At 35.6% G+C, this 288,358-nt stretch overlaps 6 protein-coding genes, 1 long non-coding RNA gene, 1 other non-coding gene and 1 pseudogene across 15 annotated transcripts in view; 6 read left to right on the top strand and 3 right to left on the bottom strand.

The window, feature by feature from the left end:
- The window catches only part of LOC139978599 (small conductance calcium-activated potassium channel protein 3-like), a 129,283-nt gene extending 56,475 nt beyond the window's left edge, over window positions 1-72,808 (top strand). The window contains exons 3-9 of one of the 2 annotated variants that reach the window (XM_071988937.1): window positions 18,787-18,882; window positions 29,298-29,716; window positions 39,944-40,079; window positions 47,700-47,810; window positions 59,987-60,114; window positions 63,377-63,446; window positions 69,179-72,808. In XM_071988937.1, coding sequence (XP_071845038.1) covers window positions 18,787-18,882; window positions 29,298-29,716; window positions 39,944-40,079; window positions 47,700-47,810; window positions 59,987-60,114; window positions 63,377-63,446; window positions 69,179-69,694 — 1,476 coding nt within the window. In that variant the 3' untranslated portion in view covers window positions 69,695-72,808. Of the gene's footprint in view, window positions 1-18,786; window positions 18,883-29,297; window positions 29,717-39,943; window positions 40,080-47,699; window positions 47,811-59,986; window positions 60,115-63,376; window positions 63,447-66,594; window positions 67,571-69,178 lie in introns of those variants that run through there. The other variant, XM_071988938.1, reaches the window with a different exon arrangement.
- A 17,136-nt stretch (window positions 72,809-89,944) lies between these two features.
- On the bottom strand, window positions 89,945-109,934 carry LOC139978606 (photoreceptor-specific nuclear receptor-like). 2 transcript variants are annotated; one of them, XM_071988953.1, is made up of 9 exons: window positions 109,775-109,934; window positions 109,554-109,624; window positions 97,610-97,742; window positions 96,481-96,584; window positions 95,494-95,712; window positions 94,677-94,888; window positions 93,311-93,557; window positions 92,215-92,320; window positions 89,945-91,042 (listed from the first exon to the last, which is right to left on the bottom strand). In XM_071988953.1, the coding sequence occupies exons 2-9, from the start codon at window positions 109,615-109,617 to the stop codon at window positions 90,910-90,912; spliced, it is 1,218 nt and encodes a 405-aa protein (XP_071845054.1). In that variant the 5' UTR covers window positions 109,618-109,624; window positions 109,775-109,934; the 3' UTR covers window positions 89,945-90,909. The 2 variants fall into 2 exon arrangements, with proteins under 2 accessions (XP_071845054.1, XP_071845053.1); XM_071988952.1 differs by having other exon boundaries at window positions 109,554-109,934.
- A 10,773-nt stretch (window positions 109,935-120,707) lies between these two features.
- Window positions 120,708-159,438, bottom strand: LOC139978605 (uncharacterized). Its single transcript, XM_071988951.1, has 5 exons — window positions 159,301-159,438; window positions 158,360-158,852; window positions 156,180-156,369; window positions 123,749-123,932; window positions 120,708-122,699 (listed from the first exon to the last, which is right to left on the bottom strand). The coding sequence occupies exons 1-5, from the start codon at window positions 159,327-159,329 to the stop codon at window positions 122,186-122,188; spliced, it is 1,410 nt and encodes a 469-aa protein (XP_071845052.1). The 5' UTR covers window positions 159,330-159,438; the 3' UTR covers window positions 120,708-122,185.
- Window positions 140,652-231,479, top strand: LOC139978597 (death-associated protein kinase 1-like). 3 transcript variants are annotated; one of them, XM_071988935.1, is made up of 23 exons: window positions 140,652-141,101; window positions 141,386-141,602; window positions 168,521-168,742; window positions 178,643-178,781; window positions 180,775-180,898; window positions 182,437-182,485; window positions 184,421-184,447; window positions 192,068-192,220; window positions 193,992-194,037; window positions 195,050-195,139; window positions 196,036-196,122; window positions 211,644-211,781; window positions 215,078-215,176; window positions 216,244-216,342; window positions 217,183-217,380; window positions 218,790-218,987; window positions 220,039-220,137; window positions 220,982-221,158; window positions 221,785-222,118; window positions 222,814-223,008; window positions 223,610-223,869; window positions 224,644-224,832; window positions 225,485-231,479. In XM_071988935.1, exons 2-23 carry the CDS (start codon window positions 141,544-141,546, stop codon window positions 226,703-226,705), a joined length of 4,203 nt encoding a protein of 1,400 aa, XP_071845036.1. In that variant the 5' UTR covers window positions 140,652-141,101; window positions 141,386-141,543; the 3' UTR covers window positions 226,706-231,479. The 3 variants fall into 3 exon arrangements, with proteins under 3 accessions (XP_071845036.1, XP_071845037.1, XP_071845035.1); XM_071988934.1 differs by lacking the exons at window positions 140,652-141,101; window positions 141,386-141,602 and adding an exon at window positions 161,852-162,134; XM_071988936.1 differs by lacking the exons at window positions 140,652-141,101; window positions 141,386-141,602; window positions 215,078-215,176 and adding an exon at window positions 161,851-162,134.
- Window positions 231,276-252,466, bottom strand: LOC139978604 (putative ammonium transporter 3). 4 transcript variants are annotated; one of them, XM_071988947.1, is made up of 10 exons: window positions 252,171-252,466; window positions 247,814-247,998; window positions 245,608-245,763; window positions 241,816-241,926; window positions 241,237-241,380; window positions 234,237-234,447; window positions 233,559-233,701; window positions 233,067-233,279; window positions 232,686-232,812; window positions 231,276-232,225 (listed from the first exon to the last, which is right to left on the bottom strand). In XM_071988947.1, the coding sequence occupies exons 2-10, from the start codon at window positions 247,938-247,940 to the stop codon at window positions 231,874-231,876; spliced, it is 1,584 nt and encodes a 527-aa protein (XP_071845048.1). In that variant the 5' UTR covers window positions 247,941-247,998; window positions 252,171-252,466; the 3' UTR covers window positions 231,276-231,873. The 4 variants fall into 4 exon arrangements, with proteins under 4 accessions (XP_071845048.1, XP_071845047.1, XP_071845051.1 ...); XM_071988946.1 differs by lacking the exon at window positions 252,171-252,466 and adding an exon at window positions 251,390-251,447; XM_071988950.1 differs by lacking the exons at window positions 247,814-247,998; window positions 252,171-252,466 and adding an exon at window positions 247,671-247,688.
- A 2,054-nt stretch (window positions 252,467-254,520) lies between these two features.
- On the top strand, window positions 254,521-254,593 carry Trnam-cau (transfer RNA methionine (anticodon CAU)). Its single transcript has one exon. It is a non-coding gene; the product is annotated as a tRNA-Met (tRNA).
- A 2,379-nt stretch (window positions 254,594-256,972) lies between these two features.
- On the top strand, window positions 256,973-257,192 carry LOC139979257 (U2 spliceosomal RNA; annotated as a pseudogene).
- A 5,164-nt stretch (window positions 257,193-262,356) lies between these two features.
- LOC139978602 (putative ammonium transporter 2) lies at window positions 262,357-276,884 on the top strand. The gene is made up of 7 exons (XM_071988943.1): window positions 262,357-263,387; window positions 266,041-266,188; window positions 269,015-269,086; window positions 271,532-271,591; window positions 272,006-272,082; window positions 273,331-273,543; window positions 274,187-276,884. The coding sequence occupies exons 1-7, from the start codon at window positions 262,868-262,870 to the stop codon at window positions 274,852-274,854; spliced, it is 1,758 nt and encodes a 585-aa protein (XP_071845044.1). The 5' UTR covers window positions 262,357-262,867; the 3' UTR covers window positions 274,855-276,884.
- Window positions 276,885-277,950: 1,066 nt separating this feature from the next.
- LOC139978608 (uncharacterized) lies at window positions 277,951-287,671 on the top strand. The gene is made up of 3 exons (XR_011796985.1): window positions 277,951-278,510; window positions 285,823-285,961; window positions 287,351-287,671. It is a non-coding gene; the product is annotated as an uncharacterized lncRNA (long non-coding RNA).
- Window positions 287,672-288,358: the final 687 nt, after the last annotated feature.

Raw genomic sequence — 288,358 nt, 5'->3', positions numbered from 1 at the left:
ATTTCTAAGGTCAACATATCTCTTACTACAAACCATACGATACGAAGTTTCATCAGAATGTTGATCTATTTTTTATATTTTTTTTTAATATTTTTGATGTGCTCTTGGAAGGTTTCTCATATTGCATCATGTGCCCTTGACTTTAAACCATATCCAGTACGGTGTAGGCTTTGAGTTACACGACTATAACTTTCCTGGCATTCACCATAGCAACTGCAAAATGATATGCCGTCAAGATTGCAAATGGTATTATGAATATTAAATAACTATAGACCAGCATTTTTTGCTCGTCTAGCGTTACACTATCTTGTACAGTATATGCTATACTATAAGCACTGCTATATATGAATATTATACTCCTGTGTACAAGAGTGAATATTTTATAACGTTATCATAAACCTATGCGGTATAGTAACAATATTGTGTGAGTGCCCTAGCGCAAATGGTAATCCATTAAAAGAATATTCTTATAATTCTACCAAAATTTACAACTAATTTGGTACATTATGGATCTCTTTTGTCAACTTATGCTTCCCACTTTTGTAGTTTCACTATAGTGTCCAGTTTCATTCAAATAACGAAACGAACGTCCAAAACTTTGAACATATCTGACTTGATTTTATATATAATTTAATAATACATGATAAATTTCTTCATGGAGACTAAATAATTTGAATTCTATGTACAGTAAACGTACTTGGATTTCTTCACTTAACCTGTCTCCTTATACCGTATGTACTCTCGCTCGGGTCGACAGCGATTGTTGACCTGGCAAGGTTTTGGCATTGACTTCCGGTCACTTCATATGTATTCATTAATTCTCGCTAATTATCAATCACAGCGTGCACGGAATTAATCCATATCATTAATAAAAGAAAGACATTTTAAGTTTAATCAAAACACTATCGAATACTTTGACTCTATTGGTTTGTTAAAGTTGATAGAAAATGACAACGAACCTCAAATAGCTAGTTCAAACTTGAAGTGTCTTATGATTGCGCTACACTAAATTGTGGTTTGTCTATTCCAAAGTTACATATGTTGTATATAATGTTTAATGATCTGTATTGAATTACATTGTATTGTAATATCTTGAACTGCACTGGAGTGCTTTGTGTCATTATGTCACAAAATTTAAATCGATATTATTGCCTTGTATTCCCATTATTTTTTTTTGGTAGCGAGACCCGTTCCTATAGGGTATACTTACGAGACTGGTTGTGTTTTATTTTTGACGACAGAAATTATGCTAATTTATTCATCCGTATATATATATATTCATATCTATATCTATATATATATCTATATCTATATATATAGATAGATTTATTTATATATAGGCTATATATATATATATAGGCTATATATATATATAGGCTATATATATATATATATATATTTTCTAACATTTTCGTTATGTCTTTTTTTTACAGTGTGTATTTCCATAACAGAAATGTTATTGGATAAATTTTACCTTGAAAATATTAAAATAAAAATAGTCAAAGTTTCCAGAAGCTAGTTGTAATATGAGATGATCACAGTGTTTACAAATGACAGATCCAAGACATGACTATTTGAACTAGGATATCTCCCAAAATGAGCAAGATTTTTGCTTAGTTGTTTTGGTGAATGGTTCTTCACAAAGATCTCCATCATATAAGCTAAAGTTCATGGCTGGGTTTCTGTCCCTTTTAATATGAAATTCCTCTGAAATAGGTGTAAATGTTAGCTGTTTATATATACTTTGGAGAGGATAAAATTGATGTCCATTTGGTGTTTACAATAATAGATTCGTACCATATGATCAGTAGAAGTTGATGAGTTTTTTTTTACAAATTTACAATGTTTGCAATATTTATCCTTGCTATATGGGGTGTAAAGCAGATGTTTACCTAAATATCGACTTTCTTCTCCCTGAGCAATCTCCCTGTCACTAAATAAACTCAATTCATAGATCAGAATACAACTGTTGCACACTAGTAACTCTTAAAGGTGTTAAACGGAAACTGACAGTTGGTTTAAAACGTGTGAATGGCTTATCCTATTCCCATTTGTGAATACCAAGTGATCGATATTAGGTGTCGCACTTTTAAGGTCTTTTGCGGTAAAACAAATGAAAATTGAGAAAGTAGAATTAATTCAAGTATACAAGTATAGATATATATATATTTACATATGGATATATATATATATATATAAATATATATATATATATATTTATATATGTACATATATATATATATATATATATATTAACATAGCCAATCAATAGGTAGTTTAGTCCTTGAACTACATTTCAAGGTAAAATGTGCAATGTGGGTTTATACTTGAACTAATTCTGCTATAGGCGTTACCTATGGATTTTAAACTTAATGTACCATTATGATATTTATCAGAGAATACTCATTTACACAAAATATGATCAGGTTATGACTTAAGTATTCTTGTAGAATGAACTGACTTGGTATAATTTGATATTGGAATGAGATGTTCTTTATTGATAAAAATGTTCGCGAGAATGAAACATTAACCGTGAAATTACGTAACCCGTTTTATCCGATAGTTAAAAGGATTTGCAACTCATCTTATTATGAGTCAAGTAAACGTGAGTATCTCGCAAATCAAACGCAAATTGATGAGACTACCATACCATTTGTTACAAGTCTGTGGCGGTGATTTGTCAGTTTATTTGGAGTTCTGGAAGCTAATCAGAACTTGTTTGCAAGTCTCAAGTGTCAGTTTACTTTGGTTTTTAAACAAGTTTAAAAATGTTTACAAAGAAAGGTAATATAATGTTACATAACTGATATTTGGTTGAAAAACAAAATTAGCAAAAATATCGCAACTTGTTTTCAAAACAAGAATTACGTCGGAAGGGACCTTAATCCATTCCAGCTTTATAAACATTGTAAAGGTGAGAGCATGGTGTAATTTTATCCCCTGAACCTTAATTTGTAATAGTCCAAAAATCATCTGAAGCTATCATTTAATTCCTGTCTCGCTCGTTTTTGCTTATTTCTCTCTGTCTTTTGGAAGATCACATCGTCGCAAAAAATGAAATCACAGCTGTCGCCGAGGGCTGTTGTAACTACGAACAAAAGTTTGACCGTGGAACAAATACACCGAAAATAAACATTATTGATTTTTTGTTCCAATGATTTCTCTTTGCGGTAGATTAGCTAGTTTAGTTAGCTTATTTCCTTAACGGATTATTGGCTTCATTCACGAGTATGAAATCAATGTTTCCTGACTGCAAGACACCTGCCACTGCTAGCTTAAAGCTTCATTTGAATCGTGTGTTGGTTAATGATGGATCAAACATTGAAAAAACATAATGTTTCTGCCCCCACCCCAGCCCCCCCCCCCCCAAATAGATTTCCTAACATTTCTAGAAATAGAATGAAGAAACTGGATGTCGTAGCTTAGGGCCTAATTTAGAGACTCCCCCTTTCTATGCAGGAACTTGCCGAATTGTTTCTATAAATGCTGACTCCGGGAATCTGCATTTATAATTAGCTCTTAATTCATGCACCGATATGTTAAATCAAAGACCATCTTACTATAGCCTACATATTGTAACAATTTGTCGGACAACATGCTAAAGTATACGTTGCACAACCCCTGTAATATATTGTTTTTCATAGAAGTGGATATTTCCCAAACAATTTCTTAATTATGTTCATGTTGTTAATGATAACGCGATGACTCACCTGGTATCTGATTATTCTCATTGCAATATTTCTAATTATCGTAATTTTCTCGAACTAACATGTTCACTCACATGTACATCTCATGATTTAGATATGATATTTATAATGACCATGAAATCCACTCGGCTTTAAGCTTTGTGCACCCTGAAGACCAACTAGTCTTTATATGTACATCTACGACTCTTGTTTCGATGGTTACTTTGATGCGAAATCTCATTACCATTTAGAAACCGGTTGCTAATTAAGTTACTGCTTACAATAATGCCGTCTACGAGATCTTAATCTTGGCGTAACTTGAATTAACGGGGCTCGTAATGAAATGATTTGACCATTCACAGAACAAACACATCCATGTGGTCGAAGTAGCTCACCGTCGACTGTAGAAGATATTTGATGAAAGTAGCATTTGCAAATGGTCATTAAATGGAAATTAAAATCGTTGCAGTAATCTGCAGCTTAAATGATGAATTGATTACACTTTCATTAAGTATCCCTAGGGTACCGTAGCAATTACTTGCCCAATACTTATCGCTTCTTTGATTTCCACTTCAAGTTTACTAGTGACGCCATTGATTTCTGAGGATTTTGTCTTCTTTATACATGGAGGAACATTTATAATTTGGGTCTCTCTGTTTTCCGCAGTATGTAAAACGTAACTCAACAAATAGGCTACTTCAGTGTTTCACGTTGATCATGACATTACGGGTTTAGGTGAAACGACTGAAGTTACTTAATCAACCAAAATCAAGCCGACGTGAGATTTGTCACGTGAATGTATATATATATATATAGATATATGAATATATATATATATATTCATGGTTAAATGTATATGAAATAAGTCTAGAATTAAGATCTTATTTGAACCTGAACCGTTACATATATCAATCCCAGTTTTATAACATTGTAACATTAAAAGCTAGCATGGGTCCCGTATGGCAGTAACTGATATATTAAGAGAGATGCACACATGGGCCCTTTAAATGTTACACTGAAGTTCCATTACCTTCTCTAATATTCACAGTTCAACAATATACATTATATTCACTACAAGTTATCTATCACACTTGGCCTCATTCCTCACATACATCTGTACATAGATGTATACATACATAAATACATATACTTTCTCTCTCGTTCTATTCCATGGCCGAAAGAGCAGATTGGAGAAAATGCTATCTCTTACCGGTACCTAATCGTTGTTTCTTGCGTAATGTAATATAATACATTACAAAATGTGTTACAATTGATAGCATGTCCTCATGGTATGACATGGCCCTTAAGATGTAACGTTATACCTTTATAACGGTTATATTTCATCTATAGTGATATGCTCGTATTATCGTTTTTGTGACAATGTCCGTCAAGTTGTAATGTGATTTGAACATAGAAAATAATATGTGACCTTCTACTAGTTGATGTTACCTTGATATAACACGTTTATCAATACGAGGTTTAACTTGGAAGTGATCTTTCTTCACATTGCCTCATTCACATGTGGTTACAAGTATGCTCATGTTAATACATCGATCGTACGCTAAACAAGACTTTCACGTCATATGCTTTGCTATATGTATATATATATATTCTTATATATATATTCTTATATATATATATATATATATATATATATATATATATATATATATATATATATATGCACGTCTATTATAGTTAGACAGAGCCGCCGTGGTCGACTGTAAATTCTGACGTTCTTTATAACAACCATAGACAACCCGTCATACAGTGTGTGTAGATTTGTCAAGAGTAGTATTCAATTAAATAGTGTAGCGCACATTTATCCTGCAGTAAATCTTACAGTCATGAGCACAAACAGGCTATACTCTTTTATGTCTGTTGTAAACTTGCTTTCTTATACTGCATCTATGTATGTGTAGACTATATGTGTGAGTGTGTGTATGTGTGTCGAGAGGCCTCAGTATGTAAATTACAGTTTTGATACGTGTTTATAATCAGTAGTACTGTGTGTGTGTGTTGTTGTACTGCACACTTTTCAGTACGAGGAGACCTACAGTAAGTGATTACCAGTAATTTTCAGCATGCGCGTTTATATTAAGAAATTTATGACTAATACGAAATAATTATCTCGACACTTACGTATGTTCAACCATATAGTATGGCAGTCATTGCATTGGTTAACTATTGTATATCAGACTACCGTACTCGTAAGGAAATGTACTAAGCAAATGTGACTCTCTAACAGTAGAACGTACCGAGGTCATTGCGTAGGTTAGGCGGCGATATGGTAATGACCTTCCATCTCGGTTACTTGTTTTTGGGGACAAATAATTCCCGACGAAAGAAAGCATTAAGATACATGGAAGTGTCTCGTATCCGTCTATGACTGTTGTGTTGTCTATTTAAAGTACATGGCGGTGCGATATAAATATTCCTAGTTGTATCGAACGTGTATTAAATAAATAATAGATCCCCAGTCAAATGCGATATAACATCAAAATTCATGTTCAAGGGCTATGGTCATGTTACTTAAAACTATTCCATATAGCGGTACTGAGAAAATTAAAATCTATGACTCACATGGAAGCTAACTTGCTTTTTCCTATTTTGGAATAGATAGCTGCATATTTAACCATTCTATTCGATTATAAATCAGTTTTACAACTTTTTACAGATCGATCTAAATGTCTAGAAGGAAATACAAGTTCAGCGATCTATTATTGGGCTTACCCGGGTGCATGGGGGAGAAATAGTAAATGTATTAATTAATATGCTCTATGGCCTCTCATATCATCCGTACAAATATATCCCAGACATTCGAAACAGTGTCTCAAGCAATATACACATGGAATGGTGTATAATGCGAGCGTATATGTAAGAACATGAAGTAACATTTGCCGTAATGAAAAGGAAAAAAAGAAATCGGTAACTTTAAGAACCTTCAAATTTCATGTCAAATTTAGACACGTGACGATGTAAAAGGTTAGGATGAATTCGAAGACATTATCTTCGAAATTAAAGAAGTCACTTTAATGGCAGCAAAAGGATGGTTTCAAGAACTTTAACATAAGTTGCACCAGAATGCATAAAGAATATGTAATATCAGTATGAGATAAGTCACGACAATGTCATGGAAATTTCTTCTGAAATATAGTCTATACATAGTTATTAAGAAACACACAATCACACACATATGGCAATTTAGGTTCTTCTTCAGTGGTTATTCTTACATTTCTTTTTGTTCATACTACAGACAACTATTATGGTCCTTTTGAAAGTTGTGTGTGTCGTGGGGTTGGTGGCGGTGGGGGGGGGGGCTGATCGAGACGGCCCCTGCGGGTCATCAACATATTAGGGACAAACAAAATAGCAATTATAAAAAGCAGAGTAAGGGGAAAATAGTTTTCAAATTGGAAGCGTTTACAGAAACAGAGATATAACATTAAACTATTAACCTAAGTGGAGGGGGAAGCTGGCATTACTGGGAGGCTACCCCATTCCTGGCAGTACCAACCTCTCTTGAGTACTACTTAGCCAAATAAAAAAAATCCCTTGCCGGTGTCTGGACTGTTCCCCCGAGACTTGAGACTTCTGAATGAAATCTTCCTATTATAAACCACCATCCCCACTCCCATCGCTTCAATACCCAGCCTTAAGAAAACAATGGATTCAATTCTAGATTCTCTTCCATTATTGACTCAATAAACAGAACAAAGAACAATAATATGTAACGAAAAGAAAATTTGTCATCTCCTAGCGTATAGTATATGCAATTCTTTTACACCAGATAAAACTGAAAAGAGCTCTCCTCGGAAAAAAATGCATTGTGATGTATGCTAAATGCATTTTCCATATACAATGCTTTGATTAGTTAGAAACGTGTATTGAATTCGCGTTGCTTTCTATTCATTGACTGTGTGTGTGTGTGTGTTCATTATGCAGAATATATCGCCTGCTGTTTGAAATTCTTATATGTTGAACTTATACATCTATATAGTTGCTCCAGGGTTCGACAATTACGAGCTGAAATCATCGCTCTTGAAAGCTTTAATTATGTGTTCGTCTCAATGACGTCATTCTCGAATGGCTGCAGGTGGCCCCTTGTTTTTAACGCCTGATTTGTCAAGTTTCATCTACTAAATGACGTCATACGTTCAAACTCGGTTTTCGTAAAAAAAAAAAAAAAAATCTGCAATTGTACTGAGGCATCTAGTGAAATGTTGTTCAGTGTGCTTGGGATTTCAATTTTGGTTCAGGCTGGTTTCAGGTTCCGTCGTTAAAAAATTCAGGGGAAATGAGACCCTTAAACTGCTGCTGCGTTTGTAAATTAAAATACAGTGTGAAATGAACCAGACCTGTTATCTAGGGTCGAACAGGACGTAAAAAAAAGGTGCTTTAGTTTATTGGGAAGCCTCCATTCTATGAGGGATGAATCCACGGAGCAATCTCTTTTAATTTCCTCGGAGGTTTCTCGAAATGGTCGTAATTCCTGCATTTATTACACATTGTAATGATACTAAGCAAATTTTATCCGACCGACGGCAAGGTTTGATCGGGCAAATCAATTCTTGTTCTGGAGGCAGATGACGTCATAACAACGTCGCGTTTAGTTTAAAGTTCCAATGAGCGTGACGTATTAAATATAGAGTATTCTGATTGGCTGAATGTGTCGTCACCGTCCACGGTCATTTTAAGGTTAGTCTGAATGGCAAGAGAAAAAATATCAATAAATTCGGTCTATGTAAAGAAAAGTAATTACGTGCTATGAGCCAAGAGACACTTCAACAACAATTTTTTTTCGCACAAATTTGACCTCGCAGTTTTTTTTAGTTCTTCATTTATTTTGACCGCTCTGTTCACGCCCGTGATGATTTTTCATGAAAACGCATTTTTTTTTTTATGACAGTTCAAGCAGCCTTGGGCTGTCATGAAAAACCATGTTTGTGCGATATAGCAATGAATTTCGTGAATAGGATTGAAAATATCGAAATACGTATACCAGTCTTCAGACGATCCACTTTAAAATACTATGAAAAATCGTAGATTCTGCAATTGCGTCACAACAAATTGTGTAGTGTATAATCTTTTAAGCCAAGTGATAGGTTGTTGTAGTACAAAAGCATCCATTTGTTATTAAAGGATGACTTTAGACATAATTTTAGTCTTGACATGTCATATTCTAGGAAAGAAGAAAAATAAAACATTTGAGTGCAAGTAATGTTTCTAGCTATGTAATTCCGCTCTTCGTTTCAGCTTTATAATATGTTAAATCTTTGGAATAGGCTACTTCTTTAAGGATATAAAGGATATAAAGCATTGTATATATGCATGTAATTTTGAAGACCATCAAAGTAGTTTGCTTGAGTCCTGTTGAGTTTTGTGTTCCATCTGAAGAACTGATCTATGAGTGGCCTGTGTGCTAGGCTTGGTATTCCAGGCGCTGTAATTAATGATCCATGTATATTTCAAGGGACATTTCTCCAAATTGAACGTAGTATAGAAGTACAGCTTGGACTAATAACAGTGTCTTTTCACAGCCTATATATTAAAGTTAATTCTTTTGCCTAAAGGTATCCATTAGTTCTAATAACTCAAACACACATGTCCTTTTAGTTTATATAAACAACAGCATACCGTTGGAGAAAATATCAACACCATATCAATTATCATTAAATACTTTTAATACAGCGTTAACGTGTTATTCGAGGTCATAAAACTCTTTTCATTTTTATGTTCTATGTAGTGTTGAGGAACCTAATGGCTTGTGTGTTATTTTAAGTAGCCCAGCCACATTAATTGATGAGCCATATATGACTAAAGGGACATTTCTCACTAGTTAAAAGTGACGCAGAAAAACAAATGAACGCATATCATTCTTTGTTATCAGACTACAGTCTACTTATCAAGAGTAATTTATTTTGTGTCTAACGTTTTTCTGTAAACAACCAACAGCAAGATGCATACTATAAACAAACACCTATATATATATATATTTTTAAATAACTATATATATATATATAACTATATATATATAACTATATATATAACTATATATATAACTATATATATAACTATATATATAACTATATATAACTATATATATATATATGTGTATGTGTGTGTTGTATTGCATTGTGCGTTTTATGCAAAATTCCATGCCGAGTTATATAGTTTGATGGCCTTTCTGAAATAAAGCTTTTACCTCGGGATCTATTTTTACACCACATCTATATAAACTACGGTACATCAAGTAACCTGTAAATAGGATGTAGACGACAAAATAAAATAATAATAAGAAGGGAAAAAAAGCCGAGAACACTTTATTTCGACTGAGCGTTTTGATAAAGTTGGTTGACTGGTAACGCCCGCGTTGCTCGCAGGTTCGCCATATGCAGGCTTAATCAGATCAGCAGAAAGACAGATGCAGATCAGTTTCGTCACAGCTTCGAATGACGTCATACAGATCTCGGCTAATCAAGTTCTCTTTTTCACCAATTAATTCATGGCGGATTCTTCCTCTCTCCAATCCATCCCGTATCTCTTACTCTCTCTCTCTTCTTTTTTTTTCTTCCTTCATCTCATTCGTCTTGTATCTCCGTTTTTCGAACTAGTTGTGCTTGATGAATTTCTTTTGCTTAATGAAATAGGTACTTGCCCGGAGTTTTTTTTTTTTTTTTTACCTTCATCTTTAAGATGGTCGTCACAGTGGTTATTGGGTTACTCCAAATTCTCCATACTGACTCGAAAGGCATCTTGTTGAGGGATTTAGAACAAATTAACCTAGATACGGAAACCTCTGGAAGTCGACAGACCCATAAAACAAGAAGAAGAGCTTTGTCCAACTTTCATAGAACAGATGTATCTGCCAATGTTAGTTTGTCATTCACTATAGTTTAATTAATCATCCTAGATATAAGCGTTCGGTGACTTCAGTTTGTTTCTCTTAATTGACCGTATTTATCTTTCTTTCATATTTATTATGGATTATTAGTCCTTCCTTTATACTTGGATGTGTGTCTCTCTTTCAACAAATCATTTTTTGTCTATTATTACTTTATGTTCGTTAATGTTTTTCAATCCTTTCACTAAAGTCTATTTTTTGTTTGTTATATATACTTATCAAATTACTGCCCGATAGTAAAGCTACACATTGTCATAGATCGTATAACAGCCCCGATTACGTTATATAATCATATAACAATATAACGCACACTGTCTACGAATCGACGCAATGCAATGGAGATGACCCTCAAATCGTATCAGTACGTTATCATCATGTAATATATTATTATCGCTTTGTACTTCAGCCGTATCTGTACTATAGACCTATTCACCGTCTTGCTATGTATCTTATTATAGATTTGAATGCTGTTGTAATTGTCACATCATTCAAACAGACATTTCTATCCATATGTTTAATAAGACACATAAATATGGTGTTATTAATCCTATTCGTGTGTTTGAACACCTAATTGCAAGATGTGAGAGACTGTATTTAATGAGCTATAAAACGTAATATGTGAAGAATATGCTAAATTACAGTCTTTATAGTTGCTACACTTGAACGACATCCTCGGTAGTGCTTCACACACACACACACACACTACGTGTACATAAAGGACACAAACAGCGATAGACATTGTTATGACTCCTCAATAATGAAACTCTTAACAGCTGAGCATATCACATAATAACGCAATAGGAGGCTGTGTACCTTACACTTTCATCAACGTATCATAGACTGCATGATGTTCATCCATCGTGGGTCTGCAGTGTGTCTCACTGTGTTTGCAAGGCGCGTAATCCCGTCATCAACAAGCGTGGTTGCTAGTACAGCACAGCGGGGAATTCTCGATCAACCACGCGAGGTATTTCCTTGATTGTTATTTTCCAAAATGAAGTTCTAATGTTGGGTAGTAGAAGTGTGACACTACGAATATGTCAGGGCACATGCCATACATATATAAACAAGGAGTTGCTGATGTTGATGCTATATTACAGCAATGATATAGGTCTGGATGGCGGCACAATGCAAATGATGCAGTCTGCAGTTGTGATGTCGCTTCTTCTTCATCTTCTCCTCCTTGTTCTCCCTATTTTTTGTTTGTTCTCCGTCCATGTGGGATTCTCTTGGGAATGAGAAAGTATTTAGACGTATCCATGCACATTGCAAGCTCGTTAATTGATCTCTATCGGTTGTTTCGTATGCAACCGTGATTGAGTAATTTGCAATATCTGCCTGTTTGACATGCTCGGTACACATTCTTCTGAACAGTTTGTCACTGTGGTGCATTAGCCTCTCACACTGCACAAGTAGCTCTATGTACTGTTTTGTTTTGTTTTTAATCATCTCAATTAAAGGCTAGACATTATTTTCTGCAACGCCGGCAGTTTGTTCGATGGGTTATTGGTCCATGCAATTTGCTTCTCATTCATATAGATCACTTGTCTTGCTCTCTCTCTCTCTCTCTCTCTTATAATGGAGGTTTAATGGCAATACGCAACCATAATGATTCACCTTCAGAAGAATTGCATGCATTTCCCTCAATTTCTGCTGACGTAGGCCCTCTACATTATTCGTGACATAATAGACTTGAAACCTTTCCATTCATTATCTTGTTCCTCAACGTATGACTCATGTTTATCAGTTCAGTGATGCAAACCCATTTCAGCTCGATCATTCCAAAAACGTTTCTCTTCTAGTTTAGAAGTGTTGTTGAATTTGAGTCATTTTGAAGAAAAAAAAAACACACTCCTATTTCTAATAGACACAATGGATCCCTGCTCTCACAGTCCTGGACTGGATTGTCCTACAACTACCCCAATTGCTCAAGGTTAATACATGGCATTAGGCTAGTCGCTATACATAAGTCCATGGTTATTCCCATTCGCTCTTAACTTTTAATCCATTAATTCATGCTACGAAATTTACGACATGATATCAAAGACAAATTCCGTTATAGAGTATTGTTTTGTTTTTGAATGTACCGTTCTTCTTCTCATTAATAATGCGTCTCCAATGTCTGTCTCGTGGGGTATCGTTTCACGAAACGTGGATAGATCGTCACATCTTGTGAAATACATTTATATATATCTTTTTTTTTTAACCTTGTGTTAAGTTAAATGGAATAGTATAACTCATACCATCAATGTGTCAAGTACTTGGTCTTTGGTATAATTTATGAAGATATTGTTTTTTATATTTCTTTATTCATTCCTGTAAGCACTTAGAATGTGAAGTTAATAATAAGTAAGCGAATGGTACTTTGTAAGTGTAAAAGAGAGCTATATTACAATATAAAATTAGACTGCAGCATCGTAGATGTTCATTTTGTTTTAAAGTATTGAATATATTTCGGTGTATACGTGTTCCAAATTTTACCCTGAGTCTCGTTGAATCTAAGAAACAAATTTATGCTACAGAAAAATATATTACGATATAGAAGTAAATAATTTGTTTAAATTAAAGTCAATCATATTAAATTTATATTCTTATTGTTCATGGATACTTCATTCCAACATTTCTTTTACAATACCATATTCTTGGTATAAATTACACGTCAGATATGTATCTGTCACTATTTGCAATTTTGTTTACTACTCGAGATTTAAAACGACTGTGAAAATTCGCCCCTGGTAAAGGTTATATTCTTTCTTAATGAAGGATTTTGCATAAAAGAAAAAATGAAATGCCATAACGCAGCAGAGCATACAAATGTATGAACAAAATATTCAGTCATTTGTAGGCACGGAAAGGTTATTAAGAGCCACAAATTGTGACATGTTCATGCTGTGAGTTAACAAAACTTCTCCCTTTACTAAGACAAGCTTGTACTGGTATGTGTTTCGTGAACATAAATGTTTACTCTCTTTATCAAAGTAGTTTTGTAATCGCCGCCCTTATGCTAAAATTGTTTTGTTTTTTTTTACTCCAGGAGTACTGAAAGGTCGTTTCAAACTAGATCTCCATTTGCTTTTGCTTTTATTTATTTAGTTTCCCTTTGCGATGGTTACAGTCTTTGTCATTTGTCCTACCAAGATCTAACTATCCATCGAGTTCAACTCCATGATCCTACACAATAATTCCACAGCAATGTGTCTCCTTTATTTGATAGCCCAAAGGCATCCTCATTACCGTAATGTTTTACAGTTTGTTAGTTGACGCGCTAATACCGTATATCTACATAAAGTGACATTTGCTCAACATTCTCCCATCGTTTAGCCTCCAGCAAGTTACGAGATTAGATGACAAGAACAACTGTTTGGAAGGGAGTTGTCTAATGAAAATTTTCAAGTTTGTAGCTTGGTTAGTTATCCGGCTAATTTACGAAAACTACTATGAGAGGAATTCAAACAGTTTTTCACTTTTGGTTTTTTGAACCCCGGAATACCATTCTTTACCTTAGGCTATCTGTCCATTTAACGAGAGTGATGAAAAGGACTTTTAATGAATTGAAATATATAGTGCAATTAACAAGCCTATGTTCTTGACTTCGTTATAGCGCCATTATTTGTTTTTAAATGATGGAGCACAAACAGTCAATCCACTTCTCCCTTTATTATTATTCTGTTATACTTTACAATGCTTTCTTAATGTTAATTTGTTTCTATTGGTGTGGGTTAGTTGATTGTTCTTTACTGGGAGAATTAGATTTGTTGCAATTAGTTGACTGTTTGATATATATCTCAATACCATGATGATATCGGGCGTAAAGAGAGTTCTGACCTATACATTTATACAAATCTTACTCAGCAGATATAAGGTTTGGGATAGCAGTACGAATGAGACAAATATGTCAAACCCCTCTTGGGTCTGTGAAGTCTCTGTGAAGCCGAAGGAGTAAAAAAAATGGGAGAAGATAGGAGATTGATAAAGTGTTGTTAGTAGTTTGTAATTGCGGATAAAATAATAACTGATTTGACCACGCGATTTTTCCAATCGGGAACCTTAGATAGAACTTCGGGTAACTTGTATTCTAATCGATAGACTAATCGTTTGGTATTGATTTTAATTATGAATATGTTGCTACAATAATGGTGAATTGATAAATTGATATGCAGACAAAGGATATTACACAACCAAAGTACCAGCGAGCTGACGCGTAGAGGAGCATATATATATATATATATATATATATATATATATATATATATATATATATATACATACTGAATGTTCTTTCCAATTATGTCGTATATATATATATATATATATGTGTGTAAATATTACGACATAATAGGATAGAACATTCAGTATATAATACGACTTTTATACACGGTATAGATAACTTTGTATCATTGTTCTATTCATAAAGAGTCAGATATAATTCATTGCATATCCAGCACGTATACCGCATCTGTACGCCATCTTGAATCATATGTCCTAAACGTCTTCTTCGTCTGTTTTTTTATTTCTCGAAACGTGCTAGTTTTCGTCATTCGTGGTTTTTTTATCATTCGTTTTAATGTATTTCCTGAAGTGAACCATGACAAGAATAAACGAGTTATGACAGTAGCGTTTTCCCTTTCACTGTAGTAGGCATGTACAGTGTGCCTCGCCGTGATATGTCATGCATTATATATCAGGCTACCCTTGAACCACTTTGATTGATAATAGTGAATATGTTATTGGCACTTCAAAAGAAAACTGACTTCGCCAAGTTATCCATGGAAAGCCGGTCCTTTTACATATATATACCTAACAACCCTGTTTCGACCACGCGGTACTAAATATTGCAAATGTTCAAATTTCTTTAAAGATGGTTTCTAATTCTTACGTTCGCCGGCACCAGTGAATGGATGCAACTAGCTACTATACTTTTTCTTATCACATGATAGCAATATAAACTTAACAGCCGTACTAAGCCATACTACCACGTTTTATTATTTGTATTTGACGAGAAGGGGCTTCTTCTTACTCTTTGATTAAATATGTTTAGACTTTTATGATTTCTATATATTTTACTCATAAATAATTTTGCTAGTGAAGAGACGCTACATTGTAAATACTAGCAACTCTCTTTAATAATATTAGAATGAAAGCCAACATCTGAGGCTTGAAATACATTAACTACATTATGGCAATATACGTCAAAGTATTTAAATGATAAACACATGTGAATTTTTTGCGAGGAAGTTACTACACAAAATGTTTGACGGTGAATCTTATGGAGACAATGCCAAAAACAGATAGACTAAACCGTAACTTGTATTGCTAGGTTTGACAAGTTTTTGGGGTGACTGACCGAATGTTACATTTTGTCTTATTGAACATTTACACTTGATAGAAACAGTTTAACAAAATTCATAGTAATAATAGCAGTATCACAGAACAAGCGTACAAAATTTAAAACAAACATTTGTAGTGCAAGATATTTCACATGTATAAACATTCAAGGGGAAAAATTCATGTTATACGACCGAATTGTTTAGCTAATTTATTTTAAATAGAAGTACCGCTATTCTGAATGATATTCTTTTCAATAGTAAAATATCAACATGAGCAACTTTCAATATATGTTTAAAAAATTACATTGAATTCAAGGAGACACCTTTGAAGACATATGAAGTGAAGTAATGTACTTAAACATTAATGATTGATGCATTATTGATAGCCTTAATGTTGTCATGTTAGTGTCACTCCAGTAAATATTAACTCAATTAGACACCATCGTAAAATCAAATCGACAGGTCCATCAAACGTGAGCCAACGATTTGAAAAGATTACATTAAATGTAAGACAACGTCTTTGAGGTACTGATGTGACTTTTCACGAAGGCCCTTAATACCCTCAAGACAAACTGTTTACAATGTATTGTGTGTAATGCTATCAATCTATCTTGAATTAAAGATAGTCAAATCAATAATATAAATACAAAACATTCTTCGTCGGTTTCATTTCAGTGATGTCTTTAATTGTTTTTTTAGTGATATTTACAAATGAATCTATTTTGTGTTTATGTTACAATTTTCGAATTAATGACACGCACATATCACAAACTTAGTAGCATTAATAATATCATTAGTTCGCATTCGTGATGTCATTAGTTGTTTTCATGATATAGTTTATAGGAATATGTGCTGTATGTGTGTATCACTCATTCAAATTAGTCTAAAACTTAATGCATTTAGTGATATCATCAGTAAGAATTAGTCATATCACTACCAGTTATTGAGTTAATGATATTATCTTGATAGATATTGAATCTGCTCTATGTTTATATCATATTGCGAATTATTGTTACAGACATCTCACTAAACAATCCATATTTAGAAGATACCATGAATTAAAATATGTTATTTGAATTAATAAAAAAATATGAGTATTAAGCAGGGACATCCAGTTTTTGGATCATGTACAAATAACCGTTCGTTTTTATAATTATATTATAGATTCAAGCTGGTAAAAGCATTAATTTCCTAGCATGTGATGCGTGCTATGTCGGATTAATTCATTTCTGAAACCGTGCGGGTGTTCAGTTAGTTAGTTAGCTAGATAAACCAGAATTCGTATATGGAATAAATAAGATTTCATAGCCTGGTCCTTACAAGAACCTACCCTAATACGTTATGTAAGTTTCAAAAATCAGCAGCAGAAAGCTTAAATTTGCGTATTATTTTGTTGTTATAAATAATATAACTCTATTGAATGGTGACAGTCACAATAGACATTAATTAACAACTTGACAATTGTCACTCAGATATTTAATTTTATTCATCCATTATAAATATGATATATTGATAATTATTCCAACAACATTATTATACCTATTGCAATTAATGACCTAAAAACTGGTTATAACACAACTTGTGAGGACACAACATGTAAGGACACAACTTGTGAGGACACAACTTGTGAGGACACAACTTGTGAGGACACAACTTGTGAGGACACAACTTGTGAGGACACAACTTGTGAGGACAGTGAATGTTTCTTAGAACACAGCCCCTCGATGCATAGCCGCGACATTTCCCAACGAGAGTTCGTCGCTACAATCTGCAATATCGTACGCTAGATATGAGTCACGTTATACTCATTAATATAACACCTATGCGTACATTCAAGATAAGATATTGATATCTCGAGTTAAAAATTTATGAGCTATATTAAGCCTTATGTAAACCTTGGAAAGTTTTGCCATTAATCACTTGAATCTAGTAATAAAACATATGAAACGCGAATGGAGGTGTTGATCCTACGGCGAAATTGCACGTAGGCATCTCGTATATCCAACTATACACTGATTTTAAAGGTACAATACATCCGATTATGTAAGCCGCTGGGCAAATACTTTATACAACTCGTTTCAGATACAAAATTACATTTAATGGCTATTTGTTTTTCGTGTTGTACTTTTGTGGTTCTAAGATACCTTTTAAGTCATATTCTTGAAAACATCCGCTCGTTTGGCAACAGAGACAAGATAAAAAAACGAATGCACATGGGTACCTCGTCACTGAATGAGAGCTCCACCGGAATGTTATAAATATTATGTTTTTGCCTTGAGGCTCAATCCATATTTTAGTTTCCCAAAAACAGATTTTCATTACCACGATTACAGTACAACAGTACTTATCTCCTAAGGCTATGTTGTGGTTATGATATTACATTTAAAACAAAAACCATTCCCTAAGTCCCAATCAAATTGATATATGTACGTAATGCATTAATAAAAACATATGCTAACTCTGCTTTTGTGTCTCAGGTGAATACCTACAGGCGCCATACACCTGTGTGTTTTTTAACCTACCCAGTACTCTCTTTTGTTCCCTTTTGTATATGGACTACTCAACCGTGTAACACTGAAAACCTTACAACCTAACATTAGTTCGAGTACTTAATACATTATATATATATATATATATATATAAACACTATACTACACTACAAATAAATACAGATTACAGATACAGATACTGAAATACAGATTGTCTCATTAGACAATTGGTTCGAGACACATGGAAGGGAATTCAAGATGACTAAACCTTCTCGCCAATGACGTGTTGTTTCTATGACAACATTCGTATGACGTCAATTTGACATTTAACTGGTGATTCTAAATTGTTCCTTTTATCTTTTCTCTCTCTCTTTTTGCAGGAAGCTGCTATTTCTTACGCTCTGAAATCTTTAATAAGTGCTTCCACGGTACTGTTGATTGTACTCATCATAATGTACCACGCTCGAGAAATTCAGGTAAGATATGATATTGTTAATTATTACACTCATCCGTATATAGCATTTTTTTCTCTTCAAACACTGCATTAGACGCATCGCGGTAAAAAGTAATCATTAAATGGATTTGTATAGCTACAGATATGTTTTCCAAAGTGAATTTACTGGCGATAGCCATGCCAGCTCAGGAACTGGAAAATGGGGGTTTCTTAAAATGATTTAGACCTTTACGTCAACATAAATTCTCATCGCGTTATCCTGCATAATTTATTTAACGTTCTGCTAACATATCGCTAAGCTAGACGTCCAGAGAACTCATGATGTATAAAGTGTTACATACCTTTTTAAAGTCTTTTTAAAACTTATTACCTACTTTACCCCCCACCGTCCCCACCACCCCCTCCCACCACCCCCCCCCCTCAGTCAAACAAACCCTTCCAACATTACATGTGGCATCTATACAGGTTTTTGCGTAAAAAGTCATAGTGATTTGTATATTTAAAGGAGTTTAAAGAACATAAACAGGTACGAGATAATTTGATAATTCCAAACCCATGCATATGATTAATAGTAGTGTGAAAAGAAACGTCAAGTTGAACAAATGTATCATCTGTTTAATGTATGTGATATGTATCGTACAAAAAATGTTCGGGGCGGATGCAAGATTTTACAAGGTATGGAAGTGGCCATGAGGACGCGTTCAAAATGACTCCCATGTGGGGGCTTGTGGGGAACCACCCCAGACACAAGCCACAACATTTAAAAGTTCAGATGCATTTTAAGGCGTATGTAGACTATAGGTAAGTTCTATATTAAGGTTTAAACACAACGTAGCGCTATGATCTACTTTTTGAAGTTTTAAGTTAAAAAAGGATGGGAGGGGAAAGGGGGGGGGGGTGAACACCTACACCTCGTGGATCCGGGCATGGTGACTAAATAATACAGACGTATCGTGCCTCATTGAACAATCGGTTTACAAAATCAAGATAGATCATTCTGTAGGTTAAGAGGAATAAAAGGAACTAACACATATTTATCAATATGACGTTTACTTTATTCTCCAAAAAAATTGGATTAAAAAAAATCTCGATTGTCACTTTAACCCGTACAAATAATAATTATGATCTTAACCATGTCTTGTATTTGAATTGATTGAGATGAGTAGAAATGAGTGTTCTTCAGATTTAAGATGTCTGCATATAGCTATCGATGCTGTCTCGAATCTGGTCTTGTGTGAGTTTCTTACTATTATGAAATAACCGTCTTCAGGGTTCAAAGAAGGGTGAGATTGCAGCTGACATGTGGACACACACTACTGACTCCCTGGGGTACATATCCGCTCTGTCTATTTGTTACTGTTTATTTTACTTTATTTGTCACCTTCGCTTATTCTTCTTCTTCTTTCGTTTTTGCTTTTAATTTTCCGGATTAATGATGAATTCTTCATTGAGATTCTTTAGCTGGAATTCTCCATAAAAGACGAGTGTATTTATAGAAAATAGAAGCGAGTGTCATAAGAAGCTTCCGCAGTAACACTTCAACACGTTCTCTCTTTGACCGTTTTCATACAGTATAAATATAAACATTGTCAGGAATTAGATCTGAAACAAGGGACTGGATGGATGGATGGTTTGATGGTTGGGTGGGTGGGAGGGTGGGTGCATGCGTGGCTGAATGGATGGATGTTTGGGTGGATGGATGTTTGGGTGGGTGGATGGATGGATGATGAATGGATGGATGGATAATGAATGGATGGATGGATGGATGGTTGGATGGATGGATGGATGGATGGATGGACGGACGGATGAATGGATGGATGGATGGATGGATGGATGGATGGATGATGAATGGATGGATGGATAATGAATGGATGGATGGATGGATGGTTGGATGGATGGATGGATGGATGGATGGATGGATGGATGGATGGATGGATGGATGGATGGATGGATGGATGGATGGATGGGTGGGTGGACGGATGGATGGATGGATGAATGGATGGATTGATTGATGGATGGAGGGAGGGACATCAGTGGCAATTGTACTGGGGATGACAGATGAACTAGTACCTTCTGTGTGTTGGTAAGGGTGGAGCAATTGTCGTTGCTGTACAGCCGCTAACGTCGGTATTAATAGACATATAGTGTTCTAGGCTAATAATTCTTCAGCTGTTTACAATTTTCTTGGATTGTACTACTGTCTTCTCCGCCAAGTCTTTCGTTTCATTTCCACAAGACAATACTTCAGGTGGGCGTGATGTTCATGCATCAAGTTACGAAAAGGAAACATTCATTACATTTTCAGGACAATACTACGTACCATCACATGTAAATAGTGGTATTATATTTTTCACCAGACTATTCTCCATATACTAGTTATTCATTAAGTATATACTCACCGATACACTCTCACTAATGACTACCTACTGATTTAGCCGCATTACAACTAGTCATTTCATTTGCTGTTCTAAATTTAGACGCCCTACCTGGAAAGGATGACCCATATAGCAAGATGAAGAAAGCCATACTCGATATTACAAGACAGACCCACGTCATGTTACGACTACTAACGGTAGAGGTGGTTAAACAATCATCGAAGAAATAAACCCCCACCGTATATCTCATATGCAAATGAACCACCCTTACAATGTAGTTCCATCGAGGAACTATTAATGAAATCATAAGATTGTTTCTTACAAAAAATAACAGTATAAGGAAGGAAAATACTACTGTGAAATCTTCAAATGTAAGATATGTATATACGTCTCATTTTTTACTGGTTTGTCATTCTTTCTGATCATTTCATGAGCTGTAGTGTTACACGGCTGAAATACAGCAACATGTACATTCCCTAATTTGTAAGCTGATCGAAATTGTCCCCTCCCCTCCACTCCCCCCCCGCCTCCCCCATTTAGCATGATAAAGATTGCGAATAATTGAAAAGATATCTTCCGTGTACTTTAGACCCTCCAAAGTATATTTCAGATACAGAGGAGAAAGAACTATTATAAGATAATTTAAATTCTATCATTAGGTGGTTGACATATCTTGATAAATCGATATGAATAAGATAGTTGAAGGGGAAAGCAAGAGTGGCCAATATTTGACTTTTCTAACATATTTTGGAGACCTATACTGATGAACCTGAATCAATTATCTTGTCCACTATAATTTGATGGAATACAAAGTAAACAAACGCTCTTCCAAGTGGTTATTTGCGAAGTCCTTAAACAATATTTAACCAATCATTAAAAGCCAACCAAAATGTCTACGCATAGACTGTATGTGTGTATATGTAATCACAAGTAGCTGGTTATGTCCAAACCCGTCATCGACGCCTGATTACCATGGTAAAGCATATTTGTGTAGCTAATAATTTGATGTGGAGAGGTTGAGAGTCTTGGCAAAACAGACCATTCGATTGTTTGCCCAATAAACCTATAGGGATGGTTATTCAAATAGAGTGTCCCTTAGTTATAATGCAATAAGACAGTCGGATCGTTCATGACGTAGAAAGCACGGCATTATTTAAATATCCTGCGGCCGCCTGCAGTGTAGTAGTATATGATGTATAATAATGGCATGGGAAAGATTAGGTTGATAGCAATGGAAATAAGCAAAACAAGGGATGGGAATGATGTAGTGTTAACAGTGTACTAGGGTTGAATCCTTAACAAAGGAACACATGAGTTTGACTAACTAATGAAGATACAAATAACAATAATAACACTGACGATATGAACAAAACATGATTTTACACAATTACACATCCTGTATAAACAATAGATAGTGTAATAGATGTTATTTGGGATAAAAAAGGAAAAAGGTTTCTGAAAAAAAAAACAATCGCAGTTTCAAACCCTACAATCTTCTCTCCAACCAACCTCGTCCATTTTGTTTGCTATTGGGTCAAGTTAAACCTTGCTAAATCATTAAATCTTCATAAGCTTTCAAGTCTTGTTTTACGTATTTAACATGAGAGAACAATATATATCGTGATATCAGTTGTCTTTACTGCTCTTTAGAAAACTCATTTGTAGTTTTAGACGAAAAATTCGAAGATCATCATTTTACGGAGAAGCAAACCGAACCATTATCATTGGCCTATGTAATAAATATACATTGTGATGCACAATTTATTCTACCAGATAAATAAGAAAAATTTAATTGATAGAAAGTATGGTTTTAACAACAAGAACAGCAAGTCTAATATGACATCATGTGCTTAATTTTTAATATGTTTCTTCATTGTTGTTTATATGGTGTTATGAGCAACACCGATTAAATTCACCTAGAAGTAAAAGGTCCCATCACCATCATAATGAGACAACTCTCTGTCCAAAAGACATCCCCTAGGTGTGCTCCTTCTTTACTTTATATCAAATCTAGTGGAAATTACAGAAAGAAAATATGGTAATTCGATTTATGTGACATTAATGGAAACGTCCAGTCCTTTCAGTCGATATGTTTATATTAATAAGCAGAACAGACGTTATGTATATACATAATATCGTGTTCGGTTTTTCTGGCTCCAAATTCTTTCAAAGTTTCCCCTATGAAGCGAGGGCGAATCAGATGACGTTGGACATATTTCAACCAAGGAATCGTTTATTTCTTTAGCAATCCTCAAATGGATGCCTCCATTTTAATACGTCAAACAGTGCACAATCAATAGTCAACAAATGACTAAACACGAGCTCTGAAGGTCAAGATACTAACAAACGAGTTTAACTAGTCTCAGATAAAGAAAAAATAACATCTATCAGCATAACAGTGAATAGCGTCCTTGGAGCAAAATTTCAAAATGATTTGAACCGTAAATTTTGAATCGATGAGCAGGCATTCGCAGGGCCTCACGTTTACCCGTAATAGTGGACAGAGCCTTTATAGTTTGTTATGCTAATGTCCAGTTCTGGAAAACGTTGTATAACCTTACATAACAGAGCATATATCATACAGATCAAGAACAAGAATCGTTTCAAATTACAGACCTCTATCGCAACCAAAGGACATGTCTTCCAGGTGTTTTCTATAAACCAATAAACTATTGATTATTTCTTAAACAACCAAGTAAAATTGTCGATTGAAATACGAATAATTCATTAACGATCTGTAAACGACTGAGTGAAGTAACTTGAATAGTGAAATACATGGTTTTGAAACTGAATCAAGATTAAAAAAATGGCACAAACAAGTTTCTTTATGCGATATGGATTCAATAATTCTCAAATTTATACGGAGTCTCTTGCCCCCCCTCCAAATAATCAATTCTTATACAAAGAATAATCTGCAAATATTTTACGAGAGTTGTACATGTCTAGGTATGTATTGCGAGTAAGGCTTCTTATGACTTTTACATGACAAACAATAATGAATTTTATGGTTGAAAAAGTAATCCAAACGGGAATTTCACCTTGAAGAATTCAAATATGGGGATCTCTGCAAACGTATAATATGTTCAGTTGGTGTCATCTTACTGACATCGACTGTATGCAAGTTTATGACTTTACAATGCGAGACACTTAATGAGTTGAAAGACTGCCCTCGTCATTTTTGTCTTCAATTTGTTTTCTACTTCAAACGCTATACCTCACACAGAGACACTTCAGCAACAACAACAACAACAACAATTTAATTATGAAGGAACACCCGTGCTTTCATATGTAAATCAATGACATAACTACAGTTTCAGCAACAACTCCCTGTTTAAAGTCATCTCGTTTACCATCTGTCGTTTTCTTTATGTGTGGTCGGCTTAAAATATGTGTTTCTATTATGAACTGAAAGTTTCTTCCTTGAATTAATAGTTGTAATACATAACTGGGCCTTCCGTTGATAGAAACAAATTATTCATTACATTAAAAGAGGGTAAGACATCTTCTTTTAGAAACATGGACTAACCTAAAGTGTACCTTGGCGACCTACTTCTTGCATCGTCGCTATTTAGTAAGTTGCCTCCTCATGAGAGTGTTTGGGGTCGCTAATGAAACATTGTCAAATGAGGTCGGGCTATTTGTGGCCCTACAGTATCTCACTGGCTACAGTATCTCTGCAGTATCTCTACTGAAACTATAGTATCTCAAACAGAAGTCAAAGACAGATTTACACCTTCTACTTCGGGAGTATTGCAAACGAGGCATGCCCTGGTTGTCCTCAATCTACTTGATACCGCTATATACAAACACCTGCGCAAGTAGCTGTACCTGCGATAATACGCTTAATTTTACACTGTTCAGCAAATCTGTTAGTCAGTTTATCTCTCCAAAAGCAATTTGTTTCTAAAGTAGCCCTAATCCTCAAAGGCGTTTTGCCGGTTTACTAGCAATGATTCTAGTCATGTTATGATGTTAGTATTTTAGGCATAGTATAGTTTCTACACTATATAGTCACACCAAATGCAAATGCTCGATTCCAATAAGTCCTCTATACACCTTTATATATGCTAATTCACTTTGTCTTACAAGAGGATCACCATTCATGTATGATATATGTCTGCAAATGTTTAAGGCAAATTTTGTTTTCATACAGCTCCTCAATATATATACCAAATAGTTACTTCTAATTAACTACAATTTTAAATTATCTCTTAAATGATATTTTAACATCCCACAAAGAACAGCACGAAATTAAACATTTCCAGTACTGGATAATTACATCATTGTTTACATCAATGTTTATAGTACAATATATCTACAACAATGTTTACAGTACTTGATGTCTACATCAATAATTACAGTACTGGATATCTACATCAATAATTACAGTACTGGATATTTTCATCAATGTTCACAGTACTGAATATCTACATCATTGTTTAAAGTACTGGATATTTTCATCAATGTTTAAAGTACTGGATATTTTCATCAATGTTTACAGTACTGGATATTAACATCAATTATTACAAAACTGGCTATCTACATCAATGTTTTACAGTATTGGATATTTACATCAATGTTTTACAGTATTGGATATTTACATCAATGTTTATAGTACTGGATATCTACATCAATGTTTACAGTAATGGATATTTTCATCATTGTTTATAGTACTGGATATCTACATCAATGTTCATAGTACTGAATATCTACAACACTGTTTACAGTACTTGATATCTACATCAATAATTACAGTACTGGATATCTACAACACTGTTTACAGTACTTGATATCTACATCAATTATTACAGTACTGGATATCTACATCATTGTTTACAGTACTGGATATTTTCATCAATGTTTACAGTACTGGATATTTACATCAATGTTTATAGTACAAGATATCTACATCAATGCTTACAGTACTGGATATCTACAACACTGTTTACAGTACTTGATATCTACAACATTGTTTACAGTACTTGATATCTACAACACTGTTTACAGTACTGGATATTTACATTAATGTTTATAGTACAAGATATCTACATCAATGCTTACAGTACTGGATATCTACAACACTGTTTACAGTACTGGATATCTACAACACTGTTTACAGTACTTGATATCTACAACACTGTTTACAGTACTGGATATTTACATCAATTATTACAGTACTTGATATCTACAACATTGTTTACAGTACTGGATATTTTCATCATTGTTTACAGTACTTAATATTAACATCAATGTCTACAGTACTGGATATTTACATCAATGTTTACAGTAATTGATATTTACATCAATGTTTATGTTTACAGTACTGGATATCTACATTAATGTTTAAAGTACTGGATATCTACATCAATGTTACAGTGCTGGATATTTACATCAATGTTTATAGTACTGGATATTTACATCAATGTTTTTAGTACTGAATTCCTACATCAATGCTTACAGTACTGAATATGTACAACACTGTTTAAAGTACTGGATATCTACATCAATGTTTACAGTACTGGATATTAACATCAATGTTTACAGTACTGGATATCTACATCAATGTTACAGTACTGGATATTAACATCAATGTTTACAGCACTGGATATCTACATCAATGTTTACAGTACTGGATATTAACATCAATGTTTACAGTACTGGATATCTACATCATTGTTACAGTACTGGATATTTACATCATTGCTACCGTACTGAATATCTACATCAATGCTTACAGTCCTGGATATTAACATCAATGTTTACAGTACTGGATATCTACATCAATGTTACAGTACTGGATATTAACATCAATGTTTACAGTACTGAATATCTACATCAATGCTTACAGTACTGGATATTTACAACACTGTTTAAAGTACTGGATATCTACATCAATGTTACAGTACTGGATATTAACATCAATGTTTACAGTACTGGATATCTACATCAATGTTTACAGTACTGGATATTAACATCAATGTTTACAGTACTGGATATCTACATCATTGTTACAGTACTGGATATTTACATCATTGCTACCGTACTGAATATCTACATCAATGCTTACAGTACTGGATATTTACAACACTGTTTAAAGTACTGGATATCTACATCAATGTTACAGTACTGGATATTTACATCAATGTTACAGTACTGGATATCTACATCATTGTTACAGTACTGGATATTTACATCATTGTTACCGTACTGGATATTTACATCATTGTTACCGTACTGTTTACATCTTTGTTTACAGTACTGGATATCTAGAAGGTGATTATAATTTACAGTATTAATATCATGTGCGAATTCGATGATTCGAGCTTGTCTGAAGTACATGGACATTTTACTTACGTTGACATATTTACGGCATTGGTGAAGTGTTTGAAGAGTTTATTCCTAGAAAGTTCTTTTCCTAGTAGTTTACTATATTATATTACTATAAACAGTGTAATTTAACGATTTTTTTCAAATCGGCCTCACGGTGGTTTTTGTTGCGGGTGTTGTCGTTAAGCACTAAATGACACGAATTCAATTTGTGGTTAGCTTGTGATTCACTTGAAACTTTGAATATTACCTTCTGTCAGAGAAGAGCGCCTTTTTAAAGTCTCTGAATGCTTTATCTGGAGATACCAAGTTCTTAAAGCAACGTGATTTAAATGTAAACTGCATTTATGATCAAACATGAATAAACATGATAAAAACTAATATACAAAATGATTACAGCAGTAAAGAAAAAGTTTGTTAACTACCACTTATCTTTTAACAAATGTAACTACAAAATGTTCACTTTAACGGACAGGCATTTGAATTTCATCTTGCCCAAGCAGCCTTGATACCACGGTTCGCTTAGATATCGCGTTGATTAGGTAATTAGCAAGCTTTTTGTTTTAGCTTACACTAGAGTCGTAGACCGTACCTTTCCCGTCCAAATTACCATGGAAAATCAATGATGCTATTTTTCATATTTGATAGAGGTATATTTGACATGTTTTTTTTTCTTTAGCCCCTCTAAGGATCCCCCTTCGATCTTCCCAGTAGAATAAAACAGGCAATGTTCTGCCAGCATTGTGCTAGTATCAAGCCAGAGTTTGAGAAGAATTAAAAAAAAAGAGAGAAGCTAAGATGAAAATATTCAGAGACAGACTGGGCGCATGAACCGTTTTACATCACATCAAAGAAAATGACAGGCTCTGAAGAAGCTTTCCTCCCCGAGGGAAAGTAAGGTTTCTTGGTTGAGCGGGGTCAATATCCAAGAAGAAACTGGGAGCTGTTAAAAAAAAGAAGATAGCTCTTCTCTGGGAAGCTTGGGAATGATATGCTCCTAGTAATGGAAACTCGGGTGTAATTATCTCAGCATGCCTAAATGAATGCGTTTTGTGGTTCGCAAACCATCTGAATTATAATGAGTTGGCTCAAACCGAATGGCAGTCACCACGATGCATATAATTAAGCGATATTTGTTTGATGAAACATCATTCCATTATCTTGAAAATTTGCTCGAATTTTGACAGTTTAATGAAACAGCAGCTTCAACATCTTTAGTGGCTATATTTTTATTTTTATTAAGAAACTAGCAAATCAGTTCCACCTGCATTAACCAACACATAGAAAGTTATGGAAAAATATTTATATTTTGTTGTTGTATAGTTTCCACTTCGAGGATGTATGGTGTAATGAAAACAATACTATGTAAATACTTTGAAGAAGATGTTGCAATAAAACAAGCTGAAAACAATATGAAGAAAATTACAATGAAGATACAAATCAGTAAATAAGATTTAATACAATAAACAAATATATTTATTATTACGTACTCACGGTTAGACCTATGACGTCAGATAAAAGCTTTTAGTTAAGCATTATAGCATATACCTTGTTTACTTTGAAATATGTACTGTCAGGTGATCTTAGTTAGACTTGGTCACGTGATTGACTTGTACCAAGGGGTTTATAGACAAACATAACACAACAAACGTAACCCATTTTGTATCATGTTAAATGCATGCAAAATAGCTAATTTTTATCTTTGTTATTTTCTTTGTTTTTCATGTCCATATAGCTTTTCCTTGTTGATAATTGTGCGGAGGAGTGGCGACTAGCCTTGACATGGTCTCGGATGACAACGATAGCGTTAGAAGTCTTCGTTTGTGCAGTACATCCTATTCCTGGTGTGTATTCTTTCAAATGGATAGCAAAATGGTCCTTTACCCACGCGGACCGTGCGGCGGATGCCGATATAGACGTCATTTTGTCCATACCCATGTTTTTTAGGTTATATCTGATCTGTAGGGTTATGTTATTACATAGTAAACTGTTCACAGATGCCTCATCCAGGAGTATAGGAGCTTTGAACAGAATCAATTTTAACACTAGATTTGTGTTAAAAACATTAATGACAATTTGTCCAGGAACTGTACTACTAGTTTTCACTGTAACGTTATGGATCTTGGCGAGTTGGATCATGCATGTATGCGAAAGGTAAGTTATCACATCCCTTTTTTCCCTTCTTCTTGTTTTAATATCGCGTTACCTTTTATATTGCTTTATTTAATCCTTGTACAGCTAAGTCACACTCTTAAAAAATAATAATCATCATCATCGTCCTCGTCATCGTCATCGTCGTCGTCGTCGTCCTCGTCCTCGTCGTCGTCCTCGTCGTCGTCCTCAGCGTCCTCATCGTCCTCATCGTCCTCGTCATCCTCGTCCTCGTCCTCGTCATCCTCGTCATCCTCGTCCTCGTCATCCTCATCTTCATCCTCATCATCATCATCATCATCATCATCATCATCATCATCATCATCATCATCATCATCATCATCATCATCATCATCATCATCATCATCATCATCATCATCATCATCATCATCATCATCATCATCATCATCATCATCATCATCATCATCATCATCATCATCATCACCATCACCACCACCACCATCATCATCATCATCATCATCATCATCATCATCATCATCATCATCATCATCATCATCATCATCATCATCATCATCATCACCATCACCACCACCACCATCATCATCATCATCATCATCATCATCATCATCATCATCATCATCATCATCATCATCATCATCATCATCATCATTATCATCAGCAGCAGCAGCAGCAGCAGTTACTTTTACGACGCTTAAGCGACCACAAATGTGGGAGAAACCCACAAGACTTATGGATTACAACTTAAACGTCGGGTGGCTTCCAATTCAACATTTTAACTCAAATTTGGAATCTTTTCAATTTAGAAAGTCATTTCAGAAACCCACCTTACTCTGACCAGACCTAGGTATCAAACCTCCCGATTGCTAAGCCTCATTGCTTCAAATGATACCGTACTGTACACCGATACCTATTATGTACGGTTGAAAAGGTCAAAACCGATGGCAGACTGGTGGCATCAATAACTATGGTGGCATTTTTAGGAGCTTTACAGCCTTTGCATTTTGTAATTACCGAATGTCAGGAAGCTGATACTCTGATAGAAACTTTCGTTAATTCATTTTCTGAGGATTTAGATACGTAAGTTATTACCAAATCAATCATATTAAACGACCGGAAAATTGCCAGATACAGTCAGTGAAATCTCTCGGAATCTTGAACGAATATATCACGTATCCAAATCTGTGATTGAAATGGAAAAGATAATATTTGGTTAAATTATCTGAGGAAGATCTTTACTTGTTATTTAAAACCTTGGTCAAATGATGAACGTTAAAATAAAATTTAAAAAACTTCGCCGCCATATTTAAGTCGTTCAGTAGTAGTAACGGGACTATTGGGTATAGGGTGCATCGAAATGGAAAGGTTTCGTTCTGAAAGTTATGCCACATATAACAGTAACTATAATTATTTTATTTAGTAATTTCACCCTTTTTTACCATAACATTTGGTCAGAATACTTCGTTTACGTTTATTGCAAGTACTGAATTATTGCTGTATCTGAAAATAGCAGTGCCCACTTCTTTGAAGCAACGTGTTTGGTGCTGGATGTATTATATTGACGTCACGGTATAATTTGTTGAAGAACTTTTCAAAATACTTTCAAATTGTAATTTAAAACTCACACTTTCGAAATGTTGGGCATGTTTTGATTTGCATGCTAGCATTATACATATTAATATAGGCCAATTGCCAGACTAGCTCAGAGTGGAATATAAATTATCACATTTGTGGTAATTTACCTTCAATAATTATATTAATTTAGCGAATAAAATTTAGGTATCTTTCTTCGTCAATTACAATATTGTTTGTGAAATTCTCGACAAGCTTTGATTAAAGTATCCGAAATTGACGACTGAAAAACAGCTGTTTTTAATTGTAACAACTTTTTCAGGTCAATAAGTTTCCGAAAGCTATCAAATATTTCCCATAATAACAATGAAATTAAGAAAAACTACCAGATCTGTCCACAACTTAAGGTAAAGGTATAATGATTCATCCATTTCTTTGGATGCCCAACAGAATCAAGGTTTCATGTGAGTATTAATCACATGTATAAGGCAGTGTGAAAAATTTTGGAAATTTAGTTTAAATAAAACATTCCACTGTTTTGGGGATTAATGTATCAAACAGTTCATTTTTTTGTTAATCAATATGAACTAAAAAGCTGCTTTCAATAGCCATAACTTCTTCTTGTATAAAGACCAAACTTACACTGACTGACTGAATGAATAATGATTCTATAATAGTTTTTCCTCACCAGTAACTACCTTAGCTCGTTAATCCTCCCTCTTATAATGATAATACGAAATAATTTCCATACGTATTCTTTGACAGTTCATATACCCGACAAAAAGAAATATACGGATCATCAAAAGTAACAAGTTTTAATAATTCACCTACACCTCCCTGACCGCAGTACGAAAGATGATGCGACATTGATCCTACTGTGTAGTATAAGCTCTATCGCATCATAGCCTCGACTCCAAAATAGCAGGCATGTGGCGACAAGCCATCAAGGACCTACGTCATAACTCTGAACAGAATCAGAATGGTTTGTTTTAGACTCTCCCATTCCTGCCATTCTTACAAACCCAGTTGGAGTATCTGTTGACAGTGATGTGGGTTTATAGATTCGAACAGCGAAATAATTAAGATTGCATACAGATGTTTAGCCCGTTCGTATATATATATATATATATATATATATATATATATATACTGAGACAGCTATCTTGAAGTTCATGCTTATCAGCTTTTAGAAAACTTGACGTTTACTATCGTATGATTGACACTTGAGTTCATAACCTTAGGCTCTACGCCGTCCTGCATCAGAGAAGGGTGGAAGCATACGCTTGATTCCTTCACAGGAAAGTCAAGATGTCAATTATTGTCGCCGTGTGTATGTTCTAATACACCCTTTAGATTTCATCATTTTCCAGTATTTGAGAATGTAACATAAGAAAATAATTCTTAAATTAATTTTCCATCAACACTTTGAAGTTATTTGACGTGATATATGATATGTTTACATCAAGCTGAAGCATTATTTTATTAGAAAGGTCAATATTTTAGACGAAAATCTATTTTATAAGGTTGAGAAACTTTTCTATAGTGCCTTTTTATGATACGATTTATTGACGATACTTTGTTAAACTTTAATTTGCATTAAAAAAACAACAACATAAATACCATAAGTGTAAAATTGAAAAAGTGAACGAGTAATTACTTTGCATATTACGAGTATTGTTTGTATTTATATATCCAAATGGTTTTTGCACAATGTACATGGAGACACTTAACAAATTTAGATTATTCTAATGTTTGCCAACGTCTACATGATTGGCCAATTAAACTTGATACTAACTAAACTAAACCTTTAAGGCAAGAAGGTTCTGATCACAATTGATGAGTCACTTTAAGTGCACAAAGTGCATTAACATCACTTTGATGTACTAAACATCAAGGAAAATGTAAATGTGAAGGGAAAAAATCAGTCTTTTAAGTTTTGTTGCTTCCCTGAAAGGTCAAAATGTAGGTTCATTTCCTATTTTCACCCACGAACAAAACATACGTCTGAGCGAAAGAGAAGATTATAAGTATAATGCAGCCTAAATATTGTCATTGGAAATTGGTAAACCAAAACTCTAAATCTGGCTTCCTATTGTTTAAAGGCCAAAACATAATTAAGGTGTACATATTTTAACGTGCAAACAATTGTTAGGGGTGTGGAGCGGGGCGGGTTGGCTGATGGCGGATGCCTGGGTAGTTCAAGTATCTTCTGTTTGCAATACTTTTTTACGACATTTCAAAAAAACTGTTAAAGTTAATAATATCCAATCGATGTTAAAGAACACAACAATATATTTATACCACACTTTTCTTCATAGCATTTCATTGAAATAGCCAAAACACATAACATCTGCACGCATATGGTAATATATGACAACAGGTTTTGTACAGTGAAGACAAACAATTTACGTAAACAACTTGTCGGAATATTTACAAGCATCGATATCGCCTTGCGAACGTTGACTAGTACTTGTGTCACCTATAGAGTTGCGAAATGAACTCACGACATACATTACTTATTAATGTTTTCTAGAGGCTGACACCATTTAGATTCATTGGTAGATCTCGTTTTTTTCGAAGAGCGACATTGATTGAGGGGATATTTGCCTAAAGTAACTTTTGAATGTCTCAATGTGGACGCGAAAAGCTGTTATAATGACATCATCAATCAAACCTCACCGGGGTACTGTTCCTAAGCTTTTGAGGTGTCTTCTCGATGTTTATTAAACGCAAAAATATATATATATAGTAAGAGACAATGCAATGATCAAAAATCGCAGCCTGGGGCTGTGCATAAAGCGTGAAGAGGGAAAGAAGAAAAACGTCAGGGGCGAGAGTTTAGGGTAGGTCATATCTTACATGATTAACGAAACCTCATGTAGTCATTTCTAAACGTTTCTGCTTTGTTGATATTGCAGTATAATATTGCTAGTTAACGACAGGAAGTCGCAAAGACTCATTAGGATCGTGTTACTAAACTAGTTTGAAAATTGTGTTGAGCTTCAATACGTCTCCTGCAGTGGCCAAAATATAATGCTTGGATATTTATTTTTTCTTCTCCAGATTTGTGTTCTTGCCCCCTATTTTTGTGCTTTTTGTTGTTAAAGATTGTTTAAGTTAGGTGCTTACTAACCTCGCACCCATAAGCAGTATCTAACATCAAATACCTCTGTGTGCTCGATACCGCTTGATAGGTAGGAAAATGTGGTTATAATTCTTAACGTACCTTTGTAATATTTGTACAAGAATTGTTGGATAAATAATGGTCTAATAGATGGTGAAATATACGTGGCTAGAAATGCGAATTGGTATTTGTTATATTATCCGCCGGCCGTTATCTCTACTTCATTGCTCAAAGACATGGTTCCAAAATTAATCCGTTTTCATCCAGAATTATTACTCTCATTACTGTTGAGCAAAACCAAAGATTTGGAGATTTGATTTTAAATTATACTAAAACGTATCAAATGTGATATCATTTGTTTCTCTCAATACTTGAAACGAACCTTCAGTTATCGTCAAGGTTGTGTAAAATCCTACCAAAAAAAAAACTGTGTTCTAAACCAAATAAATATTCATCTGCATATTGAACTAATTAGGATAGATCTACGGTTTACTCTCTTGGTTTGTTTTCATAGTTATTTATCATTTATGAGATTTACAAAACAAAACATAAGCTATCCTCAACCCTTCCTCCCCCCCGTCTAAATATGAGTCAACATTGCGTCATGTGGCCTATACAAATCAAATTACAATCTTTTGTTTGTCTACAGATTATTTCTGCCTATTTCGAGTCGTTCGTTTATTTATAGGTTATGAATAGCTGCGTCATTATAACACTAATACATGTCGTAAACAAATCAGTGTTAGAAATCGGTTTGGATTCGTTTATATATACTGTTGATAGGTTCTTTCCAGCCTCTTCTCGGCTTTGACCGCAGACTACTGTGGGATATTTTTAGATAAGGTGCGCTAGTATCTATTACAATTATTGTCGAAAGTTAGGCTTGGCCTGACAGTAAATCAAATCCCTGCTAACTGACTGTTGACGTCATCTTTCGCTGAGCAACAACACATGGCACAGTCACTCTAGCCTACAACTTATTGAGTTTCGTCTTGTTGTTGTTGGTTTGTTTTTGTCGTTTAACACAAAAAGGTTTTAAGAATACATTTTGTAGGAAAGTAAGGATTCACTTTTAATCGTGACTTTTCCGGCAAAATTTGTAAATAAACATCATGTTTAGCTTGCGTAATTGACAAATTAATGAGATACGCAGGTAAACTGAGCCGCCGTGGAATTAACTACTATTACCACATACATTGCAAAGGTGTGAGAACATGAAAAGTCACGAAGTAAACAATGTGCGTTTATCCTATTTGTAAATTATTTATTTATTTTTTCAAATTTTGTGTTGGATCATCAATATCCTGAGGTAAAACTGCAGATACTTATTTGTGGTTGAAAGAAAATCATTTTCGTTAAAATAAAGCACCTTAACTTACCATAAAATGAATGTTATAAACGTCACATGGTTACAAACATTCAAAGCACTTAGGATATTGACCTATGAGCACTGGTGTACTAATACCTACAGGACACATTCTCAATTTAAAAAAACAAAAAACGTTCTCTGAGAATGTTGACTATGTATGATGTGTCTTTCGAGAAGTAAATTCCATTTGTATTAAAATATTTCTCTTGGAAAAAAAAGAAAGAAAGAACGAAAGATAAATAGAAAAAAAAAGGTTTTATAAGAGGAAAATTCACTTTTGTTTTTGTAGAAAGACTTAGTAAGCAATGAAGACTCGAAGAAATGACTTTCTCACTCTTAAAGAAAGAATCGTGCAACAGCGAGTCCCGTGTTAGATTAACCATGACAGACTTGCTCCGGACGATGATTTCTAGTGTGGTTTCTTATTGCTCTGGCATCTTGAAACATTTATAACCTAACAGCGACTGTGTAATTTTGGAATACTTTATGTATCTCATTAGGCTTTGACATTTGGCTTCAGCTGAGTCGTTCACGCTTGGTATGTGCTCAAAGGCAGTTGTATCTGTTTACTGTTAAGTAAGAAGCAAGCAGCTCAACCATATAGCTTAGGGGGGCTTTATATCCATGAAGTGTATAGGTGCGGAGCAATTATAAGTCCTTGGACTTTCTTGAGCTATAGTCGCTTATTGGAGTTGGCTGAAGAACTGCGTAACGATTTGATGATAACTGACCTGAACGCCGTCTCCCTATAGCATTAGACGATCAAAGCAATTTCATATCATCTTATTTGTGTCTTTATCATAATAATGATGAAGATGTATTCATGAAGTTAACGTGACAACCATGTACACGTTAGCAATGAAATAGTACACACAGTAAAAACGAACAAAAGTGGGAATCCATTTAAGTATTGGTGTGGGATAAAATCCATATGAATTACATGAAGCAGAGAAGAAAATATAAGTGGAATTTCATATTAATATGTTATTATAATGAAAATGAAAATAATAGTACCAAAGCGGATATTTCTAAAAGTGCTCTTACAAGAAATGTTATGCGTACTTAACCAAATGTTAAGGTTAGGGAAAATTTTTGTTTTATATTATTAGTGTTCCTTGGCTCTTCATTTTATAAAGGAAACTCATTATTTCTGGGGGTGTACGAGAGACATTCCTAGCCATGCTACTTGGCTAGTTAATGTCCTAGGCATATAACACCGCCGCATGTTGCAAAGTAAGATGATATTAATCTATATATAGATCACACGCATTTTATATAATAATGTTCGTAACTTAAACCTGAAAAGAAATTAAGCAAGCATGCACACGTCTATTTGACAACTGTTTGTTTGTTGTCGATACAGTTCCAATCAAGTATATTACATACTGCCGACGCACAGTACATATGCATGCAGCAGATAACCACAATAACCTTCAGAGTAGCGAAACCATTGTGAAATACCAGAAACACTTGTATGGAGAATAGCCATGTAAACCCTTTGTAGTGAAACATAATACGACAACAATTACCGCTTTAAATTATGACGCAGGTGGCTAACACTACATTTGAACTTGTCTCAATGTCTTCCATATAACCATTTGCCAGGGCTTCACGCTGTTAGTATAATATTAAACACTGCAGGAGATGTTAAATGAAGATTTGGTCCACGAGTAATTACTAAAACAAAGTCCTTCTTCACTTTCGGAAATAAACACGGACGGTGTGGTGTTCGTCTAGACTACGGGACACAGCGAACCATAATTCTCGCTTCTCTGCATTTTTTAAATATATCTGCAAAGTCACTCATTTTGCCTATGTTTTTTTTTAGAGGCAACGTCTTTAGAGCTTAAAGGTCATCAATACTCCCGTTAAATATGCTAGGACAAAGCAATACGTGTTAAAATTAGACACTTAGTTTTACACTCCATCCGGGTTATTGTCAGGATATTCTTTGCTAACTGTGACATTTAATTCCCGAATTTTACCTTCGCTAATATTAGAGAATCATTTTGAGAAAGTATCAAAAAGATATCCCAGAAATTTTAAAGGTAATACTGAGCTATTTAGCTGTACATGAATACTGGTATAAACATTCAGTCTAATCGATTCATAGTTAGTTAAAAGTAGTTTGTACAACACTTATAGAGACTTCGAAATGAAGCCCAAAATGAAATAAGATACTCTGTTGTCTCACATTGTCAATCTTCAATAAGAACAACCATCGACTTGAGATGGATTCTATCTGTTGGTATTTTTCTTCTTCTTTTCTTATTTTGTGATCAAAACAAATCAGGATTTTCGGGATCCCTGAAACGTCCCCATCCTTTGGCATGCCAAGGTATCTTGGCTTAAGGCAATTGCAAGTTAACACGGCCATCTATCGAAAAAATATACCTCAACCCAATTAATGCTTATTTAAGCAAGACCTTCTCCATCTTAGCTACGTAAAATTGACTACCATCAACACCATCGATATGGCGACCCTGACCTTTTTAACTTGTCCATCTGTCAGTTGGCCATGTTAACGCTTAACAAGCCGGCTTGAGAATTTAGGGAACGTCTGTCATTGTTTAGATACGCGTCCATTTTTGTTTACAAAAGTTAAGGGCAGTCTTAGAAGTATCCCTGTGACGTTTTATGAGATAAGAGTTGAGTAGGTATATTCCCGGATACTGACCACAAGAGTGAACATTTTTCACTCCTTTTTCTTTTCGCAGTTGCTTGAGGATTGAGTAAAATGTAATATAAATCTATTTTCGCCTAAGAAGAATTGGTCAATCTCTTCATCATTCGCAGTTGTTTCTTATGTTGCCAGTGCTGTAAGGCAAAGGGACATTGCTATCATAAAGTTAGAAACGTGTGGCTAAACCAATCTTGGAATTCACCATTCCTTGGCCTAAAGGGGTGTCCGTGTACAGCCCGGGAGGGCGTACGGGGGTTACACCCACCCATCCACCCCGGCTTCCTATTTGTCAATCTCATACAACAAGTCCAATCAATTGTTATTAACATTTCGTTTAATCCTCATTTAATCCTGCCGAAGGATGCTTCCAAACCCTCTTCATGAGGATGACGGCGTCAACGAACACGGTGTCACTTCCTTATTGATAAATCCTTGATCCTACCTCCCTCCCCCCCAATCCCCATTCCCACCTGTGAGCAACATGAACGTTCCCATAGAATTATCTAAGGATGAACTTGAGCAATGGTTTCAAGTCAGTTCACCGAGTAGACCTTTCCTGCAGTACCCAAGCGTGAGACTTTCTCTAAGTGTTCCCTTTTTGTACCTTTCGGATACAAGTGCCTTCCCTTTTTTACGCCTCATCTTATTAAGGAAATGAAAACTGGTGAACTCCTATATCCAGAGAGGGTCTATCGAGTTTCAAATGCCTTCATAATGTCTTCCTGAAGCCTATATTCATATTTTGGGATTACACTAGACATGCTGATATTTACTTGCATCTTATCCCAAGTTTTGGTAAAGTAAATATACTGTATCTGTCAAAATATTTCACTTTTGGAATTTAAAAAAGAGTATACAATGAACATCTGGTGACCCTTGACCTAACAGCAATACGGGTTTCTGTGTCTCCATTTCATCTATGTTTAGAGAATCACTCTTACACGTTTTGGCATACTTTCAAAGTTCTCTTAGTTTGGTCGTGTAAATTATGCACTGTGGTGCTGTATGAATGATGATATTGAACTCTCTGTGAACACTTAATAAAGCCTTAATTATGAAAGTAACACCATATACTAAATACCCAATCTGAAGTTTAAGTTTTAATTCTGATGTCTCATTTTCAAATATTTTCATTTTTTAAAAAAAAATCTTTTCTTTTCTTTATGCCTTTGCAACTATCATCACGAATATTGATTAATTATTTCAGTAATTACAACTTCTTCTTCCCTTTGTTCCTACAAATCACAATTTCCCCGTTTTTCTTCCCGAACTGAATGAAACAAAATGCTCTTTCTGGAAGTTAAGACAACTCTGACTCTGATATTTTACTATGTTTATTGCTGTTGCTGATAATGCAATCGTTTCTTCACAATTAGTCATGCAGTTGTTGTTGTTGTTTTTGTTTAATATCGTCTCATTTCTTGTTTTCATTCCTATGATAATAAACATGATTTCGCATGTCGCTCATCATTTTGATACCTCCTTCGGTTTGTTCTTGTCCAGATACCATGACAAAGACAACAGCGAGATCCTCAATGCAATGTGGATGGTTTCTATTACATTCCTCTCGATTGGTTATGGAGATATGGTTCCTAACACGTACTGTGGCAGGGGTGTTTCTGTAATCACAGGGATAATGGTAGGTATTACATTATTTGTATTCTGTAAGATTGAGATCAATAATCAACAACGTCTATTGCTTGAATTTTGTTCATTTCAGATAGGAAGGTAAGTCTCAAAGAAATGAACTGAGATATCCCTCTTTCGTGACACAAGGTCATGATGTGTCTATCCGGAAGCATCTCTTACAATTTTAAGAGTGTAGTATGTTCAAACGCCTCAATAAAGACCGGCTGAAAATAAAATGAGTAACTTGTCTGATAAAAAATGTCCATATCGCCATTGGAAAGTTTTAAATTCGACATTATGTTACCAAAAACTTGAGGATAAAGAGATCTACAAATTGTAAGTTTATACTAGACGAAATAATTTCTTATTTAGTCGTTTCTTCAATATATATATATATATATATATATATATATATATATATATATATATATATATATATATATATATATATATATATATATATATATATATATATATATATATATATAATATATATATATATGTATATATATATGTATATATATATATATATATATATATATATATATATATATATATATATATATATATATATATATATATATATATATATATATATATATATATATATATATATATATATCGGAAAGTGGAATCTAGTTTTGGACAAAATACCTTCACAGTAATACTAGATATAGCAAGTCATTGACACCTTCTAACAATATAAGATGGTCGCGATCGATGGAGCTCAAGGTTTGTTCGATGTTTCAAGTGTTTTTCCCATTGTCAAGCTTATATCACCATTTATTGATGTAAGGTATACTTCTTTATCATGTCTGGGGTCGAACTTTTTCGATTAATGAGATACTTAAAGTATGAAATAGCAAAAATAGTGCCTTTCTAAATGTTTACCGTTAACGTGTCTCGTGACGTGAACGCTTAAGAGTGTATTGTTCTGTCAGATAAAATTATTTTGCACCCTATTTGTTTAACAAACCGTCAAACAACATAACATAGCTTTGTTTGTTTACTATTGTTATGACTTCGAACATGAAAAATATTAACTATAAAATAACAACGGTAAGAAATTAGGTGTTTGAATTTGTTTTTTAAATGAATGTGACTTTGTAGCCTCATTCGATGGTACTACATGATATCTAGATAAGTGTGGATTCTTTCACCATTAAGCATACCATTAAGTGACTTTCATTTACAACAAGAAAAAAACCTCAGAAGGTAGGTGCATTCTTTTTTATCCTAACACCAAGATAAAGACACCTTATGTATATATATATGAAGTAATAAAGTAATAAACCATGTAGTAATAATAATAACAACAATAATGATGATGATGATGATGATGATGATGATGATGATGATGATGATGATGATGATGATGATGATGATGATGATGATGATGATGATGATGATGATGATGATGATGATGATGATGATGATGATGATGATGATGATGATGATGATGATGATGATGATGATGATGATGATGATGATGATGATGATGATGATGATGATGAGATGCTGTTTGGATTTGTATGCCCCTGTTGCAGTTCTCTCTTGCAAGTGAGTAAATGAGGCAAAGGTCTCCTCTCTTACTAGAGATTTGAAAATCTTTGAACAAATGAATAAGAAAATATACAAAAAAGCTACATACAATGGCATACACTGTCTTATTTAATCAATCTCCCGAACTCTCAAAAATGTCGTTTGCCAATTACAACTGATGAAACACATCGATGCGTGTATTTTGTATTCGATGCCTTCACTTAGTTTATTGGTTGTCTACAAAAGGCATCCTTCAGGCAATCTTGTTCTTCGATCGAATTGAAAGCAAACGAATACAAACTCAAAATCTTGCCACATGGCCAAATTATTTTGATGATAATCTTGTTTGTTAAAAGGGTTACAAGCCATGTCAGACATTTGGTACCTCTTTTTGACTAAAATGTGATTATCATGGAAACAGGCAAGAGGACGTCTCACCATGTTCATTGATGGGTTTTCTTGCAAGGCAAAGTCATTTCAGAAAATTTAAAACTTTTTTTTGTTGAATATGACCAGCCTTCAAACTCTTCGTCAACATAATCCAGTTTTAAATAATCTGATTTGCGTTGATTTGCGTCGCATAGTTCCTATATCTTTTCAATATTTTTACAAGCCTGGTCTAAGCAACATAATTTCATTTAAATTAGAACATGTAACGAGAGAGGTTGCTTTTCTCTTTTGTAAGATACAAGATGGAGCTCACGGTGAACTGGCTCGACACTGAAACATTCTCCTCGTGGGTAAATGGAGAAAGGTTAAACTTTAATCCCACGGTCTGCTTTCTGACACATTATACGTCACACTCGTCAGTAATTTACTCCTTGCTCCTTGCAAGTTTCTCAAATTCCAATCTTACAAATGGCATTGCATGTCAATAAAAATCTGAAACTTCGTTTTCGTTAAATGTATCTTAGTACCTATCGTCTTAAGATAGCTCTTCCCGAATGGTTTTGTCCGTGAGACTTTTTTCTTTTGGTTTCGAGCAGAGAGACCAATCAAAGCAATAATTGACAACCAAAAGACGGTGAGAAATGACGTCAGGACACAAGGCGTCGCATTACTGTCTAGTTGATAGTACGAACTGAAAAGAAACTAGACAGAGAAACATTTTCGACATCTGAATGTTTGCAAATTGCCAATGGATACAACATATTTAGGTAAATTCCGTATTGAGGAAATAAGTACTCCTGGCATCAGCACCCACCAGTAAGTGCTGTGGTGGTAGGGTTGTTGGGGAGGGGGATAACCAGTTTTAGCTGAAGTCTCTCAGACAATCTGGCGATGATGTAATAATCGTACTGTTCTGTTGACCTTTATGGCCAAATACAGTAACTATTGACTCCTTTCCCTCCCTCACACCCTTTATCGCTAAAAAATTATGATTAATATTATTATTAAAGTAAATGTATCAGAGCAAACCCTTCCCCGAACATTGGTTTAATTACTAAAGAGACCAGTATACTATATCTGCACGACCAAGCTCGTTTGAAAATTCACTCCCTGCGACAGACATTTCCATATGTTTATAAAATGGCCCATGGGTATGAAATTGAAGAGTAAACGAATTTTCTTGTAAGAAGTTCCCCCTCGCATAAGTTTTTTATTGCTTTATCTTTCAAAAACATGTTATTAGAATGGGGTCCTTTCAGATATCGCGAAGGGGTCCTAATGGTCTATGAAAGTGTTTACATTTGCATACTATTTCCACGGTACTTTAATAAATATGGTAGGCAATAAGCGATAGTTTACTCTGTTCTATATAGCCCTCTCGTTCAAATGCGCCCTGCTGAGATCAAAGCTACAAAGGGAAGTTATATCCGAGACGTATGGGAGAACTTGTGCTTTCAATGTTTGAAATTACTCAACGTTTTAATAATTTAGTCGTTCTTCCTTTACAAGCTGAAAATTACTGTCACATGTGCGCAGTGATGCCAAATTTAAACAGATAGTAATTGATATGGGTAGTGCATGCTACTACATTTTTATATATTTATATAAAACTATATCCCTTATCAAGAATCACAAGCATTCCATAACGAACCTGTCAAAGAAAACAAATGTGTCATTTATTGTTTTGAATAATAATTTTTGGGGCCATCTAAAACAAATGTCCAAAACGTTTCTTTTCATCTGTCATTTGTTGGCCATTGCTCACAGTCAGTATGAAATGGATTATAGGTATGGCAAAAAAAAAATAAAGTTATTCAAATGTCGATACAAGTTTCATGCCTTTTGATGAAAATTGATTTAGTTTCACTCTACCTTATAAAACTACTGCGAATTTGGTCTTTTTTCACTTATATTCTCCTTATTCACGGTTTTCACGTTAGAGGTTAAAGTTATTTTCAACAATCACCATTTGTACCTGTTTCGGGATTAGTGTCCTTTGGTATAGCTGCATTCTCTGTAGCATCCCACCCCCTGCCCCCCAAAAGAAGATTTCTCGTCGATTTTATGATTTATGCAAAAACAGTATGATTACTTAGATTTTCGGTAATCCTTCTCACATGCCCGAAGATAAGGTATGAAACAAATATTTCCAAGAAATTGTTCACCTTCTGAGGCTTTGGGCAAAAACTAGAACAATCATGTCGGGAGGACTGTCATTTGTAGGTCATTCTACACTCTCTTATCCGGCGGATCACTCTACCATTCTTGCATTTTTGCATTTCGTTTTAGCTTTTGCCTTTAGGATTCAAGAGAGAGAGAAGACGAACACCTAAACGTTTCTTATCCTTCTCTCTTCCATCCCTGATTTAATTGGCTTGGCCTATTTCCACGTCCGTACCGATAACATTAAAGAGATCTTTTGGTCAATGTACCAGGTACTGAGGGTAGCCATGTCAGCCGATCTCTCAATGAAGCGTTCGTGTCAGATTTGTTTAACCCAGTTCAAATTTTTGTTGATTACAAAATCGACGCTTTTTTAACAGCAGTGACCAACTAAACGATATATAGATATGTGTGTGCGTGTGTGTGTAGAAACCCATACTAACGATCATAAGATTCAGTGAAGTGGACAAAAAACAGTAATTTACTCTATTTCTTACTTGTTATCATAATGAGGTAAGTGTTTCCAATTAAAGCGAAAACCACAGTTAATTGTTTTATAAGCTGTATATTCAATTCGAATTTCTGTAATTCATGCAAGAATGAGCTTTAGATGTAACGTTTATTTACAAATTATAGTTTTTTAGTATTCAAGAAATCTTCTAAAACCGAACCTTTACAAGCTTCCTTCAATTTTGAATCGATGTCACCGATTCATGTTACAACATGCAGGATGCGATCATGAAAGATACATACAGTACAATATGATGACATTACCTTCTACTTCCAAATAATGTAGCGTGGGGAATATCATTCAGCTTTGGTAAAGTTTATGTTTAGGGGAAGTCTTACTTTTAATATTACATATTGTTTGTAATTCTTAATTAACTAAACACTCTTCCAGGCTATCAATGTATCCTCATTGGCTGTTGTGGTCGTACGTGGGACTTTCAGTCTCCCACGACCAAAGCATATAATTTCTTTCCTTCTTTTCATCTGTCCTTGCCATTCGGTACACGTACCCTCCGTACCTCTTCCAGCTCTCTCTGCAATAGAGAGCTCCTCGGGCGAGGAACAGATGTGAATCCATCTGGCGGTGCTGGAGGTCCAAATCTTTGACTCGTTCATTACTAGCTCACAAAACTCTTAATTGAATAATCCTTAAGGTGATTATTGATATGCTCCATGCCTTCATATATCCTCGTGACACAAAAGAAGAACCAAAAAAAAAATTATCAGAGCTGGAAAACATGAACGAAAGTCACCTGGTCTTTTATACCGCTAGAGATGTTGAACCATAAAATATAGCAATTCCATCGTCGGCTTGACATTTCCAGAGCATGTTCTTCCACATGCCACGAAGGATAGTTTCCAAATCACAGCTGCCGAGGATGAACACGGTGCTACGTGGGGCTATTAACTTACAGAGATTGAGTTTACCTTCACTGTGTGAGGGATCTGCCATTTACTTTATTTTTAAGGCGATGGTTCAAATTTCTTGCTGTGTATGACAGCACGCCATTACACATTTTGTGAACACACAATACAACGAATACTTTGTGACGTCATACACCGATGTATTTTGCCTACTTTTACATTTCGATGAATGCCGAATGATGTATAATCTCAGTTGTTAAATTACTACAATAATTGTACTTCCTTTGATAACACCGCCTCTACCTTTAGAGTCTTGACAGATGATGTTAATGATGCTGCCATGCAGTAAACAAATCTCGCGCACGAATAGATGATTTTGCCGCTTAAGGTTGAACTGTAAGAGCAGCCTGTTTTGAATTATGCATACATTTGTATCCTAAGTCAACACACGGTACAATGATATATGTATATATATGTATATATATATTTATATATATTGCCTATATTTGTTCTTTTTAAGTTAAAAGAATGAATAAGAATTATTTTATAATTAAACTACGTTTACCAGACCCTAACCTCTACCGAACTTGGTTTAAGTTCCTCTTTTAAGGGTCTGCTTATTGGTATTGGTATATATGTCGTGATTTGTTTCTATCGTGCCTTTGCAGAGGGTAAAGTTAGGTGCTTAATTATTTGACTTTTCATTATCCTCGCTGACGAACCTCGACATCGTTTCCAGCAGTGTTTCTCATGAGCTACGAATTGTTCGTTCAATCATGCTGATGGGAGAGAACTGTACTCCGGTTCATGTGTGATGTCATGGATCTTTTGTAGCGTCTCGTCGTCTCACACTGGCCGTACACGTCAAATGAAACCTCTTGACCCAAATATATTAAAAGCACCATGATATTTAATACGTGTTCAATTTTCGAGGAGAGGGAAGTTTTAACTCTTAGTATTATCTTTTTATGACACATAATAAAATTAGGGACGTCATAAGTACATTTGGTGGTGGATTTCATCTTCATAATGTTTCATAATTATATCAGGTAAGTAAATTACTAGGTTTATCGAATCGAACGTCTCTATTGTAAATTGTTTTTTTCTTTTTTGGCCATATTACACTAGGCCTATCAGTTTTCATTGCATGTGAAGTAGTTAGAGTACACACTTGTGTGCCAAAAACTATGCTGTCATAATGATTTTTGTAACATATCTTTAAAATTACAAAGTTCAGAGTTTGCGAGATCCAATTCAATCAAAAAGTTGGGTTCAACATGTCGCAACTTTGACTTGTGCGGTCGTGAAGCGCGCTCCATGCGCCGTTTCCTTGCAACCTCACTTTAGCTAACACGGTGTCTATACGTCTCTGGGCCTGTGCCTCATCTGTCGAAATGACTAGAACACATTCGTCTGCTTGACATTCGTACGACATTTGATTATATAACATGACCATATGTTCTTTCGTTTGTGCGCCTAAATTGTATTTTTCTCCTCAATATGTACACATGTATATTTTGGCATTTACCTCACAGACGCGCAATTTGGCAATCCTTTATGTGACGCTATATCACATAATGCATTTCAAATTATTAATAAAAGCAACGGCAAAATGTCGTTGAATTACCGCCTGTCTAGACGGATATGTTCTTGGATTTGACATGATATATAGTTAAAGTGTAAAGTTGGATGTAAGGTGACAACAGGGAGACCTACTCATGTTCATGAAACGTGAGCTTTTCACTTGCTTTGTGTCCAAAGATAAAACACTCTTCAGTTGTTGTGATCTTATATATAACTTTTTGTAGCCTAAAATTGTTGGTTTCGAAAAGCCAAATCCGACGTTTTCTGTTGTTGCTACTTTGATGACAGGTGATGCAAGTGAGGATGAGAGGGAAAGCTCCCTCATAAATCTAAAACAATAAGGTAACCAGACATTAGCCAAAGAATTGCATACTCTTATCGTCTATTGTTTATTGAATAAAGTCATCCATTCAAACTGAATGAGACTTTAGTCACTTCGAGCATGAAGACAATGATTAGTTTATTAAACAGGGTTAAATGGTAAAGTTTTGAGTTAAGATTATTTCATACGTTTACTCCAGAACTAAATGGTTTTGTTGACTACACATTCTATTCCATTTCTATCTGTTTTTTACAGGGTGCGGGTTGTACAGCATTGGTCGTAGCAGTACTAGCAACAAAACTAGAGCTCAGCCGAGCAGAAAAACATGTCCATAACTTTATGATGGACAATCAATTAACGAAAAGGGTGAGTTCAATCAAATATGAATACCATTTATGTCCGTTCTTATCCTATTGTTGTTCTTGTTATATTAACACAAACTTGTATTGTTTCTAATCTTGCAATCCCGCGACGTAACTATCGAGGGGGTGGAATATGTTTTTTTTTCTTGTTATAATCTGTCACACTTTATGTATAAAACCTTGTTTTTAGCTTTATGCTTCAAAGGCAGTTTTAATTATATACTGTTTGTGTTAAAGATCTTCAATGTTCACAATATAAAGGAAATCGTAATTCTCAAAGTGTGTCAAAGTGGGCGGCAAGCTTGCACAAAACTGTGATGGGCGCATACACTTGGTTTGCATTTAACTTTTATCCTTTTTTTTTGGGGGGGGGGAAGTATTTGATCTCAAACTATGAATTATGATCTTCGGTTTATAGACAGAAATGGTACCCATATGTCATCATATGTCAACTATAGGACATTTACTCATAAAATAAATATCATTTGACAAAGTTAAGAAAATGCAAAGTAAGCAATAACTTATAAGCAATTCCTTTATGAACTATTAAAACATTAAGATGATACACTGGGTAGCCTAACTGTATGTATGAAAACATATGCAAAAATCATCCCCTAACTGTGCTTGGTAGTGCCGGAACATCCATGGTCGATCTTGTTGTGAAAAATAAAACAACAAAAAAACGCCGTAAGAAACATAAGTTGAGGACAAAACTCTGCTGTCTCAATATTGACCTCGTCCACCTTCCCACCATGCCGCACCCCACCCAACCCCCAAACCATACCTCACCCCTACTTCGGAAGCTGGAGATATCTGCCTTAACAAAAATGCTAAGAAAAACACTGCAATTTTAGGTCAAAGTTACATCCTCATAACTTTTTGTATAACGAAGATATGAAGTTTCAAATTTGGTGATATTTTGGGAATGCATCTGGTAACAGCAGAGTGTTAAATGTCATCACAAAAATTCAGCTTGAAAATAATTTTATTTTTCATCGTAATATTTAACTCACTCTTTCTCCCGAGGAAAATAATATTTCTTCAAGAAAATTGCACCTTCTTGAAAAGTTGTATTGACAGCTTATTATAAATTCCAACGGTATATCACATTTCCAGGATAAATTTACAAGTAGCTTATACCAGGGAAGTAACCGTGCTTCTGATACGCAGATACCATGATAACATCACACTGATCACCTACTGTGCATGCATTCCAGGAAAGAAACAAGGGTTTAGCCTGCTAAAATAGGTTACATTCAATCAACCACATCTCGAGGTAGGAACAAAATATGGAGACACGGGTTGCAATTAATAGTGTGGAGTACTTTTCTCTTTAAGATAAGTATAACTTTGCCTGCCAACAGAGTATCCATTTAAGGTAGCAAGTTATTTGTGAGTTAAAAAGCTTCCCCTGACAAAATAATGCAGGCAAAACAAGACTGCGACTGCTTGGTTTCAAGTGTATCGGTGTATGGACGGACGTTACACACATTGGCGAATGAAATCCGTATCTTTTTTTTTAGGACACTTTAAACAAAAGAAAAAGGCCTTATGTTATCTAGGCCTACAGTTCATTCCTAACAGATGGTTTCAATGCCTACTTTAAACCTTGCATACCAGAATTATATATATTTTTTTAAATGTTCTGGCTATTCCTTTCAAATTGCATCTATAATGTTGAGAGGCGAACACTATTGTGTATTCGAATCATAGGGTAAACAAATGCACTTTCTGGTCGCAAAATGACAATTGTTTGTGGGTGAATGTGGTCGGAACATGATTAATTGATTTTGGTTAGGTCTGGTCTGCACGTGATCAATTGTTTATAGGCGAGTCTGGTCGGAACATGATAAATAGTTTGTGTGGAGTCTTGTTGAAACATGATAAATTGAGTTGTATAGTTGAATCTCTCATTCGGACAATGATAAAGAGGTTGCGATTGAGACTGGTCGAAAACATATATATTGATTCTAGTCAGAACATGATTAATTGGTGGAGGACGAACCTTGTCCAAAAACATGATGATGATGACAAATTGGTTCTGCTGCACATCCTACTGCTTTAATCTCCCACAATGCCTTGCAGCATGGGAGGTTCATACCACCAAGCCAGCCAGAAAATGCGAACTGGAAGGTATAATGTACATATTATTAATTTTCCTTTTTCTTTACTAAAAAGAGGCAAGTTTTTTCCCCATAAAGTCCTCCCACCCTGAAGAAAAAAATAATAAAGGCAAAGTTGAAATAGCGTCACAAAAACATAAAATTACGCGAGCCATGTGTCCCTTTTTTGACTGTCTGTTAGGGTAAAGGAAACCGTAAGTGCTGAAACATTGCATATACCTAGCACAAATATTGATCAAGTCCAACACGGCTAGATCAATAATTGGTAACATATTACCTGCACTTAAATAAAGAAACCCAGCAGCTCAGCATCGACCGATTAAACGCCCAGAGGCCAAGAAGAAAGCCGTTACGTCTTTCACATCATTCTTTCGTAACTCGATGAAGTAAAATTCCGCGTGTGTTTTTTTTTTTTATTCATCATGGTCTGATGGTGTTGACGAAACATTCCGAAAGTATACCTTCTTGATCTAACCATTTTCTATGTATATCGTCTGCAGTGTTTAATTTTGTTGTAATTATTCGGAGAAACGCTAGAGGCACAAATCACGAGCTAGTTTCTCTTTTTTTCTTATCTTTGTTTATTCGAAGTTGGTTTAAATGCTAATATCTAAGCAGCAGTTTAAAACTAGATTTTCCATCATGGACACTCACCTCCCTTGAAAAGCGTCTTGAACTAAAATGCTGACCTGTTTTACGTTCTTGCGAATCATTTCATTAAGAATATTAATTACCACCTACCCATTGTGAATATTCTAGGGGTTTTTTGGGGTTACATATTTTATCAAATATACAAAAACAAAAATTATTTTTTATATGTATTTATGTGCATATTTTGTATCAGGGAGATAAAACCCGTCGAGAAAAAATGACGTCAAAATGTGTTTTTGTCAAGGAGCGCTAACGTGAATAGGTCAAATGTGCATCGAACACGTACCGTTATCGTTTCGTCATCTGAGTATAGATTGGAATGTAGTGTGAATACTCATCGGGTCACGCAGTATGAGTTCCATGGATTGTAATTGTTGTACTCTAATGGAACAGTAATAACGTCTACCGTTTATAGTATTGTTTTACGGGAGCATTAAGCTACTCTTTTTTAGAAAACGTGGGATTCCCTTATGGCATGTTAAATATTTCTCCTTTTGGCGTAGGGAATGTTTCATTCGAAGCACCTGGATTAGAATAACATGACGCTTAAAATGATCCAAATTTTATGATACAGTTATGTCTGTGATCTGGGTTGGGTTCTTCGATGTTCGTATGATAAATGACGTACAACGGTAAACACTAATGAGAATGTTTATGTGATAAGAATCACATTAAAAAGAGATTACCTCGTCGGTCGACTAAAGCAAGAATATAAACCTGAACTAATTACTGAAACAATAAATGTGATCTAGATATGACTTGTTGATAACTCTAGGATATCTTTGGAAAAATAAGTTAAGTATTTATTTGTTTGTATTTGATTCTTTGATTTGATTGATTTATTCATTTAATTTGTTATTCATTCATGTGTTTATTTATTTATTTATCTACCTATCTATTTCACTCATTTATTCACTTATTTTATTTTTTGCACTATAAACCAAAAATAATAATTTAATACAATAAATTTCCCTTATATAATATGTGCTGAATTTTCAAGCACTTTGGTAATATTAATTTTCTAACGCCGTTTACGAATAATCATATCCACTTGTGATAGAAAAACTACCTGGAAGCGTTTGTTTTTGGGCCATTTATAAACGTTAACATGCATCACATTCACACAGAATGTCCATTTGTAATTAAAAATGGATCTCCTTACCCAAACAGACCTAATTATTTTGTTTCAATGAAAATTTGAATTTTCAGTTATAGCTTCATGCTCTGCTACAAGGCATCTCAGCATCTTACTTCTTAGTAGTACAAAGTCTATTTCTTTTATTTAATTTCCTTTGGTTAATTAATTAATTTATTAACACGTTAAATCTCTCAATGTTTAATCTCAGCATAAACTATCCCTAGAATATCCGCCTACTTTATTATCTACTTTTACCGGATTCACACACATGAATATTCATTAAGGTTTGATGACAGAGAATATAAAAGAGTTATTAGTAAAAAAATATATATATATATAGATGTATAATACCTTAGCACGTGACAAAACGTTGTCAAAGTTGTTGAAGGAAAATTGTATATATTACTGTGGATATTTTTTGTGTGAGTTTTGTCATTACAAATAACTGTCATCCCTTCATATGCAAATACTTTGAAAGTAAAAAAAAAGTACGGTACTTGAATAAATATCATGCTCCATGGAGCTTTGAGTCTTCAAAATCATCTACGAATATATACGCTATTCCAATATTTTCGTTTCCAAGAGATAATTACGGCTTTGTCCAAATAGGTTGCCTCCCACTGGGTACTCTCCCTTGGCAGTTCTAAGGAAATTTGATATTCTCGTGGTTATACAAAAAACACGTACGGTTCAGAATTTCATAAAATGCGAGGCAGAAAACGCCTGGGAAGGAATATGCAATATGTTGTTGACTCTGTGTTATTGCAAACTACTGTTCGAAATGATATTCGGGATGACGTAGAACACAAAATGAAAACTTCGCTGAAATGGTGGATTATGGATTATTTCTGAACATTTCTTTATATTAGTCGATACGTTATAATATTTCCTTCAAATCTGATATTCATGTTACATTTTAAAATGAAATTTTCTAACTAGCAAAAGTATAGAATCAACTAAAATTATATGTTTGATGAAAAGTATTTTTCATTGAGGTTTGCAAATTGCACAAAGCTCTTCTTCGATATCAAAATGCTGTCAATTAAGATGTAATTCGTTTAACTGATGCGTGAACTTTCATTTCACAAAAATTTGAAGAAAAATCGAACATTCTAAATATAAAAGTTGTTCAATGGATGTGATTAATACGCTGCGAGTTGTTAGAATCAAGTAGAATCATTAATTGTCATTCTAATTAACAATCTAATTAAAGTTCAAATTGTGGGAAAGCAGTGGTATATAGGCTTATAATTTTATAATGTGCACAACTTTTCAGCTGGTAATTTTCAAGTATGTTTGGGTACCGACAAATCGCAGCCAAATGCAACATGCTGTTTTTTATCTGATCAAAATCGTCATTCAAAAAGTTTAGGAATAAAAACATATCAATTGTTTTGAATATTGTTGAAATACGTTTTCTCGTATGTTTAAAAGGTTGAATTTATCACTTCATAATGGTTTGATTTCTTATCTGACGTTACATAATAGTCCAGTAATATGTTTTATACTAAAACCATTGTTTTTATCATTAATTTATAAATACCTAGATTATGTACGTTATTGTTCGATAAAGTGCGATTTAAAAATTACTATATCATTAGCATAGACAGGTTCAGATGAATATTATGACGCGCAATTTTCAATCTTCTTTTATTTCGATTTACTTAATCCACGAGTTTGGTTAAACTTTAGTTGTAATTTTGTGGCCTAAGTTGTTTGCAGACATAGTGTTGTTATCAAGTTCGAATCCTCCAAAACGGATACGGATTTCCTTGTTTGAAACTAGCTCATAGCCTAACGTGTAATTGGAAGGAAGTTCACCGTAGAATACTGGCGCATCTATGAATATATGCGAAGGTGTCCAACTCCACAAAGCCAATGAAATGCCATAAAACTACATTAAATATGCCATGTGTTACTTAGCTTAATGTTGTACATGATATATTTCAGACTTGAATATGTAGCAGCAAACATTCACAAGTTGGTGAAAGTTAAGTAATATACACCCTACGTTTGTGCAATATATATTAACATACGGCAGACGTAATAGCGTTCTTTGTTAAAACGCCTGCATATATTCACTTCCTATATTTCATTAGTCTTGTTGCGCCGTGACGAAACACTTATCTGGATTGCTCCAGCTGCGTCTAGGGAAGATGTGGCAGAGTTGAACACTTAACGTAATACTACACTGGAGAGACTACAGCAATGAATGTATAACGATTTACAAATACATGATCACTGTACATAATACATCGTTAATTGTATAGACTAGAATAATGCATAACCGAACGTACTACAACAATATAATAATACAATAATACAAAGATGTGGCAGAGTACAACTACACTGGAGTAATACTACACTGGAGATACTACAACAATTAATGTATAACGATATACAAATACATGATCACTTTACATAATACATCGTTAATTGTATAGACATGAATAATGCATAACCGAACGTACTACAACAATATAATAATACAATAATACAAAGATGTGGCAGAGTACAACTACACTGGAGTAATACTACACTGGAGATACTACAACAATGAATGTACAACGATTTACAAATACATGATCACTTTACATAATACATCGTTAATTGTATAGACATGAATAATGCATAACCGAACGTACTACAACAATATCATAATACAACAATACAATAATACAAAGATGTGGCAGAGTACAACTACACTGGAGTAATACTACACTGGAGATACTACAACAATGAATGTATAACGATTTACAAATACATTATCACTGTATACATAATACATCGTTAATTGTATAGACTAGAATAATGCATAACCGAACGTACTACAACAATATAATATTACAATAATACAAAGATGTGGCAGAGTACAACTACACTGGAGTAATACTACACCGGAGATACTACAACAATGAATGTATAACGATTTACAAATACATTATCACTGTACATAATACATCGTTAATTGTATAGACTAGAATAATGCATAACCGAACGTACTACAACAATATAATATTACAATAATACAAAGATGTGGCAGAGTACAACTACACTGGAGTAATACTACACTGGAGATACTACAACAATGAATGTATAACGATATAAACACATGATCACTGTACATAATACATCGTTAATTGTATAGACTAGACTAATGCATAACTGACCGTACTGAACGTACTACAACAATATGATAATGCAATAATATTACAACAGCAAATCTGTTATAATGCAACAGTGAATCTGTACCTAATACTGTAAGCCTGAAAATGATACAACGGTGGAGGTAAAATGCAATCGTACAATACTGAAAACAAAGAAGAACTTGTAATGCAATAATAGAGCACCGGACGTAATATAGCAAAGAGTCTATATTAATGTAATCCATCCTATACCGAACATATTACACAGCTAAGAGTCTAAAGCACATGATACAACACTGTGTAACCACTACAACAATAAACATTGCCATACAACATTAGATACAATCAAATAAAAGCGCTGGAGATATATATTACAACCATGAGAGTGTAGTACAGTCCTGTATTATAGTAGCATTGTAATTATATATACACATTGCATTATTGTAGCATTCTATTAGGATGCAACTCTATAGTTCAATAATGCAACTCTGATGTATTATGAACTTATATAACATGTGTTACACAACAATATAACACTAATAATGCAGCATTTGTGTATAATACAATAATACATCACTACTGTGCAAAATGCCATTTTACAACACTAATGCATTAATACATTATAATAGCATTCTATTATGATGCAATAATGCAACTCTGATGTATTATGAACTTATATAACATGTGTTACACAACAATATAACACTAATAATGCAGCATTAGTGTATAATACAATAATACATCACTACTGTGCAAAATGCCATTATACAACACTAATGCATTAATACATTATAATAGCATTCTATTATGATGCAATAATGCAACTCTGATGTATTATGAACTTATATAACATGTGTTACACAACAATATAACACTAATAATGCAGCATTAGTGTATAATACAATAATACATCACTACTGTGCAAAATGCCATAATAGAACACTAATGCATTAATACATTATAATAGCATTCTATTATGATGCAATAATGCAACTCTGATGTATTATGAACTTATATAACATGTGTTACACAACAATATAACACTAATAATGCAACACTAGTGTGTAATACAATAATACATCACTACTGTACAAAATGCCATAATACAACACTAATGCATTAAAGTAGCATTCTACTATGATGCAACTCTATAGTTCAATAATGCAACTCTGATGTATAATGAAATTATATTTGAACATAATGTGTTACACAACAGTTAAACACTACAATAATTCAACACTATAGTGTATACTATACAACAATGCATCACTACAGTGTAACATTCCATAATACAACACTATAATGTATACATTATGAAAAATAAAACACTAATATATTATTATAATAATACAACAACGAATTGCTTATTGTTCCACCGTATGTCAGTTCAGTTGCCTATTTCTCTGTCCCTCTTTTCCACTTTGTTACCAGTTTTACTTCTTTACTTTGCCGTAGGTGATTTGGTTTGTGTTTCTTTGCTATTTTGCTATTTTGCTCTTTCATTCAGGTTATATAGCTAGGAATACAGTCATCTCCAGTCTAATGAACCAACTAGCCCAATACTTAGTACTCCCACCAGAGTTTGGCCTACTGTGCATCTAACGGTCTATAATATGCTCTAAGTAAAGAATTAAGCTTGCAGGCGACAACATGGTGTCACATTTTCACAGGGGGAGCCTCCTCAGAGAACGTTCGAGCTTAGATATCTTGATTAGAACAGAGAATTATAACTCGTTAGTACGCGAGATAGTTTGTTTCCGAAAGCGCTTTACACCATATGCTGAGTAAACCTGTTGTGTTTGAAGCACAAATATTCATTACGCTTCAAGTTTTTGACACAAGACGAAAGTACAAGGTCAGAAGAAGAAGCGATATTTACAGCAATATACCATCAACTTATGCAGCAAGTCTTTCTTGAAAAGGTGGTGAAATTAGAAAAACAGAATTTGATCACTTGAAGTATTGACGCTGCACATGTCTGTTGTTTAGCGCAGAATAATTTTCGCTTTAGCAGAGGTTATGTTAGTAAATTTAAGCTCGAATGCACTGCTGTATATCTATTCTGTATGCACATAATATAAGGCAGTTGATAACCATACGGTGTGGATCTGCTACAATCTACATGAAAATGTAATATCGTCAAAGAGGAGCAATTTGAATAAGTGATAGGCATGGAAGGTGGAATTATTGCCAGGGCTGTATATATAAAAGATAAAATATCGCAGACGCTCAAGAAAATATTTTGCAAGAAGTTCTCCCATCACAGCGGGCAGCAAAATTTTCGCTGGCTTTACTTCAGATTTCCAAAATTTATGTACTTGTTCTTCAAATACTCAATTTTGAAGTTGCAATCTGAAACGAATCAAAACAAACATAATAAATAAGTTATAGCTTTTAATCTTCATGTTAAAAATACCCAAATTTGTACATACATATCCCTGCACACAAACACACACGCATACATTCATACATATATATATATATAAATATATATATATATATATATAGGCTATATATATATATATAGGCTATATATATATATAGCCTATATATATAGCCTATATATATAGCCTATATATATATATAGGCTATATATATATATATATATATATATATATATATATATATATATGCATATTATATTCATAATATGTTTTGGTGAAATTATTTTTAGGCTAAACTACTACAATGAAAACGACTAATATACCGTCAATACTTTGTCTGGGTTCATTAATCGCAACTCAATACACTGTTTAGCGCATACAGCTTTCCTATGCCTAACACAGTTTCGCACTGTATTTAATTTAAACTTGGTTGTTGTTGTTTTTGCCTTTACAATTTTTTATATTACCGTATCTTCATACAGCTACTGCAGTAGTTAATTTGCAATCATTCAGACTATCGGTTTATTTAGGAGGGCGATATTGTGGAAATTTCTTGTAACGTGCGGGTTATTCAAGCGCTAAAACGTCATAATTTATTACGCCATTAAGTGCATGGGTTATTCCATTAAACGACTAGGGATGCTGTTGGGATGCAACAGGCACGACTGGGATAAACTGAGAGATCAGTTCAATTCGTAATCGGCGAGGTATCCAAGGCAAATAGCAGAGGGTATATATCGTGCCTAGATATGTCTGCCTGACAAATGATTAATGACAGTCGCCAATTAAGAACACTATACGTATCAATATTATACTATATATAGTATATTATACTATATAGAGTATCTTATACTATATATTATACTACATACGTAGTTTTAGTCACCAGTATGAATAGATCAATTTTGATTCTGATATGAATCTTATTTGTCCCTGACCGAACAATATCCCAACAACTAGAATTCCTCCATTTTACAAACAGGCAGTGTTGGCCTGGGATGGAATTCTGATGGAGGAGGATTAACGTTTATTTTCACTGATCTAGATTTTCGTCTCCATTTTGCCTCCTTACTGGATTCTTAATTCTGTTCCAAGATCCGACTTTATAGGATAGCACTGTGATTGATCTCTAGAGTGAGGCAAACACGTCACAAATAGCACTATTAGTACCGTTCGATAGGGTGGCGAGGACCTTCAGTGGAATTAGATGGCTTTCCTTACGGCGGTGCCGAACCAGTGGACATAATATCTAGCGTTCATAGCTTAATAGAGATTAGGGCGTCTTCATATAGAGTGGTATATTCCCTGGCTTGTATCCTATTGCAGGGTGGAAGATTTTGTCGCTATAACAGATTTATCGAATCATATAGAAATAATTCACTTCTGCAAGTACAATCTGTGTACATAGTACAGTCGTCCAGGTATAGCCCCTATGTACCACTACGTGAGGTAATTGCCGTACACTCATTAGGTTAAGAATAAACTACTTTTACTAGATAATAAATATGAACGAACGTTGGATTGAAGTTAAATATTGTTGAGCCTACAGAGATGGAAGTATACAAATATATTTACATTCAATGAACAGTTTGCTCATATAGATTCATCGAAAAAAGGCGATGAATTGACCTGTTAGAAATTTATATCAGGAGATGAGGTTTGGTGGATACAGGCCAGGCTCTGAATCTGTATAGATTACTTTACCCGAATACAACGTTACACCGGAAGTGACGTAGGAAAGTATCCCCCCCCCTTTATCCGAGTAACTGAAGACTTAAAGTGCTAGAATGAAGACAGAATTAACTATGATATGTTGTGGCCCGTTACAACACGCTGCTATCAGTTTCCAATTCTCATTTCTTTCTCACTTTTAACTTTTGAGAAACGATCCTTTAAACGAGTGGAGGTCATCAATCAAAGTGGCTGGACTACATATTCTAACCGAAAGACAATTAGCCCAGTCTCTCAGAAAACATAACATTTTGATGGCCTCAAATGATATGTTTTACAACGCATTTGAAATTTGCGAAGGACAAATGATGTTACAAGTGATTGTCATTTATAAAACAATAGATTAACTGACATTAACAATAGGCCTGTCCTAAGGAACTGACGTCATCAGTAAATTAAGCCTTAAAGGAGCGTTTCAAAGATTTATCATAATTTGTTGCTGAGTTTTAAAAAAAAAACAGAAACATAACTAACATAGGTTATCATTATCAAATGTCTGCCTAATGTTATACACTGCAACGATCCAGCCAATGCATACATATATACGATGGCATTATTTTATGCATCATCTATTAAAAATATATCATGTGTGTACAGGGCTATTACGTGGTTAATTGAATCTAACTTACAATATACTTGTGTGCATGGCGCGTATCCTAGAAAATGTTTCTTTTCGTGGTATGAGCTTCGACCAACTTGTGTACTACGTTTTATAATTCATTTTTTCAACATTTGAAAACGCCATCGACCCGTGATTTTCAATCATAGAAGCACTCACGAGTTAACCGATGATTGATATTTCCATAGCATTACTGTGTAATATATGGACACATATTACATGAATTCATATACAGCGTTCATGTTGCACTGTACGTAACTACTTGTTTTTTTTTTGTTTGTTTTTTTGTAATCCTTTCTACCTCGAATCACAATCTATTTCAAGTTTCAATTCGTATAACATCGATTTTTTTTTATCATTATATTCTTTCTCTATTATTGCTCTACAGCTGAAAAACGCAGCAGCCAACGTTTTGAGGGAGACGTGGTTAATATACAAATACACTAAGTTAGTTCGAAGCACTAACGCAAGAAGAATTAGAAAACATCAACAGAAATTCCTTAGTGCAATTCACAAGTAAGTTTTCATCAAAGATTGAACCAGAGCGAGAACGAGACAGAGAGATAGATATATAGATATTCCTGGTATAAAAAAGAAAGGTTTACAAGCATATAGTTACGTCATTTGTCGTCTTAAAATAGATTCTGAAAATAGTTGCGGATACTTTTTTTTTTTTTTTTGGATAGATGTTTAATACCCAGAGAAACCTCTTTCTTGGTTCTCTGTACCAATAAGAACACTTAAATTGATCCTATGAGACTTACTTGTGGCAGATGTTTACAACAAACATCTTGTATAACCTACAATTGAACCTCTGACAGGTGAATATTGTTATCTTTAAGTGATCAGGTGATCGATTGGGTGATCAGGCATAATTGTCATCTAATTGCAGCATGGTCTGCGTATGGTGTACTTTGTATGACTAAAAGTGCAGTACAGTTGTACTATTTTATAGCATGGTGTCCTAATTTGTGGCCTACACCAGTTATTTTCAATGCATTTTTTAAAATATAATTAATAGGGACTGAATAACTACAGCATCTTTAGTCAGGGTGGTGCTTCGTGACCTTAAGAACTCCCACTCCACGCCCCACCCTCACAGCTCCCTACCCCACCCTACAGTGATCTCCCTATAGTCTCAAAATATCAATCTCAAAATATGATGTCAACAAACTTACCTTTTGGAAAACAAAACTATGCAAAATGTGGGTATTGACATTAAAAAATATCTTATTCATGGGTTTAATATTATTATGTCAGAGGCGGCGATACAAAAAAGTCTGCCAAACGTTCGAATGAAAATCAAAACTTGCATACAATGTATCTTCAAGTCAAGAACCAGTCCTTATTCTTATTCTAGCTATCTGAAAAGTGAAGCGCATTAGTATAGACTCATGTGGTGCTAGTACCTATTCCTATAACAGATTATGCTTACAAATCAGTTGTATACACGTTGCTCTAGAGAAAGCGATTATGCGCATTCATTGCTTGATGTTTACAGCTTAGACAGCGTTGCAAGGCGGTATGTGTCTTACCACTTGACTCAAGCGCTCTCTGAGGCCCCCATTGTAGTGTTTACCTTTGATTGCCATCTTAAAATTGACCAGCCGCTGAAAGTGATGTGTGATGTTGCATTGAAAACACGCCAGCCATTTCTTATATGTATTTCAGGGATGTGCTCACGCCGGGCGGCTGCGGGCGGCTGCGCCCGGCAGTTCTGAATGCCGCCCAGCACAAATGGTATTTTAAACATTTACACCACTACTTTTCATGCTGAATTAAACAAATATTACCAAAATATGGGTGAATACTTGGCACAGTTAGCTCCAGAATGGGAGAAAGATAGCATAGCAACATTTGCCATCTAAGCATAATTTATTTGTTAACATTTTCCAGAGGGGGTGGGTACCCCACCCCTTAGTCCCCTGCCCCAGGACGTGAATATATATATATATATATATATATATGTATATATATATATATATGTATATATATATATGTATATATATATATATATACATACATAAATATATATATATTCATCAATCTTTAATAGTTCAATCACTAAATTGTGTCCGCATATATGAATATTACCCTAATGACAAGGGACCTCTATGTGGTCATGTGTCCAATTGCTGAATATTAGGTATGCAAATGAACGATCCATCATCTCGATAATATCAGTTAGAATGACAGGTAGGCTGTTGCTAACCTATGACAAGATTGTTGATGAGGTGTACACTTCAGTTTGCCTTGGTAACGATATGTAGAGGCATTCCTTTAAGACTAAGAGGAATTTCATAAGTCAAAACATTTTGACCTTGGGGCCTCGGACTTGGCATTTCAGTTAAGTCTCGAAAGTCGTATAGCATAAACTTTATAGTTGCCTGTGGGCGGTTGGTTCCACCTTGACCGTCTGCGAAAGGAGATGGTGTGTTGGGGGGGGGGGGGGTGGGGTGGGGTACTATTAACTGCTAAAAGGTATACATGTTCTCATCATTGCAATATCTTCCTCGTACGTCAACGAGGAAACTGCTGATGAAAAGCCATTTACTTGGACAAAATAAATGACCCAGATAGTTTTACCTTTAGGCTGAGCAATTGCTGAGATTCGGCTGTTGAAAGTCACTGTCACCAAACCATGACTTCTAGACATGACGTCATTTATATATAGATGCGTTTTCATGTTAAATGTACGATGACGTCAGTATAGCTATGAATCCTAAGCTTTACTAAGCGAAATAGAAGTCATATCACATTTTACGATCAAATGTACGTTTATGAGAGCGATTATTCCCATTTTTGTTACATTTACTCACACAGTACATATAATGCAAGCTTTCACATACTCTTTTCATTTCCTTTTGTTTTAATATATGTATAATTTGTTTGTAATGGTTTCCTCTGCAGTTTAACTTCCCAATAACAGGGTATAGGGTACTTTATGTCAATCGAACGTTATGAATGAGATCTTGACAGCCCATACCATTGTACCTACATGTACTCTATACACAAAGAGAGCATATTTCTGTCAACCCACCCCCCCCCCCACACCTCCTCTTCTACACCTCTCCAGGTAAGTCCGGCCCATGGTCATTAGTATTGCCACATACTCTATGATTAGATACTTTGTTTTCTTGAAGATGGAAAACTTAATTCAGATAACTCGTTTAAGTAATAAATACTCAATGATCGTTAAAACGAGACATTTAGCTGAAAGTCTAACACACTTTCTTTGGAGGAGTGGCGGAGTTTGGTTCATGCAAATTGATAGAAAATGCGGCCAGCTAAAATAAACAATGAAATCTTTCAGACTGATCAAATATTTGGAGAAGGATTTTCCGGATTCCACCGATACTTGGACAATTAAAATGCTTTAGCAGTTAAGATATAATATTTCGTGCAATGTTACTAGACTTACACTGAGTGCTTCTAATGGAAAAGTGACACCGTCCTTCTTTATTTTGTTGTTGTTTATTTCTTATCAAGTCAAAGTTAATTAGCTAGTAATTATTGAATCCATTTCAAATAAATAGTTACCCTTGTTCGAGCAGCTTTGTTTATATATATATATATATATATATATATACATACATAATACACACACAATTTATTATATATACATACATTCAAATACACACACACACATATATATATATATACTCATTCATGTTTTACAATGAATAATGAGTCCATCTATATAACAAATTTATATGTGATTACATGGTAACAACTCTTCTTTTCATTATTGTTTTTTATTTTTATTTTATCTTCACAGATTAAGAAAAACAAAAATGGATCAGCGAAAACTAGCTGATGAAGCCAGTACTGTTGTCGATTTAGCTAAGGTAAAGTATTGTTTGCTCAATAACCACACGTTCTCTTGGTATTGCGGTATTCAGTGTACAGCCTACACCTATATTCCTATTGCGATGTGGTGAATATACGGGTATATACCTATACTGCATGTAAATCAAGGTAATGCGCTATGATTTGGTAATAATGAAGAGTAGCTGGTTGTCTTCCATAGCCATCTTTCCAAATTTCATCGTTAAAATCACTCACATCAATAGAGGAATGTTCTCGGCAGCTGGTATTTGGTAATATGGAACTTCATACATGAAACTTGAATGTAAAAGTATAGGTTGCATAGTAAGGGTATGATAGGACTAATCTTAATGTTAGAATTGTGCTGTAAAAAGCACCATACTGTCTCGACAACTTTAAATGGTGATATAGTCAATGTAAGACACGCAGGAACAAACAAGAGCATTTAATGAAGAAAGGATTTTGATTCCAAGAATAACAAAAGGAGACACAAACCCATCCATCATTATTGAATTATGTGATAGAGATCAAACTGATGGATAACCTCAGTAGCTAACAAAAATCATATTCCGTTTGTCAAAGGTTTAATTTTCCTTTAAACGAAAGACTGATGACCACGAGCAAGTCTAAAGATATACCATCGAGTCACATCTGCTTCAGTTTTTCTTTTATGTTTTTTTCTGTGTTTATCGCAATGTTTATTTTCTGTAACGGAGATGGGGCTTTGTAAAAATGCTGAATGTAAAATACTGAAACTCTTTGCATGACTGAATGATGGTGTCGGTGTCAACACTGCTAACATTTTTACCATGGAAATGTGAAAAGATAAAATAAAGAAAAGGTAAAATATTTCATATGCTACTAGCACTAAATGACACCACAAACAAAACTTAAAACTGGGATGGTTCACAAACAGAGTATATATTTTCTTCTAACTGCTTAGGGTGGGATGGATGGGGATGGGTAGGGGTGCGGACGGGTAGGGGTGGGGATGGGTAGGGGAGGGTGTTCATTACAGAGATCTGTATCATATGACCTTAAGATGGTTGGGTTGGGTTCGTGTCTCCTTCAAACACAACCAGCTGTTTGTTTGTTATTTAGAAAACAGACGATGACGATACGGCCTTCATAATCGACGTTGATGGATCACAGTCTGATTAAATATGTCTTTGTGTCCTTCATGAAATATTATTAAAAACAAAATGCGCAGACTTTTACCACAATAATATATCATTGCACTGCATGTACCAACTGAGATCGAATTATATTTATAGCAAACAGAATACTTACAAGAACATATATATATATATATTGATATGATGTTTTCTTGGAGCTGGTATTTATGAAGTTATAACTATTGCAATGTTATGTTAGTGATTTAATACATACTGTTTATATACCAAGTAGACTGGGTTCTTCCAGACATATATAAAGGCATTCGATATTCAAAATACAACAAAACGAAAGGCACTTGATTGATACGGATGCAATTAAGTGGCCGAGATTTCTTTAGCAAGAAGCGTCCAGAAAAGCCCAAGTTATAAAGCTTGGTTAAATTCAAAAAGGTTCACCTTAACTTGTGAGATGAACATTAAAAGCTTTTCCTTTTATCCGGCTACCCTGGATTAAATGTTGTTGAACTTTGCAAAAGGGGGCCTATCTTTTTCTCTCAAGCAAAATTGAAAGGTGTGTGCAGGTTTCTTGGAAGAGCTGTTCAAATACATATAAAACCTTTTTTGTGTGAGACGGCTGTTCATTGTCTTCAACTACCGCATAATTAAGGGGATAATTACAGGTTGGTGCTGATTTCACGTCTAAATGAACTATTGAACTCGACAGAAATCAACGTGAAAGGTCATCTAGAAGTTAAAATGTATTTAATTGCTAGCAGCAGGCTAGGCAAGCTTAGGGTTAGGTCATACATTTAATGCAGTAGCTTTTTATTTTCTCCGTGTGATATGTCACCAGCTCCTTGACTAAAACACAGGCACACACTACGCACTTGCCGGCTTTTTCATTGCTGTTTCTTGTTTTCCCTTTTTATTTTATCTTTCACGCTAACTTACTTCAGTTTCAGGTTGTATTAAAAGTTACTAAGATGAGAGCCTTTGGTCAAGATGACGGAATTAATTATTTCAAATTTTAGTTGTTCCAATACCGTTAGACTGCAGGCCATAATCGTGAACTAATAAACCAAGCTGCAATCTGACAGACTTTTTTAAAGCAGAACTAACACTCTATTTCGTGGAACTAGTACCCTCCCGTGCAGACTAGTACTCTATTTCGTGGAACTAGTATTCTCTCATGCATTTTCAAGATTATTCTAAACTAACCATGACTTGCGCCCAAAACAGACATCAGGCTACCAAGCGCATATCCATAGCGGTGTTGGTGTGTACTTACCTCCCCTCCCTTACTTACATGGTTACAAATTTGAAGGATATTTTTAAATATATATATATCCACATTGCAACATTAAACCCATTACTGGTTGTCTTTAGTTCTTGCGATTCCATTTGATTTGCATTCTTATACAAATGTTGTATTACGAGGGTGACAACATTTTTCTTTCTTTTATTGTAACTTCTGGTAGAATGATGTAGAAACCAGCTTTAAGAAATCCATGAGTTGACATCTCTGTCTCAGAAGTTAATTGATTAATTGACAATAGTTTCTAAGTTTAACTGCATGTCATTGGTGTATCTTGCTTTATGTGTTTATAAGTGTATGTGGCCACTTCGAGCCCTCGGAAACGGGAAACAATAATTTTGTGTTTGAGCAAGAAATGAATCAGAACAGAATCAAACGAAGCAAAAACAGACATAAAAATGAAAATTTGAAAATCAAATTTTTCCACCGAGCAAGATGACTCTAAAAGAGGCAAAAAGAACAATACAAAATTCTAAATAAATTCAACCAAAAAAAAAAAAAAATCTAAATTTCTTCATGACATCCCGCGTTCGTTTCCTTATCATCGCGGGCTCACTGTGGCCCCATTCATTATCTTGAATTTAAAAATAAGATCACCCTTATTGTCACCATCATCTTCATTACCTCAATCATCACCATAAACCTATCAATATCTCTACAATCAAATACCGAGATCATTTTTCCGACCGTTTCTTACATTTCATTCGGCAATTCCATGCCTTGCCTCCTCCATTTCAGCCTCTTCTCGCACATGTTTCCCGTGCTGAAATGGCCATGTACACTTCCAAACCACCAGTGGTTTATATTCATGTAGGTAAAATAATAATAATAATAACTAGTCATATTCTATAAGTATATGCATCGAGAGTTATGTGTGCCGCTGATACCAGTATTCCAGAGCATATACTTGTGTTTGCCGCTGACACCAATAATCCACAGTTCTATATTAACTATACAAGCATGTGGCATATGAGACTCATATAACCTCTCGTGCATGTACAGCAGCTCCTTCTACTTACTATATAACCTTTGGCCTTTTAACTATTGTTTTTTTCAGTTTTGATGCTTCCTTGACTTTTATTAATTGTTCTATTTAATTAACCAACAAAATTACTTTTTTTCTTTATCAAAGTTCGCAGCAGCTTTTTAAAACACAAAAGAAGGGTTCAAAAATTAACAGCAGCAATTTTGTGTACAAGTGTAACGAAAAATCAGATTTTATCCCATAATTTAACAAACTGTGCGAAAAAATCAAAATATTAATATCCACAGGAGGTTGTAAAGAAATTTGCAAGGATATAAAGAATTGTTAAATATTTATATAATAGATGAACTGAAATAATAAGTGCTTCTTTGGAATTTGTCAATCGTAAAATCGTAAACTTTTTTCACTAATATTGAGATAGAGGCTGAAGACTGCAATCAATTATAAATGGGGTTTTCATTGTTCAATAAGTTGTAATAAAGGATTGCTATTTTGTGAGAGCAGCCCTCATTCAGTGTGTTAGCTGATCACTTTTAACTTGAAGATAAATTGTGGGATAAAATTAACATATATTGGAGTCTTTATTTTATTGCTTTACTTTTTGAAACGGGGAAAATTGCGACTCTTCTTTGTGTTTTATGCTTCTTCATTTTATTTTTGGCGTGAGCTAATAGATAATCAATAAAATATCGAATACAGAGTTTATTTTGGCTTGTTCACTTTAATTTGCATATATATATTTATAATTTCATGGTTAAAGTTGTTTTTATGTTTTTTTTTTAAATTTTCGTTTGCTTGTTAAAAATGATAGTGTTATGAAATCTATTAGCAAGTATTTCTAGATAACTATTATTTTCTTTTATTTTTTTCTTTTTTGAACTCTTTCATCTTTGTTTATCTATCTTTCTTATATTTCTTTTCTTTTTAATTTCTTTCTTGTTAATTGAAGAATGAAACACCAAGTGAGGTTTAACGAGTAGAATTTTAGTACTAACCCTTGCTCGGTGCCCGTTATGCAATGCTTAACAGAGTTAAAAAGCATTGTTTGTTTTTTTAAACAGAATTTATCTTACTTTCTTAAACTTTCCTTTTCTCAATCGTTTGAATAAATTTAATGTTGTTTGCATTCAAACATATCAATTAGAATTTGTAAATGTTGATTCAATACCATGAATCAAACACAGAACAAGTTGAGTTAAAAATTGTCAATGATAATATTAATATGCTACTTTTCAGAGCAAATATTCACAAGAATGCTTGTCTGTATATATCATGCTGTAAATGGCACAAGATAGTAAAATGATTCATGTTTTACTTGTTAAGCGTATTATAAGAAAAACTAAATAATGTTTTTTGAGAGAGGTTGATATCCTCAGTAGGTAACGCAGGACTAGGCTATAAACCATCCAGGGAAACTGTTGTTTAAATATTCAAGGTTTATATATCAATATTATTCATGATGTTTTTCTCAATAAACATGTCTGTAATGTTTGATTATGTTCTGCTAGCAACACTTGTGTGTATAGAGTTATACCATCCAAGCGTTTAACATCATTGCTTATGTCTGATAAACAAAGTCTATTCCCATCTTTCTTTTCTCTGGTTATCGCTGAAAATATATAATTCCTTCTGCTCCTTCTTCCTAAATTCCAATACCACGTCTTTTCCTACCTGCAAATAAACTATATTGAAAAAGCATCCCAAAAAAAATACAAAAGAAGACCAAGAAATGGATGGTAAACGGGGCTGCTGATTTGTGTATTTCTTTCGTTTCGGAAATTTCCAACATCTTGGTTCACGATTTAGGGTCAATATTTATGGTTAATAAATATTGACCCTATTTCGTGAACCAAGATGTTGGAAATTCCTGCAAAGTAGAAAATGTTATCTGCCAAAATGACCGTTTGAAGATAAGTATACCGATATTCTATTGCCGTAGTAATTATTATTGGCAACTCTTTTAACTCAAATATTTCAACGTTCATGTATCGTGTGTATGGGTGTGTGTGTGTGTTATTTCGACTGTTCTGTTTCACAGATATCAAATAGAAAATCAAATTGCAAACGTGACAGGGAAAGCCATGTTTTTGTATAATCTAACGCTACGAATTTGCTTCTTTTTTTTTTTTAATTATTATTATCCTTCAAATATCCTTATCGTTAAAGACGGTTTCATTATTGCGTAATAAACTCAGTTTAGCTAACTTCTTAGTTAATTTCTACTTCAATTTCCAAAATTTGCATGGTAAGATGAACGAGAGCTAAATTTAGATCATTTACATGCCGTATTTTTTGAACCATATTTCAAGTTGTTTTCCTTTAATTTCCCTCCAACAGACGCAGAACGTAATGTTTGAAATGATATCAGAAATGCATGCAAACAGAACAGCCGTTGACGAGAGAGTTACGAACTTAGAACAGAAACTAGAACGGCTGCAAAACACGGTGGAAAATCTTCCAAACTTGATCGTAGCTTGTATCCAGAGTGCCCAATTACAGTTTCATAATAACGGTAATCCAGCATTGACGAGACAGACGAATTTTCAGGTGGATCCAGAGACTATCAAACCTAATCCCCCCGACGTAGCAACGACAAGTCAACCAAATAACATGTTACAGTTACCGATCATGGCCCCTATCGATCTAAAACATAAATTAGATAAAGTACCTTTGAAGACGAGCTTAATAACGTCTAAGACGGATCCAACGGCCCGGCTTAAGCATCAAAGTTCCATGCCAGACTCTGGAAAAGGTGAGGTACTGCAGTACCCAACAGCTACGAAAGCAGTCAGCACCCCCGAGCTGACGATTGGGGTAAACCTGTCTCACAACGGAGCTCTTGCCCCACATTGACCCCGATATTTGCTGACCAGATACGGAGAAGTCATCATAAACAAACAAACAGACAAACACACCAATTGGCAAGAAAGAAGACCATCTGACCGAAGAATCTCACGGCGATAGACCGGGAGTTGCTCGTCGTTGCCAAGGCAGATAACCCACACGTCGACATGACATATGTAACACTGTGGAATGTGTCCTAGTTGCGCGAAATAAGATGCTTGGGCTGCATCGGAATATGGATTCCTGCATGGTAACGACTTCGCGGTTAGTAGATCGGTATGAAAGAGGAAGTTCAAAGAGCAATAAATTGTGTTAATTTTCAATAATAGTGTTCATATCATTAAACGAAGATTCCTGGAATGTGAAATAGTCAATACATGACAAGGATGTTGGGTAAGCCCCAAATGACGGGTGCCTACAAATAGTGGTGTTCCTTAAGCTCAATAGATTAACCATGAGCATCATGTTTACAAGGTATTCCGCAACCGAAGTTTTTCTTTTTTAATTTTTTTTTGCTTCTTCGAGGGTGCATGCAGATATTATGCCAGGCCTTAGTTTGAGTCGTGCATGTAAACGGCCAATTTATTGTTACAAAGCTGAAGGATTAAGGCTCTAACAAACATCTTAGCTACAATGATTCTGATTGAAAACGACTACGTGAATCGTAAATTGAAGTTTCAAAACTCAATGTGAAATTTCATAAAAATATGACAATGTTTTTATACATCCCTTCGGCTTCGTTCTAACGCGAATGATGGCGTCCATTCAAGGTGTATTTTCCAAATGCAATTATGTGATATTTAAATAAGTTCACTGACAGTGGTTGATAGCATTACATCGTTAAAGGCTAATAACTTTGACGTCACCATGACCTGATGAAATGTAAGGCCAAGCACAAGATGTTTGCTTGTGATATCTTAGTGTTACCAAAGGCTTTCATACGAGATGTTTGCTTACAAAAACGTTATATATTGCTAAGAATGCGGATAAATTAATATAAGGTAAGGTTTTATTGTTTAAAAGTGAAATTAGCTTATGATGGCTCAGTTTGCACAGGAAATAGGATTTAACTACCTGGTCACGTTTTAATAACTGTTGCTAGGTTACAACACTGCAAATTGTCCCTTTATTTTCTCTACTCTATATACTATAGCATGGTGCATAGTAAAACAGGATAATTTTCTTCAAAAACATTGATCCATTCAAGTTTTCCAGTCCAGGACCGTTTTTAAGTGATTGACATTTACAAACGTTGTGGGAAAAAATAGTTATAATGAACAAATTAGACCTATATTTCCCATCTCTCTGTGATATGTGATATATTTATAGAAGTCGTTTTAGTTGGTTGCATATGGAGCATATGACACATATAGAGCAAAGCTTCATATTTTCTACCCTTAACAAATATAAAACAGCGATGGCTGCATTCTTTGTCGCCAAACTGAATCGTTTTCATAATCATTATAACTTGGATGAAATTGGGATGCAGTCACTGCAAATAGATTATGCTGGGCTTTCGCCATACTCAAAAGCTCAATGATAGCCAACCATGCATCAATTTTGACTCTTAAAACTTCTCATAGGAAACGAATCGAGACCTGTTTCATTTTGATTGAATTGATGTCCCAATATTCTATTACATATAATTAAACGAAGCGTTTACGCAGTAGCTGATATTTCTTTGCGATGACTAATTGTAACAGCTCAAAATTCATCAGCTCTCTTTTCTCCTCCATATACAAGCAGCAAATAGTAGGTTTAGCCGTTGATGAAAGATGTCCCCTCAATTAAAGCAAATCTGTCATTCAGAAGCCTTTTGTTTAACAAGATATGTTTATTAATAGTCAGTTTGCTTAAATCAGTTTGATTATGGTTTATTTAAACCGCTTCAAGTAGTAAGTGAGTGGATCGGTGTCTTTTTGACGATTTACCGTATATCGTCTTAAAGCTGTCACATCAAAGAGTGATTCCAATTATTAAACTTTGAAACGGAGAGACAATAATAATAACTCTTTGTGCAGCTTTGATTAAAAACAAAAGATGTTTCCTATCCAGCGTTTTAACTTGATTTTGTTATTTGATACTGGCATCCCATAATGATGTTTTTTAATAAAACTTGTAAAGAGTCAATTTCCTTTTAAATTATGATTTGAAGCAGAAATCTGAGGTTAATGTTATTAATGATTTTACATGCAAAGTGAATTGTTAAAGGACATACTCAATACGTTTTGTAACATGAATTATCTTTAACCCATGAACTTTTAAAAAAAAGAGAAAAGATATGACGCTGTCGCATTTGATCAATGGTAATCTCATTTTGAATACCACGTGATTCGTTATATTTAACTTGCGAACCAAACACAGGAAACCTGTCCTAGCCTAAGTGCTATTCAACCACAGACGTATCATTTACCAGTTCATTGAACTAGATAATTGAGAAGAAAGATATATATATATATATATATGTCTAGGTAAAAAATTGGCTTTTAAGATTGATGAGACACCACATTTTGCAATCCCAAAAATAGAAAGTACACTTCTCCCACTACGTTAGTAAATATTTAGTGAACAATGAAAGTGCTTCAATAGCAAAAAAAAAAAAGGAAAAGAAGAGAAACAAAGATCAAACACGTCACAGCGTTTGACGTGATTCATGGAAGACATGAATATTCATATTGTGATTATAGTAATTGAAAAGAATGAGAACCTTTAGCTATACCGATACCTTTATTAACTTCGTGTTACGAATTGTTGATAACTCTAGGTCATAGCACCTTCTCTTTTTTGTTTGGTTAACAGGATGAAGTTATATGTGAGTCTTGCCGCCTTCACACACATGTAAAATGTGTTATGCATTGGATAAAGACTTCATATGTGTTGTTGCTAACAGATGTAATACTTCTACCAATTACAATGCGTTAATACAATAAGTGATGCGGGTTAGCGGTTTAAAGGTGATATGCATTGTGACCGAACTTCAGATTAAGAAATATATGTATGAAAAGAATTCTTTCCTCATACATATGCATGAAATCATCACGTTCATTCTTAAACAAACAAATCAGTTTACTAAAAACTAGAGGTCAAACGGTAACTTGGAAAGCACTCAGTGAGAATACCATATTGAAGAAAAATCCCCTTAAATTCCCCGTGGAAAACGTGGCAATGATTTTTAACTGCACGGACTCCGTTTGTTAATTTGCTTCTGCCTATCAGTTCCTATTTACGATTATGATTATGAGTTATGAGTTATGATTATTTTCATGGAAAGTAATTAACGTTTGCATCGTTTTCTGGCAAGACGTGTGTTCATAAAGGTGTTCAAAGTTCACTTTGTTGAAGCAGTCGCGATTAGAAGCAAGTCTAGTAATAAGCCACTGGGTTTATAAATACGGACTTACGAAGCAGTATGAGAAAATATAAGAAATGGAAATTATTGAAAGTTGCGGGTGCTAATGTAAGTGGAAGTAAAGGTCATTTATTAATAACGTTTTTTTTATACTTTTAACATTCCTGTTGATCACGTGGTTTTACCCCATTAACTATATATTCACCATTCGTGCCTGTGTTACTGCGTGTTATGTTCATTTAATGTCTCTGTTTAATTAGTCTTTGTTCATGTCCAACAATCAATTAACAAGAACATTCTTCAAGACAAAATGTAGTCAACCATAACTAGGCACATGTTAAATAATATGTTTTTTAAGACAGCGTTGACATATTTTAGCTTGTACTCTCATAACGCCATTGTAAACTTAAAGGCTATGGCCAATGCGCATCCCTACCCCGTTATACAATTGAATCGTATTTTTGCCATTTGTTTTAAATCTTAGAAATATCCTTTTGTAATCGATTTGTTTTTCTTGCTCTTTCCAAATTTGATTTGCATAAATATTCCTCCGCCACCCCCCCCCCACCCTCATCTTTTTATGCTCATTGTCATTAAAACATCGTACTTTGATCCCGAAACGTAATTTTAGTTAAAACTGCGAAATATGATATGAATGTTACTTATAATGTTTAATGACGTAGCATATCAGTGATAGCATTGATTGATCTTCGTACGAGAAGTCACTATGAAAGGTTCTCGGTAAATTAACGATGTCATCATATTTTGGTTTTCTCCATTGGCTAGAGTCTCATAGAAAACTACACGAAACGCAAATGGTACGTATCATTGCTTGCTTGAGAAGTAAATGCCTATTTATTATTGTCATTTTTCATTCTTTTCCTGAGAATACTTTAGTTGCAATATATCCATTTTATACAAAAATTATCATACAATTATAATACAATTGTAAATACACATCCAGGGTAAATTTGAACAGACAGAGAACATGCCTATGTATCGTTTTACTGATTTGGCGAAACCAAGAAAATACAAGAAAATAGCTTAAAAAAACTACTTTTATAATCTTCGAGTAGATAAAAAGAAAAAAATTGCATTTTCTATAGTATTATTCTAAACTTGCCTTTATCACTGATGTAGAGTTTTTATGTAGAACTTTTATTTCAGAACTGAATGGATGTGTGGCGTAGAAAATAAATATAATTTATGGCATTTGTAATTGTCTTATAGAAACGCCTTTCCTTCTTACGAAACAGTACCCTTCTTTTTAACAGTATAATCTAAGAAAATAACATTGTTTATGTGAATAGCTGTTGAAATTGCCATGCAATATAATATATTTAATTCAAGAAAATATTTATTAATGTAAAAGAAAAATAGTGTTTTTTTTGCGAAGTCCTTGCTTGTGTATTATTAAGGTCGAGTCCACCGAAAGCAAGCACTCATAAAAGGGTTCTCTGAGAAAAATATATTTTGATGGATTTTTTTAATTTTTCTTTCTTTCTTCCCAATATCATGACAAGCAAGGCTGATAGATTCAGAAAATTGCATTATGCATCTTTCTTGAAAAAAATTAATATATTATTCCTGATTATCGTGTCCTTCTTATTATGATTGCCTCCAATGTCTTGTTCATGGGAATTAGTCAAACCAAAGTGCTCGTGGGTTTTATTTTGAAGACTTTCACCCTACAGACGTTATATTTCCCCGTTTTTTGGCACTTTGCAAGGTCATTTTAAGGTTACAGTCGTTTTAAAATTCCATTTGTGCAGATATAGGAATTTACGTCACTTGTATTTCTGGTATTGTTTATTTTTAAATATTCTAGTGGTGAAAAGCATAGGCAGCGATAAATTATTTTAAAAGTAAAAACGTACTTTCATTCTGAAAGATAAGATAAAAAAGGGATTATCTATGGCGGCCAAAGTGTTTTATAATTTATAATTCGCAGCCACGCTATAACAGACCGGATACGCATGCATACGCATGCGTACATTTCATTGTTATTATATTCATCAATCCCTCCCTCACACGCAACTCCTTTTGCAGTTTGCATTAGTGGTTACCACAATTAAGTGAAGTAATAATTTAACCCTCTTTCCCTCTGGAAAGTAAACTTTGATTTTGATACTCTATTTCTTTTTACTCATGTGCGATAAGATTGTTCATAACATTACATTAATGTAACATGTGAAACAACAATCACAGATGGTGAATTTTATCTTCTTCCATAGCAGAAACAAATGACAAATCTTGTTAACCCATCTTTCTCATCTTGAGTCATTTTGGGTATTAGAAACGTTATTGATGTAATATAGAATATTAAATATCCACGTGAGTACAGCTTATCACGCTAATAATAGTCTGTATGAGAATAATCAAATTGTTTCCATGGGTGAATGTATATTATTTTTATTATTTAAAAAGAAAATCTTTCCCAGTCTTAAGTTACGTGACCTATTTTCCTCCATTAGTCATAACTAATAAATATACCAACAAGCCGTGGCGTCGTAATTTGGTAAAGGCCTTCCTTATCATCAAATTTAGGATACACCATCAAAGTAATTTTTGTTTACTCGTAAAAGGTTTAGAAACATTATTTTTCAGGCGTTGTCAACGACGGGGGGGGGGGGGGGGATACTACTATCTATTTTACTGACCTAGATGAGGGCATTTTAGTTTCAACCAAGTGTTTCATGCATGTTTACAGCACTTCTACATATTTTTCTTACACGTAGACTAGGCCACTCAAAAATTGTATTCAAATCAAGGGTGTTTGTCCACGACCTGGAGTGAACCCTCCAATGTCTTTTATTGACTGGGATGAGGGCATTTTAGTTTCTACCGAGTGTTTCATGCATGGTTACAACACTACAACATATTTTTTCTTTCACGTAGACTATAGGCCACCCACAAATTTGTATTCAAATTCCATTTTATTTTAACACATGTAGAGTGTCCGATAATCATATTGTGATATCACATGCCATAGAACTGGATGAGTATATTAGGGGAACATTAGTTAAGACAGTTACGGAAATCTGAAATTGAACAGTACAAAAAAACTCATCCATGCTTTTATTTTACCAAAATCAATATACCTCCTTAAAGCTGCTTGTTTGTTGTTGTTTTGTTGGTCTCACTGGTTAATTAGCTTTCTAATTAGCTTTCTATCAGTAATATCCTTAACGAATTGAGAGAGAAATATAAATATCCCGTGTGACATAGTATGGCTGTAAGAACACAGTAGATATGTTATATTCATGTTCATTATTACATTACAAAATATTTCATTCAAGCATGGTATAATTATGTTCTTTAAACAATAGCATGCATACCATTATTGACAAAACAAACGGTCTTGGTTATATTTTTGTGCCTGTAGTTAATACAGAGTGAGAATTGGATAGGTTCTATCATAATAATATTTGGTATATAAGTGTATTGTCTTAAAGGCTTGCTTACGCTATGACGTAATGGGAAGCACATTATTTTAAGAGGACCCAGACATGTTTTTCTTCTTTTTTTTCAAATATTAATTTACTTCGATTTGAAATATTAAATGATCGGTTTGCTCCTTATCAATTAACAAAGAAAGTAATCCAAGTTTACAGGAGAAATCTGCCACGTCATTCGTTAGTTTTTCATCAAAGTTGCATTTTATATATATATATATATATATATAAGAAAGAAAATAACCCAAGTTTACAGGAGAAATAACTGCCACGTCATTCGTTAATTTTTCATCAAAGTTGCATTGGACACATGCAAATATTCATTCATTTCATTTCATTTCCTTAGGTATACAAAAGCGAACAAGGCGAAATTATCATGCTTTGCTAAATTAATTAAATCAAATTAACATGGCTTTTATATCTATGATTAGGCTGGTTTGATTGTTTAAAGGTTTTCTGTTTGATTGTTTACATCAATTGACACCAACGTCATTCATGGTACTTTGAATTATTAAACTTAGTGTAAGGTACAGTAATAGTTAAAGTGTATGCAAGACTCTTGTTTGAGTACCTGGTATAAGCACGATTTAATCAAGAATATATGTATTTTTACCTTAATTGCATTGAATAGATCGCAGATTCAATCCAAATACAGGTATCATATACACAAACAATCCTTAGAACAATATATAAACCCCTAAATAATAGCAGTATTTTCTAACAAACAAAAAACCAATGCTTTATTGTCTTAAAATTCAAAGGAGAAAAATTAAACTCTTTTACTCTCCAAGTTTAGGTTTAAAACCTTTTTAATTTCTTCTAATTCTTAGCCGTTCAGATGTTATAAAGACCTTCAGGGAATCTGATAAAATTCTGTTTTAAGCATTTTCGTGGGTGAATTGCTAAGTAGCTTATATTTTGTTAGTTTAAGTTATTTTGCTTTCACTAAATATCTCCATCTCTGATTCAATTGGCAACGTTGCGTACTGGGATTGCGTAAGAAACTTACACAAGGTCGTTTATTACAGCCATTTACAAATGTTGCATGTACTAGTACTTTACAAATCCGAAAAAGTTTGTAAAGCATTCTTAAAGCAGCAGGCCTGTTTCGAATTAACGCTATCCATTTGGCGTTAAGGTAACTTTGCTAAAAATAGAGCATGACATCATGAGTAACCAAGTGTAAACAGACGTATATACGTCATCATATCATATGTTTCAATGTATGTAGTCTATCTATCATGTAAACATGTTTTTAATAAAATAAATGAAATGTTTGTGACAAGTACGCCCATTTTTGGTGTAGCGAAAGCTGCACACGTAATCCTGTTCTGGTATATATTCGTACCTGTTTATTATAAACAAAAAAAGTATCAATTATTTTAAAACAAAATATTGCAGCTTTTATCTTTCAGTATATGGATATGGTGTATATATAAAATATCTATATATATATAGTTGGGTACATTGTGTATTGTATACCAAAATCTTTAATAAAATTACAACTTGATCGATGTACATATAACTATAAAGGAAACAGGGCCGGGGTATGTTTTTGATAATAAACCACAAGTGAAAAAGGAAAAAGGAAAACCATAATTGTGTCTTATTCTCATTATTGAATTCATTCTTTCAGCTTTGTGATGGAGTAATGATAGGCATGCGCAGTACGAGCACCATATATTATGGATTGTAGATCTATTCGCCTACAATACAGACATCAGAAATTATGTTTGTTTTAAGGGCCCTCTTTTATAGACCTACCCGGACCGTAACGAGTAACCCTGAGTTGAGGGGGCACCGACGGTTTAAGGAGGGTCACCAACAACAAAGTGGGGGGGGGGGGGTGGCGTGTCCTATGTGTCCGATCCTGGATACGTCCTGTATTAACCCATGCACCTACAGCCCATAGCTGTCCATTATTTATCACATGTACACTCATGACTTATTCGAGGGTATCCTGGTCTGCCTTTAGGTACCTCTCAAAACACACATCTCTCTATACTACTGTATGAAAATTAAACATTTCGTGGAACTTATCCCTGTGAATTCACTGTGCATGAAAACCCTGAATTTTGACCCCCAAAAATATGCACAATGTATCTCAATTATGCGAGTACCTGCAAGGTACTTTCAAAATAGCACGTACACACTACATCACGATGACGTCAACCGATTGGTCTTGTAAGTCTTGTCTGAAACAACAGCACAGTTTGTAACTAAGGCTATTAATAGCAGCGAACTGGTCTTGTACCCATCAAGAACCAATGCCTAACCAATTGTGCTATGTACAATATATTTATATATATATATATATATATATATATATATATATATATATATATATATATATATATATATATATATATATATTTATATATATATATATTTATATATATATATATATATATATATATATATATATATAAATATATATATTTATATATATATATATATATGTATATATATATATATTTATATATACATATATATATATATATAGGCCCTATATATATATATATATAGGCCCTATATATATATATATATACCATAGTAATAATAACAACAGATACAATCAAAACAGCCCTCATCCTTAATCCGCTATTATTATCTCGATAACATAAACGTGTTCTGACGTCACGATGTTTGGCAGTAATTAGTTTTGTTTATCACAGACATCAGCGACAACTATTGGGGCATGAAGGACACATAATATCTCGTTTGAAAAATAATAATAATAAAAATGATAATAGGCTGCTATTCGCCCAGATCAGTACGTAAAACGGAAAAACGTATAGACCTATACACAACTGGTATATCAATTTAGAATTACATTCGTGTTTTGAAATATTTGGCTTTCTCGAGACTGGAAGATTCTTGACTGAATTCCTTTCTTCAACGGGTTGTGATACTTGGTGGAATAATGTTAAGTAATCCACATTGTTTAACAGAATATCCAATATTCATCGCTGTGTTATTATATTGGACTACTAGATAACTTATCTCGGCACACAAACCCTTTGGTCTTTCCTAGAAACAGCAAACCTTCTTCAAAACCTTCAAGGGAACTCTCCATTTTAAAAATGTTGTTGTTTATTGCTCCTCGCGAATTGATGCGTTTGAATACCTTTCTCGTCCATTTTCATACTAAAGATCTGGTTATATCATGTCGCATGTACGTTGTTAGCATCAATAGGTTAATGGTACTGTGTTTACGTAAAAGAGAATAGAGCAAGAATTCTGTCTCTGGACATACGGGCTTTTTAGTCACACTTAATAGACTAACCCACCGATGCATATTCATATCGTGTGTACAATGGTTACCGTTACAGACAACGATCAATTGCATTATTTTATTAACTGAGCTGAAAAATCTTAACTTTGACCCCTTTGAAGCTTTCATCGAGATTTTGCAGACCATCTTTAAGGTGCCCAGTAATGTGTAAAACATTAAATTTTAAATAAAAGCTTTGAACGGGAGAATAGTGTAGCAAAATCAATGAATCTCTGTGAACGCACGATCTGTGCACATAGTGCATTAAATGGTGAGTATATTCTATCCTAGAATGAATTCAGGTATAGGTATGTATGATACTCTAACCTTGAAGCTTACAGCCACACAATACCCCAACCCACGTCACGATCTTATTATGTCCCGTTATTAAATTAATTATGGCGTCCTCCCGGGAACTACCATAATGGTTTTAGCATGGACGGTATAGGCTCCTAATTTACAAATATTCCCAACAAACTACAGTTAGTCCTGTGTGAATGCAACCTAAATGATAATGAATTTACTTTCTTCACGGATAGTCGCTCATTCGGAAGGAAATCCTTGCTTTCTCTCTTCGACACTAGGCTAATTTAGAAATTGCTTATTGTTATCTATACTGAAACGATATCGTCTGTTAAACATTCACATCGATATGAATCATCTCGTGACGTCATTATGAACAGTCATAATGATGTCGAGGTCGTAAATTGCAGACATTTTGAAACTTTTGTAAAGTCTCAGCAGTCAGAAAGCAGAGTGCGACTTTTTACTGTTACTGCGCAATCTTTAAACGCTTGGCAAAAGTGGTGAAAGGCATTATGGGAGCTCCAACCATTACTCCATTTCAGTACACTGCAGCTTGAATATCCACCGAATATCCGTTTTAATAAATATTCATAAAGCAGCAATCGAATTGCTTCTAGCAAACCTGTGAAGAAAAGAAGTTGAATATTCATTAAATATCTGTTTGCGACGATGTCGGACTCACCATGTGGATGAAATTCGGAAATTACTTTACCCCAGCTTGAAAAATACAAACGAAACGTGAGTACAAACCTTTTATCTTTCGAATCGCACATTTTCCGTTTTCAAGAAGGTACTACCTCCATCGCTCGGCCGATGGTATAAAAGAAGTTTAACAATGCCTTGGGGCTAGATTTGGAGTTGTTCTAGCATTCTGGGTCGAATTAAAGTGACTTTCTTGAGGGTGCTCTTGGTCAACATCATCAACGTATCCTATCGTGGTTAATTACGTATGTACTTGTGTATGCACATTGCTATAGTGTGTAGCATAGGGTAGTGATTATAAGTATTCTACAGTGCAGTGTATTAATAATAACGGGACCGTATGTTTATGAAATATGATGTTAGCCCTCAAGGTGTAGACATTGTTTACGAATACGATGTCGTTGCCTTGAATTTTGGAGGACTTAAGTAGTTGAAAGTAGGGTAGTGCTTGGCCTATGCTGGTATTAGTTTACTGACGACTTCTGCCACTGGTGGTTGTCAGCACTGGCAATACCCCACGCCCCAGGGTCCCCCAGTAGCCTACATATAATAGTACTGCTGATATTAAACAAGGTATACTGTCTTGGTCGGCTCTGGTTAGTACTAAGTAGTTTTACCCTTGCGTGATTTCATACGGTGTACCTAGACACATAGGCCCATCTGCTAATTCTGGATCAAGTCACTGTAGGAGGATTCTTTTGTGTGTGAATTCATATTGCAGTTAATTTTGTTGTTTTGGTTGTGCATGTGCCTATTTCACTTTTTTTTATGAAGTTCGTCACCCTGTACTGCTGTAGGTTTCTGTCATTCCACTACCATGTGTTATGTAATATGGGCTTGTTGAAAGTAATCTCTGCCTGTTGCTTTTAAAAGCAATGTGAAGTCATTAGTCATGTGACTTTATATATTGTCTCCTATTATCCAACATTCTGTTAACATTTATTTTTGTTTTTCTTTCATTTTCAGGACTCTTTCTGCATCTGTGGGTTGGCTCCTATGTGGGCACTTGTCATATAGTACATGCATCAATATTTGAGAAGATTTTTTAGGCCTGCCATTGCTTCAAGTTGCTCCCTTAATGTGTTTGTTAATACAATATTCACAGTTTCAACATATATGCAAAGTGTAAAATAAAAACCCAAACATATTATCTTCATTGTCGTACATCATGTGGCAATTCACTGTGGCAAATATTGGTACAATTCCATGTGGTTGTTTTTTTTTTGTAGGTCCAGGTTGACATAATGTTGCGGTGGACTGGAAAGTCAATTGTGCATTTTTTGTTCCTTGCAGAAAGTACAGGAATCTAAGCATTCAATAAGGCTCAAGTTGATGTTTGTGTTTATGCATATGTGACACCTACCTTTCACAATTCACCATGTAGACACAATCTTATGGGTATAAGTGATCTGTTGTTCTTGGTGCTTGGTCACAGGGTCAAACATGACAAATTTCAAATAATGACAAGTCCCATTGTACTGGGACTCGGTGTGATGTTGTTTGGTGATTATACGTACATGTTATAAGGAGTAAATAACCTTATTGTTTTTGGTACTCGTCATGAAAACTAATGAGGTCACATGGTTAAAGTTAATGCTTCAAAAATATAGCAAGTCCCAGCAATTGGTCTGATTGCATTGCTGCACATTGCAGTTGTTGGCTGATGACAGGTAAATTATAATGTTTGGTAAATTGATTATGCATATTATTGAGAGGATGTGGCTTTATACTAATTTACAATACTAACATTGGCCATACCAAAACAGTTTATTCCATAGTCATTCAATTCTTTCAATTAAAATTTAATTTCACCTTTGAAGTTACATTTATAGAAATGTGTCTTTATACTGAATCTGTCGTGTTACTTTGAAGTGTTTCGAATGATTTTAAAAGAAGTCAGTATAGGCCCCAAATTATAGCACGCTATAATTGCTAGTTTTCAAAAAGTACTTTCCTTGAGGTTTTTACTCAACAAATTGTTCTCAGACATTTTTAAGGAACACACAGAATGACTGAATGTCCCAGTGAGGAAAATTTCCTCGAAGGTTGTAATAAAACCAGTTTAAGAATTTTGACCAAAGGTGACCATATATGAATATTTGGGGCCAATGCAGCAAACCTTTAATGGTAACATGTATTTTGTGTGTTTCATATAAGTTTAAAATTGAGTTTTCCTAATGAGCAACTATCAAAAAGTATAGTGTGTTGATATATTAGATGAACAGCTTAGTACTAAGTATTGTTTAACCTCTTCTCTAATTTTATGACAGATATAACTCTTTTAATGTTCCTTTTTATATGTTAAGGCAATCAGTCTTTCAGGTAAATACATTTTCCTCCAATAAGTAAAATAAATAAAAGAGAAATTCCTTTACAAGTGGTTTCCTATTTATTTCTTTGTTTGTAACAGGTGTCAGAAATTGGATCTTGTACCTCATACCACATGTCCATAAGACTGCTAATATTTAGAGCTACTTGAAGACAAACATGCTATTCTGCTCCTCTGCACCTTGAAATGCAGTCTCTTGCAAGAAAGTTATTAGAGATTTCCAGTTGTACATACTTATCCATCCCCATGCAAGTTATGCAACAATCAGATTCCTCCTGTGGGTGGGGGAGGAGGGGGGTTGTTCCTATCACTATACTTTGACTCCACCTCTCATGGGATGCTAAGGAATCTGCAGTGCAATGTTACTAGGATAAGGCTAAGCACATACAAGGAAATTAATTCGCGATGGTAACCACAGCCACAATCCTTGAATTGCATGCTCAAGTTTTCATAAGGGGTGTGATGTAGAATGCTAAGCACATCACATGTCTGAGATCCCCTCCCCCAACACACACCATCGTTGAAACGTGCAATCGAAATCTGCAGGTGTTTCTACGTCAGCTGCTACGTAGTGCTTACGTGTATCCCTACGAACTGTGGAAACGTGTTGAATGTAGAGCTGGATATGATGCTAACTTCGTTATTCATTCATTCATTTATTGATGGTTGTCTAACATCAATCGACGTAGGAAGCGGGGGGGGGGGGGGGGCTGCAGCCCCCCAACGAAAAAATGTTGTGAAAATTCGGGCAATATGCTGAGAATTTTTTCGGGCACCTACTGAAAGAAAAATAATTTGCAATGTGTTTTTCAATGGTTAAGCTGATATTATTATGATCATTATTATTGTTACGACTTCCCAATAATTATAACCAATATGGAAGGGTAATAACACGGCAAATGAATGTATGCTATTGGCATGCGATGTAATAACCGATGCATGCCTATATGATATGCACATTACAATGTTGAACGCGCGCGGAGCGCGCGAATAAGTTTGGTTACATTTTTCGGGCAAGTCGTTACAGCCCCCCCCCCCCCACCCCCAAATCAAATTGGGCTCCCACACCTATATGTCACTCGGTGCTGTGTGGACTGAATTTTGACGGGTTGTTTTCTAGCAAACTGGAATTTGACGGATGTTTTCATTTGTGGTATGGATTTATCCAAGCAAAAACCTATATAAACCTTTTATATCTGCTAAAACCGCTTATGCGTTGTTGCATTCCGGCACATACACTGTGTTCAAAGTAGAGCCATGTCAAATAAATTGTGATCGGTCGTTTTCAAGCAGACTGTGATATTTGACTGATGTTTCTATGTGTGAACTGTTTCTGAACCTTTGGTGTTTTTCTGATATTTTAAGTATTTTTTGGGTCGTTTTCATGACCGGTCGCCACGGCTTTAGCAGCCGTGACCTAAATTTCACATGTAACTTAGCGGCTTTCCTGAGAGTCATTCTGTTCGAATTTATTGCTAGTGGTAAGTCAGAAACCTTTTTTCTTAGTTTTCTGGTTGAATAAACCCTAGAATGAGATTTTACAGAAAACAACACACATTTATTTCTCGTGTCTGAGTGAACGATTACCGCTGCCAATTCAAAATTTGTGACGTCAACAAAGCTTCATAAATTCCGGTGACCCCTAGGTCAGCTTCCCGACTGTCAGTACGTGTTTGCCAAATTTAAACTTGGACCTTTTTACAGCTTACTGTACTAAAAGCTCAGTGAAAATGACAACGTTCTATGCAATTTTCATATCAATATTCATTATTTTTATTGAGTTATCTGTCATTAAACATTTTGAGCTGAATAAAATTCGCCAGATTTATTAACGAGTCCGTAGATTCTACAATCTTTAATCAAAATGTGCAAGCCCCGCCCAACAGATCATGCGCCAATCAAATATCTTGTTTTGTTTAAAACCGTTAGGCCTAGGACTACTTTCACTGTAGTGGCTGGCCTGTGTTAGGTCTCTTCTCTTGAATAGTATCTTTCTTTCGGTCTTACCGATGTAGCTTGCGAAATTGTGTCATTTCCTTCCATTGCAATGAATAAACAGGTGTTTTCAGACGTTTCCTCCATAAATTGGGTCAAAAAAGTGGACGATACGAGTACATATAGGTTACATTTGTGTAATGAACATGCTGATATGGGCGGTCGCAGTGATTTTACGGTAAGTCGTTCGCGCCATAAGGGCAACAGAAAATAAATTTCTTTCTTTCGATTGCTACAGCTTTGGTCCATTAAACCCACCTGGTCAGAGTGCATTTAGAATAAGAAACATTGAATCTACTTCGGAAGGTTGTTTTCCGAAATTCATCAGCAAACACGTATTGAGACTTTAAGGTCGAAAGTGTCGTCATCATGTCCCCGTGTAAGGTCCTCTAGCTTAGCTAAAAAAAAAAGTCGGCAAGCCAGATGAAGACTTAAACTAATATAGCGCCCTCCTTTCGTTATTTCGAGATCGTTGTCTGTAAATGGAGTCTTCTTTCTTTCAATATGACTTAGTTAGATCTTACTCACCATATAAAGTGATTTGAGCAAAGAAAAAGGGTTTTTTTTGGAGAAAAACTGGTGGACTCCCAAAGAAAGTTTCCCGATGTTTCGAGGATAAAGGTAATAGCGTTAATTGCCAGGTAAACTAATCTACCCGGTAAAAGGTATCCTGTCAAATTACAGGTGTGGTAGCATTAATACCAGATAAATAAATGGTTTATGATGACAAGGAGCATGGATGTATATACTAAAGCAAAACAATATTATCTGGCTGCTGTTTACGTTGACTATATTACCATTTGTTGATGCCATACTTAAAAATGAATGATAAAATAAAGAAACCTTCCCCAACAACAGTCCCCAACAACTTCTCATGTAATGAACGGCGGATTATGAAGAAAATCCACCGGTTTGCAATAGCAAGAATTAGCGGTACATTGAATTTATGAGGAAACTCTTGCACCACTGGTTTTGACATGGTTAACAACTCGCTACTTTAATGCAAACTAAAGTGCTTTCTTAACTAAATCAATCATATTTTGTAGGTCAGAGATTTATGCCTCGAGAGCAGCCTAAGCCAACATGAATTCAAGAGCCTTTCGAGTGATTATAGTTCATATTTTCTATCCAAAATCTGATCATCGAAAGTTACCTAAATTATTTAGAACTGGCTCATGACATCCTTTCGGTTGTTTAATTGAAACAAGACACAATGTCAGACAACATGTCAAGTAAGCAGAAGCTATTCCATTTTCCTCGAAAACGTTTTCCAAAGTCCGCTAACCCTCGCAGCCTCGACCAGGGGCTTCGGAAGCCAGGTCTGACCTTGACAAAAATATGTCACCGGGCCCATTTTTTTTATGTTTCCATTTTACTTAAAGAACATAATGTGAACATTATTTTTTATCTCATAATTTACCGAGTCTTCTATTTTACCCGGGCCGTGAGGTTTATGGCAACCCTAACTCCCCTCCCCCTCCCCTCCCCTCGACTACTCCATTTCCAACAAGCCCTGTAGTCTTTCCAATTCTCAGGCTGATGTGCCACCGTTGGTCTTCTATACTATAATAGACGGTTAACACACATAAAGAAAAACGAAGACAGTAAGAATTATTAACAAATTGTCTTTATTATCTGTTCGTACATATGTACATAAGAAGGTAGTGAATATGTTTGTACATCAATAAATACTGCTGTCGTCATGACAACGTTGAATGTTTTCAATTTAAAATTATTAAGAGTGATAATAAGTCACTCTTTGCGAGTATTTAATATGATAATAATTATCTGGAGTGACCGCTTTTCCAATCTGGTAAAGGATTTCAATCTATTCTAAACCTAAATTTACAATTTCAATCTCGTAAAGATCACCACCCTTTCACTCAATGAAGTAAAAATGAATCAGATTTTAAGATCGCTTAGTCCAGCAAAGAAATGGAATGTTACATAACTCATAGTGCTGTGTAAGATCTCAGAGCGAATAAACCAACACTACAATATACATTAGACAATAAAAAAGACACATTGCACTATCCGTTACACAGAGCGTGAGTCAAACAGAGACACAAAGTAACAATTGGCTTTCCATACAGACAATACCGGTCAACTTTAATTGACTTGGATAGCCCCCTCTAAATTATCAACAGTTTTAATAATCCTAAAAATAAATACGTTTGGCGATTTCATGAACAGATAAATGCATAATGTGTGGATATTTAAACCAACAAGGCTGCTTCAACATGTGAAATTTAATATGATCAGTTTTTACTTGAACAGAAACATAACCAAATAAATTAACTTGATATGGTACCCTGTTTACTTCCCCTCCCCCCCCCCCAATCGCCGTCCTCATGTAACAAATGGTACATACATCTTCCATCGTGTAAGTAGCATTAAATGAAAGAAGTCTCAGGACTACGGAAGTAATATAATCGAGTAATATTACTTGGTAGGTTTAATATAACAGGAATGATAAATATTCCATCTAGTTGTAACATGTTTAACAACATTTGAAACTCACTAATTATTACTACCATGCCTTCTATATTTAAACATCACGTCTCATTACTCCATCTATATTCTTTCTCGTTTGTAGGGACTAACCTATTGTCCTGTCTTGTATAGCTATGATCTGTCCTTGTCCATCTATAGGTTCCTTCTCGTTTGTAGGGCACTAGCCTATTGTCCTGTCTTGTATAGCTATGATCTGTCCTTGTCCATCTATAGGTTCCTTCTCGTCTGTAGGATACTAGCCTATTGTCCTGTCTTGTATAGCTATGATCTGTCCTTGTCCATCTATAGGTTCCTTCTCGTCTGTAGGATACTAGCCATATTGTCCTGTCTTTTATAGCTATGACCTGTCTCAATCCATCTTTAAATTTGTATCCCCGTCCGTACGATGCTGGCTTATTAATCCTCTCCTTTAAAAGCTATAACTCACCCTTAGGGATGCTAAAGTTGACTAGAACAACACAGGCTTGCAAGGTACTTTGATCCACGTTTAAAATGCTTAAAATTATTCAAAGACACATAACAGGATCATATACCACAAATTCAACACATTTAACGGTATGAATACAACGTTAAAGTCACGGAAATGGAATTTTAATACAATCCCCCTGGGGTGATTCTGAAGGGTTTAATTTCTTCTGGCCTATTTGGCACTTTCACTTTTCGCTGCACAAGATGCCATTTTACTTATAATTTCTGCAAAATAAGACTTTACACACGGTAAGAAGTCATGTGTTTTAATTAATTTTTCATGGCACTGTATATGGAAATGGAAGAACAAAAATCCGTTACGGTTTTGGATCAACCAAGTTAATTTATCCTAAACTTAAAGTTGATGACGCGTCTAGCTATTACAAAGGTTTGGATTTTTAGTTAAAGGGGGTCAGTTATATAAACATGTTAGAAGTATGTTTCAATAATTATTTACTCAGATAATTTTTAAGAAGATAATTCGTCAAGTCAGGTGATATACGTATGAATGTCCTTGTCTAAATATGAGCAAGTAAAGATAATTTAAATATGTAATTCAAAATTATATGTTGTGATCCATATTCTGTTTAAGCACAAAACACAAACTGTATTTGATTCGTATTTTTGTAATAATATGCCTGGAAAACAATCAGTATTAACTTAAGTATAGTGTACGGTGTTTTATGCGAATGATATGAAATTATGCAAACGTTTGAGCAAACGTCACTGTTTCTTTTACAAATTGTCTTATGAGACAATAGGAGACTGTTCTTTGTAAATATCCATAACATTGTTATTAAACTGAAGTGTAAACTTTAAAAAATAAATAGTAAAAAAAGTAAATATAGATGAAATATCCGCTTCAAAGCATCTGGTTTGATTTTTATTACTAGCACAATACCATATACATCCCACTGTTCTCTAGTTTATTCAACGGCATCATTTTTGCATTTGTTCCCGGCAAACGCTATCTGAAGGACCGCGCGTACCCTTCAATTTCCAACCCCCCATGCCACCCCAGCACTTTTTACAATCGGCTGGTATGACCGTAGCGTATTTATTCGATTATGTAGACACAGCTGAAGGAAACATTTAATTTCGAGTCAGAGTGATACATGCAAATTAGATTAGATTATAATATTATGATGAGTTAGGCCTACAAATTAGCTTTGAATAGTTTTGAAATGTTGTGAAATATAACGAGCATTTTTTTTCTCGAATTGCTAAGAATTGTGCCCGAGAATTTGTGAGAAGTGAAAATGCCAAAACTGTTAAGTGATAGTGAAATATATATAGAGATTATAGACGATTATAAAAGGAGATAGAGTATTCTTTAACCATTAAGAGTCAAATTACAGACAATTATGTCATTAGTCATGAAAAAAAAAACATAGTAGCGATGACAGTTAAACTTAGCTAATGGCTCCTACCTACCTAACCGCATGATTTTGCGATGTAAAACGACAAGAGTTCCGTTACACTATCAAAGAGTCATCTTCAACTTTGGACCAAAACATATAATAAATTAAGGGGCACACAAGCTATAAGAAAACATGGCGTTAGACTGATGACTACCGGGGATAACGGATTGTGTCCGAACTCTGCAATAAATTTTACTTCGTGATTAACTTTGCGGTTGACTATATACAGACATCTATGGGATATATATATATATATATATATATATATATATATAAATGAAAATCGTAATGAGTTGGAAAATCAAGAACAGTGAAAAAACTTCCAGCCTCCACCGGGATTCGAACCCGGGCCTCCCGCTCTGTACGCGGACACCCTAACATATATATATATATATATATATATTTATTTATATATATATATATATATAAATATATAGTTATCCGATGCTCCGTCTGACGTATATTGTTTGCGGGAAAAGACCCCCTACACAAGAGTTGGCTTCAACGACCCCAGGGCCAACCCCTCCCCCCAATTCTGGATCCACCCTTTGAACTTGCACTGTGTTGTTATGGTAACATGTCGACTTTTCAGGGTAGGCTTGTTATTCAGACATAACTAAGCTGACCCGTGATTTTATTTAATTGTAAACAAAAGTAAACAATTTTGATATATAGACTGACTCGTTTTAATTTTAATACATCAGTTCCTAACTATTAGGCAAATTAAATATAATCGTTTTTACTTTAATAGAAGGTTATATATGACATCAACTCGCACATGGATATAACCTCCACTATGAGGAATTACATTTCTTTTTTTTCTGATTCACCGATACTTTCTTCTAAGTAGTTATACTCTGATGAAAAATGAAAGAAAGAATGCCACATTGTTCAGGCAGCCATTTTGGGTGTATAATGCATTCTTGGCATTACAGACTTTTCGTCATTGTGACGTCAGAGAAAGTCAATATCATGCGACCGTCAGATCAAATGTGTTTGTATATAGAGAGAGCCTATACCTTCGATTTGAAAATCTTTCAAGACTGATTACTTAACTCAGATATAATATCCCACTGAATTAAGTTGATCTTTGCCAGAATAATAGCTTATACATCTCCATATAAGCGAAGATGGTTTTTGTAAAGTAACCCCGTAGCTTAGAACATAATGTAATTGATACACCTTATTACAACACTACCCTCAAAGCCATATAGATTATGCATACATCGTCGATAGTTAACCGCCTTAGAATGACAAGATATTAAGTATTTAAGATGAGGAATCCTCTATAACTGACAAACATTTAGAAAAAGGGTAGATATCGGTGGATATCATCTCCATGCCCTTAGGTATATAGATGGATGTCGAAGCGTGTTGCTTACGACTTTGAGATGGGACTAGCTTCTTCTTATTAACTCTTGAACATATCGCAGAGCAGTCTCTCCATCGGAGTGTTACCTATCGTACAACGAAAGAATAAACGCTCCACCTTCTCGGAGTCGACTAAACGTAGGGAGGGCAGCAGTAAGAGCAGTCTTCCAAATCTGTTGAAAAAATAAAGTTGTGTAAAGAGTAAGTGGGCCTGGCGTTCCGATCCTATAGCAGGATCTTCTTCAGAGGCTTTAGAATTCTCTAACACATGGCTTTCTAGTGGATAAACAGTTTGCTAATCGTTTTGTTTTATTTTGATTAAATAAAGTTATCATTTTATCAGGGAGGGTGGGTGGCGAACTTCAGAATGGGGTATTTACTCCCCGACCTCTTTATTTCAATCCACAAAAAAAAAATAGTTACCTCGGAATGCAGCATTTCAGAGGCTAAATATTTTCTTTGTGGAGAGGGCTCACATTTTGGTAGTCGACTTCAATGAAACATGGGCCACAACTTTCCTTACTTAAAAATCTTATATCCGCTCATGTTTATTACATACAAGCAGTACCTGGATGGTGGTGTCATGTCATAAAGCCGGTTTGTTTTTGATGGCAGGTGTATATATGTATGTTTATTCAGGCCATTTGGATTCTTAAGACCTCATTCTTATGATCTCATTGAAATTAATTTAAAAAAACATATGTGATTTAATTCAATTTTAAAATTAAAAAAAATACTTTTTCCTTTTCCACCCCCCCCCCCTCCCTCCCAAGATATACGGAGTATCGAAGTACGGAGCTCCTAACGTTACATTGAGATGTTGAACTGCTGAGATTGTAAATATTTAAATGTCAGGTATCAAGATATTAAGAACTTACACATTGATATGTCATTGATATTGTTCATGGCTAGATATTTAATTACTTCTTTCTATCTCAAGATTTTAATGCTAAGATATTTAGATATTAATATCTGGTATCTTTATATTTCAATATCTTAATGCAAGATATTGAAATCTTGTATTTGAATATCATAATGTTAATATCCATATTTAAATATGTGTCAATATTCCATGTATAATATCGATATGTTTAGATAATGAGATAATTCCCTGCAATATTTCAATATCTAAGCACCTTAAAGACTCCGTAAATAAGAGATGACAATATTTTATATTTAACCCCCCCCCCCCAACAACCCCCAAAAAAATCAGTTTACCTCGTGTTGCCTGTTTGTCCCCTGGTGTGTTATACCAGCATGATCTGTATATGGTTCTACTCTAACACATTGAGGTCACCAAGCCTGGTGTGATTTATATTGTGATATGATAAGTTTATTAACGTACCTTGTCTGGTGTTGAGTTTGTTGTACCCTAACATGTTGAGCCAGCATGATTTGTGCCTGGTCCTGCAAATGTTCTATCTGATGTGGGTCCTTCAGTCCACGAACATCTGAAATTCGTAAACAACAGGGGAAAAAATTCTTTTTTTATATCAAAAGTTCAAAAGTTCTTATTTCAATAACATATATATATTACATATATATATATATATATATTACATATATATATATATATATATATATATATATATATATATATATATATATATAATATGTATTGCATTAACGCCATATACATTTTAACAGCGCCCTAATATTTATGTTGCTTATACGCGAATTTGAAATAGCGACCTCTAATACATTGTTTTCACTTTTTATCTGTCATGCCTGAGACATATGCCATTTAGACTCAGCTCTGTCACTGTTGGGACAGTTTGTATGTATGGCACTTTCAGATAACGCTTCACATTGCACGTCTTAATAACTTGAGAAATATGAAATTTAGTTTCTATTAGATAAAGGTTCAGAATTGTTCATATTGTCAATACGAAGCGTGACCTACATATAGTACAACATAGAATGGTATTAGATTTGTCCGAACTGGCTTTCAATTAAAGAATCATGAGAGATTAGAGCAGAAATAACTAATTAATGGTGTTAATTGCATATAGTATACCTTAGTACTGTTCTTGAGTTGATATAGTTTGTACTAAAACTTGAACTCTAGTCAAACAGGTTTGTTGTCCAAACATTGATTGGATTATTCAAAATTTGGTTGCAGATATCGTATCACGTATCATTTACATAAAACATGTAACTCTATGAAACTAATAACTGACATCACTTATGCCTGCTACCAGTTCACTTATTTGACAACTTCTACTATCGATACCCTAAAAACGGTAAGCATTTATAAGTGAATGCGAAGTTCAATCAGAATGCATAGATAAATTGTTTCTTTGAGAACTCAAAAGAATTTTAATTGATTTTTCAAGCCCAGCCTATCCTAAGCCCCCCCCCCCCACTCCCCCCCCCCCTCCAGGAGAGTTCCTCTAAACATCCACGTTGTTCTTACGTCGTCACAGGAGATAATTACCTACCTGACTTAAACAAAACCACCGCCTTCAGACAAGCAAATTCAGCCGGATCTACACGAATAGCTCGGTATCTGGCTACAACTTCTTGAAGAATTTGCAACTCTGCCACCATTGAGGGCAGTATCGGTGTGTTGCTGGCCTGAGATTGTTCATACAGACCACTTATCAGAGGACAAGATTCCAAAGGCATCGACCACTGAATAGCGCAAAGTAAGAATAATTCACTCCACGCCTCCTCCAACAAAATAACCTGAAAAATGGAAGAAATTTCCTTGTTTTATTGATGTTGAAAATTATTGACATTTAAGAGTAAATCTTATTGCTCTAAAATCAGTCCTTGTACAAAATGCGACGGGGTTTTTTAGAACTTTTTTCCAGTAGTTAAGCAAGTTGCTAACAGTATTTTATCTCTTTGTTTATAAACTGGTCAGATATGTTGCTTGCATATTTTCTTCGCTTTGTAACTAAATGCAAAACATGGTCAAGTGATGGCTTAACAAAATTTAAAAATGATCAAATTAAAATTCCTAGCGTCTAGTTTTACATTAATACAACTAATTTCCAATAAAGAAAGTTTTGGAATAATTTTCATTTTTCAAATTTCTCTGTCTTAAATGGCAACGTAACTCATTAAACCAGTAGTATGCCAGTTTTGTTACTTTCCACATCGTGTGATTATCTCATAATTTATATAAACTGAACTGTTTACTTTTCTATTCAAGGAACAACAGATATATGTTTTGGTATTTATTCTGTAATCGAGTCAGTGCTATAGTTTATTTCTACGTTATATATGCGTAAACATCAGATTAGTGTAGCGACTACTTAATCAGGATCCAATCAACCGGTTACTTATTGATCTTTTTTAAGGGTCAACACCTCTATATATAGAGTTTCTTAGTTTGGTTACTTCCAAGAAAAGTTTAAAAATACTAGGTTTGCTTCGTATAAGATTGCTGAAGAGAAAACCAGAAACTTTAAACAAATACGAAATTACAGTATTTTTTGTATTGTTTCACAATCTATAGGTAACAGTATGCACAGCATTTGTCAAAATAACTCAAATCTAAAAGTTAGTAAAATCCTTTTATCTTCACTAATGGTTCACATTCTTAGCAAGATCATATTGGCAACAAAGTGAATATTCATTGATAATTTATTTAAAATTTTCATAAGTTTAACTCTTTAATCACTGTTATGTCATTTCTTTTACTGATAGAGTTTACAGATAATTCTTTTCTAGGATAAATATAAAATTGCTTCATTCTTTTTGGTTTCTTTTGCAGTCAAACAACTATATCAATCAGCCAAAAATTTAAAGTTTTCTACGTAACTTCAAAAACAATTTTTAAAATAAAATAAATCCTACTTGATCTCGAAAAGGCAAAGCTGCGAATGATGGTAAATTCTTTGACCATTTGACGGCAGTGAAGAGGAGCCTCGCAGAGATCTCGTAAATGTTATCGTAAGGAGCTTGATACAGCGCCGATATTTCTCTCTTAAGTGTGTTACTGTCATCCGTAGATGGGGAAGGTGTAGGTGTTCTGACGTCACTTATAATATCAACTTCTCGAGGGCTTGCTGTAAAATGGAGCAAAAGCTTTAAAGAAAACGGCTTAACATTCCAGAAAATGCAGTAAAAATTAATTTTCATAGCCAAAAAAAATATAATAATTAAAGCCACTGACTACTCTTAGTTATTGTATTCCGTTCAAATGTTTAGTTACTAAATATGATTATGATACAAACCAAATGGATTTGGAAATTAAAAGAATAAATAAGGATTCACACCTGTTAACAGAACTTTATTCGTTTAAACCGTGACGTCATGATTTTCTAGCGTTGTTGAGATATTAAATACCAGAATAAAAACCGTTCTTATAGAAGATGAAAAGAGACAATATCGACGATTATTTCAAACAGTTGATTACAAATCAAACAGTCCTTTCATTTTCATGCTTTATTCTTGTGAATATCGTTTACAATAGTAATATATCCGGTCCCTATTATGCTAGGGAAGTAGCCTAACCATTCTAACCTAACACGTAAAGATCAACACAAACTTGCCACAGATGCTTTCTGCAAACAGTCAACTTTGAATATAAATTTAAACTTGAAAAGAAATAAAGAAACAAACAAAATCTGAGAAATGCAATCTAGCAGCTTTCTATAATTAGTCTGCGTACCGTCCTCTGGTTCGAGTTTCGCGCAGGTTTCTGCTGTGAGTAAGCTGGCCATGAATCTCTGGTTGGTCGTCGTATCACTGGGACCTTTATACACAGATGTCTCTACCGACTTGGGTCGATACGCCATCGTGACGTCATGAGGATCAGTTGCACAAACAGGTGGAACGTTGTCCAGTCTCATATGTGACGTATTTCGAGGTTGCCTTTCATTTTGAACAGCTGGAAAAAAAATGTGAAAATAAATATAGCAATAATTTCATTCGTATAATTGAAGTAAACTATATAACCACATATTCGTCATCGTCAGCAAGACGTCATGAGGGTTAGTTTCACAAACAGGTGGAACTTTGTCCACTCTCATTATGTGGCGTATTGCGAGGTTGCCTTTCCTTTTGAACAGATGGAAAAAATATGTGTAATTGTGTACAATTATAATAAAAATAATAAGCAGACAAATTAATTAAAATATAAATTAAAAATGAGCAGAGATTGCTAAGAAGAAGAAGAGTTGCAAGGGTTTTATAAACTTGAATTTGTGGTGACTGTGATTCAAACATTTTGCCCAAGTTGGAAGTATCAAATCACATTTTATTCGTCTGTTACTGCGAGAAGATATTGTAGCACCGTAATGTGAATCTGTTCGTCTGTATATGATGGTCCCTGTCCTTGTTCCAAAAACAAATTGAAATATTATGAATGCTTTAATCGCAACATCGTTTTGGTATTATCCACCGTCCCTCACTCCCCCCCCCCTCCCACCTCACCCCCTACTTGCCTACACTTCCCTCTTTCTTCCTCCGAACTTATTAATGAAGCTCTCACTGGAGTTTGAATCTTTTAGAAACTTATTTTGTTAATTTATAACGTCCATGATTTCGTCATTGTACGATTCATCCAATCATTGCATATTACGTCTGAATATCAAATCCACTTATTTACTAATATACTTTAAGCTTATATGTCAAAGGTTATATTCTATCATCTTACCATCCTTGTTCATCCCGGTTTCTAAGCATTTCTTTAATCTGCAGGCTTGACATTGATTACGATGAGCCTTGTCAACCACACACATACCTGTACCAGCTTGGCATCTGAAAGATAATTTACTATTATCAGTTAAATCAGCAACTTTCAAGAGAATTCATATCCTTTATTGCGCTTCTATAAAGCAAACAAAGTTACGCTCAGCTTCAGAAAAAATTAAACCGATATAACTTATGAAATTATTGAAAAGTGCAATCAAAAATCTGTTACAGTTGTAAGATTTGTGCTGAATGTTAAAACAGATATCTCAAGTTATTTTATTCCACTTTCAATTAGGTATATTATTGTCAGATTAATTACATATAGCTACCATTAAATAGGTAACGGACAAATTTAATTAAACTCTGGTTTAATTGAACAATTGAGTAGAGGTGATACTATTTTGAACCAATTCCTGTCATTATTTCAAACTGTTTTGAATAATTTACATGTACGCTTTTATTTATACTCTAGTAATGTTTCTTATTTCATGTAAAGCAAAATTACTTATTTTTGATAATCCTTATAGTCTGAAATTACAATTAAGCAAAGAAAACAATACATGGGACTATGTAATTAATTAATTTGCTTTCTTGGGTTCATCTAATGATAACTACCTAAATCCGTCTTCTTATTCTTATCATTCCCATCATTTTTTCAATTTTATTATTGCATGACTTTGCTGTCGTACATGTAGACTATCTATAAGTTATCAATAACTGTGCTCCGGGCGTTCTAAGTACATTGCAAATGACACAGTTTCCGAAACGTTTTAATCTCAATCTAGGAGGATATGTATTATTAATTTGGGAAATTTTAATTACAATATTGATTATTTAGGACACCGTGCACCCAAAGCTTCGATATATTTACATTATTGCGCAAAAACGCAAACGAAAAGCGTACGAGTCTTGGTCAATTATTGTGTCCCCATAGTTTGTATTTTCTCCCCCTACCCCCCCCCCCTCTCTCTCTCTCTTCGTCTTGAGTAGCCAACATTTTCCTGAATCATTTCAAAGAAAGATTGGATGTTCTTCATATCAAGAAAGCAAATAATAATAATAATAATGGATCAATTTTTGTGTAAACTAACCGATAAATCAATTTCCTTCGCACGCTTCTTTTAAAGAATCCACTGCAGCCATTACACGCGTAAATCCCATAGTGTTTACCAGAGGAAATGTCACCGCAGACCTTACAAATCAGACCGCCGACACGCTTAGGTGCTAAAAAGGGGGAGAAAAAATATTAAAGATTATTGATTAGTTGATAATATATTTAATAAAACCAATAATATAAATAACGAATTTCTAAAGTTGATCTTGCTTAATAAATAGTAAAAAAAATCACAAAGTTATAATCGAGTATATGTTTAATCTTTTCAGATAAACGTTCAAAAGATGGCATGTTTGGGTTTCAATAATATAACAAGTTTGACGGGAAGTTGTAAAAGATATTGTCCCAAATGTTTATTTTATATTCCTCATTCTTCATAAATCTTTCATTTATTATGTTATCTTTTATTTTGTTATTTTATATAATCTCTGATTTATGGTAGGCATATTAGCTATTTACACAACGTTTATCTTGTATACGTGTGTTAGATCAGTGGTGTTAGCTGCAGGAGTGTTAGGTCAGTGGTTAACGCCGGTGCCTTCCAGTCATAAGATCCCCGGTTCGAGTCACTCCAAGATTTATGTATGTCGTCCAGTTACAGAGTTGTTGACAATTCATAATCATGGAGGTTAAATATGAATTTAAGAGACTGACTTCGGTCAGCTTGCGGCTTTGATAAGCCAATGGGGCTTCTTCGCGAGTTCCTGCTTGCAGGAGGATATAAAATACATACAGATACATACATACATAAACTCATTGACCAGATGACGATATGGTTCATGGTTTTGTTATAAATGTATAGAAACTGTATACAATAACTGACGTATATAACAAGCGATTTCATTGGTTAGGTCTCACATTGACTAGTAAGAGTTGGCTAACAACTCTCAATCCATACCAATCAATCACCGGTTATAAAAAAAAAACATTTATAATTTTTTCAGAATATGTATAACTAATAAGTCTTTTAAATTAATTTACTTTGATGTGGAATATTTTAGGAGAAAATATTTGCAATTTTCAATTTATCTTTGATTTTGGATCGACATTATTACCTAATCAAACTTCATGTGAACACCCTTTACACCGCCCCCTCCTTAGGCACCTCCACCTCCCACTTCCTTTTTATGTAGCATGCATATACTAATATCGTTGATTTAATAATAACAAAGTAAATGTATTAAGAAAATAATTAAGGATTAAAGAAACGAACAGGGAAATGAAGATCTACTTGGTTGTTAAATGAAAAGTAGAATTAAGAAAATAAAATAGTTAGGGTAGAGGACTTCTTCTCTACGTTACAACAGTTACACCGGGTACACATGCAGCCAACAAACACCCATAGCAACCATTACAATAGTGACGTCATCCATGCCCATTACCTAATAAATATTGATTACATTTTTGAAAGTTATTACAGAGTTTGTTTCCACAACGCCCGCAAATTATTGTTACAATACAATAATTTGTATTACATCGGTTGGATGCATTCATTCCTATGTTGTAGCGGTTTTATTGTTACCCAGTTCTAGCAAAACATAGGGGGAAATGGAACCGATATTGTTTATGACGTTTCTTTAGCGTTAACTATAATGGTGAGAAAATCTCCAATGGAATTTTTGTTACACGTGTGGAATTTGCTTTTATTAGTTTTATAGTTATTTTATAAGTAAATGGACAACGGAAAACAATGGAAAGAAGCAAATAAATATTTGAATTTCTTATTTATTTATTATCATGTTGAGTTTGGTTTGGTTTCTTTCATAAATTCCTCTCTCACTCACTCATTGTCTCTCGCTCTTTCATATAGGTTTACTTCTCGTTTTATCTCGGCCTTTTGTTTATTATTTGTTTGGTATTCTTCTTCCTTTTGTTTCCTCGGGGTTATTTATACAGGACAACAATTAACCTACTTGTCCGTAATAGCCAAAGGATGGGGAAAAAACAGTTGCTTTTGTTTCCAAATTTTATCACAGTATCCATTCATTCTTTAATTAGGAATTAAATTATGCAAATGTGATTAAATGCTTGAATTTTATATGACAAAACGGGAAATACTAAACCAGTAGGAGAATAGGGAAGTGGATTTTTCTTCTCCTTCTTTCATAGTATTCACTTAAAAACGTGCTAATTACACCACAACGGATTCAGAAAACTAAATATGCCTGAAGAAAAAAAAACTGTGAAAATATATAATTTTTTTCGGTTGCTGATGCAATAGGTAGAATACTTTCGGTAAAATAATAAAAAGAAACATATAAGGATTAAACATGGTCTACTTTGTCGTCATTATGACGTCACGACATGGACAAATATTAGTTTGAAACAATAAAGTTGCTATTTCGAAATTTTGTATGATATTACTCTTATGTATTCTAATATTCTTACGGGAATTATTTTTTTTAAATTTATTTTTTAGTGTTGCCATAGGTTACGATCGCAAATGTGTAACAAGCAACATCTGGTTTTAGTCTCAACTTAAAGACATCTTTAAATATATCATTGCATTAATTAAGCACGCCATTAGTGATATTTTAGATCACATGTAAATCTACAATTTCAAAATACCTTAAAATAAATGAAAAATATAATTAATTCACTTTAAAGATACGAGATTAGAAATATCGCTCTCTCATTAATTCTGTCAATCAATCAAGCCATTTTCCAAGACTTGCAATATTGAGCGGTGTTTTAGATTTTTCGATTGCTTATTATCTAGTTTAATAAATGCTGAACTGACATGAAATAGCCAAAATTACGTTGATTCCACCATATGTCAATGTTGTTAACGTCTCGCAAATCTATAGTATCTTTTTTTATTAAGTTAAATGAAAAGTATAATTGTTCTTCCAACGGTTTTTATGTTCCAAGGTATACTTATTAAAATAAATTTAATATATATTTAATTCATGTAAAGATATAGGAACTAGTTAATCTCGCCACTCCAATAGTTTAATAATTCTCTCTGTTTTTACTAATAAGGGAAAGATCTGAATAAATCCAGTAACCAGTTGATTTCTCTTCTTAAAGTAAAACCAAATATGCAGAAATGTTGTATTTCAAAATATTTCAATTAAAGTTTTTTTTTTCTAACAGCAAAACCAGTCGTGTAGGATCCTAGCTCGTTGTTCATTACAAGACTATATACTAACGTGTATAAGTAATGCAAAGGCTTTCATAAGAATACTTTATTAAATTATTGCAGTAAACTTTCATTATGTCATTTGCGGTACACTCAAGCCTTTAATAGATCATTTGGGAGAGATATTTAAATGGTTTATCGTCGAAAAGAAATTCGGGCAAAGGAGCCTGAGGTCAAAAGTGTAAACTGGGGCTTAATTAAAGCCGTCAGACTGAATGAAAGGTCTTTGTCATTAAAGTAGTGTTTATAACGAATTTTGATCAATATTGCAGGATGCACGCAGTGTAATATACCAATGTTCTTTAGTCGAACAGTTGATTAGCTGATACCCACATTCTTAATACCAAAGGGTGAGATTGTATTCTTTCGAAGAGTGTCCAGTATGATAACTCTTTCTAGAGGGAATTAATTCCTTTCCTCAGAGTGAATTCTTGTCAATTTTGAGCAGACTATATAGATTAGAAACACTCACTAGATGTAGCGGGAATTTGGGATTGAAGTCACTCTTTTTTAAGATTTAATATCACTCCTGTAAAAGTGATGTGATCCATGATGGACACTCGAAAAGAGTGCAACCTCCGTCATTTTGAAATTAGGATTTTATAAACATGTCAAATATTTCAAGAAACTGTTACAGTCCTGGCCTGTTGTTATAGCATAGTATTCAAACAGAATTATGAAAACTTCGAAATACTTAACGATTTCTTGTTTTGTTGATTCAATGAAATAATATTATTAATTAGTCACTTTATTGACTGTCCTATAGAGACAGGCTTCCTTGTTTAACCAATAGCGAAGCTTGATGAGAGCGGGGCTCTGGGATAATTTCGAGGTCTGGGAAATATCCCAAATATAAAAATATGAAAAATATTAAATGGAAAACATAAAAAATATAGAAATATCAGACATGGCTTGCGACAACTCTGGCATTATCAATTACACTTTGACTTAGACTTGCCCAAAAATATATTTAAAAAAAAAACACTTAACATGCGCCGAATAATAAAAAAATACATAATATATAGAAATACATATAAACTACGGTTTTTTATCATATACATTTACATCACAAAATTTATTAACATGTTGAGACATGGAATCACTTTTTCCAGGTTTGTATCTGTTTATCTTTTATTATTTAAAAAAAAAAGCTATTATTAAAAGGACGAAATTACATTGTCCCAAAATATATATTTAAAAAGAAAGTTTATGCACTGAATATATATATATATATATATATATATATAAACATATATATATATAATATATATAAACATATATATATATATATAAACATATATACCGTATATAACTGGTCCATCACTCGGATTATCAGTAAACCAAAAATATCAAATAACAGCAGAGATAAATAAAACAACAATGAATTATTCTGATATAAAAACAAATTCATATATAATAAATAAACCACTAACACACTGTTCCTCGGGGCGATTACACTTCTTATGACTTCCAAAAGTTTGTGGTTTTGTGAAAATCTGACAAAATATGTCCACCTAAAAAATAAGGTATATTTCAACCATATCTTCCCTGTCTTTTATCCCTTGACGCGTCAGTAAATAATATTTTCATAAGTTCTTAAACCAACAAATTATAGATCAATTGGCTTTCCTTACATATTCTTGTATTTCAACCAAAATTCTACTCTGTACCTCACTATTACTTTTTCCTTCCGATAACTTCAATCAATTTACACAAGTCGGTGATTTTTAGCCACAAATTATGATTTGAGTCCTCCGTAAGAGGTTGAAATAGTGCGGTAAGTGTCGGGCTAACGGAAGGCGAGTTCAAGCCCCTATACCGCTCAGCCTTCCCAGCTGCTTCCGGTAACTCACTTCAACGTTGACAAAATTAGCTAGAGGCGTTAAAGAAAAAATATATGCAACGGAGTCCTATAAGCTGAAGGCACCTCGAATGAGCGAAATTTACGAACGTAAAGAGAGAGAGGAGGGAGAAGAGAAGAATTTATAGAAATTTGACAGAGATTTTTTTAGCTCTTGCTTCATCCCGTGAAATTGGTTATCATTTCATTTGTATTTAATGAAAACTATATAGGTGAGAAAATAATTCATTATTTTCTAGAGAAGGGTGTAACGGAGCAAACGACGTTTCCAAAACGAAACGGGATATAATATTTGTCACATTTTGGAAATATTTACGAACTGTGTTTCCTATATTTTTGTACTTCTTTGTATCTTTTTTCCTTCTTTGTTCCCCTCTTTTTGGCGTTTTGTTTGATTTTATAAAAAAAAAATGTTTGTTAGCATTAAGCACTCCAAAATGTTAGGACTTTGTTAGGACTTTAGCATCAGATATTAGTGAAAAATCTAAGGGATGAATAATTCCCAGAATCCATACAGCAACAAAAGCCCCCCCCCCCCCAAAAAAAGCACAAAACTAAACGGGAAAATATTACGGAACATTTACCAAATGTAAACAATAGTTAATTATTTTTTGATTATTGCCTTGATTTGATAACAACACAAATTGATAAGAAAAGTTTTCTTCTTCAGTTGTCATGAGTAATAACTTTTCACGGAAGTTTTTAAATCTTGGTCGACTTGCCGGGTTAGGGCCGGGAGGGGGGGGGGTGGATGCTAGGCTAATAGGGATTATTATGCGAGTGGTGAAACAAGGCACCTGAATCGGACGCATCGGTGAAAAGTACATAAGGAATGGCTTTGGAAACAATTCTGAGAAGCATAACCGCTTGTATCACTTTGTCTAAACTGTGATCACCTAAACAATTCTCTCTCTCTCTCTCTAAGCATCATTTATGGTAAAATAAAACGTTAACGCGAAATTATTATAGACTTATAGACAAAATAATATGATTTATAATAGCCACTTTACTATATAAATTATTTTAATGATAATATGGGTGTTTTCATCGAAGCCTTGGAGATAACATTTACCCACCCCCCCCCTCCTCTCCTCCCCTTCAGTATCTGGTGTAACTCCACATTGTTATATGGGTATATATTTTCTCTACTTCAATTATGTTCTATGACATTTTATATTTTATATTTTCAAAATATATTTCATAAGATTTTTTATTCAGAATTTTGAACAGTCCAGGTTTGTTGAAAACAGATGAAGACAAATATGATACCTCCGCCCACCCCCCCCCCCCTCCCCTCACCTCCTATTTCAGAGTCTTTGCATACAAACTAAATTTAAAAGATAAGTAAATTCCATTGATATATTCTATACACAATGTGCCTAGCTTCTGTTTTTTATTATTCTGTTTTCTGTTGGAGAAGGCTCGGGGTATAGGAAGCATTGTAATAATTTTATCGTTTGGACTTGTTTGATAATTATTTAAATGACAATTGTGTTTACGCAAGAACATTTTACCAGGTCTCTATGAATCAATAAATACCATTGAACAAGAGTCATCAATAATTCATTATCATATTTTGAACTAAAGACTTTCCTTGTTAGGATAAGCTGCTGAAAATGATCGATGAACTGGTAAAATGTTACATTAATGTATGTTTTCAAGAGAGAAAATGTGATATGCAAATCATATTTAATATAATTAAATAGTCTACGTAGCGCGAAACTCGATACTATAAAAATAGAAAACACCACAGACTTTAATGAATATTAATTAGTTAAAAACTAATAATGAACGAAAAATGGTAATTATATAATGATAATTAATGTTAATATGCTCCCATGTTTACTTTCTGCAAATTATTGAAAGGTAAAATTAAGCGTGACATCGTTAATGTTGTCTTACAGTTTGTTTAACATGGTCGTATTTCATGGCTTGTCACCTGAATCAGATATCGTGAATAGCTGAAAAGTGCGATTTATAGTTTAACAGTTAATAATTATAATAATTATGAATTATATTTATATAGCGCTTAATGCAGCGTTTCAAAGCCTTTTAACAGTCGTCAATTTAAACTTTATTTTGTTAGTTACACCATATAAAGGGGTGGGAAGAAGGGGCACGATTGTTATTGTGATATTTTTGCAGGGATGAATATTTTAAAACTTGAATGTTTAATGGTTAAGAAATATTTAAGAAACTGTTAACTATTTTAGAAATTATATACATTATTGACGTTTTTTTTTTTTGCAGTATGAATTTTAACAATTTTAGATTTGTACAAATATCAGAAATAAAAATAAATGCACATCATTATTTTATCTTTCCGTCGCAATTTTGTTTGTATCTAAATCACTTTCAGTACTGAACTATATTTCTTTCGAAATTCCACAATTATTTGTTTTGCCCTTTCTCACGAGAAAACGAAAACAAAAAGTCAATGGCGGACGAATTTGATATGAATTAAAAAAAATAGGTTTCAACACTCCTTGTTCCATATTTTATTTTTTAATTAACGATGAAGAGATAATGATTGTGATATGACACGAGTCGAGCTATAGGATTGCTTTAGAGACTTTGAGAACAAAAGACATTTTTTGTTTTGTATGTCAGACACAATAATTATATACGGTCATTTTTTTTTTTTTTGTATACGTGAATAACAAAGTTTGCCGAGCAAAAAAAAAAAAAGTATGCCACGTTAGAATTTTCTACAAAAGCCGAGATTTATCATCCCCAATATGATACACGATTTTTAATTTGTCAATTTTCTGGTCCATCTGATTGTGATACACATGGATTTGGGAGCGCAAGCGTGAAAACGCCAAAAAATTAACACCAATCAATAAAGGAACGAGACGAATCAGGCTACCTAAATATTTCAATTAGAATCCAGAACGACACACGTGACAGAAAAAAAAAAACCTACTGTGTGGATAACAATTCATTTGGCTGTCATTTTCGCATTCGGCTTCTGTTTTATTACAGGTGAAGACGAAAGATATAAAACAGTGACGTAATTAAGAAAAACATGGAGAAGGAAAAGAAGAATTTAAAAAAAATGATATAAAAGAATTAAAAAAACAGACCTAGCGGAATAGAGTGATACAAGTAAACAGACATACATTCTGTTGTAAACATGATATTTATTTTATAAGACAAAAGATGTTTCTATTACAGGTGTATTTAATATCTTTAATACTGTAAAATAGAATAACCTACCGTTATCGAATATGTAGAACAATTGGGATACAGGTAACCTATTTTAATAACAAAAGGAATCTGGTGCACCTGTCTATTGTTCTTATCACGATCGACAACAGTACATGAACGGAGTTTGAGAAAGTATGTCACATTTTTTTGTAACCATCATTTTTTAATTTTTTTTAATAAGGCTTTAAAACCTAAATGTTTTACTTTAGATTGCAAAGAAAACAACGACAGTAAAACGTACTTTTTCGAAATGGAACATTAGGTTTAATAAAGTGTTTTGTTATGTATTGCAATGTTATAGAAACCTTTTGTTGACTGTGTGTATATAGGGAAACTCCGTTTCTGCTAGTGCAATATCCATCCACAGACTCTTTCCAATCAATTATCTTCTCAAATTGGTATAAAGGTAAGGCTCCGATTTAACAAAGCAAATATATTTTCGAAACTCGGAAGTAATTCCAACAGAGTGAGAATGAACTGTTTGATAGTGTCCAAGATTAAATTCTTTTAGAGGTCAAAACAAGATATTTTAAAGGTCTCTGGTGAAGTCACTCTTATCAAACAGTTTACTTCATGTAAAGTTAGCTCTAAGATCGATGGGGTTTTTTGTCATTCTGTAAGGCATAAATTTGTCTGATGAGAAGATTGTATTTCACATCTTGAGAGATGATTGTTGACACTCTTCAAAATGCATATTACAATCTCAAAACAGATTTGCATATATCTCTATAAATTTTATAAACGAGTTCTATCAAAAATATATCTCTCCTTTCCGTGTTTTGTTTCAATCAACTGGTAATTAAGTATAACCTTATCACTATAATAAAAAAAAAAAAATCTGAACCATGTATTTCCAAATGAGATTATAAAAATAGGTATACATCTATGGCGAGATTTGTTCAAGGCCCAAACTATTTTGTTGTTGAATAATATTGGGTTTCAAAGTAGGCGATTATTTAAAAAAAAAACATCTCAAATTTATTATGACTTTAATGCAAGCAATTTAAAGCTACAAATTCGAATATCTTTACGGGAAGTTGCAAACAAAACCCATCATTATGTATCTTCATTATGTTTTCACTGCTTTCGAATGCAGAAATAATTACTGATGATTTCATGTATATTGAATACATTTACAGCAGTTAATGGAAGAATATAGTCTCTGGTCCGTTTAGTATTGTATGAGCTAGTTAATTGTCATCGGCACACATGCGTAACCCTTCACCGGGTTAAGCCCATGTAATTCCCATGCCCTGTCTCTCAAGTACACCCATCCTCCTTAAAATCATGTTTGAAAAGAGAGCGTCAATTTTTACATAAAGATAAATTCAAGACTGCATTTCAGAAATTAGTTTATGTTGACTGTAAATGCATCATACATTCATCCATGATGCAAAATAATGATAAATTGGTCATTATTTCGTGTACATATTAGTTGTTGTTTTTATCTTAATATATTTTGTTTAACTTTTCAACTAAAACGGGAATGAAAACCCGAGACAATAAACTGTTCCGTATTTACTTTTAAAATCAAATGTTTTTTTTGTGTGTGTGTGTGTGTTTTTGGACGGGGGTGGGGAGTGGGGGACAATTCTAACGAGATAATGGAAACATGATGGAAATGTGTACAAATATTGCTGTTCTTATCAAGTGTGATAAATGTTGTTATACAAGTTACAACAAACAATTTGCAGACGTTTTCGACCGGCTATATACATGATATATTCGTTGAATTACAATTACAATACTCATTATAGGTCATATCCCAACTTATAGATTTGATTTTTGCTTACCAGTTATCGTAAACAAATGAGAAAATATATGCAATGCTTTTAAATTAGCATATATCTTAAGTTTACCAAATAGATGTAATCGGGCAACGAAATACATAACAAAATGAACGGATATTCCAAAAGTTAATACAATCAAGTCTGGTGTATCAAAATATTTATCTGCTACTGCTGCTACAATTTTCAGAAAATTGCAGCAAAATATGTCATTTCCTTAATTTTTTTCCATAATTATTTCAGAACGGACCAAAACATACCGTATAGTTTACTGTCGTTTGTGGATATCAAGTAACGCTCATTTTGATAAATTGAGACGCCGTGTGCTTGAAGAGCTAAAATAAATTTACTTTATTAAAGAAAAGGTTGAATTAACATTTTTTTGTTGTTGACGAAGTTGATTAATTTGGAATCATATCATGCTATGTGAAGACTGAAGTTGAATTTGAAAGTTTCCGAAAACTTGGATGGAGATGTTTGTCTTGCAATATTTTGATATTTATGCCAATTTTGTTCGTTCCTGGTGCAATTTTGATTTTGATTTTGATCGTATAGTAATTGTTTTTTATGTTTTCTGTGGGTAATCCTTTTTTATTTTGATACTTTGATACTTTCATAGCATTTTGATTGTATTAATTTTATTTTATGCTACAAGTGTCTGATAACATGAATTGTATTAATAAGAAAGAATCAGAAATCTTCTAATATATTCTTGAAATATGTCTAAAATGAAATAAGTATATTTGTCATAGCCATATTTGTAAGAAAAAAATCAACAACCAAAAGTTTCATTATTCCATTGTGTCTAGATTATTAAATAATCAATTAAAACAGAATACCTAATTTTACTTTATTGCTAAACAATATATGGAAACATTGTGGTAATTTAACCTCTAATGTAAATTAAGAGACCATAATAATTCGTTATTGCTCTTCTCGTTTTCAGTGTGATTAATTTCATACCATCAAAGCTGCAGTACATTGCTGTAGTATTCTGTAGCTTTGATAGTATTAATATTAAGCCAAAGCAGTTATTTGAGGAATCTGCTTACCGATATCACAAAATCAAACGGTGAATATATGTCGAAGCTATATACCAAACAAACACCGTTTTAACGCAATTTGGATCACTCATCTCTAACGTAGTTCATATCTTTATCGAAGTGGCATGCTGGTATTGCATTGTTTATATGGGCATGTATATATATATGTTTGTGTTTGTTGATTGTTTCAGTAAATAATGCGATTTTGTTTTATTTTATATAATGCCAACCTCACAATACTCTTTAATGAAAGGCGGTAATCGAATATACACTTTATGGAATGGATTTAGTTTCTTGTTTAATTGTACGAGGGTTTGGTTTTATTATATTCTAGTGTAGGTCTTTGGGAAGAACACCAAGAACGTCTATATATAAGACACCGAAAGTGATAAAAACAGCATTTCTAATTCGCCTGCAAAACCAATATTTTGTATTTACAGAAACAAAAATGACAGTGAGTACAACAAATGGAGTTAATCTTTATTTCTTGTGTTTCTTTAAAATTACATGAACTTATCTAGCTGGTCAGTAGTGGTTATCATTTCTTTATTTAATTAAATATTTATTTATTGTTTATGCTTTTGTAATGAGAGCTCTACGATATCAGTGATGATAACCCTATGCATGTCACAATATAAAAATAAAAAAATTTTCTAATTTAATTAATTACATTAACACTGTAATTTTCTCCTCCTTAGTTTACGAATGAAGTTAGCATTTGTTTTTTGTTCAAGCTATGTTAAAAAAAAAATACTCTTGAAAGTTTTAAGTCCCCTAAATTTCATATCAAATGAAATGTTTCGATAAATTGATGTAAAAACAACTGAAATAAAAGCTGCATGAAATATATAAAGAGATAATTATGAAAGTTTTCTTACCATTGTCGTTAATAGATTCACTCACTGCCGCTGTCACAACCGTTCCAGGTAAATCTATTTCCATCTTCAAATCTTAAAGCTTTCCGAATTCTTCCTTTTCTTAAACTTTGTCCCCAAAATCTATCTCTCAGAAGTTCGAGAAAAAATCAATATTGTTTTCAAGTTGGACCTCCTTGGTAGCCTCTTCCAGCCCACGAGCGCAGTTATTACTTTGAAGCCAAATTTCCAATCTTTTGATACAAAGTCAGGAAACCACTTTCTTTCTGTGGTGTGATTGTGATAAAACCAAGTTCACTATATTGTTTGACTTTCGTCCGCTTCTTTTTCCCTCCAAAAGTTTACTGAAAGTATTCATGAGAGCCAACAACTATTTTGAGCACTTTTCATCTTTCGCTTTTTCATTGAATTTTAATTAAATATCAAACTACGACACATTTGAAAGTAAAATGGAGAAACAAACATAAGGGGTGATAGAATGAGCTGCGCATGCGTGAATGAAACGTCAGTTGTGCGATGCAATTTTTTTTTTTATTTCTCTTTTTTTTTCTCTCACTGTTTTTTTCAAAGGAGAGGGTTTGGGATGGTATAGGGCAAATTAAAAGTGATTGGATTGGACGGAGGGCTCGCAGGTTTGTTTGAGAAACAAATACTGCTGATTTTTCAACCAGGTTTGAGTGAGAGTCGTCATCGCTGAAAGTGGAGAAATGATCCGCCTGTTTAAATACGAGATCAGAATATATTTCTTTAACGCCTTAATTTTTATTAAGTGAAAATTTTGGTGACATAAAGAAGTCATCAGTCGATGAAGTGAAGAGCATACAATCCTCTCTTTTGCTCTCTCTTTCAATTGCTTTCCTTTTCCTTTCCTTTTATTTTATGATTATCTTTTCTTTTCCTTTTTCTTTTTAAATTGTGAAGTTTAAATATAAACAGAAATTTGAACGCCGAAAAGTCATTCCTCGTTTTAAGAAAAATTTTAAAGTATCAGTCGCTCACGAGGCAACAATTAAAGGTTCCAATCATTTAGTCATGATAACGTGGGATATGAAAATAATGTTGGTTCGTTTTAAGAATTTAAAGAAATGTATCTTAGAATACAGACGATTCATATATGTACAATCCAAAAAAATTATCACTTCTACTTTCTCATCAAGAATTTTCCTATCATATTTCGCTTTGTTTGTAGATATGTGTGTTTTTCGTTTGAAATTTGTAATCATTGTTTTTTTCTCTTAAGGAAATAAACAAGAAGGAGTAATCTTATAATTTATTAATAAAGAACTACTTCATTTTTTTCATGTTAGTTAAATCTCGAGTCTCGAGTCTATAGAAAGTCGCTCGAGATTGTTCTTCATTAATTGTTCTTCATAAATTAATTAATTACTACAAACATTCCTTTTGAGCATTGTTCATAACTTTTACGTTTTTAGATTAATATAAAAACTATTACCTTTTTTTCGAGGAAGTTGAGTATAAATATATATAGTTGAATTTTTAAAGGACATGTAAAAAGAAAACAAGTTCAAAACAACTGCAAAATTCTTTCGCAAACATTTTAAGTACTTGCTAATCAATTTAAAAGTTAAGACGAAAAGCCGTATGTATAGTGCTGACGCCGTTGTTATTTAATATTGTTTACGTTTTATAGTGAGACGAAAAGTTACAAGCAAACTATAAAGAAAATCATGCAGGTAATGATCAGGTGTAATAATAATTGATACTGGAAAATATTTAAACTTATAGTACTCAAGATTACCTTTGATTCATTTTGTTTTGCTTTTATACTAGCGTAGTAAGAGTCAGTGATAACGTCGAATGAAGGACTGGTATATGTAAATGTACATAAATATATATATATATATATATATATATATATATATATATATATATATATATATATATATATATAAATATACATATATATATATATATATATATATATATATATATATATATATATATATATATATATATACATATATATATATATATGTGTGTGTGTGTGTGAGTGTATGTGTGTATGTGTGTGTGTGTAATACATAATATATTGCCAATCTACGTGTTGCATATGCAGGATGAGCCTGCTAACAGGTATATATTCTATCATTACGGTATTATATTACTAATACTGGAGCAAAAACGTGGATATAACACTGCTATGGATATAGCAGTGTTATATATATATATATATATATATATATATATATATATATATATATAGAAGTAGAAAGAAGACTTTGATCCTACAAAATCAGTTACTGTAAATGGACTACATTTATCTAAAATAAAATTTGCTAAATAAAGTTTGGCAAACGTTCAAGATAATTTGATCATGTATAACCCTGTTTCTTTCACCAATTCTGACCAGATAGCCAACAAACGTCTTAAAATACTGATTCTGTGGAGAGTTTTAGATGCAATACAAAATATATTTAAATGTTTTAAGCTATGAATAGTTACAATTATTGTGCTCGAATTCCGTTCAGTCAAAAATATCTTCAAACTTAACTCATAGCTTTCAGTTTGTTTTACGTTAGTGGGTTTGTTTTTACACATTTATAATTACATTTTAATATTTATTTAAACTTAAGAATCCTTCTTTCTTCTTCTTCTTGTTTTTCTCTTCTGAAATTTTAAGAAAGGAAAATGATGTAATTAATATTCCGAATAGATTTGTACATTATTGTGCTCTAAATTTCTTACCACATTTATGTCAAAGTACCTCGAAACGACATATCACAAAAAACAAAACTTCATGTTAGTTTTATCAAGTTATTGTGATTTTTTAGTAAGATATAAAATATGACAGCGACCAATAGGATAGTTGGAATTGGAAAGAACATTTAACAAGAAAAGAGAAGACTCGTTTTATATTGATATTAAGTGTTAAAGATATTATTAAGATAGGTTGAGAAATATTGTGATCATGTAACATGATCTTAAAAAAAAACAAATAAAGGAAACAGAAGTTTACTCAATAATTTACTTAATAAAACATTCAAAGATAAGTCATTAATGCATCTAAGGTATATAGGTACTAAAACCTAACTAAAACCAACCTTTAAGTTGTTCAATATCTTCTTTAAATTCTTTGCTTTTTACTAATAAGAAAACTCCCAGAGAACAATCACAGTTTCATTCCTGTGTGGTTCACAAGAATAATGCATTGCTTGAGTACACATTTAAAGTGAGGATACACATGTTGAGTACACATTACATTGAGTACGTGTTATATTGCGTTGCTTGAGTACACAGGTATTAATCGCATTTCATACCGGTTTGTGTCTTTTTGTTAATTTATAAATTGACCTCGGCTATTTTGTCCTCCTTTCCAAGTATCTTAAGTATAATTATAAACCCGGGCATACCAAGTTCATATTTTTTTTGTGGGTTTTACTGTTTTTCTTGTCTCATCTTTTGGATGATTTAACAAACGCTGTGTTTATCGATTTACATATAAAGCCCTTGGCCAGTTGTTTCACTAAAAATTAACACTTCTTTTCTTGCCATCTCGTGAAACTGTTTTGGTAAAGAATATATTGATTTTCTTTTTAGACTGAGACTGTCCTAACTTGCTATGTAAATATTAAACACCTGAAGCCAACAAGCGAAACCGCGATATTTAAACCAACGAATTTCGTTGTTTTGTAAACTTTTTTTCTCTCACCCCCTCCCTTTGTTTTTGGCTGGTTTTATTGTTCTGCTAATATATAGATATACGTATTGACCACAATACTTCCAAAACATTCACCGCAAACGGCGGTTTGGAGTGTGCCAAACTTCACCTTCTCCTGCTGCGAACTACAATACCGAATCGTTTAGCCTAGTAAATTGTTGCAAATTCTTTCTACCCGTTTTTCTTATTATTCTTTTGTATTATTTTTTATCCTTTGATGGCAAAAGGTCTTCTAAAAAATCCTCCCATTGCAGCTTCAGGCTTTTTGCTTTCTCTTTATAGATTCTAACAAGAAATTGGGGATCGAGAATATATGCTTTAACTCTTCTTCTTGTTCTTAACGCGGCACAGTAAGTTTCTTCTTATTTTCCTTTCCTTTTTTTTTTCTTTCTTTTTTTACAACCAGACAATTTTCCGTGCTTGGCAGCAAAACGATATTACCCAGTATCTTTTATCTAATTTCAGCCAAACACACCTGGCAACCGGAGGGAACAACTGTCATACCCTTTGACGAAATTTCTCCAGAAACGCCAAAACTTTCTGGCCTCGGGGATGCAAATTACACATTTGAGCTTATTACATCTTTGAATCAAAGGGAGGTAATCTTCGTTCGAAGTCAGGCAGCGGATGGTTAAAATCTTTAAAGTTTCTTGTTTTAATGAAATTTTCCTTCTTCATCTTCTTCTTCTTCTCTTTCTCCTTCTTAATTCTTCTTCTTCTTCGTTTTCTGTTCTTTTTATTCTCACTCATTTTTTCCCCCTTTTCTCTTGACTTTTTTATTGTTTTGAGAATCACTGAAAATTGTTCTGGCGTTTAAGTTTTGTTTTATCTTCAGAGAGGATGGAAAGTAAAGGTTCGCGGAGGTTTTTTAAATCTAATTTCGTTGCAAAACGTTGCTTTTTCAGAAGGCTGAGCAAAAAGGCGAAGCATTTGACAATTTAACTCGTAGATCGATTTACAGAGGAGAAGTCAATTCTCGCTATTCTTTCAAAAACACCTTTCTCTTAAGTACAGGTGATATTTGTCATAATTCACTTTAGAGGTAGATTTCATTTTGAGGGAAAAATTGAAGGCATTGCATTACGTAGGTGATGAAGGCAAATCTTTAAAATAAACATTTCGGAGTGAAGAGCAGTATTTTTTGTCCCACAGCACTTAACGTCATTTTTCTGGATCGGAGTTTTGTCTTATGTTTTTTTTTTTACTTTTGTTTGTCTCAGGTTTTCGTCCATTTTTAATACATATAGTATATGAGTAATGTCCCTTAGGAAATTGTTAATATATTTAGTTTGTTTTACTGGGCTGAATAAATCATGGGGATACAGCAGCATACATACGTGTGCTCAGAGAGTTGACGTAATTTTTTATTTTTATTTTAAATGTCAAATCTCATTGAGGTAATAAGGGTAATGCATATTCATAAGCACTATGTAACGTTTACTATAGATAATCCCACAAGTAAACTACGGATGCCAAGATTGGTTCAAGTTCCAGTTGATTCATTCCAAATGCCGCGCCAGTGATATGTATAGACACGGTATATGAAATACTAGTTTCAAAATTGATAATATAGAAGTCGTGACATTCATCGAACTGGGCATGCGCGGACTGAAATCACGGTCGAGTCATCTATGCGCGTCTATACATGCGTACATGGATGAGACTGACAAGAACATGCGCTATACATTCGACGTTAATTAGAGGTTCGTTCAATCTCTCTTTTATTATTGATGACGTATGAATATTCATGAATAAGGTCCGAAGTCACCCAGTTGGACCATTTTTTGTTCTTTACTGTAGTTTTATGTCCCGCTCCCCAAAACACTCGTATACTGTCTGTATGAGCAGTATGAATTTCACGTTTCTAAAGAGATAAAGGTTAAGAACTGTTTGTACTGCCAGTACGAGTGATTTGAAGCATGACTTGGTAGGACAGTTTAGAGTGGTGTTAGCACTCGGATACCGTCTCAACCGGTTAGCCGGAGTATATCAGTCAGAGTGAGATATATTCTTTTTTACTACAGAGTGAAATCATCTCATCATTAACGAGATATAGTTTCGTTCTGTATTGACTTGACTACATTCTGACGGTATCATGTACAGGGTAAGTAAAGGAAAAATAATGTACTACGTGTCATTCGGTCACCAAACACTGTACCAGGAACGATGGTATCATGGGTAAACACTTCAAAGGTGTGACAATGGGGAAATTATAGAAGCATATGTGAGATAATAAAACATCTATTGGCATCTATTGGATTAAACGGTGCGAGGGAATCGTAATACTTTACTCAACATAATACTGCCACGATCATATTTAACCATCTCGTTGAAGGTGCCTGGGGTTAAAAGTTTGAAATGGATGAAGTTTCTTTAGAAGAAAAGTATAATTTTGCTAATTTCAAGACCTCGGTGACTATACATACTTAGATAGAGTGAAGGGTATCCCATTAAGTGAGACTATAGGGGTATCTCATGTGTGACTATTACATTGTGAGGTGTCTCATTATATGTGACTATTACAAAGAGGGGTAGCTCATTATGTATGATTATAACATTGAGGGGTATCTCATTATCTGTGATTTTTACATTGGTGGGTAGCTAATTATGTGTGATTATTACATAGAGGGGTAGCTCATTATTTGTGATTATTACATAGAGGGGTAGCTCATTATTTGTGATTATTACATTGAGGGGTATCTCATTATTTGTGATTATAACATAGAGGGGTAGCTCATGATGTGTGACTATTACATTGGTGGGTCGCTCATTATGTGTGATTATTACATAGAGGGGTAGCTCATTATGTGTGACTATTCCATAGAGGGGTATCTTATTGTGTGTGACTATTACATACAGGGGTAGCTCATTATGTGTGACTATTACATTGTGGGGTGTCTCATCATATGTGATTATTACATAGAGGGGTAGCTCATTGTGTGTGACTATTACATAGAAGGGTAGCCCATTAAGTGAGACTATTACATTGAGGGGTTTCTCATGTGTGACTATTACATTGTAGGGTTTCTCATTATATGTGACTATGACATAGAGGGGTACTTATATCATTTGCATATATAAATCTGGACTGAAATCGGCACGTCATATATAATAGCGGTTCTTAATAGACTGGAAAAAAAATCGTCGATTGCAAAATTTTAGAGCTAGCTGAAATATTTTAGGACATGTTATCGGACGTCACTTCATTGTGGAACATCGGCTTTGTCAAACATTGTCTAGAAAATTAAATACTATACATTTATTCAAAAACATTTTGTTACTACCCTGAACCCATTATTGGGGGTGTTTTGTTTAGATATATGAGGGTATGATTAATGGTCAACAGTATTGACCTCCAATATGCTAACATTTCGAATGATGGTCAGCGATCCATAGATTTCACCACTGATTTTACTGACACCCTCTTATCATTATTTCTCACAGAGACGTTTCATGGTATAATCGACTTTTACTCCATGTCTGAGAATAAATTAGAGCCAATCTGGAGCAATTTTAGCTTGCTAACATTTGCGGCCGAATACTGCTGACCTTTAAGACACCCACGTTTTTTGCTAATTATTTCAAGATTTAGGACCTCGAGGTTAAGTAGTTTAGAAAACTATCAGAATTTTTTAACATTTCAATTGAAATGAAATTGAGGAGTCCACACTGATGATTTTTTGTTACATCAACTGTATAAATCAGTCCGAATGTGTAACGTGTGTTCGAAAGTTAACATTTCTTTTACAATCTCAAACATACATCAATCACATAAATAAGCTCATAACTGGGTATATTGCTTGCCAAATGAAGAGTAATATTGCGATATTTATACAAACATAACTTTCAAAACACGATAGACTGGTCAAAACTCCACGTCCAAACATCACCGAAAAAATCGTGTCATTTTGGGGAACTTTTAAAAAAAAATGGGGGGGGGGGTTGGGGTTGGGGGGGGGTTGAATGCATACAACCCGAGTATTGTGTAAAATGTTTGTCCAACTTTTTAAATAGAATGGTCTCTCACAGGATAGCGTCAATCACAAAAGTATGAAACACTTTTGTTCAAGCATTCTCAATGTCTGCAATTCTGAACAGAATGCTGAGGGCTGGAAAACTTGAGTAGACTCCACTTATTGGAATCTTTAGAAATTGTAAACAATTTGTGTCATACTGATAACCCAAAAAGGGCAATCATTTTGATAAAGGAAGTTAACTATAACTGCCGATCCAGAAACTCAAACAAAACTTTTGACTCTTTCATTTACTCTCGCCCACTTTTTGGGCGCTTTTGCACTTCTTATTTGACCCGCGAATTTTTTTCTTTTCTCATTACCTTGAAGTCCTCGGAGTGTAAAAAGTGCATGATCCATTTTTGCATAATCTCACTTTAGCCTTGAAAATATTCAAGCCAAAATATTGAGATCAGATTTAGAACGGCATGTCATGGACACTTTCATTCGTTCCGTCATTTGATAAGATATAAACAAGATTTACTAATATTAAATTCACCTCCTTCAAGCTACTTTTAACAATTGAACTTTTTCAGTGAGAAAAATCAACAGCAAATTCAAAATTCTTCTTCTTCTTTTTTTCCCCCCATTTTTCTCATCCCCCCCCCCCTTTTTATTTTATTTTCTATCTTTTCCTTCTTTTCTTAACTTTCTCAATTTTGCGAAATGTTTTTAAGGCTTTTCAGTTTTAATACATACAATGGTATTTGATTTAACCAAATTGACATTTTCCATTATTCACAGCTATTCGATTCTATATATATACCTAAAAGAACAAAATATGTACCTTTAAGTTTTAATAAATAAACTTTGGCGTTCAATAGGCAGGTAGTTTGTGTAAAAGGGTCCGAGGGAACCACGAAAGCAGAAAATCCTCATCACAGGCTGATACAAAGTTTTAGAAATGCCTTATAGAAATAATAAAAAATAGATAATTTAATTTTCAGCTAAAAGAATGTTCCTTTTAGGATTGTCACATACCGGTGACTGCTGAAGCGTCCACCGTAACAAGAATATATCCAACTGGAAGAGATGTAATAGGATCAGGGAGAAACATGGAGGATTTTAGCCCCCCGGGTCTTAATTTGATTTAGCCCTTAATATAATGAGCCAATTTCGTGATTGGCTGTCCAGGGGCGAATGTTTAAAACGGCTTACAAAAAAAAGTCGGAAAACTCTTTCATGTTTTCGGGGACGGTGGGACGCCAAAAGTGCACTAAAGAGGGACACACGTTAGACAATCATTGCAAGATTTCTTTATATGATGATAAGCTGATGGATGTTTGTTTGTTTGCTTTTCACCAATGGTCCCCGCCCCAAACAAAAATATAAATTTATATTTTTGTTGTAATATTGTTAACATTATTAACAGATTTATCTAAATGAAGTGGGGGAGGGGGGGGGGGGGTACTAAGCGATTAGAAGAACAAGTAAAATACCTTCCTTAGCTTTTGAAAGAATGACATTTTTCTTTGACTTCAATTTTAATTTTGTTGGCAGCGCCCGAAAAATACATATTGACACATCGCAGTAGATATAAAAAATAATGAAAAATATTTTAATAGTTTATTTCTGTAGGTTTTACTACTGGAAAAGAAATCGTGTTCGTATTTTGTAATAAATGCTGGTCCTGTCATGTGACCAAGAGCGACATGTTAAAAGTCTACACAAAACCTTTCTGTCATGTTGTAAAATTTGTAAGGAATAAATCATTTAAGATGTATTGTCAAAAGTAAAACATCCCCTGTAATGAATTCTACCGGGTCTTCGAAGAACATTCAACAATTGTTGCTTTAATGTGTAATTTAGCTACAATATGTTTCTGTTTTACTCGTCAGAAAAGAGAATCTTTTGTTTTAATTGATCAATATACTGCGTGATACGTTCGTGACATTTTAATTCCAATATGACTTTTCGTGTTATGATAATTATGATTATGTTATGATTGATATAAACAGGTAAGCTCCCTCTTCAACGAGCTAATATTAGGCTAATATATACAGTTATATTTACTTACTTCATATTACGTGTATTGTCGTTGATACGTACACAGTAAATAATGACTAATTTATGAGAGGCACCTGTTGAATGTATTACGTACATTAAACATGGGAAAATTACATGCACAAGTTAAATTGCCAAAGTATTCCGGCTTGTATGATATTAATCGTCTGCGAAAGTAACATTTGGTTCTCGAGGATAAAAAAGTTCATCCACGAATGCATGCGTGTTTGTGCTGGAATGGTATCTCAAACTGGTACTGTTCAATAACCATGTCGGATACGCACCTCCCCCCCCCCACCATAATATGTATTGAAGAAAGAGGACAGGAACATTTTGGGGTTCTCTCATTTCTTTTCAGCCCCCTCCCGTCTCTCTCTCTCTCTCTTAATACGTTTTTTACGTGACCACATTGTATCAAGATATAGACTTACAAAGGAATACAATACAACAGCCAACGTGCAATGTTGATCCATATAGGTCACGATTATTAACACCCCCTCCTCTCTCTCCGCCAATATTAATAAATTAATCAGTTCCCGTCTTGTTTCTTACTTGTATCATTAAATCAGCATTCCTCACACAACTCACCAATCTTATTATATTCACGGATGTAGTGGATACCATGCACAGTATGTACCTCAGTACTCGTTACAGATGATTTAATCACAGTTAAAATCCGATCTAGAATTTGAAGTTGGTAGTAAACCTTGTTTCAACCCAAATGGCATATATGACATCATCCGAAGTATGATTGTCGTGGACTTAAGTAGCATACTTTATTTCCCAGGGACCTGATATCTCTTCTTTCACAGTATATATTACGTTAGACGAATTTTACCGCAAAATTCGCACTTTAAAACCCCTCTTTTTATGGCATGGCATGATATTGGGAATAGTATTTAATAATGGCTACTGATGGCAGTCTTATTATATTTATTTCTCTAGGTCCTCGATTTCTGTGTATCTGCCGTTGAGGCGAGCAGCGGTACCCTGGATGAACGACCGTAGTAAGAGTTCAATATATCGAATTGGCGAACAGCGTCCTCTATTTCACTTCTTGCAACTCGCCGTAGAGTGCCTGGTTAAGTTGTTCGACAGGACTCGATTGTTCGATACAGGTGGCAACAGCTTACAGTGAAATGACGACCTTCCTGAATGGTTTCGAATGTCTGGACATACAAGCAGTGTGGTCAATACCCTGGTTGATTTTGTTGTACGCATATAAAGCGGGAGGCCCGGGTTCGAATCCCGGTGGAGACTGGATGTTTTCAGTTTCTGGATTTTTCAACTCATTACCGTTTCATACATATACACAATAATAAATAATTATGCACTTTCGCTATATGCCTACTCGTTCTGTACTATCAATACTCATCCACAGGCTACATTCAGCATGGCCGATCTCTCCCACCCACCCCCCCCCTTTCCCCATCCCAAAAAGAGAAAATCATATACAAAAATTTAATCTGTTCAAATAATCTTGGAGTCTTTATTAAAGTCACATCAGGACGCATCGCTTCATGTTTAATTTTTACAGAAAACATAATTTCATTAATAAATCAATATTCGCAGAAAACATCGTAGAAAAACTATATACTCATACATAACGTTTGTGAAATTCTGACGATTCGTTAATAATAATTTAGTATCGATCATAATTTTGTTCACTTGTCAGAACACCTATTAATCACTGTGAGTAATAAAACATGCATTATGAATATAAATGAATTTATAATTTTAATTATGAATCGTGATCGGTTCGCGTCATTCAATTTGGAATCCATTATCATAATTTGTTCTCCTTTACAATTGGTACGAAATTATATAAAGATATATGCAACACGTCACTCTTGAAAAGTATAAATTAGAGGTCAGTAGCCTAGGTAAGAGGGCAGCATTTTGTTTCTTCCAAGCGGATAATTTCAGTCACGTATGTTGATTATTTGTAAACTCTCACACTTCCACGATATGATGCGATTTTCATGATATTATCCGATATGTTAGTTTTCATCTATAGCCAATCCGAAAATGTTCGAAAGGAGGGGATTCTTCTGTTGCGCAATCACGTCACTTTTTGTCATCACCGTCTATCAATCGCACGAGGTCGCTGTATATGTAACTTATATTGTGTTTACGTGGAAGCTGTACCAGTTGGTGATATCGAGGTGTCTGCATGCGTTGTGTAATAGTTCAATACGGTAACTTGCGTAATAGCATTTAATCAAGTAATGTCCAATAGGCAATGCCTAATCTGTTATGAATATAATTAAAGATCTGTCCCTTAATTAATTGCTTGCAATTAAAAGCAAACAACGGGTGTCGTTTTCGTGGCTGTACATGTGATTTCGTAAAGAGTGAAATTGAATGATGTTATATCGCATAGCTAAAAGACAGGACTAATGACTAGACAAGCAAAGTGAAGTATATGTGTTACTTTGTGGGTTTATTTGTTATGTTATAGGTTGTTGTTTAATGTTGCTATGTTGTTTTATCTTGCAGTTTCTTGCCTTATGTCACTATCGATCTATCTTTGATGTTGTTAGTTGATGCTTTTGTTGTGTTTAGTTTAAAAATTTGATGAATGTTGTTATTGTTTATTGACGTTGTTTCCTTCTATGATGGCTATGGTTAGTGGCTTTCTGTGTGTGAGAATGGTTGCGTCCATACGGCTCTGAGAAGAAGTGCAGTTAGATGTCAATTAGTATCTTAGGACTTTGATGATTTTATTATATCTTCTAGATATTACATTGCTAGCGGTGTTAAAGGTGTTCAAGTTGGTTGTGGTGAAGTTGGTGAATTAACCAGATTTTTAAATTGTGAGTATACACACTTTGTGCAAAGGAAATATGTTTAGGCTATACAATAGCACGATAAAAAGTTTTTGGCGGTGCAGGTCTTGGTGTTGATGTTGGTGCAAGAGGTGTTGATGGGTGTTAACTTTATGTACTGGGTGGTATGGGGATAAACGCCACGCTGGTGTTAGTTGTCACGTTTGGTGTCATTTGGATGTCTGTGGTGCTCGGTACATTTGATACCACTTCATCGATTACTGGTGGTGGAAACTGAGGAAGACACGGAGGTAGGCAGGGAGGGGGAAACGGAGGTGCAATGAAATAAATGGGTTGATCTGGAGGCAGAGTAATGATCGGCTGGGCTTCTTCCATTGGTGCACCTTCGAAAGGTACCAACTGTGACGGATTCTCATTTTCAATTTGTGGTGGCAGCGGTGGGTCTGCCAGCATTGGTGGCGGAGGTGGGAAACGAGTATTTGCTGAATGGGGCGGATATGGAAATGGTGGTCGTTGAAAAGGGTACCTTATCCTTGGCCTAAATCTTCCTGGAAAGTGGGGATGCCGTGGAAATCGTCTGAAATTGGGATGTTCTAATCTTGCAATGTGGTGTTGTGCTCTGTTTAACTCAACAGACTTGTTATTGATGTCTTCTTCTAAGAGGCTATTGAAACAAACAAACAAACAAATATTAGTAAATATTAGAGACCGATAATACAGTATAAAACTTAATGTAACATAGGCCTATATACATAATAAATTATAATGAAGCGAAGGAATAAAGATGTTGGTTTGCATTGTAATTCTATATAAGTGCCGTCGTTCACCCTTGTCTGATAACAACATTTTCAATGTCTTCGATCAGCGTCGTGCAATAAACCAACACATCTCTTACGTCATGATTACCTATGAATATTCATTGCCTATGGTTAGAACTTACATTTTGTTGTACAACTGAAATGGCGAAGACCTGGAAACTGGTTCTGATTTTCATTAAAGTAGTTTAAGAATTTTTAAAAAAAAGTTTTTATTTCATTGTTTTGGATATTGTTGATATTTTCTTTTGCTCTTGTTGTTTCGATGAAAACATTACAGTCTACTTAAGAATGATTTTTTTCAGACAATCTTAACACCTGGGTTCACAAATACGATATTTTCACACATGTGTAGACTGAGGGTAATCCGGGCCCGGGCGAATGCGGTCCTCCTCCATCGACATAGCCAGCAATTAAAACATCAGGCCCTCGATATGGATCAAGTGCACAACCAAGGAGTCATATATACTTGAGTAAGTATTTGATTAGGCTATAGTGGACCCCTGTTGCTCTTGGCACTTGATCACGCCTCGATTGCTCGACCATTTAATCCTCCCCAGGATGTACCCATAGGTCAACACTCCGCCCCTGGATGTACACCTAGATCAACTGTCTGCCCCTGGATGAACTTTAGGTCAGCTCTCCGCCCCTGGATGTACCCCTAAATCAACTCTCCGCCCCTGGGTGTACCCCTAGGTCAACTGTTCGCCCCTGGATGTACCCCTAAATCAACTCTCCGCCCCTGGGTGTATCCCTAGGTCAACTGTCCGCCCCTGGATGTACCCCTAGGTCAAGTGTCTTCCCCTGGGTGTACCCCTAGGTGAATTGTCCGCCCCTGGATGTACCCCCTAGATTAACTGTCGACTAAATTTCACAGTTTGGTAACTTATTAGCTTACTTATTAGCCTGTTGACTGGTTCGTAATCGCTCCATCAGAATATTTTCCTTTTCAAAAGCTATTTGGAGGCGCTCTTTCAAAATGCACGTCTCCCTCTGTAATTCTATCACCATGGATTCGTACTTGAAGAGCTGCTCTGCACTAAGACCTATATCATCGCCTTCTTCTGGAATCAAATTTTGTTCTGTTTTTTAGAGAAAAAGTTTGAAAGAGATTATATTTTTCATGTCTTTCTTCTCTACTTGCCAATATACATTGAAAAAAAAATGAAAAATAAGTAATAATGAACCCAATCTTCTTCTTTTAATGCTGAGTGCGCCATCACACCTAAAACAAAACTCTCTCCCATAAGTGCAAAAATTAGACCAATCCAAAGAACTACAAATTTATACAAACATTACAGAGTTTTGCCAAAGAAAACTTATGTTTATGTTTAACATATATACTCTTTGTGAAACACATTTTGTTTGTAGTGAGCAAAATAAAATCAGGAATGTATAATAACAAGCTTAGTAACAGACTTATTACACAGTAGCAACATTGATCCTCTTACAATAACAAAAGGAGATATCCAATTATATATGTGAATATTTAGTGGTTCGGTCAATATTTCTGCCTAACAGAAAATACAACTTCACACTATGGACGCTCCAAGCCTTGAATGACATATTTCGAAAGCGGAGAGGATCAGTAGTTTTTATCCCCACCCGAGTCCGGCGTATGTCACATGACGACACTTTATGATCCGTTCATAACGTTTGATCAAAAGCAACATACTCCGCATAGCGTGCGTACAGCTGTACGGAAACTTACGTATTTTGTTTCTATGTGCGTTACACGTCTGTCGCAAAAGTTTCCGTCACATGTGACGTCAAAGAAATTCCTATCCCCCCCCCCCCTTCTTTGTCGAATCAGGTAAATTTGAATAAACATTGGTTTTGGTCATCTACGAAGTTATGATGCCGTGAGATTTTTAATTTTATAATTTTTGTTTTGTTGGTATGTTGAAGTGCATTCATGCGAATAAACATATACCAAAAGTATATACAATATAACTGGGTGTCAAACTTTCTACCTGTTTGAGTCAAGAGTTTCGAGTATTATTTATTACATCCCACCTCTGAAAGTTTATAAATAAGGATTTGTATCCAAAGCTAAGGTTATACGTCAAAGCATGTATTTCGTAAAAGGTACTGCTCCTACCAATTGATTTGAGGGCGCCATTTAAGAAACCTCTGTCGCACCTGCAGGGACTTTCCTATTAGCAGTTTAATGACATGCATATGAAGTTATCTGAAACCAATACGAGGGTTTACAGGTTTCATCGTAATGCGGGCTCAACGACAACGGAATATAACGCAATCCCAGAAATACCTCTACAGTTGTTATTATTTTATACAAAACACAGTTACCAGTATTAATAAGTAGTATTTATTTGGGGGTGTGGCGATGGGGGAGGGGGGGGGTGGTGGTGCTGGAAAGCTTTATCTACGTTTATATTTTTGATTGTATGTTTGTTTGCTTGTTTGTTTTGTTAAGTAAACTTACAACAGAAAAGTGACTGGGAAATTGAAAACGAAATTTAAATGAAACCCTACAACTGGAACTGGTCCTGTCAGTAGAGTATATCTTTACACCAAAGAAAAAAAAATAGTTTCATCCAAACATTTCCAAAGCCGTGTTTTTTTTTTAACTTTTACTTCATTAATGACTACAACACACATCACGCTTGATCTTTACACTGTCAAGTACAACTTACCGACGATCAATCTCTCAACCAGTTTGATCTTCAGTTGTCTTTCAGTGCTCATTACGATATTGTATCACAACCCGTCAGCAATTAAGTTTGTCAATGTTCACAATTTCACCCAACAAATGCAATAATATTTTGACAAGTATCTTTGCCGCTTGGCTGACGTTCATTGCAAGAATGATCGTTAATTCGAAGCAAATCAAGTTGTGTTATATTAAGAAGAGGAGAGTTGCTAACATTTGACAATGGATGGAAATTTATTCCGATTAAAGAAAACGGGTCATCGACTTTACCCTATATCACGCATTAGCAGGTAATTTGTCTTACTCTCTATTCTGTAGGAGAAGAACGCGTAATCTAACTTATACAATTGTCAGACTGAACATAATTATAACGTCTAATCAAGCTGGCTCTTAAGCGACAGTATATATAATATGTAATATGTTATACGTATATATGTATAAATGTATATATATATATATATATATATATATATATATATATATATATATATATATATATATATATATATATTTATATTCACCAACATGTGTGACAATTGTAGTTAGCTCAGTGTTATGCTCAAGGTAACGTACATTACAATGTCTATGATAACCGAACTGAACACATACGGTAAGTTTCATTTTATATAGGAGTGAGTTGATATGTAGGTCTGAAGGCAAGTTCAAGTATATTTAGATTCAAAGAAAACGTGTACAATTTATATCAAAACGTGTCATTTTTAGAAAGGTTTCTGTAAGTCTACAGGACGTTTTTGAGTGAACTTTGGTAGTAATGTGGACTATGTAGTATATATATATATATATATATATGTACATATATATATATATTAGGTTATATATTTAGTAAATAACAACACGGTATAGTCATTTTTGGAATTTTGAACATAACCAATCGTAAAGGTATTAGCATAGAAAACCCGATCTAATATATAATATTTATATTACTTTAGATGCGCCATGATATATATATATATATATATATTTATATATATATATTTATATATATATATATATATATATATATATATATATATATATATATATATATATATATATTGTATTTAGAATATTGAAATATAGTCTTCATTACCAAATCATATATTATAGGAAATTGCAGTGTTATGAGAGGTGTTATATACATTATTCCGAACATTCCTACAATCGTCCAGTGGACAGCAGTGACAACTCAGAATATGCTATAAAGGGATTTAACTTTCCAGATAAGGATATGAACAAATGCTAGAAGTAGTGGTTATTAAATCCAACAGTGTCCCTTTGGGGCACTTTAAACGAATGATGGAAAGCCGAGGAATTAATACTTCCCAAATTAAGCTTAGTTTCCCTGAGAGGCATTTTTGTACTGAATGCAATGAATGCTTGGCGGTTTCTTCAGCATCGATGAAATAGATTGCATGAGTAATGAACCAACTGGTTTGTAGTTGACATATCAACAATGCGGAAAAGAAACACATTTGAAATATTAATGAGAAAGTTACTCTAGTTCGCTGTTTTCCCTTTCTATTTTCTCTCTCTATCTATCTATCTATCTATCTATCTATATTTTTTATTCTTTTTATATATTTAGTTGTCTTCTTTTTGTTTTGCTTTTGTCTGTAAAACCGGAGTTACAAGCAAGAATGATTTATGCATGGTAATAATAACTTCAGCGTGCATTTGATGCTCTATTAACACCTGGAAGGTAGAGCTAAAAGGTTTGACTTAATGACCTTTTCAAAATTCATCTCTTGGTATAGGTCGGTGGTTAGGCTAATTCCGCTTTAATCCATGCATTAGCATGAGTGATAGGATGCAGTATCTTGCGTAAGTTTGCAATTCCCAAAATGGCGGAGAAATATACATTATACAACACAACTTATTTTGCTTTTTTTTTATTCTTCCTCTGTTTACTTTTGTAGTGAAGTGTATTAGAGTCCTTATTTATCTATTTTTAAATATTGCATATCAAATTTAAGTTTCCATGTAGAAACACATTCTATATTCTAAGCTAAACTTAGCTTCGCACGTTTCCACCAAGTCTATACGGCAATGAAAGCAAAGAGTCAAAGCAAGACATATGCATATTCATTAATTGGGTTCTGATTGACCTAACTTTCAAAGGTAATCAGTGTAATCCCTCCCTCCCCTTTAACCTAATATCATCTCCTCTCAATGAGACACAAGGGCGTAGGAACTGGGGCTGGGGGCGCCAGCCCCCAGTGAAAAATATGGGGGAAGTATCATTCATTCCCCCCCCCCCCCCCGCTTCGCAAGTCAGAAAACCCCTTTTTCATTTCCAAATGAGAAAAAAATCTCATTTGGAGCACCAAATTGCATCTAGGGCCAGGTGAAAATGCAAAATTATTTACAAAATGGAGTGGGTGTTGAAGTGTTCTATATTGCACCAAATTGTATCTGAGGCCACCTGGAAATGCAAAACAATTCCAAAGGGGAGGGGGACACCCCCTCCCCTTAGACCCCTCCCCTAGGCCGGCCATCAGTCTTCGGCCACCCCCCCCCCCCACTCAAAAGTACCTTCCTACGCCACTGATGAGACATGTTAATTAGTAACACATTTCCATCCCTATACGAATCATTTTTGGTGACCAGAATCTGCAAGGAAACATATATTTGTGTAAAGTTGAAGGAAAAATTTCAGAGTATACTTAAAATGTCAGAAAAACAATAACAACTTTTGAAGGCTGCCAGAAGTCAACTAAAATGTATGGATTTATCGAATATTACTTCCATGGATTTGTTCTGATTAGTAGTTTACAAATTCATATCTAGAAAGCATGTCAAGGTTGTCTCTCTCCACCTCTCTCTCCTTTTTCTTTTCTTTTCTAACTCCACCTCTCCATCTCGCTTTCTCTCTTTTCGGCTTTGCTATGCATCTCTGTTATCCTAAACAACCTTCTTTTTTTGTATGGGAACCTATACGGAAGGAATACATCTTACTAGGTATAAGGTTATTGTTATGGACAGAAAATCAATACACTTCTCTCGCCACAAATGGATAAAGAGCAGGGGTTATTATAGGATGGTTGTCGTCACCATGGTAACCGATCGCTCTATGTGCAAGAACATGTTATAAACCAAGTTGCCATGCTAAAAATTACGGAGGCATATGATTTACATCAAAGATCCTCATAGACTGCACAGAGGATAGAGAGAACGGGGATTGTGAACCTGATGATGGAAACTGCATATATCCTTCTAAAAGCAAGAAATGTATATAATATGTATATGGACATATACAAAACACACTGGGAGCTTCAACAGCTGTGGATGCATACAGAGAGTGCCCGCATAAATCAACAGTTCACATGCGCTACTGAAAACTGACCCTAAAAATAAATGTCTCATATTTTAGTATTTCTCTAATTCCTTACCCCTATTCCCTACTTCGTCAGTCCAACCTCACCAATAACCACTTGCACCATACCTCCCCACCTCCACACACTCTCTCTCCATAATCCTTAACCTTAACCCCCCCCCCACACACACACACACCTCTCCCCCTCCGCCCTCCGCCCCATCCCATGCAGTTAGTGCATTTGTTTCATCCCGTTGATTTGTGATTTACTACAATCTATTTTTTTAACGGAAAAAGTTGACGTTTGACTTACAGTATATCGAGTACAAGTAATGCTTACGAGAACAAAATCATACCGTCACGTACGATATCATCAGGTGCGTATCCAGGGGGGCGTTGGGGGCGCGCGCCCCCCCCCCCCGGTAAGAAAAAGAGGAGAGAAAAAAAGAGAAGAAAAAAGGAAAAAAGAGGGGGGAAAAAGAGGAGGAGGAAAGGAAGGAAGGGAAAAGAAAAAGAAGAAAGAGAGAAAAAGGAGAAGAGGAGGGAGAAAAGAAAAACGCCAAGACACCGGGAAGAGAAAGAGGAACAGTGACATCATTACAGCGCTGTTCCTTATTATATACACAGGGTAGCTAGTGACGGATCAAGGATTTCGGAAGGGGCGTGTGCCTCACTCTACCCCTTACACCGACAACTCCATTTTTTACGTTCCAATTTTTTCTCTCTCACTAATGTATCTATATATATACTATATATGGTCTACCATAACGCGTGTGTGTGTATATACGCCTTAAACAATTGTAGAATTGTGCTATGAAACCAACTGTGGCTGGTCTCGAACTCGACCGTGTCGTCGGTGAACATGACGCATTTCTGGAAGGAGGCGACCGCCCCCCCCCCCCTTTCAGCATATTTTTTTTATAATATTGCTAGTAATTTCAAAATTGAAAGTGCTCAGATGCAACTAAGAAGGCATGAGAAGTGTCATTTCCAGCGATCTGGGAGGCATTTTCGGCCAAAATTTGCTTGTACGCTTCGCGCCAACAAATGGTCCTGGGTAGTGCCATTTCCAGCGATCTGGGAGGGATTTTCGGCCAAACTTTTCTTATACGCTTCGCGCCAACTTATGGTGGCGCAACGCTTATATACTTTGCCTACAGGCATCGCCTCTCCCTTGGCAAATTCCTCGCTACGCGCCTGCTCGAATTAGTAAGCAAACAGCAGATATCACATCATATCAGTGAGCATGAAAATGGCGTTCCAGGATGAACAGCCTCAAAACTGTCCGACTTGCCCGAAAAAAAAAACCAAACATTTTTCGCGCGCTCCGCGCGCGTTCAACATTTTTCGTCAATATCATATAAACCAAAGCATCGGCTATTAGGCCTACATCGCATGTCATCGTATACCATACGGTCCGTCAAAGTTGCGCAGTATACAGCGGGATGCTAATGTAAACAACGAAATGTCTTACGTAGATAGAGAAAAAGCATGGAGGTCCAATTATGTCAAATTTATCTTTTACATTAGTAATGGTGAATTAGGGACTGCAACCCCCGCCTCCTACGCCTACGTGTGTAGTGTTCGGTTTCGGAAATATCTGCTATTTTTTCATTTCCTTCAACCAAGTTTTATAATAGCCGTTATAAGAGGTTTTAATATTTGTACACCAATAAATTTACTGTGTCTGAATTTTCGAAAATTTCGGACCATCATTCTTCATCACACTTCCCTCTACTCGTGCAATTTCAGAGCTCCCAACTGACCCGCAATTGGCGGGTTGGACCCGCAATCTAACACCCAAACCCGCTGACCCACGCAAGCTTCCGAAAAACCCACATTGTAATTGTCAAGTATACATAAAAAACATTGCATTCAATTTTGACTTAGCAACCATCATTTCTTTAGCATTTAGCATAATAGAGTATAAAACTTCCTTTTACAGCATCATTTGAACCACAAATTAGCCTATATTTCTTTTCATTGGGGCGAGCAGCGAACATTTTCATGCCGCGGGAAAGAATGAATTATCACCTACTATTCAATTTATTGATGTTACACACAAAAAATGCATATTTCTCAGACAATTTTGGGTGACAAAGGCTTTTCTAAGTGCCACCATTTTACATGTAGGCATCACCAGGATTCCAAAAAAAATCAAAAGGGGGACACCCCCTCCCCTTATACCCCGGCCCAGGACGGCGATTCGTGGCGTGAACCAGCATTTGCTGAAGAATTGGGAGCTATGTTGATGGAGGGTTTCCTATATTGGTTGTCAATTCTGAACAAATAATGGGCTTAAAACTTTGAAAAGTGGGGCTGACGGATATTGTGGGCCGCGACGTAGAATCACCTACCAAAGCAATGATCCACAGGTCATGCGATGAGGTCGAACATGATTTGTGACTGGTGACAATCTTCAAAAAGGTTATGGATAAAAAAAAAAAACTATTGAAAAATACTTGGTTCTCAGGCAAAAAGTGTACATCTGGTTGGTCATTTTCAAGCCCGAGATGTGCCATTTCCGGTGATCTGGGGGGGGGGGTATCAAAACCAGAAATTTTCTTGTACGCTGCGCGCCAACCGATGGTGGCGCTCCGCTTAGATAGTAATTCGCGCCCCCCGGGTTAGAAAATCCTGGATACGCCCCTGATCATAGGAAACAAACCAGAAATATATCAATAAATAATCATTTATTGTAGGAAACGAAATCATCATGGGCATGATCGTATATGTGCAGGGAGTAAGTAATGACTAAAACAGGTTTGATATCAGCCATGCCCTTTACATTTCTAGAAATAACTTTTTATTATCTCAAACTAAAGCATTTTTGATGACCCTATAAACTTTCGCATAGGCTCTTAGAGTAAAACACGGGTATGGTTTTGGGATAGAATTATATCAGCAAAGTTGATGTATTAATCCGTGTTTTTGAATATTTGAATCTGAAACAAACATGTTTCTGGATTCTTCAGATAAACTCCTCTATATATGTTGAGACTTAAAACCCCGTGAATTTATCGGAAGGCCCTCCTTGCACGTACGGCCTGCATGAGCACGTAATTACGTAATGTATTTTAATGGCGTTTAACCGAGTTAGGCTCACGAAAAGGAAAAGAGGTATGAGAAAATTTCGATACCGGTTTATCGGGCTGATACCGATAGACACCTATAGCCGATACCGAAACTACATTAATATGTCAACATTTCGCAGAACTAGTACAGTCAGACATTCCCTGCAGTTTTGCGAACGACTCCGTAAGAAATCATTCTCGCCAATGCAGGGCTATAAAGTGACAGATGTTAACACTGAGAGTGAAAAGTGTTATAGGATCATATAAGTAGAACGGTATCATCTAACAAAACAAACCAAGTTGTGAAATTATAAAACAGTCCAATTAATTGGTATTAACTTTCCATATGCCTCCATAGCTGAACAATACTTTGTCTGGAAATGTCAAGAAGTTATGATTTTCAATCAGCAAGCAAGATTGAACATTTCAATCTATACAGTTAGAAAGTTTTCTCTCGACAAGATTGTAAAAGTAACAACAATTCACAATTTTTATATTTATGTTCGTCTCTCTTAATTTATTACCACAAGACTAGGGTATACAGTGACGTAATGCGTGGAATAATTTAAACTGAGAAGTAGCACCAGCCTGCACCGTCTTCCACTCATCGCCACTTGAAAGCATGCATGTGTTATGTACACTAATGTATTTATATGAAGGAGTGTTAGCTCAGTGGTTAACGCCGGTGCCTTTCAATCATAAGGTCCCGAGTTCGAGTCACTCCCAGATTAATGTATGTCGCCCAGTTACAGAGTTGTTGACAAGTGACAATTCATAATCATGGACGTTAAATATGAATGTAAGAGAATGACTTCGGTCAGCTTGCGGCTTTGATAAGCCAATGAGGCATTCTTCGCGAGTTCCTGCTTGCAGGAGGATCTAAAATACATACAATACATACATCTTCACGGTGTGAAACACTTGCTCTGATGGGTCGCAACTGCCTTTGTTAGTGCCCCAACGGCAGACAATTTGTTTCTGGAGTGACGTAACTAACATTGTTCAGACCACGATAGTTCACTAGTATCGTCTCTGTCAGTCTTTCTTACGAAGATATGAAATCAATATGGCCTCACCGTAATAAAAAAACGTTTTTTTTGGGGGGGGGGTGGGGGGGGCTCATCCAAATTTCGGAATAGAAACCGACCCATGACGGGATAATGCACTAATAACGCAAAATTGTCACATGATCTTTCTGGATAATGACGAGCATTGTATAGATAAATGGTGAATTATGTTCCTCTAACACCGACCATATATATAATGTACTGTACCAATACATAGAGAAATATCTTCATTGTATCCTGCATATACTCTATTCCTATAAACACTGCAGAATGAATATATACAAGCATATCACGCGGCGGTTTAATATATATATATATATATATATATATTATGGGATTAAAATAGAAAGAACTATTTTTAAGTTCTTCAACTTCACTCAAATCGTTTGTAATTAACTTTGACTCAATAAGACATGTCAGTTACCATAACGACGGAGATTCTGACCCTTCACTTACCCTTTCTTCTTTTAAACTACTTAAGCTCACATGCAGGTATCAATATCCAGAATAGCTTAAAGGGATTTAGGCCTACTAAATTCCCTTCAAAGTGATTGTTTGCAACAAGAAGATTACAATGACAGATGTCGGTTTACAGACGATATTTCTGAGGAGGCCCAAATGAAGCATCCTCTGCTCTCTTCTAGTTTGATGGATTGGAATTCAATCTATTTGATCTAACTTTACTGCAACCGCTGGAAACCGAGTGACGAGCCAAATAGATGGGAAACCTTGCCATGGATTTTGAAGGATTGAGTCTCTCTTTTCGAAGTCAAACTGTAAACTGACGAAAACTTTAAGCGTTCTCAGTATCGTTAAATTTGATGTTTTCATTTATTTTGTTTTGTACACTGTAATTCATGTTAAGAACAAAAATCTATGGAAGTACTCAAGTGCATATGATTTAAAAAAGATATATTCGCTATTACAATTTACAACCAAAACCTAAATGTATCCACATTTTATAATGAGTTAAGGAGAAATCTATATATCGACTTGATAACTTCAAAGTTCGATTACAGGGTGGTCATTATTCCTGTGTAGAAGAGCGCGGAGATATAAGATGGCTTCACTGAACATAATCCTATCAAAGGCAGGCAAGAATCGATCGATATTTTATAATCAAGTATTCAACTTATTATGGGAGGAATTTTTTCCTCGATATTTGCTTTCATTTTTTCATTTTTTATCTTTTATATTTCCTTGTCGGAACATTCTCCGAAAGGCCAGACAGGATCTAAATCTTAATGACATTTTTGGCAGACATGTTTTGGAACTCCCTGAAGCAATATAAAAGACGAGAGGGTTCCCTTCAGACTCTTAGATACATATTCGTAGAGATGAAAGACATTTAAAAAAAACTCCCTTTGCTATAGTCATTCAACATCTTTGCCGCCCCAAGTGTCGGCCTCTAGAAGAATAATCTTCCCGCCAATTTGACCTCTTGCCAGGAACTTGATTACAAAATATAAAATCAATTTTGTGATGGTTAGTTCCTACTGTGCTCTGTAGGATCGTACTCGCTAATCGCTTGGAGATAAATTAAGTGAGACAATGTGAATGATTTCTTTGTATTACCTACTTAATTATGTTCCTTGTCGCGATGGTATCAATCATGGGCTATTGAAATACCAATGATAACTATTACAATTAATTTGGTTGTTTGTGAGGAGGCGCGTGATAGGTACTTTATTGATAAAACTATAGACGCTCGAAAAAAAACCTCATATGTACGTTGTACACTGCTCACATGTTAAATGTTAAATGCAAATGCAAATATTGGATTGCATCTGCCGGAAAAGGGTAATATAAGCAAATAATAATTCCAAGTATTTCCAGCTATTATTTTGTAAAAACACCGATAAAGGAAGGTCACGTTCTATTAGACTGAGTCTGCATATTATATTTTTTTTCTCGTGATTTTCTGACTTTATATCATTGAAGTGTGACTTTGAAAAACTTATAACATGGAAATTAAATTGAAGAGTTTACCAAAGTTTGTCCATTTTAGCAAAATATATAGAAGTTTGAAATTATTGAGACTCATAGGCTACATACAGGAATATTGATGATAGTCATTCTTTTAAACATAACATTGTTCTATCACTTACGTAACTAATACCAGGCACTCACACATTATAAGAAAGAAAAGAGACATTCAGCCAATTACGTATCACCAGTATATAAAACTCTCTTATAGATCTTGCGCATGCGTCGGAAGCGTTCAGTTGTAATTTAGGGTGTGCAATCAGTAAGGTCCTTTACATGCAGTTGGTAAATTTAGGGTGTAAGGTCTACGGTCCTACACATGTGGTAATTTTAGCGTGTATAAGGTCCTATGCACGTGTTATATTTTAGGGTGTAAGGTCTATACTGTCCTATACATGTGGTAATTTTACTTTGTAACCTGTAAGGTCCTTTACACGTGGTAAATTTTAGGGTGTAAAGTCTTGTACGTGTAATTGTAATATACATGCAATGGTTCTTCAAAACCGAAGCTGAAGACTTAAACAAGTCGAAATATGACGTCACAGAGCCACCATGTTCTTCCATATCTGTTGGTTTTTTTTATTATTTAGTTTTGGGGATGTATGTTGAAATGATGGGCATTAAAATTCAAATAATGGCATTTGAATTCAGTAGCTAGCAACACCGTCAACATTCTTCCTTCACAATTTGAACTGAAAAACAAAGGAGCGGAACTAAAAGGTTATCAAATCCTCATGGCAATATGACATCCCAGATTTCACGACTTTTAAGCTAGCATATCTCTCAAAGAAAACAAGATGTTTGTCTTAGCCGTTGTAGGGTATTGCATATATCTCAAAGATCTCTATCAACATTACTTGAATAATCGAAGCTGTGGCCGAGTGGATAAAGGCGGTGGCATTTGAAGCAATGAGGCTTAACAATCGGGAGCTTCCGGGTTCGATGCCCGGCCGGGTTATAGTAAGGTGGGTTTTTCATCCAAGAGCAATCTACGGTTTTCCCATCTGAAATGACTTTCTAAAGTGAAAAGATTCCAAATTTGAGTTAAAATGTTGAATTGGAAGCCACCCGACGTGTAAGTTGTAATCCATTAGCCCTTGCAGGTTTCTCCCGCATTTGTGGTCGCTTAAGCGTCGTAAAAATAACTGCTGATTATTATTATTATTGCTTATTATTAATATGACAGTTGGCTTTGTGTCTCCTTCATATAGAAAGACTTTTTTCCCACTTTTTGCGTTTAATATCTTGACTGCAACCTCCCACCATCTAACCATATACATGCTTCACTCCCATCGCTTCCAAATGTTAAGTTGATGACTACAAATTTTGTTTTATTTATCGGTTGACGCCATCTTAAAAGCTAAATGTCATATGTTGATCACATAAGGTAATAAAAATCACAATAACACGTGTTATAGTAACACGCTTTGACTGTAATATATGCAGGGTTCCTTTCAAAGTTGTTCCCTGGCGCGATTTTAACTTCTCTATTCTAGAAATTACAACTTGAATAATTTATCTTTTTAAGGAATATTGTATGTTTATTTATATAATTGATATATTTTATAACCATCAACCGAACAATCTATAAGCTAAAAGTTACTTTATTTTCCCCCTCATTTTCTGAGAACGAGTATATATATATATATATCGAAAGATGCTAGGATAGTTAGTATTTTTTCCGGCAATAATGCTCTCTCTGTGAATGTTCTGTTTAGATGCATGGGAAACATAATCATAACATGTATACGGAAGTGGCCCCTGAATAACATGCATTGCTTACACTGTACTCAGTATTCAGAAAGAATATAAGAACACAATTTTAAGATTCAGTCTTTCATTATACCAATTGCTAATTATTCCATTTTCAACAGAGCCTTTGAGTTTATTCTGTTTCACATGCAATGTACCTGTCAAACACAAAACACGTTGTTAGTTTGTAACATTAATGTAACTGCCAAGTAGGTCAACTTGCCGAACAAACATTCAATGTTTACCACAGAGAAAAACAAGCTCATAGCAGACGCACCTATATATTGTAGCTATACGTTTGATATAAGAATCTGGTCAGAAGCCGGTCTTGCTATCACCAATTCTGTGGGACTTTTTTACGAGAAGAAAACCTCACAATGTTCTATTGGGAATATTGTATTAGCGATATATATATCACGTGGTACACGAGGATGTTAGATACGGTATAAATTGACAAAACGAAATCCAAAACCAGATATTTAACTTAATGAAATACTTCAAAGAATAGCAAAACAGCATCAGAACGCTTTCAGAACTGTCAAACTTGAAACGCGGGATCAAAATATGCAGAAAGTGAGTATTGAGTTCACACTTCAAAAATATCCCCCCCCCCCCACCCTCACCCCTCCCCTTCTTCCATTCCACATTAAAAATAACAAGTACAATTTTTTGGTGACCTTAATGGGTACCCCAACCCCCCCCCCCTCCTTCCGTTCCCACACACGCACAGACACACACTCAGATCGGCACTCTTACAAGTAACTAATTGCGTTTATTCCGAATCATATATTAAATATGCATGCATGGAACATATTGAAGTGAGGCAGAGCTAAGATGCATAAACATAGGCCTATGTGTTATGAGATGTTGATGTAAAAGTCGATGGTTGATTATATATGCTGTTGATTGTGTAATGTATTGTTGAAGAGGAGAACACTCTATATGTTATTAGTGTGTTAATGGTTTCTATGTTAGTGATGAATTGATGCGAGTCTAATAGCACGATGGTAACCTTTCTTTTCTATAATAATAAGTTAATTGTTAGCGTGTTTAAATAGGGCTGAAAATGGATGCTCCCATTTGTTAATGGTTGGCATATGTGATTTAGCTCACTGTTTATTTATAATACCTGACTACAGTCTCCGTGAATTGCATATACGCGAATGTCTTCAAAGGTTGTGTTACGCCGCACGCTATATAATGTCAGTTCTATGCAGGTTAGCAGGTAGCCTATATGGATTTTAAAATACCGTTATTATTACATTATATGACATAATATACACACGCACGTGTTGTAGTTTTAAATTTACCAGGCAGCTCCTTATATGCCGTTGAATTTATGCATCACATGTCGGCAAATACTTAACCAGATACAAATTCGAGCTAATTGTACGTCCAACGGCAAATTTCCCTTATTTTATACGGTAACGCATTCAGTGAGATACGGCAGATGAAATTAAAAGACGAACCACAGACTGCAAACGCCTCATTAAGAAACTTGGGGAGGAACGTAATCCGTTTTTAGGGGAGTTTGTAATGCAGCTTACATATTCTCAAGCACGTAATGTGATCGTGTTTACCCGGTACGCTTAGAGAGTTCGGTGCAATGCAAGAGATGAGCAAATTTCTTCCTCTTCTGCTTCTTCTTCCTCCTCCTCTTCTTCTTTCTGAGGCTTCTCCAGTCTCTTCCTAAAGAGGAGATATCTTTACGGATGCAAAACGAGGAAAACGGGGTATCTTGCACGATCAGACTACAAACTTAAAGGGATAAACGTATTTCGGAATCAGAATACAAACTTAAAGGGATACATGTATCTCGGAATCAGAACGAAAAACATAACGAAATATGTTCGTTGTAAAATGCAACAAGCATACAAGTGCAGACATAATGGGAAGACAAAAAATGAAACAAAAACAAAGTGAAAACAGGGAGTAAAAGCAACCACATGACCCTATCTTGTGTTTGTTTGTTAATTTGTTTATACTATTCTTAGTCATTTCCGCTATCAACTTTAAGACAATAATGTAACGCAAACTCGTCAAATATTGGTAATTACAATTTTATTTATAATATTTACATAAGTAAAACGAATATGGACTCCCCTTGGTACCACCTTCCGAGCAGGTCTGACGAGAGGGAGGTAGGGGAGGGGGCGGTGATACGGTCCCGGGGAACGGGCAGTTAGGAGACGCGGAGAGGTATGGAATAAAGAATAATGTATTCTCATCTAAGGAAATAACTATATATAGGCCCATAGATGTTAACCATGCGTTTATGAAGACTTATGGGGAGGGGGCCCGGTGATATGATTGTTTCGGAGCCCGATTGTGCACCTAGTTTGTTTTTGGCATGTGGCTTGCTAAACATAAGTGGATCTGGTTGATGCGCTCATAATGAAATTATTATAGAATTTGTCAAGACAAGAGTGTATGGTTGACATTAAGTACGTGCAAGAAAAATCAGAAAAAGTTGCCCTCTTAGATTATGTGCTGCGTTGTTTAGAGCCATAACATTAAATTAACCACGAGCTGCAAGAATGTATATAACTTATCTTTAATAACATATACTAACCATAATAATGTCGGATGTTTTAAATCAGAGTTTCCCTAACTCCATCCCCCCCCCCCCATGCACGAACCCCCTGTGGAATTCAGAGTTGTCCACGAACCCCCAACTTTTCGAGACACGATCTAAATCATTATTATACTATAATATGCATAACAGTACTTCGTAAAAGATCGTGTATCACATTCACGGTACGGTACTACTATGGCAACAAATGCGTATGGAACGCGAAAAGAGTTTGCCGATATATAGGTACGACTTTTGTACATTACCAAATTATATGACATATCAGATGTTAGCTCAACAAAATGTACTCTAGTTTTGACTTCCAGAAACGTCTCACGAACCCCCTGTGATGGACTCACGCACCCCCTGGGGGTTCATGCACCCCAGTTAGGGAACCCCTGTTTTAAATGTTCATTTTAGCTTTCATGTTTACATCAGCGCCCCAATGTATTTCCCATAGCTATAGGAAATCACTAAATATTAATAAAGAACCTGTTACTTCAGCTATATGCTATGACACGTATATTTTATTTGTCTATATATACTTTGTATGCATTAAATACTACTGCAGTTGACATGCGGAAGAGGTAATCGTGCTCTGTCTTGGTTATAAATGGACAATTACATGTTGTTTGTCTGTTACTAACGAATTCATTGAATCAGACTCTTATCTTTCTTGAGAGTTAAACTTTTATCATTTCATGAAAAAAACTCAGGGACAGACATGCTCAAGAAAATTCCCAGAACTCGTTCAAGCAGCTTGCTTCGTTTTACTTTTAAAAGACGCTGTGTTATTCCTCATATTTATAGCATATATTCACCCCCCCCCCCCCTTTACCAAAAAAAAAAACTTGCGCGCAACGGGATTTATAGACATATGCAGTACTTTGGATATAAAAATTAAGTTTTGCTCTCTTTTTTTTTCAAATTTATTATGCCCCCTGACTAGGGCCCCTGAGTTATACATTCCTTGTTCCGTTCTTTATTTTTCTGTTTCGAGTAAATCAGGATAAAATAAAATACTTCAAATCTCATTTGTAAAGGGGAAATAGTACCCCGGGTATTTTTGAATATGTATATAGATATTTAAGGGAAATAAAATCTGTTTCGTCGTCGAATAAGATTATCTGGCTCACACGAGAGATGAAAATGTTTTTAAAAAAAAAATCTTTTAGGTTTTGCCCGTTTCAGTTGGGACACTTTTTTACTGCTAGAAACTATAGCCCGAGAAATCATCGCCACAATCACGTGATCATCCAAGCATAACCAATATGATTCCGTGCAGCAAGCAAAGCTCTGCCAGCCGAAATACTACACGACGTATAGAGCTTGTCTTTAAAATGTCGTTTAGTCACCACTCAATATGCATATACAGAATGTCGCCGTGCATTTTAGTGCTACGTATATAGCTGCTAGCGATATTACGACAAGAAAACAGTAAGAAACAAGAAAGAAGAGAGACTTCATTCTAGGAGGAGAGGAAAGAGAGACAGAGAAAGAGCGAGAGAGTGAGAAAGAGGATACGAGAGGAGTGCGTGTGGCTGATCGGCAAAACAACTATCGCAATATGGTTTTTTGTTTTTTCACGAACATTATCCAAAGTCGACGCAAGGCCGTTTATTCTCTTGCATGTTGTTTGTGCATGCGTTATTTTCATATAGGATAGTTCCGACGACATTTCGTAAAGAAAAGCAAACGAGTTCGTTAAAAGCAATATTGTCCTTTCTGTGGAGGATAGAGAGCAACAGCGAAGTTGTGCGATCGTTATATTTTATCATGTGAATTAAGAAGATGCATCATCACAAGTTAAATCGTAAGGAATTATTCATCAGCAATTTCTATTTATTAGTAAACAGGCTGTTGCTATATTGCACTTGTATATATTTATAGGGGAATTATCACTCGGTGTGCATGGATAAAAATGGGTATATATATATATATATATATATATATATATATATATATATATATATATATATATATACATATACATATATATATATATATATATACATACATATATATAAATATATATATATATATATATATATATATATATATGTATTCATATACTTTATTTCCTTTGTGTTCCTATAGGATGACCACCTCATCCGCTAAGCAATAACACGAATCTGAAGTATCGATTCATCGCCTGATATTTGACGAAATTTATCAACATTTTGGGAGATATCTCTGACTCAGCTGTTCGTTTTGTCATTCATTTTATTTCTTTTGTGAGAATGAGCTTTTGATTGATGATGCAGTCTCTCGTTGTTAGCAACACGTGGGACAATTGGGATTATCAACTCTCAAGGTAAGACTTTTTTGTATAAAATTTGGTGTTCTAATATAATTTCCTATAAACACGGGAGGTTGATACACCCACCGGAAGGGGATACTGGCTGAACGGGGAAGCATGGATCAATATTATCCACCAATAGCTTTCATCATCCCAAGAACAAAATGAGCTGCGGAAGAATTATGCTGAAAATGTGGTTTTAGACACAATTTGCAAGTAGTCATCTAACCCGGACCACCCCCCCCCTCCCCGCCCGCTCCCCTCTTCCTCCTTTCCCTACCCGTCCGCAATCATGAAAGCTGTCATGCACGCACGAAGATTGTTTGACATTAAATATAGATTAATAAAACAAAATAATAATACAACGCAACTGTATAATCACATAGGCCTAATACGTAACAATAATTGCATAGAGAAGTATAAATTACTTTATATTATAAATTACTATACTATAGCTTAGATAGAAAGGAAATAACTCCGATCCCCTCCCCACCCCAGCACGGCACTGCCCCCCCCCACTCGCCCACTCGTAGTATAAGTAGTACCGGTACATCATATGCAACTGCATGGGTACGTTTATTCTCCGATGCTTCATGACACTAGGTCTATCTTCAGCAGCATTATTTTTAAGGAATTTGTGTGTATAATGTTCCAGGGTTAAAATATTGCAGCCCAAACTATACGAGGTATGTAGACTTGATATACTTTGATCACGAACACGCTTAACAATTCCAAAGATGATATATTGACAATTTTATAAATATCAACTATACTTACTTAGACGGATAAAAACATTGTAACATGAAGGAAATATATTATTACATAACAAGTTATTTAATAACAAAGCAATTTCTGATGCTTTCCTCGCTATCGTGTGTCTATTACACGAGCTTCAAGGTTAAACTTGTTGCATCTTGTCGGAATGATGACACTTTTGAATGATGGAATTTTCAAACAAGCAGACAAAATGTTTTGGTGTGATCATTGAATGTTAATGACCTATACTACATGACCGATTCGTGTTGGCCTATTCTTACTTATCATTACATATATATATATATATATATATATATATATATATATATATTTATATTTATATATATATATATATATATATATATATATATATATATATATATATTTATATTTATAAATATATATATATATATTTATATATATATATATATATAAATATATATATATATATATATATATATAATATATATATATATAAATATATATATATATATAAATATATATATATATATATATATATTTATATATATCAAATTACATATGGTATATTAAATATATACACTGTGCTTCCATGCATGATTTGATTAAGGCGTATAGCAACCAACTGCATAACATCTTCACATGATATCATGAAAACTTTACGACACATGGAAAAATATGTTTGATAACATCGAATAACCACTGATGTCTTTTCATGTGTGTGTGTATGTTGGGGGGGGGGGTCGTTTTCCAGAAGACGCATATACTGCCTACTTTGTAAAAACATAATTGCATCATGAATATTATAGAAATGACAAGATTGTTGGCGCCAGTGTCGTGGTGTGGTATCCTGCCATCTACTCAACAGGACTACGAAATAAAAATCTTCCGTGCCGTAAAAAAAAAAAAAAATAGTAGGGACATATTTACAAGATACATCTCTTCATATCCCAGAAGAACTTTATTAGCACAGATTTTGCCTTTATGACTGTACGACGCATTATCAATGACTGTACGACGCATTATCAAGACGTCAAATTGAGAGGCTTTTGTTTTATATCTTGCTATTTTTTATTGTAATAAACTGTCTATATCTGTGACTTTTTATTTTCATTGTCTTAAAGCAGCTGATGGATTTGTGGTAACATTTTTCTTACTTTAACCGTCTCCAATTGAGTGTTACGTAAAACGAGATTAAAACTGATTTATCAAAGACACACACTCGAAATATTTCCATCAAATGAACCTTTAAAAATAAACAAGTTTATTACTTCAATAGATTTCGGAATTCTTATTAATAATTTTTGTCGCCAAGACACATTTAAAAAATTAATATCAATAACATCGGAAATTTTCCAAAGTTTGGACTGTATTTTTTTTTTTTATCATTTGAATAATTGGATAAGGCAAGCTAAACAGCTGCATTTCATAGGGTTATATTATTTATGTATATTTGACTGGTATTGCATGGAAATTTGTCAAACCTCAATCAATACGTCATTTTAAGAAAGGGTGTAACAAAATATTCCTCTGTCAACAAAAGAAAAGAAAACTAATACAGTAAGGGACTGGTAACCCATAGCAACGGGCTACAAGCACAGGCATTTTGCTTTTTTTAAGCTAATATTTACAGATAATCATGTTTTTTTTATTTTCTGCTTGTGGACATACGCTGCTGTCATAGTGTGTTAAAGGACACCAATTAGTGTACGAGCATAAATATATATATATATATATATATATATATATATATATATATATATATATATTCATATCAGCAATTGAAGTAGGCATGAGTCCAACCGTTATTTCATATAGTCGACACGGTGAAAAATATTACCAAACTTAGGGTAACTTCTCAAAACGCGAGAAATTTGTTACAGATTTTTCAAGCATCACATGACAAATAAACCCCTGGGGCAGACTGGGGCAAACTTTCACCAATGGATGCAGGCATGCACAAAATATTGAATATACACTGTCTAGAAAAATACACTATATATACTGGCAAGTATAGATATTTTCCCAACTGCACAATATTTAAAATAGGAGTTATTTTTTATACTTCTTTTTGCGTTTACATTTACGTGTTGCGTTTTCGCTTTGCGTTTTGCGTTTTCCATAACAAGATCAACAAAGCAGGAAAATATTCTGGTCTTTTACATAACCAAAACTAAACTGCATTGAACAAGAACCTTGAATTTTCACATCATATTGGGGCATAATTTTGATAACACTCAGTTACAATGAAAAGACGGAGTATTTATCCAATTTTGTTCGGGAATTGAGTAATCAGAATGCCTTTGTGGTTGCATTTTATATCCGAGAGTATACAATATGGTGATATAAGTCGTTTTATTAGCTTGGTCATTGATCACGTGACATATTTAACGACCGTGGGTTGGTAAAAACACTGCCTTTAGTTGACAATATTGTCCATACGATGCTTCGGTACACTGGTACTGTACTAACATCTTTTATTTGAGAGAATTAATAAACATCACGCAAAGAACGAGAAATAACTTCTTTTTTTTCCTGATATTAGACTGTATCGAATATAAAAGAGCGCCAAATGTGGGTGAGGGGGAAGGGGGTATTTCTGTATATAAGAAAGCAGTTACAGAAATCTAATTCTTCTTTCATGCCACAAATCCTTAATGACAGTAAGTATTCCTATTTGACAGAGTATAATTATTATTATTATTTTATATAATATAGGTAATGTGGAAAATTTCATAATGATTAAAAAAGACTATTCAGTATTAACTATTAAGTGTTCTGGTGTTGTGATGTAATCTGCAGCTTTATTCTGGATATATAGCAAAGTATTTTAGGTTTGTCTTTTCAAAGCAGGATCTCTTGTTTGGTTATAAATTAATTCAACGGCATCCATATAATTTCTTAATCTGGCATCTGAAGTATTATATCTTCAGTAAAAAGTTGACCTCTGAGCCCCCTAGTTTACATGAGTTTCTGTACAAGTTTAAGTTCCTCCTGCAAGTCGAAAAGAACATCGCTAGCGGTGGTAGCCCTAAGCATTTTTCTTTCAATGACTATGAGATAGCTTTTAAGAACAGTCCCTTTCTGTTTAATTAATTTGCTCCTCCCCTTCCATTCAATTATGTTCATTACATAAAGGTACAGCAGATTATATGTATTGCGTTGAAGTAAGAAAGAAAGGCTACTATGTTTGTCACATATATGTTTGTATTATTGTGCGACATTGACAGAAGCAAAAAAGAGAATTATTATGTTCGTTATGTCCTATTAAGATTGTAACTATTGTTGTATAAAATTATAAAAACGGATAATAAACGAGTTTAGAACTAAAAAAAGGGAAAAAAAGTATTAAGTACGCATTACTATCATTATACGTATCTCTCTGTACCTATTTGATGTGTTGATGTTAATATCAATCATCAGTTTGATTTACTAAGTTAAAAGACTATACCTTATAACTATCTGGAAACTATCTAACGCAAGAACACAAAAGACAACATACACTTTGCAATGGATATTATCTTCAGAAACCAATTTTTTGCATTCATATTTCATCCCTTTAAAGCAACAAGTCTAGATTCCCATGGAAAATAAATATATATATATATATATATATATATATATATATATATATATATATATATATATATATATATATATATATATATATATATATATATATATATATATATATATATATATATATATATATATACTTTACTATCCCGCTCTTTTGAACTAACAAACCCAAAACACACGACATATTTTACAAATGCTCATTTGGCAAATTGCAAACACTCACAATTCTACGGTAAGAGTTTTTTATGAAATTGAGATGGTTAATGTATTCATAAGTGGTCATAATGATTAGCAATCTAGTAAGATACCATTCATAACCATAGCAAAATATTCATTTATTGTTAACTCAAGGGCGGCAATAGTTCGCACATGTGTGTAATCTAATATAAGAGAACTGCCCACAATCACGAACCTGACGTCTGCATAAGACATGGTATATTTATTTAGGACTTTAGAGATTCGCCTTTTTTGATACATAAACCAGATGAGTAAAGAAGAAGAAGAACAACAACAACATATAATAATATAGAAGAAGAAGAAATATATATATATATATATATATATATATATATATATATACACACACAAACACACACACACACACACATATATATATATATATATATATATATATATATATATATATATATATATAAGCATAATATGTACCTTAGGTCGACAGTTTATGGTAAAAAAGTGTACCTTAGGTCAACAGTGTACCTTAGGTCGACATTTCAGTGTCGACCTAATGTTTTCACTACCATTTTAAGACACTTTTTTATTGTCGCAAATAGCTTTATAATGTTCTCCGTCCTCTAAAACGTTCATTTCAAAGTTTTGGTTAGGGTCGGTTCAGGGTTAGGGTTAGAAAAAAGGGTTCGGGTTAGATTAAATTTAGTGTGTAAGTCAATGTAACAGTCGACCTAAGGTAGGATCCATAGTTATATATATATATATTTATATATATATATATATATATATATATATATATATATATATATAAAAGTTATATAACTTTTTTTCATTCGTTTGATCGTTTGATTATATATATATATTTATATATATATATATATATATATATATATATATATATATATATATATATATATAGCCTATATATATATATATATATAGCCTATATATATATAGCCTATATATAGCCTATATATATAGCCTATATATATATATATATATATATAACCAAACGAATGAAAAATAGTTTCAGAAACTATTCCCCTTTTTTTTATCATATGACCAAACTATATCTGTGATAATTATCACAATCGACTACATCACTTTGTGAAACATGTTCTTGCCATTTTTGTTTATGTAAAGGTAGAAATATTGTTCACATTGAATACACTGTTTAGTCGAAACAAGCTTCTCTTCTCACAATGACTTATGACAAATACGTGGATATTATTTCACTGTTTAGTTAAAAAGGAGAGTTAGGTCTGCATTATCTTCAGCTGAGATTAATGAAAACAGACACCTTGTTCGTTCTTCTTCATCTTTACTTTTTCTTTTCTTCATCTGGTTGATAACTTCCTTGCTTTTTGTTTTTCATCAGAGGAGTAACATAAAACCAATCTCACCAATATTTGTTTCTGTCTCTACTCCCGAAATTTACCGCTCCTTGTTTCCCATTATTTATTTAGTTCGATAATAACAAGGACACTACTCGTGACGCTTAAGGTATAATAAACACAATGCGTGTTTACTTACCTGAATATCATCTCCATAAATTTATATGCTGGAAGCGGATAAGACTGTAAAATTTAGCGTCAGGATCGTCAGCTTAAAATGTGCTATATAATACGCTAGATTGGTTACCCACTCTGTTGCTGTAGATGGTTTAAAGATTTTTAAAAAATCCAATGTTGTAAAACTGGCGTGTACACATTCAACGAATTAGAGAAGTTATAACTGTTTTAGATGGCTTAATCCCCAGCAAGCGAATGCATGATGCATCAACATAAACATATGTTACTAATATCTTTACAGTATATGGATATGTCAACTTAATTTCCCCTTTCTATATATATATATTTTTTTTTTGGCAAAACAAACATCATCACTTGGTCGAACGACATACATGCAACACCCTTCATAGCGGACGTTTAGCTAGACCTAGCCTACTTTTGGTATCACATTCCGGACATTATTTTCTATCATCTTAACTTTAATGGAGACTAGAATTACCATCAAATGTGAGAATTGGGTTATTATTAAGGGGGGGGGGGCGCATATCCAATTGGACTCATTTCCGAATTTTGCGGAAGTTTCTTGAATAGTCAAAAATACATATTTTGAGTCTCTTCTTTCGTTTAGGCTGTACAATAATCGTCAAACAGACTTATAGTGAGACCGCGCTTATTCTCGTATACTCTTGCATATTTACCTGTCCTCATACTCGACAATTTGTTGGATTGTACCCGAGCTGGTACTCTAGGCCTACTCAATATACCGAGGAACATTTGAACTAGTACAAAATTATGTCCTGGTACTAGAGTGCTTTTAGTTTTGTAATCACATCGAGAGAAATGTAACTTGTTCTCTCACTCAAGATCTGTACTCGCACTAAAAGTCAGTCGTAAAACTTAAGACTTATTATTAACTTGAAATAGATGCTCACAGCTGCTGGGATAAGGTTTTCTTTTCTTTAGTAAGCTTATATATTGAACTCACTGAGACATCCGTCTGATGCATCGAATCAACAATTGTTCTCTATAACAAATGGTTGCATGCATGAGTGTAGCAGTCAGAAGTCAAAATTAGTCTGTGTGAAATGATATATGACAAATTTATTCAACGGTTAATTGGGTCTTTTCTCTATCTATCGCAAGAAGCAAACATACAACATCGGGAAATTTAATGCATGTTATGTCGTCTGATTGTCTGAATGTTACAATAAATTACATCCTTCGATAACCGTTTCCTATATACTGCATGGTTAAAAGCAACTGCCATGGTTGACTTTTGTAATCCCGTGGTATATAATAATTATGTTGAATGATGTGCGTGCACTTAATGGTAAATTATACAGATAGTCTGCTGCATAAATATCAAATCAGGTGCTTCGTGTTACACGCTTCATAAGAAACAAGCATTAATATTTATAACGTACATATGTAACACGAATTCCGAAGAGGATTCAGGAAGGTAAACTATACTTTACATACACAAATATATAAAACAAATCGGGGCCAAGTCTTGTCCAGGGTTTATGACTCAGGATTGCATTTTCCCACCAAGAGAAGTATTTAATATTACATTCGTTAAGTATAGGCTACACTGATTACTTTGTACTGCAGTTATTGGAATTAATCTTCAATTCAAATTGACTTAACATTTTGAATGTGATTATGTTATTTAGTAATTCAATGCGATACTTTATAATAGAGCAACAGGTTGCACATGCATTTGCGGAAAGTTTTCCTTACAAATATAGTTGCTGAAATTATATAGCGCAATGCGCGTATCGCAATTATGATATAACACTGACCTGCACGCATGCATGCATCAACATTTACTGTAAACTATACATGAAGCTGTATATTCTCCTTCGATGGTAACCATCCAGTGACTCTTGTCGTTATTGTATTTAGTGGACAATTCAGATAATGATATGCATCGTTCAGCCAAATGCTTTTAGGTTCTACTACTTCATGCATGGGGAGTCTTAAAGTATATTCAAGTGTGAACCGCGGCAGCTTTTTGTAAGCAGGACAGATCAAGCAAACCCAGCACAATCCACGCATACTCAGTAAGTTTATGACTGTTCAATGCTTCATACCTCCTCTCGTATAGTCTCTCTGACTGACGCTAATGTCCTAGAAACTTAATTGCGAAATTAAAACCATTAACTACTAGATTCCACTGTTCCGTACAGTCAAATATTCTTCCAATTCAACTAATTCAACCCGGTTATACAAGCGTGACGTCGAACGCACGCTTCAACTCGCTGCTGAATTGTATATTACGCAGTGTGATACGGGTTCAGAAAATGCCACATATAGACCCGATGTATCTTAACTTTCAGTCCCACCTAAACCCCACCCCACCCGTATACCGTGCGTCCTGTTTAGTTTCATCGTTTCTCGAGATACATTATTTCGACACCGATCAAATATATAGGGTGTATGATTATGTATGGTATCAAAAATGTTATGTTAAAGCACTTAAATGTTGAGTTAGTATAAACTGCAGTATACATATATATACTATAGCCTCTGTGCTGAATATAAACTTTCCTACAGGCCCCTCTACGCGGGGGGATAAAAGGTGTCGATGCGTAAAATATATTCATTAACTCATCCAAATGACCAGTTTGATATATTATCTACATAATTACCACTGGGACAGGGCACTGTACAATTTTGAATTACATATCGTAGCTGGAAAAGGAAAATTGTCATTAGAATTATTCAAGTATATGGTAAACGAGAAGATTGAATTGAGCAGGTCTATTTTATTTGTGGTGAATGATCGTGGAAGGGTAACAGGCGCGTATCCAGGATTTTCAAACCCGGGGGGCGCGAATTACTATCTAAGCGGAGCGCCACCATCGGTTGGCGCGCAGCGTACAAGAAAATTTCTTATTTTGATACCCCCCAGATAACCGGAAACGGCACTTCTCGGGCTTGAAATGACCAACCAGATGTACACTTTTTGCCTGAGAACCAAGTATTTCCTAATAGTTTTTTTTTTTTCCATCCATAACCTTTTTGAAGATTGTCAACCCGGCACACATCATGTTCGACCTGATCGCATCTCCTGTGGGTCTTTGCTTTTGTAGGTGATTCTACGTCACGGCCAACAATACCCGTCAGCCCCACTTTTCAAGGTTTTAAGCCCCATATTTGTTCCGAATTTGAAAATTCACATTTCTCGTGAAAAAACTCACTTGAAAACATACCCATAATGTTGTACAAAATTTCATCTATGGACAACCAATATAGAAAAACTTCCTTGAACCCCTAACAGACTGGTCAAAATTGCACGAGTAGAGGGAAGTGTGATGCAGAATGTTGGTCAGAAATTTTCGAAAATTCAGACACAGTTAATTTATTGGTGTACAAATATTAAAACCTGTTATAACGGCTATTATAAAACTTGGTTGAAGGAAATGAAAAAATAGCAGATATTTCCGAAACCGAACACTATACACATAGGCGTAGGAGGCGCGGCGGAAGTGGCGGAGCTAGGGGTATTGGTCGGGAGGAGCGAGAATGGTCTGTAGGGGCGCTTTCAACACTATCTAAGCGGAGCGCCACCACTGGTTGGCGCGTAGCGTACAGAAAATTTTTGAGTAAAGATACTCCCTAGATCGCCGGAAATGACCTTTTCCGGGCCTGGCTAATTTGCAGATAAACGAAGAATAAATAGGTGTCATCTCCAAATTACACCAACAAAATGTGACAAATGTCAATAAGTAGATGAGAGCGCAATAAAAAAGTCAATAATCACGAATAAGTAAAAAGTGGTAAAGAGCTGAAAAAGGCGCCAGCAGTCCATTTGAGTCCGTCAGGGGGGGGGCATGCGCCCCCTGACCGTATGGACGCTCCGCCACTGCGCGGCGGGGGTGCAGCCCCTAATTCGCCATTACTAATGTAAAAGAGAGTTTTGACATAATTGGACCTCCATGCTTTTTAAACATCTACATGAGACATGTCGTTGTTTACATTAGCATCCCGCGGTATACTGCGCAATTTGAACGGACCGTACGGTACATGATGGCATGCGATGTATTAACCGATGCTTGCTTATATGATATTGACATTAACACGTTGAACGCGCGCGAAGCGCGCGGAAATTTTGGGTTATTTTTTTAGGCAAGTCGGACAGTTTTGAGGCTTTTCATCCTGGAACGCCATTTTCATGCTCACTGATATGATGTGATATCTGCTGTTTGCGTCACAAATTCGAACAGGCGCGTAGCGAGGAATTTGCCAAGGGAGGGCGAAGCCTGTAGGCAAATTATCTCAGCGTAGCGCCACCACAGGTTGGCGCGAAACGTACAAGAAAATTTTGGCCGAAAATGTCTCCCAGATCGCTGGAAAGGACACTTCCCAGGCCTTGTAAGTTGCATCTAAGCACTTTCTATTTTGAAATTACTTAGCGATATCATTTAAAACAATGCTGAATGGGGGGGGGGCGGGTGGTCGCCCCCATCCCAAAAATCGTCATGTTCCCCAACGACACGATCGAGTTCGAGACCAGCCACAGTTGGTTTGATAGCACAATTCTACACACGCGTTATGATAGACCATATATAGTATATATATAGATCATTAGTGAGAGAGGAAAATGGAAACGTCAAAAAATGGAGTTGTCGGTGTAAGGGGTAGGGTGAGTCAAACTTTTACGAAATCATTGATCCGTCACTGGCTACCCTTCAGCGCTGTAATGATGTCACTGTTCCTCTTTCTCTTCCCGGTGTCTTGGCGTTTTTCTTTTACTCCCTCTTTTTCTCCTTTTTCTCTCTTTCTTCTTTTTCTTTTCTCTTCCTTCCTCTCCTTCTCTTCTTTTTTCCCCTCTTTTTTCCTTTTTTCTTCTTTTTTTTTCTCTCCTCTTTTTCTTACCCGGGGGGCGCGCGCCCCCAACGCCCCCCCCCTGGATACGCACCTGGGTAAGATTAAAAATTTATCGCAATATATCGTGCCACATGTTATACGCCTGCAGGCTTCAGAGCTGTGGATGTCATATGCACTGCAGTGTATATACTGCAGTTTAGGTATTCTCTAACAAAGAGTACGGCACAGATTATTCCCAGCAACCTTTGCTGCGGAAATGATAGACTGGTCAATTTTCAAATAAAACTTGAAACAAGGTACAATCAAGGCTCTGTCTGACTTAAAGGACTATTCCGCTGGTTTAAGTTTACTCTTTGGAAAACATGTACATTTTCTGCACTAGTTGACGAACACCATATACTGACAGCACATTAATAACAGAGAAATGATTCTTTCTCAAGTTTCAAAGTAACCCCCCCCCCCCCAACATATCTTCCCCTCCCTCAATAACCAGATTTTATGATTTGGCTATAGAAGTATAAACATATCTCCTGTGTTTAGTATAATATAAAGACGTTAAAGGTCCTACATAATGCAGGTTTTAGTTAATACAGAATCTTACAGTTGCCTTTAATGGTTTAAAAATTGAAGGCTTCAACATTCGCCAAAATATGCTACAAATTCAAAACAAAAAAGGGGGGTGGAGTCATGTTCAGGTTCCACTGTCAGGTATTTTCCCGCCATTCTCAAAACTTTTTCCCTCGGTTAAACCATCACTATAGTAACACTAATTCCACACTCAATAATGTCAGGGAATAACCTTTAGAAAATACTTTGGTGGAAGGGTTGAGCAATTTTTCAAAATGCTTAACTTTTGAAGGCGATGTATGCCGATGACCTTTCATATTTTATGTCACTCACTACAAGTCGAGAAATCCTTTTCTAGGCCTACCCTGCAGACAAGATGTTTGTAGGTAATTATTGCATAGAAATCCTTTTGTATAACGACGAACCCCTCTGACGTCATTATACGTCGAACGGAGAAAAGGAATGATTTAATGCGCTAAAATTCATCAGATTTGGAACCACTTCATCTAGATACGCCATCACCATGCTCATATTCTTATAGTATGGTAAATCTGATTATAATATTGATCCCAAGACCATTTACTAATTGGTTGAACCAGGCACTTCGATCTAATCTTCCCTCAAGTTCCCCTCTCCGTCATGCTTTCAAGATTCCCAGTAAAGGTAACAAGAATATATATATATATATATAGTCTCAGGCTAACATTGACCACGGATATATTAACTAACCATTTGTAATTTAGTGAGATTCTTTTCGTCATGCAGGGTTGTTTATCCTAATAACAAAAGGCCTTTTAGCCGATGACATGAAATCTCTGATGGTATATTAGGGAGATGTAATCCCTGGATTATTACGATGAGCTGGAATGCAAACAATGACCCACGGTTCTGACGCCACCCTTAGTCAGGTGACTTTTAGTCTAGGCCTACATGCAAGTATATAAACTCACACACTCCAGGGGAGTATATATACCTAAGGTTATTTAGGGAGACATATCCATGCAATTTTTAACGTGGAGTAATAATTTATTTCTATAGACTTTATTTATCACGGTTTAATAAAGAATTTAATATTAATTGAGATAATTTGTTTCATTCAAAGCCGATCTAAATATATATATATATATATATATATTATATATATATATATTATATATATATATATTATATATTATATATATGTATTATATATATATTATATATATGTATATTATATATATATATATATCATCTAAAAAGAAAAACAATGAAATATTTCATGCACTACAACACGACGTTAAGAACTTATAAGATTTAAGTCCAAGACCAAATACCTTGACATAATTGTTGAGAAGAAAATATAATATAAACAATAATTCGAAGTCGTCTTGATAATTTGAAAGTGTTAACTGTGTGCAAGATTTTATAGCGAGTAAGTTTATGTGTACATAGGTCTATACGTGCTCAGCAACATCAACGTCCATTAATGGTACACTGTTTAATGCCTAATTTCGTCTGCTGTTAACTTCTTTTGCCCAAAGGGTTTAGTACAAACTTCACACTCGCTAAGTGTATTGCCAATCATCATTAAATACACACCAACGATTTGCTTATCGGCTTTGGGCATTACAATTCGTGATTTGTTGTCGCTTAAAGGCAAATGGATTTTTGAAGGAAAAGTCACGTGCGAACATTATCAATCGAATGTTGTTTATAGTATTGAACGCCATCAGCTGTTCTGTCAGTAATGAAGACTCAAAATACTCGGGCCAAATATAGGCGGAGAGGGTTAACCGGAGATACTATCGGAGATACTATATTCTTTACCTTTCAAAGAAAGATCAGGTATATTTGTATTATTTTAGATTGTCAATACCTCCCTCCCCCCCCCCACTCCCCTCCCTTCTCACACCCACCCACTAATTATAATTGATGCTTTTCTTCATTCAAATAGCTACCACCTACCCCCTACCCACCCCCCATCCCCCGCCTCCAAATATCCATATCATCGAATACGCTCAGGATTATATTATCATCATACAGGTGCACAACTATACAATTTAGGTTTCTTAATTCATACCGAGAGGGAGGCTGTGAGCATATAGCCCTGACGTTTCATTACAGTTATATGGTCATCGTAACGTGGCTAGGAAACTTAGGTAAGGAATTGTCATTTTTTTGCAAATAAAACCGACTTTTGACTCAGCTGCGTGCAAATCCCATACACGGTATCTACTGTATACAGTATATAGAAACAGGAGAGGAGCGTTGATGTGAGAAGTCTCTCTGTCTGTCTGTCTGTCATTCCATTTAATTATTTTCTATTTTGTAAAAAAAAGAGTGGTATACTTTATCAAATGAATATTATTTAGCTGCATCTGATGAAATGACAATAATCTGGAGCAACTTGTTCCGAAATTCGTGTATTACGGATAACATTTTTTTTTTTTTTTGGTGATAGTTTGTGATGAAGAAACTTCTTTCACATTTCGTACTAAGCGAACTACTTGGAGAAGTATATATGCGATTGCGCCTTTGACACGAGGAGCTGACTACTTTATGACCAGTCATCTAATTAACCTCACAATTACTGACACCTTCTATGGCAGGCCGATTGCTCTCACGAGATTGAAATTAAACCGCAGATTTCAATCGATAAATGTCATCGAAATATCTCAACTTTGAATGTAAAGAAAATATTGCAATCTATATGAAGCTCCAATTTAATAAACAATTTTGCCTTTATTCTTCGATGAGAAGAAGAAAATAATAAGAACAATGAAAAAGAATGAATGAAAAAGCTCGCATTCATGGCATATAGAAGGAGGACGCGGCAACATGTAGTGGTTAAACGTTCGCAGCACGGAAAACTGTACGTGCCTTATGAATGGACCAACATTATCACGAATTTGTGACAATCGATTTGGGCATAGATGGTTAATGCGAAGAGCCCCCATATTTGAATATAATTATTCTTGATACATATTTCCAACGACCCCCTCCCAACCCGTCCACGCCCCCCCCCCCCCCGATACCGCTGTTTGATGGAGTAAACCACACTGGTTCGTTGAAATGGGGATTTTATTCACCGATATATACCCGAGTAACACACATATATACGTCATTGAGTGCATATGTGCTGTATGTCACCCATTCTTGAGGTGTTAAGATTAAACATCAACATAAACCATTTTACCTTCGAGGCTCCTCAACAACCCCGTCTTGCTGATTGGTTCATTCTTGACCACGTGAGTACCACTAAGATCGATATTAGGTGGTCTTGTGCCTTCCTTGCTGTAACTCCATACAGTCCGTCGAGGTAATTGGTTAAAGGAACCTAAGTGAAATCCGGCTTTAGCTTTCACGTGGAATAATGACAGAGGAAGCTGAAAGTGAAAGATGAAGAGGACACAGAATGCGTGAATGATTTGCCTCTTGCATGGCCCATGGAGGTAATAAATCTAGGAGCATGCATATCATTGGTTACAAAGACTCGAAGAGACAGAGACGGCACGGGGTCGATTGGAGAGAACTGTGAAAAATTGAAAGGCTAAGGACATTTACTCATGTAAACAAGTCTAGTATGTTTATAGTGTAGCCTACTACAGCAATATTCGCGCGTACGCACTGTTATAGGTCTATACCGACACATGTGATGACAAACGCATTATGTAAGCTTGCCTTAAGCATGAAATAGCTCAAATGTCATGTGTAGTTCCGAAAACAAGTAATTGTTTGGGAAAACATCTTACATGTACAGTGAGGGTAGCAAAGAGATAGAAATGCTTTCACATGATTTAATCCCGTGCTATAGTCTAAAGGTTCGCCCTTTCACAAACATCGTCTGTAATTTACTAGCTATGTTTCTATATGTTGTTGTTTGAATAACTTAAAATAAATCAGGAATTATACCTACAAATATTTTAGTGACTGCCATTGAAAACTCATTTATATTCATCTTCACAAACACTCCCCCCCCCCCCCGCCACCCAATCTGCCCTCCCGCACCCAAAACAATTAGTGCTACAGGATCCCCCACATTCATAAACGGAACATTCAAACTCTACGCAAGAAAGTTTGTCAATATCGCCCTCTTTAAGGAGCTGTACTGCACTACCAATCTGAGAGTAGACATTTTGTATCGTGGTTGTCGAAGGCTTTTTCCAATAGCAAACAACACGTTATAATTCTATTGTTGTTGGGGGATGGGGGAGGAGGGGGTTGTTGTATTTTGTTTTCCCCTCCGTGCTTTTTGGTACGATCGACTCTCGTAGTAGCTACTACACTATTCAATGGGGAAGTTTGTAATAAATTATTATTATCTTTGACATATAAGCATATATTCACATATTTTACATGCTCTTCCGTTATTAAGATCTGGTGGATGTTAGAGTAACTGTCAGGAAAAAGAAATCAGGGATGGTACTCTTTTATCACTTTTTTCTCCATCTTCATTTTTATCTCTTTTTTCTTTCTCTTTCTCTCTTTCTTCTGCAAAAAAAGTATTACCCTCATTTGAAATAAGGTTAATCTTATCATTGACTAAGATAAATCCAATCATTTTTAACTGCTTCAATAATTAATCAATTATTGCAAACATAAAAAAATATCCTTCATTCGCTGCATGTATCACGCCAAAGGTTGTACAAGAGTTGTCACGCTTAACATTTATTAATATAGCAGGTCTGTTCTCGACGATAAATGTCATAAATGATATTTACAGGTCTTATTAATTAGCCTAGTTGGTTGCAATTACTTCCATCCTCACCTAGAATAGAAAAGAGATCTCATTTGATCATGTTGCTAAATCATGTTTCGGATGTTTCCATCAAGGTTAGCATTCCAAGGATCATTTTAAAATACGATGACATTTTTCAAGATCACTAATCAAGTTTCGTGAAGTCATGCAAAAAACACGAATTTTAATTTGAAGTTTGTATATTAGTTCGTGTTGCCTTTCTTAGTTGCTCATTTCATAGAGGCCATTCTAAAGTCTTATTAAAGAGTAGTCTGGCGTATAAGCGATTAAAATTGCGAAAACATAATCTGGACATTTTGCGTCCTCACTGCAGCAACAGATTAGTTGGTGGTACCGTGTTGACCTGCTTTTAAGTATGAGACTGCCCTCTAATTCTTTACGGCAGATGAACAAACGGGCGTATGAGAACAAAATACAAACACTGTGACGTTCATCGCACAGATATACAGACAGACAGATAAACATACCGACCGACAGCGGGATAATAACTACAGAGAGTGACATACATGTGACTCCCATCTCTTTCTTTAGTTTTGTCACTCAGCTGCCACATATAATAGTTTTTATATTGAATGAGAGTGATATTTATCTAGTAATGTTGAAGAATTTTCTCTCACCATCTTTTGATTTAGGTCAATCACAGTTGTAACGTCCATTTTCCTTAACGTGTGCACCAAACAGTCAATGTAGGCTTCCATGCGCCAATTTCGGTCTCCAAAGAATGTCAGCTCTTTCACCGCCTCTTTGAGTTGCTTCTCCAAGGAGAGTATTCTTCTCTCTTGGTCCGGGACCAGGCTCGCCGTTGAAACGGGGGTGCAATGAGGACCGAGGCTGGTTGTACTGGGCGTGAAACTGGTGTTTGATATTGTTTGCATGGTGTTTGATGGTGCCGTGGCAGGGTGCATGTAAACATGCAAGGAAGGGTAAAATGGCTCAACAGTGGGCGTAAGCGTGCTTTGTGAGTTGGACGGAAATAGTTGTGGTATCGGCGCGAATTGTTGGGGTATATGAGTCACTGGATAAACTGTCATTGATGGTTGTGGATGGTCGGTCACCATATATGGCGCAGGATGACAAGGAACAGCCATCATCTGTTCGTTCTCATCGTCGCTGAAAAAAAAGGGAAAGAGAAAACTGTATATTTATCCTAGGCTAAACCATGCTATCATAAAAACAAAATAAAAAATCTGATATAGGCATAGGCTCGGTATACTGCTGTACATACGTTGAAAGGTGAATTTGATTAGCCTACTGTCGCTTGTGTAATTTTTGTATTATTATTATTGATATCATTATTGATTGAATGGCAACGTTGTGGGTGTGAAGGGTTAGCCTACCCTAACAGTCTGAGGTCACTGTTAGGCTACGATGATTTTTCTATCTCATGAAACTTTTTTTCTTTTCTTTTCTTCACTTATTTTCTTACTTGTAGACTGCTCCACAAAATTGCTAGCCACATTTACGATGGGCAAAAGAAAAAAACAAACAAACAATGGTTTTAATTCAAGTGACCAAACTGGAGAAACTTGTGGGAAATTAAACAGTAACATATACTTACCAATAATTAGTTTTGTCTTTCATCATCATAGAAAATAGTATCGAAATGTCTGCCTTTTAAGTGTTTCCGAAATTGTCTCTGAGCTTTCACACTGCAATACAGCTTGGTCTGAAATATTTGTACAATGCTCACATTTTCAAGCTGATCGCCTCTTCATACGCGCAAATAACTGCGTACACGTTCAAATACGATGCGCGCATTGAAACATGCGCGCATCCTATGTCATTTTACGCGTGAGTGGTTACGGTGATAACTCGATACTTATCAGAGATTTGTTACTAGTTCCGCGCCATGAACTCGGAATAAACGTCTAAACTATACATAAATTCTTCTTTTATCCTACGATTGCGGGTCCTTTTCTGTATTACAAAAAAAAAAGTTTTGTTCGCCATCTCAAACAATACGACAAAGCAGTTCGTCGAACCTAACACCAACACCAAATAGGATAAATATATATATTTATAAGTCAACAAAATCATAAATAAATAAAATAGAAACAGCAAGGGAGAAAACATATCTAGTTTACACCGTTTTACTTCAATGGAGGATGCTAAAATAAAGACATGTACAAATATCTTGCGCGCGTATGGAACGCCATTTAACACTAATTCAATAATTACGGATATCTCTAATTCATTTTTCAGATATCCCGTATTAATTTTCAGATATCAATATTAAAGCATATTCGAGATATCAGAAATTGAATCGAGATATCAAAAATTCGATTTAGAGATATCCAAAATTGAATTAGAGATATCGTGAATACAATTAGAGATATATATCCAGAATTCGAATTCGAGATATCCAAAATTCTGTTTCCGGTACAAGTGACTTTTTCCTCATAACTGCTCGAACGCGAATAAGTAATCTTAGCAGTACTTTCAATTACATTTTCTGATTGTAAGGACAATCGATGAGTTAAGTAATATTTTAAAGATCTTCTTGATATAGGTGAAATTACGGAAACCAAAGGAAAATTCATAAGCTGGATTTCTAGAAATGTGACGGATATGTTTGTTGATATCTCGAATTCAACTTTGGATATCTCTAATTCGAATTCTTGATAACTCGAATACAATTTTGGATATCTTTATTTCAAATTTGTTTATCTCGAATTCTTTTCTTGATATCTCGAATTCTTTTCTTGATATCTCGAATTCAATTTTTTTATTTTTATATCGAGTTCAATTCGAGATATCTTTAATCAGGTTTCCCTTCTTGGTATCTTTAATTTATTTCTTGATATCTTAAAATCAATTTGAGATATCTTAAATAAATTAAAGATATCAAAACGAAATTTCTGATATCTCAAATTGAATTAAAGATATCTGAAATAATTTAAGATCTCTGAAATTTTATTCGAGAAATCTGAAGTTAATTACAGATTTCTCGAATTAAATTGAAGATATCTGTAATTATTGAATAAGGTTAACATGGCGTTCCATACGGGCGATTCTTAAATCCTAGTTCAGCCCGAGAATGTTTTCTGTGGCAGTTTTCAGGAATTCTGCACTGTACGTAAGACACAAGTAACTGGCATATCATTGTTTTTGCATCATAAGATAGAAGACTGCTTTCTTACCAAGCATCAGTAGCCCAACGTTCACTGAAGCGCGCATGGTTCCACACCCGGTGCGCTTTTCATTTCGGATATGCTACGATTATTCATGATTATTCATAATTCTGTGTCGCACATTTCAACAGGTACTGTAATGCCCGAGATTGGTTAAACCTAACGTGTGGGCTTAAATATTGATACGTTTCATGCTCTTATGTCTAAATCAAAGAATCAAACAGCCGAGAGAGTGGTTGTGAAAAGTAATTTTAATGACAATACTATTTGAAACTATTAGGTAGCAATAGGATGCGACTTGAATTGGCTTGCGATAGGATCATCCTCATAAATAGTGCTTTAAGCATGGGGATGAAATATTGACCAAAGCAAGTGATTAAAAACGTATAAACGTTATTACATCCGGAAACAAAACACATCCGGTGGTCAGTGGCTTCCTTAATCGTTTACAATTCCTTTTATATCATTGGTCGCGATTTCTCCTTGAACTTTGATGCAGTTGCTTGCATGCAGTTTCAAAACGTACCTTCTGTATTGCCTAGTACAAAATGTTGTTGTTGCCGTTCTTTGCTTTTCTTCTTGCCAGGAGAGTACTGTTAGCATTGTGGATGGTTGATTTGTACACTTTACAGCTAAAGAAACCAATTCCCAGCCCAATCCTTGAAATTACACATTATGCTGTTTACAATAGTAAAACTATTTGAAACATGCTATTAATTATGTTGTTTCCACATATACAAAGTAATTAGAGTAAACAACACTGCTTGCAGATCTAACTTCCAACACCAGCATTATGTCTTTTGTCCTCTGAGTTTCCTCGAAGGGAAGAATTTTTCACATTTTTAGAGTCACCGGTGTTGCTATGACGCAGAGCGTTTTCCAACAGTGTACAACAAAAGTCAAGATAAATGAAGGAAATCTAGCTAGTCATGGGTATATAGTTATAGTCAGCTTGTTATATTACGGTTCATTGCGCTTCAGATCAGACAGCGCTAGCGGAGCTGAGTGACACAACACAGTGACTGACTTTCTGACAATATTTACTTCTCACGAATTTTCTACACGTGACGCCCGTGAAGTTATCCCGGGCTGTGAGAAAATATGGATTTATCTTATAATTCAGGTCTCTGATTTTGATGAAAGAACTATTAAAATGAACAACTTTATTTCATTGTATGGTGTAGAGTGGCTGATCTAGAATGGAATATATAAGAAGTGAACCTGTTGAGGATTTCTATGAAATCGGTGAAGATTTAGGCAGGTGAGTCATGAATAATAGTACACTGTCGCTTTAGGAGGCTGTTGCTGTACGTTCAAATATCAGATCACGGTGCTTCAATGTGCTGCAATCTTTTTCACTGGCCAAATGGAACGTTAAATTTGCCTTGCTATGTCAGGGTCTAATTGTTGTTAAGTAGGTTTGAATACATTTCGAGTATTAGTCGCCTGGTAGAATAGAACATTTGTTCGGGGACATTTAGAAATATTACGAATATTAATTTAGGCCTATGCTCAAGCCATATATGTGCTTGAAAATGTAGGTTGTGATCTTTCTTACCTAGGCCTACCCAGTTAAATAGGCCAAATTAACTTGTTTTGGATTTCATTCAACTCTTCCTGGGGCTTAAGTAAAAATAAGAGAACCTATCAATTGCTTTACCTGTTCTTGTATACGATTGCCTACCCCTGTTTTAGAAATAATATTATTCAAAGAACAATGGTGATACACTGTACCTTTCAGACTAAGAACCAAGTAGGCACTAGGCTACATACTTTTAACATCATAGTGGGAAGCAGGGCAATTTTTTAAGGATTTTCTCTGATGGTATTTGGACAACCAAGCTTTACAATTTGGGTTGTCCAAAAATGTAGCAAACTAACAATGACCAGCACGTGCTGGTACAGTATGTCACTACGTAGTAGGTACAGTACATGGTACTGGTAGTAGAGATGTGTAAGCTGGTGGTGATACAAATTTATTATTTAACTATTTGGTGGTATTTGGTGACAATGCAATTCAAATTGATGTACATTCGGTAAGCATCTAGTCTTTGACCGGACAACCCCCACAGCAAATAATTACCTTAGCTAGGTAGTAACTGAAGCTGTTTTCTTCAAGTTGCTTTTGTTGTTAAATTTATATCGGTTCTTTTGTTTGATATTATCTGATAACAAATTCCCAGAGTATTTTGTTATGTCACTAGCCAAGATAACTGTCTAAAAGTGTTTGGGACGTTGTAAAAGTTTTGGAATTGAATGGAGCCATCCATCAGGTCTGCTAATAAGAAAAAATTCTTGAGAACAATATGAAGATATTGTATGAAAGTTTGAGCATTGATGGCTCTCTGTAGTTTTCAATTAGTAACCCCTGGAATAATTTTCACAAGTACTCAGTTTCTGGAGTTGTAACGTTCAGGAGTGACCATTGTACAAAGTTTATGTGTAATTAGAGCAATGGACCATACAGAGTATCAGTTTAATATACACTGTAAATGCTTCAATCGGCCATTTAGAGTTCAGGTCAGTGTGCCAACGGAATCTCATCGAGGCCTCCTATCATATAAGAGATCAATTTGTTTTGTTTCTTTGTTGACAAATGGGAAATCTAAATTGTCAGCTTATCTTTGTAATATTGGCAGCCTCTTTGTAGACCTATTGTAGACCTGTACGAACCGATTCAGACGTTCCTTTCGTTACTATATTTTGCCGGGTGCGTTCTGCATTCTGTATTCAAGAGGATGTGTTAAACAATGGGAATTGTAATTACAGATGGAAATCTTGCCTGAGTTAATTGGAGGAAATGAGCAGTTATAATTGTTGACTATGCTTACAGATTGCAAATATCTGGTTTGATAATTTGGTTTGAAGTGTTAACTCCCAGTTATCCCAGTTAAGCTCTGTGTACGAAATCACAGTGCACTCTACACACTGTATTTAGACAAACGTGTCATCCAAGCTAGCATACTGTACACTCGCAGTGTAATTTGCAGCACTAAAACATCAATTGATAATAACTTCAAATGCACATGGGAATAAAGCAAATGAGAAGAGACATGATTAGAAGGTCTATAATACAAATTTAACAACCTCAGAATTAATATTTACTGATGTTCTGTCGGTGAAGTTTAATATGCACGATAGACATACAGTAGTATGGTGCTTTGCACTTTGAACAAGTCAATAACAACCACATTATTTCTCCAAAGTTGTATGCAGTTCATAAGTTACCACCAAACTTTCCCAGTTTACCTCCAAGAGTCCAAGGTCATGTACATCCTCTTCTGTTTCTTCCCGTCCCCCCACATCCTTCGCCAGCCTCCTTCTTTGCTAAATTTGATACTAGACAGACTGAATATGTTTGCAGGTTCTATGTAACAAATTCATGTAACTCACAAGTTGGCTGGTTGGGTAACCTTGCAAGCACCTTCAGTACATTAATTTCAATCAAATGGAATAACAAATATAGTACTTAGTTGTTTTTTTTCTACAGAATAAATTTTTGAAGTCTTCAACACTATTAAAGTTGACTTGACACAGTTCTCCAAAATGCTGGCAAGGCAATGGTTCCCTTTATGAGGTATCTTGCTGTGCACAGTTTAGGACCACATGGTGATCCACAAGGTCAGGCCCCTGGACTGTAGGATGATGGATGCAAACTGCAAAGTACATGTCTGAAAAATAATGGCTATCATAACACCATGAAAAGATTCCATGTACATGTATATACATACTACATAGCAGAGTAACTGATCTAGGAACATTAGGCTTTGTATTGCAACAGTGAGTCTTCATGATATTCTTACAGTAATTGAATTTAGAAATAAGTACTGTTTTTAAACACATTTGGTGAATTTGGAATACTTGTTGAAAAGGTTTTAAGGTCAAGGCTAAAGGTCCTTGAGGGTTTACAAAGGGGGTAAGTTGGTGTAAACAACAACCTTACAGTATACAATACATGTGCATATGTAGTAATAAGTGTTGATACTACACAAACTATATATTGAAGATATAATCTACTTTATATCATAATAAAAAGTAATAAAAATTAATTCACATATATATCATGTCACTCTTTGCCAGTTGACAGAGCTAGTATACTATTAAACTCAAATCTTCTTGTTGTTGGTATAAAGCTGTTGCTCTGTGGGTCTACTTCCTGGAACCAGGAAATACATGATGCTGTGATAAAAGTCACCTAGACACAACCCAGGGAGGTATGTAATTCTATAGTATCTTAGTTTGTTTTGATGGGGTTGTCTGAACTCATAAAAGAATCTACAGAAATAGGAGCTGGCTATAACAATTGCGTGACAGTTGGATTCATGTATTTCTAAACTTGCTTTGTCTTGTTTGGTTGGGTATATCAGGGAGTTGTTATGGAACTCGCTGGGTATATATTGTGCTACTGTATGGTACTGACATTCAGTCTCCGATTTACAGTCTAATGTTATTACAAATTTGTCATTCAGCATTTCAATGATCAACATAATGTGTTGGAGTAACTCTAAGACAGTGAAGAATTTATTTAGACATGCTGCTACAGTATATATATATATATATAGTACTTGTTATATTTAAATATCTGGACTTGTCTTTGGTCTCTTCCACACTGCCTATTTAAGTAGAAGAAAACCCAACCATTGTATCAACAAGAAGGCACTGTATATACTTACTGTATACTTTTTGATGGAGATTCTTTAATAGTATGATGAAAGACATTCCCAAACATCCAGTAATTTGAGCCGATAGAGGTTTTTGAGAATTTCTTCATGTAACAGACTGTCAGACTGAAGATTTGAGCAAGTGTAGAAGTCACATGACAGCGATGTTTTGCTTTATTCAATACATAACCTCTATATACTTCCAGTCTTGTATTTTACACTTTGCTCAGATTTTCAGCGTTGTACAACTGGTTAACACATCAACGAGAAAATAACTTTTAATACAGTAGTTTCTACGGTAGTTACACACTTTCTGTACAAATTATGATCTGGTACAAGATTATCTACAGGTAAAAGATTACCTAGTTAATTTAGTGTATTAATTAAGTGTATTAATGTAAAAGCTTGCCATACTATATGGCACACCCTACAGTAAGTACAGTTAAGTGTATTTACATATTACACCAAACCATATAGTCATATTGAAAGCAACTCTAACGCAAGGAATACTTTGTACATGTATAGAGAATTACTATTAGTTTAGTCATATGAAATTTAAAGTGACTCATGCAATGGCATACTGTAGGTTGACATTTAGATCAGCTTCCCTTAAGCGTAAGTTATTTTGTGGATCTAACAGTTTTATCTTTCCTGTCTAAAGGAGTCAAGTGAGACATTCCAGAGTCAATGAATGATGATTATGATGTTTTTATGACATGGATGAATACATAATTACCATCCAGTTAAGTTATGCACAGTAATGCCTGTCTCACAGTCGAGTGTGGGTATCACTGTACCTCACGATCGTGGCAAAGATTTATACAAAACATGAAAGTTAAAAGAAGCCTTTTGTCTGGCCCCATACGGTAATTTGTTTCTTGTCAGCAGTCATTTTGAGCATCTCAATCTGTACCTTTGGCATTTTTCAAAGTGTTCAGTTTGCATACAGCTAAATGTAGATGTTTATACAAGTGCTTATGCAGTCCCCATGTAGTGCCTCAGTATCCATCAGTGCAATTATCCACTAAGAAGGATTCAAGATGATGTCATTATATATATATTCATTTGCCTTTGTCATTTACCTCCATTCCATTAACATAAAGTCTGTTCAAAGTATCTCTTTCGAGATCCGGCTTTAGGAATCACAAATGATTTTCGAGTTGGTTAGCATCATGTTTGATCTCTGGAGTTTACAAGGCAAAATATGTCACCAAAACAGAACTAGTATTGTTTGATACAGGTGTCAAACACCTACAGTGGAATTACGACCTACCTTACCGGTTTCGAACCTCTGGACATACAATCAGCGTCCATGGCCTAGTTGGTTAGGGTGTCCGCTTACAAAGCGGGAGGCCCGGGTTCGAATCCCAGTGGAGGCTGGCAGTTTTTTCACTGTTAGAACTGTATTTTCCTTCTCATTACGTTTTCATATATGTTTCTTCACTGTTCTGGATTTTCCTTCTCATGACATTTTCAATTATATAAATTCGTTTGCCTTTGTCGTTTACCTCCATTTCATTAACATAAAGTCTGTTCAAAGTATCTCTTTCGAGAACCGGCTTTAGGAATCACAAATGATTTTCGAGTTGGTTAGCATCATGTTTGATCTCTAGAGTAAGGCAAAATATGTCACCAAAAACAGAACTAGTATTGATCAATACAGGTGTCAAACGCCTACAGTGGAAGTACGACCTTCCTTACTGGTTTCGAACCTCTGGACATACAATCAGCGTCCATAGCCTAGTTGGTTAGGGTGTCCGCGTACAAAGCGGGAGGCCCGGGTTCGAATCCCGGTGGAGGCTGGTATTTTGTTCACTGTTCTGGGTTTTCCTTCTCATTACGTTTTCAATTCATTTGCCTTCACTTGCATGCATTTACACTGTAAATAATGATACTAAGCTCTTTTTTATGTTAAACTCAATGTTTTCTATATGGGATAGACATGCACTTCTTACAGATCTATAGTAGCTGCAGTTCAGCAAACAGTATTATAGGACTAGACATCCAGATTGTAGAGTTGTTCAATATTTGGAATTCCTGGACATGTTTGTTATTCATGAATGAAGCTTGTAGGGTCACCATTATTCAATGAGGAACCTTTCTTAAAATGGTAGCCCGGGGAAATTCCTGTCAATGTGCCCTTGTCGCTCATTGTTTACCTGTTCCTGAAGACAGTATTGTGCAAACAATGACAGAAGAGTACACTTAACTAATACAATACAGTATATAGAATATAATATACAGGTAACTGAAAATTATACCACATACTGTAATGTATCACAAAGGCACTGAAAAGTACAGTCAATTAACATGCGTAGAGTATCAGGCATAAAAATGGGCTTACACATACTGTAGATGTGGAAACCTGGAAGTCCAGAATCCCTACTGTACTGTTGTATGCGTGGGTATGCATTTATTATAATATACAGTCCATACTGTAAACATAGTAGTACATTGAATGAACCTCCACAGTAACACTGTACAGTACATCAGATCTGTTAGAGTGTTTGGTCTCTGATGCAATCTAACTTGGTATGCTGTAGTCACAGTGATGTCTGTTAAATTGTTAACAACAGCCTGCTTGTGTAAAAGAACCATCAACCCCCCCCCCCCCCCCCAGCCTCCCTCAATTGTTGTTATTCATTAATTTCACATCTGTATTGAAATTTTATGTGCAGGTAGTGTAACATCGTACCTTATTATTATAACCAATTATGTGTTGGGGAAAAATTAACTGCATATTTATAACACTCTAAATATGTTTTCCAACAACACACAGACTGTATACCCTTGCACTCTCAAGGAAGAAGCATTGCTCATAATTTCTGAAACAAGTAAGTTTTAGGGAGTTAACTGATGTCATGATGAGTATACAGTACTTTAATCTTCATTTCTGAAATTCTGTGCAAGGTGTATGAAATTGATGAAGTTAATTTGTATCTTTTTAATTATTTGTTTTCTTTTAATAAATTTCTCCGACCAACAGGGGAAAGTACTCCGAAGTCCGAGAAGTAGTCGAGAGAAGTACAAAGAAGTTGTTCGCTGGTAAATTTATCAAGAAACGAAGAAATGCGGTCAGTCGGCGTGGGCTCAGAAGGGACGACATCGTACGGGAGATCAGCATCCTGCGAGAGCTCCAACACCCCAACGTCATCTCCCTTCACGAGGTCTTTGAATCAACCACAGAAATGGTGCTAATATTAGAACTGTAAGTTTGTACTGTCGTCACTTCATTTTGATCTAGGTATTAAATGTTTGCTATATATAGCTGCTTTAAATGAATGGTGCTAATATGAATCACATCGTTAACCAAGCCTCTACAGGTGAAAGGACTGACATAAAGTTCACCTAACATCCGCAGTCCTGGTGTAGCTGAGTTTATTAGATTTTGTGCTATAAGTTGGGCTGTAACCTTATGTCACCATTTCTGGCCGAGTACTGTGCATATGTGCCGTAAAAAAGTACATGTGCAGTCAAGTCTCGTTCATCTGATTCCTACTATTTGCTTTGCAAGCCTACTGTAGCTGCAATTGTTTGCCTTTTGTCAACTATGGTTTTTCCCCGCAATGTGTAACAAGTATGCAGTCAGTTTGTCTGACATTTTGTGACCTACTGTATGTACAGTTTAATTATGGTAGTCCAATTGATGCTGATCATAAAGTTAATATCCAAGCAACATCAAATGAGATGACCACGAAGGCTGTAGCTAATAACTGGGCACAGGTGAGTGGTCAATGTTTTAGAGAGAGCTCTAGGGACTGCTGACCATCGCAGTGACCTATTGTTATATTTCATTTGTACTTTACATTACTTCAAATAGCTTTGTTTCCATATTCCATTCTTTGCTTGTATCACTTGGGTCAAGAACCCCATGGTAGTCAAATCTGGGGTCACCAATAGAGCTATTTAGGGTTGCCAACAAAATTTCCTGAGGGCCTCCCAAAAAATTTGGAAGAAAAACCAGAGTGCCAATATTGTGGAAAGAAACTCAGTATATAAATTTATGATTATTGTTATTTATTATTTAGGTTTACAGTCTTGTTCAAGGCCAAGGCCCTCTCACACGACTTAACAACTTAACCCTGGTCATTGGTAACTTGTCGCACCTACACACCAAAGTGTGCACAATTCAATCAATCTCTCCTGAGGCACCAGAGTGCACCACAACCATGTGTCCCCCGGGGGACTTCCCATAGGGTGCAGCCACAAACCAGCGCACGCAACTATTTTTACAAGTTACCTCGCAAGTACCCATTTATACACCTGGGTGAAGAAAGGCAATGGAGATAAAGTGCCTTGCCCAAGAACACAAGGCATGATCTGGCCAGCCAGGACTCGAACCTGTAATCCTTAGATCACAAGTCCACTGCCTAATACCACTTGACCACAACGCCCACTCAATTCAATTGCTTCAGAACACAACAAGCTGCAATCTCACTATAGATATTGTTGATATGACACTCTGGATGGTATAGTAGGATGAGATGCAGGGTAGTAGATTAGAATGGTCAGATACTCTATGTACTACTCCAGAGATGACTTTGAGTACGGTAGTAGTGAGGAGACATGTAATGTGGTCAGTCGTAGATAAACAAACCAGGTATGTTTTAGCATCTGCATCTGATAAAATCTAGACAATTTAAGACTGGAAAACTTGACCCAGTTTGTCAAAACTACCCTTCATATCTCTGGCAAAAGAGCTTTGTTCACTTCGTTACAAATTTTCCAAAAGATGATTCTAGAATTTATGTGAAAATTGTATCGGTGGATTAATCTGTTTGATTTGGGTCTGACTAAAACAAAATAAAAGTGATTAGTAACTTGGCAATGGGACATACAGTAAAGGTACTGTACTTACTACAGGCACTAGACTTGAAGCGTGGTGTTTCTTGTTCTGGTTTTTATACCGGGCTTAAGGGTTACAGTACATGTTGACCCCAAATATGCTTGCGAAGCAAATAATGATCACTTTTGATAAAACTTCAACAACCATTTTATGGCCAGCCACCAATCATCATCCAGCTCACAGACATCTTATGGTCTGCTTTAACATATTACTCAATGTCTGGGAAAAATTTGGAAGGGTCAGAATTACCCAGGAAAGTCCTTGTGAAAACTAAATTTTCTGTGTTCTGTAGAATGTGCTAAAACTGGCAGCTACTGTAGGCCTTCTGTATAATGATGACATTTCAATAACTTTCATGTGCTTGCAGACAGAGAAAGCACGTAAATAAAACTCAAAACCAAACAGACATAGAGTTTGTTGTGTGGTGAAATCCAGATAATCTGTCTAGCTTTAAATTTGTTTACAAGTTTCTCGGATTTAAATACTGTACCATATCAGTTCGCTTTCTATAGTAATCCCATTGCGGTTCAATAATTTTGTTTGCTGTAATTACAAGAGTCTTGGTTCATTGGATCTACTTACTAAGAAGATAATTCATTAGCAGAACTAACATAAAGCTGCTTTTGTTAGTTTGAGAGGCTTCTTCATTTACATTTAAAATGTCGTTTTAACTTGTGAAGTAGGCCTACATTAATTACTACTGTTAGGTATTAATCCATTATTCAGTAGTGAGCACTCACATAGCAACAGAAGATAAAGTGCAGACCAGTTGTGTTTATTAGTTAACAATGGTTTTGCATCAACATGGTGCAAAATTATATTAAATCTTTAGAGTATTCCTCAAATTAAGATGACAATTCATCAAACTTGGATAATTTTGAATATTTTATCACAAACTGATGGTGCAGTTAGTTACTGAAATTTGTTTCAAATCATCTCAACATTTTGGGCCAGCTTGGCTGTTTTCATGTTAATTAGTAATATTAACTGCATACAAAAAGCAAATATATTGGAAAATTTTCAGACTTAACAACTTTAGGGTAACTTTTATTTTTTTTTATACGAAATTAAAGTTTTGTTGAACTTAGTACGGAATATTTAAGACGGAAAGGAAATTATAAAAATCAACTCAAAAAGTTGTAATTTAATTAATTGCAGTAGTCCTGAATTGTATGCATTCTGTCTGGAGATTTATTGGAGGGATCGAAATTCAAAGATCTCATACTGTATCCTCACAATGTTGATACGTGTAATGTACACTTTGTACTGAACGTCATTTATTTGGGGGAAGTTTAAGCTGGAATTTGACTGAAAGTTGGAAAGTCACCTTGTTTAAAGTACTCTAGATAGTCAGCTGTGGGACTTTAAAGGCAAAATCACAGTTCTACAAAGTATACGTTGAGAACAGCTATAGGTTTAGCTATATAGGTAAAGTGAACCCTGTCCTGTTTGACTGAAAATGATTGCAGTGTTGTTACTGATGATGTACAGTAGTAATCTTAGAGGCAGACTCCTTTCCAGTGTAAAGGCCGCACAATTTATTTAACTCTCAGATCATATTTGAACAGAGTAAATAGAGATGTTTAATAGTGCAAAGGTTAATAACTGGAGCAAACAAGGTTGATTTCTCACGAAAGATTGCAGTACGGTTTGTTCTCGGAAATGGATTTGTCATTGGGATCACATTCAGAGATAGATCTGTTAAATTATTACAGTAACCTACTGATTGCTCTTGGAGCAGCTTTTGGAGTCGAATATTTTTTTAATAAATGACACCATGCAGCTCTCAATTATTTCTTCATAAATACAATAATGACTTGTGTCAATATTTAAAATCATTTTAATATTTTGGAATTGTACTCTCCTTTTGTTTTAATTTTGAAATGTACTCAGATAATAGTGCAGTTAATCAAAAGAGAAAGGCGAGGGGAAAAAAGCAGAACTAAACTAGTTAGCTAAGCCAAACATACAGTTGATTTATTGAATTATTGTTTATGTCTCCATTCAATGTTCATGTACTTTCTCATAGTCTGCAGAAACTTAACATGGGTACAGTATGCATTTAACACTGTACACTCACTGTGAATACTGATGAGAAGTACTTTATGCATATTTTGGGTTTATATAAAGAGCTGGTTGTAGGATACTGAATTGCCTTTGGCTGGTTTAAACATTACATTATAATATTTGATAGTTATTAGAAGATACAATACTGTAAGCTATTGTCGTACATACTATACTGAGTATATGCAAAATATCCCATATTTTATCAATTTTTGCTGTGTTCAGTACCAAGACCTTTGTAGAGTACAATAATTGTGCACTGATGGCTTCTTTGTTGTTGTCTGCCTTGAACCCTGTTAGACAGGAATGCAGCAAACTCATTGCTAAGTCTAGATGTGATATTGAACTCAACACAATAGCCCTTTACAATTAAAGTAAATCTTGTACAGTCTACATAGAGACATTGAAAGAACCTGTTTAGAGATGCCCCTCACAATCTTGTCTTCCTTTGCACAGACTCATTGACCTGTGACATGAGCCACCCTGTACCTCTTTATGGCATTTAGGTCAAGTTGTGACTATTTAATCCCTGACAATCCTATCCCAACCTTTGTTTTCATTTTTTCTCTCGCTCTCTCTCTCTCTTTAGCCTTCTCTCCTTAATTATCTTTGCCTCTACTCATCTTCCCTAGAGTGACTTAAATGTTTCTAGATGAGCTGGCTGTGTACCGTGGATCCACTCGTCGTAGCACAAAAATAATTTAACGGCCCAAAAAAATCAATACAAATCAATTCACCAGCCTCAATAATTGACTGGTGTTTTAAAACTTTCCCTGAGCTCTCTCAACTTTCAGATGATTACAGTCAAATTAAAGCTTTTGTCCAGCCAGGGTGGGTTCCCTGGACATGAATCCAATTTAAGGGCAAGTCAATTGGTTAGCAGGCCTGTATAGAGGCCGATCTGAACGTTTGTGATTGACAAATGGTGCATGGGTTTGTCGTGGACACATGCTGCCTTACGCCTAGATGCCTGCAGACTACACAGATTGTGTGAAAAATCGATAAAATAGGTGTCAAGAATAAACCTGTTATCCAATGTTGATGCTCTGGGACCGCAGTTATTACTAGGTCATGCTGTGCTATTTATAGGACAAACCAATATATATGGTAGGGCGGGCGGGTGCATGGGGAGGCAAGTGTTAAAATGAAAAGGGACTAAAATTCTCTTTGAGCCTGTCATTTACAGCCTTATTGCACCAGTAACTTACGTAGGCCTACCCTGATAAAAACCTGAGATGATGTGACAGAATTAAGAGATTAGGAAGGTGTTCTTGCTGCATTGGAAATGAATATTTTGGATTTTTGAGTAAGCCTACATATACCCTTTATTACATATGACATGTGTTGTAGAAATTTAAATATCAAAGTAGACTGGCATAATTGGGTTCAAAAAAGAAACAATGATAATATATCAGTTCTAATGAATTATCAGAGAAAGGTCTTTTGGTTAATATTCAATCTAGATACAACATACACTATGCACAGTACTATCATTGTGTAAGTAAAGTAAGATGTCGATTGAAACAGCTACATGCACCCTCCCCATTCATGATACCTCTTTGAATCTTTGGTTGTGATAGGTGATTCTTGTCTGAAAACCAGCTACTGTAGTAAAAGCCTTAATCTCTTCTTACATAACATTATCCAATTTGCTGATTTGATGATAGAAGCAAGGTTTAAGTCTTTGTTTTTCTCTCAATTTGTATCAATCTTACCATGGCATGCATGAGGGTCCAACCCCCCCCCCCCCCAAAAAAAAAAAAAAACCCGGAAACTCAGAAAAAAAGGAGGCTTAATAACAAATGAAAAGTTCTGATGACTAGCCATAATTTTGTAAACCATGATTAACTATTCTACAGATGGACACAGGCAATCAATTTTACTGCAGGTTCTGTAAGTCTTTACAATTTTGCAATGTTGAGAGAAGCCCATGCATACCAACATGTAGCTTAAGTTTGTAGTCAAGGAAACTTAATATAGCAAAACACACTTAAACTCAGGGCTAGCTAAGGAGTAAGAATACCCTTCTTGATACATGCTATTATCCTACAAGATCAGACTCTCTTTTAAGAGAAAGTACCTGCATGTTTGTCTCATTTTACATACCATTAATTTCAGCATGCACAAACCAATTAAACCACACTATGGAGACCAGACTATATTTTCCTGTGCTGGTTGGTATCATATACAAACTTACATGAATGCAGTGTTTTTGCCTACAAATGTTGGCGCTTTCTCATAAGAGGAACCAACAAATGTCTCAAGTTTCCATTCAAAGTGTTACAAAGTACATTGATGGGTAGTGGGTAAGGTACATGAACATTGTAAATGCATGTGTTTTAAACAGAACAGTTGTTTTGAAACAGTGTATTATTACAGAGCTCCAGTCATAGACTACAGTCTGCTCTTAACAACATAATATTATGAAGATGACGATGTGTACAGAGTGATTTCACTGATCACTTGCCTGGTTCAGCAGAGTGATGAAAGCCAACCATCTCTCATTCCAAAACACTTGTCAAACTACTATGACAATTCAGACAAAGAAAAAAAAATGATTGGCCACAATTTGTTCAGCAGGCTCTTTCAACATTTTTTCTGCCCTACAGTACTTGAGAGAAACCTTTTGATGATCAGCTGTGCAAATCAGAAATGAAAAATGTAATGTTTAAGTAAAAAATTTTTGTTCAATGCTATTTAGCTTATGAATCAGTGCTAGTACCAGGAAAAAGGGAGAAAGAAGAGAAAAAGGTCATGCAATAATGATGGCAAAAATAAAGTCCCTTTTGCATACAGTGGTACTTTCAGTATATATGCTTATTTTAATATCTTGTATAAAAAGTGAGCTTTTAAAGTGTCTGTTGGTGTCTAAAGGGGAATTTCTCATGAAGTGAAGACAACTTTGTAGCATAATGTGGTTATTATAAATATGATATGATGAAGGACATGAAATGTACGTTAACAATTTATCCAGTATCTCATTGCGAAAATGCTACAGTATGCAAAATGGGCAAATTGCTATATAAGTTCAAAGATGTAGTATCTACTGTATGCAGCTTTTGTACATAGGTACCATACTACATTGTAAGGGAACCAATCAGAGTCTTCAAAACCATTTTGCAAAATTTTGTGTGCGCTAAAATATTCCCTGAAGGTGCACACATATCAACTTCTCAGATAGTGTTAGCTCGAGGAGTGTTAGCTCAGTGGTTAATGCCGGTGCCTTTCAGTCATAAGATCTTGAGTTCAAGTCACTCCAAGATTAATGTATGTCGTCCAGTTACAGAGTTGTTGACAATTGAAAATTCATAATCATGGGCGTTAAATATGAATCTAAGAGACTGACTTCGGTCAGCTTGCTGCTTTGATAAGCCTATGATGGCTGCTTCGCGAGTTCCTGCTTGCAGGAGAATCTAAAACACATACATACACGCCTACATACATACATAGTAGCACGTAAGTGCTATTGGTGTGTAATAATAACCCTAAAACTACTGCAAGTAAAGCTGCATGTTTGTTCGTAGCTTGCCCGTATTGATGGAAAGGAATAGGAACAACCTACTAGTCAGAATGTGGTTCCCATGCATCGTTCCCGCCCAGTGGAACGGCCACTGGGATGCTTCTTTTGTTATCATACACTGTCAATTTAAACAGCAGTGCCCTTTTGTTGTCAAGGTGTGTACTTAATATGTGCACTTTACAGTTATATCACACAACCAAATGAACTAGTCAACTTTCACAACAGTTCAATCAAAGCCATTTGGATCATGTGTTGTTTCTATTTTCAGGTGGATCATATTTATTTATTTATTTTTCCCCCCTTCTCCACATGTCAGTTACGAACGCAGTCATGTGGAAAAGTCTCTCTTTGTTACATTACAGTTTACTGTACTACACAGTGTACCTTCCCACTATAACTATAGCAAGCCTGCAGGCAGACTCTTTTACCTTTCATCACACTAGACTGTGTTCATACTACAACAGATATCTCTAAAGGTGACAGATTTCTCAGTTGTCCCAAATCTGTGTGTGATACTGTACAGAGCTGTAGTGCTGGAGGAAACTTTAATAGTCGTCAGATTGTCTGATGCCCTCCTACTGTTAAAATTGACGGGCAACTACCATTTCAGGTCCCAGGAATGGAATCACAATCAGTTTTTTATCCTGTATTGTTTGAGGACATAATACTTAAACTATAATATATTTGAAAGAACAAATTTTAGAATTAGATTTGGATTTATATGGATGATGGAGTGGATATTAATAACAGAACATTTCAATTTTTTGACATATATGCACCCCTTCGATACACTTACGTGATGGTAACGAACTAACCGTCAATGTTAACTTAATATATATTGATCATTAAACCTTGCAGCTGTCATGTTTTCATGACAGAGTTGTTTAAAGCAGTTTATTGCATTGATTTATTTTAAGTTAAATATGTCACTATATTCAAAACTCGGACATATATTCAAACTCGGACAAAACTATTTGCTTAAAATGGAAAGAGAAAAAGCTGTTTATGGCTAGAATGGGATTTGAACAGGTGACCTCTGGGGTACTGTACAAGCCTGGCGCTCTACCAGCTGAGTATAACCAGTCCTTAGTTGGTAGCGGTCCCTTTAGAGCCATTTCTTTGCTGGGGGCGCCAGTCAGAAGCCACAGTACATTGCATGTACCGAGTAACCAGGGATCATGCCCCAGTTTCATTCGATACAACCCAGAAAACTGCAGGGATTTCATGACAAATGCGAGTTTTTTATATGTTGCTCATTACTGTAGCTTGATACAGTCAAGTGCATTTACACAAATAAGATTTAAATGAAATAATAAAGTATTTCTGATTTTTCCTTTGTTTGTGGTACATGCTAAGATGAAAGATTGTTGAAACCAACTTCTCTAAGATGTTAATTTACTGTACCCTGTAGATTACCCTATGCGTGACTTAGCAACAATGAGACTACCCCTTTAAGAATTGTACTGGGACAATATAGACAAGAATACACAAAAGTCATTTCATGTTTGTTCATGGTTGGTGTGATGCTTAACTTTGTATCTGAATTGTTGCAGTTAAAAAGGGAATTCAATGAGGTCTTTTTCAAAACACTGCCTCACCTCTGGTAAAAGGCTAAATTTAAACAAAACACCCCAAATTTGTCAAATATCTGAACACAATTTGAACTTAAATTCTTTCAGCATTCTATGCAAACAATAACGTGTATCTAGTGAATATTACAGTATGTTATAATAAAGCAGTCTTTATTCATACTGTACTAATTATAGTAGGAAAATGGCAAGCAGCTATGTATTATATGAAGGGAAAAAATAGTTTGTTTAATACTCAGAAGTATAGATCCCAGAAAATATAATGCCTTGTTAGTGAGAATACAGTACTGTACAAATTAGTCCATAAAAATACCTAAAGCTTTCTAAATTCTGATGGATATTGGCAATGACATCATCGCAAATCCACTAACTTGTAACTGCATAGTGTTAGTATTTATGTAATTGACGATTTAGTCATAATTAAGTCATTGACATGGTAGCATAGCTGGAGGGGAGATGGATTATGGTAAGAGGAAAGGGGGGGGGGGGAGGAGAGAGAGGAGCACTTGTGCCTCTCAGACTTAGAGCAGCAACTCTGGAGGGACGATAGAAGGGCAGGAAAATCAGGTCAGAGACAGAGCAATGGTTAGAAACAGAATAACTTAAGGAGACTATGAATCATGAACCAATTGAAGCACACCTCCATGTCATGAATAACGTGGATGAATTAACACCTGCTTTGAATACACCAAGCCTTGTCAGTTCGATGAGTAATGTATTCTAGGTGGGTACGTTATTTGCCTCACCCAGTGCTGTTCCCAAGCACGTCGTTTACTGTAAATGTTCCTCGGCATCCAGCTGACGGTCTTTCAAATACTGGCAGAGGTACTAACATGATTAATTCTTCAGAGCAGGAGAGGGTGGATATTAAAGTATGCCTTTAGCTGTGCATCACGGACATGTCAAGCTCTGCAATGGTTCCAGCTCCCTATACCCATGGTAACTGTCGCAGTAAGTCGTACCACCTATTGTTGCAGTCAGTTGTACTGATAGCAAAGTTCCACAGTATACATAGATACTTAAGTCATTGCAGTCGTTTAGATTTTGTGTCATATTTGACGATCAATACTGATGTTTTTCCATCGTCAGGGTTACAGGTGGAGAGCTGTTTGACTACCTTGCAGAGAAGGACTGTGTGACAGAAGATGTGGCTGCTCCCTTTACGACGCAGATCTTAGAAGGACTCAGACATATGCATGAGAAAAGCATCTGTCATTTAGATCTCAAGGTTGGTATTTATCTTTTCTTACTTTTGTTGGGTTAGATACCTGAGTTTGAAAAATGCACCGTCTATGATTTGAACCATTTGACAGTGCGATAGTTTTGCCCTCACTTGTAAACTATTCGTACTATACATGTATTGCAGATTAAACAATGTACATTACAGCACTGACATTTATGTATGCAAGGTGGACGATAATAAACACAAGATCAGCAAATATTATTGTATGAGGCTTTGCCATACTTGTTATTGTAATTATAGGAAATTACATTTGTTGCTCAAAAATAGACAAAAGTAGAAGTGATTCCGGCCTCAACATAGTACAGTTAATGACTACAGCACACACTGTACAGTACGTAGCTAAACCTTATGCAGTACGTACAGTATGTACTAAACATTGTATATGATGTAATTGTACAATCAAGATACATTCCGTACTGAAGGTACATATTCTGGACTGACGTGTTTCATTCCAGCTCTTATCTTGCAGTATCACTGTTGATTTCCACCTGTCACCCCTTTGCCCTCCTTGTCCTCCTCACCCCCCTACCCCCCCTGTACATCATCCCAAAGTTCATTTAAAGTGCATTTTGTAGTCTAGTTATGCAGTGTACTTCTAACCATTTTTAGCGTACAGTACAACAGTATGAAGACTGCTTCTTTAATGTGATACCCTGCAGAGCTGGGTTGGAATTAGAACCTTCCTGGTACATGCCCAGGAGACTAATTGGGACGGTTACACAGAAGTTGTAAAGAGTTAGATCATTATAATTAGTTCCCAATAGCAGCTTCCTATGCGACAAAATTCACAGGTTTATTCCCAAAACAATCACCAGTCATCTATGTTAATTGCAACTATACAGGGTAGTGTTACAATCTATGTAACTTATAATAACTAAGCAAAGATAAACTTAAACAGCTTTCATTTTCCAGCATTTTTAAGAAAACAACAATCTTGAGTTGATGTTGATAAATTTATTGATGGTAATATTGGCTACGAAATCCCATGTGTAGTTCATTAATTTGACTGATAAAGTTTCCTTTCAAGTATAAACAATAATGAAGAGAGACAGTTGAAAGTTTTTCCAGTTTGCATTTGACTATGAAAGAAGGATCACCTTTAACTATCCAATGTGTTACATTTTTCTCTGTAAACTTTGTAATCTTATGAACATTCTATTTCCCCCGTTTCCGTCACCATCTTCGATGCCACTAGGGTAGGATTTGTATGAAATTACGACCAACAGATGGGAATCTTTCAAATTAATAGCTGAGTTTGTCGTTGAGGTTTTGTGAATGACACAGCAACTCTCCTATGTTATAAGTGCTGTGTGCATGTACAGTGGTGTCACGGAGAGATCTGCACCACCTCCACTTGGCTGGCAATTATCCAGCGTTCTGTTTATGTTTCCATGAATGATTTACAAGCTATGACAAATGAAACATGTTACTCTCAAGGATTTACACGTACCTACATCTTGAAAATTAAGAAACCGACATGACTCAATCTATATACAGAGGAAATGTGAGTTTAGCCCGTACAGTACAGTAATGCGGCCATGTGTTTACCGTACACAGCTAACACTGACGAAAGGAAGTGGATCTATCGCTAAAAGGTTAAATGTATCTCAGTCGTATGAAACTCAAAACTCTAAATTATCGCAAAGGCTTCCAAGGCATCACATGTGATGAATTTAAATATTTATTCATCCATTGTCTGAAGAAAAATGCTTCCAAAAGTATTGAACTTGAGAAAGATGTTAATGGCACTGTTGACCAGCTTTTCATCTGTGTGTATATATTATAGAAGTTGGTGATGGGGACAGTTATATCGGGGAACCTGGGGGAGCAACCGGTTACAGTTACCATATCTGTTACTACAACTAATTCAGTTTAAGATGCAAATTGTTCATAACTTTACAAACTGTTCGTCAAGTTTTAAAAGCTCTGTCAATGATTTCATTCTATTTTTCTCTCCACCTCCTCCTTCTCCCAACAGCCTGAAAATATAATGCTACTCAGCAAAGACAGCCACAGCATCAAACTCATCGACTTTGGCATGTCAAGGAGAATAACTGAAGGACAGGACGTGCGAGAAATAATGGGAACGGCCGAGTTTGTTGGTAAACTAATGCATTCATTCTTTTTTCCCCCTTTATCAAGAGTTCAAAGTTAAAATGAAAAGCAAAGAAAAAGGAAGCTCTTTGACTTGTTGAAAATCACATAAATAAACTAAGAGCCATTAAAACTTATTTTTTTTTAGTAATCGATAGACATCATTAAATCTGCTCTGTGTTTAGTACTATCATATTGTCACATCCTACTATAAATAGCTCTTGCAACGGTTGCCATCCCGATGGAGCGGTTAACGAGCGGGAAGTGGGCAGTATAACGTGACCGAAGGAAAGTTTCATTACTCCTCTCTTTCCTGTTTTCATTTCTTGATTGTCTCTCTACACCTCATTGGTATTTATTTCTGTTATGTTTTCATCTCTCAGTACCTGCGAAAGTAACCTTTAGTAGTACTGTAGTATGTACACACTCCCAATGAGATCTCTGTTTGGGCGTTTCGCGAAGGTAGCTGATGCATTGCGCTTCACCGATGCTGTGATGTAATTCTTCTAGCTGGGAATGTGCAATCAGAGTATTAATTGGCTTTACAGTGTGCCCCTAGTCACTACATGGCAATTTAGCAAGTTTGGTCTTAACTTTTGGTGGCTTTAAATTAGGTTAAGCTTCAGCCGATATTTATATTTGTTATGGTTGTTTGTTTTTCTGAAGAGTTTTGGTATCGTAGTTGTGACCTTATCAAGCCCATAAATATAGCCAGTATCTGTAGTTGTGACCATATCAAGCTCATAAATATAGCCATATTTTGTCCTGAAATATTTATAGTGGAATCATGCTCCATTTGTTTGAAGGAGAGCTTAATAGACCCCAAAGCTTGTAAATTATGTCTTTTTTTTTCTACAAAGGTGATGCACTTTGTCCTCTGTTTTTTTTGTTTTTTTGTTGATAAATGTTGACGTAGTGTCTACATGTTTTTATAGCCTAAAAGAGTCTCATCTTCCAAGTTTTGTACCAGTCAATATCGGAATCAAAATGCGGACTTGCAGGAACTAGTACTGTATCCTAAGGTTCCATCTTTTTTTTATCCATTGTAAATCTCTTTAACCTTCTTTTCAGTCATTAGGAACCAAGGGTTGTTTTGATAACAGGTATATGTCAGCAGCTTTTGGATTCTAATCACTGACCATGCCAAATGTCTTTCTACACAATCTAACATTGTAAACCGTGCCCTATTTAAAAATTTAAATGACTGCAACTAAATCCTCTGGGGGTGCATTAGAAAGTTCAAATAATAATGTCAGTCGATTTCAAATTTTTAAAGCTTAGTTCCATGTGACCATTGTGGAAATCTGTACATAGCCTATTTGAGGGTTAATTCTCTTTTGATTATATGTGAACATCAACTCAAACTTCAAAGTACAGTAATTTTATCAGGTCATGCACAAAGTGATTTATTATGATTTATGGGGGGGGGGGTCAGTTGGAGGCTGCAACCCCCTCTCCCCATCCATCCATGATTATGATATATTTATAATCACATTCCTCATTAGACATTCAGTGAGTAACATATTTCTCTTCTATTTTCTTCTAGCTCCAGAGGTTATCAACTATGAACCACTTAGCTTAGCAACAGACATGTGGTAAGCAAGTAATCACATTTGCATATTTTACATATTTAGTGTTGAATTTGCATATATACCTCTCATAACCAAGCAATCTATCATTTCTCAGTTTAACTTTGATCTGACAAGAGAAAAGTGTTGCTGTAATATTGAAACTCAATAAACTCAGCCTCCAATAAGCCAAAATCAGATAATGAAAATTAAACTTGGATAATATCAAAGGTCATTTTCATTTTCGTATTTAAGTCAGCTCTACCCCCTTCCCCCCTCCCCTCCCCCATGAGTAAGATGCATTGTGAATGTTTGAAGCTTCAGCTGCAAAGATTCATGTGAGTTTCGAAGTACTTCATATGAAATTGTTTTCGAAAAGATTTGGGTACACCTCATTAATCTGTTTTGGCTCGCGAGTTTCTGGCTTTTTCTCACTTGCAAGTTTACCCTGGGCACTTTTTACCTGTGCACCTGTTACACTTTGAGGAAGTCAAATAGTAGTAAGTTACCAGTAAGAACAGTTTAACTGGTCTGTCAATTTGATTAGCCTTTGTTTTTTCTAACACTTTGGTTTTATTTTTGGGGACCAAACCTACCACCACCCTCTTTCCTGTTGAGTGGGTGATACATCAATATTCCCAGTTTGATCACAATGTCTCATATTTAGTTTGACTTCCCCCTGATAAGATCACTCAAAGGTCAAAAGTATCAACTTGTACAAAAAAAAATAACAATGGCTACTGTATTGTCTCTTTGATCAAGATAGGCCAGCTAAGAACATGTGACCAAAGTGCAGGTTTCGAAATTTCTAAACGACTAGAAATGCAGATGTAACATTTCTAAATGCCATTAAAGTTCCGGGGGGGGGGGGGGGGTCTGAAAGGGAATGGTTGGTCCACTGCAGTACTCAGATATGGATTAATTTTATGGAAGATATCTGTATCGAATACCAGATTAAAGATGTTAAGAAAATGTACACATTTGCATACTTACTCTCCTACTGCTTGTGAGTTACAGAAACAAAGCACCTATATAATGAAGTTGTCCCAGTTTTTCACAATCCTGTGTTCTTAATGAAATTATGTTCTCCGTCAATAGTTTTGTGGCATACCTGTAGTTAAGTCCAGTTCATTCACAGTAATGCGTAATTCTTCATTTTCCTCCAAAGTGCTTGAAAACAAAAAAAGATGACATCAGCAAGAAGCAAAGGGCATTTGGGAGGATTTGTCATAAATTTGCCCCATTTTTTTCCCCTTTCCATTCCTTATACTGCAATTCAAAATGTTACATTATGATAAGATTAGTCTTGTTAGGGATATCAGCAGAGATTGAGAAGACTGTTTGATATTTAGGAATCTTTGAAGCAACTTGTGGAATTAGCCCATTGTCTTGTTGCTGATAGACTAATTGTCTGTTGTCAGGTAAGAATCCCATTAACGAGGTTTACCAGGAACTATTCAGTCTGGCTATTTCAGTTGCACAAAGAGTGTATTAGCCCAGCTTGAAAACTTACTGAAGTTCGGAGGACCAGGGCCTTGAAACACATGACCTACTCAGTCTTTTTGGAATTATTAGTTCCTTTGGATTAAGCATACTGTAAACTGACCTTAAAGCAGTATTCAGTAGTCTTGAAAGAAATTCCAGTCAAAATATGACAGTATGTTATCACTGCAGACTGTTAATTATGGATGAAACCAAAAGTTATTTGATTTTTTTGGCATTGTTTCTCATATAAAATGTCTCTGGAATAAAATGCGAGACACCACTGCTGTTTTTTACTCTTTGTTGTATGTAAAAAAGAAAAAAAAAGAAGAAAAAAAACAATTGATGGAATTTTTAAAATTCAACCCTGAATCCTACTTGAAAGTGCTTAGATAATATCATCCATTCCAGTTCTATTAAAATACCTGAAGATGATTGTTCTGTGTTATGATCTGTTTCATTCTTTTTCTCTTTGTTCAGGGCAATTGGTGTCATCACATACATCTTGTAAGTATATTGTCTCAATTATTCACTAAATGTCAGGCCAAGAGACTTGTAGCAAGTCCGTACAGCATGTGTATTTTTTTGTGTGTTGCATTTTTTTCACTGCAATGGTAATTACATGTGACACAAACCCAGCCATTATCATTAGTCTATGAGATAACTGTCATGAAAAGCTTCCACAAACAGCTAAGAAAAATCTTATTCCATTTTTGAGATATCACAGATATACTGATCCCTTACAGACAAGGCCGAAGACTTGATCAAGTTTAAATGTGACATCATGGAGCCACATGTGCTTCAATCCTTTCGTTTCCTTCATTTATTACATGATATTTTGCTGTAAAAGAGATGGATATTGCAAAATTCTGAATCATAAATATTGAGCCGTGTCACATGACGAATGATGTCATTGGTTTTACTGCCAACCCTGTTAATATTCTAACCTGAAAATATGAAGAGAGGAGAAGAGAGGAGAAAGGTAAAGGTTTTCATATCGTAGTGGCACCGTGACATCACAGGTTTACAAAATGACAGGTCCGAGACCATTGACGTTTAAACTAGGGGGTAACCTCCCAATCGGAGTAAGATATTTCTTATTTAATTGGGAGAGCTGTTCTGCAAAGAGATCTCTGTCATTAAAACTTAATATAACGATTGGTTGTGTGTCGCCTTAACCTAACCCTTATTAGTCTCTTTCATCTCTAAGTCTTTTGACAGCTAAATAAGTACCGAGGCTTTAGCTGAGTTTTATACAGTGGTTCCCTCTCAGTTGGCTAAATTAATACACCGTGGATCAAAATATACAATTCGGTTTTAATAACTTCCTGGACAGGATGTTATTAATGATTGTCGCAAATTTTTCTGGATGTCCTTTTTGAGGCAGACTCTAAACTTACTCTGTACTTTAACGAAAGGCGATGAAAGTTTGGTGAAATCTGATGCGTTGAAATGTTTACTGGGAAGGATAGAATGATAACCCTTGAAACGCCCTCGGAGGGGTTTTAATGCATATTATGTAAATAAATGCCCGGCTACCGATAAAGGTATCCATCTTCCTACGTAATACTTGCCTAGCTATTTAACCGCAGTAGATATAATCGTATCTTAAAAACATTTTTCCACTAGTGTGTGGTTATTTAATCAGCCCCATTTTTGTTTGTATTTTGGAAATAATGTCGCCTTTTGTCAATTGACCTGACACTTAGGGTGTCTTCTGGAATGCTGTGATTGTCATGAACATATTGCACTTCTTTGCAATGCACTTGAGAATGGGTTGGGTGTAATGGATGCGTAGTGAAGCTCGACTACCCTTTTTAAGCCCAGCTGTTCCTTCTTTCGAACAAAATGTGCATACAGGTCGTCCCGGTAGATATCGATAGGTCGCGATAACAATCACGTCCTTTATAGTGGGTTTTGTGTACTGCGTATGTGTGAGTGTGTGTGTGTTCTTGAGTGTGTCAAAACCATGATATATTGTTGCATTGTTGGTATACTTATCACACACTTCAGATGGACCTCATCATGGACTGTACATGTCTTATTTTAAGACTGGATTTGATTCTATTTTGGTTGATGAGTACTATACCGAAACTACTATAACAAAATTACTGTAGATCTGAAATAGAAATTACGATTCTGTGCCGGCCAATCAATGCCTGCAAAGAGTAGAACAACCATCTTGATTAGTGGTGGAGGTCAAAGGTCATGATAGGTTAGCATCGGCTAGAATTTGGAAACCTTATAAAAGGTGCTGTTTCTGTTAGTGGTGAATTGTAATTTGACTTTGGTTGTTTAAGACAAAATTACAAAATACTGGAAATACCATATAAACACAACAAGTATACTGTAGCTTGTGTAGAGAGAGGCATTTTCGTTGGAGACATTACTATATAAATGTATAGGGACCCCTAATGCTTCATTTTCAATTCACTGGGTTCGTATTGATACTCTTTGATTCTCCTAGCATTTGAATTTTTAGTACGTCAGTGAGAACCTTTTAGAATTCAAGTTTGTTAGTCATTGGATGGCAAAACTAATTGATTTTGTGATCGTGTAAACGCTCGCTATTTCCTTTCCAAAAACATCAAAACTTCAGCGTAAAAAGAAACAAGAATCACATTATCCTAGTCGGCTTTGCCGTAATCGGTCGGGGGGCACTGAGAAAGGTTTGATGTTTTCTTCAGAAATGATGAATGACCGCTCTCTCAAGAATGCTTTCGAAAGGAAAGCGATCTGTCTATCGCTACGAGAGGACTGGCAGTCTAGATAATTGTGTCATTGGATATCTAGACACTAAATATTTAGAAAAGTCACATAGGGGAGGATGAAAATTAGATGCTTGTAAAATGCTGAAAGACTGATGTAGTTGAATAGTACTGAGAGATGAATGGAGAAGGGAGATTGATGTTGTGTCGAAAGTAGTATAAAACACATTCAGCAATTGGGATATCAGAAGAATTCAATTAGCTACGGAAGGAGGGGTTGCCTTTTTAAACAGAAATTGCAAGGCAGCAGCCTTCTGTCCTAATATACTTGGGTTTGATTGGATTCATCAAATCATGTTGAAAACTGTCGTTATGCTTGCGTCAAAGAAGATTTGGATGATTCATAGGGAGAGAATATTTCTCTTGAAATCTGGACTCTAAACATATGACCAGTTCCTGATGAAGCTTCTCTAGTGTTCAATTGTCTTTGTAAATAAACCTCAAGATCAAATTTAAAATAGTTGGTAATGGTACAGTAACTATTTATGAGTGTGTGTGTGTGTGTGTGTGGGGGGGGGGTGGGGGGGTTAGGGATTATTGCAACACTTTGAGTGTGAGCCCAATCTGGACCTCAATAGAACTCTTGATACTGTATGTTCAAATTGTCTGCTGTGCATCGTTGCTTGGCAGGGGCTTGTATAGATTTGCCATTTTAGAAGATTTCAATATCAGGACTGTATTAAAGGGTTTGAGTTCACCTTCTGTGTTTTGCCAACAGTTTCCATAAATTTTAGCAAATGCTGAAATGGATAGATTTGAGTTTTGAATTTGGAAATAGGTGTTGGTCCAAATTCTTTCAAATATTTCAAAAGAACTTTGCTCACGAAGGTTACAGGACAGGTTCATTGGAGCAAGACTTTACCTCACTGGGTACTTGACAAAGGGGTCAGATCCTGAGTTTAATAGTGATGCAAGAATAATTTTGGTTGTTGTTGAAATTTTGAAGTTCACTTTGACATGTGTTAAAAACAGTTACGAAGTGACATGTTGGAGATTGAATCAACTTTATAAATTAATTATTACGCACCCTCAAATTACAGTCACTTGGTGAGAAAAAGCTATCAGCATATCTTAAAATTGGATGATCAATTGCAGTCGTATTTTCGGAACACTTGTTTGTTTGCTGCAAATGCTGACCAAAACTCTAAAAAGCTTCTTTATTGAAATTGTTTGTGCCCTAGAATATTGCACTGTATCTTCCTTTATTAATAGCTAGACAATGTGATTCAGCTCTCTTAGTGTATCCCTACCATATGTATTACCTGATGACCCAGATTGAGTGTGTGGGGCAATCTCTAACTGATATGACTGCTTGATTATGAATATCGGGGTATAATATATCAGTTCTTGTTTTTATCAAAGTTGCAAAGAGAATTGCAAAGTGTGTCTAATATAGTCGTGAAATTTCAACGAACAGGAAAACAATTTAAAAAGTTGACAATTAGTGCCTGGGTAATTGTGAAATCTATTCATTTAACTCCCTTGTTTATTGTACCCGTAACTTTCATCTGTAATTTCAAACCGTCTTGCCATCCTATCTCTCTGTGGGGGTATATGAATCCTTCGTTCTTGATAGAAATAATCGTCTCATGATAGGTTTCCAATGGGTCTCGATAGTCATCTGAAGTGTCCTATACTTCATTCTTCCTTCTTTCCACACAAAAATATCGCTGTCTTGTTCAAAGTCCCATGGCGGCGTTTCTTCAAGAGCCGAGGTTTCCCGTTTTTTTGCTTTGCCTTTTTTTCCCCTCCTTTTCCTGTCATAAAACTCTTAGTCTTGCTGGCAACTAATTACTACTGGTATAAACCCTGACAGGACATTTGCATTTATTTTTTTTGATAGTTTGAATTCCTCGGGCAAGCCTGGATGACACAAGCGCAAAGATTTTACCCTCATGTGCACTCTTTGGAGAGACAATTGAGCCTCAAGCCAAACAGCGGGACAGTTATTTTTGTCATGTTAAATGATCATCAGATGGTGACACTGACTCAAAACTAAATAAATGATTTAACTTAATAAGCAACGCTGTGCTTCAATCACAACTTAACAAGATTTATCTTAAAACAAAGAATCGTAAAGGTTTTCCAAATAGATTTAGCTTTCGCTGTTCAATTTTGCCAGAGATGTTTCAATCATTTATTCATCCATTCATTCATTAAGAAATGAAAACAATCTTTGATAATATGGTAAGACTTTAGGAGTATGGAGGGTTAAAGTTTGTGTTAACATGAAGCTTATTGTCCAGACTTTTCCAAACGACCATAGATAGGATTTAATCGATTAACATAGGGGATAGGAAAAGAAAAACAAGTCTGAGTATGTGTTTTGGAATAAATGTAAGCCTTCTTCATCAATATTACTATTTTCTGCAGCCCCTCAGTGTTGCCTCTATCTAATGAATAACAGCTACAACACAGCATGGCACAGCTTAACAAGATGTTGCCTTTGGTGCACTTAATATCAAAATTTCAAGTGTAGTTACATTAGTGTTATCATTTTTTTTGTTGGGGGGTGGGGGATTTTGTTTTGTCCCAATTAGGAGTAAGGATTTATCATTTTTCTACGTAAAGTTCCTGTTTAGTTTCCTGCAGGATGTATCAAAACATATTTCTATTGACTTTTTATAATTTCCATATTTTTTTTCCTTTTCCAAACAAGTGCTGCTGTACAATAAGATCAAAAGCTGTTGGGTGTGAACATTTTTATATCTTCTTCTGGTCCCCATTTTATCAAAACTTTACAGAGTATAATGTAAACAAAACTTTATATATAGGTTAATGTAAACAGAAGGTTCTAGTATCTACAATTCACAAACAGCTACACAGGAATTGGGATGTTTGTCAACACTGGCTTTATGGAATATATGGATGTGGGCGATGACATGAGAAGAGGTAACATTACAGAAGGGCAAGAGGAATTTTAACCACCTAAGTATGTCTGCAATCGGAACCACTTCCTCTATAAAATAATTCTGATGTTAGCTATGTTTGAATTGCTATTAGTGTTTTCTTAATAAATTAAATGTTTACTTATCAAAAACTAATGTCTACTTATCAAAAACAAATGTTTACTTATCAAAACATATGTTTATATGTCATCACAAATGTTATAAGATAGCAATCTGGGTATGACATGACTGTCTCTGAAGTTATTTGTAGGCCTGACCTGCTTTGCCTATGTAAGTTGAGGCAGAGTTTGCCTATAGACAGAAATGAATAACTGTGCAAGGTTGACACCCTAATCAGTGACACACACACATACAGACTTACAATATGTTATTGTCAAAACATTGTGCATGTTGACACCCTGCTCAGTGACACACATATACAGACTTACAGTATGTTATTGTCAAAGCATTGTGCATGTTTACACCCTGCTTAGTGACACACATATACAGACTTACAATATGTTATTGTCAGAGCACATGTTGACATCCTTTTCAGGGATTAATTTATCCATTATCATATTCCAAATTGCTATGCAAAAATTGTACCAGTATAGCAACTTTTGTACACAAAACCATATTGTGTTCAATATTTTATAAATAAGAAAAGTAAACAAAATGTTAACACTAAATTATTGCCCACTACTGTTCTTTGCTGTGCATTTAATACTTGATATAAAAACTAAATATTATTACTTATACACACGCAGTAACACTTTAAGACTCTGAACCTGTATAACTTGTCAATGCGAGAATAAACATGGAGAGAAGAGTCATCATTTTCAGACATGAGGTCCTTTTACACTTGTATTAAAATCAGTTGCTACATATTAGTTTCAAAACGTGTCGTCTGTGCGTTTTGGTACCCTGCTGTTCATTGTATTTAGTAGTACTACATTAAGTACTTGCTATATCTAGGGTAAAATAAAAGGAAAACTTGTAACCTCTTGTCAGTCTACCAGCACATAAGAGGTCATAGGTCAAGTCAAACCCCCTTTTGAATGCTCTAGAAGATTTGGCATATTCATGACTCATGCAAACGTAGGCACAAGAACCATAAATAAACACTTCAATAATTGTACATTAGTAAACCAACAGTGAGTTTACAATTAGCATAATATGTCCATAGTGATTGTTGTTAGCTGCAGTTCTGAGAAGCAATCAGGCTCTCCTTGCAAATAAATTTGTGACTGTTTAGCTTTGTACCCTGTGACTTGATTTCAAGCTCATATTGGCCTAATTTTTTGGTTGCTGTAAAGGAGAGCCATTGGGAGAGGGAGTGTGAGAAACTTTAAGCTGGAAATGAAGAGGGAAGAGGATGGGTGTTATAGCGACCGAGAGTCGATTTCAGAAAATTGTCAGGCTTAAAAGTAGTTCATGGGTGGGTTTTATTTCAAGCAAAATTCTTGGTTTCTTATTGTAAGATATTGTGTTGGTCTTTGTGATATTTTTTACAAGCAGGATTTTTGCCATGGCAATAACTTACTATTTACCTGTTACTCAGTGCAATGTGAATTCTCTTGTAATGTCAGAAGCACAGTGGGGCCTACATGATTGAATGGGAGGCTATGATAAAAGGAGACAATGCCCACCTAGTGGGTGTTACATAGCCGAAAGGTGTTAAGGATGGCACTGACTTTGTGCTAGTTGTTATCTCTGTACAGTTGATTGACTTTCCACCGGCAGGATATCATAGACATTTCAAATTTGTGTGGAAATTTGTCTGCTATTGTTATCAGTAGTGTTGAATAACTTTGGCGAAGGTCGTTATAATTATACTTTCATTCAAAGTAGGAAAAAAATAAAACAAACAGGTTTGCTGAGGGATCAAATTTCATAAATTAAAATAAAATTGCATGGTAATTTATTTCAGCGGTGTTGAAAATTTGGGGTCACTATAAAGTGTGGGTCTAGTTTCCAAAGAGGTAGCGTAGTGTTTTGTTTTATAAAGAAGCTTGAGATATGTTTATAGATTGGAACTTGAACATATATATATACCATAAAAGTAATAAAGATGGAGCCATTCTGAAAAGGATGGTTGACTATATCGTCAGTCCTATGATGATGTTATAAAAATATCTATCCAGTGAGGTTCACAGAAGTTTAGTTCAGTGGTTTTGGCAAATTGTGGTAGGGTATAGCTTTGATGAAGCTGAAACCCCTCCCTTTCCCCTCACCCTCTTTCCCTCCCCATCTCCGGGCCTCTTCCTCATTCTCCTATCTACCTAGCCCTCTTCCCCCATAAAAGTAATCAATGAATAAACATTCTTATTTGCAAATAACCTGTTGCCAAAGTTGCAATAGAGGCTGAAAAGAAAGGGATTTTGGAATGAAATTCTCTGAAAGTTGTGATGCAATATCCTACATGAAGTTATTAATAAAAATTATCAAATATGCTTTTCCTATTTCATCAGATTAAGCGGTGCTTCTCCCTTCCTCGGTGAAGATCAACAAGAGACCTTTGCAAACATCACCGCTGTGAACTATGAGTTTGACGAACAGTACTTTGATTCCACCAGCGAACTTGCTAAAGACTTCATCCAGAAGTTGCTTGTAAATGATCCCAAGTGAGTATCATCATGATAATAATAATAATAATAATAATAATAATAATAAATTTATTCTTATATAGTGCCTTTTATCAAAATATGATCTCAAAGCATAAAGCATATAATTGATACAGGGATTAAATTAAAAGATTAAAACAGCAACAAAATAGTCAACTCTGAACAAGGGACACAAAAATATAGTAATGACTAAACAATGCTAAAAACAACATGACAAGAGCCCTATACAGCTTGAAGCCTTAAAATTGCAAAATGTTTCTAAAAAAGGTGTGTTTTCCAAAGTGATTTAAAAACAATTAATTTTGGTGCTGTCCTAATGTCTTTTGGAAGTACATTGCAGCGATTAGGTGCAAAGTAAGAAAAAAATCGTGCACCAAAAGCTTTCTGGCTGAAGCTGCCAGGCCCTAGCCGGACGTCCACAGACTGTCTGTTCGTCTGTCGGGTAGGATTGGCAATCTGCAAAGGCCCGGGTAGAGCTGGACGACAGACCAGAGTGCCCAGATAAAGTGACGAGCAAAGCCATTTATAATCTCGTATGTGATGACAAGAGACTTGAATTCAATCCGTGCGGAGACAGGTAACCAGTGAAGATCAGTCGATTTGGGAGTGATGCGCTCGTGCTTCCTAGTGCGTGTGGGCTGTCTTAAGGGACACTTGCTTACCCTGTACTGGTTTATTGTCATGGTGTGAATATTGCTCTGGACGTAGATGGGATTTCTTAAGGGACACTTGCTTATCCTGCACTTGATAAATGTCATGTTGCAGCAGTCAGAATGTCCACCACTCTATCATAAATGACAAACCCTTTCCCAAAACTTCATGAGCTTTAATACATGCATGCTATATTACTGAACTCACTACATCAGTACTTATCAATGATTGACATTGAGACTGGAAATGCCCTTCCTACCATTGACATCATTAGTGTTATAGAAGAGAGTGGTTAAAATACTTCCCCAGGAAAGTCCCCAACTTATATTTTCTTGGACAGAATTCATAAACTTGTCTTTATATATGTTTTATTATGTTCGAAAACAAGACATTAACGTAATTGAATTGATATTTCAAATAGCATTGGCACATCTGAACCCCCCAAAAACTCTTCCTTCTGCCTTGGTTTCCTATTTCCCTAGCTTCCTAATTCCATTTATACCCATTTATTTCCATCAGCCTACTCTTGTAATGTCCTATTAGAGTTCAATGTCTTGTTTTCAAATGACAGCATGTTCTTTCTGTTGGTTCAGCAATTAAGCTTTGTACAGTATGAAAGACATGTAGTAATATACTACTACAAGAAGGAATTAGGAACTTAGGAAACTGACTCATTTTATCTTCATAATGGGAGGGAATTATAGACTCCATTATGCACTGGCAAGCTTTTCCACTTTTTAAATTGAGGGAAAATTTGATTTTTCTTTTTGTTAATATGAAGGGGGAATTCATGTTTCTTGTATAAATGACAAGCTTACCAAACTATGGGTGATGACTCCAACATGGGACACCAGGCTTTTCCAGTTGGATAGCAAAAAACTAAAGTCTTTCTACCAATTTGCAACCTATTACCATCAAATCGTTCAAGGTTCTGTTTTATAATCATCAATCACAAAGGAGTATATATATTCTGTGATTTTATGCCTTACATAATAATGGCTAGTGACTACCCTTGGAAAATCACAATATGATTTTCCAAGGGAAGAAAAAAGAAAGATTGAGGAAAACAGGGCATCAAAGGACTATGTACGTTAATGAATCTTTCTCCTTTTTTTATCAGGAAAAGATCATCAATTGAAGAGTGCCTTGAACATCCTTGGATTAAAGTAAGTAGAATATTCCCTCTGGATCCGTTCTAGTCTTATTGTGGATGAGATTACATCTGTGTAGGTCTGCTATCCTATCATGTAGATATTGTGAAGAAGTATCTAGAACCATGTAGGATTGATTTACTGTGAAATAGGTCTCATGGACAAGGAAAGAAATCTTCAGATCTGGTATAACTGCTTCACATCTCACGTCATGAAATGCTGCGGGTAATCTAAATTGGTTGCATAAATTGGTGTATGAATCATATGATGAAAGTATCCTGAAATGATGTGCATGTTAAAGGATTTTCTGGTGTCTGAAGTTGATTCCTTAGCTTAGAAAAATTGATTAAAAAAATCTGAATATTTTAGGCAAAGTTTCTCATCTTAGCTCGTAGCATTTTATATCGCAAAGGGTATGAAGTTTGCCAAACTTGATATTTTGTAAAAGCATCTGGCAACATCAGAATGGATGATTCAGCTGAAAATGTCTTGCCCCAATTTTTCGATACGTTTCAACAAGAAGAATGTATTTTGATGAAATTCTATGGACAGAGAACTTTGACAGCTTAGCAAACAATTAAGCTACCGAACAGCATTTGCCCAGATGACATCACAGGTCCCTTACTATGGGCCAACTTCCTGCAGTAGTTGAATGTTTAGCCAGTCAAAATAGGTCACATTCAATCAACCATATACTCAAGTTACGGTCAAGATATTGAGATGGGGTTTTCAACTATTAGTGAGGAAATATTTTGCTCTTTGATATTAGTTTCAAATTGTTTTGTCACCAGAAAATCTTTTTTATGGGAGCCTTTGTATCATAGATCATAGAAGTTACAGAAGTATATAGTGAAACATAACTAACATTATTATCCTTTGAAACATTTAACCCAGGTATGGATCATACCCGGTGTATTATTTTTCATTTCGTTGATTATACTTTTTGATATGTGTTTTTTTGTAGTCCATTCTTCCAGTCAATTTTTTTAATTTATTTTCTTTATTCCACTCATTTTTTAAATCTCAGCCAAGGAGTCAGAAACAGAAATTACAGAGGAAAGTCTCTCATCTGAACATGGAGAACCTACGACGCTTTAACGCCAAGAAAAGATGGAAGGTAAAAAAAAATGCTTGTCGTGGATAAATTTGTGTCTCTCTAGGACTGCCAATTATCATGATAGCATATAACACACTCCCTCATAGGCAGTGTCTTCTGTCAGGGTCAATGGCTTACTGTGCCCCTCTTCAGACATTACAAGTTGTTAGGATACATCAATATTCTGGCTTACCCTCCTCCATTTTGAGACTGGCTTCTTTCAACATGAACCAGAGTATAAATCACTCCTAGTTCTGTCTTCATGTACGGACCGAGCAAATTGGAACAAAATGTCTGTTTTTAAAGTGCTGTCAGTGGTTCTGCAGTGAGGGTCAGTCCGATGGTGGTCTCATAAAAAAATTGATATTTTATATATCATTATATATTTTATATCACGTAACAGGGAATTTTGTTATTTTGTAATCCTACAATTTCTGATTCGATGGATTTATTGAAATCTGAAGTCTCTCCCTGAGAAGTCGTTGACGAGCAATTGTCATCGACGTTAGAAATTCATTTCCGAACTTCTTAAGGAGTTTGTTTTCTTCTCTATGGGTAATTGTCTTGGTTTAAATGGAAGATCATTAGGTTAAGCCTGATATGTTATATAGCAGGAAAGTACACATGTTGGTGGCTTGATAGTGCAACCTCACTACTCTATCTAATCACATGTTGACCAAATAACATAGCGTATATACAGAAATGAACTTCAGAAGCATTTGATGATTTCTGAAGCATTTTGGATATGAAACATTCTTCGATTAAATATGTTCTCCCTTAAATTGTCTTGTTCAATTGACTGTTATCCTCCTTGTATCAGAGAGATTTAGCGTGATATGTAGCGCAGAAGGCAAGTATAAATTGTACGACCTTCATTTCGTGACACAACATGCATGTTTTTGTTTTTATCCTCTCAGCAATCTATGAAGGTGGTATCCATCTGTAATCGACTCTCCAGGAATGCTAGGTTGAAGAGCGCCAGCACTACGGGTGACATTACTGCTGTAAGTACAAATGAGGTCATCCAAAATCCTCTCACTTCTCTCTCTCTTTTTTCCTTCCATTTTGTTCGTTCATTTCGTTGGGGAAGTTTTGTTTACTCTGCATAATCGCATTGTTATCGTCATGCATGTAGTATATTGTACGCTTTCATGTGCCCTCGAGTAGTTGAGCATATATATATCCATTGCACTTCTTCATTGCATATTTAGAACAAAGTTTTAAGAGTGAAGGAAAAAATGAAAGAGTGCCCTCTTTGTATCACTCTATCAAGATTTGCAGTGTGGAAAGACAGAAGGGGTGGTGGTGGTTGGGGGGGAGGAGGGATGGTTTAATCCTCTCTAAATAGATTGAAGAGTCCTAGGATTAAAAATATTTTGATATCCTCTGTCATGTTTGACTATTTCATTAGTGTGAATGTGTTCACTATTCTTTTCTTATGAATATCATGAGGAATTGTTTATAACATGATGAATTTGCTAGAACTAAATTCTTTATTTACGAAGGAGACTTAAACCACATCAGATGAAACAAAGATTGGAAGTCTCATGTCATGAATGATATGTAAATTAGAGGTTTGCATTCACAGTGTTGTACCCCTTCTCATTTCTTAGTTTACAATGTTCTAGACAGATAACTAAACAAGTAACTTAGAAATATTTTTGCTTTGACTATAGTTTCCCGAGCAAGTTTTTCTGTGTAACCTCTAGGTCAAAAAGATAAAAAGAAAGTGATGTCATGGCTAAGAGCTTCGTCAGTAAACGGTAGAATGAAACTAGTGGAATGTATTTCGGAGTTCCCGTGACTACGAAAAAGTAAAGAATAACATTTAATCTCACCGATAAAATCTATGCAAGCATCTTAAAATAGGTCATCCATAAATGAAATCTGTCTGTATCTAGTAAGCAGCGGTCAGTTTCATGCCAGCAATTTTTTTTTTTCTCGCACTAACTCTGCTGACCAGCTTGTTATAAATGTAGCAATAGTGTGCTCTTAACTGACGGGTTCTAATATCTAAACTATTTGCATTTGGACAGTTATGAAGATTTTAACTGCTAACTGTATATCATGTGACATAGGTGTGACATAGGTGTGCCATAGGTACCATGTGACATAGGTGGCATAACTCTAAAATAGGTTACCTAGTCCTCAGTTTTCTGTATTAAGTTTTGAAAGATATTAACACAGGGCAAGAACTCTTAGAACAGTCAACCTGAAAATTTGTCCGTATCAGGTTGGTGTCGGTTCAGAGAGAGGCAACCAGATTATTATGTTTGTCTCAAGAGTTGGTCGGTGGGAAATGGAATGTATGGTGTTGGGATGGTGCTTGTGATTGCATGTCATGTTATATACAATATTTCTGCTATACATGAAGCTTCTTATTACTCCGGGTTTTCAAACTAATTTATATTATACAACGAGGGTGATATCATGTAACAGACTATGTGTTGTGCACAGAGAAATGCATTGGCATGTTCTCTGAAAGTAAGAAATGTAAGGGCTGCATAATATTTGAGAGAACGTTGTTAGGGTATGGGGTGAAACATACATTTAAATAAAGTGTACTGAAATGGGACTCTTGACACCCCCCCCTCCTCTCACCCTCCCCTCCCCATCTTCCTTCAGGTAGGCCCTTACATGTGCTGGGCGATTATATTATAAACAGGAATTACATTTTGTGGCATAATAAGGCGAAAGAATGCTCTTTCTTATGTGTAAGTGTTCCCATTTGTGTGTCCCCGTGGCTAGACAGGACATGTAAAGAAAATGAGATTGGAGCTCTGTTCCGATCATCGTAACAAAATTCCTTCTCGCTAGGATATACGAGGTGAAACCTCGAGATGGTACCCCTTCTCCTATCTCCCACTACCCCTCCCGCCCCTCATGGGAGAGGGAAAAATTGCAGACCATGTCGTATGTAGAATGCATTTTGCGATGGCAGATGGAGAATGAAGATGAAGATACACGTAAAAACAAGATGGATCGACATACACATGAGGTAATGGTTTATTTATGGCGAGGGCTTTTACACTTTGTTAAATTTTTCTCTGCTAGTTTACCTGTATATCATCAGTGGGTTGCATGCATGGGGTGATATTTAGTTGTTAACCATTGCATGTAAGCTTCTCATTAGTCTTTAAGCTTACTATAATACTCATAACCAAATTATGGTGCTTGGAATTTATTCCTGTCTTTTAAGGAAAGAAAACATAGACAAAAAATATACACTTAGAGTAAAAACTTGATATTTGAAAGCAGTGTATTATCAAAATGAGAATGAAAGATTCCCAAACAATTCCAACTCATTCAGCCTTTAAATGTGTACAACAATTGGGGCTCCATCTCTCCTCAGTGTTGAAGTTTTGTATTCTTATTTGGTTTCTGACCTCTTTTTAGTGAATTTGGGTTATTTAGGGCAACTATTATACTGTACCCACACATTTTCAAAAATCACATATAAAACAGTTTATGTACTGATACTTATCATGAGTTGTTGAAAAGAAATTAGGATGTATCAAACTTGTAGTCTATCATTTATCACTAGCGCCCTCAATATGTTTATGTAGCAAATAATACTTTTAACATTACTAACTTCATACCACCATAGTTCACAAGTACTGTATGTCATACGAGTATCTGTTCGATAGTTATCTTCCATGTGATACATCCCACTTCCGAATGTGGTCACCCTAGTATCCAATCATGGTTGCTGGCAAGATAATGTATGTAGAAACATTTAAATTGTCATCATATTTCTTCTTTATGAATCATATTATGGAAGAATCCAATAGTTAATATTATACTACTGACAAGTTGTGTGGCTAATCTGTGTGCCAGTTACATGTATGGTGCAATAATTCCATAAGGCTTGAAGGATACAGAGGCCATGTACTGCCTTCAATTGAATGTTTACCAGCAAAAGAGGCATACAAAAAATTGTTACATTAAATTGATACCAGTAAGTATGGCAAAACATCTAGGGTACCTTTCTTTTCACATGGAATGCAGAGCTATGGGGGATGGGAAGGGGGCAGGGGGGATATTATTTCTAAGATAACTGATCTGGAGGGCATTAAATGGTATCTCATTTTTTGGTAGAAAAAAACACAATTGCATGGAATCTCTCAATATGTTGTTAATAAAATGAATTTCTTGGTAAGGATGAATTATTGCAGTATTTATAGCAAACTTAAGTTTTATGAATGAGTTCCAGTTTGGTCCAATGTTTTATTTTCAATTTACTGATCTCCATTATATTGGAGAAATGAGTGTCATGTTGACCATTTTTTTTTTTTTAAATTTTCAACAAAATGTTGTGTTAATGATACTCTCTGAATGTAGTCATATTGTATTTGACTTTTCAGGACAGTGACCATAGCAACAGCAGTTCATCAGACTCAGCGGATGCCAATAACAACCTAGGAGAGGTCAAAGGTTAAAATTCAGGTCACAGATCAGAAGAAGATTTAATTGTATGAGTTCAGCCCAGAGAAGAGTTTGCAATGCCAAAAATCATATATTTGATATTTACCATTTAAAATAGTTTAGTAAACATGTGTACTGTATATTCACATTTTTGTTTCATTATTGTTTTTATAATAATGTAGGAAAAAATGTATGGTTGGTATGTTTCCAAAATCCATTCCATTAATTTTACAGAAGTATTCACAAAGATTGAATGATTTAAGACACCTAAATGATTAGTTTGGTTTCCATAACCTGGTTAGAATTTCACAAAAGCATAAAAAACTGGACATTTGAATGATCTCAGGTTAGCTTGGTGTTATGATATATGATTGCCAAATGAAGACACTTTGGAGGGAAGTATTGGAATACCTTGGAATTCTAAGATTAAGCGATTAGCAATGTTACTCTCTGATTTTGACAGATGGTTGGATATTAGCTTTACCAATGACTAAATATTCCTATTTTGACATCGTAATCATGTTTACCATCATGTTGCTTGCACCCTTTGATGCAGCATGTTTAACAAAAGGTTTTATTGGAGTGAATTTGCTACTGGACTATCCCTTTAAGTTATAAACTACATCATATATGCAAAAGATACTAGATTTTTGCATACAGAGATCTGCTCGTACACTTAATTCATTTAAATGCTGTTTTGGTTCGTTAAAAGATAATCACTTTCTGCATTAAGTGCTCGCGAGAAACAATTTTCATTATTGGCTTTATACACAGGTATTCAGACACTAATAACACTGGATGTTTGCGTAGGTACGCAACATTTAGAAAAGGGAAATAGGAAATTTGGTTTAGTTTATTGACAGCACTAATGTCAGATGGTGAAGTAAGATTTGCACAACTGTTAATTTGTAAAGTTATGACATATGAACATGTTGGTAATGTTAGTCTGAAAGTTGAAAACTCTTTAAACATTGATAGTGGTAATGTTATCTCTCGACAGCACAGTTGGCTTCCAAATAATGATAGATGTAGCATAAAATGTAGTCAGTTTGTTACTGTCATGATCAGAGGAAATGTAAATACTGCATTATATCTCATGGAAAGGTTTGGGGGGTGCGGAGGGGGGTGGGGGTATTAACAAAGTCTCATTCTATAATACAAATATTGTCAGAAAACCACAGTGGTAGCTCATTGGAGAGATCTCCACTCCAAGACCCAATTATCCACACAACTCCTTAGGACATATTCGAAGGGATTGTCCCTTGTTTGTGATAGACATATGCGTATGACAGTGTGTTCGTTTGTTCATGGAAATGCACTCTCTGTAGGATATAGCCTTAAAAGTGATTCCGAAGATGAAGTCATGAATATTCACATGCTAAAAACCTTATTATAAAATGGAAATGGAGAAAACAATAGACCTTTTGTCTTTGAGTGACATGATAAAATATACAGTAGGAAATTAAAATGTGATGTAATGGCTATTTGATTAGACATAAATTCCTAAATTATTTTTTTAATTTTTATTCACAGTGGAGTTTGTTAATCATTGAGGATAGTAAACATTTTCTTTATAATGAAGGTCTTCCACAGGCTGATGTGTCCAGAAACAGTGCTTTGTTCAATGGACATTTATATTAACAATTTTTTTGTCTGTTTTCAATGTTGTGTTTCTGTGGGGTTTTTTTTTTTCATGTAAACAGAAGTGAGGTTAGAAAAAGATTTGTGTTTTTAATAGAAATTGAGTTAGAAACATATTTTTTAGTACTTTACATTTTTCAGTATTAATTTTACTAATTCTTTTGTCTAAATATGTATTTAGCAGTTAGGGAAGTAATTATGCACCAGAATAGAATTTTCTCTTCCAAAATATTACATCATCATATTATTACTATCACATTATTACTACCACATTATTTCAAACTAATAATTTCATCATCTTTTGCTTTTCCTTATATAATTTAATGAATGGTTTGGGTGATTGTAATCTTTTTCTTTTCCTATATTTGTCTTTAAACTAATTTTTATCTGATAATGTGAAATTTAATGACACACGTGTAGAAAAAAGGCTAAACTTGAACATGTGAAAACTTAGAACAGATTTAAAGAAACAACCAAAAAATAAACTTTGTTATTTCTGAGCAACGGGTTTCATTTGGTCGCTGTGCAATTTGCAGGAATTAAGCCAAACGGAGAACGGCATTCCCAAGAATAAGATTCAGACCTCACTCTTGCTTTTCAAAACAATGTCAGAAAGACGACCTTTTTGTTGTCAGTATTACCCGTTTCGAAAAATTATGTGAAATTCTATCAGTTTTTTTTGTTATGTCTTCAGTATTACATTAAAGCAAAATGTGTGTGAGATTGAGACCTATCATTGCATTACTGTTGTTTCTTATCTGTGATATAGGTTTTGTTTAGAAGACATTCACCTCATCATTTTTGACCATCCCAACAGAAAGTAAAGTAATTAAATATAAAACAAGAAAAAACAAATTCAACTAATAGTTACTCTTTGAATGTCATCTCGGGATTTGAATTATTTTTTTTAATATCACTGCCTCAACAAGTTATGGCGACAGAGTGGTAAGTGCTGTACTCCTGACTTAAGAACCAACTTTTGCAGTTTAATGTTAATGTTGCAAAGTGGGTAGTAGTTTATGCAGGTTAACAGATCCCACCTTATGAAGTGAGAGTGCAAAATGTTGGTGCTTGTCTAGATACATTCAGTCACAGTCATCAAAGGATGAGATGTTAGCAAGAGTAGCATGTGGCTTGAGTGTGTCGTTTGCCTACAAAGCTTTGTCCGAACGTGGTTAGTGAATATCACTAGGCCTTAAAATCATAGTTGAGTGAAACTTAGGCAAATAGCCTATAAAGTTACTGTCCAGAACATACCTAGCTAGGCTGAGTAGGCTTTAGCCTACCTCAAATCTAAGGTTACTGGCTAGGTCTATACTGCTTATGTCCTTTGCCACATTTACAGTGTTGGGAATATGTTGCAAATGAAGGATGTGTTTGAATATTTGTAAAATTCTAGATATGTTTAGTAGACTGAAATATTCTAGACTTAAGTTATGACCTAGGCTAACCTAAGTTAGACTAAGGGCAATGCTACGTACAGTACAAAGGACTAAGTTAGGCTAAGCCTTTTTTTCTAGTACTGAATTGTTGGTGATACGCCCAGGACATCATAACCGTCATCAGATGTTATTCTGATATGTGCAACACACGATATCACCATTTCGAGTGATTTATGTCAACTTAATCACTTTAGTTATAATAATAATAAGTAATATTTATATAGCGCATAATCAGCAAAGCTGCTCAAAGCGCTTTACAAATGTAAAACCTAAAAACATATAGTAACAAAAACCAAAATATTAAATATATAGAACCAATAAGGCAAAAAATAGTTATGTCAAAGACGTAGTGTTTGTATTACGCGCCGGTACTTTCTTGCCATACCAGCAAAGCACCTACTGTTGGATGAGTGGCTGCAGTTTATGTCGCATGACATCATTCTTCCTACTTTAGTTTCTATCAGTGGCAGAGCTAGGGGTATTGGTCAGGGGGGGCGAGAATGGTCTGTAGGGACGCTTTCAACACTATCTAAGCAGAGTGCCACTACAGGTTGGCACGGAGCGTATAGAAATTTTTTGAGTAAAGATACTCCCTAGATCGCAGGAAATGACCCTTTACGGGCCTTGCTAATTTGCAGATAAACGAAGAATAAATAGGTGTCATCGCCATTTTGTCAGAAAATTACACCAACAAAATGTGACAAATGTCAATAGGTAGATGAGAGCGCAATAAAAAAGTCAATATTCGCGAATAAGTAAAGAGTAGTAAAAAGCTGAAAAGGGCGCCAGCAGTCCATTTGAGTCCGTCAGAGGGGGGGGGGACTTACCCCCCCTGACTGTATGGACGTTCCGCCACTGGTTTCTATGGTACAGACTCACTGTAAGTCTCCCACTGAGATCGAATGGGTTTTTTAGTGTACAAAGCAGAAATGGAATAAGTCTCCCACTGAGATTGAATGCGTTTTTAGTGTGCAAAGCAGAAATGGAATAAGTCTCCCACTGAACTTGAATCGGTTTTTTAGTGTACCAAGTAGAATTGGAATAAGTCTCCCACTGAGATTGAATGGGTTTTTTTTAGTGTGCATAGCAGAAATGTCATAATTCTCGCACTGAGATTGAATGGGTTCTTCTTTAGTGCACAAACCAGAAATGGAATAAGTCTCCCACTGAGATGGAATGGGTTTATCTCATTATACAGTACATTTGCCATATTTAAAACTTCATTTGATTTCATACATGTGTATGAAAACAACAAGCGCTCAAAGACTGTCCTTTCCCTGGGAATTTTATATGTTGCCCTTGGAATTGCTGGCACGCCGAATTGTAAACGGTAGCTCAGCTCTACCCTGGATGTTAGTAGACACTCCCCCAGTATAATAATCCATTAACACCTCCATAACAAACTGAAACATGTATTGATAGAAAATCATCCTGGACATTTCCAGGTATTGCTGCCCTGGGAATCTAACAAATACTGGTAACAATTGCACACAAATTGATTCTCTAGCTACTACTTGCTGCACTGATTGAGACCAGATGTTTGGCCTGGAAAAAAAATAGAAAAGATATCTGAGTTTGGATGATAGAGTGGAGGGAGATCAACGTGAAATGATTAGCTCGTTACAAAGAATTACGTTTTCCAATCGATACGGATTAATAGCTTAAATGTTAGCCGAGACGTTTATAAATAGTGGAGACACTCTTTAATTTGTGTTGAAAATTAAAGGGAGGAATAAAATTTTGTATTTTTGTGGAATATATATATATATTTGTTAATATGGAGATCATATCACATTGGAATGGAGAGATGGAAAAGAAGAAGAAAAATTTTGCCTCAGACGTGGTAGTTACGGTAAATATATGTTAAGGTTGCTCTCTTTCTCGTCTTAAATGTTGTCACAAGTTCAATAGAAGTTCAATAGAATGTACAATTATGAAAAGGTTGGCTAGCAACCGAGAAAACATGATAGTCACAAATAATTTGCACAAGAATTTCAGATTTTACACATGATTAGAGGCCGAACTTTTGCAGAGTTTAATGCCATGGGTATTGAAAATGTTTTTTATTCCAAATCACCCCCCCCCCCTCCCCCCTAGGTTTTGATGGGAATAAAAGTGAACTTCTTCTGCCTATGCTAAGATTCGGCAATCTTCTCATAGCATCGTAAAATGTCGGCATAAATGCAACGACGATTCAAATGCAGGTACAGGATAAACTGTAGGTAGCATGCAGGTGTTAACATAATGTGATGGAGTGATAAACCAGGATTATTGCATAAAGGCAAGCAATATGTAAACCCTTTCTCTATATATTCTATGGATGACCTTTTTTTTCTCATGACATCTACTTTAAATGATAAATACTACCATGAAATTTCTACTTTTTTTTTCCATTCCTTACTGATAACAAAATTCTGTCCAATCCTGTTTATACCTGGAAGATTTCTCGGAGAGAAACATTTCTTCGAACTCCTCTAGCCAAACAAGTTTGTTCCGCCCTTCGAATATGTTAATCTCATTAGGCGGCCGTTAGTGAAGATATTCAGCATGGTTAACATCTGATGCGGAAACGATGCCTTAAGTGGGTTTTCATGCGTAAGACGAGCTAGTTGCCGCTTCTCGCTTCCTTCCAGTCTTGCTGTAATCACCCTGAAACAAGATTGCTCGAATTTGTGAAAAACTAGGTGCATCTCCAGGAGTGCCTTGACGGTCTACGTACGGCCTCGTAATGTCAACGCAAACATTATACCTATTCTGAAAGGATGTGCTCTATATTTAATACTGAATTGAGAGTTTAATACTGAATCCAGTGTAAAGTACTATCGGCTTTAAACAAATAGTGTCGTTTGTTGTTTAAGATGTACACAACCGAAATAGGAAGTAAAAGTCTTTCTGAGCAGGAAATTAGATGGAAAAAAATGACAAATAGTGCAAACCATAGCTCCCTTAAGGAAAAAACAAAAATAGATTGCACAGGTGGTGTTTTCTGAGCCAAAAATTTGCACATCGTTGCTCTCACCGGAGGAGTTACCATGGCGATGTCTATGGAACCATCTGGAATTGTGAGAAATGATTTCTTCTTGTTTTTGTGTTTCTATTTTTTGTTTATGGCTTATTTTATGGACGCAAAGTACGACAAAGAAAATGTGGGTTTATTCTCGGGTGTGAAGGCAGCCATCATCACTGAAGGTAAAACTCTGGATTGTTTCTGTAGCATATTTTGCAAACTGCAGATATAGGATTGATCTAAGTTATCATTACCTTTGGAATTGATTTATCCCCGTTGAGAGAGTGTTTACCATAACGGCATTTTTTCCCCCTTTCTTTGGACCCCCCTGGATGCACCTTACCTGTAAAAGTTTGGTATCTCAACAAAACAATCTATTCTTTGTCATGTTGTGTCTGGATATTGTTGCGAGGATATGTTTATTTGTTTGACAGAAATCTCTCATTATACTGCTACTCATTGTGATTGTTCGCTGAGCAGTTCACTGCCACGTTAAATGTTTTCTATGGAATTTGTTTATTTCCCAGTTGTGTGAATTAATTAGCTGTCATCAACCGGTTCCAGATTATGGTTTGGAAAATAAAGCAGAATCTTGTGAATGATTTTTGCGTTCGTTCCCGATCCGGCAAGGAATCAATTTTTTTCTCTTTCGATCTGGATATACTGAACGATCTCCAGTGGCAATAGTTTTATTTCTAGGATATAGTGAATTATCCTTTGTGCTTCCTCCATCTTATCTTGCCCGGCACTGTTCATATTGATGTGTTGAATCGCTCTGTTTATAGTAAAGTATAGTCAATGGTTCCGTTCAAAGAAGTCACAGATGTCCAATGAAATAGTTTGCTTCTTCCATCCGTGGAGAGTCTGTCTTGTAAATTGAATAACTTTCACCACATTTTTTATCTTTATCTCAAATCTGTTTATCATGCATATATATATTTATTAAATATGTCTTCTTGGTTTTTGTATCTGTCAATAATGCCATGCAACGATGGCCAACTTGCTATACAAAAGTGCAAAGATATTTAGCGGTGTTTGTTATACACATGAGCCATATATGTATATTATATGAGGCAAACTTCAGAGGATTCAAACTGCTATCCTCTCCTTTGGAAATGCGCCCTTTAAAGGATTAGTTCAGGTGTCACAAATGTTTATCTTATATGAAAGGGGACAATAAAAGAAACCCAATTGTGAAGAAATTATTCAAATATCTTTTTCCGTTTAGGAGATATTCAAGTTTTAAGTTCTATCTGATTGTGTAGAAACTGCTGAAATCAAACTAGCTGTGACGTCATATCCTCGCATTCCTGAAAAGTCTTTGTTATTTTATTAAAATATTTTGTAAGATTTTATGACTTACAACCAAAAGATACGTCAGGAGATCTCATATGTGTCAAGGGAAGTATTTGAGATTTAACATCTGAAGAATGTTTGATTATATTTTTTTAGATTTGTGAATAAAAATGTAATTATTTTTTCATGAAATATATTGACACATGTTAAGGAAGTGAGGATGTGACATCACACCCTCACAGATAGTCTTTCTACACCAGTCATTTGCAAAGAAATTTTGAAATCTTTTAAGTGTGATATCTCCTTAACAGAGAATGCTATCATGGTAGTTTCTTCTCTGTTCTGTTTGTCTTTTTAAGCTCTTTCATACAAGATACACATGTCAGACACCTGAACCAATCCTTTAATACCACTGCCATATTAAACAGTTTACCTTCCCAGGGCAATTTAATAGGCTCTCGCGGTTGATTGCGGGAAATTTGAGCCGTGCAAGTGACTTTTCCATGCCTGTTCCCTTTGCTAGGCTTGACGAATTGATTACGTAACACACAGGCTAACATTCCAGACTAATAACCTTGAAAGTTGAAGAATTTGGCATAGCGAAAAAAGAATGGCATTCTTACTGAAGGGCGGATTTTCAAATTTGAACGTTAAATTATTCCCTGGCACAATTAAGAATTTTAAACACATTGCCAGTCTTGTCAAAAATCGTCAGTGACAGAATCTGCTTGATTTTCTTATGTGACATACAGTAATCACTATATTTACCGCATATTATCAGCAAATGGTATTTTACTGCTCTCAAGTTGCTTGTACAGTATTCACTGTTGTGTGTTATTGTAATTAAAGCAGCATTTTGTGTCCTTTTCTATGATTTTTCTCAACCTCACAGACTCCACTATGCCATAACGACATACATAACTAGCTTATCTATTTAAATCTTACTTCAAATGGTCGCTTGAAAGGCCAAAATTTGCAACTTTCAACTTTATCTTCAAGATATTTTCCGTTGGGATCCCAATAAACCTCGCCCATAATATGAATATTTAAACACTACGAACGTCATTGACCAATACGTAATAAAACACCATGCTTGATTTGTGTACAGTCTATATGGCAGTTGTACCAGGGAGTTCCATAACAACTCCCTGGTTGTACCAACGCAAAGTCTTGAATCTATTTTTAGCCCCGGCCCATAACTAAACTTGCATCTCTGATTGGTTGAATTCAAACTAGTGGGTTTGGGGGAACTGTATGTGGAATTTGTCATGGACACTTTTTTCATTATCTGCAAATATCCTTAATTTCTCGCAAATTAATGTTTTTGGCAAGGAAAACCTTGGCTAATATCTTAGTTTGCTGTTTTGTGATTGATATATGTAAAAAACTCGATGGACATGTCAAAAAAGTAGAAAACGGCGACACGCAAAATGCTGCTTTAAGGAAAATGCCAGTGACAACTTGATTTTAGTCGGTAAATTGTTTTGTAAGCATTGGCGTTAAGTAGGAAGTGGCAGAAAGAAACTGTGAAATGCTACAGGAAGGCCTTTTTATATCACAAAATGGGAAGAGACTTCTATACCACATTCAGTCTGATGAACTGAGTCATAACGACTCAAGCGGTCGGCAAGCTCTCTCCGACACTGACTACTCCACATTCACTCCATCCACGTTACCCGCTATATATGTGCACTTGAATACTTTATTATTTCCACAAGTTTCCCACCATGTTTTATAATACCTTCATCCTTTGGAATGTACACTTAACGCAATAAAAAGTTAAGGAAACAAGTTTACATATAAACAGATGTAAGAGGGTATCCATACATGCAGTCGATGTCCTGGAGCCAGAGGATTGGGAAGTTTTGTGGGTGGAAGTCTTATTGCCATGAAAGTTAAAAAGGATAATTATCAGTCAATTGCACACTAATCGGCAAATCTCAAGACTCACCTCATAACACTTTTGACAAAAAAATTCAAATACTTTGGTGATCAACTGGGTTATGTAGGAGGGTTCAATGTATCTAACTATAGAGTAATGCAAATTCCCAACCAGCTACTTGAAACACATCACCCACCTTTTTTTTTGAAACTTTTTCATTGCTATTTTCCGTTTTTTTCTTAATAGCCCTTTCCCATTCAAAAAAAAAGAAGTTTGTACATAACTTCCCAGTCAGTTATGTCTTTCACGACATATGCAGTTTCTATGGAAAACACCCTCCCAGTAGCTTTCTGGGTTGTGGTGAATGAAGTTGGGATTTCCCTTGTATTAACACAGTATGCTTTTTCAGTACTATGGATTCTGACAGGTACCACAAGCAAAGAAATGGCATGTATGCAGTGGGATTAGATCTCTAGTAGTTCATAATCTGATCCGGATCTAATCCTCCTCTAGAGATTAACCTCTAACATGTAGTGTGAAAGCTTTCACGCTGATCAGGATCTGACAGGGAGCTGATTTTTAATCCTCCTTTCGGGAGAAATCAGATCTCTTAAATTTGGTTAAAATCCATCTTGGTAAAAACTTTCTGTGCTCTCTACCAGTTTGTTTATAATTTCTCGATGAAGTTTTCCTAATTGTCCATTCACTGTTTTGTTTAAATATTAATTTTAAAGTGATTGTTATAATCTACTTCATATTTAACTTGCTTGAGCTTCACATCATCCAGAATAACAAATATTTGTTATGAGAAGAGGAAAAGATGAGTTTCCACCCAAAAAAAACAAAAAAACAACAACAACAACACATTATTGTCATAAGAAATTGTCATCTATACATAGCTAGGTGGCTAAGTATCTAGCACTTTCTTTCACATCGCTTGCAAGGCAGAGATGTATTGAACTAGCATTATACACTTTAACTATGAGAGCCCCAGTGTGTAAATTGGAATTATTTGGCAACAATTGTACACTGTTTACGAATCAACCAGCATATTTTTGTGGAGTTTTCTACAACAGACTAATAAATCTATGACATGGATAGTAACAGTGACAGCTGGTAGTCAGTGTTAATATATATACAAAACTCCACAATGATGACAACAATGCTATTTAAATTCAACTCGAATTAAAAATCGGAGGACAAAATGAACAATTGATGAATCCCTCCAGTATGATGATGTCATTGTTACATTACCCAGCAACCATTAGGACAAAGGTCATTCAAGCATTGACCTCTCTCTCACCTATGGATGAGGATGAGTATAAATGCTATACCCATCTATGATAAGTTGATATCATTTACTGTATTCACCATCACCAACTGCTGAGTACATTATTACTTGCAAGGTAGTTGCTTTTATCCAAAACGAAAAATGATAATTCGGTGGTTGATTTCTGAAGTGACTGTACAGTATCATGAACACGAAGCAAGCTATAATTTTATTGACAAATTCCTCAATTTGACATTTCTGTATATAGCCTAAACATAGTCGTTTCAAACCATGCGTCTCTCTCCATAAAAACCGAAAGAGAGAACTTGTCACTGCTTATTACTTATTATTCCTTCATTGCCCATGCATAAAGAGGATGTTTCGTGTTAATCTGGTTCCTAAGGCAACAGTATATTCATTATTCTCAGCCCCTGAAGTCAACAGCCATTGACACAGAGTTTCTGTCTTTTGACCTAATGACTAGGTGGAAGGCTCTGTTGCTAGGAAACTATAGTCTTAAAGTGACAGTAATTGAGTCAATTTGTCACTTGTTGGAATGGGGGAAGGTTGCTCTTTAGTAGGTGTTTATAGTCTTTAATAAGGCCTTTTCTGTCTTGTTGCTGTGTTTGTTCATTTGTATGTTTTATTTTTTCCTTGTAAAGCGCCATGGAATATCGTTTTAGTTATGGCGCTATATACATGCCTTATATAAATGCCTTATATAAATATATAAATATTATATAAACTATATAGATTGCGTATATGTAATTAGGTTTATATTAAACTAGAAATTAACTGAAGGGAATAATCCTCATGTGTTTGTGATTTTTGGAAGGGAATGTCAGGTCTATGATGTTCAGAAATCTCCTTTCAAAGCAATAGGTTTTTACGCATAGTCTCTGCTTAATATTGTACAGCAATAGTGGTTTCAAATTCACCAATCCTTGTATTGAATCCTTCCTTGTTGTTGTATGAGCCAACAGAGAACATTCTTCACTTTGCTCCGCTATTTCTTTGATTTTGTTCTTAAACTTTAATATGTAATTAACATGTCCTTGATATAGTCCACTTTCTGCTTAAATTTGCTGTTAAATATTTCCCATTCATATTGTTGTGATCTTTTAACACAAGGATTGGGACTGACAGTGGTGTTCTATTTATTCTTTTTTTCTTTTTTTATCTTTGCTTCTTTGGACAGCTGTTTTAAGCCTATCGTTGTGTCCATATGGACAATGTAAGTTAATACTTTACATGGCTTAACATAAAATTCAGTGGTGTGCTGCACATTTCAGCCAGCTAATAATTACGATATATACATTTATTTATTAAAATAGACTCTCCTCCAACTTTTTAGTTGCCCATAATTTTGTTCTCAGACACCGTGGAAGCGGATCAGGAATGGAAAATAAGTTTTCTTCACAACGAAAGGGATATTCTGTCTGGGAAAACAGTAGTTTTCATTTTTGTCCGAGGTGACCATTATTAACCCATCTAGCATATTGTTGTGGGTGTGCATTATCCTCTCCCATTTCTCATCATCATCCTTCCTTTGTAATTTACAGAGTGGCGAGGTGGAGGAAGAACACAAAGAGTCGTTCGTCTTGACTGCTGTGTTCCATGCAGTAGAAGAAGGCAACTTTGAGGGCATACAGGAACTGGTCGAGAACCTCACCTCGTTTGACCCCAACCAAAAGAACAAGGTCAGTTTTTGCAAAGTTGAGGTCAGCGTATGAATATATACAAAAGTAAGGTAAAAGGGTGATGGAAATAAATGAGAACATCTTGAGTTCCATGGTGTCTGTTTGCAATGGAGATAACACAGAGGAGGTATAGGAGGAGGGGAGAAGAGGAGGAGAGGAGGGGAGGGGTGTGATTAGGAGAAGGAGCAGAGACAAATTTTCTGTTGGTTTTCTGTCCATTGCCCATAAGCCAAAGTTCAGGGGATACTCCCCATCCCCCCCCCCCCCCACACTCTTCACTTCTAGTTCTTGCCTTCTGATTTATTTCTTCCCACTTACACCCCTTCTTCCGTCCTACCTTCTTCCCACAAGAATTGGCTATCTGTCACATCTTACTACAGAAAATATGTCTAACATCTCAGATCTTGATAATTGGAATGTTTCTGGTGACAGAAAACTGGTCGTTGGAAGTATCAATCTACTCTCGAACTGGTAAATAGATTTCACGGCTCTGTGATCTTGCAAAGTTTGTACTTCTTCAGCTTGAGTGATCGTTTACTGCCAAGCAGATAGTGTATATAGATCTTTGCATATAGAGGATGACAGGTGTTAGCCTATCGACATTCGGCAGCAGTCTGCAGGGTTACTTCCGTCAAGGTTAAAAATATTCAACCGAAAATTGTCTTTTTTTTTTAAGACTGACTAGAACAAGAATACAAGAAATGAAACCGGCTAGTTTCTTATAGCTACAACTGTAGTTAAGCAGCATAATGAGATTTGAAAAAAGATTGTGATAAAATGAATAAATGTTAGATCCTTTTTCAGGAGCTGGTCTAGGATTTTATAAAGAAAGGGGTGGTGGTGGCCCTGCAGGCAATAAAACCAATCCCCTTATGTTGAGGGTCAGCTGGGAGCATCCTCCCCCAGGTCTATGCCCAATGCTGTTCTTTTACATACTTTTTAATTTTTGTGTGTGGTTGCAAGAGGGAGTGTACACCCCAACACCATCCCCTTCCCCCAGACACGGGCAACCACAGGCCATAAGTCCCTCTCTTCCTTCAATCTCATACCTATGCCCAAGTCCCTGTCAATAGTTTACCTAGACTACTCAATAAAGTTAACGTACACCTCTTGTACAGTCATAGCAGTATTCATATGTGAACATTACATACGACCTTGTTAGAAGTGGAGCAGAGAGCTGAGGGTTATTTTCAAGGCACTACAGTGCCCTTACTCCGGGCTGGACTTCTTATATCAAGGAGCTCTTCCATTTCCATCAGCCATCTAGTAGGCTCAGTAGTTCAAACCAAGATCTGTTGGCCATTCCAAATACCTGACTAGGATCCTATATTGATATTAATAATAATAGTAATTATGATTATTATTAATAATATTATTATTATTGTTATTAATATTATTATGATCATCATTAGTATTATGATTATTATTATAATTATTATTATTGTTCTTGTTGTAGTTGTTCTTGTTAACAGTTGCAATAAGGCAACATAAGATAAGCTTTACGGTGAATAATTGTTGTTGCTTAATATCAGAGATCAGGTTTTAAAGCTTGTATTTACAGTGATTGCTCTACATATCACAATGCAATCCTGTGTACTTATGTTGTGCATATTCTACAAAACCAAACCAAATCTGTTTTCATACTTGTCCTTGAGATTCCCATGATTGACTTTCTACATCCTGTCAGAAGTGACGTTGGTAAATAGAAGTTTGGTTATTATTAAAATGACATGCTTCAGTTAACTCTCCAAGCCATAAACATCTGCCTCATATGTCGAAGCATAATTTCAGCCTCATCCTCAAAGAGGAGTATCTTCAGAATCTTATTATTTTTGTTTTTTTTGGGGGGGGACAGGGGCGCACATTAAAGGAGGCTTCTGCAAATGTTACTAGGTATTTTGCGAAAGTGCAACCTACTCAAACAATACCTCAAGAAACATTTTTAAAACGTATGATAGTTTTCTAAGTTAGGAGAGACATTTCTGGATGCCAATGAAGCATAAAAGATTTCTTTGAATTATATCATTTTTACTGTATTATTGCATTATTGAATTGTATTCATCCAGGAGAATGGTTAAGAGTTATGTAAATTTAAGGATTCCTTTTCAGTTCATATAGCCATAACTCTGACCATAGCTAGACATGTTTGTATTTTGTATGAAACGTATATCATTACTCTTTTCCCATAACAATATGTACTTGCATGCTAATGCTACATATGCCGGCCTAACTTAATTATATATTATATATTTATCCACAAATTGCTGCAACTTTTAACTATCTGGTTGTTTTTATTGAGTCCAGCCAAAGCAACTAATGCTAGTGCTTAACATGCTGGCCTTAAGCTAATTATCATATATTCATCCACAATTGCTGTAACTTCAGTCTTTTGTTGTGTGTGCAACTAATGCAAGTACAATCAGTATAATATACAAACGCTCTGTTTATGATTTTGTCTTCTACTGTTTTTGAAAGATATATCTTATTGCTCTTCTGTAACCATTGGTTATTATAATTATCGACGCCGATAACCAACCTGCTGGCATGCGATAAAACTCAAAGTATACTCCTTTATAAATGCAATTTGGTTTCATAAAATACAACCTATTAAGTTCGTACCTAGTCTACGAATCCAATACATACACTTTATTAGTCACATGGCTGTTTGAAGAGATGTCTGTTAAATGTGTACCTGCAGGAACCTTCAGTTATACAATTACTGTGGAAAGGTGCCTTCAGCTGTACTAAAGTATTAAAGGAAAGGCCTACGGTTTTTTTTTACTACGGAAAGGTACCTTCAGTCATACTGCATGTATAAACAACAGGTTCCTTTAGATTTAGTTTATCAAAGAAGGGTGCCTTTAGTCATAATGCATCAATGAAAACTACGTCTGTAGTTTTAGCATCTCTCTGAGTTTGGTCTACAACTTCACCAACCCCAAGATTTACTTCAACTAAAACACTCTTCTTCATTTTATATTTCACCAAACGAATCTTTAAACCTGTTACATTAGGTCCAATGAAATATTCACCGCAAAGGTTGGAATCAGATGTAAATCTTAAATCAAAATCTTGCTTAAATCAAGAAATACAAAATTACCGTAAACTTTGTGGGACACAATGTTTTCTGTATGAGTGTAAAGATTTCATTTTGGTAAAGTGGGCTAATATCTTGTTTTATGTAACTTGTTTTACCTTTTCTTTCTCTTTATATTTAGTTGGTTTCTGTTTTTCTGTTTTTGTTTCTCTAACTTCATCATCATCATCTTGGTCATCTCATCAACTCTTTCTTTTAGCATGGCGAAGTGGCATTACACCTCTGCGCTGGTTATGGCCATTTAGATATCATCAGGTATTTAGAATCAAAAGGGGCTTCCATGGATGTTAAAGACAAGGCAAGTATATAGTCAAATAGCCGGTTACCCCCCCCCCCCCCAAATATCAGTGACTAAGCCAGAGTCTTTTTAATCAGAGACTGGGTGGGGCACAGTCTAAACGGACAGAACCATATTAAAGCTATGAAAAAAATTCAACATGATTTTTTACACAACTGAAAATATGTATTTTTATCCCTCAAACTTGATGATTAATTTATTGATTTTAAGTTTGGTTGTTTCCTTGAAGGTAAAGTGTAATGCTGGATCTCAAATGATATCATCTAAAAGTTTCAGAAATACATAAATATTGGAAGATATATCTGGTCTCCGTTTCATTTATTGTAAAAAAGAAAGTAGTGTGATACAATTACAGTATTCCAACCTTTTTTGCTTTATTGGTGTTTTTAATTATAACCGACAAATAAAGAAATTATACTGGTAAATAAAGAGAAAGACCCTTTTTTCCCTTAAAAGATACACACATCTCATTTGCATTTCCAGAAAGTGATGGAAAGACTGATGCACGTAAACCAACATATTTCGATAATCCTTTTAATTTTTTAGTTTTCTGAATCTTTCTTGAAGATGGTGCAAGTCTGTGAAATATCTGACATAAAGATGTATTAATAATAATTTTGGTACAGAAATATTTGATGCACTATTCTATGAATTTTAAAGACCCAAATGTGAATGAAGTTGATGAACTGTTTCCATTTTCCTGCGTCATGATACTCTGTTCGCTTCGATCCTTTAGTGAGAACAACTATTTTTTCTGAAGTTTATGAAATACAATGGATATCAAAAAAAGATGGTGTCACAGTATAAATCTTTAGAGCTTATAGTGGTTTTGAAAAGTATTAACATTTGAATAATACATTCACATGAAAAATTTCTTGTTGACCCATTTATATAAGTTTGAGTGTTTATTGAAAGAGAATTTACAAAATTAATGACAGTTATTGTTTAATATATTCTTATTTACCCCCCCCCCCATTCTCCCTCTATCTTAATTTTCCTTTTATTCTTTTGAACCACTTTTGGAAGTAACATTCATCATTAAATATTTCTCATTTTTGTTATGACAGAGAGGAGATGGGATTGTTTACTGGGCAGCCAGACAGGGACAAGTCTCAGCTATCAAATACTTCAAAGAGAAGGGCTGTTCTTTGGATGACCAAAATAAGGTATTAACTTACAAAAAAAATATTAAATATATATATTCATCTGGCAGAGAGATAGAAACTGAAGCAAAATTAGTCCTCTTGCAGGATAAGTTAAATGGAAGAAACAAAGTCGAAGCAAAGAAATTTAAATAGATTTTTTTTTCTGTCCAGCCAATGTAACTGATGGACTTTATTCAGCTCGGTTATTGATTGTTTGTCATAGACCTAATGAAGTAACTGTTTTGCGGTCGCTGGCCTATCTTTGGCAGCATTATCAAACCAGCAGAGTATTAGAGACACTATGCTGGACGTTGTTCTCTCTTTGCTAACAGAAACGTTAGCAAAAGTAGAGAAGGTTATCTTTCCACCCAATTCTGAAATTGTTTATATCTTCACAGACACAAATTTATTTTTTTGGTTATGTATATGTTATGTAGTATTTCAAATGCAGTTTCATGAAATTAATGAACTGTATTTTGTTATGGAATTTTAGTTTAGCACTCTGTATCAACAAGTTCTGCCAATAAATTTGGGCGGCCGCAAAAGAGGAATGTGCCCCACTCCCCCACCCCTACCACTTTGAATACCAGGGGTTAAATGTGACAATAAAAGGAGGTCTTTGAAGGTCACAAAATGTTGGTGTAAAAATGCCAATGAAATGCAATGATGAGTACTTTCCTAAGCTCTTAGATTGGATCTTATTTTCTTGTGAGGTATTTGGTGTGATGTTCAAGCATTGTTCTTCCATTTGACATGACGTATATTCAAACTGTTGTATTAAAGTACCCCCCTTCAAGTTCAGAAGGCCAACACCTACCAAGGACCTGTGTGTGATAATCCGTTGTAAATCTATATCCACAGACCGGGGAGTCGCCCCTGCACGTAGCCGCCCGCTATGGACAGAGGGAATCTGCTGAGTATCTCTGCAATCAAACCATCAATATGTACCTACAGGATGCAGATGGTGACACACCGCTCCACATAGCATCCTGGCACGGTTATGCCTCCATCGTTGAAATTATGTGCAAAGCTGGGGCAGGATTGGATCTCAAGAATGAGGTAAACTATATCAGCATTCTCCCTTTTACTGTATAAAACACTGTTACCCTCGATAATCTTCAGGATATGGTGGCTTTTGTGATATGCTATCTTGAAATGTCCTTTTTCAAAGTATTTTTCAGTCAATTGATACGTTTTTTTTCCCCTAAAATGACATCATAAATAGATGCTCTTTCAGCAGGTGGTTTGAATGTCAAGATGTGCTGGTATATTATGTACATTCCCTAGTATGTCATACCACATTTTAGCTTGACTGTGTGATGTTTGCAATGTTTTAGCTTAGAGTAGTCAAGAGTGCATTCATATTTGACTATATCAGTATCGATGTTTATATATAGCATTGCTTTCAAGACTGATATCTCTTATAGCTATGGTTAATAAACATTGGTTATTTGCTTATTCACATTTGTTGGGCCTCAAAGGAAAATGAGTGTGCATAAAGGCTCATTTGTAGTCGTTTTCAGTTTTCTAATATCGTGGTATAAATTGATAAATAGAAATTTTATTTAAAGGATTAAACCATTAGGGTGGCGACAGAAAGCTTGTACGTAAATTAGGAAAAAACGCCGTCATTAGGTTTACAACATGATCAAAGCTGGGCACATGCTCTCCAACATTGTGAATATTTCTCTATCAACCATAAACTAATTGTGTCAGGTCAAATGTTTGAACTCACTGGAATTTAACCATGGTGACTTTTATTCTCTGCTATGGAAAGGGAAAGATATATTTCATAGCACTGCAAATCTTTCCCTGAAGAGAAGGAGGGGTGGTGGGTTAAGAAATCTGAAACGATGATTAACATGTAACCACACACACCATGAATATGTTTAGGCATCGTAACCACTATTACGCTTTCATTTTATGGTTGATTACTAATGGTATAATCGAATAGACATCTACCAACAGAGAAAGCTCTGAGCCTCTTTCCAAATGTTGGTTGAATTTCTTCTCCGTTTCAAAGATATTGTATCACATTTTACATTTGGTATGCATCTTAAATGTATTAATAAACAGGCCCAACTTATTTGTGTAAGATGTTTACAAAGCGTGTTTCGTCATACCGCATAAGAAGTACAGTATATCTGCTACTACTTTAAACGTTCCCACCACCTGCACAAGACAGTTTGGCAACCGTGTATTTTCTGTAACTGGGGCCAGGCTGTGGAACGACTTGCCGTCTTCGGTTGCCAATCAATCCACATTTCTTTCTTTCAAAAAAGCTCTGAAGACAGTTTTCTTTAATGAGGCCTTTAAGTGATCCTTTTTGTTTTCTTTTTTTCTGTCTGTTGGTTGCTGGTTTTGTTCATTTGTATGTTTTATTTTTTCCTTGTAAAGCGCCATAGAATATCGTTTTAGTTATGGTGCTATATAAATGCTGTATATATTTATATATTATCTTTCCAAAGGATGGAGAGACGCCTCTGATATGTGCCTCTGCCAGAGGTCACCTGACCATCGTGAAGTGTCTGATCCTATCTGGTGCCTTCTTGAATACCTCTGACAAACATGGCATGACAGGCCTTCACCATAGTATTCGAAGATGTCACTTTGAAATCGCTCGCTTCCTATGTGAATCGGGAATCGAGTTAGACTTACAAACAAGGGTGAGTGCTTTTGAAACTTCAAGAAGCATTTTTCAACATATCAGACAAACACGTATAAAACCCCTAAGTCGGTCATTTTGGTTTCCATGACAAGAGAAACCTATGCAATCATGTTGGTTTGTCGGTGTCTGTCTGCGTGTGATGCCTTGCTTATAAACAAGATATCATATTGAGTAGAATAACCAATTGTTTTGGTATAGATCACAGGTCATTTGAGGTCACCAGAGGTCAAACTGTAAACCTTGTAGACACAACATCTCAAGATGGGCAACATTGACGAATACTTTGTATGTAGATGTCCTACATTAAGTAGAAGAATCCTATCGCTTTTCGTGGAGTTCAAAGGTCATTGGAGTGTCACCAAAAGTCAAACTGAATTCCTTCAAAACATGATATCTCAAGTTAGGGAGCATATTTAATATCATACTTGTCATGTAGATACATTATAGTGAGTATTCTGCATTGGTGGAGGTGAAAGATTATCTTAGGTCACCAGGGGTCAAATTCTAAAAAAAAACTTGTAAACATGATAGGAAATATGAATACTTGACATACTTAACATGTATATGCATCCTATTGAGTACAGGAACCCTATTGTCTTTAGTAGAGGGCAAAGGTCATCTGATGTCATCAGACCTGAAACCTTGTAAGCAGAATATCTCAAGATAGGAGGCTTGGATACTTCTCCTACCGATAATGTGGATGTGTTATATTCAATAAAAGAACTCTACGCACTAAACTTAGAAGAAAATCACTCTGAGGAGATTTAGAAATGGGTTATGAAAGTGATCATTAGGAATATATTCCTATGCATTATTGCATTATTTCCTTATATATGTACCAACTACAGTGTTTAGTTTTCTAGAAAATCTAAGACTTTGATCAGAGCAAAACAGATCTGTCACTGTTCCTATTAATTCAATTATCTCTTTCTTATATCTGATGTACCAATTGGTTGTTCTTTTTTTTTAAATTTTCATGTGTCTTTCTAGTTTTAAATGTATCATTGGTTGGTCCCAAGTCCAACTCTTGTCTTTTATGTATTTTCCAGAGTGGTGAAACTGCTTTCCATATAGCCTGCAAGGAAGGCATGCTTCCAGAAGTGGAATTGTTAAGTGAGCATGGGTGCAATATGAATCTGAAATCAAAGGTAAGATATTTAAGCTAATATCAGTGGAACATGGACTAGTTAAGGGTAGGATAGTTCATTAGGTAGAGTGCTTGTAACCCTTTGCTCAACTATTTGAATCCTGTTCTAGCTGGCTAAGGGTAAGATAGTTCGGTTGGTGAGTGTTTTTAACACTTTGCTCAACTGTTTGAATCCTGTTCTAGCTAGCTAAGGGTAGGATACCTCAGTTGATAGAGTGTTTTTAAACCTATGCTCAACTGTTTGAATCCTGTTCTAGCTGGCTAAGGGTAGGATACCTCAGTAGGTATATAGTGTTTTTAACCCTTTGCTCAACTCTTTGAATCCTAGCTGGCTCAGGGTAGGATACCTCAAAACTTTCTTTTCTTGCTCTCACTTGTTTCAATTTCATTTCCTCGTCAGTTTTATAATGTTACTTACATAAAAAGCAGAAGTTCTCTGTGAAATCTCATCCCTGCCACTTTTTGGGATTATAATGAATGAAACATACTCAGCAAGTAGGTGCCGCTGGTCACAGGTTGGTTATTGCTCAGGGGTTGTAACTCTGCTGTCATTGCTTCCAGTTCCATTCTACCCCCAATTTTCTTAGCTCTTTGTAAGTTTTGAACATTCCATCTTCTTATGAGGGAATTGGGAAATAAAATATCCACATTATAACCACAAAATGTTTAATGACTGATGATGTTTGATCTTGATCAAGGCATAAGGTCAGCAGCAATTAAAGCGAGGACACCAAGCAAGCATCTGAGAGGGAGCAAGTATGGTGATTGTGAGAACCGTTCCCTACTTAACAAGTGGTGTCTTTCGAAAAACATTGCTTGATTAAGTTGCTATTTTTCTCCCACAGCACAACTTGACGCCACTGCATCTGGCAGCTCGTCGGGGTCACGTAGAGGTCGTACGGTACCTCTGTTTTGCGGGCTGCGAGATGGAGCTTAAGGATGACGATGGTCTGACAGCTTATCAGATCGCTGCCTTAGAGGGACACGAGGAGGTCGTGGAGGTCCTAAATCAGCTCACCGGTGTAAGTAACCTCTGCTGGGAATAGAGCCTCTGTCGCAATTTCGGATTACAGATATGTAATACTTTTTCATTTTGAGAAAGAGCAGATGCAATTTCATAATTTCCTTTTTGTTCTCTCTTTGCTTCCTGCATTAAAAAATTGCTTGAAAGTCACAGCTTGTTACATACAATGAAGTTGCATGGGTTGAGTTGATAAATTTTTCTCTTGACAACATTTCTATCCATAATTGTTGACATGACAAACTGTTTACTGCTTTTCTAATGCAGAATGCCTATGTAGGTTAACGTCTAAATGTTAGAAGGCCTGTCCTGTTGATTCTGTGGGATCTGCTTCAACGTCAGACAGAAATGTTAAAGGGAAAAAAATTTCGATGAGAAAATTTGAGAAGTTGCGAATTTGTAAGCATGATATCTCAAGAACGAAACCTTTTGATATCAGTGTCCTAAAACTATGCAGAGCTATTTACCACATCCACACGGCAATGAATTTTTGCCCTTTAAGTTTATTTGCCAGTCAAACTAACACAAACTTATGTGTTTATGCCAAAGCTACTCAATAATAGATACAAATATTTGTCTCATTTTTTCATCAAGTTTAATCTCAAGTTTTGTTTTTTCTTCTCCCAGGGCAAGATGCGTGATCTCTTCACACAACAACTGGGGCTTTCGTCTCATGCGATACCTCGGACCAGAATCAAAGTCTTCGGCCACCAGGGAGTGGGCAAGACCACCCTGATCGACTCTCTGAAGTGCGGATTCTTTAGAGGTCTGCTGAGGAAGTCTAGATCAAATTTATCGCTGTCTGCTCACACCTCTCCTCAGAAGAGACCGATGTTATCGATACATCGGGATAGTCAATTAATGGAGGAGGGGGTATTGACTAGGCATGTTTCTACCAGTAGTGTGATCGACTATTGCAACATGACCAAAGGCATCCAGTTCACATACGCAAACATTCCAGGTAATGTTAACATTGCAGGTAACACCAGCAAAGAAAAGTTGATGATGTGTTTCATTATGTTAAAAATTAAAACTGGATGAATGTTAAATTTTTTATAGGAGGGGGTGTTCTTTTTTTTGTTGATATTGCATGCAACTTGAGAATTAGAAAGAGAGTAATACAGTGAAGTCAGTCCTCATGTCAGTAAAAATTCCTTCAATCTGTATCTTGAAACGCCATGTCTCATAAAAGATGTCTTGGTCTGTGAAGGCTTTGGTCAAACTGGTATGTAGCAGTTTGCATGGTAAAGCAATATTCCGGACAGTATTTCAGCATTGCACATTTATTTACAGAAATATCACCTCTGCAGCAGATGGTAGAGTTAGGTCACAAATAAAAACATTTTAGCCTTAAAAAGCTTCTGTCATACTGCTATATCTTAGTTTAGAGTTACTTGGAGAAGGTTGTAAGTCGGGACACTCAGCTTTCATCATAACAAATAAATTTTAAAAAAATTATCTATACAAAAGTAACCACTTTTGCCAGAAGTAAGTTGTATTTAGTCCTCCACATTTGAGTCAGTTAGAGTCACATTTCTCATCAAAGAATAAATCAAACTTAAAAACTGGTACTAATAATCAAATATTGCTAAAATATCAAGCAACGGTTATAGGACCGTACAATAATATGTGGGTCATCCTCCCTCCATTTGTTAGGTGCTGGAGATTACACCATGCTGGAGTTTGCTGGCTTTGAGAGCTACCATACCATCTACCCACACTTCTTAGAGGATGACGGCAGTGTCAACATCATCGTCTTTAGTCTGGAGGATACCCACGAGGAACAACTCATGCAGGTCACGTATTGGCTGAACTTGATTCGATCAAGATTTCCAGCTCATGAGCCAATTGGTAGGTAATCGATTTTTAGCTCTCATGGCAGATCAATCGGTAGTTTAAATGCCTGCTTTCCAAATTTTTCTAACATTAATGTTATGTGTGTTTAATTGTTTTGTATCATCGTAGATAAATAAACATAAACAAAAAACGGAGAATTGGAAGTATTCTTTGTAAGTACTGTTAAAATGGTAGACTGGTATTTTAGGTCCTAACATTCTTGTTTTGTTTTGTTAGGTTCAGGGGTTTTAGCTGACTAAAGAACCAGTTAAAGTATTTTTTTAATATTTACTATCTGGCACTTTATAGTCTTGTGCAGTTTTTTTTTTCTTTCTTTACCAAAAAAATTGTATTATTTATTACAAGCATATGATTGCATTTCATTACAAAGACTACCTCATGGTATTCAACTTTCCGAACAAAATTCACACACATTAACTGGTGACAACTATGAAACAAGATAACAGTATCTGTGTTGCAGGAGATGTCACCTTGCAAACACAGCCAGACGGTATAAGCTTTGTGAGAAGGTACCATCATTTATTTTTTAAGCTCTTGTCATGTTAATATTAGTCAGTCAACAAATTCAAGTCGACTCACTGAATCTATCTCGCAGGTTATGGCGGGAAATATTCTCGAGAGGTTAAAGTCATATTGGTGGCCACACACGCGGACCAGTGCAATTGCCCCCGGCAACCGTCGGGAGAGCTAGTCAGTGGACAGGGAAACATCTTGCTCTATGAGGTCAAAAAGACGTTTGGTAAAGTCCTCGATATCTGTGAGATGTTGTTCATTCTGGATGCTAAGAACTCACAGTCGAGGGACATCAAACTCCTTCGGACACACATATCCAACCTCAGGAATTCATATCTTAAGGTTAGCCCAGTTTTTTTGTTTCTTTTTTCTGTTCAGTTATAAACAGAATCAATCACACTCTCAAATAAGATATGTGATGAAGCAACCAGTAGGTCAGCTGAGAGTAAAGTACCAAATTGTCAATGAATTTAGCAGTTATAAAGTAAGCAGTTATGTTAATCAAGGTCTGTACCATCCTATGATCTTCTTACGATGTAAATCTTGATCTGGTTTCTCAAGAGATTCAAGAAATTTGTTTCTCGAGACTTGCTGGTGAGTGATCCTTATGTGATGAAAATGTTTGTATGACAGATTTGTCAAAATCTAGAAAAATAGTTTATGATCGATCACTAATAAATGTGTCTTATTCCAAAGAACTAAGAGAATATCTTCTCGTTATCAACTGCTACAATATTCAGATCATTATCAACATGGCCGTAAAATTACTGGAGACGAGTATTACCAAGTACTTAATCCTGTTTTAACAAAGTTACTGCCCCATGTTGAAGAGCCACAGCTTCAACTTGATAATCATACATTCTGGCCTAGCTTTGATTTTCGGTTCTGCACTTGGCGTTCGGAAAAGATAGCAAAATAATCAGTTCCCTTAGAGACAAAATTTAAACTGAATTCTTTTTTCGGAAGCATGTTTATCTAATATCACAAAGAGGTCAGTATCGAACTATAAGTTCAGAGAGAGATTTAAAAACAGATTTTTGCTGGAGAGAATGAACTCAATGTACTCTACGAATATACTTGCAATTGTATGTTTCTTTGATACTCTTTGACGAACAGACGGAGCCACACATGAGCACACTCACCTTGGCGGTATTATCCGCTCTACCAGTTTGGCGTAAGACCTTCCAGGGCTTCCCAGTTTTTACATTGCAACAATTCACTGAGGCTGTTCACACACAAATCAATCCCTTGGCAGGAGAGGCTCACCTCAAAGAAGTTCGAAGACATCTTCACATGATGGGAGAGGTGAGAGGTCACAATCCCACTTCTGACACCAACCACAGTTTACTCAATGTTTTGGCATCTGAGAGTATTGATACCTATATGTAACGTTTTCAGGCCTCACCATGTTACCTAAAGTTAATCATATTCCTAACTTACAACACTTTGTTGATTCTCACTCAACATCTTCTGTCAGGTTTATTCTGCAATTACTTTTAAGGAGCTCCCTCTGGCTCAAGACTGATCAGCAAGTTAGTCGACTTATGCGATAAAGATTAAAACTTCATTCCCAGAGTTTTGTATGGAAGTAAAGCTTGGCCTAGCCTAGACTACCTGTTAATCTTATACATTCAAGAAGTTACATACATTTTTGAAGGTATTTAACGTTTGTGATGTTAAAATGCAACCAGTAACAATCTCTTTTGAGCATGACAAGAGACATGACACAGCAAACACACAACTGCTTTGATCTGTTGGTTACTAACAACCTACTGTGTCCCTTGATGTGATTTGGCAAAAGGCTCATATTTGGTGCTTGAATGTTGCTTTTTTTGAAGTTGTTGTTTTATAATCAGAGAATAGTTTAGTTGAATTGTAATCATACTATCATTCTTTCTCGTTTCTTCTTTCATTTCTTGCTTGATCATCTTCATCGGGTTTACTTTTCCGTTCACAGGTGCAATGTTTTTCAGCCGATCTGCTTCGGGAAGTCATAGTGGTCGATCCCAGATGGCTCTGCTCCTCTGTGATTGGTCAATTACTGGCACCAGAAAACATGGAGCAACCGCAAGGACACTACAGCATCCACTTCATTCAGGAAATGTTCCCAGACGCCGAGCCTCTGGACATTGCCCAGCTCTTAGAGGCGATGGACGTCTGCCTTCAAGGCACAGCCATATGTGAATTCCCATCGATAATGAACTGTGAACCGCCAGTCGACGTCTGGGACAGAACCGAGGAACACCAGGATTACGTCTACGGTGGGGTCCGTCTACAGGTGAGCGAATACACCGTGATTCTTCCAGCCGGGTTATTCTCCAGGGTCCAGATGGCCCTGAGAAGGCACTTTGAACACGAGATAGAAGACCCAGACACAGATCTGATTCTGTGGAAGGACGGCGCTAAGTGCGTCAGCGAGACCATCGAGGCCATGCTTGGATTGTGCAATGAAGGTCATAGCATTGACATACAGGTCAGAGGTCAACAGGATAGCAGACAGGGCTGCTTCATCTTCCTAGAGGATCTCATCCACCTGGTGAAACAAGTCAGTTTGGAAAGCTATCCCAGCATGCTCCTCAACTACGACATCCTGAGTGCCTCACAGCTGAAAGTCCACGACAGATACGTGATGAGCTACGAGCCTCTGTCCATCTTCCGGGCCCAAATGTCCGAACAGAGAACAATCACCAATAAGATCACCTCGGAGGACGAAGCCTTCCGGGATCTGTTCTGTTACGGCAATGAGGCGGTAGAGTACAGCCTGGTGTCGGGATTGGACCTTTACATATCAGAGCTTCCGGGCCTGGTCAGGAGGCACCTAGCGATGCTTCTGGATCCCCCCGAACCCCTTGGAAAGGACTGGTGCCTCTTGGCCCTCAAACTGGGACTGCAAGAGCAGATCCCCCATCTGGACTCCTTACACTGCCGGTGCGGGCCCAACGAATCGGAGAGCCCCACGGAGAGGACCCTGCTTCAGTGGAGTCACGTTTACAAGGAAGCCACCATCGGAAACCTGGTGGAGAAACTGGAAGAGCTGGGCCGAGAGGATGCCGTGAAACTGGTCCTCATGAGTTCACCTCTCTTTAAATTCTTGCCCGATCCACAGATGCTGGACGAGGTCGGCATCCCTCACTCCAGCAGTTCGAATAACTCAACTAGCACGGTAGCTTCAAGATGAAAGATCGACCCGGATGAACAGAGGCTGTAGTTATTTTGAAACCTTTCCTTAAACATCTAGTTATCTCTGATATGTACTTTAAAGAGATTATCAGACTCACGCACATACATGCAGTCACACACACAAAAATGAGACATTCGAAGAGGTTGAAGAAATAATGAACAAATAGAATCAAGCAGCAGGACAAATGCAGCTCAAGACCAGTCCAATCAATTCTACCTAAATAGTTTAAAGAATATTTATGATGTGGGGTATGCAAGGTAGAAAATACAGAAACAATACATTTTATTGTAAATGTCCATATATATTTCTCCCCCTATTTTTTTTTCTTACAAGTCACTCAGTGCAATTCTGATTAATCCTGACACATTTTGTTAAAATTCTAGATAATGACTGTGGGTTTTGTATGATTATTGCCATTTTCAGGCCGGAGTACGGTTGCATTTTCAATCGACAGTTAAATTATGGCAGGGAGAAATAGAGAAAGGAGATCGAAACGATACCATCTGTAGAAATGTGATTATCAGGAGTTGGGGAAATAAGTAACCAGAGAGACATGTGAGGTGATTGCAATCACCTAACCTTAGACCTCAGAAGACTAGTTTGACAAGGGAAGATGACCTTGCTCAGGTTTGATGATGGAGTTTGGAAGCTGAAAGACTAAATTATTATTGTAGGAATACCTCCAGAGATAGCACATGGAGGGCATTCTCCTCTTCTCTTCCTTTGAAAAAAGACCAAATTGGCATTCTTTAAATGATTATTAATGTGAGAAAGGTGGCTATTTGTTGATAACCAAACTATTGTAACAAAGCGTGATGTCAGAATCAATGGTAGGGGTGTTATTTCGGCACTTGAGTCGTTATAAGAGTTTGAATCAATAACATATGGAATAAGTCACTATGAAAGGAGGCCTCACATTGTTTGCACATTTCTAAATCTTAATCATAGCCCCTGATAGTTTCTGTCTGATAAACAAGTACACTGCCAAAAACTGTAACCTAAGTTTAAATGTTTCCTTAGTTTTGTTGTTGCAACTTCAGGTCCTCTAACTTTAATACACAAAACTTTCAACAAGTTGGAACAGTGCATAATAATACACCAGTCAATAGTGATCTTAAAAATTATTTTAAATGGCACTGAAATTTCTTTGTTCACCAGGGCATCAATCCTTATTGAAAAGTGGGGGGGGACATAAATGACCGAACATTGATAACCTGAAGGTTTGTGTGCGTAGCGCACATTTTGAGCGCCTTGGTGCAAAGCTGTTATCAGGTGGTGTCCAGGGGCCTGCCTCAGGGCCTTGATGGGGTTCAGGGTTCAGTCATAAATATATTTTAACAAAAGTCACATCTGACAAGTAATTTCTGACATTCAGGTTTAAGTTAGGGCCTTTATCATGATTAATAAAACTTGAAACTAAAACGTAAAAGGGACCATCATGACACTATCTAAGCACAAGATATTTGATGCAAAAAATGCCTCCCAGATTGTCAGAAATGGAACTTGTAATGGCCTTGAAAGTTTTCACTCCCCGAAAACAAGGTCAATTAGAAAACATTTATTCGGTAAAGTCACTTTGTAGGTGAAAAATAAAGCTCTGTTTTATTTATAACATAGGTAACTGAAGATATGAAAAGCACACTAGGGCATTCTAAAGGTGGATGTAGTCTTTATATATACTGCAAACTACTGACTAATGAAATCAGAAGAAATGATATTCACATTCAGCTAAAACGAACTGAAATAGCTCATACTATCCAGGGGGTCACATTATCGTAGGCCTACTTTCGATAAGGCAACGGGAATCTCATAGAGACAGCTTTCCCTGCCCCCCCCCCACCGCCAATCTATGACTCTGTATTTTACATCAGTGAACTTAATCACAAAAATATTTTGTGAATATCTGTACATAACTAGTAAACTAGAATTTGAAGTGTAATTGAGTAATATGGTTTATAGCAACAACGTGACTAGCAGCTTAGCACCCAGGCTGAACACAATATATGTATCCGTCTCAAAACTATGAAATATATAATTATCTCAAAAACATGTCCATGTACTTTCATATATAAACTTGTTACTTCTTACAATGTGGATGTACTGTCATATAATAATAATATTCTAGTGATGTCGACAAAATGTGTCAAGGTAGTTGCTACTAAATTTGTGCCACCTCTAGAAATGGGTAATTACACGTTTTGGAAATCTGCCTGCTGTAATTGTGCAATAATTAAACTTAAATTGAAACTTTATTACCTAAGATTTGGGTTTAGTAGATTTTGTTGCTAAATTAGGGCGATGCAGTGATAGCTCGTCTTCAATATTCTGTTAGATGAAACATAGAGTTGTCTGTTCGTCTGTCTGTTTTAATTTTGTCCTTAGGGAAGATGGTCCTGCAAAGGTCGAAAGTTAGGCCCTTTAAATTATATCTAGATGAAGTACATACATCAAGTAACTCATACATTAGAAGCACAAGTACTCAAATATAAATATATAACAATAAATATTTCAAAATTCATTGAGAAGAGCTCAGAGGATGTCAAACTCGTGTATCTGCTGTGGTATTAGTCCATGCATGACCTGTATAGTTATTACCCATTAATACGCTTCAAAGTAGTTCAATATTTCAGCTTTAACTGTTTACCAAATGTTTCCTTCTTTATAGTATTTATTTGTGAAAAGAAATATTTCATATTTTAGTTTTTATTTCTGGATCTTTTTTTGGTGGGGTGGGGTGGTGGGGAGGGGTATTACTAGAAGTCTTTCTCCCTTTCTGTTTTTACCTAGTTGCAATAGAAGTGTGCTAACGACACCACGCAGGGTTCCTTTCACCTTTGCAAAATGTATTCCCAAAACTCTTTGTAGAGTCTCTTAAAGATCCTGTCTTGAAAGTAGTTTCATGTATGGGTTTTATTTCTGTTTTCACAAACATTGTTCCAGTGTTTATGGATCAAATGGCTTTACGTTTGGAGTGGATTAAAAATGATTTATATTTGGTGAGAGAAAATTGTAAAATAAAGAACCTACTCAGAATAGTTAAGGCAGTTACCTGCATCCACACAAACACAGCACTTCTTACATGCAGTGTGCATTATGGTTCATAATAATATAGCAGTGACCACTCCCCCACCGTCGAGGATACGTGGCTGATATCACTGATTGACAGTTCTCGTTCTATGGGTGGTGTTTAGTGGATAATTAAAAGTAAAAACTAACTCTTTAATCTAAAGAATGATATTTTAATGTTCTTTTTGGCAGTTTATTAACTCTGCAATTATTTCTGATGAACAGAAGGTGATAATTTGATACATTTTATAGGATGAAAGTTAAGAGACAGAAATTAACCCTTAAAGGTAGTAAGACTACCTGGTTGACTTGCCACATACATTTTGAAGATATTTTCCTGTAAATTAAATTAAATATATAGAGAGTTGTCACTTTATTCATCTATACTGCCCTCAACATACTGCCCCTCCTAAAAGTACCCAACCAAAGTCATTTCATGCTAATGTTGTTTTTCTTGATATCTATTCTTTCAACTATCGATTGGGCAGGTCAGTTATAGGTTTAACATAAGGCCAAAGTTTTGTATAACTAAGACATTCATAATATTTTTACCATACTTGTATTGCACAAAGAAGGAGAGACCATCTTGAGTAGGGGGGCTTGGTTGTCGCATGAAAGGTACAACAGGGTATTGCATGTTACCTCTGATGTTATAATCCATTTTAAGAAGCTTCAGCCGACAGACATTTTTAATTTCCAAACCAAGGAAACCGTGACATAGAAAGAAGACGTACTGAAATGTCTTGCTTTGTTGTTTCAGTAATTGCTTAAATTTTATTTTTGTTGAGCAAAGTAACGTCTGTTTCGAAATATGGCTGCTTGTGACCGTGAAGTGAAAAATAGACACTGCCACATTATCAGATTTTCTGCATTCGGTTACGTGCATGTAAAAAAGGTTTAATAACTACGGTAGCTCAAAGACATCATTGAAGCTTTTCTTACTTCTGTGGGTATTTTATTTATGTTTTATCCTTTTCCGGCTGCTGACCACAATTTTGTGGCTCGACTTTGAATCAAAATAAAATCATTAAAAATTGTGCGATAATTATAGAAATGTCATTTATTGTTCGTGGGACAATGAGATACAATACTAATGAGGTGAACACTTTTTAATTAGGCGCAGTTTTGTACAAAAGCAGTTACCCGATATCGTTAATTTCGAATACGCGAGTTGGTACTTGTTGGTACTTGTACTGCTCAATTGTTTATGTCAGTTATGTCTTTGTATGTGGATCGAAAGATCAACCAAGGCGATAAATTATTTTAATTTTACTATATTCATGTCAACATCATACATTATTTATCCTAATAAATATGTATGAGGATACATTTGACATTTACAAAGTATTTCTACCTTCAATTATTATTTTTTCATATGTAGATATGGCGCATTAATACTAACCTTTGTTGTTTATATTGTAAATACATATATAAAAGTCTTAAAAGTGTGTGTTCTTGGTAAAGTTTCAGAATAGAAATGTTACATCAATACTGCATGATGCTATACCTTACATATGGATTAATTAATAACAAAATGCACATTTGGGTTCTATTTTTGTTACTTTTTTTTTCGTTTTTGCATCGACATCTACAATGATATTACCTTTACTCTACTTTATTATTTCTTTGTACAAATAAAATGATACCTTTTATACATTATTAATGATAATAAAATGAAGACGTTAAAAATAAAGGTATTTCATTATTGCAATCATTTATTGTACTATTTCTAACCATTGTGCCCTGTTATAAATTGTGGTAAACCATGAACAGACTACAACTGATAAAGTGTTATCCTAACATTCATCCGTACTAATAATTTAGTAGCCTAAGCCACAGAGATGTTATGATTCCGTATAAGAACATATCAGGTTTCGCATTAACTTAACACTTATAACAGCTGTCTGTTATCTAATGGGATTAGAATTATAAGTAAAGCGTTTGTTTCGTAGAAATTGTGTGTGTATTACGTCAACTGAAGCCGATAGAACTACCTATTCCGTGCTTACAAACTATTGTAAGACCTTTCTGCTATTTTCATGGATTTCCAGATCACACACTGCTATTAGCCAGATGAACAGGAACGGTATCACGAGGAATCAGTCTGCAATGCACGCCAAATTTGTGGCCGCTGCGCGTTCAAGCGATTTCACTTCTAGTCCATTACCACTGTTGATGTCCAGAGCATTCGGCACATGGTAAGTCTTATTATTATCTGAATGTTCAACATCGGTTACCGTGAAAACATTGGACCTTTTCCCAAAGCAATGAATAGATTGATCTGACATGCAGCCCATGTCGTCCGGGATATAGTTGCCGAACTTATCAAATGGTGATGGGTGTCCTAACTCTGCGAATTGACGGATAACGCTTTGTCTTTCCTCCGAAGTTAGACTGTTAATACCGTGTTCAACGATGTCAGCACCCAAAATTTCATGTTCCACTGAACACCTGCAGAGAGTTAAAGATTCTTATAAGATTCATGTGAACTTAATTATGCGGTTATGTATATGTAAGAGATTGTCTAAGTGCAAAGAAGCTCTACAGAAAATGGTTCCAAGCACACAGTGTATATATATATATATATATATATATATATATATATATATATATATATATAAATATATATATATATATATATATATATATATATATATAAATATAGATATATATATATATATATATATATATATATATATATATATATATATATATATATATATATATACAGCTTTAAGGACTCTTGTGTTATTTGAATATTAACAGAGTAATCGAGAGCCGCCAAAATGGACCCAGACAATTTTGTTGCAGGGCACCATTTTAACCCTGACCCCTTACTTATATTGTCAGGCCCAACTTAACCTCAGTACCAGCTTTCTTGTCTTAAGAGTATGTAAAAGATTCAACTCACCTCAAACCAAGGGATTTATCGACGATGAAAAGAAGTACGAATGAGGACATTGCTGTCCAGATCATGATAACAATAGCAAACAAGGCCTGTATCCCAAGTAGCTCGAACCCCCCACCGTAAAATAAACCTGTCAAAATATCAATAAAAAATTATCGAATACATATATAAAACAACACGTGATATAGTAGAAAGTTCATGCCCCCTTATTATCATGAAAGCACGAGGTCAAAGGCTAAATTTCAACATGTACGCTCACTTTCGTTAAGGGCGTAGGAGACGAACGTTAAGGGGATATTTCTTCCACCTTCCGCCCTCCCCCCCCCCCCCCCCATTCACCCAATCCCATTATTCCAAATTTATAAATGGTGTTTAACAAATTACCATATCTTGAGTTAATTGCTTGGATTTCATCCGGTTCGGCGAATAAACCAACTGACAAGAGACCCCACGTAGCTGCTACCGCATGTACTCCAATAACCCCGACTGGGTCATCGATCTTTAACTTCTCGATAAAAAACGGTGATGATATAGCGAGGAGGCCACCTATAGCGCCGATGACTAAGCCCTCCCATGGGCGAGAGAGGGCGCACAGACCTTAAAGAAAGAAAGTCCAGATCATGAAAATTGAAAATGAAAATTTTAACAAAGGAACCTATACCATGATATTTAAGGCTAGCAAGATGGTTTAAAATGAAGTAGAGTCATTCTTGATTTACCCTTGTATTGTTATATTTCAGTAATAGCTTCCATTGGGAGAGTTAAGCCATAATAAAGCAATACGGATTAACAGCCAGCATTTTTGTTTTCTTTGCTGTAAGACGCAAATGCAAGGCAATCGAAGTAAACCTGTCCCAAAGTGAAAATTATACTTACTTGTGATTGAGACTAATCCGCCTAGAACCCCATTATTTAAATAACTGATATCGAATTTTCGTCCGCTTGGTTTGATGAGGCGACTGCCAACAATTCCTGTAATACCGCCCCCTATTGAGGCTGTCAACGTTGTAACTGCAGCTCTGCAAACGCAGAAATGAATATTCAATATAACAAATTTGATTAAGGTTTTTTGTTTTATCAAATCTTTCTGTTCACTGGAAAGGAAAGTATTTTTGAACTTCTTTCTGGCACAGTAAACTAAGTTATTTTTTGGTATAATAAATTTCTTATGACAGTAAGAAAGCGCATTGATACTTACAAAAAAAATTATACTTGTACTTTTTCTTGAAAATATATCGAAAGTGAATGGCTAAAGTATAAAACAAATGAGGCTACGAGCGGAAAAAGAGAGCAGTAACTTATTGTACAAAACCGGAGTGAACTGGAATTTTCATGAGAATACAAAAAATACCGATGCTCGTCTAACATTTGTGGCCGTTTTGTATTATCTTTAGGGGAATCGATCCATTATGATGTCACAGAAGTGACATAGGAAAAACGAACTGAAGGGGGGGGGGTGGGCGTGATCTATGAAATCCGTGCAACTGATACATGTTTTTCTCTTCTCTCTATTTTTTCTTTAATCTCTTAATTTACTGTCGAAATTATATTTACCTCGTTGCCAGCTTCCACTTTCCTCCCGATATTCCAAAAGTACTGCCACAATTGAAGCCCAGCCAGCCCCACCACAACATAAACATTCCTAAGAGGGCGTTGGTGGGGTTACTCATCTGGGTGTCCCTTGACCCGTCAAATCTTCCTCTCCTTGGTTTCAACATGAGTGTAGCAACCAGACCTGTTATCCCTCCAACTAAATGTACTGCACCTTCATGATGATAAACCAACATATTGATGATATATGTTTGCAAAACTTAAACAGTGATCTGATCGGGTTCGTAATGTAAATCTCCCACTTAACGAACAGTGGCGTAGACAAGGGGTGACCTGGGGGGGGGGGGCACGTGCCCTCCCAAACAAATCGTGCCTCCAGGTGCCCCCCAGATGCGATTCAAACAAAAACTTCATCTGCCTCAATTAAAAACATAAATATCGGACAGACAAGTTGCAAAATATAGCACCAGATTACATCTAAGGACCCTTAATAAATCAAAGGGGAGGGGGCACCACATCCCCTTAAGCCCCTCCCCCAGGACAATAAACAACAAAACAATAAACATGTGCACCTAATTAAGTGCTGTGCCCCAAGATTGAAATGTCTGGCGACGCCTCTGTTAACGACCTTAAATTTCTATTAGTTTTCGCTTAAATTATTAAAACAGCGAGTGGTATAAATGGGGCACATTTGTCTGCATGGGTGGGGAGGGGGCGACAATCCCTGGGCCTGAGAAGATGGCAATTATAGCCTGGCGGAGAATTCAGCATTTTCGTAGCAGTCTATTCTTAATTGTTGCTATAGTGTCGTGATGAGTGACGTCAATAGGGAATATGTTTTCCCACCACGGCAATAAAATTAAGCACAAAGTTGTTTGTGAGGATGGTTGAATTCGTTGTAATAACCTTACAATAGCGAACCAAAAACTTCAAACCCTAATTGCCTTCATTAGTATGGCGTTAAAGATATATACCGCACAATTTCATAGAAGTTTTAGAAAATTACCGAAAAAAAGGTAAGAGCGCTTAAGTTTGCTATTATTCTGAATTGATTTATCTAATAAATAAGTGATTGCACCTTGTTTCCCTAGGGTTGGTGAGGGGGTAAGGAAGGGGTGTAAGAAACACTGCTTCACAGCATTCATATTGACAGGGAGTGTACCAGATATATGAAAGTGGCATACGGTTTTTAGTCAGGTGGCTTAGCAACTTTAACGTTACCGGCCGGACAAAAGTACTAAATTTGGCATGGAGTTTCTTTCCGACCTATCTATCGATTTTATCCGTGGAACCCACTTTATCAGTTCCGATTTTTCAAGATGGCGGCCAAAATCCAAGATGGCCGCCAGGAAAAAGGAAATGTCATATATCTGGCTGTAAAAATCGGAGATGAACAAATGAGGGGTCAATTCAGGTGTTTCCGGGGTCACTGAAACAGATGATGACCATGGCATGTTGCTTGAGTAACCCACTTCCAAGATGGCGGCCAAAATCCAAGATGGCCGCCAGAAAAAAGGAAATGTCATATATCTGGCTGTAAAAATCGGAGATGAACAAATGAGGGGTCAATTAAGGTGTTTCCGAGCTCACTGAAACAGATGATGGACATGGTATGTTGCTTGTGCCACCCACTTCCAAGATAGCGGCCAGAATCCAATATGGCCCCCTGGAAAAAAAAAGGAAATTTCATATATATTCATTCCCCAGACCCCCTGTGCCCTTTTCTGATCGGAACCATCAAACCTTCCGTCCTCAAACGTGTAAATGAAACCGGGCTAGCACCCTGACTATATGTTATGACAAGGCCCCCCCCCCCCACTCATAGTAAAACGATAGCTTGGGTTCGAATCTCTCCGTTGGTGAGCTCTGGACAGCGGTAACAGCGATGAAGAAGGGAAAGTCCTCGGTCCCGATGGCCTCCCTGCTGAGTTCTATAGGACCTTCTGGGAGGTTCTCGGTGGGGACTTAAGAGACGTGTTCGCTACCGCTTTCCAGTTGAATTACATGAGCCAAACACAGAGGGCTGGAAATATTGTTCTCCTCCCAAAGTCAGGAGACCCTTTGGACCCTAATAGGCGTACAATAACGCTGTTAAATCTGGACTACAAAATCCTGGCCAAAGCATTAGGAAATCGCTAAGCGAATGTGATGCCGGATATTGTAGGTCCTCTCCAGACTTGAGCTGTGCGAGTCCTTCGGATTGAAATCAGTGTTTATTCGTTGGGTCTCGTTACTATATAAGGACGTCACGAGCATGGTCACTGTTAACGGATTTACTTCTGGTCCCTTCCCGGTTCGAAGGGAGTCCGTCAGGGTTGTCCCCTCTCCCCGTTGTTGTATGTTCTCTTCAGCGAAACGCTCAGTACCTCGCTGAACAGATGCTTGGGGTTTCGACCTTTCAATGTACCGGGTGGGGCTAGAGTTAAATGCGTGCAACATGCCGATGACGTCACTTGTATTGTGTCGGACCTCGTCACCTTCAAGCCTTTATCGAAGGTTTTGGCCACCTTCCAAGAGGCTACTGGTGCCAGACTTAGCAAGTCCAAGACCAAAGGGCTGCATTCAGGGGGTTGGCGTGGCCAATCCCTCCCGTTCGATATTACTTGGTCAGATGTCATGATCAGGGTAATCGGCATCTGGCTAGGTTATGGTGCCCCGGAGGCCACCACTTGGGCCGAGAAGTCTGATCAGGTGGAGGCAAGGCTCGACACATTCAATCGGAGGTGACTCTCCCTCCCTGGGAAGGTTACAGTTGTCAATCGTTTTATTGTTCCTCTCCTTTGGTATCCTGGTACGGTGATCGCTGCACCAGATTATGCCTTGGTGCGATTGGAGAGGATCATTTTTTATTTCATTTGGGGAAAGTGAAAACCAAACCTTCTCAAAAGGACCGTTCTGTAAAAGGCCCCCTTGAGCGGGTGGGCATGGTTTGGTCCACCTACCATCTTAACTGCGCTTTCTCCTTTTGAAAGGTTTTTTTCGTTGCGTTTGAGAATAACTCGTTTGCCTTTTTTGTTACGTTCTGGGGTGGTTTTCTTTTTCGCCACTTCTGGCCCGGATCCTTTTCCAATAACCAGCCAAAGGCGACACGGGGGGGTGTATACTCAGATTGGTGACTCACTTTGCCATCAAAGAGGAGGGTGGGCCAGATGTTCTGCTGAACGTGGGTCCCTCGGCTTGCCAAACCGCCATCTCTCCAGATGTGTGGTGTTCTGTGTGTTGTAGGTCACTAGAAAGCCGTCTCCGGGACTTGGCGAGGATTGCACATGGGGTCCTCATCACTAACCATTTTCGCCTAGTCAGGTGGCGATTAGGTTATGGGATTTGTCCCTGTGTGGGCTGTAAAGCCATCAGGACTATGCAACACCTTTTGTTTGAGTGTCCCTTTGTCCGGTTGGTGTGGGAATGATGGTTTCACGCCTTCATTATTGGTGTTATTGGTTGTAATTGTTGTTGTCTTGGTTATTAGTGTTATTGGTTGACCTCAGATGACTAGTGACCCGACTTAGCGTGTGTTGTTCGCAGAATTGACGTTGTGTTTATGAAGGGGGGGGGGCCTTGTCTATACCAGACAACAAGTCTTACTGGAGATCCTCGCTAATAGCAGCCCTGGAGTACAGGTTCGAAAAGAATGACCTAAATACCTCAGATGACTAGTGACCTGACTTAGCGTGTGTTGTTCGCACAATTGACGTTGTATTTATGAAGGGTGCACAATCGTACAAAATCTCTCAATGAGTCGGTATTCACATCTGGTCGGTTTTCCCTCAAGTTACCCTATTATATAGTTGACTCAATGTAATCAGTCTTACATGACACTCGTTACTCCCATATAATAACGGGCTTTGCGACAGTGTCTATCCACGGTCGATCACACCTCAAAGTTCCCCAATAAGTCCTAAGTGGCTTCCTGAGCCAAAGTGACACAATTAGAATACCAGCCAAAACATATAGTCAGGGTGCTAGCCCGGTTTCATTTACACGTTTGAGGACGGAAGGTTTGATGGTCCCGATCAGAAAAGGGCACAGGGGTCTGGGGATTGAATATATATGAAATTTCCTTTTTTTCCAGGGGGCCATCTTAGATTCTGGCCGCTATCTTGGAAGTGGGTGGCCCAAGCAACATACAATGACCATCATCTGTTTCAGTGAGCTCGGAAACACCTTAATTGACTCCTCATTTGTTCATCTCCGATTTTTTCAGCCAGATATATGACATTTCCTTTTTCTGGCGGCCATCTTGGATTTTGGCCGCCATCTTGGAAGTGGGTTACTCAAGCAACATGCCATGGTCATCATCTGTTTCAGTGACCCCGGAAACACCTGAATTGACCCCTCATTTGTTCATCTCCGATTTTTACAGCCAGATATATGGCATTTCCTTTTTTCTGGCGGCCATCTTGGATTTTGGCGGCCATCTTGAAAAATCGGAACTGATAAAGTGGGTTCCACGGATAAAATCGATAGATAGGTCGAAAAGAAACTCCATGCCAAATTTGGTGCTTTTGTCCGGTCGGTAACGTTAAGCCTGAAAATTGTTGCTAAGCCACCTGACTATTTGTAAGGGTACACTGTACAGTACTGAAATGAAACTAGGTTACTATAAGTTGAGGTTCTCATGTATGACGTAAGCGCTTGATAAAGTACGACGATATGAACAGGCCTGCATGATTCATGAAGCTATACGTACACTATATATACACAAGCTGTACACAACATACCTTAATAAAATGGAAAATTTACACTTGACAAAATGACAATATTAGTATACGAAAGAGAATTTCGAGGTCACTTTCTACCTTTATTCCATGCCCACCCCCCTTCCCTTCCCCTTCCCCTCACCACCACCCACAGACATAAACACCGTTCTGGTCTCACGCAATGTTTTCTTTTCGCTCTGAAGTGGTTTGGTTTTCTCTCTTTGGGAGAATCACTGTCTTACTTTTAAGCCATTTTCACTATTTCAGTTCAAGGACGTAATCGTGTGGACATAAATCTTCCCAATATTAACGGACAGTATTAACAGACAAACAAATCTTCAATCTTTGAAACACCGTTCTGGTCTCACGCAATGTCTTCTTTTCGCTCTGAAGTGGTTTGGTTTTCTCTCTTTGGGAGAATCACTGTCTTACTTTTAAGCCATTTTCACTATTTCAGTTCAAGGACGTAATCGTGTGGACATAAATCTTCCCAATATTAACAGACAGTATTAACAGACAAACAAATCTTCAATCTTTGAAACCCAATTATACTAAAAGTCGTAACGACCTTTATTTTTAGCAAACTTACAAACAAGGTTGATAGGATTTTACATAAAATTGGGCAGATATATTTCTCTTTTTCTCTCTTTCTCGTTCTCATCTTTGTGTACATTCAATCTTGATCTCCATAGCAACCTGTGGCACCTCGGCATCGATTGGTAGATTGAGATAATCCTATTCAGGGAATTGGGGTTTCTATAATGTATTATAATTGCATTACAGTGACCAGATATTTGCAACTAAAAGGATACATTCGGCTATTTAGAGATTCGATATAGATAAAGGCAATGTATCTCTCTATGTACGGTGATACAAAGTTATCAATTATTAAATGATTTTATATAAGATTCCGTTGGTGTTGTTATTCTCAAAACTCGAAAATAACTAAATCTGAAACTTAATTTAAGAACGGTCATACTGGCGTAATTACTTCATTGAGAATTCTGTCCCTTTCAAATTAGAATTGACAAACAGTGATTCTGCACGACAGGGCGTATTCCTTCCCTTTTTCTTTTTATCGTATAACTATTGTATAACTTTTTAATCTTATTTGCTGAAATCTAAAGTTAATTATAATGGTAATTTTTAATCCTCTTTTCGACGATGACCTCCGCAGAAGTAAATGGAAACGGGGAAGGATTAAGGTTAAAGAAGAGTACTTTGGCAAATATTGATGTCCTTGCCCTTAAATATGTTATGGAAAAAAAACCGTTTCAATAAGTAGATCTCTTTTAAGTGAGATGCTCACTATAAGTACCTGGCTTTGAAGTGACATTCATTGTACTTTCTATAATTCAGTTGATTTTTTCATTTTTTTTTCTTTTTTGTGTTGGTAAGAACTTAATTAAAATTTTGTTGGTCGTGTCGTATTCACATATAGTATCGTTATAGCCGCGTCCTTAAAACTTACTGGTATTTTAGGTCTCTTTGACGTACGACGACTGAAGGACATTTATTCTACCCCAAGGCTGTAGAATGAGTGTAAACTTTCCCTGAAATTGTATATATGTTCTATCATGTGCTCAAACAAGTAGGAACGAGTCAAGTACAGTACGGGATGCGTATAAACCAGAACGGGATGCGTAGTCCAGTATGCGTATACCAGCGTATACCAGTATAAATGACGTCAGGATTTCAAATCCTAAACTCTACCAACGGGATTATCCTGCGACTTTAGATAGTGGCTGCTGTCCCCTATGATCTGCATTTCTTTACTGAGTAAGGGCCAAGAAAATCTTCATTGCAAATATGATGATATACATAGGTGTAAACTAGTTTACATCATTACACTGTCGGCTGACATTGTTATTGTTATTAATTGATGAAGCTAATTGATTTGGCTAATTACCACAATTAGAACGAGATCATCTACGTCATGCACCCTTAACTCCACAGAATGAGAATTCACTCTCTGAGAGTGTCCGGAAGAACAATTCTTTATAGACGTAAATTTCGCTCTTGTAAGTGTGACTTAAATACCAAATAAGGCTCAACAATGATGAGTATTTTTCACTCTGTAAGCACAATTTGTTTTACAAACTTCTAAAGTATAATCTGCGTGGAATCCTTCTCGAAAGAGTGAACATTGCGGACACTCTCAAAAAGTGAATTCTTACTTTCTGGAGTCAAGAGCGTATACCCGTAACACCGAACATTACACTAAATTACATTCATCTAAAACCAATTTGAATAGTGCAATGTATTTAAATAACACGGAACCAGCTTTTGTTTTTGAGACTTACCTGCACCGGCAATGTCAATGGCACCCATCTTGTAAAAGACACCTTCCTCTGCCCAGGCCCAGTGAGCCGGGAAGCAGTAAATGATGGTGTTGAACAGCGACACCACACAATATGATTCAAGTTTAGTTCTCTCTGCCATGGCGCCTGTTTCCAAGAATTAATGCAAATACATCAAAGACGAACAACATGAGATATTTATTTATATCCCATTGAATGCATAGATAAACTGAAAATCTTCAACCAGCAACACCGTAATGTGTACACCGAGGTGCACCAACCCCCCTACCCAATCAGTAGAATAACATTACAACATTAATGACACCAATAAAGCTATTACTGTACACGCTAAGACTTCTAACAGTTTTAAAACCTACTTTCCTACCAGAAATCCCTTAACCAGGGGCGGATCGAAGATTTCTCGAAGGAACTGGTGATTGGGCGTGAGGGACGTATCGAATAAAATTATAAAGAAGTTACTACCCAAATAGCGGTGCAAGTTTAGCGTACTTAGTTAAAATACTGATTGGCCTTTAAATTGAGATTCTCAGAATAAAATTGTGTCTATTTGAACTGACTTACCCGATACTATAGTTGTTGCAGTTGTAGCGAAAGAAGCTTGGAAAACAAATTTAGCAAATATCCAGCCCATGTCATCGAGATCTTCTGAGTCAGTAAAAAACATACCCATACCTTTATAAAATAGGGAAATAAAAGAGGGACAACATTATAATTATTTTAAATATTATTATTTTGGGGGGGGGGGGAAGGGGGGGTTTTTAATCATCACCTATCCGGTAACATCATGTCAATCATGTTTTTCTGTATATATAAATTTGTTTTTTTCTCTCAGCTTGACTATGCGGAAGATCCTGTTAATATCAAAGCGTCATGTCTTCAACTTTGATAAAATTTACATAGACAAGGTTTTTTTGAAGTAGTTCGGGAGCAGTTTAACGGGCGTTTCTCTCTTTTCTGATTATATATATATATATTCAGATATATACTTTATCTATTTAACCTACATATTTTTATATACGTGCGTGTCAGTTTGCTTCGGAAGGAGATCCAGCTAGGACCAAATCTTATACCCTCTCACTCTTCTAAAAATCAAACCATCTCACTTTTCTATACCTCATACCCTCTCACTCTTCGATACCTCAAACACTCTCACTCCTCTATACATCATACCCTCTCACTCTTCTGTACCTCAAAACCTCTCACTCTTCTAAACCTCATACCCTCTCACTTTCTATACCTCATAACCTTTCACCCTTCTTTACTCATACCCTCTCACTCTTCTATACCTCATAACCTCTCACTCTTCTATACCTCATACCCTCTCGCTCCTCTGTACTTCACACTCTCTCACTCTTCTATACCTCATACCTTCTAACTCTTCTATACCTCATACCCTCTAACTCTCTATACCTCATACCTTCGAACTCTTCTATACCTCATACCCTCTCACTCTCTATACCTCATACCTTCTTACTCTTCTATACCTCATACCCTCTCACTCTTCAATACCTCACACCCTCTCACTCTTCTATACCTCATACCCTCTCACTCTTCTATACCTCATACCCTCTCACTCTTCTATACCTCATACCCTCTCACTCTTCTAAACCTCATACCCTCTCACTCTTCTATACCTCACACCCTCTCACTCTTCTATACCTCATACCCTCTAACTCTTCTATACCTCATACCCTCTCACTCTCTATACCTCATACCCTCTCACTCTTCTATACCTCACACCCTCTCACTCTTCTATACCTCACACCCTCTCACTCTTCTATACCTCATACCCTCTCGCTCCTCTGTACTTCACACTCTCTCACTCTTCTATACCTCATACCTTCTAACTCTTCTATACCTCATACCCTCTCACTCTTCTATACCTCATACCCTCTCACTCTTCTATACCTCATAACCTCTCGCTCCTCTGTACTTCACACTCTCTCACTCTTCTATACCTCATACCTTCTAACTCTTCTATACCTCACACCCTCTCACTCTTCTATACCTCATACCCTCTCACTCTTCTAAACCTCATACCCTCTCACTCTTCTATACCTCATACCCTCTCACTCTTCTATACCTCATACCCTCTAACTCTTTTATACCTCATACCCTCTCACTCTTCTATACCTCATACCCTCTAACTCTTCTATACCTCATACCCTCTCACTCTTCTATACCTCACACCCTCTCACTCTTCTATACCTCATACCCTCTCACTCTTCTAAACCTCATACCCTCTCACTCTTCTATACCTCATACCCTCTAACTCTTCTATACCTCATTCCCTCTAACTCTTCTATACCTCATACCCTCTAACTCTTCTATACCTCATAACCTCTCACTCTTCTATACCTCACACCCTCTCACTCTTCTGTACCTCATACCCTCTCACTCTTCTAAACCTCATACCCTCTAACTCTTCTATACCTCATACCCTCTAACTCTTCTATACCTCATACCCTCTCACTCTTCTATACCTCATACCCTCTAACTCTTCTATACCTCACACCCTCTCTCTCCTCTGTACTTCACACCCTCTCACTCTTCTATACCTCATACCATCTCACTTTCTATACCTCATAACCTCTCACTCTTCTTTACTCATACCGTTCACTCTCTATATCTATACCTCATACCCTCTCACTCTTCTATACGTCATAACCTCTCTCTCCCATATACCTCACACCCTCTCGCTCCTCTGTACTTCACACCCTCTAACTCTGCTAAACCTCATACCCTCTCTCTCTTCTATACCTCATACCCTCTCACTTCTCTATACCTCATATCCTCTCACTCTTCTGTACCTTTCACTACACAGGAACCTTTACAGTAGATATATATTCTGTTTGGTAACGTTTTTAGATCTCTTAGAATTTCTAATGAACGCAAATTAGCGAGTATTAAACGATTCTGTTATTGAAAAACAATCAAAACAAAAATTATATAAAAAAAAAACATGTCATCGACCAGCTTTTTTTTCAAATTAGTCTTAATATCGGCTTGAACCAGTTAAGCAACTGAAAATATGTGTGTGCTTAAAACCTAATGGCTGAAACTTGCACTTCATTAACCAAATGCAGATAGCAAAAATGTCAAGTCAAGTCAAACTGTTTTCGTTGTCCACAAATTTCCATATAAAGACGAACTCACGTTGTTGAACAAAATTGATCAATTTTGTAACGAGTGAGAAAATATGGATGAATACTACCAAACAAAATTGTTATAAATTTTACTTTTTATATTCGAAGTGAAACTAAAGACCCTATATGTACTGATTATATCACTGTTCTCGATAACTGTCTCTTATTTTGACTGAACTTCAAATCGATGCGTTTTACATTTTCATTTAGCTAAAATTGTAATTATTGTTGTTATTGTGGTAATGTATCTTTTTCAGCTTAGGACAAGAATTAGATAATCCACTCGGCTCACAATGATTCGAATTACTTGGCTGCAGTTGTGACGTCACAAAAAAAAAGATAAGTGAATAAGATCGGGTCTATAAACAAAGCGCTTTACATATTATCAACACGCAGAAGCAGTTGGTGTGTAATTTGCATAACATCATGTATTTTAATAAATTCGTGGTCATCATTTTATATGTGAGAGCTGTTAGCTTGATGGTGTATGAATAAATTTAGCTTGCATAATTTAAATTAATTACCAGCCTATGCTCAGAACATTCAGTCATTATTTTCCCTTACCTTCTTCAGAGTACATTGATCTTACAAAACGTGCTCCATTTATCATTCAATTACAGGAAACAGAAAACAGAAATTATAAATTAGAAGTTCCCTTTATGTGTTAAAGGACAGTACCCTTCTTGTTTTCATTTTAGTTATGAAAAGTAACTTTAGTTCACAAATTAAAAGAACACTGTCATTAGAAGTGTCTTGTTTTGTTGGAAAGAAAAGTATAGTCCATAGGAAAAAAATAAATATGAATAAAAAAGTGCTGTTTTGTTGAAAAACATTTTAGATAATTGAATCTGAAAGAAGAGAGTGCCCATTTTTGGTTAAAGAAAAGTGCATATATATGAAAAGTGACCTTCAGTTGGGAAATTATAAACTGTAATCACAAAATGTTCTTTTGTTGCATTTTATGTATTCAGATACTGGAATTTAATTTCGATACAAAATTCACAGAGCTTCCATTTTGTCCGGGCGATTTGAGAAGAACTATCGCCCGGACACCCCCTCTCTCACCCCACCCACCCCTTAATTAAACCCTCGCCCGCCATCCTCTTACAGTAAGATAATTCTGGATAATGAACGAATGACCTATATTAGTTATATGTTCGTGATATTACGATTTGCATGGAATTGAGAGTTACAATAAAGAACTCACCACAAAACCAGTTTGAACCTTCATCTGTACCAAAGCTAAAAGCATAACCAAACATCCAATAGGATAAGCCTCCAAAGATGACGTCCACAGAATTCTTCACCATGATGTTAACTTCATTCTTCCTCGATACCATGCCAGATTCCAACAAACCAAAGCCTAAAATTTGTAGAGAAAATGATGAATTTGTGTAATTGTTTTTTCTTCGTTTAGTGTCCATGGGTTTCGAAGGGAAACCATGATTTTGATCTTGATGAATAGGTTATGTAATATTTCGAACCTGGCAAATATACATGAGATCAAACTCCAAACACTTTCAAGCGATTTAATGTATGGAATACGTTACGTCACTATTCAAAACAAAGTTTAACATATGCAGTATACCGGCATGTTTCGCTTTCATTGCGACAATGCACCCCAAAATTAAGTATAGCATATCACATACTGGACTAGAGTTTCTAGGCTAGTGTCATCAAACCATACGCCCTATAGGGTTGTATAATTGGGTATTGATATGCAACCTTATAGAGCAGGCAACGGTCCGGGGGATGTTGGGGTGTACAACCCCCACCCCTCTCTCCCTCTCAACCCCACACAAGTAGTTAAGTATTAGCAAACACTGTGCGGGTAGACCTACAGTAATTATATATTTCACGTCTATTTTTCGCCTGGGTGGATCCCAAGGGCTCCCGTACCCGGGGAGTCGCCTTCAACGATCACATGCCCAAAATTTGAAAATTGGAAACCATGCCTAACATGAAACTTCCCCAATGCCGAGCTAAATAACTACACATTAAAATTTGTTATAATTAATGCAACCGATTATTATTAATATTGTGTCATTCAAGGGAATTTTATGAGGTCAGAATTTGCGTAACAAACGCATCCAGGTTTTTTGCAACAATCTATAGACATAAGATTGTTAATCAAGCGTGTCACGCGACATTATTTTACAACAATTTAACATTTAAGAGCATTTAACATCATCAATTAAAGTTGAAGGCAGCACCGTGCAATATACAGAATTGGGGAACAAAATATGCTTTTTAAAGCGTACCCTGGCTGTTCCTCCATTTATATTTCATGGTCGTTTCCCAGTAATACCTTAAACTAGTCACGATCAAGACCACCCACGCCAGGTAATATTTACTTTTAAGATATAAATACTTTGGGAAGTGAAAATATCAGTAAGGTTGTTCGATCTGGCTTCAAGCAAAGCTATTAAATACTAACGAGTTCTTCATTTGATGTAGCAGTTTAAAATGTTATTTCACGTTGAGTGAACATCAAAGAAAATATCTATCGATATGAACGAACATAATGACGAGATGAACTAAATGTAGATTTTCGCATCCGACACACTAAGTGTAAAGACTATTATAGTCGTTGCTGATTTACTCAAGCGGTGTGATTACTTTCGAGGTCGCAGTATTTAAAAACTGATCTCATTTTATTTTTTTTGGTCTTAAGAATTGATGATGTTGTAAGTTCATAACGTTTGTAGTACTATCAGGCTTAAATTCATTTGGTGAAAAGTTAATATAAAAAATGCATCATTACATTAAAATTCATATCGAATCTTTGTAGGAAATGACAGCTGTCTGGGAATTAATTTCATTGAATATTGGATTATTAAGGTGGAAATGTTGCACTGAAAATCCAAATATGAAATAATAAATTAATATTGCAGTTAAAACGAACTACTATTTATTGTGTACATGTTCAGCCTGACACATGTGAACAAGAGAAAAAAATCACGAGAGAAAACTATTAAGCCCCCTTCCACCCCCCCCCTCCTCCCCCGCCCTCCACATCTTCCTCCATATTCTCTCCTCAACCTTCATGCAGAACCTACCATATGCACGGAACAACAAAAGATAAACTTTGTTGCTTTGATTGCAAATACAAAGTATAAATAATCATTAAATAGTACATCGTCTGCTGTGTCTTTTACTTACCTGATTGCATGGTAAATATCACGAAGATTAACTTGCCATATTGCATGGTAAATATCACGAAGGTTAACTTGCCATATTGCATGGTAAATATCACGTAGGTTAACTTACCAGATTGCATGGTAAATATCACGAAGGTTTACTTACCAGATTGCATGGTAAATATCACAAAGGTATACTTCCAGATTGCATGGTAAATATCATGAAGGTTAACTTGCCATATTGCATGGTAAATATCACGAAGGTTAACTTACCAGATTGCATGGTAAATATCACGAAGGAACTCGTCAGAATCCAGGTTGCATCATCCCAACTATTACCTCCCCTGTCTGTTATGGGGGCACCAGTACTTGGTAGCACAGTAACATTTGGAACTTCCATGATGCTTGAGAAGGAAGGGGGAGGCCAGGGGGGTACTTAGCTCTTCTTTAAATGTTTCCTGTGAATATGAAAATGTATTTAAAAAAATATTATTTTTTGTTTTTGTTAGATAGTACCATGCAAAACCGCGTCTTATCACTATTATTAATCACATTTACATGTTAAGCGTTGTATATAGTATAGGATATGAAAATACTAAGCAATTATTATTGTACGAAGAAAGCCCTTTTACGAGTCAAGATCTTGCTGCTGGTACAAAATATTCGTTACTACTGACCCGCTGTACATTGTATAAGGTCCAATTGCATTAGGACCAAACATTGCTTGAGTGGGTTGCAACTATTGCAGTTGAGGGCAAACAAACATGGTATCATTGTAATAAATAAAGACATCTGATTTCTAGAGGATCCATTTGCATTTCTTTAAACAAATTTAAAATTCCAGGAACGTAATATGAGAAACGGTTCCAGGAGATTATGAAGTAGGGGATTTGGCTTTGGGGTAGAGGTAAGGGGGCGTTAAAGCCGACCCCTATGTAGGGAGGGTTGGAGGTGCTCCCCCAGAAAGAAATTAACATTTTAGACATGAAATGGTATGTTATTCGACTATCCGTTGTGAATCCATGCGGTAATATTCAAAATTATTACAACACCATTAATAATTTAAACGGAAATTAAAAACATGTGTTTTGCACTATTGCGCGTAGGCGCACTTAATATATTACAAGAAGTTAGATAATGAAAGATGTACGGTAAAACTGGCTATATCCAGCGTAAAACAGCACAAGAATGATAACAAAAATTGTCCTTATTGTTATATAAAGACATAAGAGTCCAGGGTTCGTTTTTCATTGATGAAAGAGAATCATCCAGGGGAAATTTGAATAACAATTTCTACATTCGAGATATTAATAAGTGAATCTACCATAATTTGTCCCACAAGTACATTGAAAGCAAACAGGAGTAATGGCATGTTTCCGCAAATACAATAACTACAGTAACCTGCAATAATAGGGTATAAATTCCAATATTTATACCAACTTAATTTGTTTCGTCTGTGCAATTATGAAAATCATATGCAAGTTTCATTTAGATTTATACCGGTCTTTACATGCAACTTATACGAACGTATAGGCTATAAGTTGTCTTTACTCTCAACCGCTGCAGTTTACATATCACTGTCATTAACGTTACTATGCTACTGTTTTTTTGTTTTAGTCTGGGCATAAGTTGGTTATATATAGAGAGAGATATATCTTCCAATTAAATATCTCCTATCGGCTGATTTCAACTGAATAATTCATCATACGAACGAGACAAAAAATAGATGGAACGAAAGAATTGCCAACTTTGGCTAATGAGATGCTTATGTGAGGATCTTAGCTTCATCCATTACGTACTAAGATAGATAAGTCACAGACTCCAGCCCTGCGTCGTTGTAAACTGAAAATGTTTCATTTGAAATGTAAAACAGAAATTTATTGGCTGGATTGCTAACGATACGATCAACTATAAGTTACATTGCACATTCCCATACGAGCACTATACATTAATAAAACTTGGTCATAGCATATATAGGAGGAGGGTAGTTGAGGGGCAAGTCTTCGTGTATATGTATTTAACTTAATTGTAAATTAATATACAGACATTATGCTTTTGTTTTCGACCAAGAAAAGGAAAATAAGAATATACTTGGATAGCTTTAAATATGACAGATACTCATAATATCATATATTCTCCGACATAGAATACCTTAGTTTAGCGAAGGCTTGTGTATAGAGGGAACAAACAAGCCTATTCGCAAGATAGTTTAGTATATCGATAAAAACCGTCTGAATAGACACCCTCAATTAAATGGTGAGAGAGTCAGTTGGAAGATATCTAACTATACTAAGGAGCCCTTAGATCTTAATCAAGATTTAATACAGTAACCCTTATATACAGATACGAGTAAATACCTCTTCGTGTAACTTAGTGAATGCTCAATAAGAAATTATACCGATGCAACATCTTCATAAAGGTACATCTACGTAGTATGTCAATATGTAATTAGTAACATCAAAACAGAAATCAGGTAGAGATTCAGCAAAGTTTGAAATACAAGGACAAGATTATCATTTAATTGTATTCCGTGAAAGCTTCAATTCCTAAAAGCCGGGGTTCTTTAACAAGGTAATTGTTAGAAGACACCGTATTTCGATTACCTCCCCTCAAAATATCTATCAATAAAGTGTTAGAGTGCTATTAGTGTAATGTTATTGTATTGGGATTGTATATAGTGTCGATTCTGAATGAAAAGTACAGAAAACTTTATGCAGCAGTTGTGATATATCTAGGCATCGGCTTTCCCTCAGTGTTTGGTTCTGATTTTATTGATAAACATTAATCAAGAAAAAACAAAGCTGTTACTTATCGGCTGTAGGTTCCAAGATATCTACATCAATGTTATTATGTTGTTGTTTGTAGTTAAAATTGTAAACAAATCCTATAGCCGTAATCCTGTATAAGAGTATAGACTCTACATACTGTAATGTCGACCAGATTCCCCAAAGTTCCGGGCTGTTTGAACTTATATAATAATCTTCAACAGAATATATTGAGACAAAAAGCGAAGAAGAGGATGATTAATGGTATCTCTAATTTACTAATGGCCTCGACCATTGATCCTTGATTGATATAGGTGAAATTAATCACAGATTATGGCAATGACTGACTTTTTTTACAGAGATCATATATTAATTAAACAGAGTAAATAGAAATGATAATGTAAATTATCTTCACACTTGCGCAGTTGCACATTTACGCTAACACGTGGGAAGCGCGATTATGTTGGGACTTGTTCGCCAGAATATACAGGCTAAACGATTCTATGAATAGCGTAACAAAACTTACACAAAATTACACGAAATTAATCACAGATTATGGCAATGACTGACTTTTTTTTACAGAGATCATATATTAATTAAACAGAGTAAATAGAAATGATAATGTAAATTATCTTCACACTTGCGCAGTTGCGCAGTTGCGCTAACACATGGGAAGCGCGATTATGTTGGGACTTGTTCGCCAGAATATACAGGCTAAACGATTCTATGAATAGCGTAACAAAACTTACACATTCTCAATCGTTGCGAGACCGCCTTACAAAAAAACAACATATCTTTGTGATACACAACTGAACCGTAGATAAAATGTATGTGCAAATGGAGGATATTATTACGGATAAACATTAACTCTCCCTCTCTCTCGCTATTTGCTTGGACTTAAATACACGTTGAGTTAACGGTACTTTTCTTAGAGTTTCTTAGTTGTACGAGCAGTATCCCCCGCAAACCCCAAAAGATACTCGATTTTCACTGTTTTAAAACGAACAAAGTAAACCTACAAGTCATGCCAAGCACATAATCGTGTGATAATTACAAATATACCAGTGTATTGGTAACAACTTACATAAACTAGGCGATTCCCTTAGCTCTTGTCCCGTCAGAGGCAAATCTCGGTCTCCTCGTGACTAATTAACAATATTACGCAACTACTCACAATGGGGAATTCATCTACAGATTTGAGGTCCTGATTGGACAAGGTTTTATAAGAAAAGAGGGGGTAGATTGTAATTTAGCTGCACCTACCTGCAACTCGTGTAACCACACTCATCCGCTCTGCACCATTTTGGGGGAATACAATTTCAGACTTCTAGGCGCCAGCGGCAAGTCGAAGGAACGCTCAATCTTATGACGATTAAGTTCCACGACTAATTAGCTAAAATGAGTATGACATTTCGAAACACTACATCTAAATCTGAGTATTTTAACATATATACTAATTGGCTATGGTGGGTTTATAATGAACGTTCTGTGCATTACACAAAAGAAAAGCAGAATGGCAATGAAGATAATGATCAGTGAACTCACAAAGCTGTTACGTATCGGCTCTATAGGTTCCAGGAAATCTATATCAATGTTATTAATGTTGTTACCTGTTGTAAAATTTATAAAAAAAAAAATCCTATAGTCCTAATCCTGTATAAGAGTATATACTCTACATATATATATATACCGTAAGAGTATCATACAAGGATATCATGTACGTTAACCTAGTAATAGCAAATAATGATAATAATAACAATAATAATAATGATGAGAATCCGGCTAGATTTTGAGAAAATATCGTTAAAATTCGTTAAAATATCGTTAAAATATCGTTAAATATCGTTAAAATTGTAAAAACTTACCTTCAAAAAAGAGATAAAATAAACCACCCAAAATATCAACAGTCTTCCTGAAAATAGCAGAGAGAGAGAGTTTCGAAAGCAACTCGTACGGTATTTTTTCTATCTCTTAACGAGTTAAATTACTTGGTTTTGTTGTCTGCAGTATTCGCAAAATTCAGGTTCTGCACGCGTCAGGCATAATCGTCTTACTACCGTATATATAAGTGTGTGTGCAATAGAGCTGCGTTGACTAATACGAATATTGCGAAACTAATTACATCGAGCATCTAGCCGATTTGATAGTCATAGGTCATATGAACTGTCGTCAATTTGCACAATTTTATATCAGAAAAGTGAGTGTTTGGAAGTTTTATTTTCTAATCAGAGCAGGCAGATAATTTTGTAAAGAGTCGTCATGTTCAGTTATATAGCCTAAGTGGAAGACGCTCGTATAAAATGAAATATACTATATCGCGGAAGTAACATATATTTATCTAATACCGAGATTGCACATTAATTACAGATTTAAAAGAAAAAAACAATCCGGGGACTTCATGACGTCAAGGTCCCATCCGTTTACCTTCCTTAACCCTCTCCATCCAACAAACAAAGTTAACGGTTATCTGATCCTTATGTTGATAATCCATCATTGAAACTGTACCTTTCTTAATTTATAATTTTTCATATTCAGAGGTTTTTTTATGAAATTAATCACATAGGCGTATGCTTTTGGTGCGCTTAATCTCATTTTTTTTTATGTGGAAGCAGCTGCTATGCTTCAGCAATTTCTGGACTTCATACTGGTACCAATTTTTTGTAATAATATTTTTCTCTTTTTTTATGAGGGATATATCGCTATCATATTTCGTTTCGCAAAATGTACAGGAAACGTCGAGCATGGTCATATCTTATGACAGTTACTTCTAACAATTCTGTGGCCCAGACACTTTTAATTAATATGCATCAGTCATTAGCATAAAGCATATCGAACTTTTGTTTTAAATATTTGGAATAAAATGTGGCTATCATACTATAATGATATGTATTTTTAGGTGACCTAAGTAAAGGATGCAATGGCTTGGAACTAAACAATAAATAAGAAAAAAATCCATGCTTTAAAGTAGTTCGTGTCATATTTATAAACCACTTTTAATTCATTTAATCCAGAAACAAAGCCAAATTGCGGAATTTAAATAGCAGTCATAAATCAAGTTAAAAAAGGTTCATCGAGTAAATTGCTTAATAGACTAAAATCGCCCGAAATTATGCTTGTCAAACTTTTACAACTATTTGAGAGTATATGATCATGGGCAAGTTCGATTTATTTCTTTATGAGGGGTATTTTGACGTTTATTCGAAATGGTCAAAAAATGTATTACATCTATAAATATAAATATAGGCCCCTATATATATATATATATATATATATATATATATATATATATATATATATATATATATATATATATATATATATATATATATATATATATATATATATATATATGTATATATATATATATATATGTATATATACATTAAGGGTGTTCAGAAGGGGGTGGGGTGTAACTGAGTCCTTATACCTTTGTGTGTAATTCTATAGCCGGTCTACTGCCGTTATTCAGTGTGAAGAGTATGTTTGTTTTGTTTATCTGCTTGGTTAGTTTATCAGTTGTGTTGTCAGAAATATTCGGGTATACCTTTGTACCTTACCTCATGGAGCTATAAACTGTTTATAGCTCCATGCTTACCTATACCCAAAAAACCAATAAGCTTCTCGAGATTACACGTGGAAACAAGTCCATGACATACGAAACGACAATTAAACACGAATGTTCACGATATATGTTTAAGAAATTACGAATTTACCAAGTTAATCACAACAAAATACGAAATACATGCAAGGAATGGCTAATATAACCTAGATCAGTTCAGTCGCAATGTTTCTATTTTTTTTTAATTGCCAATGTTGTGTGCCAAAGTTTGTAAAAAGGTAATTTTAGCTTGAAACTCTGTGATTGTTGCGATAACTCCAAAATATTAATCTCGGATCCCAGAGCCTGAATGATACTTAATACAACAATTGAGCATCGCCCGAAATACCTGTTATTGATTTTATTTGAATATTATCCATATATCTGCATCATATTTACAAAATGATCATTGACTTAAGTAAATTATGTCACTTGTCTATTACTTGGTACGGATACTGGATACACCATATGTTTTATGGTATTCGTATAGTGCAGTCTTGATTTCAACAGTGTTTCACGAGGGAGGTCCATAACAACACCCTGGTTCCACTTAATTGTGCCAAACTGAAAGTACCCAACCAATATGTAATTCTCATTCATAGCAACTTCTTCACCAGGCCTCGTTGGCGCAGTCGGCAGCGCGTCAGTCTCATAATCTGAAGGTCGTGAGTTCGAGCCTCACACGGGGCAGGCCTGAAGCCTTTTGCTTCCACTTCTTTTTCTTGTTGTACTTTTCTCACCGTCCTTCCGTCAAAGAATGACTTTGCAAGAACTCATAGACCATTCGGCACGTGTTTTGACAGTGGACACACATATCAATATTAATATCTTTTTTTTAATGGGTATGTTGCAATTGGTAGGAATGTGTTACTCACATTCTTGTGATGCATGTTTACGTGGGGTTCCAAACCCTGGAATACATAGGCTAACACGGGAAAGACTTGTCTTTGTTTTTAGTATCATTAACAAAAAAGTAGTTTGGAATAGAAGTTGTCGACTTGTGTTTAATAAGAGAATTATTGATGAAAAGGAGGTAGTGAAATTGATTCAAAGGGATACGCAAGAGCGCATTGAAATTGATTTTAGTAGATGGTTAGAAGTCAAATTTATGAAAACTTGGATTCATTGTTCGTCGTTCTGTGAAATGGTACTACACGGGGAAGTACAAATTAAGTTACCGTATTGTTAGTGTAGATCAAGTTATTACCTTATTTTCAGCTTGTAAATAAAGTAATTTTGTTTTGTATAATCCTGTATTTATTGATTTCTGGTAGTTGTGAAAAGTAAAAAAAACCGGAAGAAAGTTTAAAAAAACGACTTTGGGCAGTATTGTTATATTCGTAACATGAAATTGCCCGACTTTCGTAAACGAAAAGCAATACAATTCTATAGTTGAAGCGTATGTCACGCACGCCTATGATATAACATGTTAAACATTTTCTTTTCTATTTTCGTCCACCATTCCTATATTTTATAGTCCTGTTTTGTACATTTTTGACATATGTTTAATTGTTTTGTACAGTAAAAATTTGTAAATAGACTGAACGAAACCTTTTTATGTCTTTGTGTGATGTTTGGAGCTGCCCTGTTTTCATACGACCTACTTTTTCGCTCTTTAGAAAAAAGAAGAAAAAGGTCTCTATTAAAACACCTGTCCAACTATCGGAGGTTCAAAAGAATGTTAAAATTCTGCTTATTGATTGAATATGGTTAATTTATTATGCCCTCAGGAAAAAGAAGGGTTTATTTTACTATTTAAGCAAAACGAAAGTTACAAACTTAAATACAAATAATCAACAACAATGCACGTCATTGAAATGACATATTCTACAATTATGATGATTAAAAGATTGCTATTAATTTATTAATAATTTACTTGGTCGTGGTATAAACGTCTTCGTATCCTATATTATCAGCTGTTTTGTGACTTTCTGTCAGACTGTAAAGGCCTTTTATATATGAACATAATTAGGTCAGTCTTTCAGGTTCTGTTGTAAGAGTTAACTGGAAACTAGGGAAAAGTGGATCAAAATTTGCTCGAATGGCGAATAAAGATTAAGTTACATGCTTCCTCGATGTACAAGTGTAATTCAAACTTGGGAAATATAGAAACCATCTTTCTCTCCATATAGTCTTTAAGTTGCCAAAAACCTTCTCCATTTACAAATATAATTCACAAATGTCAGAAAAGATGAGAACCAAAAATTCTCCCTACCCTTACCCCTATATGCCTTCCCTCTCCCTACCCTTACCCCTACATGCCTTCACCCTTCCCTCTCCCTACCCCTACATGCCTTCACACTTCCCCCTTCCCTCTCCCTACCCTTACCCCTATATATATGCCTTCCCTCTCCATACCCTTACCCTACATGCCTTCACCCTTCCCTCTCCCTACCCTTACCCCACCCTGCCCCCTCCCCTCTCCCTACCCTTAACCCTACATGCCTCCACCCTGCCCCTTCCCTCTCATCTTCGACCTTGTTCCACCAACCCTCTCTCTCTTACAGTATACGTTATACTTTAGGTATCAAATGCTACAAACTTTTTGATATAAATAAAATATGAATATTCACATATTAGCGGGAACCTTTCATCAATCAGCCATGAACCAGCTGAGAAATTAAACATGGTTGCCATTGCTACTGAAAAACGACTTAGTGGAGAAATGAACCGTTTAATAAGCAAAAGGAAAAGGGGGCAGGGGGTTAGTCTATTATCGATTTACTGCCCATATATTGTTCGTTGTTTCAAACAGGAGGGTTGGAAGGATGTTAATATGAGACCTTTCATTATTAAATAAACTGTTGCAGGAAGTTTTCGCGAAGAATATTTCAATGGCATTTGTTACCTCGCTTTTAGTATTGATGTCTGAAACACCACTTAGCAATATTGACATTTAAGAGTTTAAGAATGAGTCTCTAAAATATAGAATTCAAGATGTCACATCAAATTTCTTGAAAGCTGGATTTATCTAATAAGATCAGAATTGTATAGCATGCAGCTAAATAGGACGATTTACTATTAGGTTGGAACACGAGTCACACCGTGGGAACAAAACAAACAAAAAACCTCGCTTCTCGGCCTTTTGGCTAAGATCGTGTGTAGTATCTGTTCCCTTCGGGAATGGTGATGCACACCTGACGATGATCACACAGTCACAGTCCCGATGCAAGGGGACTGGGGTAAGAAGCGGATCAGTCGTTCAGTAGTTTGGTTTTCGTGCCCAGGTTCTTTCCTGGGCGACTTTTTCTTAAAAAGTACCTCTATTTTATTTTTTATACAAAGATAACAGAAAAAAGAGCCGTACTCACTTAGTTTGAACGTAGCAACTGGAAATCCATGAAAGACGTTTTAACAAGTCATTTAAGGCTTAAAAAGACACTGAAATATCAATAGGGTTATAAGTTTGGCTAATCTAATAGCATATTACTTAGCGCGTTAAGAAAGCCCTATATACAATGGCTGTACAATGTATTTATCTTGTTACAATACACCACATTTAAGTAAAGATACAAATCCGGATCATGCAATTCGATATACTGTCGGTTGCATATAGAGAAGAATCAACTCAAAACGATAAGTTACAGTGAGTTTAGAAAGGAAATACGTTCGTTTCCTCTCTACAAAAATTTCGTAAAGTGTTTCACCATTTTACATGTGACCTTAATCAAAGTTAATTTGTAAACTTGACAAAACTCTATATATTTGGATTTTAGTAGCTCGTTGAGGCTGATCAGATGCATGGAAAGTACATGTAATGTTTCTCTCAAGGCAAATATCTTTAACTCAGTTACGTCCCCAGTCAAAATTAAAAAAAAAACGTTTCAAGATTAGATTCAAGTTGAATGATAGCACTTTCGAGTCACATATCGTATTTTAATCCTTACAAAGTAAAATTGACAGAAATTTGAAGAAGTTGTCATTTTCCAACACCCCTTGGAACTTCTGTTCTTTCCCCCGTTCTTTTGCTTCATTCAACTCCTCGTCCGTCATATACAACGCTATACTTGTCTGAATGAGTATATATAATTTTAATGAAATAAGTAACACAACAATATATATATATATATATATAAATATATTGGTTTTGTTTCATAAATGCACTAGATAAGATATGATAAGATACGTTTCATTTGTGCCCGTGCTAGTTAACATTGGTCTCATTCGTTCTGCTGGTTTACATCCTTTCATGCATATGAAACAGGAAGTGACGTATGTCGATCGCCTAGAGTAAAGAATTACGGAAAAGACATCGCTTGGTCTATCTATATGGAATCCAGAGAGTCTCCTTCTACATTACGTTTTTGTTCTTATTTTTAGATCTGCTATTAATGTCAGAAATACGGATATCTGTCTAAGTATTCCATATATTGAATAAAAAACATTATTAAAACATCCTGTGATATCTGCAAAACTCTTCTTTTTTTTATTGAGTTTATTGATATTCAGAAATACTAATGTTCTACGGAATATGACCTTTTCAATTGAATCAAGTAAGCCCAGGAAAAATAATTTTCAACTTAATGTTGTGTTTTTTTCTTATTAATTGAAATTTCTCCTTCCACTGCTCATTTCCACCTTGGTTTACATTTATAAAAAGTGAGTTTCAACCCACAAATACAGTTTTGCCTTTCAACAAAAAAAAAAGGAAAAAAGTAAAAATGTAAAAAGAAAAAAAGTAAGCTTAAGAAAGGAAACAACAACTTTTCCGAAAAATAAAGTGATGCTCATTATTTCATCGATTCGAATACAATGGAACCATTAACGGCAGTTTCAAGATACCAATTAATAGTCTGGAATTGTTTATAATTATGTTGATTAGAATACAGCAGCAGCGCTTAGTTGATTAGAATACAGCAGCAGCGCTTCAAGCCAAATCAATAATAATTAATACATATATTCACTGCATTTACAGTGGGGAGGGGGAAAGAGAAAGTGGAAGGAATATTCCCTCCACTTTGTACTTTTGTGGCAAACAAATAAATAAAAAAATAAAAAAAAATAAAAAAAAATATGCATCTATGTGTAACATTATTTTATTTTACAACAAAAATGATTTCTTTATTATAAACTAAAGTTAAAGTACTAACCAGCCAATTTGTCCCATATTCAGTACATTTAAAACAGTAGACCTTAAAACATATTTATGCAAATCGCTTGATCGAGTAACCTTTGAACTTACTTCAAAGTCAAAGTTACATTTTCTTATCGGAAGACATTCGCCTCCACCTCTTCCCCTTGTTTCAACCCCCCCCCGCCCCCCACCACCACACAAAAATACACACACACATACACACCCACACAGAACGACTCGACATTAACTCGTATATAGAAAGTTACAAGTTCCCTTCGGTTTTAAAATGGTTAAATTTATTCCATAGAATTGAAAAGACGGTAATATTTTATTGCTTTACTAGGTCACATTTCTGCTGATCAATAAATCGCTGATAAAAACTTCATCCATTTCTTCTTTCCTTCATTTCTTTAAAATATTTCATCAAATTATTTTGCCGAGAAATCAATCCCAAAAATGTTTACTAAAGTTGAAGATTGAAAGACAATCAAGAAAATAATTAACTAATTAAATAAGTAATACTATTAAAATATACAATAAGGAGATTCGTTCGATGGCAGGGCCTAGTTAACCCCATTTCCTGTCTAGGTATAAGTATCGGGCTATCCTATTATAATATATATAATATAATTGTGCCAATTTACGGCGCACATAACATTAGCAAATTGGATTTAGTGTGGAATAAATTTCTTTAATGACTTTCATATTTAGAATTTTGAAATGTTTTAAACAAGATGCACATTCTTTCTTAACGTATTTACGTAAAGAAAATTGATGAAACTCCTTAGTTTCCGTTGCTATGGTAAAATCATGAAATTGCCAAAGCTGCGCCATAATGTAAAAGTAACCGTAAAATAATAGGGTACCGGGACTTAACTACTATATCGTCGAATAATTGAAAACGAGTAATTTAAAGTGTTACGTAATTGGGCAAAATCTCACAATTTTTGGCAAAACGTACGCTCAACTGATATACCCTTGAGGAAAGCTATATCTAAGTAAACTAGTTTGTTCACTTCCGTTTTCTTTTGTGCATGAATTTCTATGCTCTCTGTTATTTCCTTTCATTAATCGATTACAAAAGTTTGAGGTTAATTATCATAGTTTCTGATACCATCATTTGTAATAAACCAGTTAGTGCTGTTCTTAGCGACATCCGCGTGCAACTATTAACAATATCTAGTTAGAGAATCAAAGACGTCTATAAAGTGGCGCTATTTCTTTGCTAAAATGGACATATGTTTATAATAACATATAACTTGTTTGTTCTCTGTGTTTATATACGTGTGTGTGTTTGTTTGTGTTGGATCTTATGTTATTTGCGTCATTTAGTCCAAAGAGTGAAATTTTGACTTGTTGACAGAGAACTGGGTGGTGAACTTTCTTGGAGTGATTTCAACTCTCTTCAGAGAGTTAAACTTACAAATGAAGCTCCATATAAATAACGACATTTCCAGGGTCCCCCCCCCCCACCCAGATAAGGGTAAATTCAGCATCCTGAACTCTCCAATCAAAGAATGAAGTGACACAAATGATGAGCTTATCCCTGTATATATTGTACTGAAGTCTTCTATACGCCAGATTAAGCACTTATACGCTTTATGAATTTTCAAAAACCATTTAGTTGACAATAAAGATATTGTATATTCTTAGTCATAAACGTAACATCATAACTGGCAAGATTTCAGATTGAATGATTTGAGTTTATAATAATACATGAAAGACAATCCATGAGAAGAACCAATGAAGACCACATCTCAGTGAGGGATCACATCAAAATCAAGGTTAAATCACATTTCAAAGTTAAACCAAGAATGATATTTATACTAAGGGAAGTTAAGTTATTAAAGAACCTCTAACATGATCTCATCACAGCCAACCTATTGTGTTCCAATTTCTTGAGAAAAGAAGGTTTACCTGGTTCAGATTTTTGACTTTCAATTAATCGTTTCTCGAGTAAGTAAAGATGAGACCGAGATTCAGACGGCGGTATGTTTCTCTTTTCAACATATGTGTTACACGGGCTGCCATCGGAATGCCCCTTTAAGTTCTTTCAAAAAATAAAGCTCAGCTAAGAAAGGACGAATCCATCATCATCCCTTCCCCTCCCTCCTTGCCCCTTCCTCCCTCCTTGCCCATCCCTCCCTCCTTTCCCATCCCCCCCTTCTTCCTCTCCTTCCTCTCCTCGCTCTTCTTCCCCTCCCTCCTCCCTCACCCCTTCCCCGGTATTTACGTTGAAATGGAAACTGTAAAAACTGAACGAAGATAAGACAGTATTTCAATTTGCATGATTGACTAATTCCGAGAATTCATACGTTTCTGTAGAAGTTGAGGTGACACAGACTAAAGTTTTCAAACAATGCAAAAAAAAGAAAGAAAACAGAATCAGATCACCGTTACTTTCAAATAAGGCAAAAACAAAACCCACCTTAAGTTGCATGAATTATAAACCACTGCAGTCTAAATTGACATGTCTAATGACGCTTCCAACATTAAATGTTCATATTTAGTTGTTTAAATTATTCTAAATATTCGCTGTTTTTGTATGGAGCTTAAGCGTAGCATGATTTCCTTTCACATAATCTACAGTAGCTAAGAGCACGTCATTCAAAATTCGGCAGAAAATAGGAGGGAAATTAACTTTAGTAACAAATACGGCGTGAATATATATAAGACTAGCTCATTTAGATGAAACTGTTTTTTTTTTTTTCTCTCTTCACTTTGCATATATTATAATCGTATAACAGAACTGTTGTTATACAATGGATGTGCGTTAACTGTATGCAATGCGATACAGTATACGCCTAGTCGGAATATAAATGGATGCAGACATTTACAATGTTTGAAATCCGTTGATGCAGTGTTTTTTAGTCAGCCTATATATATATATATATATATATATATATATATATATATATATATATATATATATATATATATATAAGCTGACTAAAAAACACTGCATCAACGGATTTCAAATATATATTTATTCATATATATTAATATATATATATATATATATATATATATATAATATATATACTATAATACTAGTTCTGTTTTTGGTGACATATTTTGCCTTACTCTAGAGATCAAACATGATGCTAACCAACTCGAAATCATTTGTGAATCCTAAAGCCAGATATTCCTTTTTCTTTTGTTAAATTGTTGACTTCGTTTCCAGTGTATATTTGAAATGAAACTAAAAAATACAATAATTTCACTGTTCTATAAAAAGTAAAGTAGCCGATGTCGATCATGAATATTCAATAGCTATAGTCCTACCATGCAGTCGCTTACGTCAGCTACTTTCTCATTAAGTTGTATATAGATTACACGCATATAGTTGTTTAATATAACAAAACACAGCGTTGTACGTTCAAGATATTGTACGGAGGTACGGTCTCACGGTCTTTTTACCGAACTAAATCGATCGTTATCAAATAGCAGCCTACCAGCAAAGCAGTTGCGTGTGTACCGATAATGCCTGCTTTGTTCGATCCAATGTTTACCGGGTTATGACATTAATCTTCAATGTCGTTATGACACCAAAATGGATGATTTGTCTTCAGGAAATCGCATTTATTCTACAACTTAAAAAGGATCGTGCTGAATAAATCACACATCAGTGTAGACGTGAAGATAAACTCTACATTGGAAAGAAAGCTCTTCGATACGATTGCAGTAGATAGACGACAGCATGTTCGTATTCGACGAGAATTTTCTTGAACGAGGAAGCAAACATATTCTCATCACTGGTTCAACGAGATTTGCAATAACATTTTAGTTTCGAAGAAATGTTGTTATATCTCTAAAATCACATGTTAGAAGATTTCTAGGATATTTTTGTTATCACTCCAATTTTTGGAGTGACTCTCTGTTAAAACAAAATGCACAACACAACGGTGCCGTTTACCACCGAAGTGCCTGATATTAAACGTTGGGATGACGCTACATGGATACTCACCAGCGCGTTTATTATATTTACAATGCAGTCGGGGTTCGGTCTTTTAGAATCAGGGAGTGCATCTAGAAAGAACGAAGTTAATATCATGGTCAAAAATGCAGTTGATGTTTTATTTGGGGGTATTAGTTATTGGATGTTTGGGTTTGGTTTGAGTTTTGGAAAGGATCCAGGCTCCAACGCATTCGTTGGAATTGGATACTTTTTTGTCGATTCAGCTCCAGACGATCGTGATTTGGGTCATGTCTTCTCCCTGTTCTTCTTTCAAGCGTCTTTTGCGACGACGGCCACTACGATCGTCAGCGGTTCGATGGCAGAGAGGACTAAATTGGAGAGCTACATTCTATTCTCGTTTATAAATACTTTCATCTACTCTATTCCAGCGCATTGGATGTGGAGTAAAGAGCTTGGCTGGCTACGAAAGCTGGGCGCGACTGACATAGCTGGTAAGTACATTGTTTCAAAATGTCCTTCTTTTGTCAGAATTCACCTTCCCAAGAAATTCTCGAGAATAGTGACGTCACCGGCTATATATAGAATGATGGCGGGGGAAGGCGGGCGGGCGGGCGGGCGGGGGGGGGGGGTAAACAATGTATCTCATAGCATCGATTCGTGGAACGCTTATTGTTGCAATAATGTGCAATAATCAGAATGATACGGAACAAGTTGTATCCGGGTAACCTAGAATCATGCATGAGTTGCATCTACATGTGTACGGCTTCCACGACACACGCACAATGAGTTTTCTCTTCTTGAGGCAATTGTCTGTGATAGAGCAACCCTATATTGACTTCATATGATGATAAAGTTCTCAGACATAAAGCCCGAAGACGTACGAAATATTAAACATGTAAATATGTAAACAATATGGAAACAATTCAGTGGAATTGATATCAGATTTTTCACAAGATTTACTGAAAGGAAAGACTATCCTGTCTGAGTTGGGAAAGTTCTAGTTTTGTTCTCAGTGTTCTTATTGGTAGGCTAAAAGTTTCTCACTTCCTGCTCCGCTGTAGAGGGCAGAGATTATCTATATAGGCCGCCCTATCAATCCCGCTATTTAAAATAAAAAACAAAAGATCAACAAACTTATATGAATTCGGGCGACAAGCCTTTGGAGCCTTTAGGCTCTAGCGGCCAATTCTATTGGCCATCCCTTAATAGCTTAATCCAGGGACGGTGAGCCTTTGATGGAATCTGCCTGGCTCTTTTGCAGCAAACAATGTTTTTTCTCTTATACCCTCATAGAGAATTTGATAACGCCAATAGTATAACATTATTAGATTTCAATTGAAAGGGCCTATGAATTGTGCATGTGAGAAAACTTGAAGACGATTTACATCTTACTGTAAATATTTCACTCTGGTTTTCTTGATTGTATTACACAACTACGTCATCAAACATGTATTCTTCTCATTGCATGATACCCGGCATTAATTATGTATGGCACTTCAAAGTGTCTGTATCATGATGTATGCCAGCCGATTCACACAGAGATTAAAGTAACTTTATACTGTATATCTTAAAGTTCTTTACCACAGTAAAAACTGGATTGTGCTGACAAATCTGATAAATCGGTAGCCGTGTGCTATAAGGATTACAAGGATTACAGGTAAGAAATTGAAGATATATGTAATCCTAACAAATCCCAACAACTGATTTGCTAGATTACCCATAACTACTGATTCATAGCACGACCCAGTTTTTACTTTGGTACAAACCTATAAGATTTACAGTAGGTAACTGTGTTTTCCGGGTGATATATATGATAATCAAATGTATATGATAATCAAATATTACTCTGAGGAAAGGAAAACAATTTGTCACGACCATGAGGGAGAGGGGTCAAAGTTGAGGGGTGACCCTTCACCATTTGTGGGGGGGGGAACATTATTTTGAAGGCCGGTATACGTACTTATATATGGACATGACATAATATTTAATAAGATTTAAAAAGATTTAAAAAATTTAATAAGTTTTAAAAAGTTAAAAAGTAGTCTGCCTTGTTAATTGTGTTAATGTTGACAATTGCCCTTTTCTCTGGTCACGTTGGAGATGTAAATCGGCCAAATCATCATCGAGATTTTTTTGTATGAATTCTTTTATTACAACTCTGGACAGTTTTTACAATTTTTAAATTCATCCAGAAGCTGCACGTATAAGATATAAGAATAGTAAAAATACAAATCTGATGGAATATCGAAGTATATTTAGTTGATATTGACTTTCACGGTGAGAGATCGTAGGTTAGCGAGGTGAATATGAGAAACCTTTCTAGTTATAAAAGATGACATTTTCATCCAATGCTTGCTCTCTGCATGTGGGCATAAACAAGATCAAAATTGCCTTTAGATTATATTTTCCTGTACTTTATGCTTAATTAACTCCATTATCTAAATTAAGAAACCCACAAATATTTTTTGATAAGCTGCGTGATATTTTAATCTTTCCTAATGTCACGCTTTTTTCTTGGGGGGGGGGGGGGCAATTAAAGTAAGCGATTCTTACATATGGATATCATCGGATAAAAATCTGCTGTTTTATCATCTTTATATGTTATGAATGACAACTCCAAGAAGCCAGGGTAGACTACATGCATCATTACCATTAAACAATATATATAATGCAGAAGTCAACGTTAGTGATAATCTTCGTCGTACTACTAAACGGATTGGAAATTTGAAGGTTAAACAACGAAGCTTTATTTGTTACTCAAATTCTTGCGTTCATGTTATGAATGTCAGTTGTTCTAACACGCCATCCTCTATAAGCCACACGTCAATATATATATATATATATATATATATATATATATATATATATCTGCATTCATAACTATAAGCTATACCTTCATCACAGTCAGTCACACTAAAACCCAATGAATTCATGATGTGTGAGGCAGTTATGCAAGTGCTAAGTAATATTTCGTTTTACTAGTGTTACCTTTTCACACGTGACTTGTTTTAATCGAACGATTTCGTCATTAATTGAGCCCCTAATTCCCATCCCACATCTCTCACACACAAATACAACCTTTTAAGAGACATGACCTCTACATATGACCTTTAGCCACCTCCTTCTATTCTTATGCCCCTATAGGTGCATCAGCCGTTCATCTCGTGGGAGGCGTGACGGGATTGGTTGCAACCCTTATGCTAGGGCCCAGGACCGGTAGATTTGACAAGGAAGCAGAACCGCCCAAAATGAGTTCACCGACCAACGCCATCTTTGGATTGTTTATGTTATGGTAATTGTATATTTATGCATAAAAAACAAAAACAAGCTGCATATAGTATGTTATTATATTCGTTGTTGTTTACTGGGCTTCGACCTTATCCATATACAAACAACAGTGTGTTATGTTGTGTAATATGACGTACCTATACCCAACGTGGAAGGACTGTTTGCGCCAAGTAAAATTTGTACAACTGTAAAGTTTTTGACCACCGTCTTTCCAATTATTGACGGTTCAAGCCAATTATTGGGGGGGGGGTAAGGGCATCCCTTCCCCCACACCACCCTTATGGCTACGTCCCTGGTCGATATATATAAATATATACAGATGGCAGTATTACATTTACAATCATCAGAATACAGACGTTTGGTTCCTGTTGATGTTCGGTGATATAATCAAAGACATTACATCCTTCCCATTTTAGTAAAATAAAACAGTTTACCTGTAATCTTTTAGAATGAAATCATCCAAACTTACTAACAATAACGTTTAAGTTTCACTCTGAATACATTATAAGTTTTGAAAATGTTAAAATTCAAAAGTTTGATCATCTAAAAAGTTGACAAAGTTCTTTTGATTTCCGCTGTGGGCTTAGAAAGATCTCATATTTGCATTTCAGATATCAACCGCGCTGGTCGTTTAACGTTACGTTGTGAGCAACTAAATTTCCGTTTACTTTAAAAGCAGGGGCGTAGCGAGCGGGGGGGGGGGGGGTGTGGGGGGTGTCACACCCCCCCAATAATTTGGTCGCTGTCGGCAAATTTTGGGTCTGTCGGCAAAAGGAGAAAAGGTGAAGAGAGCGGAAGGGGAAGAAAGAAGGAAAGCTGAATAGAGAAAAGGAGAACGGGAGCTTTTTCCGTGCCAAATTTGACTTAAAATATGCACCAGATTGCATCTAAGGACGTTTCAAAACTAAAAATTGCCAAAGGGGAGGGGGAACCCCCTCCCCTTAGACCCCTCCCCCATTTCAGTCACCACTTCCAGATCCGTCGGCATATCAAATTTGACTTAAAATAGGCACCAGATTGCATCTAAGGACGTTTCAAAACTAAAAATTGCCAAAGGGGAGGGGGACACCCCCTCCCCTCAGACCCCTCCCCCATTTCAGTCACCACTTCCAGATCCGTCGGCAAATCAAAGTCTCCACACCCCCCCAACAACAAAAACCCCTTCGCTACGCCCCTGTTTAAAAGTTCGTGAAACTGTTAACAACAACTCATGTGTCTTACTTTTTTTTTCTATGGCAATCGTGAATATTAAACCGGTTGAAAAAAGGGATAGTTGTGACAAATTGCAAAATGCATTTGCTTGCTAAAGTAGTATGCATACAGCAGTATACATTACTATATAATCTCTTTCACAGGGTCAGTGTTATGTAATATGTCAGGCCCTGATGTCTGACCATTATAACGACTAGTCAGGTTAACATGCTCTTGTAAAAACCAAAATCTCCAACAAATTTCCTTGGGTTAGAGAGAGGTTGAGTCAATCGACATGAATGCCAGAAATTTGACGAAAACGATAACAACTTTACTTGGGTAATCTTGCTGACAGTTACCCCTTCAAAAGCACTTAGGTTGAATTTTTAGAGGCATATAAAGCTCGAAAAATGAGGTGGGTTCAAACGTTTGCTTTCTTCGTGAAGAAAATGTGTCCTTTATTTGTAACTGTTTTAACATCGCAGATGGTTAATTTACACTTAATTAGACAGGTAGACTGACAACTATATACACACAGACACACACACATATTTCCTGTTGCAGATAATGCTCTCAAATCAGTTGTACTGGCACGTTACTCTAGAGATTATGCGCATCACTTGCTTGATGTATGTATCTTACCACTTGACGCAAGAGCTCTCTGAGGCCCCATTGGAGTGTGTTTACCTTAGATTGCCATCTTAAAATTGACCAAACGCTGAAATTTCAGGGATGTGCTCACGCCGGGTGGCGGGCGGCTGCGCCCGGCATATCTGAATGCCGCCCAGAACAAATGTATTTTTAAACATTAACACCCGCACTACTTTTCGTGCTGAATTAAACAAATATTACCATCATCAAAATATGGGTGAATACTTGGCACAGTTAGCTCCAGAATGAGAGAAAGATAGCACCATTCGCCATCTAAGCATAATTTATTTGCTGAGGGGAGGGGGAACCCCTCCCCAGGACGTGAATGTATATAGGACGTGAATATATATATATATATCTATATCTATATATCTATATCTATATATATATATATATATATATATATATATATATATATATATATATATATATATATATATATAGATTGATACATGTTATATATTTGCTCAACCAAACCTGACATATTGTTAATAAAACAAACACCGTTCTTTTGCGATATGATAATTATAGTTTATACGCAAAACGACAAGCTTGAAGTGATATACTGAGTCACTAGAAAACCTATAGTTGAATGTGAGTGTGAGTGTTTGACCTAAACTTAACAACATAACACCCCCATAAAAACTACAAAAGCAAAAATATATAAATATAAATTATATATCTGTATTATGACCAATAGTAAATACCCATACAATACCTTAATCATCCGCAAACATGTCCTTAAAGTTAAAACAAAGTGTTCAATTAATAATCAAATAGTTCACACCATTAATCGTATAGTACACATTCTCATTGACTTATTTTTCTTTTTTAATTGGGTTGTAACTTTTGATCACTCTGAGTAAGCCATGTAATTGAATACTTCCAAATTAACTCATTTGATGCATGTGAATTTATAACCATTGGTTCACTAGTTATTGGGTGCAAGTTACTGGCTATAATGCTATAGGTTTCATTTTGCTTTTAGGTGGGGTTGGCTTGGATTCAACTGCGGAAGTACGTATGGCATAACATCAAAGAAATGGGTCTTAGCAACAAGGTAAGTGTGTTGGTACTTCCTGAGTTAACCGCCCCCCCCCCCCTCCCTGTGATTTTATAATCAGCAGTTATTTTTACCGAGACGCTTAAGCGACCACAAATGTGGAAGAAACCCGCAAGGGCTTATGGATTACAAATAACACATCGGGTGGCTTCCAATTCAATATTTTAGGTCAAATTTGGAATATTTTCAATTTAGAGAGTCATTTCAGATGGGAAAACCGTAGATTTAACTTGGATGAAAAATCCACCTTATATGGCCCCGGGCATCAGATATCCCGGAACCTCCCGATTGCTAAGCCTCATCATTCAAATGCCATCGCTTGTATCCACTCGGCCACAACACTGGTATTTTGAAGATCATGTAACGACAAATATACTCTATATACAAAGGAAGTGCGGGACACACCGAGAAGTTATGGCTTCCCCTGACGCAGCATATTCCTGTTCATGTGATTAACTAGCTAATTAGAAGTCAATTCAGGTTATACCAGCAAATAAATATAAAACTCAAGGCCTAAATATAAAACATCGTTTCAACCACATGTATGTCTGTTTCTTGGTCGATTGATCTTGAATTCAAATAAGGAGGGCTCTTAACATATCCAAGGACGTAATTGAACGAAATCACAAGAGTTAATCATTGTGACCCTGGGTGTTAAACAAATTGGTTAATTAATCAACATCAACATAATCGATAGTTTCTCCTCCTCACTTGGAGTAACCCGGATTCTTCAAATTCTGAAGAAGGATCAACAAGAAGTTTCCTTCAGCCCCCCCCCCCCAAAAAAAAAACTGGTAGGCTGATGAACGTGTAGATGAAAAGTGTGCATACGTACGTATTGACTTCAACACAGACTAACACTGTTACTTATTACATATAGTGCGTTCCATACGATGTGCTTGTCCTAAATTAACGCTAGCCAGGTTTGTCGCGTTAAGTGAATCTTCCATCCATATAGTTAACCAGAATAGCTTTCAGTACATAATCTTTAAGCGTGACCTGGGTATAGTGGCGGGTGCCCCATTATGAACTTTTGTATCGCTTCAAAACACCCTTTATTTAGCTAAATAATGTTTCTGCATCCAAAATAGATCAACTCATCGGGAACTCTGACCAAATTATTTTTTATTGCAGCATGTTTCTTGCTCACGTTGTCAGTAAAATCGTGCAATATACACTAATGGATTTGTTGGCTAAGACACAAGACGGTTATTTGTGAGCTGTTGCCCCCATGTACAACCATGTACATATACTCAACAATCATTTAGTAAATACTGTAACACACACTCAAATGTTTGTATCACATAAGATCAAGTCTACAACGCAATATATAAAACCTAACTGAATTCTTGTTTATTAACTTTTCTTAGGATGGGGGTTTGCAGGAGAGGTGGGTAAGGGAGGTGTTTATAGTCTAATCATGCCTGTGAATAAGCGGGATTATGTAAATTAGCCAGATATTATATTTTTTAAACGATACCTATCATCGTGGATACTATCGTCTTTTCACCTTTGACCTTGACCCTACAACCACATTATTATGATGAGGTATTGCTATTGAACAGGAATTAGACATTTTGCAAAGAAGGCGCAACTTAAAGAGATTTTTTTCAACCAGTCAACATTGCAGACACAAACTTGTCTTGTAAACAGAACCGCATTTGATAAATAAATTTTCAAGTTACGTGAATAATTAATTCCAATCTGCATTATAATGTATTGTCTTAGCGTCTTCTTGGTTATAATCAAGGTACGACATTACACAAATTTCCCTATGTTAAAACTCAACCAAGCAAACAACATCTGCAGTGTCTGATTGATAGCAGACTACGTTAGGGAAGATATTGATGCCAGATCTCAAATGAACCAACTATAACTGAATTAAGCTTCTAATTCGCTTCTATTTGTGATATAATCCATTTTATAAATTCATTATCTTACAAATTACTTCCCGTTCCACGTGAATTTTACACCAAAGAGAATTATTAAACATAATTAAATTTAATGCATGATGTTTGATGGTATACAACTGAATCAAAACCAAGATCTTCATCTCAGACACGATTCTTGCAACTATAGAAATGAATTATTTAGAGGGAAAAATACTCATTTTAATAAAGCGTACTTTCATAAAAAATGAATATATATCCTTTTTAAACGTATGACGATGTTGACTACGATGACGATTATGACGATGACGATGACGATTTTGAAGATGACGATTTTGACGATGACGATGTTGACGATGACGATTTTGACGACGTCAATAATGGAGACGACAAAGATGACGATGACGATGGCATTGACGATAAAAAATGGCGGCGACGATGAAACTGACGATATCAACGATGACAAAGATGGTGACGATATTGTTACCTATCAAGCCCACATTAAATGAATAGGCTACACGAATAACTATGTTCTTACTTCTCGTTTTTAAAGGTCGGCCGTGTCGACCATTACGTCATCGATTGGAGGTGGAATGGTTGGAATCGCTTTTAGGTATATTCTTTTTCATTCCCGCTACCTTACCCCCCCCCCTCCCTCCCCCCGAAGAGCGACCTATTTGATCCCTGTGAATATTTACAAGGGAAAGGCGCAATAATATATACATTTATGTCTACATCGATATTTGTCTTGAACACGAAAGTTACACCAGTGCTCCCTATTCTCCAAACATGGACGCAATGTCGATAGTTTAAACCTTTAGCTGGAACAGCTATAGAATTTAAAGTAATACATCAATTTATATGTGTGACATTATCACTTCTCTTATAGCTTCAATACTTAATTACTATTGATAAGCCAGGTCAAGTAACGAGGTCCAATTTTTTCTTCAAATTAATGAAAATATATTTCCTTTTTTTTAGCTGTAAAATAGTTTAATGGTAACCATTGATTTGTCTACATCCACAGTTATTTCACGAAGAGAGGTAAATTCGACATAGTGTATATTATTGATGGGATTCTTGGAGCCCTGGTGTCAATCACCGGTAAGAAACGTAAATTAATTTGTTTACAACAGTTTTGATATTAATAATGTTTATGAGTTTTAGATATTATAAGTTAATATACCTAATTTCAATCAAACTGCAGTTTATTAGTTCTTTGCAAGTCCCTTTTTCTTTGATGTTAATACATCATATTGCCTTTGACAATTTGCGTTAAACGTATATTTTATTATGAATATACAACCGTGAATGACAAGAATATCATATACGACGAAATGTCATCCAAATATTCGAATTCGTATTTTAAGTCTTACGAGTACATATATAAACCTCTAATTAGGAGGAATTAAATATATAAGACAATTTAGTCTAATAGCCTGACCAATTGATAGCAAAATTTCCAGTTCATTTGGTCATTGATGCACTATGCAATTTCGACCAAAGGGACGGAATTTTTTTCCCCACTTTATCAATTTACTTTTCGCCCAGAGAATTGAAGCATAGGGAGCATTGTTTCTGTATTAGCACTTAACTCAATCACTAGCACTGAAGCATTCCATATATCCATTATACAGCCTTTACTTGGTTATAATTTATTCAAGCGAGCGATCATTATTTTGATGGAATTCCTAAAGACTCTAAAAAACACAAATGACTCCCTCAACAAGGGGAGAAGTAGTAATAATTAATGGGGAAAAACACTGAATCGAAAAGAGATGACAAAAAGCTATCTATAATTGAAAGTCAAAACCCATTTGTCTCCTGGGCATCTTGAATTATTTTTATGGGTCAAGTGGATAAATGAATCGCGTTATAAAGAGTATGCAGGTGTTGTGAACAATTTCTGAATTCAAAATCAACAAAGTAGTTCGAATGATTATAATTGAGAAGGTAAATTTCGTTTCAAATCGATTTTGTATTATTCCGTTTATATATTTTATTCAATATTCCTCGAAATGCTTAATTCTTTTTCCCCGGTGCTAAAGAAGGTATCCATTGAAGGAAATGATTAACTTATGTATGTCTGATGAAGTAGGCATCGTGGCGACATGAGATGCCGAAAAGCGAGGGAGAATGAATCAGCCATATCACAAATTTCAAATTACCCCCTCCGCTTCCATGTCCCTCCCTCTCACCATCCCGTGTACCGGCAAAGGTGCCCTCCCAAGTGCATTACGCGGTGGCCAGGTTTGATCTTTGTAGCATATTTTATTGTCAATATTAATGTCTTTTTCTATTCGAATGGAATCAATTATCGTTTAACTTCCATTAACGTGTTATTCCTTTCAGCATACTGTGCCTTAGCTCGTCCCTGGGAGGGACTTCTCATTGGTGCTATAGGTGCTCTGATCACGTGCCTCAGCGTCCCTCTTATAGAAAAGATCAAAGTTGATGATCCCGTTGGAGTTATTCCAGTCCACTTCGTGGCCGCAGTCTGGAGTATGCTCTCTGTCGGATTATTTGGCGAAACGGATGAATTGGAAGATTTCTTGATGCGTGACGGTGTGAAATCCATTTTCTTCTTCTTTTTTAATCAAAAGTAGTTTTACTGAATTTAGTCAAAGTTTAGTAAGGAACGACGACATTTAGAGTAGAATTGTAAGAAAGAAGTTAGTCATACTCTTGTATGACTAAGAGATCCAATGTAAGCTGATAACCACCATCACCAATCTCCCCCACCCCCACCCGCACCCCCTCTTTTACCTTTGTTGATAGTATTCACGTAGCTCAAAGTTAGAGCAGCAAAACCTGACCAAATGGAAATCACATTATAGTCCAATCACTCTTAAAACGTTGGTGCGTTAGTATTATATGGCACAATATTACACTCAAATGACCTTGAAGTATTCTGTTCCCATCCGCTTCCTCCTCCCCCTCCCCTCCCCCTCCCCCTCAACTTCCTACTACTATCACACCCAGCTATTAAACTATACTATGCTATATATGGGTACAACTGCAACTGGTAAAGTTGCCATGCTTTCTTTAACCTTGACAATGGGTTTATCAAATCAGCCCAAACCCCAATTGTCGGTTCTCCCCCTTCCCTCCCCTCCCGTCCCCATTAATTAAGATTTGACCATTTTACTTTATTGACTAAACAGTTTGCTGGCTAACTGTGGTTATCTCTCCTGATTTTCTCCCATAGGTTTATTTCGAGGCGGTGGATTTCTTCTACTTGGGATCCAAACACTAGCAATCGTTGTCATATGCAGTTGGACGGTCGTCACGTCCTATATCGTTTTAAAGATATTGGACCTAACAATTGGACTGCGAGTGCCCTTACACGAAGAGATACTTGGAGCTGATATCGTGGAGCACTCCATTAACGGATCATACGATAAATCAACCGGTGATTGGTTCGACGGAGACGGACAGATAGTCATGACTGTGGACAAATCTAATCAAGAGTCCTACGATCAATCAATAAGAAGCTTGCAATATCACATGAGAGAAGACAACCCTGACAGCCAATGGGTAAGACGGAGGTCCTTCATGGGGTTCTCAAGAGGGCGAGATGTAGTCCCGACAAATATATGGGCCAATGGTCACACAGAGGTAAACAGAGGCTCTGATCGATCCTCGGGCTTCATTTCGAATGAACATTCTCCGCAAGTAGCGACGATTTCTGTCTCGAATGGTATTTATGACCGGCCGAGCCTGCCGCAAAGATCACCGTCTGTGGACAATGACGGTGTAGAGGTACTTGTGGTTCCTGACGATAACAAAGCCGTCCGAAAAGATTTTTGGCCCGAGCAAGTCGTTCCGAAACTGACGAGACAAACTCGGAGGAATAAACGAGTTGATTCGAGATGAATCGTACAATATTGAAAGTCACATTGTGATAAACATCACTGTCATCAGTACTGACTTACCAGATTTAAGCATACCAAAAAATTACCACCCTTCTTTTCTTGGAGGAAGGGAGGAAGGCGGGGGGGGGGCAGGGTGAAGTTATTTGTGAAGCTGCTGTCAATAAGAATTGTTCTCAATCGTGAACATAAATGAGGTGTTAACTTATCTAGTACATGTTTCTGCAAGGGGAATTTATTTTGAAGTTGATATCTTTGTATCTGATTTTGTCTCACACTCTCTTTTTGTGAGTGGTGGATGGGGTGGCTGCAGTGGCTGGGTGGTTGGATGGCTGCGGTGGCTGGGTGGCTGGGTCGGAACCTCACTTATGGCAATTGAATGAACTAATTTCGTTTAATCCAATGACACTTGCAGTTGTAAACTTGACCTTCAAACGTTTTATAAGTCTTTCTTACATAATATCGACAATTTACAGCATTTAGTCCAAACCAATACCAACATGCTCACCAAATACTCCCAAACGTTAAGCTATGGGCCCATAACCATAACGTCTACATGAGTACTGTTTCATCATGTTCGTTGTGGTGACGCTTAAATGTTGATTTCTGTTGAATATTCAGTGCGTGAAGTCCTTGAAGGGACAACATATATACTGCGTACAATCTATTTGGTTTACACGATAGTACAAACACATATAGGCCTATCCATATACGTTTAACTCATAATAAACTAAATAAATGGCAGGACAAAGTTCCCCTGATGGTTCCTATGACTTTTTTTTGTTTCTTGTTTCGATGCTCTTTTTCTGTATGCAAAATTGTAATATATATTTTCAACAGTTCTTATTTCATTTTCGAAAGCGTTTTCGAAATTAATATGTTTTAATGAATATTATTACTGCAGCTATGTAACTTGGAATGTAAGCCTATATCGAATCTAAGTGTTTCTATTTTAAACTCGAGAGATCGTTGCACATAACTTCAGTGAAAGATGATTAAATCATCGTGGACATTATTTTCCTCTTTGCAATTGTCGAGTAAATGTTTTTTAGTCATTTCTGTTTAACAGATGATTGTCGATATGATATATCTTGTGACAATAATCATACTTCTTTCTGTAATATTTTTCAGGCGCGGGATTATGGGTGGGGTGTTCCCCCCCCCCCCTACCGCCACCACCCCTTTTTCCAACCTCACAAAAGATGATGAAAGTAGTTATTAACTGAAGCTTGCATTTAGATCTAATTACAGACTTAGCTTATTTATAGTCTAAATATGTCTCACAATGCATCATTTGATGTCTAAAATTTCATTTTTTTTACTGGGGGATTAGGGACCCCGCCCCCGACATGTGATTAGGCTTCAAGGATCCCAAGACCACACCTCCTTCAGAAAATAATGCATACGCCCCTTTCTTTACCAAGGACATGTACATAACCGTTCAGTTCGCCATGTTTGCAATTTGACTTGATGATGGTGGTTCACTGGAAGTTTCTTTATGCACTAATTGTTTGCGAAGACTGATTTACGAGAGAATAGACGGTGTCAGAGAGAGGTGGTGTTGAATGGATGAGGGTATAGGGTGGGGGTGAGGGTGAGGGTAGTTATACTTGTGATAAAATATCGTCTCTTGAAGCTTAGATGAAAGGCGATGACTAGAACTGAATTAAGCAATACAGAGGATTACAAATTACCATTATGCATGTAGGGAATCAGCTTGACTTCAAATTGAAAAGAATAAAAGTAGACAATTTTAAATCTCTTTTTCTTTTCTTTTCTGATTTTTTTTACTTCTTTTGTATTTGCCTTATACTGTCATAAGAAGAGACCGGGGGAAATAATAATAAGGATAGAATCAACAACAAATTCCCTCATTTCATGCCCATTTGGTGAATAATCTAAGAGCTGGGACAGGTCCTAGAGTGGTCATTTTCAATCTTAGTTGGATTGATGCTGGTGTGGTTAAAAGAAAGGTCAACCAAAATGCAAGAGCATGAGTATGGGTACCTCTTGCCCATCGACTTCAACTGTACCCGTCTAGCAAAAGTAACATCAGTGTAAACATCTGCCTCTTTTTAAGTACTATAGACCACAATTGTTTAATAAAGTTCATCGTTACTTCACTCATGTAATTGACTGGAATGTGTATCTGTATTATAGTAAAATCTTTCAAAAAGATCAACAGATATGTACAGAGTTTAAATTGGTCACAGCGCCATCAATAATTTTTATTCAGCATTGTGGGATTTTTATCTTTCCTGAAAGTGCGATATTGTCTGGCTCGTGGCGAGTCCTTTTTTATGTTATTATATTTTATTTATTTACTCTTTTATTGTGAGGGTTGCCATGTTATACAGTGCTTTCAGTTTTTCGTTTTTATTAAGTAAACTCCCAAGGTGAAATTTTACATTGCTGTGACGTCAATTTTACTCACCGTTGGTAGATATAACGTAGGTTATTACGTGTTGTGTTATAACAGCGACAGTTTGTACCAATTATATGCAACTAGTATACGCTGACTCAATGTAATATATTGCCTAGTATGGATCAATGCTGTATTAATGCGTAGTCATGTTAATCAATGCACAACTATATTTAAATCTACTTACCATGAATCTCAAGCCGAGTCATATCCTGGACAGTAGGGCCACTCCAAGCTACAAACCCCACTCACCTTCTGTAACATAGGCGTGGGTATGGAACGCCATTTTAATATTTATTGAATGATTACAGATATCTTTAATTCATTTTCGCATATCTCTAATTCATTTTCAGATATCTCTAATTCAAATCAATGATATCTCGAATACATATTTAGGATATCTTTCTTGCAAATTTGGATATCTCGAATTCTTTTCTTGATATCTCGAATTCCTTTCTTGATATCTCGAATCCAATATCGGATATCTCGAGTTCAATTCAAGATATCTTAAATAATGTTTCCCACCTTAAAATATCTTTAATTTATTTCTTGATACCTTAAAATCAATTTGAGATATCTTAAATCAAATTAAAGATATCGAAAATGCAATTTTTAATATCTCGAATCGAATTTTAGGATATTTTAAATAATTAAAGATATCTTTAAGTTAATTCGAGATATCTGAAATTAATTGCAGATATCTCGAATTAAATTGAAGATATCTGTAATTATTAAATATATGTTAACATGACGTTCCATACGTTCGCAATAAAGAGGACATTAGAGAGGTGAAAGTCATTGGTATGACATTATGAAGGATGCGATTATGAACTTCCATTACATTGTGTATAGACTGAAAAATGAGATACCAAAATGCTCAGCCGGTAAGTCAGAACCTAAATGGGAACGTGGAGATACCGACCATTGTGTGTTTCTACGAATTCTAATGGCGGAAGATATAACTTTATAGGGCGCCGCTATTAACATTATTCAACCAGAAAGAACTTAAGGAGCCCATGTAACCGTTATTTCTATTAGTGTCATTGGTGTTAACGGGTGACTTTTAGACACAACATTATATCTTAACATTTCGTGGTTCAAGCATGAATTTAAAAACAAATGGCTTGAATTTTATTTTATAACTGCTCCGGATGGCAAAGATATCCAGCTATAGGCTATTAGGAAAATTTACTAACTTTTTTGGAAGGCTCCTTTAAGTAGGAAATTCTACGATACCGGTATGTATTAACTTATAAAAATATCATTAAAAGTTACTTAAAAGCACTAAAAATGGACTGGTCCGAATTTTGTTATAATTTACTAAAAATTGCCACGATTCTTTATTAGATGTATTACACTTAGATGAATGTTTTCTGGCGGTTTTGAACAACTGTTACCATGGTATTTAAAGCTTTGAGAAACTTTGTGTCCAAAATCTTGTTACAGTGTCATAATTTGGACAACATATGTATTTCGGTAAACCAATCAAGCAATAATTTCTTGTTTTCATCTCATTGTATTCACTTTTAATCAAAAGAATATGTAATAAGTTTTTTTTTTCATTTCCTTTATATAACTCAAAATCCACCTTGGGCCAATTTGTGTCCCTGTTCAAGAACGGCGATGAACAAGCCAGTCATATATCTCCTCGACTCTTATTTATACCACCGCGAAGATAATATAAAATATAAATGAGTTACTTTTATTTTAGTTTCAAATGCCTACGAGGATCAATATCTTTAGATTAAAATTTGGGTCAGATAAAGAAAGTAGCACACAAAAAAAAAGAAGAAGATGCAAACATCAAATTTAAAGCAAGCTATTACTTCAAAACGTCAAACACGAATTTGATAATCCATATTTGAATTTTAAGTGGTAAAACTTGCTACAGGGTGTATTCATATCTTACACTGTCTACAAATAAAAATTTGCATTTTTAATTTCCTAGTTTACCGAACCGTCAACCTTCTGCCAACTGTGTACTTGAGTATTTCGCGCATCTTGCGGAATTGGCGAATAGCCTATAGTCAACCTGATTATTCGAAGAAAGATTTCATCACGTTAGGCTAGTTGGCCTATACCAGTACATCTAAGCTTAGGCACCTAATAAAGTTTTAAAATATGGCATATAATATCTATGCTTCACGATTGACATCTTATCAGGAGTGTACTTTCTGCACTTTGTTCTTGACTATCGAACAAACTGCAAACATTCGTAATCAACCATGAATGATATGTGTGACTTAAACGTGTAAAATGTAAACAAGAAAGGAGGTGAAAGGTATCCAACATTTAAACTTGGAAATGCCCGTTACCAACTCATCTCCAACCCACCCAACCCACCCAACCCAACCTCGAGAATGTTCAAACAGAAATTTAATCAACGAAGTACATCAAATAGATTATATGAAACTAAAAATCTACTCGCCAAAACGCAAAATTCACTCGCCAGTATATGACTGCTGTTCAAATCTCCATAGTACAGATCTACAACATCAATACTTTTCTATGAGAAAATGTTATAGGCACTTTAGGCAGATACATGGTGCTACGTAATTGCACATTTGAAAATTATGTTTCTGTGCAGCATAAACTTTTTTTCCACCAAAAGTTAGTGATAAACAAAATAAAACATATCACAGAATCGTAAATAAGCAGCTAGACCTACTGTCTAAAACAAATACAAATAAAACATCTGCAAAAATACCTATGAAGATAGCTTGGCTTCTGTTACATAAGAGCTCCTCTCTAGAACAAGGCATATGCCTAAACTATAAAATAGCATATATAGTACCTCGCTGCTACTTTGAACAGATATTTTCCCATTTATTTATTTTGTCTTTTAGCTGCAGATTGGTTTTCGAAAATATCAATATAAATCCATTACACTGCCTAAATCAAAGCGATCTTTGATGTCACCTCGCTCACTCGCCACCTTGCGAACTTGTCATCTCGCACTCCAATACCTTAACAATTGAAACCCCTAAACTCTGCTTTCCATTTGACCATTTATAATAATAATAATAATAATAATAATAATAAACATGCACTTATTTTAACCACGCTTAAGCCACCGCGAATGTGGAAGAAGCCCACGAGGGCTTATGGATTACAACCCACACGTCGGGTGGCATCAACATTTTAACGCAAATTTCGAATCTTTGAAAGTTAAAAAGTCATTTTATACCTTTTACGCCTTACTATGACCCGGCCGGTTATCGAACCCCGAACCTCCCGATTGCTAAGCATCATGGCTTCTTTATCCACTCGGCCACATTTATTATTATTATTATTATTATTAACATCAGGAAATGGTATGTTTCGAAAGAACGTTTCAATAACGTTTGATAGTATTGATACCTTATGTGGTCGATCTGTAGTTGTAGTCGAATGGTAGTAGTATGTAATATGTAAGATAGTTAAGCCCATGGATAGTTCTTCTCTAAGACACGATACACCAATTACATTTTAATTTTTATCAAAATGTTAATTAGATAAATAGTTAAGTCTGCCGTCCTGACGCTCTATGTATATCCATACTTAGATATGCCATTGGCGATCCATTGGGGAGTTGGAGACAGTGTGATACCTCAAATAATGTTGCGTAGCCAACTTTCAGTTATTCAATGATTTTATGAATTATGCCATACTTATCCACGCATGTTGTCCACATGTTGTGCACGAATTATACCACCATGATACACCGGGATCAAAGGAAGAAGACGACGTTTCCTCTGTGACAACATTCACTTCTTCAATGTACTTTCTACTAACACGACAAACAGCAGTACATGAATAGAAAAATGTTTCAGGAGGAATATGATGTTTAACGATATGATTTTGAATGGGGGGATAGTTTAAAACGACGTTACCTTCTACTTTCCAATGGAAATATCTGTTGTATTCATTATCGTTTTTGTCTAGGTATAAGATATAATCAGCAAGATCTTCCATTGTATCATAGTCATCTGCATATATGAATGAATTTGGTGGAGCATGTCGCTCGTATTCAACTCGCGGAGATCCGACTACCACGGGTACAATGTCCCAAGCCAATGTTCTCCAAAATTTCTCCGTAATATATTCAGAACAACAACTATTTTCCAAAGCTAAATAAAATTTGTACTTTCGTAAAGTCTGCTCACACATGGGTGTGTTTCTTGGACATTTTTTTAATTTTTCCCCGAAACAGTCAACAGACAAATACGTTTGTAATTTTTTGACGAAAGCTGCTCGCTTCCAACTCGTGGATGACCAGGTTGACATCCACGCCATTAATTTGGTTTTACGTCTCGCCCAGTTTGGTTCTGTTTGCCTTGCAGAAGACGTGGTATTCTTAACGAAATATGTTGGAGATTTCAAAGCATAGTACCCATAAGGCATTGGGAAATCGGATTTAGAATGATATGTCCATGACCAGTGAAATATTTTCTTTTTGTAAGGTGGACGCAATGCCAAGAATTTTAGTTTATTAGCGCCTTCAAATGTGGCGTATAATCTCCTTTGAGTTGGTGATGACTTTGACAAGATGACATCCCAAACTGTATTCTTTACACGACTAAATCCGACATCTTGTGGAATAAACAAAATGTCAAATCTACCAGTTCTTGTGGCGTTTTTCTCCAGACTAACGCTCGTTGTAAAGGTGATGCCGTCGTGTTTACATGTACACATTCTCGATGGCTCTGGGGCTAGAAATATTCTTGAATACAACCATGTCTTTCTGTATCCTTCATAAAAGCCAACATTGATGTGTGGACCCTTGCTGACAGTGGTATTACGTCTAGGTAACAGTGTACTTTGTAGCAAGATTCCTCCTCCATTTCGGATAAACGTTTGTGCTTTCGATAAAGACGTATTGGTATCCTTCAACAGGAGGGTAAAGTGTCCGCCAGTGCTGTTTTCCTGGAGAGATTCATCGTTCGATGGAGCCAAATTAAATGACTTATCCTTCAGAAAATTGCCCAGTTTCTCAGAGTTCAGTATTTTAAAGGAAGAAGGAAGGACTGTGAAAGAGAAGATTATTTCTAAAGCGATAACAAGTGCAAATAGTGCAACACATATTGGCACACATTTGGGTTTTTGGATGCAATTCATCTTTTGTTGTGGATTACACGGTGTAAATGTTTTGGCAAATGTCCCTTGTGTATCGCCAATGCGTCAGCTTGTTGCCAGCATTATATACCGATCCTCTATAGATCTCTGTAATGATATTTTGAGAGCTGGTAAATTTACACTGTCACGAAGATCACTGAATGAGTCTTCCAAAGAACAAAAAATTGTGAACCTTTTATATATGAAGGTATTATAGAAAAACAAGGAAATATTTCTTCAAGCTCTAATGACTATAAACAAGAACAAAATACACAACATTCGAGACATACAACACGATATAGATAGGAAAGAGATAAGAGAGAAGAAAACAAACAAGGAGAATAGTAAAGACTTAATAAATAGACTGTAAAGAGGTAGTAAAATAACAAACTGAGTTCAAAGTCAACTTGCCTACTGGTTTCTCCTCAAGTTTACTTTGAAAGACGTAAGACAGTAGCAGGTTTAGCAGATTGAGAGAGGGATTGCCATATAGATGTAGCAATTTTACTAAGCGTTACTTTAAATTCCTATAAAGATTAGTGATGGAGTACTTTACGAGCATTAGAATGGCTCACGGCCATTAAAATAGCATTTGGTAACTTATTATTGTTTTTACAATAATTGAACACAAAACACATACAATTGAGTGGATCTCTGTTATCATAAACGAATGATTCTCTCTGTGTAGGAGATCAGTAGGATAGCGTCTATGGGTTTGTTTGTTTGAAACTTAATTTATTTATTTTGTAGGTTTTGAAACGGTCTAAAATATGACACTTTAGCTGCACCATAAATTTCAATGGCATACCTTAGCTTAGAGTAAATAAGAGTAAAAGAAAGATTTGAGTTGCAATGGCTTCAGAAAGAATTCCTCTTAGGTTGTAAAAATTACCAATATACTTGTGAAGGGATTTATAAAGATCGTTAATGTGGTTCGTTCAAGAATCTTATCGTCAATTATTAATCTAACTACTTTGTACTAGTAGAGTAGCAGATTGATAAACGATTAAAAGTAACATCATCATGACAAGAGTGACTCTTATCTTTGACGTCATATATGGTGTATTTTGACCTCCTTTAAGTGGAGGGTATAAGCTCGTTTACAGTCAAACAAATACTTACGTTGTCTCAAAGTCTGAGGAAACTTAGCGATTAAAGGCATTCTCTCAGCTAGGAAATTTTTAGAGGGCGTGCCAATTTCATAGGTTTCGCTGGTACACCGTTACTCACGTGACACGGTATTTTTAATATACTGCCACTGTACAGTGTAAATCCTGTATGTAAATATACGTGATGTATAGCACAGTTTCATGCAGTGGTAGCATAACACACGTAACGTGTATACTGCGGCCGCGTCGCCGCGCTGTTTAGGTCTTAACAATCAAACAGTAAAACATTAGTATTCATCTGCATATAAAGAAGAGTAGACACGTTCGGCAACTCTTTGTGAATATCATTGACATAAATAAGGAATAGCAGGGGTCCCAGGACGGATCCTTGGGGGACACCGGTATTGACATTTAAGTAATTAGAGTAAGTATAGCCTGCCATTAAAATAAATATATTGCTTCCTGTATATAAATAGATAACCAAGATATGGTATGCCGTACCACGAACACTATAGTGATATGATTTCTTTAACAGAATAGAGTGATCGATTGTGTCAAAGGCTTTCTGAAGGTCATGAACTTAACCTAACTCATTTTTAACCATAACAAGCTGAAAACGACTAGTATTTACAGTTTCCAACAACATGATAATCTGAATATATAAGTCCTAAGTAAGAAACATTAGTTACAGGTGGAGACTGGGTCTCCTCTTTACCTTTAACACGAGTGTTTATAACAGACCAAGCTTGCTTAGAAGAGGAAGGTCTCCGGGTTAATATGCTTTCATGATACGCAGATTGTGCTGACCTGATGATGCGTCGTAAGATACGACGATACGAAGAAAGCATACAGCAGTACAGCAGTGACCTTCTTAAGGTATTTACGATAGAGAATACTATTCTTAGTTGAAATATTCTACATGATGCCAGGTGTAATCCATGGTTTGTCTTGGAGTCCCCCCCCCCCCCCAGAAATTATCACCAGAGGAAAGTGAATATGATGTTGGGAAATTGAAATTGAAATTATTATAAGCGATATTAACATTAGTATTATTATAAATAAATGACATATCAAAAGATGCCAAAGATTGGATACACTTATTAAAATTATCTTGATTGTAAAATATAATATGAGGTCTATCTAATTTGGTATTTCTGAACCCCTCGATTATACAAAAACTGGGAAGATGATCGCTTAATTCGGTAAATAAGTTACCGGAAACAGTTTCTTGTCAAGTAGCTTGTTGGGAAGTCTGACAAAGATATTGTCAATAAGGGATGCGCTTGAGTGGCCGATTCTGGTTGGTAAGGTGATTGTATAGGAATGAAATTGTTACAAAGCGTTAGCTTCGTATAGTCCCCACAAATTACATTGATTTCTATATTTAATAAATTAATATTGAAATCGCCTCCAATAATACATATGTGCGGAATAAAAGATGAGTTCAAATTATCCTCGAGTGAATCCAAAAAGTGTTTGATGTTACCCCTTGGGTGGCGATAACATGCAGAGACACAACACAGTTTATTACCAATGCTAAGACCTAACCATATATCTGCAATCTGGCATTGTGGAAAATTTTTGCCTCTGCGTTAAATTCAGTCTCAATGTAAAGGCGCATTAACACGACACGACACGACAAAATCGTCTACGATTTCTTATAAGCCGAAACTGTCGTGAACGATTTTGTCGGTACGTGTAGATGGCTTCTCCTCTTGTCGTGAGGAATTATCGTTCACGACAAAATGGTCCACGATTTCTTTCAAAATTGCGCACAACTTGATCGCAGCGTGCGAATAGAATCTTGCTCAACATCTGTCGCGCGCGAACAAATTTTGAGTTGTCGTGCAAAGTTGACACTGTTTAACTTTTCTTACGATTGTCACTGGATGGTTTAGCGACCAGTGACAATAAAATGGCTGAATTCAGCGACTCAAGGACGTGAAGAAATATTATTAAGACTACTTGGGACCAAGATAAATGGATAAAACAAATTAGATATACACTTGACTATTCTCACAAAGGTAAAGAAAGAACTGCTAGTGGATGGTCACTTTAGTGTTGCCATTGGTCCTATATATGTTTATTGTGTAACACATAATTCATACTGGTATTATGCGATGTTTATTAGTACATTCTAGCCTATGCCTAACTTGCCTTAATACTAAACATATTGCTGTTGATTTTTGTTGGTTGAATTAATCTAATGTTTCTCAAGTTTGTCTGTCTCATCGCTTTGCGAGTAGTAAGTGCTTGGAAATTGTGCGTTATTTCAATATAAAATAATTTAATATTAATTCGATGTCATTCGAAGGCCTAAAATGATACGGATACCTTCATTTTTCAGTAGATGAGAGTTGACCTCGCACTTAGATATTGGGGGACGCCTGAGATGTTATGAAAAGTTTCGGTCAACTTACCTTGGTCTTGGATTTACATTAGAGGAGGTTATTTCGTTCATGGGGCAGAAACTGACTTAACCACAGGTGTGTGTAAACAATACCTATATATCTGCGTATGTTACTTCTTAAGCTGTGTTTTGTGCTTTTGGGGTATTTTGTCATGGTCCCTCTAACCCTTAACATAACGCAGTAATCAGGATATCCATGGAAAAGGATCAAGGCGTCCCATGCCTCATCTATGTACAAGTTTTGTTTGCCGCTTAAAGCAACGACAGATATGAGTTTGGTCAGCAATTAGTACATCGAAGTGAAAAAAGAGTGTCCATGCCACTAATTTAGCACAACAAATTACTTGTTGTTTCGTATACAACTTCGGACTTCAACTAAGATGTCAACGGTTTCGTTGCTACAATGACGAAATAAAGTAGCGCCATGGTTCCATGTACCTTATGTTTAAGTATGGTGCCAGCAGTCTGTAACGTATAAGAAGCAAAGTGAAATTTTAATTAATTACTGTAGACTGACAAGAAAAACCTACATGTAGTTCGTGTCAATGCAGTTAGACATGCATACTAGAGTTGGCATTCATGATCGCAGAAGAGACAAAAGCATCCATCGCGATGACAGTATTTTACTGAACGTCCTAAAATGTTCTCATTGACGGGGTTTTAGTAAAGTAAGAGACCACATGGTCCCACTTTGTTAAGCATTTCAGGTTTTTCAAGTTGTTCCGGAAGTGTTCGCAGTCAATGTCGTACGCTAAGGGGACCGGAGGGGTGTGGTGAGGGGGGGGGGGGGAGGTGGGGCGCTTGGTTTCTCGAATAGCCGGTCGGAGGATTTTGTTTTAAAAATTAAAATATTATTTATGACCACAACCTTGCTTGTATAGCTATAGTAAAGACCTCATTTTATGATCTAAGTATACCTCAATGTGCACATTTTGCCCTCTAAACTTTGAAACACCGAACATAGAAATATCTTTCTATGACCACACATCCACACCCCTCATTCCTAAGATTTCGAATTTTCAAAGTTAAGCATAATTATGGTCCAACACCTTTTACGGTATTTCTCATCCATCCTTGCCATAGTTTAGTTTGCGTAGTATTAGTTGTGTTGTTAGCATACGGGATCTATGACTACATGTCGCCTTGATTGTCGTTTGTTGCACAAGCGAGGCAGCGATTCCAAGGGATACAGACTATCATAGTTTGGCATTTCATTTCATTCGTATTCATAATGTTGTTATTTTATATTAGAATAAAAAAATCCTAGTATAATCGAATGATGTTTGTGGCCTTTGCTTTCTTTTGTGTACTAATATTCAGAATAATGTTTAAATCTTTCCAAATGTCCGCTTTGTTTTGATGATATTTAAACTTAGTAAAGTAATGTGTGCGATATGAGGTCTATTTCAAAATCAACCAAAGTGATGGTGATTTCTATTCTCCCTCTTTCTCTCTCCGTGTACAGATCCTTTGTTCCCCACTCATCTAGTTACAGTAATCAACGTGTAAGGGCACAATGGCCGAACAACCAGCCTTTATAACCGGATGCATCCAATCGATTTATTTTACTTGTACTTCCATTGTAAGATATTTACACAGTATGATGTGTGTTGGCGAACCGTCTCTTTTAACTGCGTCGTATAATATATCTAGTTTTATCTTCAAAATTAGGAGCTAATAAAAGCCACTGCCATTCATCTTTCTGTAAAGCATATTCGACAACACGTAACGCTTTCTGTTCAATAAATTCACCAACATCAACTATTTGACGTACGTATGACCAGGGAGTTGTTCCATAACAACTCCCTCGTATGAACAATCTATAATGCACAAGACAAATGTAAATCCGTTGCAGTATTCTATTGCGCTTTGATTTACACCGATTTGATATCTGAATTATTTCCTCTTTGTCTACGTATTAAACTAAAGAAAATAATAGCAACAAGAACCAGAATGAGGGTCGAAACAGAGGCAAGTGTCAATGGTTTCTTTATTCTAACACTCCTTCAACCATTACCTTGAAGCCGGGATGGCCATGCAGGAAGGGTCATCACTGCAATGGGTGCTCTTGACTTATCGTTGTGTCGATCTTATAAGGGCCACACTTGGCCAAGTAAGGTTCGCTATTGAGTCATTCCCAAATGGCATTCTTAGTTCTCGGCCAATCTTGGGGCCATTCTTGAGGCACTCTCAAATGGTAACCCCAATGGCATTCCCATAGTATATCCAATGGCAATCACAGTAGTATTCCCAACAGTATTCCCAATGGCATTCCCAATAGTATTCCCAGTGGCATTCCCAGTGCTTGGCAAATCTCGGGGTCACTATTGAGTCATTCCTAAATGGCATTCCCAGTTCTTGACAAATTTTAGCCATTCCCAAATGGCATTCCCTATATTATTCCCAATGAAATTCCCAATGGCAGTTCCCAAATGGAATTCTAGTTGCCAATCTTAGGGTTACTCTTGAGTCA

The sequence above is a fragment of the Apostichopus japonicus genome, chromosome 13, assembly GCF_037975245.1.
Source record: "Apostichopus japonicus isolate 1M-3 chromosome 13, ASM3797524v1, whole genome shotgun sequence".
Taxonomy (NCBI): domain Eukaryota; kingdom Metazoa; phylum Echinodermata; class Holothuroidea; order Aspidochirotida; family Stichopodidae; genus Apostichopus; species Apostichopus japonicus.
The sequence above is the reverse complement of the archived record's forward strand: the minus strand, read 5'-3'. Positions and strand labels throughout refer to the sequence as shown.

Excerpts from the sequence above, each read along its gene's own strand:
- LOC139978604 (XM_071988947.1), bottom strand. The coding sequence starts at position 247,940 with ATGGAAGTTCCAAATGTTACTGTGCTACCAAGTACTGGTGCCCCCATA. Across the intron at positions 234,448-241,236 it reads CATTGACATTGCCGGTGCAG|GTGCAGTACATTTAGTTGGA; the intron begins GTAAGTCTCAAA and ends ATCATCATGAAG. Across the intron at positions 232,813-233,066 it reads AGCAATTAACTCAAGATATG|GTTTATTTTACGGTGGGGGG; the intron begins GTAATTTGTTAA and ends ATATTTTGACAG.
- LOC139978606 (XM_071988952.1), bottom strand. The coding sequence starts at position 109,617 with ATGGAAATAGATTTACCTGGAACGGTTGTGACAGCGGCAGTGAGTGAA. Across the intron at positions 95,713-96,480 it reads AACCGGGATGAACAAGGATG|CTGTTCAAAATGAAAGGCAA; the intron begins GTAAGATGATAG and ends TTTTTTTTCCAG. Across the intron at positions 93,558-94,676 it reads CTTTGCCTTTTCGAGATCAA|GTTATTTTGTTGGAGGAGGC; the intron begins GTAGGATTTATT and ends TCCATTTTTCAG.
- LOC139978597 (XM_071988934.1), top strand. The coding sequence starts at position 162,073 with ATGGAATATATAAGAAGTGAACCTGTTGAGGATTTCTATGAAATCGGT. Across the intron at positions 196,123-211,643 it reads CTACGGGTGACATTACTGCT|AGTGGCGAGGTGGAGGAAGA; the intron begins GTAAGTACAAAT and ends TGTAATTTACAG. Across the intron at positions 221,159-221,784 it reads TCCTAAATCAGCTCACCGGT|GGCAAGATGCGTGATCTCTT; the intron begins GTAAGTAACCTC and ends TTCTTCTCCCAG.
- LOC139978602 (XM_071988943.1), top strand. The coding sequence starts at position 262,868 with ATGCACAACACAACGGTGCCGTTTACCACCGAAGTGCCTGATATTAAA. Across the intron at positions 269,087-271,531 it reads AAATGGGTCTTAGCAACAAG|GTCGGCCGTGTCGACCATTA; the intron begins GTAAGTGTGTTG and ends TCGTTTTTAAAG. Across the intron at positions 272,083-273,330 it reads AGCCCTGGTGTCAATCACCG|CATACTGTGCCTTAGCTCGT; the intron begins GTAAGAAACGTA and ends TATTCCTTTCAG.
- LOC139978605 (XM_071988951.1), bottom strand. The coding sequence starts at position 159,329 with ATGATGATGAAAGACAAAACTAATTATTG. Across the intron at positions 158,853-159,300 it reads AAAGACAAAACTAATTATTG|CGACGATGAGAACGAACAGA; the intron begins GTAAGTATATGT and ends CTTTTTTTTCAG. Across the intron at positions 123,933-156,179 it reads GTTGTTGAGGAGCCTCGAAG|AACAAAATTTGATTCCAGAA; the intron begins GTAAAATGGTTT and ends TCTAAAAAACAG.